Source organism: Polypterus senegalus, chromosome 10, assembly GCF_016835505.1.
Source record: "Polypterus senegalus isolate Bchr_013 chromosome 10, ASM1683550v1, whole genome shotgun sequence".
Taxonomy (NCBI): domain Eukaryota; kingdom Metazoa; phylum Chordata; class Cladistia; order Polypteriformes; family Polypteridae; genus Polypterus; species Polypterus senegalus.
The window spans coordinates 160,875,747-161,126,529 of record NC_053163.1 but is presented as its reverse complement, the minus strand read 5'-3'; the positions used below and the strand labels follow the sequence as shown (position 1 = coordinate 161,126,529).

General features: G+C 45.1%; 3 protein-coding genes across 3 annotated transcripts; 2 read left to right on the top strand and 1 right to left on the bottom strand.

Moving 5' to 3' along the window:
* Nucleotides 1-7,703: 7,703 nt before the first annotated feature.
* tmem259 (transmembrane protein 259) lies at nt 7,704-81,520 on the bottom strand. The gene is made up of 11 exons (XM_039767155.1): nt 80,736-81,520; nt 61,944-62,213; nt 59,725-59,860; nt 59,472-59,582; nt 48,774-48,896; nt 41,301-41,401; nt 33,925-33,982; nt 31,317-31,400; nt 28,234-28,366; nt 17,099-17,198; nt 7,704-10,931 (listed from the first exon to the last, which is right to left on the bottom strand). The coding sequence occupies exons 1-11, from the start codon at nt 80,973-80,975 to the stop codon at nt 10,161-10,163; spliced, it is 2,127 nt and encodes a 708-aa protein (XP_039623089.1). The 5' UTR covers nt 80,976-81,520; the 3' UTR covers nt 7,704-10,160.
* A 3,170-nt stretch (nt 81,521-84,690) lies between these two features.
* Nucleotides 84,691-183,596, top strand: med16 (mediator complex subunit 16). Its single transcript, XM_039767154.1, has 15 exons — nt 84,691-84,916; nt 88,297-88,520; nt 89,666-89,773; nt 97,163-97,332; nt 114,937-115,368; nt 119,486-119,591; nt 122,881-123,036; nt 138,340-138,545; nt 138,711-138,917; nt 144,628-144,838; nt 149,959-150,092; nt 157,415-157,607; nt 176,548-176,764; nt 182,926-183,009; nt 183,257-183,596. The coding sequence occupies exons 2-15, from the start codon at nt 88,385-88,387 to the stop codon at nt 183,381-183,383; spliced, it is 2,487 nt and encodes an 828-aa protein (XP_039623088.1). The 5' UTR covers nt 84,691-84,916; nt 88,297-88,384; the 3' UTR covers nt 183,384-183,596.
* Nucleotides 183,597-198,408: 14,812 nt separating this feature from the next.
* On the top strand, nt 198,409-235,521 carry plppr3b (phospholipid phosphatase related 3b). Its single transcript, XM_039767153.1, has 8 exons — nt 198,409-198,758; nt 219,993-220,099; nt 222,638-222,823; nt 225,447-225,576; nt 229,780-229,975; nt 230,621-230,678; nt 231,083-231,256; nt 233,798-235,521. The coding sequence occupies exons 2-8, from the start codon at nt 220,019-220,021 to the stop codon at nt 235,100-235,102; spliced, it is 2,130 nt and encodes a 709-aa protein (XP_039623087.1). The 5' UTR covers nt 198,409-198,758; nt 219,993-220,018; the 3' UTR covers nt 235,103-235,521.
* The last annotated feature ends 15,262 nt before the right edge of the window (nt 235,522-250,783 follow it).

The following is a 250,783-nucleotide window of genomic DNA, read 5'->3' as shown; positions in this document are numbered from 1 at the left end:
GGAATCGTGAAAAGGAAGAAGTTTGGAAGAACTGGCTGAATGGGCCAAAAAAAGGACCTCAGTCGAGTGACCCCTGATGGTCACTTGGTGCTTTGATGGGGGGGCCTAAGAGCCTCAGGGGACCCGAGGAAAGCAATGTGCGGATCGGGGACAAGAGGCCTAATCAGAACTCGAGTCGAGTTGCTAAGCAGAGAGTCAGCCTGGGGGTCTTCCATCAAAAATCAGCTGAAAAAATGAAACGGCACTTCAGAAAACCGAAGGACGAAGATGAAGGCCCAGCACAATGACTGGTGGGGACCTTCAATACCATCATGCGGTCATTGCTACATATACTGGGGCAGCTGAACAGACAGACGGACCACAAGCCACAAGTCTTCATTAACGTCTGTGTTTCAAGGTGGCAGCCAGCAGACTGGGCACAGAAACAAGTAGTTTTAGGGTGGCGGAGATGAACTTCATTAAACCCACGAGGCGGAAATTCACAAATGTGGTACAGTTAAGGCAGGAGAGACTTCAAAGGGAACAAATCGTAACGTAGCAGAATTACGGCACAAAGCAGCTCTGAACGTCCTCCTCACGAGGGTCTCCCGTGACTGTCACGTCCGGAGACACAGAAACAGTCGATCATCGAGTCACCAATCAAAAAGCGGCCCTCACTAGATCCTGCCCCCTTGACTTTGACGAGTGACAGGCATATTTCACTTGGTGGCACTGCTGCCAGTGTTCTTGTCCCCAGATGTCCCCGTTTCCTTCCCCTGGTTTGGTGAATGGGTGCTGCTAAATTGGCCATGGTGTGTATTTGCCATGGCACCCTGGTTCCTGCCTTGTGCCCTACGCTAGGTGAGGTAGGCTTTAGCAGCACCCCCCAATGAGACCCCCCTGCCCTGCCCTGCTCCATGAGACCCTGTTTTGAATTGGACAGGTTAGAAAACGACACGACACACGGTGTCATTGAAGTTAACAAATGAAGAAGTAAAGCAGTAAATAAAAACAGCAGAAGCTCGAATATCCAAGGGCCCGTGGAAAGGCCTGTAGCCAGCAGGGGGCGCTCTTGGTCTCTGGGACGTGTTTCATGATGCAGAACAGACTCGAGCCGGTGCCATCCCTCCTGTAGCCATGGCGGAAAATAATGACAGGAGAGAAATACGGTGCTAAACTCGCTTGAAAAGATAACATTCATTGGATATCGAGTATACGTACGGAGAGAAGCCAAGGGGCATCCCGGACCACCAGATATCCCACCTGGCGGGAATGTCGATAGCATAGTGAAGACGCTTCTGACGTCGTGCTGGATGCTCGTCATTATAAAGGCTCACATATTTACAGAATTCATGTCTGAAATGGGCGACGGCAGGTGGGCTGTCTGGCCGTTAACACCTTCACCATCCTCATCATCGATGGCTTTGGCAGACATCAGCCCGCTTGTGTGTCCTTCACGTGTTTCCTGCCCTCCTCTTGTCATCTCTCTCTCTCTCTGCCAGTCTCTGTCTATCTTTCTTTCACAGATTCTATTGGCACAAGATAACCTTCTTGCCACAGCCATTTAGGATTAAAAAGAACAGAGATGGAAGACTTGGCCAGCGTTTAAGGTCCACGCATTATCACTTTTCAGCTTCTTTTCATGTCTTAGTGCATTTGCTGCTCCTCACTTTTTCGTTGCGCAGTCACCTCAGAATGAAAATGTCGGCAGGCGCCACGTTGTTCAATTTATAAAAGTGCTGTTCTGATGCCATGGCAGCTGAAACCTGCTGTGGATTTTCTGTGGAGCTCTCATCATCATCATCATCGTCGTGAAAACACAAACATCGTAACTGAACAAAGCATCAGAACACGTGTTGGCGACACACGGAAGCCACGCCCATATTCTCATACACGGAAGCCACGCCCATATTCTCATAGTCACCGCCTCCTCACTCGACAGCCCGCCCACCACAGTCAACATTAACAGCTTTTGTGAATTAAACAAAAAGCAGCGCATTACACGTAAGTGTGGGGTCACCTCGGGAAAAGTGGGGTCCTACGGCACAAAAGCAGCAAACGTCTCAGGACACATTGAGCTTCACTTCCATATCAACGCACGTTTTACTTGTCGTCACATTTCACAAGCATTTATTTGTGTATTTATTTTGTGCACAGGTGAGTACTAACAAGTCATAACTTAGCTTCTAAATATGGCAGGAATGAAAAAGGTGGTCCTACAGTATGAGACCCCTCAAGTCACCTGGTCATCTGTTGGCTCACTTGAATACTGTTTGGCTCTGAATATTAAAAACTGAAGGCAAAGGACGTGCGAGTCGTCAGCAGTAGGACTTGGTGACAAAGTAAGAAAATGGACAAATTAAAACCACCTCGGCGCTTCAGAAAATGAGCCCCCCAAACTGGGATGGTGTTGTGGGGTCCAGAGCTACTGGTCAAATAGATGGACATGACAATATAAAAAAAAAAAGAAGCTCTCAAGTGACGATGAAGGTGTCACGGGTCAAGAGGAGGTCTTCCATACCTGAGGTGACCATCAACCAAATCCATCAGCCCAAAACAAGCCGAGCCGCTGCTGTCCCCCCACCGCCCATGTGCTCCTTATGTTAAAAAGGTGCCGCCCTCTGAAGCGCGAAGTGCTGGGCAGCAGCTGGCCAGGTTTCGATCTACCGCCGGAGATGTCCATGGATATGCGGGCCACATGCTGGAAAGTGCAGTAGCTGCTCAGCACTTCCTCCGCTTGTTTGAAAGGGACATGTCATGTCGTTTGCCAACACTCTTGATCCAGACCAGGGTGGTTTGGGGGTCCTGTCCCACCTGACCTAGGGCACAAGGCAAGGTGAACACACAGAAGACAGAGAGACACGGGCCAAGTTCACCTCGCCAGTTCACCTCACCAGCATGTCTTTGGACAGGGCGAGAACATGCAAACTCCACCAAAGACGGTCACAGGCCACGAATACTGGTCTCCTTACCTCGGGGCACAGGATTGTCATCCTAATCAGATGCCCAGTGGTGATTAAGTTCATTTTATTACGACAAACAAACAGTAAGACGCCTTCTCCTCCTCATGATGCGCTCTATCATGGTAACCCCTCGCCCGCTTATCTTGGTCACAATCGCCCAAGTCTCTGAGCCTCATTTCTGTCAAACGCTCCCCACACTCCACATCTGTGCGTTGCCACCCTGAAGAACGAGTCACCGCCCAAAGGTTCAGCTCAGGGTCCTTCATATTTGCCGTCTTTCCCTTTGCTCTACGTTGAGTCCTCTAGTGCACAGACAGGCGACTAAACACCGCTGGGGGTTTCCATGCTCTGCCTCTCATTCTTCTGACCTTCTCCTCTCGGGGACACTGCTGGGTATAGACTTGCGTGAGTGTGTGGGCACAAACGCCACATTCGGTTAGATAAACTTTAGTAATCCTGGTTGGGTGCTAATTCAGGAGCACCCAGCAGCAGAAACACATAAAAATAAAAAACAAGGACAAATAACACTGCCAATCAATCAATCAATCAATCAATCAATCAATCAATCAACCAACCAGCTTAACGAGAATTGCCTGATAACAGTGGGCAGAAAAGACCCCCAGAGGTGTGTCCTAGCACACTGTGGGAGAATGAGCCTGTGGCTAAGAGAGCTCCAACAAGACAGCACCACCTGGAGGGGACGGTGGCGATTTTTCACAATGGCATCCATTTTTGCCGCCATCCTGTTTGCTACAAGAGCTCCCAGTGTGTCCGGGGTTCGTCCTGTGACGGCGCAGGCTTTGCTGATCAGGTGTGTTCAGACTGAGCTCAGGTTACCTGCCCTGGAGACCCCAGCATTGACCACCACACTGGCTACTATGGACTGGCTGTAGTACAAAGTCCAGTCTGCAAGCTCCGCCCCTTCTTGTGTGGTCAGATCTCTCCAGTTTGTTGTGTATTTTTTTTTTAAACACGACCCCCCTCCCCCCCCAGTACGTGTAGTTCTGCACTACTTACTTGTCGCCCCCTTGAATGGTGGGTGGTCTCAACGACTCTTCGGCATGGCAGAAGTCCACCACCGGCTCATTTGTCCTGCTGACGTTCAGTTGCAGGTTGTTCTTCATCCACCGCCTTCCTGTATTCCGACTCGTCTCCTTTATTATTATTAATGCAGCCTACGATAGAGGGGTCACCTGTTAATGGTACGCTGGCATTGGGCTGGCAGCCTGTCGCGTCACTGGTGAACAGGAAAGGAGACAGGACGGCTCCCCGAGGTGCTCCAGGGTGCCCCCAATACACTGTGCTGTACTATCATAGTGAGAGTTGTGAGACGTACCAGGAACTTCCACTGAAGATCAACACCCACACATCTCGACATCTTCACTTTCTGTCCACCCCATCATGTCCCCCAGGGCCTGACGCTGCCTCCTCCACCACTGTGACAATGGCCCTGGTCTCATCCCCTGTGTCGGTGGGAGGTTGATGGTTCCACAGACACAACAAACTGGAGTAGAGTGACAACACAAGAAGGGGCGGAGCCTGCAGACTGGACTTGCTAGGGTAACTCGGGTCCAGTGATGTGTGCAGCGAGCTGCTTGGAAATGTTCTGGAAGTCCATAGTGGCCAGTGTGGTGGCCTACGCGGAGGTCTTCAGAGGAGGCAACTTGAGCTCTAAAGCACAACAACGTCTGAACACATCTGATCAGCAAAGTCTGCATCGTCACAGGGTGGACCCCGGATACACTGCTGGAAATTTTCTACCAGTCCATAGCAGCCAGTGTGGCGATCTATGCTGGGGTCTGCTGAGGAAGCAATCTGAGCTCTAAGGAAGCACCAGGTCTGAACACACTTAAGAGTCGAGGTCATGCAGGTCAGTCTTGGCTTCAGATGACCGGAGTCTATTAAGGGTCTTTCTGCAGACGCCCAAGCAGACTATCATATGTGTGAGCACACGTACGTGCGCGTGTGTGTGTGTGTGTGTGGGGGGGTTCTTTCCTCGTTCATCGCAAGTATTTTCGTGAAAACGCACGTTTTGATCAAAGTGAGTAAACGACTGGGAGACGCTGCACGTGGATCACATGACACGAGTAACGGGAGATTTTCTTTTCATTATTGGCCCTCTACCAAGACTATTGAATTATAAACTTTAAGTACTTTCTTCATGAAAACAGGACATTCACTTTTTTTCCTCAGCCATCTCTATAAGGCACATGGGGTCAGGGTTAGGGTTAAGCAAAACATCGCTTTGGGGGTCGAGTACAACATTAAGGTCCCAGTCTCCTTATGGCGCTTTTCCACTGCATAGTACGGGACAGCACGGTTCAGTACAGCTCACCTTGGTTCGGCTCAGTTTGCGTTTCGACTGCAGTTTATTACCGCTTTAGAAAGGGCGAGATTATTCACGTGTCGTTATAGTTGCGCCGCCTCTACTGCTCGCTCTTCATTTTTTTTTAACTTGTCCCTACACTGTTTGTAAGTCCGATGTTAGCCGTGTGCGCCCAAGAGGTTAGCGACCTCCTGAAAAACTTTTTCATTCCGCGTCGTCCCATCCAGCTCTCGCTGGATCTGCTCCTCGGCTACCAACGAGAGGAACGTCTGTACTTCCTCAATAGACCACGAAACGGCCATTTTTGGTTAAAACAAAATGGTGCGTCCGAACCTTCGCTGGCTGTGCTAAAAATCTAGCGGGTCTGTTGTGTCTCGTGTCGCAAGTTCAGTGACGCAGTAATGACGATTATCTCCAGCCAATCAGTGACCAGCAGAGTTTACACGTCACGTTTTGGTAACGGTTCGGCGCGCTTGGAACCTCGGCTGAGGTGTTACTAAAAAAAGGACCAGGTACCAGGTACTGTTCCCAGTTGAAAACCCCCCAAAAGTGAGCTGAACTGAACCGTGTCGTGCCGTACTATGCAGTGGAAAAGCGCCATTAGACACGGAAACAAAAGGAGATTGAACTGGAAAGTACAAATGGTGGAGAAAGAAGAAGCGAGGAAGACATCGAGAGACGTCCAGGACCTCAAGACACACCGCCTGTCACTCTTGGAATGAAACCGGGAAAGACAAGAGAGCCCACATGGAGTTTGCTAAAATGCGTGCTGTCAGTCCTCCATTCTCTAGTCAGGTGAAGCAACAGTGGAGACGGCCTTCACTTCACTACTGGCACACAGACTTGTCTCAACTGGAAGGATCCCAGCCCACCTCTGTTAAGTCAGCGGGTACCTGATGTTGTATAGGACTTAAAATTGGAAAAAAATCTAATTCTCACGTTGACAATCTGCTCAAAACGTTTTAAATGCCATTTATTTTTCTATAGTCCAAAATCACACAAGCAGTGCCGCAATGGGCTTTAACAGGCCCTGACTCTTGACAGCCCCCCCGCCTTGACTCTCTAAGACGGCAAGAAAAAACTCCCAAAAACAACCCTTGTAGCGAAAAAATGGAAGAAACCTCAGGAAAGGCAGTTCAAAAAGAGTCCCCTTTGCAGTTGGTATCTACCTGGCAGGACCTCATTGATGAATACGAATGAAATTGGGGGAAAAGACTCTCTCTCTCTCTCTCTCATTAGTTTTACTCGGGTTGTTGGCCTTCTTCTCCGTCTCACTGTGGTGTGGCGGGTCTGCGGCTCTGAATGAACGGCCTGTTGTTAAATAATCCATTTTGGCCGCGTTAGTCTCCGCGGGCGCGATTGTGCAGCCCCCAAGGAGATGATGAGGTAATTGGGGCGAGTAGCACCCTCATTCTCAATTGCTTCATCGGCTTCCAGCGGTGCGTGATTGAACCACTGTGCCCACAGAGCCAAAGTAGTATGGGCCGGCACAGGAGAGAGAGAGAGAAAGAAAGAAAGGCTGGGAGGGCAGTGAAAAAGAGGGGTCAGCACGGTCAGGGGTCTCGTGTGCTGCGAGGGACCGGCGCTCACTAACTACATGGAGGAGTGGGTCTGATCGAGGTAGAGTCCTCCCTAGGCATCCGAGGGACAACTGTGTGTGCGAGAAGGAAGACGGGAGGACAACCGACCCCGAGTGGTTTGGCAGACGCTGGCGGTGATTAATAGCGTGAGGACGACGGCGGCTGAAGTCTTGGGTGAGCTGGACAGACCTGGAAGGAGCTCTGCTTGGCTGGTTTGCCCCAATGACTGTTGCAGAAGTCTGTATCCCAACAGAGCAGGCATAAAGAAGTATGGAATTTTTAAGCTATTATATAATCTTTACAAATTATTACATAAGAAGTTGTGGTAATGAATTAAATAAAACATACGGAAAAGGGCTGAAGGTAACTAAAGGGTCAACTAAACTGCCTCATCTTAGAGGAGCCACCAAAGTAGTTACCAAGATTAGCATGAAGTAAAGGAGTAATGGACACCCCCTTAAGAAGCGAGGCTCAGCTCGTGAGGAGGCCTAAAGGCCCCGACTGTGAAGCAGAAAAACCTGTAGGATACTCTCGTTAACAAAGAGATGTTTAGAAGAATCGACATGAATACGGAGCTGCTGGCGCCTGTAGTCGACTGGCTAAGATGACAGCACTCTGCATATTAACAGTCAGATGACGTGATGTATGAGAAGGTAATGGCAATAGTCAAGTATAAAAGAGAATGAACTGTATTACTGACTGCTCACTCCACAGACCGAGACATTTTAAACCAACTATGGAAAAACCTCGTATTTCACATCTTTCAAGTTTTTGGCAAACTGAGAAAATGAGGCCGCCCCTATAATTAACAATTTCCAGATTACATTTTCCCTGAGCTTCACGTACACCATATTGTTTTTTTTTTTTTCCATGAATCAACACCACCTGTCATTTGACTTCTTTGAAAATCGAGGAAAGTTTTCTCCACAAGCGGAGTTTCTTGTGTTTTGCATTTTGAGTGCAAACGGCAAATAATTTACAGATCGTTACAATTCTGAGATGAATCCGGTGGCCGGCAGCATAACCATCACTTCAAGGCGGACATTTTCTCTTCTCATTTCTGCCGACGTGTGAACGTCCAGGGTAAGTGAACGGCTACGTCATACGCTTTTCCAGTCGTGTGGGCAGACATACGATATGAAGAGGCCGGTGCAGACGGTGTCAGTTTAAAAACGCCATTTGTAAATGAAAAAGTGGTAGAGTCGACACAGCCTTAGACAAACAGGTTTAACAAAATGAAAACTTGAAAGGCAACCGCCATTTTGGGGTGTAAACTCGTACCTCACTGACAGATCCAAAGGGAGAGACAGAGAAGAAAGCACAGCGACACGTCAATCCGGACTCCGTTTAGGTCTTCATTTCAAGCCTTTAATTGAAGCAGACATTGTTTTAGACAGAAGCACCGAAGTGAAACGGTGGGCAAAGCAAAAAAAAACAAAAACGAAAAAACAAAAAGAGACACAAGAACAACTCGTAGAAGTACAAAACTTTGCTTATTATGTTACAGAGAAGATCAAGATGCATGTCTCCCTGCATCAGGGCTTAAAAACACTTCACAACACCTGCTGCTAAGTTCTAGAACTGTCTCCCTGATGAACTAAGACCCCACATAGTGACATGTCCTAATATTGCACTCATCTCAGTAGAGGTGAAGGTACCTGCTGCATAGCAAACTCCCCTCAGAGGGTAAAAACAACAACAGGAAGGAAACTGGCGATCTGAAGGACGACATCAACACGAAGGGGAAACGGTGAGACTGGCTGTCCTCCTGCAAACACACGGTTTTTGGCTGGTGGGACACTGAGCCCTGGGTCGTTGCTCCCACCACCTTCCTTCACATCTACCACAGGCAGGACGTGATCCTTCCTACCCTCGCACGCCCAACATGAACCCCCCAATAATAATATTCTGGTAGCGACTACAGCTTAGTTTGCACAGTTGACTTAAAAATGAACTTCTTGTTAATGCAACACAGTTAGGGCGCCAAGGAAGGTGCCACTTCTCTAAGGTCTACACAGACAGGTTAAGCTCAAAGACCCCCAGTTAAGAAACTGGTTTCATAGTGAAAATGCTGATGGTGTGCATAATGGAACAAGCTGGGGGGGCGTATGAGGCTCCTCCAAAAGTGCAGAATCAAACCGAAACATTGAAAGGCCGAGGGGAAGACGTCGTGTGCTGCCTCTCCCCTCAGACCTGCCATTTTCCAAGGCCGCATTGAGACTCGGGGCCACAAAAAGACGTCAAAGTCACCCTTTAACTACGGTGACGACACCCTGTGAGCGAGTGGCATCTCTCAAGCAAGCGCCGCCCATCTACCGAGACTCTCATCTTCACCAAGAGGCTCAACTCGGCCAAATGCAAAACGATGGGACAAATACGTGCGCCAAGTGTTGAAGCGGAGTCCGAGTCGGTCGTCAGCCTCCCAGCAGAGCACAACAACTGCAATTAAACACAAAGGTGTGCGAAATAAACATCAAGCACCTGCATACGGGGTGGAGGCGACATGAGGAATCGGCTGCTGGATTACCGGTCGCACGAGGCCTTAATTAGAGACGAACGAGCGGAACAGAAAAACACGCAGGGTGTGTCAGGCTCATGAGATCAACCAACATGGCAGGCGAATTCACAAGAAGTTGCTTAACAACCAACCATTAGTAATAAAACAAAACAGCTTGGATTTCAGAGGATGTCTGCCCGTGTGAAAAACGAGATTGACCCGCCACGTCCTCACTCTGCTCACAATGCCCGATGGCCAAACCCTATACCACATTTCTTTTTTTTTTTACTGCAGTTAATCATTTTATTTATTTACTGAAGTGCAGGAAAGGGAAATGGCCTGACTTGTCTTTTTGGTGCAAGAAAAGGAAACACCTGCATCCATTTTAGTTTTCCTGTCTGGGGTGGCCGTTTGATGCAAGATTGATTGGTTAAGTCTGATTTTATTTAATTGTGAAAAAAATGGACCTGTGAGTGAAGGAAAAATAATAATAAATCACATAGATTTAAATCACGATGTGGTATTCCACAGTCGGAGACATCTTCCGCTATTTTTTTCTACATTAGTGCACTCTTCTTACCTTTCACACAGCCCAAATATCCAACTGTCACCCACTTGAGGAACAGACATAATTTGCTTTAAAAGAATTAAAAGTTCTCTTTCACTCTGGCTCTCTCGTCTCCCTAATAAATGGACAGGAAGAGAAGGCGTAGGTCGGTCCTCCTACCACCCTCTTCCTCGCGCGCTCCGCGTTCTCCCTCTCTCAAGAAAAGCTAGTGTCTCAGGCGTCCATCCGTTCAGAGCTCTGCGAAGGCTCATGATGGACTGTGTTGCTGCTGGTCAGGCAGGGCGCCGGTGGCTGCGTCTCTAAGGATCCAGTCTGGGGCCCGTTGTTCGAGTGCCGCGGGGTGCGGGCTTCTATCGGTGCAACCGGGCGGTACTGGCAGAGTCTGAGAGATGGCTTTTCCACAGTCCCCATCGCCCTCCGTTAGCTCCCGAGAGGATTCTGTTGGAGACGACGCAGCCTCGGAATGAGGGTGCGTGAGTTGTGAGGTGCTGAGGGACGGCAAGTCCACCGCCTCGGCTTCCTGTGCAGTAAGCAATGGACTGGACTGTCCAGCCCGGCTGTCATCTCCTGCCGAGTCCTCGCTGTGCACCAGCTGGTGCATCACCACACTCATGCTAGACATAGTATTAGAAGGGCCCCCCATGCTGGTCACAGCCGCCACTGGCTCAGGCTCAAGAACAGCTCCCTCTAGCTGTGGCGCAAACAGGGCCTCAGTGATGATGGCTGCAGTCTCAGCCCTCCAATCCAAGTCACTGTCTTGGACAGAGTTGCCAGCCGCTCCTCCGGCGCCTGGACTGACTAAACCATTAAGGTGTGGTGGGGTCTCTCTCAGAGGACGTGGCTGGCCATTCGAAGGCCCCCCCGTGCTGCCGTTCGTAGTGTTGTTATTCAGGTTATCCTGAAGGCTTGTCTGGTTGCCCTGTCCGGCCTGTTGGCTCTGAAGCAACATCTCCTGAATTCGAATCTGCTGCAGTATGGCAGGAAGTTCATAGTGGTGGAAGAAGTAAATCATCGAATGCTGCAGAAGAAAAGGAAGACAAAGAGAGTCGGTAAAAATAGCAAAGACACTTGACAGTGGGACCGCCACATCAATACAACTGACAAGAGTACATTCGTTTATAAAGAACAGCAAAGCAACCCCAGCACTCACGAGCAACTAGGGATTCACTGGCTGGTACTCGCGTCAGCCCGACGTCACTGCCAAGGTACTCACACTCTGCTTTTTACAAGAACTAGACTTTAAGGTTATCATTGTAATTAAAAACAAGAAAGGCTGCTGTACAAAATAGATTTTTTTTAACTGTGTTTTAAAAATGATGTCTTCAAGGTGGTGGCCATCATTAGAGATGCACTCTTCAAGACGATTTCTGAACGCTCGCATGACTCGTTCGGCCATTTCAAGGTCATTTTGTAGTGGTTGCCAAATTCTGCAATGGAGCACCAAACTGTAACATGTGTGTTCACTGTGCGGGGGTCTCTGAAAGTTCACGAGGGTTGGTTTCAGCCCGATAGCAAAAGTCTGGCTTTATTTATGCAACCATTCAAATGGATATGTGCCTGGTAGCTGCACAGGACAATGGCATCTCAATGAACGTTGGCGCACAAATCTCTACAGCTCTCCTAGTCTCTCTCAGCGAGTTCATGCACTACCATCATTTGTATGGATGGGAATGAAGGTCCTCGTGCAAAATCAAAGACGTGTTGGAAATGCCGAAGACAGAAGCGGGCTGAACGTCAAGGAGACTGCAAAATGGATGCCCTTACAGCTTGGATGCTTTCAGGCGTTCGTACAGTCCGAGGACGGCCTGGAGATTTTCTGTTCAATGTTGTACCCGTCTGTCTAAATTTAGCCACCCACTGAAGAATTGTTTTCTGATTTGGGACGTCACAGTGAGGAGGAATGCTGAAGTGCGTTCGGAAGGCGTGTTGCGAAGTGATGATGGGTTTTTTTGATCTTGAAGAACGCTTCAACAGTGAAAGCACAGTGCGCACCGGACCAGGGCATGTGGCCTGCCAGCTGAAACCTACCAGGGATCTCCTATCAAAGGACCACCATCCACTCGGCTGCCTCTACCTCCCGCAATGAACTTGAGAAACGGGGCACTTCATTTTGGCTCACCCTGTATTTTGGGCACAACTGGAAACCTTTGTATGAAAAAAAAAAAAATTAAACTCTCCCTCCTATTAGTTATGACACTCAAACTAATTGTCTCGAATTATTGACACACAAGTAAGGGAGAAGCATTTAACTACGACAGCAGTTAATCGTGACGGTGACCAGACAGGGAAGAATAAACACACAAAGGCTAGAAATGTGATTTGGGGAATTTAGTTCAGGTTGATATAATAATACAGTCGCAATGGGAAAATGTGGTCACCCAAGGACCCTACCCCAACAAAACAAAGGGTCACCAGGCAGTCCTACTCTACAAAACATACCATTTACTGGTGGATTTGGTACTCCTTAGGCCCTTTAGTGTCATCCCTGAGATAACTTGTCCACTGCTAGTTACACACACACACCAGTCGTCCGAGTTCCCCATCTCTGGTTAAATATGATTCAGGCACCGCCGCGAGTAGCAGCCTTTCCAGCAGCTCCGTGTATGACTTTATTTTTCTACCTTTTTCTCTATTTTACTGATCACTCCTATCACTTTCTTTTATGTGGACTCGTTCCCTGGACACTTTTTACTACTTGGACATGGATTTTTACATGCCGAGACTTGTCCATTCAAGTAGTCACTTTTCTTTTGTGAATTTCCCCTTGGGATTAATAAAGTATCCATTTATCTAACAGCAGTGAGTGATGGCGGAGGCAGACCTGTAAAAATGAAGTCTGTACACACAAGGATGTCGACAAATGAGAGGAGATTGTTCCGTCAGTCACATAATTTGGTTATCTGTAATTAAGACGCCTCAATCTCTCATCCAGATACTTTCAAAAAGTGTTCAAGACTCCCACTTCAGCTCAATGATTCAATAGTGTGCTCGAGGCTCTCAAAAGCCTTTTGTGAAGAAGGGTTTGCCGGCTCCCGCCTTCACAGCTGAACCGAATGGACTCCTCAGAATCAGGAGTCCATTACACCTTTGGGTATTTTTGAAGACCAAGATGAGGTTTCCCTGCAGCCTTTGCTACATGCAATTAAAAACTTCAATTCCCGTAGCCTGTCCTTCAGTCCCAGGATACACTTGGCTGCTCATCTTTTCACAGCTTCTAGTGCTGCCATGTCGTCTTAGCAGTGTGGTGAATAAAACTGCACATGGTGCTCCAGATGTGGCCTCACTAATGCCACCAACACTCTGAACATTCTTCCCCGTGTGTAGCACTTTGAACTTGTCTGCACCACCATCACCAGGCTGACTGACTGGTGTAACACTACATTTTACTATTATTATTTTTAACCTGATGATTTAATTAAATGTGACTTTCAGACCAAGCAGTGCTTTCCATATACTGACAACATGAACACTGGAGATACTGTAAGTGACTTAATGATTTATGTTCCAAATCTTTAGACATTGAGCCACAATGTCTGCACCCGGTCAGAGTATCATATGATATGATAAAATGTATACAGTTGAACCTCGGTTTGTGAGCATAATTCATTCTGGAAACGTGCTTGTAATCCAAAGCACTCATATATCAAAGCGAATTTGCCCATAAGAGATAATGGAAACTCAAGATAATTCATTTCACAACCCACAAATATTTATATAAAAATGATTGATACAATATCTTCACTCTACTTAATGGAATCCCTGCTACTTGTTGACTCACTGGAATCTTTGTCTTTTTTTGCAACTTTAACAAGGAACCTATCCAATGACAGTTTCTTTTGCCTAAACAGTCACTAGACTTGGACATAAAATTAAAAAAATGCTTTACGCACTGTCAGGTTTCTAAACTCTTTTGGAATTCCCCCCCAACGGGACAACACGCAGAAGAGCACCCCGAAGCAACCGCAGGCTCCCAGCGCTGTAGCAGTTGACACTGACACTTGATGAATATGTAAGGTCAGTCAGCCGCTCATGTTTCTTTCATTTAAGAAATCTTTCAAAACTAAGAAATGCTGAATTGGAGATGCTTGTTCATTCTGTTATTTCCTCACGGCTTGATTACTGTAATGCTCTCTTTACAGGTCTGAGCAAGTCCTCTCTGTCACGCCTTCAGTTAGTTCAAAATGCACCTGCCAGGCTCCTCACTCGTGCTGGCCGGGATGATCACATCACTCCCATTCTGCACACACTGCACTGGCTCCCAGTGTTTTATAGAATTCATTTTAAAGTTTTGGTACTTACTTTCAGAGCTTTGCATGGACAAGCTCCCGAGTACCTAAGCAGCCTGCTCCAATGCAATACAGCTTGCCGGACTCTAAGATCTGGTCAACAGGGTCTTCTCATTGTCTCACGCACTCGGCTAAAAACCCGTGGGGATCGTGCCTTTCAGTCTGTGGCACCAAAACTGTGGAGTAGCCTGCCTTGTGGTCTGCATGGAGTCGAGTCTGTCGATTCTTTTAAAAAACATTTCTTTTGAAGCAAGCTTTTAATCAGTGCTGAATAGTTCCAGTTTGTTTGTTTATTGTTTATGTTTTTGTTTCAGCTGTTTGTATTTGTTCTGTATTTGCTGTTCAGCACTCTGTGACCTTTTTTCTGTGAAGGGCGCTATATAAATAAACTACTACTAGCAGTTCACCACAAACGTGAATCAGAAAAGGTCACAATCACGCTGCCTGCCGATGGGTGATGCAGGGAACATTAGAAATGCAGGGCACAGCATTACTTAGCCACTAACCTGGTCACGACCCTGCCTGATTGCTGTGTCTCCGTATAGGAGAGCGGGAGATCCCACTACAATAAATAACCGTGCTGTTCCTGTTCCACGCTGAACAAAGCTGGTTTTGCTAAAGTACTGAGAGTCAGCCTCGTGTTTTGGGGTGAACGTCACAGCACACACACACACACATACATACATACACGTGGGTCACCATGTGGATGTTGACTCTACGAGTGAGGCACGCCGACTGAGACCGAGCATGGGAGACGATTACCCACAATCCCAATGTGACGCTCGGCAGACAAAGCGCAGATGTACTGCTCGTATTTCAAGACCTCACTCATTTATCAAGTTAAAATTTATTTAAAATGTTAGCTTGTCTTGCAAAACACTCGCAGACCAAGTTACTCGCAATCCATGGCTTCACTGTATTTAAAACCAACAATACTACTTCTGAAACCAGTTATTGTTCAGACACATTTATAACCCTGCCAGATCAGACAAGAACTTCTGCATGCATTTGTTTGGCCCTAACGCAGGAAGTGACTGGCCAGCTGGACGTGGGGGGCTGAAGTCTTTGTGTCAATCTACTTGTCACTGATTTCACAAGGCTGCTTTGTTATAATCCTGCGCAGACTTCTCAGAGGCATTGTTTTAGTTTCTATGAGCTCCAGTGTCAAAGACAGACACATTTTAAGGGCGGAGTGGTGGCTCTGAGGCTAAGGATCTGTGTTGGTATCCCGAAGGTTGCCGGTTCGAATCCCTGTCACTGCCAAAAGAGATCCTACTCTGCTGGGCCCTTGAGCAAGACCCTTAACCTTCAATTGCTCCAGGGGAGCTGTACAATGGCTGACCCTGCACTCTGACCCCAAGGGGTATACGAAAACTAACAAATTCCTAATACAAGAAATTGTATAAGGCGAAATAAAGAGCAAAAAAAAAAAATTTTTTTTTTTAGGAGTAATGGAATTCTTTTCCCCTGCAGGAGGGGAGCATGGGTTAGGATTCAAGTTATGCCCAACTAGGGGGGTTAGCTCTGCACTTACAACATCCCTTTGGACCGGGAGGCACATCAAGGATGCTGGACTAGTAGGCTAACAAAGAAGCTTACTCGCTCACTCGGCCTTCTCTCTTTTCCCTTTCAAGGAGTGGCCAACTCTTTCCGTGTCTCAGCTGCTCCATCCATGGGCCACGTCAGACCACATTGGACAGGAAACCAACTAACATTTTAAGACAGAGAGCCACCTAGTAGCCTATTTTCCAGGTTGTATTAATATTATTTTGCCAACACTCATTTGTACGCTGCTTACACTTGGGGCATATTATTGACAATGGATGAATAAATGTGTTACTTTCTCTCTTGCCTGCTCCAGTGCTCTTGTCTAATTGTTTGAGGAGACACATGTAAAAGAAAGCAGGAAGTACTTAACCTGTGTTAATTTGCATTATACTTGTGCCTTTATGCTGTAGGAAGATAAGTAAATAAAGTAAAACTAAAAAAAAGACGCTAACTTTGACAAGTACTATACATTTACAGCGGCTGTTACAGACGCAAATCAAATGTATGCTTTTATTCTATAATATTAACAATAAGAACAGCTCACTACTCAAAACGTTTATTTTGGGAGACGTTAAGACTCGAACCCAGAACCTTCTGAATTGGAGTCAGCAGCTCTAACCAGTATACTACCCGAGAAGTCAGGACAACCATCAACACTAACCAGATTTCTTTTTCTTCGGTTATAGTCTTAGAAAAAAGCGCATTTGTTCTGTTATACTTGTATCTTTTGTGAAAGTGTTTCTTTGCTATTTGGACTTCAGGATTTACACATTATACACTTCATGCCTACATTTTGTCAAATATTACTAAAACATGAAAAACGTTTCTGTTTTAACGATGTGTTTACTGTGCACAGATCGTTGTAGACACAGAACACACATGAAGTGCAAGTGTTCCAAATAAGGATATAGTATTTATAAAAAGTATCATTTTGCTTGACTTCTCACTCTATACAACTCTAAGCAACTGACATGCAGGTAAACAGACCTGAGCTGAGAAAACTATGTGCCGGAGGGGGATGTGATAGCAGGCTGCTTGCTGTTTGCTGCTTATCAACACATTTAAAGGACAAAAGATGCTGATGGAGAGGTGAGAAGCGTTTTAAGGTAGGACAGAGCTACACGTTTTTTCGTAGGCTCTGGTAATTCTAGTGTTAAGAATCACAAGTCTACATTACAAAGAGTCTAAAAGCGAAAGTCTATCACCTTAGGACCCTATAAAGACAAAACACTGGGTCACCAGGAAGGCCTACTCTATTTAGGGCTGAAAAACAAAAGTAACTCTACAAAAAATATGAATCAAAAGTTTAAAGACAGGCTGATGACCGGAGAAAACAACAAAATGTGCTCACCTGTATGAATAACCAGGAAGTGACGAGCGCCAAACTGCTGTATTGTCCATTGAATCGATAATGGTACGCGTAAAAAGCAAAATGATACAAATAGAAGAACCTGAAAGACAAAATAAACGAGTGAGACTGCTATTATGCTATAACTTATTAAGTTTATTACACAGAGAATTCACAACTGAATGGAGGATAAATGGGACATTACATGGAAAATCAGTGAATTAATTCAATGTAAGCCTATTTTAGTTTATTACAAGATATTTCAAAAATTCTTTCGTCTTGCATTGTTTTCCTGCATTGCATTAAAAGTTGCACAATTAGATCTGGACCACCCTCTATCTATATATCTATATCTATATCTATATCTATATCTATATCTATATCTATATATATATATATATTTATATATATATATACACATATATATATATACACATATATATATACACACACACACACATATATATACATGTACATATATACATACATACACACACACAGTGGAACCTATGTGGAGACATGCTCGCAGTCCAAAGCACTCGTATATCAAAGCAAATATCACCAAAAGAAATAATGGAAACTCGGATGATTCATTCCACACCCAAAACTATTCATATAGAAATGATTAATACAAAATATGAAGTAAAAATGCATAAAACAAATTAACCTGCACTTTACCTTTGAAATGAATCATGGCAGGAGTGAGAGAGTTTCTAAACTCTTTTGGAATTCCACCCAACGGGACGACAGGTGGAAAAGCGTCCTAAAGCAACCGCAGTCTCCAAACACTGTAGCAGTTCACCGTAAAAGGGAATCCGAAAAGATTGCGGACATGCTGTAAGCGCCTGCCGTTGATGGGTAGTACAGGAACATTACCAATGTGCAGGGCACAGTATTACTTGGCCCCGACCCTGCCTGACTGCTGTGTCTGTATATAGGAGAGTGGCAGATCCTGCTACAATAAATAACCGCGCTGTTCCTGTTTCAAGCTGAATAAAGCTGGTGTCGCTAAAGTACTGAGAGTCAGCTTTGTGTTTTGGGGTTCATAACAGGGACTCGCACGTTACAACACACACACGTGGTCACCATGCTATAGTAAACAGTATACGCTCGTATGGATATTGACTATATGAGCGAGGCACGCAAACTCAGATGGAGAACGGGAGATGATTACCCACAATCCTGCAGTGAGAGAGAGAAGAACCAATCAGCTCAGCTGTGATTACGTGGCACTTGAAAGACAAAGTGTAGACGTACTACTCGCATTGTAAGACATCGCTCATTTATCAAGTCAAAATATATTAAACATTTTAGCTCGTCTTGCCAAACACTTGCAAACCAAGTTACTCGCAATCCAAGGATCCACTGTATATATAATATATACATATAATATATACATTTACATGTATATACATATACCAAGTCACACGAACATGGGGGTGGGGGTTTGCAAAGGGTAGGGACGTAATCAGTGCGAGCGTATGACCCGCACGTACTGGGAATTTCTCGTTTGTGAGGAACAATTGCAAGCCACGGTCTCCATCACGAATGGGGTTCAATGGCTTACCTACGCCTCCCCACGCCGGGTAGACACACGTTGATCCATTCAGTGTAGCGCGCATGCAGTACTGGACATACAAGTGCATCACAGACCTGTTAATGCTCAATCTCACATGGCTGAAAGCCACTTGTCCCTCTAAGAATTTGGACGCCGACCGCTGTTGGGTCGTGTAACTATTTGGCAGGCGGGAGTCTCGTTTGTTTTCGGAAATAACCAGCCAAATCGCTCCACCAGCCATGCACCACCACCCACAGAATTGAGAAAGAACTATTAATCTGTCAATCCTCTCCGTGTCCGGGCTGGGTGAGGTTTCCTGTGTTGAGTCAAATGAAGCAAAAGGATTCACACCTGGTGGTGCCCTTCCGTCAATTCCTTTAAGTTTCAGCTTTGTAACCATACTCCCCCCTGAACCCAAAGACTTTGGTTACCCGGTTGGCTGCCCTGTTGCGGGGCCTGCATTGGTGAAGCAGGTGAGACGGTAATGAAACAGAGGCACAGGGCTTATTGGTTTTTAAAGACTGCTTCCTTCATTAGGTTTTAACCAATGCACGGAACGAACCAACACACAATCGTCCCGTCTTTGTACAGTTCAGATGCACCTGTGACTCACGTAGATTTTCATTGCTCTGTGCGGTTTTGGCTGCCTTTCTATATATAATCCACCAAGACACCCGACCACGGTGGGAGGGCGGTGTGTATAAAGTTCAGGAGCATCTAAGAAGACGCATGTTTGTCGCGGATGCAAATTGCTGTATGTAGCGTGTAAAACAGTTTGCTATGGTCACGCGGTCTTGCGTCGTAACCGAAAACTCGGTTTTTAAAGACTGCTCACTTCATTGTGTTCTAACCTCAGTTGTAAAGGAATGCTTTAAGGATCCCATTGGATACCCCTCGCAAACCGTTTCACATGCTGCATATGGCGATTCACCTCCGCGAGAAATATGCCTCTATGAACAGTCAACGTAGCTTGGCGGTGCATGACATGCACATGACATTAACCTGACCTGCACTGCATGTGGCCTCTACGACAGACGAATATAAATGACGCCATTTTTTCTGTGTTGTCGCGTCTGAGTTGGTGGGCGTGGTTCTGTGAGTCGTTGTCGTATCCAATGGTCTTGGAGTTGGTGGGCGTGGCTCCTTCCTGCGTGCGCCATAGGTGTCTCACTTGTCGGCGGCTTAGTGAATCCACGCCCCTTCCGGCGTGCTTTCCATGGTCGTCTTGCCTTAGTGAATTATATATATATATATAGATACATATACATATACATACACACACAGTATATAAAAAAATATAATAAAAGTCAATGTGTGTGTGTGTATGTATGTACAGTACAGGCCAAAAGTTTGGACACACCTTCTCATTCAATGTGTTTTCTTTATTTTCATGACCATTTACATTGGTAGATTCTCACTGAAGGCATCAAAACTATGAATGAGCGAACACATGTGGAGTTATGTACTTAACGAAAAAGGTGAAATAACTGAAAACATGTTTCATATTCTAGTTTCTTCAAAATAGCCTCTTTTTGCTGATTACTTTTTTACTCTGTCTTGGCATTCTCTCGAACACCTGTGAAGTGAAAACCATTTCAGGTGACTACCTGTGACTACCTGTTGAAGCTCATCGAGAGAATGCCAAGACAGAGTAAAAAAGTAATCAGCAAAAAGAGGCTATTTTGAAGAAACTAGAATATGAAACATGTTTTCAGTTATTTCACCTTTTTTCGTTAAGTACATAACTCCACATGTGTTCGTTCATTCATAGTTTTGATGCCTTCAGTGAGAATCTACCAATGTAAATGGTCATGAAAATAAAGAAAACACATTGAATGAGAAGGTGTGTCCAAACTTTTGGCCTGTACTGTATGTTCAAGCATCACCTCGAACGGCTGAAGAGATTTTCATGAAACTTGGTACATGTTTCTCATTGGTTTACTAAAAATATGGTAGGGTGAAATCAACCCTAACCCACCCCCTTCTGGGTAGGGTGGGGAGTGATCTTACAGTCTTGTATGCCACGTTATCATCCTGTTGACGCCGACACTCGGAACGACCACCGCTAAGTAAAATGTAGGTGACTGCCAGCATTCTTTATGTTTGAGCAGCACCACTCGCCTGACCGCCTGTTGCTTTTGAAATTACATCGAGTTGGCCAGTTCTGAGCATCAGCTGGATAATAACAAACATACAAGACTGCAAGACAAGCACATTAGTGAGTCTTCATTGTTTGTTATTTATATTTTTTAATTGTATTTTTCTCAAACAATTAAAAAAAACTTTTTTTTTTCTACTGGGTAATGCTGGGTATTTCTCCTAACCATTCATTCTAACTAGCTGAGAGAGTTATTTTGTTAAAGTGAGACCTTTTAATGGTGACACACATATATCCATGGAAGCCTGCTTTACAGAACTCGATTTATAATTTTAGTTTTTGCGCTTTTCAGCTGAGACTCAACAATCCATTACATTTTTTAAAATCAAAGCTTAAACCCTTACTGTCAGCATTCTCAATAATGTTGACATGAGATTTATCTGTTTGATTAGAGAGTGGGCCTAATCCATCAGTAATAAATAATAAATGAACCGTTCTGTCAGAGATAAAGAAAAAAAAGTGTTCAATTTCCACGCATTGTCTGCAAAGCTCAGGAACTTAACAACTTAGCACGGAATGCGTCGTCTTTTATAATAGCAGGTAATTTGGATCAGGGATAGCAGTGTCGAAACATCATTAAAAAAATCCCAGAAGAGGCCGATTTCCTTCAGAGTCGAATCACTCTGTGACAGCTAATTTTTGACAGTACTCAGGAGTAGCTCAGCACTAGAGAAGGGCCGGGATCTTACAGGCAGCATGGAATTCCACACCAGCTTGTTCATATTATAGTCACACAATGGCAGTGGCAAGAAGCCAGCAGGATACGATATTATCTGCAAGGCTTTGTGTTAGAAATATGCAAAGCTGCCTGACGTGGACATCTGCAAACATGGAGTCGCCATTTCAAGTTGAAGTTACGGCTGAAAGCAATTCACAACGTCAGCTACTTAAGTCCACATCTTGGTAATGCAGCTTTCAAAACAACATACACTATGATTGATCATTCAGCCTGCTTCAGATTAATGAATACAAATGACTTTTAGTCACATTATTAGACTTATACTGCAGACCAGGGGTCATGGAGTTTCACAGCAGCGGCAGGTTTTTGCTTTACACACATTTTGAATTAGAGCCCATTTATTTACTTCCACAGCAATATATTTATTAGAATACCGGCTTATTAGAACACTAGACGAAAACAGGCCATTCAGCCCAACAAAGCTCGCCAATCCTATACACTTATTTTTTCCAAGAAAACATTAAGTCGAGTTGTGAAAGTCCCTAACGTCTTACTGTCTACCACACTACTTTGTCAAATATTCCAAGTGCCTATTGTTCATTGTGTAAAGAAAAACTTCCTAATGTTTGTGCGAAATTTACCCTTCACGAGTTTCCAACTGTGCCCCCGTGTTCTTGAAGAACTCATTTTAAATAACAGTCTCGATCCACTGTACTAATGTCCTTCATAATCTTAAACACTTCAATCAGGTCACCTCTTAATCTTCTTTTGCTTAAACTGTAAAGGCTCAGCTCTTTTAAATCTTTCCTCATAAGTCACCCCCTGTAGCCCTGAACCAGCCTAGTCGCTCTTCTCTGGACCTTCTCTAGCACTGCCATATCCTTTTGTAGCCTGGAGATCAAAACTGCACACAGGACTCCAGAAGAAGCCTCAACAGTGTGTTATAGAGGTTGAGCAGACCCTCCTGTTACTTGTACTCCACACATCAAGGCGCTATATAACCTGACATTCTGTTAGTCTTCTTAATGGCTTCTGAATACTGTCCGGAAGTTGATAGCTTAGGAGTCCACTATGACTCCTAAATCCTTCTCATAAGGTGTACTCTCGATTTTCCTACCTACCATTGTGTATTCAAACCTAACATGTTTACTTCCTATGTGTAATTCTTTACATTTACTGACATTAAATTCATCTGCCACAAATCTGCCCAAGCCAGTCTGCTATCCAAGTCCTTCTGTGATGATATAACGGATTCCAAATTATCTGCTAATCCACTGATCTTGGTATCATCTGCAAATTTAATCAGCTTGTTCCTTATATTCCTATCTAAATCATTTCTAGATATTAACAATAGCAGCGGCCCCTGCACTGCCCCTGCTGGTCACCACTCTTAACATCGGCCAGTTCTGATGAGGTTCCTCACACCATCACCCTCTGCTTCCTGTGTCTGAGCCAATTCTGCACCCATCTAATAACATCACCCTTAACTGCCACTTCTTTTAGTTTGATGCCCACCCTCTCATGTGGCACCTTATCAAATGCTTTCTGAAAGTCCAGATTAATATCATAAGCTCCACTCTGCTCGTATCCTTTTGTTGCCTCTTCCTAGAATTCCAGCCTGTTAGTCAAACACGACCTCCCTCTTCTGAGCCCACGCTGACTGTCCTGTCCTGTCCTTGCCAGGTGTTGCTCAATCTTATCCTTAATAATTCCTTCCATTAATTTTCCTGTGATGCACGTTAAGCTTACTGGCCTACAGTTACTTGGATCTGCCCTGTGACCCTTTTTATATAATGGGATGATATTTGCCTTTTTCCAGTCCTTCAGAATCTCTCCAGTGCGCAGTGACTTCCTAAAAATATGTGTCAAGGGTTCATATCTGAACTCGCTAGCCTCCTTAAGAACTCGAGGGTAAATATCTGGGCCTGGTGATTTGTTTGATTTCATCTTATTTAATCTGAGCAGCACTTCTCCCTCTACAATTTCCAAATCCCTCAGTACCTCCTTAGTAGTCCCTGTTACCACTCTGAGGTTATCCACTGGCTCACTTGTAAACACCTCAGAAAACTGTAAGTTTAGGGCATCCGCTATTTCACTGTCTGTATCTTTTAATTCCCTTTTACTATTTTTAATACACTTGACCTCCTCCTTGTCTGTTCTTTTACTACTAAAATACTGACAGAATCTCTTGGGGTCTTCTTTCGCCTTATCTGCTCTATTCCTCTCCAACTGTCTTTCAGCCTCCCTGATATCCTTCTTAATGGTTGCTCTCATGTTCTCATATGCTCTACAATTCACTTTGCAGTCATTAGTCTTATTTTTTGGCTTAGTTTGAGTTAATTTGCTTGTTACAACTAGCAAGGAGGAAATAAGGACAGCTGTGAAGAGAATGAAGAATGGGGAGGCCGCTGGTCCAGATGACATACCTGTGGAAGGATGGAGGTGTTTAGGAGAGACGGCAGTGGAGTTTTTAATGGAATCTTGGAAAGTGAGGATGACTGAGGAGTGGAGAAGAAGTGTACTGGTGCCCGATTATTAACAATACAGGGGATATGCAGAGGTGTAGTAACTACAAGGGGATAAAATTAATGAGCCACAGCATGAAGTTATGAGAAAGAGTAGTGGAAGCTCGGTTAAGAAGTGAGGTGATGATTAGTGAACAGCAGGATGGTTTCTTGTCAGGAAAGAGCACCACAGATGAGATGTTTGCTCTGAGAATGTTGATGGAGAAGTAGGAGGCCAGAAGGAGTTGCACTGCGTCTTTGTGGACCTGGAGAAAGCAAATGACAGGGTGCCTCTAGAGGAGCTGTGGTATTGTATGAGGAAATCGGGAGTGACAGAGAAGTAAGAGTTGTACAGGATACGTATGAGGGAAGTGTGACAATGGTGAGGTCTGCGGTGGGAATGACAGAGGTGGGATTACATCAGGGATCGGCTCGGAGTTCCAACTGACTGCAGACACCCCAGTCAGCAGCATCCCTTCTGAAGACGATGTTCTCCTATCCATCACTGTCACCTGGTCACAGCTCAATGACGATGTTAACGGACAGATATTGTTAGGATCCATTTATGTTAATCAGTTTGGAACTGCTTTATTCTGCTGCAGGGTGTATTCCTTTTTTCCACACCTCATTTGAATAATATTTATTATTTTCTTATCCTAATGATGTTGGTGACCAAACTTTTATATTGCTAATGAAAAAAATGTTTAATAAAAATTGGTGATGTCAGAATTCTGCTAATTGCGAAATGAATACAAATTTCAATTTTCAAATTGTTTTGTCATGACATAAGATAAACCACTGCCTGTAAAACAAAGCTAACAATCCATTTAAATACACTGCTTTGTCGACATATCACAATCATATGACAGACGCCTTATTTTAATTGTATTCATGACAGACACATCTAAAATGTCTCAGATAATTGCACAGTGTCACACAAGCACAAAGATGTATCTACAGCTGTAAAACAATTACAGTGACATCACAGTAATGTCACTCAGAGGAATGGTAATATTCTTCTCTTATGCCTCCCTGCTTCAAATATTTTAGGACATACAAGTCCAGAGTGGACTGGGTGGTCTCATGGTCTGGAATCCCTACAGATTTTATTTTTTTCTCCCGCCGTCTGGAGTTTTTTTTTGTTTTTTCTGTCCCCCCTGGCCATCGGACCTTACTCTTATTCTATGTTAATTAATGTTTTCTTATTGTGTCTTTTATTTTTCTATTCTTTATTATGTAAAGCACTTTGAGCTACTGTTTGTATGAAATTGTGCTATAGAAATAAATGCTGTTGAAGTGTGCCTGTCCTCACAGAATTCCTTCGTAGAAGAAAAAGCAGCCACACTCCGTCCGCTGGAGGCCAGTGATTACAGATAGCAAAATTTGAAATTACGTGCAGGCTAATCGTTTGTCAATAATATTAACTTACAAGATGTACAGGACAAATAACTCCAGATTACCATACGGCAGCAAGAGTTTAAAAGAAAAAATATCAAAACGTTTCTGCAAACAGCAGCTCAGAGTTTCAGTGTGGATGGGTAAAAATGTACAGCTTGGAGAATGCAGTCTTACTGCACACTGATTGGTTCATTATGTGGCATGCAAAAGTTTAGGCCCCCGTGCTTAAAATGTCTGTTACTGTGAATAGTTAAGTGAGCAGAAGATCACCAAATGACAAAGGTAACGATGACACATTTCTTTGCAGCATTTTATACAAGATTAGTGTACTGTGTTTGTTTGGTACAATTGTACAGTGAAGAAAATCAAAGGAGCACCATGCAAACGTCTGGGCACCCCAGGATATTTGAAGTCTCAAATAAGTTTTCCCAAGGTGGTCCAAGACCATCATTGGCTTGTTAAGAGCTATGGCTTGTTGATAGTCATTGTTAGGAAACCCCTCGTGATGCAAATGTCAAAGCTGTAGAAATTCTCAAAAAACGTGGCCCAAAAATCAGCAGCCATGGGCTCCTCTAAGGAGCTGCTTAGCACTCGGAATTGATGGTTACAAAGCAGGAGAAGGCTACGAGAAGATAGCAAAGCGTTTTCAGGTTGCTGGATCCTCAGTTTATAGTGTTATTAAGAAATGGCAGTTAACAGAAATGGTTGAGGTCAACTCGAGGTCTAGAAGAACATTTTCGGAAAGAACTACTCGGTGGACTGCTAGAAAGGGAAACAATACCCCCGTTTGACTGCAGAAGACCTTCAGGAAGCTTTAGCAGACTCTGAAGTGGTGGTGCACCTTCATGGTAGGGTCTACAGAAGAAAACCTTCCCTGTGTCCTCGCCACAAAACTCAGCACTTGAAGTTTGAAAATGACTATCTAAACAAGCCTGATGCATTGTGGAATCAAGCCCTCTGGACTAATGAAGTCAAAATAGAACTTTGTGGCTATAATGTGTTTGGTGAAAAAAGGCAGCAGAATTCCAGGAAGAGAACATGTCTCCCAACTGTGAAGCATGGTGGTGGGGCGATCAGGCTTTGGGCTTGTAATGCAGCCAGTGGTAAAGGGAACATGTCATTAGTAGATGGAAGAATGGATTCAAGTAAATATCAGCAAATTCTGGAAGGAAACATCACACCATCTGTAAAATAAGTTGGATGGGTCGTACAACAAGATAATGACTCGAAAACAAACCTCCAAATCTACAATGGAGTACCTCAAGAGGCGCAAGTGGACGTTGTCACCATGGCCCCCTCAGTGCCCTGACCTAAAACATCATTGACAATCTATGGCGAAATCTCAAAACAGCAGCACATGCAAGACGGCCCAAGAATCCTGCAGAATTAGAAGCCTTATGGAAGGACGAATGGGTGGAAATAAACCCAGGTAACAACTGAAAGACTCCGAGCTGGCTACAAAAAGTGTTTACAAGCTGTGATACTCGCCAAAGGGGGCCTTAATAAGTGCTGACCATGTTGAGGGCCCAAACCTTTGCTTCAGGCCCTTTTCATTTTTTTTTTTTTGGCATTTTATATCTGTGAATGACAGAAATAAAAATGTACTCTTGCTTAAAACATTAAAGGACGTGTCATCTTTAACTTGTTTCCTTTTGGTGATCAGTTCATCTTTTTCTATGCATATTTTTAACCAAGAGTGCCCACAATTTTGCATGCCGCTGTAGTTATTACGTGGCCTGTCCCTGACTGAATTCTGCTTATTACTAAGTCACATTCCCTGACTGGTCATCTTTAACATAAGAAAGCCACATTTCAATATCTTTTAATGGCACTTATTGTGCTGCTCACCTGCATGCATCTACACTGAGTTTTGTGCAGTTTAAATGGCGCACACACGTGTGTGAAAGGCAAACAATTTACTGCTTGCTACAGTCCTGCAATAACATTTGTAGCTGGCATGTAGAGAATTCACTCAAGCGTCATATGCGCAAAGCATACAATTCTTCAACTCAAAATTACATATCGAGCACATCTGTCTCGCCTAGAACTCTCCAAAATGTTTCCAGGGCAAGATCCAACCTGTGAACGCTGCAATCAAGTCCCAGCCTCACTGGGTCACATGTTTTGGGCCTGCGCCAAATTAACATCATTCTGAACAAAAATGTTTAAATGCCTTTCAGACAGCCTTGGTGTCCAAATCCCTCCTAACTCATTAACAGCTGGGTTTGGGGTACTTCCAGAGGGGCTTAAAGTGGAGGAGGACAACAAACTGTGATTGCCTTCACTACACTATTGGCACGCAGGCTTATTTTGCTAAACTGGAAGAATCCTAACTCTCCTCTTTTAAGTCAGCAGGTAACTGATGTTCTCTATTATCTGAAATTGGAAAAAATCTAATTCTCAGTTAGAGGATCTATACAGAACTTTTTCAAAACCTGGCAGGATCTAATCAATAATATTTTTAGAATAAGCTCTTAAAGCACAGAGGAACACACTCCTACACAACAGAAGAGTTAAAGCTGTAAAGGGTGGGCACACTCCATATTAAAGCTTATGTATTAAGAATGGGGTGTCAGTAGAGGTCATGTGTGTAAAGGCAGGCGCCCCAATACGTTTGGTAAAATAGTGTATTTGTTAAAAAAAATCTTTAAATTAAAATGTAGTATTGTGAAGGTAGCCTAAGAGGTCTGCACCTTACCAGTGCTGAAAATATCACAAACTGGACATACTGTAACACAGTCACACTAGACAGATTCACTCCATCTTCCCTTCTGTACCACCTGACAACAATAAGGAGCTAAAATGAAATGCTGATGCCAATGTCCGATTCCAGAGAGTTACCTGAGCCAGTGGCGCTTGCTGGTGTTTGTGTGGCAACAGATGGCATCGTACTGGTCAGCCAGCCACACAATAAGGATGATGTAGAAGGCAGTAGTGGTGTCGTTGAAAAACTCCGACATGATGGCCTCCATTCCTGCCAAATTAAAACAAAGAAACCAAGTTACTAAGTGATAACCTGAGACGTGGCCTACTGCAGGCTTTACTTTAGCAACTTTGTCTTCAGCCGCTGCTTTACGAACACTGCAATTTGGGCAAGTTTGTTAAAATTTAGAAAAAAAAAGTTTTACTGGCTCACAAAACGGCAATTATGCCAAGTGTTTTTTCAGTTTGTCTGTGGGCATACATGGCATGCACCTTCAGGACTAACATGTCCTAAAATAAAAAGTAGTACAAACTGTGCTGTGAATTCAAGGTTATTACTGGCAGCAAAACTGCAATGACTAAAATACATTCTGGCTCAAAAAAAGGCTTTAAAAATTGGTATTTTCACTCCATTATAATAAAAAAAGTTAAGTTCAGCCCCTTGGGATTAATAAAGTATCTATCTATCTATCTAGGGTAGTCATTTTCAATGGAATGGACCCATGCAACAGTTAACTGCTGTGTTATCTATTAAAATTTTATACGACAAAATAAGCCGTCAACATAGGAGTATCACGTGGGGTTGGTTTTTGTGGAGGGTTTAGCGTGAGGGTCTTAGGGATACAACAACCCAACTGATTAGTCACAGACATAATTAAAATGTATATACTTACCAACCACAACACATTTCTGAATACACCCCTGGCTGTTAATGGAAGGTCTGAAAGCCGAGAGTCCACCTTATTTAGGAGTCGTAGTGGACTCTACGCTATCAACTGTCAGAAGCCATTAAGGAGGCTAACAGAGTGTCAGGTATAGCGCCTTGATGTGTGGAGTACAAGTCAAAGGAGGTTCTGCTCAGGCTTTATAACACACTGGTGACATAACAGCATTAGAGAAGGTCCAGAGAAGAGCAGCTCAGCTGATTCAGGGCTACAGGGGATGAGTTATGAAGAAAGATTAAATGAGCCGAGTCTCTACAGAGATGAAGAGAAGTCCTGACTGAAGTGTTAAAAATTATGAAGGGCATTAGTCCAGTGAATCGAGACGGTGACTTTAAAATGAGTTCATCGGAGTTGCATTGTGTCTTTGTGGACCTGGAGAAAGCATATAACAGGGTGCCTCGAGAGGAGCTGTGGTATTGTATGAGGAAGTCGGGAGTGGCTGAGAAGTACGTAAGAGTTGTACAGGGTATGTACGAGGGAAGTGTGACAGCGGTGAGGTCTGCGGTAGGAGTGATGGAGGTGGGATTACGTCAGGGATCGGCTCTAAGCCCTTTCTTATTTGCAATGGTGATGGACAGGATGACAGACGAGATTAGACAGGAGTCCCCGTGGAATGGGATGTTTGCTAATGACATTGTGATCTGTAGAGATAGTAGGGGAATGAAAGTCAGTAGGACCACCACAACAGAATACATGTGTGTAAATGAGAGGGAGGTCAGTGAAATGGTGAGGATGCAAGGAGTAGAGCTGGCGAAGGCGGACGAGTTTAAATACTTGGGATCAACAGTACAGAGTAACGGGGAGTGTGGGAGAGAAGTGAAGAAGAGAGTGAAGGCAGGGTGGAGGAGAGTGTCAGGGGTGATTTGTGACAGACGGGTATCAGCAAGAGTGAAAGAGAAGGTCTACAGGATGGTAGTGAGACCAGCTATGTTATATGCTAAGATTTGTGTTGGGTGTGACAACGATTAGAAATGAGGACGATAGATAGATAGACAGACAGATAGATATGAAAGGCACTATATGATAGACAGACACTTTATTAATCCCCAAGGGGAAATTCACAAACTCTAGCAGCAGCATACTGATAAAAACTAAATTCATTAAATAGTGATAAAAATGCAGTGCAAGTTAAAAGAGAGTGCCAGGCAGGTATAACAGTCGATAACTTTGTATAAGGTTAACATTTAACCCCCCCAAAACCCCCGGGTGGAACTGAAGAGTCGCATAGAGTGAGGGAGGAACGATCTCCCCAGTCTGTCCATTAGAGGGTCAGCTCAAGTTGGACGGTTGGAAGACAAAGTCAGGGATGCGAGATTGCACTGGTTTGGACATGTGCAGAGGAGAGATGCTGCGTATAGTGGGAGAAGGGTGCTAAGGATAGAGCTGCCAGGTTAGAGGAGAAGAGGAAGGCCTAAGAGGAGGTTAGTGGATATGGTCAGAGAGGACATGAAGGTGACGAGTGTGACAGAACAAGATGATGAGGACAGGAGGATATGGAAAAAGATGATCCGCTGTGGCAACCCCTAATGGAAGCAACCGAAAGAAGAAAAAGAGGAGCATGGGGACACAGCTGGAAACTTGCTAAAGGTAAATTCTGCACAAATATTAGGAGGTTTGTTTTCACACAGAGAACCACAGACACCTGGAATAAGCGACCAAGTCGTGTGGTAGACAGTAGGACTTCAGGGACTTTCAAAACTCTACGATGTTAATTTAAGTGGATAGGACTGGCAAGCTTTGTTGGACTGAATGGCCTGCTCACGTCCACATTGTTTGAATGATAATTAAAAGAGCAAAGTAAGCTGAAATTTACAATAAACAAAAATGACAGGTGATTAAAATATATAACCAAAAAAAATAAATGGATGGATTGTGTCGGCATAATTGACCATGCGATAACTGCAAAATGTTTGGCTGAAAGTATGCAGCATCTCACTGACATTTAGAGGCAAATGTTCACTTCCAGCTGAAATCATTACTTCTCCTTCCACAAAAGAAGAAAGCTTGCCACTGCAAGGCACCCACATATTAATCTTTGCATTATCTGTGAAAGGCTGACTTTGAGCGAGTTTAATTTGCATAAATTGGACTTTAATTCTATTTAAGTAGGCGACTCACTTCTTGGAACAGTCAAAAGAAAAGGCACATTGCGCATCAAATTACGTGTTCTCAGACGTGGCAATGTAGGCATTTTCTAAAGGTGGACAAAGTGTGGTAGTTGGGGCAGACAAACAGCCCACCTTGCCAGCAACACACGGTGACATCCGGACTACTTACCGACAAGAGCCAAAATGACAGTGAGTAAAGGAGCAGCAGGGAATGCAATTGTCATGTTCATCTCCAGCATCTGCAGCAAGTCCACTAAAGAGATAACACAGATTATTTCAGCTTGTTTTATCAAGGTTGGCAGTTAATGGCCTACACTGTTCTGTGCCCACACGTATTACACACTGACAAAGAGAGAAATATGGCAGCCCCTTAGATGAAAATGGGACAAATCCTCAAGTGGCCTTCAGAAAATATCCAGCTCCTACACTTCTCAATTCCTGTCGCACTGCTTTGTTACGTGGGCATCCTCTGATGGGGTGCCTGCTTGGCTTGTCAGTGTAACGGGATGGAGTTGTGCCCAAGAGTAGGAGGAGGTACAAAACAAGCACATTAGTCACACGGACTTATTCTCCTTTGTAATTTAAAACAAGTGTGGCTGAAGGCAACTCTAACATTTCAGTTTTAATAAAAAACAATTTTATACATCAGGAGTTTTCAGACGGGAGTTCCTGCTGGATTAGGTGGTGCATACACTGTAGTGTTGCATTATGAAAACATGTAAAACCTAACGACGCATAAATGTAAAATAAGTTATTTAAATATGTCAAATTTAAAATCTAAAACTTAATGACTAATAAACTGTTTTTTTTAATCTATACTAATAAAAGGCAAAGCCCTCACTGACTGACTGACTGACTCACTTATCACTAATTCTCCAACTTCCCGTGTAGGTAGAAGGCTGAAATTTGGCAGTTCATTCCTTACAGCTTACTTACAAAAGGTAGGCAGGTTTCATTTTGAAATTCTACACGTAACGGTCATAACGGTCGACAATGTCCGTCATGTTGAACTTTCTTATTTATAGCCCCATCTTCACGAAATTTGCTAGGCGGCTTCCCTGCACTAACCGAAACCGATGTACGTACTTATTTCGATGGTATGACACCACTGTCAGCCACCATATTGAACTTTCCAACGTCACCAATTTTCAAACTTCCCGTGAAGGGAGAAGGCTCACCCCATCTTCACGAAATTTGGTAGGTGGCTTCCCTGCGCTAACCGAAACCGATGTATGTACTTCTTTCAGTGGTATGATGCCACTGTCGGCTGCCATATTGAAGTTTCCAATGTCACTAATTCTCCAACTTCCCATGTAGGTAGAAGGCTGAAATTTGGCAGGCTCATTCCTTACAGCTTACTTACAAAAGTTAAGCAGGTTTCATTTCGAAATTCTACATGTAACGGTCGATAACGATGCGACAGCGTCCATATGTTGAACTTTCTTATTTATGGCCCCATCTTCACGAAATTTGGTAGGTGGCTTCCCTCCGCTAACCAAAACTGATGTACGTACTTATTTTGATGGTATGACGCCACTGTCGGCCGCCATATTGAATTTTCCAAACGTTACTAATTCTCCAACTGCCCGTGTAGGTAGAAGGCTGAAATTTGGCAGGCTCATTCCTTACAGCTTACTTACAACAATTAAGCAGGTTTCATTTTGAAATTGTCCGCGTAACGGTCATAATGGTCAACATCGTCCGCCATGTTGAACTTTCTTATTTACGGCCCCATCTTCACGAAATTTGGTAGGTGGCTTCCCTCCACTAACTGAAACCAATGTACGTACTTATTTTGGTAGTATAATGCCACTGTTGGCCGCCATATTGAACTTTTCAACAGTCTTTGTTACTTATGGGCCCATCTTCAAGAAATTCTATCGATCAAAGAACTGTCCCTTACCGAGTGGTTTCCATGCCCGGAGATGGCACCTATCTTTTCCATTCTCTTTGTTACATATTGCACGGCCATATCAGACTCACTCTTGATATCCATTGTGTCTTATGTATTGAATGACTGGCACAGGTTCAAGGTGTGGACTGATGACGGTACAGGAGATAATTAGACTACACAGGAGCACTAGAAGAGTGAAATGCTTAAGCCCTTCACCTATGGATCTGCATGTGAGTTGATGGCTGCCACTGAACTGTTCGGTTGTCGCTTTCAAGTGTACCGAAATGGCCAAATATTTTACACCTTTCGACAACCGCCAATGCCTCTTAAACATCTTAGATTCACAGGTGACGATTTCAGTAGTGGACACTGATGTTTCTGAATGTTTCAACTCTCAAAAGCTGGATGTGATTTTATCGATGAAACCGGTTGTGTGCTTACAACGCTTGACAGATGCCAAATGTCACTTCAACACAACAAATCCTGCAAATACTGTTGTAATTGAAACAAACCATGAAACTCAAACCGATTAGGACAGCAGCAATCCAAGCTGTGAGATTTGAGACAAGATTACTGTTCACATGGCCAACTGTACGTTACATGCTCAAGAGTAGGCTCAGTGCACAGCTTGGTCATATTACAACCGGAGGGCCGAACTGACAATGTGGTACACAAAGAGATCCTTAACAAATAATTATTGGCATATTGTGCCACAGTTTAAAAAGGTTTAATTTTCTTCTTAATAAAAATTTGAATGCAGTACTTCACCGCTGCGAAGCGCAGGTATTTTGCTAGTAAAATTCAATAAACACAAAGGCAGAAAAGAAGAAAAGGCACAGAGCAGCATGTTGTCCATCCATTGTACCATCCGAGTCTTACTTACCTATGAAGACAAAGATCTGATGATGTGAATAGCGAAGCAACATGGATACGGAGAGTGTCTGAAAGAAAAGGAAGGAAATTACACATTAAAGACGTACTCAGAGTCATCCATTTTCTAAGTCAGCTTTTATGAGTCAAAGTTTGAGAACAAGCAGCACATCAGGACGGGCCACTCAGCCCAGCAAGCTCACTAATCCTACTAAATAACACCAAATTGAGTTTTAAGGAGTCTAAAATCTGCCTGTCCACCACACTACTTGGTCGTTTATTCAGCGAGTGTGTGAATCTCGGTGTGTGAGGAAAACCTCGGAAATGTTGATGCACAGTTTGCCCTCAGGTTCCTGAGGTCATGTTGAGGAATTTATTTTAGCTGCGATCCATCCACTGTACTAATTCACTTCATACAGTAGTTTTAAAAAACTTCTGTCATGTCACCTCTTAATCTCGTCTCCTCTGGACTTTCCCAATGCTGTTGTGTCTTTTTTAGCATTACAGAGACCACACCTGCACACAGTAAGGCCTCACTCGTGACTTATATAGCGAAAGCATTTCCTTCAAGATCTCCTCCACGCCTTCGCCACAGTCAATTCTCTGATCTTCCCTGCCACCCTCTCTGACCTTGACATCCCTGGGACTGCCCTCAGATGTTTAGATCTTATCATGTGTCCTGGTGAGGAGAGATGTCAAGGGTGCACCAGACAAGAATGGGGGTGCCCCACGGATCAGCGTTGGATCCCCTACTCTTCTCTCTACACACCTCCTCACTATCCAATACTAGGGGTTCTCATATCACTGCTATGGTGGCTTTTGCATCTCACTGATATTCCATCATGGATGAACCTGAACCTGGCAAGGATGGATTTTCACGTTATCACAACTCATCCATCTATCCAGAACCTCACCTCTGTTCTGCTTGGCTTAATTTCACCAACAACAATTTATTTCTTTTATAGCACAAAATCACACAAGAATTGCCTCAATGGGCTTTAACCGGCCCCATTTTCTGTTAGCATCCCCAGCCTTGACTCTACAAGACACTGGCCATGTTAGTACATAACCGTGAAGTGATGATCAGCTGTCCTGCACTGAGCAAGTTGCTAGTCTTTCAGATTCACTCTTTACTATACCGGTAAGATCAGACCTGAAGGACAACTCCTGGTCCAGGCTTTGGTCTCATAACATCTGGACTACTTCATCTCTCTGCTGGCAGGACTACAGGTGTGTGCTACCAAGCTGATGCAAATGATTCAAACTACAGTGGCACATCTGGTGCTCAATCAACTGAGGCCAGCAACGTCACCCCTCTCTTCAGATCACTACACCTCAAGTGTAAATCCTACCTACCTACCAACCTACACATATATATACATGGAGACACCTGAGGTCCCACGCACTCTCTCACTCACTCAGGTTTGCTGATGAATGGTATCTGGTGATGCCACCACTGCATGCCATTCAGTATTAATCCAAACTCTTTTTGTGTGTAACGAGTGGCCAACCTCCACTTAAGGTGCTGACTCCCTCAATGTGTTTAAGAAGCACTTGAAGACCCTCTTGTTTGTTTCTTTTCTGATGATGGCTTTGTTAGGTTTTTGTAACCCACCAAGTGTACCAAGATGGCATTTTGCTTGGTGCTCTTCACTTGTGATGATCAACTTTAATAATAATAATTCTTTTGCATTTAAATAGCACTTTTCTCACTACTCAAAGCACTCAGCAATTGCAGGTTAAGGGCCTTGCTTAAGGGCCCAACAGAGCAGAGTCCCTATTGGCATTTACGGGATTCGAACCGACAACCTTCCGATTGCCAGTGCAGACCCGTAGCCTCAGAGCCACCACTCCGTCTTTGTAAGTACTAGGCTGACCCGACTTTTAAGTTGACCACTTCTTAAGGCAATTCAATATGTAGATCAATTTGATATTTTATACAAACTCATTAATTTGGTTATATTGCATTTGAGCGCTATTACTTTAATAGTTTCTGTTATTTTTGTGATGCAATTTAAACTTTTTTTTCTATATTGAGGTCGCCCTTTTGAACCCCCCTGGTATTTACTATGCGGTGAGGCATTTGTACTCCATCAACATTAATTATTTCCAGAGACATCATTTTGTCTATTTTTCCAGCGCATCGCGCACAAAAGCAAGGGAACTCTGCTCACATCATGTCGCTTCATACCGCAAGCTGCAAGTAGTAAGTCTGTGATAAGCGGAATACCGCTACGCTTTCCACTCACGGGACGGAAGGACAATCCCGACCGTTTTTATATAGTAAGAAAGAAGAAGAAGATATCGCACAGTCTGGAGTAGAAAATCATCTGTTACCTGGAAAAACAAAACTACAAATCCCATCGTGCATTGCAAAATGGACGGGGCGTGTGTGAAACTCCACGCATGTGTAGCACTCATGGGACAGAAGGACTATCCCGACCGCTTTTATATAGAAGGATTTGGCGTCTGGTGGTGCATTAACCCCCAAGTATGTGGCATTTTAAGGGTTAAAGCAGGGCACACTCTCTTGCACACCCACATTTGTCCAATTTAATGTCACCAATTAACTTTAAATATGTCTTTGGCCAGTAAAATAAAGGATGGATTTGTGAACTCCATGCAGCAGACTCTTCAGACAGAAACTGGATCTTCAAGTTGCATTTGAATTACATCTCTCCATTATAATAATAAAAAAACAAAAACACCTTGGAAGGAGACGATCCGTGATTTTCTTAACGCCCCATGAGACAAAAGGACAGCTGGTGTACAGGCATTTAAATGGTTGAAAATGCAGCGCGACAAACAGATCACGCAGCTCGGCAGCAACAGCAAGCCAGCAGCTGAACCAACCACATCTCCTTAGCGTGCGTTCAGCCCCTCCATTTAAAACACGAGCGGCACAGACATGAAGTGGCAAAGCCCCCTAGTCCTATAATATAAATGAAATCTTCAGGGTGGAGTGCTGGCTCTGAGGCTAAGGATCTGTGCTGGTATCCCGAAGGTTGCCGGCTCCAATCCATGTCACTGCCAAAAGAGATCCTACTCTGCTGGGCCCTTGAGGAAGGCCCTTAACCTTCAATTGCTCCAGGGGCCCTGCGCTGTACAATGGCTGACCCTGCACTCTGACCCCAAGGGGTATATGAAAACTAACAAATTCCAAATACGAGAAATTGTATAAGGCGAAATAAAGAACAAAAAAACAAAAAAAAAAAAAAATCTGCTTGTCACTTTTCATTGTGTGAAGCTCAACGGGCGCGTGCTGTGCATGCCGTATCCTTCTGAAAGCTACTTGTATCTGTAAGTGAGACTGACGAGGGTGGTGAACCCTGCCAATGGAATGTGTTGGAAAGTCTTGATTGCCAAAAATGTCAGCTATAAAAATTTTAACTTGGTAAAAGTTCACACAAACAAAACCGCAATACAAAGAAACAGCAGACGCACAAAAATAAATCTCATTTTAGAAAAGGCCCCAAAACAAACAATGCTTTGATGGTAGACCATCTAGGAAAAGCTTGGATTGTAGTTTTGGGCTGATCCCTCACCTTCCTCATGATCATCCTCAAACTGTGAGGCAAGATCTTGCATGGAGCTCCAGAATGAGGACAATTGATGGTCATTTTATATTTCTTCCATTTACGAATAATCACACCAACAGTTGTCACCTTCTCACCAAGCTTCTTGCAGATGGTCTCGTAGCCCATTTCAGCCTTGTGCAGGTCTTGTCCCTGACGTCCTTTGACAGCCCGTGTTGGTGGAGTGGTTGGAATGGAAGAAATGTATTCTATGGACAGATAGGTGTGATTTATACACATCATGAGTTGAGATTAGGAGTATCTGGGATAGATTGATCGATTGATTGTAATCTGTGTGTGCCGCGTGGGAACACAGCCAATCTGTGAGAGCCAGAATTCTGGCTGGGTTGTAGGGGATCAAATCCTTATTTCTCTTAATGACATGCAAATCAATTTAGAACTTTTATGTTTTAGCGGGGCGACATAATAGCAATAATTTTTTTTATGTCTGTGCCGAGTTGCGTTTTGTTTTCGTTGTCCCGTTTACTATAATGTATGTGTGTATAAATAAATGTCCCAGTAAGTCAAACGGGGAAAGGACGATAAAGGGAAACTGCATCCCCGAGATGGGAATTTCTTGCTTAATCATCCAATGACATCCAAGACATTCAGTTTTAAATGAGAGGAGCGGAAAAGTAGGGAGAGGTGAGGAGGGGAGAGAAAGGAGATTGAAAGAAGAAAGGAGTCGTTTTACGCTTTGCTTTTCCAACTCTTTACTTTCGTTCATTGTGCAATTCTACTGCTTGGTTTTTCAGTATCCGGATCATCATCACGACAACCAGTGCAGAGAAACCCTGGAGTTTGGATTCTTCCTAGCCATTGCCAAAGACTTACACGGTGAGAACGTTTTCTATTTCGGGAAGAAGCAAAATATCACATCATCCAATATTCAGTTACCGTCGGACTTAATTAGCTTTGGACTCATTTACTACATACCTTTCAACTGCCATTTATCTGTGTTTATGTTTATTCATTTATTGTTCAGGGGCAAGGGAGGGGTTTAAATAATATAATATATATATATATATATATATATATATATATATATATATATACACATACATATATATATACATACACATATACATACATACATATAGATATATATTTAGATATTATATACATACATACATATATATACACATACATACACACTATAATCATTCACTGGTGTCTTTTGGATAGGGGTGAATTGTGTGCACATATACAGTATTGAGTATTTGTCGGCCCTGTGTGTGTGTGTGTATATATATATATATATATATATATATATATATATATATATATATATATATATACACACATATACACATATACATATAGTGGTGTGAAAAACTATTTGCCCCCTTCCTGATTTCTTATTCTTTTGCATGTTTGTCACACAAAATGTTTCTGATCATCAAACACATTTAACCATTAGTCAAATATAACACAAGTAAACACAAAATACAGTTTTTAAATGATGGTTTTTATTATTTAGGGAGAAAAAAAAAATCCAAACCTACATGTCTCTGTGTGAAAAAGTAATTGCCCCCTGAACCTAATAACTGGTTGGGCCACCCTTAGCAGCAATAACTGCAATCAAGCGTTTGCGATAACTTGCAATGAGTCTTTTCAGCTCTGGAGGAATTTTGGCCCACTCATCTTTGCAGAATTGTTGTAATTCAGCTTTATTTGAGGGTTTTCTAGCATGAAGCGCCTTTTTAAGGTCATGCCATAGCATCTCAATTGGATTCAGGTCAGGACTTTGACTAGGCCACTCCAAAGTCTTCATTTTGTTTTTCTTCAGCCATTCAGAGGTGGATTTGCTGGTGTGTTTTGGGTCATTGTCCTGTTGCAGCACCCAAGATCGCATCAGCTTGAGTTGACCAGACATTCTCCTTCAGGATTTTTTGGTAGACAGTAGAATTCATGGTTCCATCTATCACAGCAAGCCCTCCAGGTCCTGAAGCAGCAAAACAACCCCAGACCATCACACTACCACCACCATATTTTACTGTTGGTATGATGTTCTTTTTCTCAAATGCTGTGTTCCTTTTATGCCAGATGTAACGGGACATTTGCCTTCCAAAAAGTCCAACTTTTGTCTCATCAGTCCACAAGGTATTTTCTCAAAAGTCTTGGCAATCATTGAGATGTTTCTTAGCAAAATTGAGACGAGCCCTAATGTTCTTTTTGCTTAACAGTGGTTTGCGTCTTGGAAATCTGCCATGCAGGCCGTTTTTGCCCAGTCTCTTTCTTATGATGGAGTCGTGAACACTGACCTTAATTGAGGCAAGTGAGGCCTGCAGTTCTTTAGACGTTGTCCTGGGGTCTTTTGTGACTTCTCGGATGAGTCGTCTCTGCGCTCTTGGGGTAATTTTGGTCGGCCGGCCACTCCTGGGAAGGTTCACCACTGTTCCATGTTTTTGCCATTTGTAGATAATGGCTCTCACTGTGGTTCGCTGGAGTCCCAAAGCTTTAGAAATGGCTTTATAACCTTTACCAGACTGATAGATCCCAATTACTTCTGTTCTCATTTGTTCCTGAATTTCTTTGGATCTTGGCATGATGTCTAGCTTTTGAGGTGCTTTTGGTCTACTTCTCTGTGTCAGGCAGCTCCTATTGAAGTGATTTCGTGATTGAAAAGGTGTGGCAGTAATCAGGAAATTGAACTCGGGTGTGATACACCACAGTTAGGTGATTTTTGAACAAGGGGGCAATTACTTTTCACACAGGGCCATGTAGGTTTGGATTTGTTTTCTCCTAAATAATAAAACCATCATTTAAAAACTGCATTTTGTGTTTACTTGTGTTATATTTGACTAATGGTTAAATGTGTTTGATGATCAGAAACATTTTGTGTGACAAACACGCAAAAGAATAAGAAATCAGGCAAGGGGCAAATAGTTTTATATACACCACTGTGTGTGTGTGTGTATATATATATATATATATATATATATATATATAATATATATATATATATATATATGTATATAACAATCAAGTTATGTTATTTTTTACATTTTTCCTTTTCTTTTTCATAAAAGCGCGGGTATTCTGCTAGTACATATATAAATATGGAGGAGGATTTGTTAAGAGTCTTCAGTTCAAAAGCTCAAGCTCCACTGAGTGGGCTTCATTGTCATGCACTAGGGGATTCTGTAAAAATTGCTTTTCTAACAATATCAACTGTGTGTGGGAGACGAGTGAAGACATGTGACACAAGCAATTTCAGATTTGTTTCACAGACATTTTGATGTTGTCTCCTGTTGTCAGGCTTTCCGTTTCATAACTCAAATTGAACAAGTTTTAAAAGGCTACTGGGAAAACGTAGCTATTATCTTTTCAAATAAATTTGATGATATGAGCGGCCTCTTCTTGTTGGTCATACTCCTTATGTGCTTATGTGAAACTGGCCAGATGCCATTGACGAAATAAGGAGGTCCAAACCTGTCATGATTAGCATTACCGGCATGAAGCTTAAACATATTTTTTGAGTTAATGCAATACGTACCACTCTTAATTTGTGTCTTAGCTTCAGACACTTAGAATTGCTTCTGGAGACCTTCATTAACCTACAGCACTGCATTTCTTATTTGCAGGATTGAAGGCTCAGCACAGCACATGCGGCCCTCCAGGACTGACATTGCCCAGCCCTGCCATAGACCATTCAAGGGCCGGTCGTGTAACTTTTATACAGAGAAGGTGGAAGGTGTGGGGTAACCAATCATCTGCTCCATACATGGACATCTTTAGATTAACCCAAGCTGTACACCCACACAAGCGTAAAACAATTTCACAGGTACATCCAGAAGAGCGTCCTACTTACAAATATCACCATGATGACAAAGGCCGCCAGGTAAGAAGTACGGGCCATCCACATGCTGACAAAACGGTAGTGTTCCCCTGAAACCACATTCCGAAGAAACCCTGTACCAAAGAGGAAAAATGACAAGGATTAAGCTGGTTAGTTTTTGCAAGGATAGAGAGATATACAGTGATGCCCGCTATATCGCGGTTCAGCTATCGCGCCCCCACTACATCACGGATTTATTATTATTACTAGGAGGCTCCGTCCCCTGCTTGCTTTGCTTGCCCACACCCGGGTTTGGTTTACCATATAAACAATTTAAAGAGATTGTTATTTTCATGGGATTAGTTACATATGCATTATTTTCATTTTTACTTTAAAACTTTTGTAAAAACAATATTTGTCCTTTATTTCCTGCCCCGGGTGTGGTTAAATCTCTTTCTCGCAGGACTTATAATGCTGCTCGCTTGAAGTGGGGTCTGAATGCACGCTAAAGAGATGCGACTGGTTCAGCTGCTGGCCAGCTTCATGTTCTGCTTTGTGTCTATCATTTAAAGGCCTGTACAGCAGCTGTCCTTTAGCCACTGCCACTAGCGTTCTGTGGATGGGGTTAGGGCTGAATACACGCTAAGGAGATGCGCTTGGATCATCTGCTGGTGAGCTGCGTGTTCTGCTTGTCGTTGTTGGAAGAGCTGGGAGCAAATGAAGTGTGTCTGCCAAAATCATCCCAACAACTGCGAGGTTAGATGTCCGAGCACTTGTTTTAAATTGTTTGTAAGTAGGGCGTGACGTGCAAAAGTCACCGCCTCACGAGTTTTGCTTCCTAAGGTTTTAATGTCTAGTCACGCATGTCGTCAAAGTGTTTCTCCGAGATGATCTGGTCTCGATCGCGTCTCTCAACCACCGCGGAGGTGCGCTACGCTCCTGCCACTTGGCGTCTCTCCTGCTCGCATTGTGGTGGGGAGGGGGAGCTGAACGCACGCTAAAGAGAAGCGGACAGATCAGCTACTGGCTTTGGGCTGCTTCTGCCAAGGTGCGTGTGCTGCTTGTTGATCATTTAAAAGCCTGTACAGCAGCTGTCCTGTCTCATGGGGCGTCAAAATGTCTTCCGAGATCAAGCCTCGTCTCCCTGCCAAGATTTTTTATTTTTTTATAATAGAGAGATGTTACTCATATCCTTAGCCCGACGTCCACATATGCATTTACAAAGTGTGTTTTAATAAGTTTACATGTGTTTAAAGTGTGTGGGAGGGGTATTTTAAGGCTTAAACTATATAAAAAAAATGCTTATTTACATGGTCTTTCTATATCGTGGATTTTCACCTATCGCTGATGGGTCTGGAATGTAACTTCCGTGATAGGCAGGGGATTACTGTAAATCGAAAGAGAATACTTTACTTCTCCTCAAATAAAACTTTATAAAATCTCAATACACATACAAATACAGTCACAAAACTGAGTAGACCCCTCACATTTTTGTAAATATTTTATTCTGTCTTTTCATGGGACAACACTGAGGATCTGACACTTTGACCCAATGTCAAGTAGTCCGTTTACAGATTGTATAATAACAGTGTCAATCTGCTGTCCCCTCAAAATAACTCGACACTCAGCCATTAATGTCTAAACCGCTGGCAACAAAAGTGAGTCCACCCCTAAGTGAGAAATGTCCAAATTGTGCCCAATTAGCCATTTTTCCTCCCCGGTGTCATGTGACTCGTTCGTGTTACAAGGTCTCAGGTGTGTTAAATTTGGTGTTATCGCTCTCACACTCTCTCATACTGGTCACTGGAAGTTCAACATGGCACCTCATGGCAAAGAACTCTCTGAGGATCTGAAGAAAAAAAAAAAAAGAGACTTGTTGCTCTCCATAAAGATGGCCGAGGCTTTAAGAAGATTGCCAACACCCTGAAACTGAGCTGCAGCACGGTGGCCAAGACCATACAGTGACAGGTTCCACTCAGAACAGGCCTCACCATGGTTGACCAAAGTGCTCAGTATCATATCCAGAGGTTGTCTTTAGAAAATAGACATATGAGTGCTGCCAGCATTGCTACAGAGGTCAGCCTGGTAGTGCTCAGACAATACGCCCGCCGCACACGGCATCAAATTGGTGTGCGTGGCTGTCGTCCCAGAAGGAAGCCTCTTCTAAAGATGATGTACAAGAAAGACAAGCAGACTAAGGACATGGATTACTGGAACTGATGAGACCAAGATAAACTTATTTGGTTGTGATGGTGTCATGGCAACCAGGTGAGGAGCACAAAGACAAGTGTGTCTTACTTACAGTCAAGCATGGTGGTGGGAGTGTCATGGTTTGGGGCTGCATGAGTGCTGCCGGCAATGGGGAGCTACAGTTCATTGAGGGAACCATGAATGCCAACATGTACTGTGACACATTGAAGCAGAGCGTGATCCCCCCCTTCGGAAACTGAACATAATGACCCCAAACACACCTCAAGATGACCACTGAAGGTAAAGGTCCTGGACTGGCCAAGCAGGTCTCCAGACCTAAACCCAATTGAGCATCTGTGGGGAAGGTGGAGGAGCACAAGGTCTCTAACATCCACCAGCTCTGTGATGTCGTCATGGAGGAGTGGAAGAGGATTCCAGTGGCAGCCTGTGAAGTTCTAGTGAACTCCATGGCGCAGTGGTAGCGCTGCTGCCTCGCAGTTAGGAGACCCGGGTTCGCTTCCCGGGTCCTCCCTGCGTGGAGTTTGCATGTTCTCCCCGTGTCTGTGTGGGTTTCCTCCGGGCGCTCCGGTTTCCTCCCACAATCCAAGGATATGCAGGTTAGGTGGATTGGTGATTCTAAATTGGCCCTAGTGTGTGCTTGGTGTGTGGGTGTGTTTGTGTGTGTCCTGCGGTGGGTTGGCACCCTGCCCAGGATTGGTTCCTGCCTTGTGCCCTGTGTTGGCTGGGATTGGCTCCAGCAGACCCCCTGTGACCCTGTATTCGGATTCAGCAGGTTAGAAAATGGATGGATGGATGGATGAGTTATTTTGAGGGGACAGCAGATTGACACTGTGATACAAGCTGTACACGGACTACTTGACATTGGATCAACGTGTCATATCTTCAGTGTTGTCCCATGAAAAAATAGAATAAAATATTTACAAAAATGCGAGGGCTGTACTCACTTTTGTGAGATTCTGTACATTATAACAAACAACACCCCCTAAACATACATAAGAACTTCTGGCTTGGATAACAAGGAGAACTGCTGCCGCCATTTGTAACAGGCCTGTAGGTGAGAATACGATGGATCAGATTATGGTCAGATCTGCTCACTTGTGCCACAGGTTAACATTTAAAGGCATCTTTAACATTTGAATAAAGAAGGGCCAGCTGGTCGTGTCCATGAGTAGAACATGACACATGCTGATGGAAGCTTGTCATTCGTGCATCTAGAGTTCCCCTGGCTGAAGTCACCATCATTTCAGGGTCCTAATGATTCGTCATTAGAGTTGTTTTGACCGAGCTGATCATTTCTGATGCAGAGTCCCTTAACTTAACCATAAATCAGGATGATGTAACTCGTTCCTCTGGGTGGTAATGTGGACAAATTCTGAAGACCAGCATTAATAATAATAATAAAAAAAAAGAATAATAATAATAATAACAGGGCGAGTCAAAATTATGTCAACATTTGAATGGCGGAAACAATTTATTCACCAAAACATACAAATGTGCAAGATGATTTACGGGAATGTCTCAACCTGTTCGCCATCATGTTCAACACACAAAAACCAAAGAGCAACAGCACCATTTAAAGCCCAGACACACATTTCATGGGGAATAGAGGACACCATTGTCTGGCGCCCTGCCCGGGATTGGTTCCTGCCTTGTGCCCTGTGTTGGCTGGGATTGGCTCCAGCAGACCCCCGTGACCCTGAATTAGGATATAACAGGTTGGATAATGGATGGAATAGATGGATGGATAGATGACACCACAGTCTGTATTCTGTCCTTCAGGTCATTGATATCATGAACTTTACTGCTATCCATGCACTCCTTCACCACACCCCATAACCAGAAATCACAGGGTGTCAAATCAGGGGAGTGTGGAGGCCATGGAAACGGTCCACCATGAGCTATCCATTGACCTGGAAAGGTGTGGTTGAGATAATACAGTGATCCCTCTCTATATCACACTTCGACTTTTGCGGCTTCACTCTATCGCGATTTTTTTCTCATACACGCTTACGTCACTACGCATGCAATTCTGAGAATTTTAATCTAAGCCCCACGATGGCTCCTAAACGGGCTGCTTTTTCTAAGCCTTCTGACAATAAAACTAAGCGCCGGAGGAAGATGCTTACTATCCAGAAGAAGGTGAAACTCTTGGATATGATTAAAGATGGCAATACCCTACAAAAGCCTCCTCGCACATATGAAAAGACAGCGCCAGCAACTGCCTATCAAGATGTTCTTCAGCCGCGCACCCAGACACCCACTGCCTACTCCTGGTACTCCTTCAGCGGAAGAAGACAACGACGCACCTGCTGAAGATACTGCACCACCTCTGAAGACTCTCCTACTGAGGTCGCGCTTTCATAGGTTAGTGGTTGTGTGTACTTAAATGTACAGAACAATAATCTACTATAGAAAAGTGGTCCTTCCGTCCCGTGAGTGCAAAGCGTAGCGGTATTCCGCTTATCACAGACTTACTACTTGTGGCTTGTGGTACGAAGCGACGCGATGTGAGCAGAGTTCTGGTGCTCCCATCGTTCCCTTGCTTTTGTGTGCGATGCGCTGGAAAAATAGACAAAATTATGTCTCTGGAAATAATTAATGTTGATGGAGTACAAACGTCTCACTGCGTAGTAAATATCAGGGGAGATGGTGCTTGCTTATTCTCATCTATAGCTTATTTAGTGCATGTCTTTAGCGGTACAGATTCGGGCTGACATTGTACGACTTTGGACAGGCACTCGAGGGGATGTTATGAATGGGCACTTTGATGTTCTCATTCCCTACACTTACATACCTGATGTACACATGGAGCGCACACAAATTGAGGATAAAAGTCGGTCGCCTTAAAAGCCGGGTGAGCCTAGTAATATGATATTTGTAACGTTTAATATGTCTTATTTTCTCTTATTTTGTCTAATATATTGGGTTATACGAGTGTAATGGTGACTAAAGGGTGTTATTTCATGTCTAGACGGCTCTAATGTAAAAAAACGTATTTAGAAGGTTGTAAACAGGTTTTCTATACTCTAACTGCGAAAATATTCAAATTATAAATAAAGAATCCTACTTCGCGAAAATTCATTTATCACGTTAGTGTCTGGAAGTGATTAACCGTGATAAACGAGGGTTCACTGTAATCCATTAGTGTTAACACAATTTTGACTCACCCTGTATTAAATATGGTGGCACGGTGGCGCAGTGGGTAGTGCTGCTGCCTCGCATTTAGGAGACCCGGGTTCGCTTCCCAGGTCCTCCTTGCGTGGGGTTTTCTTGTTCTCCCTGTGTCTGCGTGGAGTTTCCTCCCACAGTCTAAATACATGCAGGTTAAGTGCACTGATGATCCTAAATTGTCCCTAGTGTGTGCTTGTTGTGTGCCCTGTGGTGGGCTGGCACCCTGCCCAGGGTTTGTTCATGCCTTGCACCCTGTGTTGGCTGTGACTGGCTCCAGCAGACGCCCATGACCCTGTAGTTAGTATATAGCAGGTTGGAAAAAGGATGGATGGATGTATTAAACATTATTAATAAAACATTTTATTCATATAGTCCCTTTCCCATGTTCACGGCGCTTAACCAGCTTTTCAATGTCAGGATTACACATTTTGTGGGTGGAGTGGTGGCTCTGGGGCTAGGGATCTGTGCTGGCAATCGAAAGGTTGCCGGTTCAAACCCCAAAAATGCCAGAACAGACTCCACCCTGTTGGGCCCCTGAGCAAGGCCCATAACCTGCAATCGCTCCATCCAGGGTATGACGTTAATCTGCATGCAGGTCCTCCAACTGGCAGGGAAAACTTGGGGGGGTTGGTGGCAGGACTGGCACTCCAGCCACTGTTAAAAAGCCCTCACACTGCTTTGCAGCTAATACAGCAGTGAGGCGAGCACATCCGCAAAACAAATCCTCCTAGGAGAGAGACGCCCAGAGTAGCTCCTTTCAATTACCTGACATCTCTACATTTCAGCTTTTTTTTTTCTGCCGATTTCAATAGTTTCTAGGACCCTGTGTTTTTTACAGCTTGGGCTTACACAGCTAGTACTGTATAAATACATACATATATCTATAAAGTAAAACACTAAGGTCTGTGTGCCCTGTCCCTCTGACCATTCTGATTGGTCAGCTTGGCTTTGGTGACTGTTTCAAAGAGAAAGTACCAGCACGAGATGCACGAGGAGGCGTGAAGGCATATAAGACACACTGAGACAGCGAGGACAAAGCCAGACAAGAGGTGAGAAAGGCATCTCAAAAATAATGAGTCTAAAAAGCACGAGTTATGGGAACACGCTCGAGAGGAGGAGCGCCATAAAAGAGATATTGGTAAAGGTGTAAGACGCACACTGAAAGAGTTGCCTTCAAAGACTGAAGGTATAAAAACGAATAGGAGGTGCCTCGAAAATAATGAGTCCAAAACGCAATCTTTACAGGATGTACTTGAGAGAGGGAGCGCCCATAAAAAGACATTCATACAAACACAAATAAAGAGGAAAGGCACTGAAAGTACACGAAGAGATCAAATAACTACAAATATCTGCCATTACCCTCAAACCAGATAAGAACGTCTGGCTAAGATAACAAAGAGCTGCTGCTGCTGCTGCTGCTGCTGTTATTAACGGGGATGTAGGTGACAGCAGATCTGCTCAGATTGAAGGCTTGAAGTCCTTAACATCTGAATAGAGCAGGACCGGCCTGTAGTGGCCATGAATAGGACATGCCGATAGATGTTGGTTTCCTTGTTTGAAGAGGCCAGCATCAGGAATGATTCACTATTATCAGATTAGTAAAGAGTGAAACATTTCTGTTGTTGAGTCAGCCAGGATGTAGCTGTATGTTAAGACTGTGTGAATTAACATTTTTCTGTTAATGCATTGCAGGTTTGATTTGTGCACGGCCTCGGACCCTGTATATAAATACACTGAATTAAAATAAAAAGTGAATCTGAATGTGTACATTTTAATTAGGCGCAAATATTTTAACAAGGCTGTGTTACTGAAATGAGCAAATGACTTATCAGAAGATTTAGGGGTGGGGGTTGATTTGTTTTCAGTCCTATTTTTTTGTGTAAAAATTGATCTATTTGTATGGAATAATAAAATAAAATCAATACAATTTTAGAAAAGAAGATCTAAAGATGTGGGCAACGTCTCTTTTTCTACTTACCTCAACTCTAAATTCCATAGGCCCTCAAACCCAACAACAAATCGTGTGCTTTCAGAAGAAAGTCTAAGTGCACCAATTTTTTCAAAGTAAAGAGGCAGATTATTAAATAACAGTAAAGCAGCAGTAATAAAACAAAATGGAAAAACCTTTGTTTTCTTCATTTTCAGCCAAGGCCTTCACACTTGACATCAATATGTCATCGTAACCCAGAAACTCATCAAGTAGGAAGCGACTAAAGCCATCACCAAAGCACTGGTCCTTCATTGGATCTGGAGGGGGATTGAAAAAAGAAAAAGTCAGAACTCAAGTCTAAGAACTAAAAATAAAATCATTAAAACAGGACACCATGCAAGTTGAAGCAAACGTTTATGAGCATCTATACCGTCTACAGCGCATCTGGAAAGTATTCACAGCGCATCACTTCTTCCACATTTTGTTATGTTACAGCCTTATTTATTCCAAAATGGATTAAATTCATTTTTTTCCTCAGTATTCTACACACAACACCCCATAATGACAACGTGAAAAAAATTTACTTGAGGTTTTTGCAAATTTATTAAAAATCAAAAAAACTGAGAAAGCACATGTACATAAGTATTCACAGCCTTTGACATTCAGATCCTGTCACTGCTTCCGCTTTTCTGAATTAACTCTCAAGAGGGGCAAACATCAAGGAGACCATTAGGCCACCAGCTAGCTGTGCACTGGCTACAACTAAAAATGTTTCCATTAAATATCAAGCAAGAGAAAAAAAAAATATATGAGAAAGCACCAAGAAATGATGACTTCCAGTCCACAAAATATATGGACAAACGTCTCAGAAAGGGAAAATTGAATTTTTGCATTGCATTTTTATATCGCTATTAGACTCTTTTGATTTTATACAGCATATTAATACGCCAACTCACTCTCTCGGTCACACCCTTGATCTCATTCTTACTCGTGATATTTCAGTGAATAATATTGATTTATGTGATGTTTCTTTCCCTGATCACTTTTCTATAAGGATGGATCTGAATATTACTGTTGATGTCCCAACTAATAGCTGTCCCCCACACTGCTCACGCTTTTTAAATTCTCCTATTATGTCAGATTTTAAAGCCATTTTCTCTAGCCTTTATATGCATGACCACAATACTGATATCGATGATTCTGCCGTAAAATTGAATTCCTCCTGTAAAACAGTTTTAGACGCAATTGCTCCACCCAAGATACGCAGTAATAAGGTAAGACCTGCTCCCTGGCTAAATGAAACTACGCGATCGCTGCGCCGCGCCTGTCGAACTGCTGAACAGCGTTGGAAAAAAGATGGATTGACTATCTCTAAACAGATTTTCAGGACTTCTCTTTTCAATTTCCTGGCTGAATTAAGAAATCAAAACAAGACTTCTCTGCCGATTTAGTATCCCGTCATTCAAATAATCCTAGGGTTTTATTTAATTCAATTAATGCAGCCATTCACCCTCATTCTGTGATGGGATTAAATAGCACTGTTCATTCATGTGAGCAGTTTCTATCATTGTTTGTCACCAAAATTGATACTATCTGCCGTGGCATTGTTCAAACTGAGTATGAACTTCCTACTGTTAATCATGACATTGTTCTAGATTCCTTTGATCAAGTCTCACTTTCAATGCTAAAAAGAACTATTGACACCCTAAACCAGCTTCCAGCCCCCTCGATGTTGTACCACCACATCTCTTAGTGGAAGCCTTTGATGTGTTGGGCCCATCCTTACTAGCCATTATAAATGATTCTATTAGTGAGGCGGTTGTGCCCTCATGTTTTAAACATGCTGCAGTCCGCCCCCATCTAAAAAAGGCAGGATTAGATCCTGGAGTTTTAACCAACTTTCGTCCAATTTCCCAGCTGCCATTTCTGGCTAAAATTCTAGAAAAATTACTTATAATCAATTGGTCAATCACCTTAACTCCAATAATTTATTTGAGATCTACCAATCTGGCTTTAGGCGTTATCATGGTGTTGAGACGACACTCCTCAAAGTGTTCAACGACATCTCTCTTATTACTGACTCAGGTGATGCGGCAGTCTTTGTCCTCCTTGACCTGTCTGCTGCCTTTGACACCATTGACCATGAGATATTGCTGATGCGGCTCAAACAATACTAATGGATTCCTCTTTGTGATTATATAACATTATTTCTATTTATTATGTATCTTATTTTATTTTTATGTTCAAATGTTATTACTATTTATGTTTTATTGTCTATTTTTTTTTTTATTCCTTTTATTGTAAAACACTTTGGCCACAGCATTACTATGTTGTTTTAAATGTGCTATATAAATAGACATTGCCCCATGTGGTTGAATAACTGTGCTAGCAAGACATAGAATTGTACCGACAGCAAGGATTGGCTTCAAATTAAGAAACTGGTTGGTGCAAAAGGCAAAAAAAGCTGGGACCTTCGAGCAATCGAGTTTGACACCCCAGCTTAGTTTATCTCCCGAACCTGAGAGCAAACTGGTTCACGCTCTTCATACAAGCAGACTCCACTGTTGTAGACTTACTTCAGTTCTCCGTTATCTTCATGCTGGATTACACCGACCTCACTCACTCAACTACTGAAACTTGGATTTCATTTTCCTTTCCACACATCTTGCCTGAACCAGGGGCCTGAATTGCTTGCATATTGTAATCTTTCTAGTTATCCAAATCCTAGTGGTGAGGTGTGTTAAGCTAATAGTGAAATTCAACAAAAATCTGGAATAGCCTGCCAATAGGAATTCGCCAGGCTGATACGGTGGAGCACTTTAAAAAACTGCTAAAAACACATTAAGTTAACATGGCCTTCTCATAACTTCATTTTAATTTAATCCTGATGTTCTGCATATTCAATTAATTATCATTATTATTCATGGTGGCTCTAAAATCTGTACTAACCTGTACTCTCTCTTCTGTTCTTTTTCCGGTTTTCTGTGGTGGCGAATTGCTCTACCACCACCTGATCAAAGCACCGTGATGCTCCTACATTGATGCATTAAAGGCCAGAAGTCCACGAGACCATCAACATCAAGTCCTTCCACGAGAACCCCGAATACCATGAGGACTGATCATTTATGTTGGGTAGAATGCCTAGAGTGGGGCTGGGCGGTCTCATGGCCTGGAACCCCTGCAGATTTCATTTTATGTTTACTGTCCTCCCTGGCCATCGGACTTTACTTTTATTCTATGTTAATTAGTGTTCCCTTATTTTAATTCTCATATATTTTGTCTTTTTTCTTCATCATGTAAAGCACTTTGAGCTCCATTATTTGTATGAAAATGTGCTATAGAAACAAATGTTGTTGTACAAAGTATTGACTATAGGGGGTGAATACTATTGCACACTCAGGATTTCTTTTTTTTGTCTTAATTGTCTGCGTGTCACAATAAAAATATTTTGCACCTTCAAAGTGGTAGGCATGTTGTGTAAATCAATTGATGATAACCCCCCAAACATCCATTTGAATTCCAAGCTGTAATCCAACAAAACAGGACAAACATTTTACTTCTGTTTCAGGAATACTTTTGCAAGACACAGTATTTGCTGGCTCAATAAGACCCATTCTATAAAGGATCCCCCCTTCCTTCATAATACTGGAATCAGCACAATTTTCTCAAAATTCCATGATATCCACAAGCAGCAAGAAGTCTGCATTATATGTGGAGGTATTTTTTTTTGTTCAAAAAGTTCATTGTGTATTTTCTTTAACTGTTTGAGGGCTAAATATTTTTTTCCACAAAACTCAGTTTTCTGAAAAGAACACAAAGCAATGGATTCACACATAAGTCAACATAAAACGTCTGTTGTTATGTGCTGTGGCTGCTGTTGGCGCATGTTCAGCATCACTGGTGGCATCTCGATGGCCAGCAGGAATGCACGGTGAGAGAGCTGCCTGGCTGTCTTCACACAGCAGGGTGGTGGCACAATATGGTTTGTACCTCTTCACATCATAAGTGGTGGTCCTACCGGGCAAACGCTTCTGTAGGCGCATCAGCTATGCAAAAGTCTAGCTGGGGACCTATCAGATGATGCTGGCACCTCACTTTCGCTTTCGATCTCCATCTCCAGATCACTTGAATCAAACTCGGTGTCCGACAAGTCAGAGTCCTATTTAACGAAATTACGTAAAACGCCCATGGGGTATTTTGCTCTGCACATTCGCTTTGGTCTCTCGCCAGATGTTGATGCCATTTTTGAGGTTGTTTGCTTTTCGTCACTCATGAATGTGTAGGGAATCGAGGTCAAATCAACAAGGCTATGTAACTTACCTTCTAGCAAAGAGAGTCAAACTGGAACACAAGGGTGAGTTTTGTTGCAGTTTATAGCTGATTACCGTCCTCTACACCTGAATTTTAACAAAAGTCAACATCAGCCCTGAAAGAGCCTTCTTTGATCAGACATTCTTATTCTAATATACTGCTCACAAAAATTAAAGGAACACTTTAAAGAAACACATTAGAAACATCAGATCTCAATATGAAGTTGGATATCTATACAAATAACGACAGGGCAATGTCTTAGGAACAAAAGGATGCCAAGTCTTTTAATGGAAATAAACGTTTTCTGCCTCAATTGTGTAGACACCCTAAAATCAGAGTGAAATGAAGATGTGGCAGGCTAGTCCATTTTTTCAAAAACTTCATTTCTGCTACTCAAAATGCTTTTCAGTATCTTGTGTGGCCCCACGAGCTTGTATGCATGCTTGACAGCGTCGGGCATGCTCCTAATGAGACGACGGATGGTGTCTTGTGGCATTTCCTCCCAGATCTGTATGAGGGCATCCCTGAGCTGTTGTACAGTCTGAGGAGCAACCTGGCGGTGCCTAATGGACCGAAACATAATGTCCCACAGATGTTCTATTGGGTTTAAGTCAGGGGATCGTGAAGGCCATTCAATTGTTTCAATTCCTTCATCCTCCAGGTACTGCCTGCATACTCTTGCCACATGAGGCCGGGCATTGTCGTGCATTAGGAGGAAACCAGGACCTACTGCACCAGCGTAGGGTCGGACAATGGGTTCAAGGATTTCATCTTGACACCTTATGGCAGTCAGAGCACCATTTCCTACGCAGTAGATGTCTGTGCGTCCCTCCATGGATATGCCTCCCCAGACCATCACTGACCCACCACCAAACCTGTCATGTTGAGCGACGTTGCAGGCAGCATATCGTTCTCCTTGTCTTCTCCAGACTCTTTCACGTCTATCACAGCTGCTCAGGGTGAACCTGCTCTCGTCTGTAAAAGTACAAGGCGCCAGTGGCGGACTTGCCAATTCTGGTGTTCTTGAGCAAATGCCAGTCGAGCTCCACGGTGCTGGGCAGTGAGCACAGGGCCCACTACAGGACGTCGGGCCCTCAGGCCATCTTCATGAAGTCTGTTCCTGATTGTTTGGGTAGAGACATTCACACCAGTGGCCCTCTGGAGGTCATTCTGTAGGGCACGAGCAGTGCTCAGCCTGTTCCGCCTTGCACAAAGGAGCAGGTATCGGTCCTGCTGATGGGTTGAGGACCTTCTATGGCCCTGTCCAGCTCTCCGAGAATAACAGCCAGTCTCCTGAAATCTCCTCCATGTTCTGGAGATTGTGCTGGGAGACACATTAAACCTTCTTGCTGCAGCACGTGTGGATGTGCCATCCTGGAGAAGTTGGACAACCTGTGCAACTTCTGTAGGGTTAAGGAATCGCCTCATACTGCCAGTAGAGATAATTACTCAAGCCAAAACTAGCACGAGTGGAAAACCAGCCAAAAAAGATCAAGAGGGAGAAACTTGAAATGACCTCCACATGTAAAACCAGTCCTGTTTTGAGGGTTTTCTAATTGTTGCCACTTTAGTGCACCTGTTGTTAAGTCCATGAACACCAATACAGCTGAAAGTGATTAACAATGACCTCAGCTGCTTAACCAACCAGAAAATTATCAGACAGGTTTAATTGATTTCATGCCAGGCCCAATAAAAAAAGTGTTCCTTTAATTTTTGTGAGCAGTATATTATAGAAGGTCAGCCCTAGGAGCCCACCATATCTGCAGGTTTTTGTCTCAACCAGTTTTACAATCAAGAGTCTCTGACTGATCTCATGGTTTCCTTTATTTCTTCTCTTCTGAAGTGCACAGCACAGTTGTGTAAGATGTATAGTTAGAAATTATAAATATTTGTATCCCTGGCAGATCTTTGAACGTCTCCTTTTTCTTCTATGTCTGTTTAGTTTGCTCTTTTAGTTGTGCTAACAATAAACCACAACAGGAGCAGACATTCACCTGGCTCAACGACACTGAATGCTGAAAGGCTGCAACCACTGCTGGATGAGATCATCACAGAAGTTATTACAAAATAATAATCAGAACATCTGCAATTAAAAGCGTGCAGATACAAATCCTAAAATTTAAGATAAAAGCTACGTAACATACATAAAAACAGTTGTGCTTCAAAGTTTGTGAACCCTTTAGAATTTTCTATATTTCTGCATAAATATGACCTAAAACATCATCAGATTTTTCACTCAAGTCCTAAAAGTCAATAAAGAGAAACCAGTTAAACAAATGAGACAAAAATATTATACTTGGGCATTTATTTAGTAAGGAAAATGATCGAATATTACATATTTGTGAGTGGCAAAAGTATGTGAACCTCACGGATGATCAGTTAGTTTGAAGGTGAAATTTGAGTCAATGGGATGCCAATCAGGTGTGAGTGGGCACCCTGTGTTATTTAAAGAACAGGATCTATTAAAGTCTGCTCTTCACGACAAAGGTTTGTGGAAGTGTATCATGGCACGAACAAAGGTGATTTCTGAGGACCTCACAAAAAGAGTTGTTGATGCTCATCAGGCTGGAAAAGGTTACCAAACCATCTCTAAAGAGTTTGGACTCCACCAATCCACAGTCAGACAGATTGTGTACAAATGGAGGAAATTCAAGACCATTGTTACCCTCCTCAGGAGTGGTCGACCAACAAAGATCACTCCAAGAGCAAGGCACATGTGTAATAGTCGGTGAGGTCACAAAGGACCCCAACTGAAGGCCTCTCTCACATTGGCTAATGTTCATGTTCATGAGTCCACCATCAGAAGAACACTGAACAACAATGGTGTGCATGGCAGGGTGGCAAGGAGAAAGCCACTGGTCTCCAAAAAAACCATCACTGCTAATCTGCAGTTTGCTAAAGATCACATGGGCAAACCAGAAGACTATTGGAAGAATATTTTGTGGATGGATGAGACCAAAATAGAACTTTTTGGTTTAAATGAAAAGCGTTATGTTTGGAGAAAGGAAAACACTGCATTCCAGCGTCAGAACCTCATCCCATCTGTGAAACATGGTGATGCTGGTAGTATCAGGGTTTGGGCCTGTTGTGCTGCTTCTGGGCCAGGACAGCTTGCCTTCATTGATGGAACAATGAATTGTGAATGATATCAGAGAATTCTAAAGGAAAATGTCAGGCCATCTGTCCATGAACTGAATCTCAAGAGAAGGTGGGTCATGCAGCAAGACAACGACCCTCAGCACACAAGTCGTTCTACCAAAGAAGAATAGTTAAAGAAGAATAAAGTGAATGTTTAGGAATGGCCAAGTCAAAGTCCTGACCTTAATCCAATCGAAATGGTGTGGAAGGACCTGAAGAGAGCAGTTCATGTGAGGAAACCCACCAACATCCCAGAGTTGCAGCTGTTCTGTACGGAGGAATGGGCGAAAACTCCTCTAAGCCAGTGTGCAGGAATGAGCAAAAGATACCGGAAACGTTTAGTTGCAGTTATTGGGGGGGTCACACCAGATGCTAAAAGCAAAGGTTCACATACTTTTGCCAATCACTAATATGTAATATTCGATCATTTTCCTCAATAAATAAATGACCAAGTATAATACTTTTGTTTAACTGGTTTCTCTTTATCGACTTTTAGGACTTGAGTGAAAATCTGATGATGTTTTAGGTACATATTTATGCAGAAATATAGAAAATTCTAAAAGGTTCACAAACTTTCAAGCACAACTGTACTTACTTCATTTAGCAAGCTTCAACTTCATAAACACACAACGGGGAAATAACAGCTTGCTTAATGCAGATAAGAATCCGGTAAAAAGCAGAAGCTGCTGGGGACGACAAACTGAGGGCAGAGGGAGGCCTCAGGCCTGAACTCGAAAACCACAAGGCTGTGCGCTGGCTTACTGGACTTAGAGGGTTCAAATAATTGTGATGGGAGGAGGCCATCGAGTCCAACAAGCTCACCCATCCCATTCACCTTAACAAGTCCAGATACAAAGTCCTGCTCTCTCCCCCCCCTACCCCACCACCACTACTTGGTCACTTACTCCATGCGTCTGTGGTTCTCTGCATGAGGAAGAACTTTCCAACATTTGTACAAATTCGGCTCTTAAGAATCCAATCATGTCCCATTGTTCATGTTGAAGAATTTATTTTTAAAGTAACAGCTGGGATCCACTGGTTTAATTGCCTTTGTAACTTTAAACACTTCAAATCACATCATTTCTTAATTTCTATTGGTTTAAATTGAAAAGGTTCAGCTCTTTCAATCTTTCCTCACAGATCAGACCTAGGCGGTCCTGCAATCTGCTGGGCTGCTCTTCTCTGAACTTTCTGCAGTGTTTACTGTAATATGAACACTAAAACAGTACACAGTAGTGCAGAAGAGACAACAGTAGTGTGTTATACAACTTGAGTAGGACATCCCTGGACATGCACTTTGCCTATCAGGGTACTACATAACCCAACGTCCTATTAGCCTTCACGACCTACGCTGTACACCATCTTGAAGTAGATAGTGACTGGTTCACTTTCCATTTGATGTTATCTGGACTGATAAGGTGCCACATGAAAGGGTGGGCATAGAGTTCAGGGGGTGGTGTGTAGATGGGTGAAGCATTGGCTCAGATACAGCAAGGAGAGGGTGATGGTGTGAGGAACCTCATCAGAACTGGCTGATGTTAAGAGAGGTGTCCAGCAGGGGTCAGTGCTGGGCCTATGTTATCTCTCTAGAAACTGCTCAAAAAAATTAAAGGAACCCTTTATAATGAGAGCATTGCATCTAGTCAGTGACACTTGTGGGCTATTGATCTGCTCAGTTGAGTAGCAGAGGGGCTTGTTCATCAGTTTCAGCTGCTTTGGTGCACTAGAGGGGCAACAATGAGACGACCCCCAAAACAGGAATGAATGGTTTAATAGGTGGAGGCCACTGACATTTTACCCTCCTTATCTGTTTAGTCACTCGTTTTGCATTTGACTACAGTCGGTGTCACTACTGGTAGCATGAGGCCATACCTGGACCCTCCAAAGGTTGCAAAGGTAGTCCAAATTCTCCTGGATGGCACATCAATACATGGCATTCACCTCATTTCGCTCTGAGCTGAGCTCTGCAGCTAATGCAGTGTTACAGAAGTGAGACTTTGTGACGCTGCCACCAAATACTCACAGACAAATCCACAAGTTCATACACACGCTGTCTCTAGAGTTTCTCCACACTGAATCCTCCAGGCACTACTTACAAAAGGTCACATTGACAATCGTGTTACGTTATTTTTAAAATCTTTCCTTTTCTTAGCACAAGCACAGCTGAGAAGCTTCAATGCATGTGCTCCATAACGCGTTAAAAAATAATGCATTTAATCACACTTTGCATTCCAAGCAAAGGGGAACTTCTGTCAATGCATCATTTCCTGGTACACCGATTACATTGATCAGCGCTTCCCGATTCATTTTACCCTCGCACCCCCTTGGTTTGAGAAGAAGTATGAAAAAATATGAGGTTAACACAGAAAAACAGATCATAAATTGAAGCTTTATGAATAATCGATTCGCCATCAATAATTGTTTTGGTAAAGCCATACTCCGTGTAATCCTCCTTCCATTTTATAATTTTTCCGCCACTAGCCACGATTAAATGAACGGTAAAAAAGTAGGAGTGAAGCGAGGGTCACTTATTCAGGCAGGCAGGCGATGGCTCAATAGCTCGAATTTGGATATCAGTAGGTTCTGTTTAGTCGCCAGAAATATCTTTGGTAGGAATGGAAGTTGAATTTAGTCTTTAAATTTCTATGGTAAAGAAAAAGTTATGCAACGATCACTAAATTTAACTATATAAAGTCAAAACTTGAATATATAAAGTCATTCCCAAATATATAAAGTCAAAACCTGAGTATATAAAGACGGCGTTGGAATATTTCGGAATATATAAAGTAAGCGCTGGAATATCCATCCATTTCCCAACACGTTGAATCTGACCACAGGGTCACGGGGTCTGCTGGAGCCAATCCCAGCCAACACTGGGCGCAAGGCAGGAACCAATCCTGGGCAGGGCACAGGCGTCATTTTCAAAACATTAACCAAACAGTGTTTTTTAATTTATTTTTCTGAATACGTTTTTGTTCACTTAGTTCAGTTCAGAGTCGTTTCAATCAATAGATTTTGAGTTTGACTATATATTCAGGAATGAGTTTATATACTCCGATGTTGACTTTATATATTGAAGTTTTGACTTTAGATATTCAAGTTTTGACTTTAGATATTCAGAAAATCAATGTATTTGCCTGTTTGGCACGCCATAGTATATGTGTGTGTGTATATATGTACACGTGTGTGTGTGTATATATACCCGAAGCGCGGGTATTGTGCTAGTATATATATTTATATTATTATTTTATATATATACACACACACACACACATATAAGATAGGAGGATTGGCAGATCATCTAGAATCCTTTGAATCATCGCACAGGTATTTGGAGAGTATACAGGCTTGAGCCGAAATTGTCTTCACTTTAAAGATGTATAACTGTTATAAAGTGAAGTACATCCTCAAATTTTAGAAAAGGGTTCACTAGCATCTCTTACCCAAGGTAACCACCATGACAGGAATATTGAGCCTTTGCCGGGTGGTCTGCGACAGTCGCAGGAATCCATACTCGAGAGAGTACTCCACAATGTACTCTTCCTGAGGCCACACTGTAAGGGAAACAAGACGACACATTTAAGATTTGTGACACAATCAACACCAGTACAAACCTGTCACAACAGCCCTGTGAACAGGGTAACATTACCCCAGAAGGACACCGCGAATGTTATGAACCCCAAAGGTGTGGCATACCTTTACTTGGTGCCTGAGTGAATGAGATGTCTTGACTGTCATTGTGGGCCCCAGCATCAACTGCCACCGCATCTATGCTGTTCCTCCTGCTGTTGCTCACGTATGGATTCAACCGGGGCTCAATATCCAGCTCAAACTGCAGTGACACATCATTTTGTCAGAAATAATGACATAAGTGTAGAGGAAGCAGACTGCTAAAATGTGACATCATAACTTCGTTTTTCAAAATATGGATATAGACATATATGAAGATATTTGAACATTTGAACACTCTAGACGAGAACAGGCCATTCAGCCCAACATGTTCTTGATGAACTCATTTTAAAATAACAGTCTCGAGCCACTGGACTAATGCCCTTCATGATTTTAAACACTTCAACCAGGTCTCCTCTTCACCACTGTAAGGCTCAGCTCTTTTCATTTTTCCTCATAACTCATCCCCTGTAGCCCTGGAGTCAGCCAAGTCGCTCTTCTCTGGACCTTCTCTTGTGCTGCTATGTCCTTTTTGTAGCCTGGAGAACCAAACTGCTCACAGGGCTCCAGATGAGGCCTCACCAGTGTGTTATAAAGCTTGAGCAGAACCTCCTGCGACTTGAACTGCACACATCAAGGCGCTATATAACCTGACATTCTGTTAATGGCTTCTGAACACCGTCTGGAAGTCGATAGCTTAGAGTCCACTACGACTCCTAATTCCTTCTCCTAAGGTGGACTCTCGATCTTCAGATCTCCCACTGTGTATTCAAATCTCACATTTTCACTTCCTATGTGTAATTCTTTACATTTACTGACATTAAATTTCATCTGCCACAAATCTGCCCAAGCCTGTCTGCTATCCAAGTCCTTCTGTAATGATATAACGTATTCCAAATCATCTGCTAGTCCACCTATCTTGGTATCATCTGCAAACTTAACCAGCTTGTTCCTTATATTCCTAACTAAATCATTTATATTTATTAAAAATAGCAGCAGTCCTAGCACTGCCCCCTGTTGGTCACCACTCTTAACATTGGCCATTTCTGAAGTGGTTCCTTGCACCATCATCCTCTGCTTCCTGTGTCTGAGCCAGGAATGACAACAAGAGGGCCATGAAAGGCAGAAATCTTGACAACTGAAATGTGAAGTGAATGGGGCAGGTGTGAGCAAACCCAGTTCTGGGGGGCAGCAAGGCCTTCTTCACAAACTCAGCTGAGCTCAAGTGAAGAAGCCTCCATTTCTACTCACTGTATGGTACTTGAAATTACAAAATAGAATTTACTCTCCCGAGTGTCAGACGTACCTTTTTTATCCATCAATTGACACATGGGTATTACCAATGTACTCTCCTAAGGACTGGGTTGGCACGGGCAAATATTTTTCTGTTTTGCTGGTATGATATGAAATTCATTTGAGTAGCACAGCATTAACAAGCATTTCCATGCATTAGAGGCACCTGTGTGTGCAAGTAATCATTAATAATTCTGTTATATAAATAAATAAACTTAAGTATACTAGCTGTGCTACTCAGTTCTCCAGTCCAGGGTAGACCACTCTAGATTTTTTTTAGAAGTCATTCCATGGCCTAGGGCATCACTTTTTGGGGGGTATGGAGGCAAAGGAATATGCTGGATGCATCTGTGTGTTATTTAGACAAGCTCTTAACTACTTTAACAGTGTCCTGCCACAGTGCCAGGTTCCTTTTGATATGAGCCCCTCCATTTTCTGTGAGGTGCTAGGTAAGATCAGCTGGAAGTGTTACATCACCAGGTCAAAGGTCCTGTGTGAAAGGTCAACAATGAACACTTCCTGGTTTGTCCAAGTTTACAGATAATCACTAAAATACTTAGAGCTGGTTTGTTAAATGTTCTTCTCGGGATTCCTTTTGTTTTCAACTATGAGTGACATCTTTTGTTACAGCTTGGATCACATGAAACTCTTCTGGCTTCTGACCTTCTTACTCTGTGATCTTCACTAGGATTTTGGTTTATTTCGTTTTTTATTTTAACTTCCCAGTTATGACCTTGGCTAGTTTTCAAACTCTGTTTTACCTGCAGATTCTAAAATTCTACAATCGGCGTTATCCAGTGCTGTCAGCACAGAACGATGAACAGATTTGTCTCTTTATTTCTAAAATCTTTCATGTTCCTAATTTTTTTTTTGGAATCACTGGAAGATTAACAACCACATTTCTGTATCAAGTGGTATGAGCGCACATAAACACAAACCTCTCGTGTACTTACATGAATGGAGCTGTTGTCAAACATGTCCATGGTCATCTCTTCCTCCTCCTCTTCAGCCCGCAGGTTGCCTTCTGGTTCTTGAAGGAGACCCTGAAAGCTGTCCGTGTCATAAAACTGCAGAAAAATGGGTGTGCGGCTTGAATTGCGCTGTATTTCAACCCGGAGGATTCCGTCACGGGGCCACTTCTCGCGGACGTGCTCCAGGCAGTTGATGGGAGAACGGGAAAAGGCGATGTGGATGTAAGCCAGGATGAAAAGCACAAACAGGGCCTGAAAGAGGAAGAATAAAAAAAGAACAATGGCATCAAAAAAGTTCATAGGAAAACAATCACACGAGCACATCAAAAAAAAAAAAAAAAGACGGAAACCAATCAAGCCGTCGAAGAGCGCAAAGTAGACATGTGGCCTATGGGTGGCGCTACTGATCTAGTGAAGATCTCACACACTCATGTTAGACCAACCTTGACAAGAACAGGCCAGTTTGGCTCTACAAGTCTGCCAATCCCATATGACCTCACTTCTCCATGATAACATCAAGGCGGGTTACATAAGAAACATAAGAAATCTGACAAACGAGAGGAGACCAATAGCTAAGCTGTCCCAACGTCTCATCCAGATTCTTCTTAAAGGTCGTTGAGGTTTCTGCTTCAATGCCGTATCTCGGTAGTGCGCTGCAGAGTCCCACAACTCTCTGCATAGAGAAGTGCTTCCTGGCTTGTCTTAAATGCACTTCCCAGGAATTTCCACCGATGTACCCAAGTATGTGATTCACCCTTAAAGTATTAAGGTCCCCAAAGTCCTATTTGGCACTGCACTACTTGGTCACTTGTGTCTGTGAACTTGTGTGTGAAAAAAATCTTTTGACAGTTGTGCAAAATTTACCCTTCACAAGTTTCCTGTTGTTAGTGGATTATTTAATACACTGCACTATTTATCTGAACGCTGCTTTTTGGTTTTGTTTTATTGTAATAAAAGCACTTGTGCCATCCCCTTGCTTCTTTGTGGTCCTCATTGTCCAGCTCATCCTTTAACATTACCGGACAGTGTCGGGTTCAATTGGCTCCATGAAGGGAGATGGGACCGTGGAGCTGAACCTGCATCGTCAGAGGTAGTAGCAAACACACAAAGATGACAGGCGGTAAGAGAGTTAAATTCATAATTCAAAAGTGGTCTTGGTGTCCTGATGGACTCGGAGCTAAGCCACACATTTATTAACACTAGAATTACCAGAGCCTATGAATAAACTCGTAGATCTGTCCCACCTTAAATTGCTTCGCACCTCTCTGTCAGCGTCTTTTGTCCTTTAAATATGTCGACAAGCAGCCTGCTATCACATCCCCACCCCGCAGAGTTTTCTCAGCTCAAGTCTACTTACCTGCATGTCAGTTGCTTAGAGTGAGAAGTCAAACAAAATGACACCTTTTATAAATACTAGATCGTTATTTGGTACACTTGCATTTCATGTGTGTTCCGTGTCTACAACAATCTATGTAAACACATCATTAAAACAGAAACATGTTTCATGTTTTGGTAATAATTGACAAAATTTAGACATGAAATGTATAATGTGTGAAGCTTGAATTCCAAATATCAAAGAAACACTTTGACAAAAAGGTACAAATAGAACAGAACAAAGTGCAAGAATATAACTGCAGAAAAAGAACTTGCGTTAGGGTCCGACATCGACACGCATTTGCTACGACAGCTTTGGTGGCGCAACGGTATCAGCTATTGACTGGTAATCTAAACTTCACGGGTTCGAGACTGGACGAGTCCGTTTTGAGAAGTCAGCTGCTCGTATTCTTACTATTTTAGAATAAAAACATACAATTGATTCCAGTCTGTAACGGCCGCTGTAATTTATGATACTTGTAAAGATTAGCTTTGGTTTTTTTTTATTCGGTTTTATTCTCTCAGCCACGTTCACGATCAAAACGCATTCGACACTGCTGTTTTCACATAGAGGCGCTATAACAGAGGTGAACTCAGATCATGACGACGGTTCTACCTCGGAGCAAGAATGCACTTTTGTTATCGCTGTATTTTGTATATGTATATGATGGGAAGCTCTGCAGTCTACTTGTGACTTTACACTGTAGGAAGAAAGTAAATAAATAAAGGTAAATAACATTCGATCTGGCTCTTACATACAAAGGAGGGTGCATGTGCCATATGTTACTTACATAAAAGCTCACGGTGGCGCAGTGGGTAGCGCTGCCGCCTTGCAGTTAGAAGACCCGTCTGGGTTCGCTTCCCAGGTCCTCCCTGTGTGGAGTTTGCATGTTCTCTCCATGTTTGCGTGGGTTTCATCCCACAGTCCAAAGACATGCAGGTTACGTACGTTGGCGATCCTAAATTGTCCCTAGTGTGTGCGCCCTGTGGTGGGCTGGCGTCCTGCCCGGGGTTTGTTTCCTGCCTTGTGCCCTGTGTTGGCTGGGATTGGCTCCATCAGACCCCTGTGACCCTGTAGTTAGGATGTAGCGGGTTGGATAACGGATGGATGTTATTATACAATGACAGCAGCAACAAGCCACGAAATTAAAGAAGGAGTTTCATTAACGACAAGAATCGGGGCCTCATTAAGCAGGTGGTTGGAGTTTGAGGCCCTCATTTAGGTGGTCTTCTGTTTCTTTGTGGGTGCAATTTAAAGAAAGAAAATGAAGCAACTTGGAGGAACGATGAAGAAATTTAGGGGAACAAATCTTAAAAAAGCAATTCAATTAAAATGAATTCACAAGAAGTTAATTAGCAGCACAAACAGGGCACTCATTAAACAAATTAGGGTTAGAATGAAAACCTGCAGCCACAGTGGTCCTCCAGGACTGAACTTGGTGACCCCTGAGCTACAAGACAATTCCATGATCCGATGAGAACAAAGTCGACCTTTCCGGCCATCAGACTAAATGGCAAGTTTGAAGGCCGCACATTATCAAAAACACAACACCACCGCCGTGAAGCTCAGCAGTGACAAAGTCCTCTTTCCAGGAACGAGTAATGAATTAACAGCGGGGAGCTTATTCTGCCGCAATGGAAGTTAATGAAAACCTTGAAAGTTCAATTCCTCCACATATCCCTACTTTTGCAAATTGCTTACAAACTCTGTTTATATACAAACTGGGCTGTTACACCTTCTGAAGCACTGAGGGCATTCACACTGCAAGTGCCATCACGGATGGACTGGCAGCCCGAATGGAGTGGAGGGGGAGCCTGCCCCAGCCGGGAGGCCATAATGGAAGGAGGCATACGCCGGCCTGGGAGGAGACTTGGTTATAATCCCAGTCGGGGTGAATAGAAGGATTTGGGGATGTCTCTCAAGAGCAGCTCCTACTGGTGGTGCTCTGCTGGCGTGGAAGCCCGCAAGGATCCATGGGAATCACAGTCCAGAAGGACAGCCCTTTTGGGGTCCTTGGGTGCGGCAGAGAGGGGACCATCCACTTCAAAGGGCTAACCGCATTACCCAGAAGTACTCCTGCCTTTCAGTACTGTGACGCCAGAAGTCCTCATGGGTGCAACATTAGAAGGAAGCCCTCCAGTTAAATCAGAATGACACTCAACTGAAGACGGAAGGGAGGAAGAAATGTACTTGTTTGGAGTATTTTGGCTGGCGTTTGAGCGGAACAGAGTTGGTGAAAAATAAAGAAATATTTTATTTGAACCCGGAATTGTGTGAGGTAGCCTTGTGTCTGAGGTTTGGGACTCAGGTGGAACAAACGCTCTCTCTTTAATGTACCCCCACAGATAAAAATTGCAGTGTCTGGAGGTGTGGGAGGCCAAAGACGATGAGCAACATCTTGTTATCCACCTCGTCCAATCCATCGACCTGGAATAGAGTCATTCAGGTAACGCCGGACCTCCAAGTGGAAATGAGGCGGGCCTGGTGCCATTCACTGGTACTTGTAGGTCGGCTTTTAAACTTTCAACTTTCCTCTATCCAGTGACGTGTGGAATGTGTTTCTGTCTTACACGGTTTGTTTTGAAATCGGCTCTTTCATTTTTGAATAGCCTTGTATATCTCCGGCCTAATCCAGTTAAGGCAGAAACCCAGTTTCTTAACCCTTGAACCGCCGGAACCGGCTGTAGTGAGTTCCCAACGCAATTTGCCAGCACGGTGGAGCCGAGAATATTCAGCGACGTACATTCATTGAACACCACAAGCGGCTACAGCCACTTCCCAGAGCAATTTGCCAGCACGACAGACCTGATCAGTCCATGCCGTACATTCGTTAAGTAGCCAGCTTGTGACCACTGGCGCCCCCTATGGAATCAGCCTCACTGCCCCAGGACTGAGCCGCTGCACTAGACTGGCCTGCCAGCATCAGCTTTGGCCTCGGTGTGCAGCCAGGTCAAGATCAGTTGGCTCGGTGATTTACTGAATTTCATCAATGGCATCAGTTGCCCCTTTTACATATTCCAGTAGTTTTTTTTTTAAATAGTGTTTCATTGGCAGTGTGCGAAATGATCGTTGTTTGCAGTAATTGTGATGCTCTTTGCATGAAAACAATGTGTGTTCCATCCAAATTTCACTTTTCCTTTGGGCATTGTGACGTTTACACTACAATTACCAGAGCCTACGAAAAAAAAACCTTGTAGATCCGTCCCACCTTAAATTTCTTCGCACCTCTCCATCAGCGTCTTTTGTCCTTTAAATATGTCGACAAGCAGCCTACTATCACATCCCCCACCCCGCACAGTTTTCTCAGCTCAAGTCTATTTACCTGCATGTCAGTTGCTTAGAGTGAGAAGTCAAGCAAAATGACACCTTTTATAAATACTAGATCGTTATTTGGTACACTTGCATTTCATGTGTGTTCTGTGTCTACAACAATCTATATAAACACATCGTTAAAACAGAAACGTTTTCATGTTTTAGTGATAATTGACAAAATGTAGACATGAAGTGTATAATGTGTGAAGCCTGAATTCCAAATATCAAAGAAACATTTCCACAAAAAGGTACAAATATAACAGAACAAGTGCGCTTGTATTCAATAACTCTCTTAAATAACTGCAGAAAAAGAACCCGCGTTAGGGTGTGACATCGACACGCATTTACTACGACAGCTTCGGTGGCACAACGGTATCAACTGTTGACTGGTAATTAAAGCTTCACGGGTTCAACCACAGATGAGTCCGTTTTGAGAAGTGATGTTCATATTCTTACTATTGTAGAATAAAAACATACAGTGGTGTGAAAAACTATTTGCCCCCTTCCTGATTTCTTATTCTTTTGCGTGTTTGTCACACAAAATGTTTCTGATCATCAAACACATTTAACCATTAGTCAAATATAACACAAGTAAACACAAAATGCAGTTTTTAAATGATGGTTTTTATTATTTAGGGAGAAAAAATCCAAACCTACATGGCCCTGTGTGAAAAGTAATTGCCCCCTTGTTCAAAAATCACCTAACTGTGGTGTATCACACCTGAGTTCAATTTCCTGATTACTGCCACACCTGTTTCAATCAAGAAATCACTTCAATAGGAGCTGCCTGACACAGAGAAGTAGACCAAAAGCACCTCAAAAGCTAGACATCATGCCAAGATCCAAAGAAATTCAGGAACAAATGAGAACAGAAGTCATTGAGATCTATCAGTCTGGTAAAGGTTATAAAGCCATTTCTAAAGCTTTGGGACTCCAGTGAACCACAGTGAGAGCCATTATCCACAAATGGCAAAAACATGGAACAGTGGTGAACCTTCCCAGGAGTGGCCAGCCGACCAAAATTACCCCAAGAGCGCAGAGACGACTCATCCGAGAGGTCACAAAGACCCCAGGACAACGTCTAAAGAACTGCAGGCCTCACTTGCCTCAATTAAGGTCAGTGTTCACGACTCCACCATAAGAAAGAGACTGGGCAAAAACGGCCTGCATGGCAGATTTCCAAGACGCAAACCACTGTTAAGCAAAAAGAACATTAGGGCTCGTCTCAATTTTGCTAAGAAACATCTCAATGATTGCCAAGACTTTTGGGAAAATACCTTGTGGACTGATGAGACAAAAGTTGAACTTTTGGAAGGCAAATGTCCCGTTACATCTGGCGTAAAAGGAACACAGCATTTCAGAAAAAGAACATCATACCAACAGTAAAATATGGTGGTGGTCGTGTGATGGTCTGGGGTTGTTTTGCTGCTTAATGACCTGGAAGGCTTGCTGTGATAGATGGAACCATGAATTCTACTGTCTACCAAAAATCCTGAAGGAGAATGTCCGGCCATCTGTTCGTCAACTCAAGCTGAAGCGATCTTGGGTGCTGCAACAGGACAATGACCCAAAACACACCAGCAAATCCACCTCTGAATGGCTGAAGAAAAACAAAATGAAGACTTTGGAGTGGCCTAGTCAAAGTCCTGACCTGAATCCAATTGAGATGCTATGGCATGACCTTAAAAAGGCGCTTCATGCTAGAAAACCCTCAAATAAAGCTGAATTACAACAATTCTGCAAAGATGAGTGGGCCAAAATCCCTCCAGAGCGCTGAAAAGACTCATTGCAAGTTATCGCAAACGCTTGATTGCAGTTATTGCTGCTAAGGGTGGCCCAACCAGTTATTAGGTTCAGGGGCAATTACTTTTTCACACAGGGCCATGTAGGTTTGGATTTTTTTTCTCCCTAAATAATAAAAACCATCATTTAAAAACTGCATTTTGTGTTTACTTGTGTTATATTTGACTAATGGTTAAATGTGTTTGATGACCAGAAACATTTTGTGTGACAAACATGCAAAAGAATAAGAAATCAGGAAGGGGGCAAATAGTTTTTCACACCACTGTACATTTGATTCCAGTCTGTAACCGCCGGTGTAATTTATGATACTTGTAAAGATTAGCTTTGTTTTTTTTTTTTTATTCAGTTTTATTCTCTCAGCCGCGTTCACGATCAAAACGCATTCGACACTGCTGTTTTCACATAGACGCGCTATAACAGAGGTGAACTCAGATCATGACGACGGTTCTACATCGGAGCAAGAATGCACTTTTGCCATCGCTGTACTTTGTATATGTACACGGGAAGCTCTGCAGTCTACTTGTGACTTTAGGAAGTAAGTAAATAAATAAAGGTAAATAACATTCGATCTGACTTTTATGTTAGTAACATATAAATGTTCATGTTTTGGGCACATGCACCGTCCTTTGTATGCAAGAGTCAGATTGAATGTTATTTACCTTTATTTATTTACTTACTTCCTAAAGTCACAAGTAGACTGCAGAGCTTCCCGTGTACATATACAAAGTACAGCGATGGCAAAAGTGCATTCTGTCGATGTAGAACCGTCGTCATGATCTGAGTTCACCTCTGTTATAGCGCGTCTATGTGAAAACAGCAGTGTCGAATGCACTGGGGGAGTTTGGATCGTGAACACGACTGTGAGAATAAAACTGAATAAAAAGAAAAAAGAAAAAGCTAACCTTTACAAGTATCATAAATTACAGTTGTGCTTGAAAGTTTGTGAACCCTTTAGAATTTTCTATATTTCCGCATAGATATAACCTAAAACATCATCAGATTTTCACTCAAGTCCTAAAAGTAGATAAAGAGAAACCAGTTAAACAAAAATATTATACTTGGTCATTTATTTATTAAGGAAAATGATCGAATATTACATATTAGTGATTGGCAAAATTATGTGAACCTTTGCTTTCAGTATCTGATGTGACCCCCCCTTACTAAACGTTTCCGGTAACTTCTGTTAATTCCTGCACACCAGCTTAGAGGAGTTTTCGCCCATTCCTCCGTACAGAACAGTTGCAACTCTGGGATGTTGGTGGGTTTCCTCACATGAACTGCTCTCTTCAGGTCCTTCCACACCATTTCGATTGGATTAAGGTCAGGACTTTGATTTGGCCATTCCAGAACATTCACTTTATTCTTCTGTAACCATTCTTTGGTAGAACGACTTGTGTGCTTAGGGTCGTTGTCTTGCTGCATGACCCACCTTCTCTTGAGATTCAGTTCATGGACAGATGTCCCGACATTTTCCTTTAGAATTCTCTGATATAATTCAGACTTCATTGTTCCATCAATGAAGGCAAGCCGTCCTGGCCCAGATGCAGCACAACAGGCCCAAACTCTGATACCTACCACCTCCATGTTTCACAGATGGGATGAGGTTCTTATGCTGGAATGCAGTGTTTTCCTTTCTCCAAACATAACGCTTGTCATTTAAACCAAAAAGTTCTATTTTGGTCTCATCTGTCCACAAAACATTCTTCCAGTAGCCTTCTGGTTCGTCCACGTGATCTTTAGCTGCAGACGAGCAGCAATGTATTTTTTGGAGAGCAGTGGCTTTCTCCTTGCAACCCTGCCATGCACACCGTTGTTGTTCAGCGTTCTCCTGATGGTGGACTCATGAACATGAACATTAGCCAATGTGAGAGAGGCCTTCAGTTGCTTACATTACCCTGGGGTCCGACTATTACACATGTGCCTTACTCTTGGATTGATCTTTGGTGGTCGACCACTCCTGGGGAGGGTAACAATGGTCTTGAATTTCCTCCATTTGTACACAATCTGTCTGACTGTGGATTGGTGGAGTCCAAACTCTTTAGAGATGGTTTTGTCACCTTTTTCAGCCTGATGAGCACCAACAACTGTTTTTGTGAGGTCCTCAGAAATCTCCTTTGTTCGTGCCATGACACAATTCCACAGACATGTGTTGTGAAGAGCAGACTTTGATAGATCCTGTTCTTTAAATAACACAGGGTGCCCACTCACACCTGGTCTGGCATCCCATTGACTCGAATTTCACCTTCAAACTAACTGCTAATCCATGAGGTTCACATACCTTTGCCACTCAAAAATATGTAATATTCCATAATTTTCCTCAATAAATAAATGATAAGTATAATATTTTTGTTTCATTTGTTTAACTGGTTTCTCTTTATCTACTTTTAGGACTTGAGTGAAAATCTGATTATGTTTTAGGTCATATTTATGCAGAAATATAAAAAATTCTAAAGGGTTCACAAACTTTCAAGCACCACTGTACACTGGTTTTATTCTATAATAGTAAGAATACGAGCAGCTCACTTCTCAAAACTGACTCTTCAGGGATCGAAACCGTGAAGTTTAGATTACCAGTCAACAGCTGATACCGTTGTGCCACCGAAGCTGTCGTAGTAAATGTGTGTCGCACCCTAACGTGGGTTCCTTTTCTGCAGTTATATTCTTGAATAGAAGCGCACTTGTTCTGTTAGATTTGCAGCTTTTGTCAAAGTGTTTCTTTGATATTTGGACCTTAGGCTTCACACATTATACACTTCATGTCTATACATTTTGTCAAATATTACTAAAATATACTGTGCATAGATCGTTGTAGATACAAATGAAATGCAAGTGTTCCAAATAACGATATAGTATTTATAAAAGGTGTCATTTTGCTTGACTTCTCACTCTATACAACTAATCAACTGACACGCAGGTAAAGAGACTTGAGCTGAGAAAACTGTGCGGGATGTGATAGCTGGCTGCTTGCTGCTTATCGACACATTTACAGGACAAAAGACGCCGACAGAGAGGTGCGAAGCGTTTTAAGGTGGGATGGATCTACGAGTTTTTTCGTAGGCTCTGGTAATTCTAGTGTAAAAGTACAGCAAAAAAAATATTTGGCGTCCAGGGGTGCATTAACCCCTAAGTATGTGGCAGTTTAAGGGTTAAACACCCCCATTTACATGTGCACATCCCACTTAAGAGTTCTCCTTCGACAAAACCCTCCAATAACATCAAAATGCGCTAATAAAATGATTAAACATCACCAAAGGCTGCTGGGAATTCAAAAACAAGCACAGAGCCTCTCACTGTCCCCTGCCATTGTGCACTGAGCTTATTTCTGCATGAAGATTCGCTCGAAAGAAGCCCCCAAATATTCTACAATAACTCTAAGTAGGACGAAGCAATCTGAACGATACAACGTGCAGTGTGCTCATCAGTATGTGGAGCTTCAAATGAGCCGGGATGCCCCTGCATCAGAGCGATGAGGTGGGTACCAGACAGCTGTTTGCAACTTCTGGATGCCCCTTCACTCAGTCAGGATGGTGGTGCACCGTATCGAGCAGCGCATCTTTCATGGTGTGAGCCTATTGGGTCACCAATTCGTTTAAGCGACATCAGAATCAACTGGATGATCGCGAGTTAATGGAAGATGACTTCCAGCAAGATGGAGCAACGTGTCGCACATCGGCAAGGAGTGCAAGGCAGAAATGGAGCAACAGGGTCATTTCATGTGGAGGATTTGAAGGAAAACATCCAACGAGTAATTGCTACTATTCCCCACTGAGACGCTTGCCGATACGTTCAGGAACATGGAGCGCCATGTCGAAATCGGAAACCACTTCCAGCATGTCACGTAATGCAATCGATTACATACGTCAAGGGACAGAGTGGACTGTTTGGGCTCAGATTGCTTCATTCTAACGGGAGTTATGACAGAACATTCAGGGTCTCCTTCGAGTGAATCTCCCTGTATTTCAACAAGCAGAAGGAAGAGTGCGATTACCTCACAAAGTTTATCTTTGTGGACACTTCCACCGTCTTCTACCAATGGCTGTTGGACGTATGTGTGTGTGATAACAGGGAGCAACGGAGACCGTGAACTTCATAACTGCCGACTGGCTCAGAGGTTACATGGCCATATGACTGGGATCTTTCACCGAGATCTCTACATGTGTTAACTTGGGGTACTCAGAGACCAACATCCCAGTCTCCCTAACTGGAGTTTAAATGACATTTTTGAAGCTGTGTTATTAAAATGGCATGTCAAGCCACAGATTATTTGGACAATCTTGGCAAAGACACTCACAAAGGAAGGCCACTATAATTCTAAGACGGGTCGGTCTTTTCAGTACAGAAATCATAAAGAAAGCCAAGGTGCCATCAAAAGGAATTTGGAAACTGGAGAAAACCGCCATGAGCAGGTCTGGCTGAGCAAAAGCCACAAAAGAATCTTGACGCCATCTTACTAAAAGTTCAACAGCTGGCGTGACAGGCACCTCATAGCTTAACAACAGGCAAAGCGGGCATCAGGTCGAGCTGTGAAGAGAACACGCTGAGCTGCAGGTCTGGCAGGTTATGTGGAAGGAAGACTCAAACGTTTTAGAACCAGCGGTTCCCTTTTTGTTTTTTTGTTTTTTTAACTGTGGGAAGGACGGACGGCCGGCAGCTCAACCGGGGCAGGACCCCCACAGAGTGGAAAGGATGGGGGAAGGCAACCTCCTTGGGACAGCTTTCCTGGACTGCAGTGGTGCCCCGGATTCCCACAAGGCACTATGGGACATGGAGTTTAACACCACTGCCCTGCTGGGTGCTGTGGGTGGCACTGCCCATAGCCCAGGCTGAAGAAAACTGGAGTTGTTCTTGTGACTCGGAAGTGCTAGCAAGTCACGTGAACAGAAGGACAATAAAAAGCACTGCTGCTGAAGACCCAACAAGCGAGCCGGAGTCGGGAGGTGTAGGGCAGAGCATGCTGGGAGGTGTGGAGGAGAAAACAGAGAGTGAGATTTGTGTATCCACTGAACCGTGTCATCTCCAGGCAGAGGAGCAGCTTCAGTGACAGACTTTTGTCACCGTCCTGCTCTAATGACAGACTGAGGAGATCGTTCCTCCCCCACACTATGCAACTCTTCAATTCTAACCGGGGGAGTAAATGCTAACATTAATTTTATTTTTATTTATTTTTTTCATTTTCATTTTTATTACTATTTAATTGAATATTGTTTCTTTGTATCAGTATACTGCTGCTGGATTATGTGAATTTCCCCTTGGGATTAATAAACTATCTATCTATCGATCTATCTCTCTATCATATAGTGCCTTTCAATCATCTATCTATCTATCTATCCTACTTATTTGCTTGCCTGTTTACTGTGGCTGTGGTGTGCACTATTGGAGAAGAAAAGAATGAAAAATACTTCTTTGTGCTTTTAACTGGTGTCCTGTGCGTCTGTCTGTTGGGTTTAACGGGGCAACAGAGACCCCTAGCGTCTTACAACCGACACTTGCAGAGTTTAATATCTCAATGTACTTGAAATGAAAGCACAGAGAGTGAGACGAGACATCCAGAATTCCATCACAGGGCTGGCCAGGTAGCTCTTGTCAACAAGTCACAAGTCCACCATTAGAAAGTGGCTGCCCAACTGGGATGGACATGGGAGGTGTGCCAGTACACAACAGACGTCTGGCCATGAACACCTAAGGACGATTGGGACTTCTGAAACGTGTTCTGGAGAGACGGGGCAAAGGCAGAGAGCTTATCTGAGCAGACAAACCTGACAGAAATAGCAAAGCACAGTGGTGAGAAACTTCTGGTTTGGGGGCACGTTACCGTTTCAGGGCCAGGACAGCTCACCAGAGAATCCACAATGAATTCTTCATTATACCAGAGGGGTCTTGAGGATAAGGTGAGAGCATCTCTCAGAGGATTGAAGCCAAAACAAAAGTGGGCCTTTCAAGATGACCACAACCACTAACACACCAGTAAACCCACCAAAGGACAGCTGAAAATAAAGAAATGGGTGAGTCAATGCCCGGATCTGTTCACGAGGCGAGTATATAATTGCACTGGGCTGCACGCTACGTATGTTTCTGCCCCTCTCTGTTGGCATTGACTGTTTTATTGTCAACTCTTCTGAGGAGACACACAAAACTACATCCTACATGTGCAGTACATGTGAGTTCAACATCTACTATGCCGGTCAAAGCAAGTATGGCTGCCCACCTAACTGCCCCGATTGCAGGGGATCTTTGAATCTCTTCAGCAAAATGGGAACACTTTTGAGGCCAATGAACTTCTGATTGGGAAGGCAGACCCAGTGAAGAATGGAGACAAATGGGGGGCCGACAGGCTGACAATGGAAGAAGTGCACCTGTAAATGGACAGAAGTGAACGCACAAAGGTGGTCTGAGGAATTGAAAGAGATGCCAGCAGACCGACTGACTCTATGACCAGACCAGCAATAAAAGGCGGACACTGAAAGTCGCTCAGGTGAAGTGTGTATAGAAGCAGTAATGGGGGTCCTTCACACCTACAGCAATACGCCTGTATGATGCACCACTGTGGCTCTTCTTACACTAAGCCAAGTCAGAAGTTTCCTATCATTCTGGTATATGGGGGCGGGGCGGGGGGATTGCTATTGTTGTTTGTCATAATCTATTTTTTTTTTTAATTTACTGAGGTTTTGTTAAAAGTCAAATTTTCATCTGCAAGTAAAAGAAGGGAAGTTTACAGAGCTAAAATAGAAGAAAAACATGAAAGATGTCTGGGATGGACCGGGCATCATTAGTGGCCTCAGATGCCAGACAAGGCTACTGCCCTGAAGTAATTTTGTTTAGTAGACTGTCCCTCCCACTGCCCAATTCTTCTAATGACCCCCACGCCACCCCTACTTCACCTCTGAGCGTCATAACAGAATGGGGGGGAAAACTGAGGGGGCTACACACAGAAAAACCTGTGGGACCAGAGGGACACTGTCCTCGAGTTCTTAAGACCTGTGCCAACCGGCTTTGGAGGCTCCTCAATCCGTACTCACCCCTACTTTCTCTGCTGCTCTTTTTCCAGTCTGCGCCCCCAACACTACCCGATCAAAGCACCATGATGTCCCTCCATTGATGGGTTAAAGGCCAGAAGTCCACATGACCGCCCTCATCAAGTTCTTCCATGTGAACCCTGAATACCATGAGGACTGATTAAGGTCATTGATGTTAGGTAGAATGCCTAGAGGGGCCTCGGACCCCCTGCAGATTCTGGAGTTTTTGTTTTTTTTTTCCCCGTCCTCCCTGGCCATCGGACCTTACTTTTACTTTATATTAATTAATATTGCCTAATTATCTTTTTTCTCTTTCTTCATCCTGTAAAGCACTTTGAGCTCACATCATTTGTATGGAACTGTGCTACAGAAATCAATGTTGTTGTCCTCTGTCACCTGCTCAGTCGGTCACTTAGGCTCCAGAAAGTGTGGAACACATCCTGCATTGTTCCCGTTCAAAGGAAGGCAGACGTCTCTTCATCTAATGACTAGAGACCAGTGGCACTTACTGCCCCCACCTTGAAGACACTTGAGAGGCTGCTCCTGGACTAGGAGTCCTCTTGTGGCAGACCACCTGGACCCACTGCAGTTTGCTTATTTGACAAAGACTTGATGCAATTATCGATCACAAGACTGGACAAAGATGGCAGCACTGTGAGGATTCTGTGTTTGGATCTCTCCAGCGCCTTCAGTACCATCCAGCCATCTCGGTTAGATATGCAGGTGGGTGAGCCTGGGGTGTCCTGGATGATGGACTCTCTGTCAGTCAGGCTGACCACAGTCTGATGGTGTGGGCACCACAAGGGACAGGCCTGGCTGCTTTACTCTTCACTCTCTACACCTCTGACTATGAACATAGCAGCTGGTCAAGTCACTTGTGGAAATTCTCTGCACGTATTGGGGGGGTGAAGTTGAGGAGAGGAGTCGGGGGAGAACTCTGACAATTGTCTGCAACTCAATATCAGGAAACAAAAAAACTGCTTCTTGATCTTTGCTGCACCAGACAGCCTTTATATTGTAATGGATGGCCGGCCATTTATCCCGGCCAATACCCCCAAGCCGCCAGGTGGAGCCCTCCTTGCAGCATGGAGGTCCCCAGAAGACCAGCAGGGCATCGTGGACATTGGAGTTTTTATGCAAAGCCCTGCTGGATGCCGTGGGGGCCACAGGAGGGAGCTGCAGGGAGGACCGAGGGCTTCTTCATGCCCTGTGACCCGGAGGTTCGTCACAGGAAGAGCGACGGACTTCCGGGTTGAAGAAAGAGACTATTTACCCTGACCCGGAAGGAAAAGGACTTGTGGACTATTGGGCAGAAACACTTCCGGGTCAGGGATTATAAAAGGACTATGGAAACTCACAGACAATGAGCTGAGCTGGGTGGAAGGGTGGCAACGCGTCTGGGAGCTGGAGGATTGGTTTATTGTTTATTATTGTATTATTGTGAGTTTAATGACAATTGTGGTGGAGTGTGTGCTTTGTGCACTGTGGCAACAAAATAAAGTCAACTTGAGGACTTTTACCTGGTGTCTGGAGTCGTGGACAGGGGTTCAAGGGAGCGAGGACGCCCCCTATCGTTCACAATATGCAAGGAGTGGATGTGGTCGCCTACTACAAGAACTTGGGGGTCCACATCAATGCCAGGCTGGACTGATCTCATAACAGAAAGAAATCAGACAAGAAAGGGCAGAGTGAACCCTTGGGTTTTTTTTTTCCCTTAGGAGATGTTGTCCTGTAAGTGTGGACAGGGACATCCTTCACATCTTCAGGTTGTGTTTTACTAACAGGCTGGAATTCTATGAGGAGGTGACAAAAGGATACGATCAGAGTGGAGCAGATGAGATTATTGATCTGGACTTTCAGAAAGGATTTGATAAGGTGCCACATGAGAGGGTGGGCATCAAACAAAAAAAAGTGGGAATTCAGGGTGTGCAGAATTGGCTCAGACACAGGAAGCAGAGGGTGATGGTGTGAGGAACCTCATCGGAACTGGGTGACGTTAAGAGTGGTGACCAGCAGGGGGCAGTGCTGGGCCCGCTGCTATTTTTAGCTCTGAGGCTAGGGATCTGCACTGGCAATCTGGAAGGTGTCTGGTTCAAATCCCGTAAATGCCAAAAGGGACTCTGCTCTGCTGGGCCATTGAGCAAGGCCCTTAACCTGCAATGAGTAGTGAGAAAAGCGCTATATAAATGCAAAGAATTATTATTATTTTAATAAATATAAATGATTTAGAAAGGAATAAAAGGAACAAGCCGGTTAAGTTTGCAGATGATACCAAGATAGGTGGATTAGCAGATAATTTGGAATCCGTTATATCATCACAGAAGGACTTGGACAGCAGACAGGTTTGGGTAGATTTGTGGACGATGAAATTTAATGTCAGTAAATGTAAAGAATTACACATAGGAAGTGAAAATGTGAGGTTTGAATACACAATGGGGGTCTGAACATCGAGAGTCCACCTTATGAGAAGGATTTAGGAGTCTAAGCTATTGACTTCCAGACAAGCCATTAAGAAGGCTAACAGAATGTTAGGTTATATAGCGCCTTGATGTGTGGAGTTCAAGTCAAAGGAGGTTCTGCTCAGCTTTATAACACACTGGTGAGGCCTCATCTGGAGTACTGTGTGCAGTTTAGGTCTCCATAAAGACACAGCAGCACTAGAGAAGGTCCAGAGAAGAGCGACTAGGCTGATTCCAGGGGGGGCTGCAGGGCGTGAGTGATGAAGATTAAAAGAGCTGAGCCTATACAGTGATGAAGAGGAGACCTGACTGAAGTGTTTAAAATGATGAAGGGCATCAGTCCAGTGGATCGAGACGGTGACTTTAAAATGAGTTCATCAAGAACACGGGGACACAGTTGGAAACTCGTGAAGGGTGAACTTCACACAAACATTAGGAAGTTTTAATTTACACAGAGCATCGGAGACACCAAGTGGAATAAGTGACCAAGTAGTGTGGTGCACAGGAAGACTTTAAGGCAGGGGTTCTCAATGTCGGTCCTGGGGACCCCCTGTCGCTGCAGGATTTTGTTCCAACCAGCTTCTGTTTTTAATTGAACTCCTGGGCTAATTAAGTGAACTGATATTTCTCAAGTTCTGTGTTTTAAGGAGCAATATATTAATTAGAAAACAAATAAATATATATATATTTTAAAATGTACCAAGCAGTTATACAGGAATAATGTACTTTTTTCTGTTTAATAGTATTTTCATTCTACTTTTCAAGGTGTTGTTTAATTAATCCATTATTTACTAACTGGTGGGTTTGACTCTAAAGTTGCTGCAGCCTTTGATTATCCAGTGTGTTGTCTGCCAGGCTGTCTGCTCGGCTCGTTTTAAGTTGTCATTATTAAGATACAATGAAGGGGGAAAAACTGCACAGAGAAAGGGCGAAGTATAATGAAATCAACAAAAGAGAGTTAAGCATTTAAATCTAGTACAAAAGCAGAAATATGTATAAATGTCTTATAAATGTAAAAATCATGCTGCTGTGCTTTTCTGAATGTCAAATAAAAGAAACAAAAAATACCAGCTAATTAAATAGATCAGTGCTATAAGGTGTTGTCACCGATTAGGAATCTGGTTGGAACAAAACCCTGCAGCCACAGGGGGTCCCCAGGACCGACGTCGAGAACCCCTGCTTTAAGGACTTTCAAAAGTCGACTTTTTTGGAAGTAGTAAGTGGATAGGACTGGTGAGCTTTGTTGGGCTGAATGGCCCGTTCTGGTCTCGATTGTTCTAATGTTCTACAGCTCAGTGATGGCCACTGTGGTGTGTGCTGGGCTGTTGACATCACTTCAGGAGTGACCCACTGAATCAACTTCTTCTTCTTCTTCTTTCGGCTGCTCCAGCGGATCATCCAAAATTGTTGTCCGCATATTGATTTGGCAAAATATTACACCGGATGCCCTTCCTGACATAACCCTCCCCATTTATCCGAAGCTCATTAAAAAGGGCAGGCAGCCTGAACCCCCTGTTGCATGTAGTGGAGGAGACAATAAAGCTAAACATTTAAGTACTGCATATGAGGCCTTAGGTTCATTTGTAAGTAATGATATTAATTTATTACATTTATACAGCGCCATTCTCACTACTCAAAGCACTACCACACAGAAGGTAATTGAAAGTGCAGGCTCAGTATTTGGGCACATTCATGACCCCCTGGAAGTCATAGCAAAGGAGAGAATGAAGACAAAACGGAGAGCCATTATGAACAATTCTGCACACCACCACTGAGGACTTTCAGGCAAAAAAATCATTCAGACGACGAAACACGACGGGGGCTCCTTTACACCAATGGCAATGCGCCAGTATAGCGCCTCACTAGGCATAGGGCTGCCGACTCTTATACCTGGGAGAGGTTTGTTTTTTTGGTACTTGCGTACTAAACGGACGGCAGTTCCTACCCATTCTAGTGTTGGGCTCCACGGGGGAGGCACCCCAGTTGCTTAATTTTTGATGTTTAAATTATTAGGCTGACTTACCCCAAACCACAAATACTAACCTTAAAGTTAGTGGGGGGGTGGTCCCTAATGTTAAGGTCATCTTTGGGTGGGTGCCCAATGTTAAAAACGAAACTCCAATTTGCGTTACGATTATAGAAAAGGGTATTAGCCATCCATTTAGTACACAAGTACCGGTTTTGTTATATTTGCAGGGTACTGTGGTGTAGTGGTTAAGGCATTGGACTCCAAACTTTCAGGAGGTGGGGTCCGATATCCCACTACTCACACTGTGTGACCCTGAGCAAGTTCACTTCACCTGCCTGTGAGCCAAATGGAAAACCTAAAAAGAATTGCAACCAATTGTATCCCTTGAATGTTGCTTTGGGTAAAGGCGTCAGCCAGGTAAGTACATGTAAATTTATTGAGTGTCTACATATGTAAAAAAAAATAAAGCAAAAAAAAAAAATGTCCCCAGGGGACAAATAAAGTTCTATCGGTCTATAATGTCTTATCAACGGAACTGTGGCAGCTGTTAGCGCTGCAAGAAACTCAAACACGCCGAATCAACCCAACAGAAGGCGCGCAGACTCGACAAAGCCAGAAATCTAAACCGCCTGGGCATGACGGCCAGGGGGCTGACTGGCATCAACACCATCGGATTTGCCCCCCGTAGCACCACATCCAGCCTGTCTGCCATTTAAACCAACAGGTGACAAGCCATTGGCGGTGTGTGTCCTCTCCCCCTTAGGCGGCACAGCCCCGATTCCCCTAACGTTTGGCGCAGCGAGCTGTGGTAATGGAGTTAATGGACGCGCTCGGGGGTCTTACCTTCAACAGAACGAAGAACTCAAAAATCCGCCGGAATGAAGGCGGGAAGAGCCGGGCGTAGGTGACTGCCATCTTAAAGAAGAGAGCGTGAAACAGGCGGTCGCGGACGTTGATGAGAGGATTTTGGTTCATGTTGGGGTTCCTCATGCGGTTCCCTGCTCCCGCACCCCCTCCTCCTGCACCTCCTCCGTTGTTGTGGTTGTTTGGGACGTTGTTCGCGTTGCCCTGATTTTCGGACATTTTCCCCTGTACGGTGGAGTCAGCAGCCACACCTTGAAACAAGCTTCTCCCGGTAAGACGGGCAACTTAAAGCCGCTCTCTGGAAAGCCTGGCCGGCCGTCTTCCCTCTGGACACATGTGCCTCGTAAACGCGAGCTTTTCACGGAGACGAGACGAGAAGGAAGCGGGCCTTGGGGGGGCGTCTGTTTGAATGGAGACCTCGCGGTATGGCTGCCTCACCCCAAAAAACAATGCCTGGCGCTGGTAAGTAACTCCGTCACATGCCGGGTCACCGCAGTCGAGGGACTCTGCTAGTTGACGCGAAGACTCAGACGGGGGCTTTACTTCCTCCGTGATCTCTGAACGACATACGGCTCACAGTACAGTCCGCCCCAGGAAACAATCCGGTAATTTTTCGACGGTGCCGTTGACTGCAGCTCGGTACGCGTTTAGTGTTTCACGCCTCTCCTTCCAACCCACTGTTTACTTGGCTCTGCTGCTGCCATTTCCTCAGCCTCCTCTTCTCTAGGCGTCGATGACAGTCACGGCCGCCAAGAAGCAGGTAAAGCAGGACTATTAACAACCTGCACAGCGCCACCTAGAGGCAGGGAGGACCGAGTTATTTGCATATTCTATTATGAAGTGAAATACAAAAATGCAAGAAATGAATACATCCATATCTAGAAAGCTTTACTTTTATTTTTTAATGAATATGAGACGAAAAAGAAAGATAAGGGGTTTTATCATTTTAAAGCAACAATAATGTTTGCCGTTTCTGTTGGAAGTACAACGTGAATTCTTACCTAAAACCACCGGTGAGAGTTTAATTTTGATGTTTTACATTTATAAAAGAAAGGCGCTTAACAAAAGCAGAATGTTTTATCTCCCATTAACATTTAACACATTGAGTCATTTCTGGTAAAATTAGAAAAGAATTTAAAAAATTATGCGACGTTTCATGGGTAGTGAAGGCGCGTGGATGAGCACGTGCAGCGCGAGTTGTCTGGACGGTGACGCGGGCACGTGCAACGGGTGTCGGAGGCGAGCGCGAGCGTGTGTGTGTCGTGGGGAAGAAACGTGTCTTGACCTGGCAGGGAAGCGAGCACGAGCACTAGCACGAGCACGAGCGGCGTTCCGTGTTTCAGCAGGGAAGCGGGCGCGAGGATGTACGGCATGTCTTGTCTCGGCAGAGAACGCGCATCAAAGTAGTGCACGCACTGGGGACCCTGTTTGGACAGCAAAACAGAAACATAAATAGGCTACAGAAACATTGTGGTCTCCTATGCGCCTGGGGCTGGCCAGTACCCATTTCACCCATACGTGTTAAGCTGAGCACATGTGACATGCCCGGTCTCTACAGAAAAGTGGGTTTCAGCATATGTGGCATGTCTTGTCTTGGCAGAGAAACAGGCACAAGCATGTGTGGCATTCCATGTACCAGCAGAGAAGTGGGCATGTGGATGTATGACATGCTTCGTCTCTGCAGATAATAAACACATCTGGCGTGTCTTGACCCCGCAGAGAAACGGGCACCCCCACATGTGGCATGTCTTGTCTTGGCAAAGAAGCGGGCACATTCCCTTGGTAGGGAAGTGGACACAAAGCAGGTTATAAATAGATTAGTGATGAGTCCTAAAGATGCTGGGGGTCTTCAAGTCCAACTCACTGTGTGTGCCCAGTGTGCTAACTGGAGACAAAGTCATGTGACCTGAGCCTGGTGACTGCCGTGACATCAGGGCAGACCAGAGTGTGCTGCCATCAGGACTTCCAGTCTCAGCAAAGGAGAGTCCGGCAAAGACATACAGTGACATCTCCCCATGTTCGTTCATCATCCCAGGATTCTGGGGAGGCCTCCGGAATGGTGAGAAGACCACCAGGCAATCTCAGGTGAGCTGATGACACCGCTTTACTGGCCTCGTCACCAGAAGAAGCTGGGGTGCCAAGTTCAGAGGGCTGCCAAGGAGTAGAATTAGCACATCAGCAGTGAAAGGGCTTGACAAACACTGATGAGTGGGATCCTGGTGGAGCAGGTGGACTCTTAGGCGCATTCGGGGAGTTGTGGGACACACTGGCATTACCCATTTTGCCAGGACTGGACCACAATCCACTGCCAGCTTCTTTTTCATTGGCCCATCCGATGAGATGATGGATACCAGGCTCTGTCACATCTGGAGACGTCTCTCAAAGGCACGAGCGGGACACCCAAGTTCTGAACAAAGGACCACAAATGACAGAGGAGGAACACTGACGGACAGACCTTTGCACTGGTGCCCAACCCTAAATGGATGAGTGGGCTTAGGTGCACCCAAAAAGCCAATAGCCAGACCTCAACTCCTTCCATTAATACCCTTGTAAGACCCCAACTCATCGCTTCCCTCCATCAGCTCACAGCTTAACCCGCCTGTGATCTCCATTGTCCAAAGCAGAAACCTCAGTGCTTACTGGCAGTGGCCATAAGGAGGCGGGGTATGGTTTGGGTGGGTACTTTCTCAAATTTTTTTTATTTTTAATAAATTTGCAAAAACCTCAAGTAAACTTTTTTCACATTGTCATTATGGGGTGTTGTGTGTAGAATTCTGAGGAAAAAATGAATTGAATCCATTTTGGAATTAAGGCTGTAACATAACAAAATGTGGAAAAAGTGATGAACGCTGGGAATACTTTCCGGATACACCGTATACTGAAGACCAAAGTCCCAATATTATTTCTGGCCCTTCAGTAACTTTCTGACCTCTGGATAGAAACTGTCAATGGAAACTGCTGGCACGACTGGCACTGATAGATAGACAGACAGACAGATAGATATGCAAGGCACTATATAACAGATAAGTAGAAATGAGACTATATAATAGATAGATAGATAGACAGATAGACTGAACTTTATTTGTCCCCAGGGGTAAATCTGGTAAGATAAGGTGGGCGCAACACATTTGCCAAGAAGGCTCCCGAGCGCCTCTACTTCTACCCAGTCCTCCTGCATTTCTCCTTCGTCCTCACCGACTTCTACAGGTGCTCAGTAGGCTTTGTTCTCGCCGGCTGAATCCCACCATTTGTTTGACCCAAGTAACACAGTGTGTGCTGCAGAAGGTGGTGAAGGTGGCACAGAATATGCCCAGCACCCCACTGCCTTCTAGCAAACCAAATCATGAAAGACTTAAGCCGACCTGCATGGCCACTTTTCTCAATAATTCCATCTGGTTCGTTGTTCCATGTTGCAAATACAAATGTACAAACATGTTTGTTTATAAATCACATTTAGAGAAAAACAAGAATTATAATAAAGATAATAAATAAGGCGCCAAAAAACAATAAGAGATCACAAAAAACGATTTGAGTGTGCTGATAAAAACATAATATTTTCGAAGGCTAGAAAAAAAAAAGACGCGTTTGGAGTGTAGATTTAAAAAAGGAGCTGATGAGATATTAGGAGGTGAGCTACTCCACAGTCTTCGTGCACTGACTAGAAGGCCTAAGCTTTCATTATTAAAACTTGCGAGAATACGCGTACGCTAAAAAAAAAAAAAGTGTGTCATCATCTATAGCTACCGCGAACGGCGGTGTCACTTGCCCGGTTCGCGCACGCACGCGCACAATCAATCATCAGTCACTACTAGAGCGCAAAGGTTCATGGGAGAAACGCAGTGCTTTGTGGGAATCACAAAAGACAAACTTCCGGCGAGCTGGCGGGTAGGTTTTTAGGAACGCTTACTTCAAAGTGCGCCTCGTTGCGGATTGGACCATCTCTTCAGTTAGCCACCTCCTGCTTCCGCCTCTCGGAGCGTGGATTTTAGTGGAGCGGGACGGCGAGTGTTTAGAATTTAAAAGCGAATGGTGGGATCGGTAAAGGAGTCTATTTAAAGTAAGCAGAGGTGTCTGATTTAACGCTAGGAAGGAATGTCGAGTTCTTAAGGCTTACGCTGTGGCGGTTTTGTATTTTGAGCGCCGCAGTTAGGTTTTAAATGGTAAGTAAAACACATTTACGTTTCTTTCTTGTGAAGTCGGCATTTTTCTCTCTTTGCTGTCGCTGTATTGTCCATCTAAGTTGCGTCTGTAAGCGTAAATGAAAATTTGAATTAGCAGATCTATTTCCATTTGTCTAGCGAATTGCTACGAAGAAAAGCCGCTCCGAAGCCGTTTCAATGAAAGACGTGCTGTTAAAAGTGTTTTTTTGTTTGTTTACGAGCGTATATTTGGGGTGTCGTGAAAGTTTCAGGTTTAAGATGCTTTTTTTCCAGCAGGTGGATAATGCATTCTAAGCTGAAAGATGTATAGAGCACGTATTAAGCGAAACAAAAATCAGGACATTGCTAATTTTATAAGCCGCTGTCAGTTCAGTTCTTTATTACCGGGCTGTTCATTAAATTATCTCCCCGATTGTGATAAATTCGTGTTACAAATCTAAACTTCTCGCTGGAGTCCAGGACTTGTCTTGACGAGCCACACATGCAGTTTTGCGGTCATTTCATATCGGACCCTCGGAGGGAGAGGATGGCAAACACGTCTATTTGCGAGCAGATTGGGAGTCTCGACCCCTTCATTGACTTCCATACAAAATAAGGGAAGAAGCCACAATAAGTTCATGACCGGTTGAATGCTGTGTATGGTGGTGTTGACCCAACTTCATAGTTTAAAGTTCAGTTTTGGGTCAGGCATTTTAAATGGGGCCGGGAACCAATTGAACATGAGAGACCCCAACTCACTGAACCCACTAGGCTGTCCTGTGCAGGCATCTTCAAAAATGTGGAGACCACAATTATGGAAGGTCGTCGTTCCAAGGTTCATGTTCTAGCTAATGAACGAGCAGACATTTCAGCTGGCACAGTTCCCACAATCGTCCATCCATCCATACTTACTTGATGATGTTAAACGTCAGTTCATGGTGGCCTTACTGAATGCTGACACAGAACCAAGAGGCATGTCATTGGGAATTTAGTCACGAGAACTTGGAACCTTGTTAGATCAAATCCCACCAATGTATCGTCAAGGATTTTTTTACTCGGATGAAACTTGGGTTCACCACCATGACTGTGAAATCAAACAAGACCACCCGCAAGAAATATGTGCAGAAGTTGGCTGGAAAACTCAAGGCAACAGTTTTCAGGGCACGCAAAGGGTGTTCTGCTGTTGAAATGAAGGCTGCACAAGTCAACCATCACTGGAGAGACCTCTCCTTCCACAATGAAAGCGTTTCATGGGGCCGTCAAGCAGAAACGTCCTGGGAAGCTGTCGGCAGCTGAGTTGCACCTTCACAACAACACACCGTTCCACAATTCCAGAAATTGAAGGCTAATATGGAATGTGGCTTCATAGGGCTTAGCCGTCCACCGTCCAGACTGGACCCCCAGTTATTGTTTTCTCTTTCAAAAATTGAAAACATTCCCAGGTGGATGGTGATACCCCTGATGATTATGACCTTCAGGAGGGGGTCACAAGTTGTCTGGGGGACCACGATGAAGGTTTTTATTCTGAAAGGGATTAAATCACTGGAGAAAAAGTGGACCGAGTGTGTTGAAGTCGAGGTGGGGGGGGTTACATCGAAAAGTAAAGAGGTGAGTTTGATCGTCTGACACCCCTCATATATACATAGACCCCCCATTTCTAGTTTACTAGGGTCCGACTTTCTAACTGCTGGATACCCAGGTACTCGTACCCTCCTCTGCCCAGCGTCAACACTGGGCTTATTTAATTAGTGCTGTTTAGGGGTCTGATTATGAAAATGATACAGATTAAAGGGGGGGGGTCTGTCTATCTATTATATAGTGCCTTTCGTGTCGATCTACAGTGGGTATAGAAAAGAACCCCCCCCCTTTTTGAAATATTCCTTTTTTTTTTTTTCTTTGCAGCCTTAAATGTAAACACACAAACTCATATTTCTTCCCAGCTTTACTTACTCAATGGCTCCTCTAACATCCAAGTGACAGAAATCACAGCTACAGTTCAGAGGAATTATAACAAGACCTCCTGGGATTAATAAAGGATCAGACCCCCATGTCATTTTGTTGACCCCTGTTTTCCTTTAATGACAGTCTGTTGATTCTTCTCTCTCAGCTTTGCCCACCTAGACTGAGCCCACTCAATATTTGCCCTCCACTCTTCTTTACAGTTTGACTGTTCAAATTCGGTCACATTGGCTGATGAGTGTTGCTGGTCTGCTATCTTCAGATCTTTCCACAGATTTTCACTGTGATTTCAGTCTGGGCTCTGATTGGCCACAGCAGGACATTCACTTTTTTCTCCTTCAGCCACTGGGTGGTCGGTTTTGCTGTGTGCTTCTGGTCGTTGGCGTATTGAAAGGTGAACATTCTGCCCATCTTCAACTTTCTGACAGAGGGTAGCAGGTTCTCCTCTAGAATTTGATGGTGTTTTGCTCCATCCATTTTTCCTTCTACCCTCACGAGAGCTCCAGGCCCCCCACAGCAGGATGCTGCCCCCTCCATGCTTGACTGTAGGTATGGTGTGTTGTGGATGGTGAGCTGAATTGATGGACCGTTTGGTGTTGAGACCTAATAGTTTGATTTTGGTCTCATTTGACCAGAAGACCTTTTCCACTTGGCATCAGAATCTCCAAGGTGCATTCTGGGAAAGCTCAAATGAGTGTTAATGTGGCCTTTCTTGAGAAGAGCGACCCTCCCGAACAAGCCACAATGGTGGAGCGCTTGTGAAATTGTTGTCTCCTGCACACCATTAATGACCAGTCTGTGCCATCAAATCCTGTAATTCTTTCAAAGTGGCCATTGGCCTCTCAGTAGCCCCTCTTACCAGTGTCCTCCTTGCTCTTCCATCCAGTTTGGAGGGTCCTAGTAGTACCAAACACTTCTTTATGAAGGACTTTACTGAGCTCCTTGGGACTGATGAAGCCTTTGAGATCTCCTGCCTTCTGTCCGTCCACAACTGTGTCCCTGAGATCTTCTGAAAGTGGCTGGTCACCCATAGTCAGTTGTGTGCTGTCAGTTGCAAGGGAATGAATGCTCCAGGAACGGCTTCACTAATCCTACTCATTACAATTGATCGCAGGTGGAAGGAAGCCAGGAACCGCAATGGAAATGGGGGGCACTGACACCTGATTGAGTTCAGAAGGGGGGGTCCCTTTATTAATCTCAGGATTTCTTGTTTTTGATGTTTTATAATTCTTCTGATCTGTAGCTGGGATGTCCATCACTTGGATGTTAGAGGAGCCATTGAGTAAGTAAAGCTGGGAAGAAATATTAGTTTGTGTGTTTACATGGAAGGCTGTAAAGCAAAACAAACTGGAATATTTCAAAGGGGGGGGGGGTCTCTTCTGTAGCCACTGTATATAGTGCCTTTCAGATCTATCTAATCCTTGTAACTCGTCATTTTTTAGGTTTATTTTATTGTGTTGTCGAACACACAATGCAGTGAGCGGCAGATTGTGACGAGCAGGCGAGGTTCTTGTCACTGAGGATTCCCAGATGGATGTCGCCTATGTTTGCGAGTGGGAGAGGAGGCCCAAAAGTAACCACTGCCCCTCCATCCCTTTGATCTGCTCGTGGTCCTGCCGAAACCTCATTGCTTTTACCACCGACCTCAAGAATGAAGACGAGAAAGGTAAGGCGGTGTTTGGTTGGGTGCATCGTAAACATTTTTGTTCAATTCTAAGGCAGTGGTGTCTTTGTCTGGCTGTCCTTTAATAGGAAGGTCTGAACGTCTTGATCTAGGGTCCTACGGGCTCGGTTTTATTTTTTCACAAATTCTGTTTTTGATATTTTGGTTTTCACATTTTATTTTTCCTTGATTTGGATTTTTTTTTTTTTTAACTGTAAGAAAGTAGTACCAGCAACGTCAACAACACAAGCACTAATGAGATGGCACTTTACATTCCTTTTAACGAAACGGCACACTAGCACCAGTGAACTTTTATTGTGCAGTTCCATTTATCGGGTAGGAGCCCAGATCCTCCAAGACGCTGAGACTGCAGTAGGACAGCGAGTGCCCTCCAGAGCTCTTACTCATTTGCTGAGTCCTTCTCCGATGAAGGTGAACTTCAGTTTTAGAAAAAAAGAAAGAGACGCCCGCTTTTAAAGGCTTGTGGCATCTGAGGAGAGGCCTGCTCTTCTGTCCAGGTTTGTTGGAGGCGAGTTTATAACGGAAGAGTCAAATGTGGACGATTTCTCGTCCCCGCCGGGCAAAACGTTTATTAAATTCTGAAACATCACTGTTAATTTTTAAAAGGGAACCCGTTAACAACCAGTGCCGTTTACTAGTATAAGACCTGTTAAACACCGGTGTAATGTAATCCGTTTAATGATTTACATCGCGTACAATTAGAACTTCCTACATAAAAAAATTTACAATACGGCCAAACATCAGCCATTACTCCTTGATGGTCTCCACACTTAAACGCTTATTCCAGTTTATCATCCTTTGACTTGTCAGAGTTAAAGTTCACAGTTTCAAGCTTTGCATTCGCACTCTTCCATAGACTGAGAATCGTATTGTATTTTGGTCTGCTGACCCAAGTGGTGCAATCACCTTGGCTCTCTCATTATTGTGTTTTTATAGCCAACTGTCTTCTGCTGCAAATGCGTTTTGCTTGAGTTCTGTTGGTTCCTCGCCTGTGTTTCTTACTGTTGAGAGTTCCTTAGTGTCTAAAAGCGGAGTCGTCCTGCCTTTATTTCTTTTTAATAAACCCTTGCTGTTCACCGTGTGTCTGGTGCCCACTGAAGTTAATGTTGACCGTCGTTCTCTTTCAGATCTCACCTACATGATCCACATCATCGACACCGAACACCCCTGGGATGTGTACTCCATCAACTCCGGACACACTGAAGTTATTTCATGCCTGGAGTGGGATCAGTCCGGTGAGTTCAGACTCTGTGTGTGTGTGTGTGTGTGTCAGTCAGGTCCTGTCATTACTTCATCCGAGTTCCTAGTTCAGTGGTGCAGCCTCTTATCCAGCAGGAGGCGCTAGATCCCTGGTTGGAATAAGACGCTGCAATAATAAAAAGTTATTATGGTTTTGACGTCTCCTATTAGTTATTTCTATATTTGTTCTGACGTTACTTGGAAATTCAGTTTAGTTTTAGTTTTCCTTTGTTGTATATTGAAAATTTTTGTTTAGTTTTTATTTCACAAAGATATTTCTATTTTATTTCTAGATCTATTAATTTCCGTTTTAGATTTAGTAATTATGGTCTGGTTAAAGAGCTACTATGGAGTTTAGTTTTGTGTCACAATCAGACAGAACTGTACACTTAGCAGGTTAGGATACAAGTTTCAAAGCTAACTACATCACATCGTTTACTACAGTGGCTTGCAAAAGTATTCGGCCCCCTTGAACTTTTCCACATTTTGTCACATTACCGCCACAAACATGAATCAATTTCATTGGAATTCCACGTGAAAGACCAATACAAAGTGGTGTACACTTGAGAAGTGGAACGAAAATCATACACGATTCCAAACATTTTTTACAAATAAATAACTGCAAAGTGGGGTGTGCGTAATTCTTCAGCCCCCTTTGGTCTGAGTGCAGTCAGTTGCCCATAGACATTGCCTGATGAGTGCAAGTCCAAAGAACACACCAGACAGGTCAGAGATAAAGTTATTGAGAAATTTAAAGCAGGCTTAGGCTACAAAAAGATTTCCAAAGCCTTGAACATCCCACAGAGCACTGTTCAAGCGATCATTCAGAAATGGAAGGAGTATGGCACAACTGTAAACCTACCAAGACAAGGCCGCCCACCTAAACTCAGCAGGCCGAACAAGGAGAACGCTGATCAGAAATGCAGCCAAGAGGCCCATGGTGACTCTGGACGAGCTGCAGAGATCTACAGCTCAGGTGGGGGAATCTGTCCATAGGACAACTATTAGTCGTGCACTGCACAAAGTTGGCTTTTATGGAAGAGTGGCAAGAAGAAAGCCATTGTTAACAGAAAACCATAAGAAGTCCCGTTTGCAGTTTGCCACAAGCCATGTGGGGGACACAGCAAACATGTGGAAGAAGGTGCTCTGGTCAGATGAGACCAAAATGGAACTTTTTGGCCAAAATGCAAAACGCTATGTGTGGCGGAAAACTAACACTGCACATCACTCTGAACACACCGTCCCCACTGTCAAATATGATGGTGACAGCATCATGCTCTGGGGGTGCTTCTCTTCAGCAGGGACAGGGAAGCTGGTCATAGTTGATGGGAAGATGGATGGAGCCAAATACAGGGCAATCTTGGAAGAAAACCTCTTGGAGTCTGCAAAAGACTTCAGACTGGGGCGGAGGTTCACCTTCCAGCAGGACAATGACCCTAAACATAAAGCCAGGGCAACAATGGAATGGTTTAAAACAAAAGAATGGCCCAGTCAAAGTCCAGATCTAAATCCAACCGAGAATCTGTGGCAAGATCTGAAAACTGCTGTTCACAAACGCTGTCCATCTGATCTGACTGAGCTGGAGCTGTTTTGCAAAGAAGAATGGGCAAGGATTTCAGTCCCTAGATGTGCAAAGCTGGTAGAGACATACCCTAAAAGACTGGCAGCTGTAATTGCAGCAAAAGGTGGTTCTACAAAGTATTGACTCAGGGGGCTGAATAATTACGCACACCCCACTTTTCAGTTATTTACTTGTAAAAATTGTTTGGAATCATGTATGATTTTCATTCCACTTCTCACGTGTACACCACTTTGTATTGGTCTTTCACGTGGAATTCCAATGAAATTGATTCATGTTTGTGGCTGTAATGTGACAAAATGTGGAAAAGTTCAAGGGGGCCGAATACTTTTGCAAGCCACTGTATATGAACAAATTTATATAATTTAAAAAATATATATTTATTTCCTTCATCATTTGGCACTTTTTAATCTTTTTTTTGCCCAGAATAGGGTAATTTGTAATGAAATTTAGGTGAATTTTAAGGTATAGCGGGATCACACTCCTCCGCCTCCCCGGTAAGATCTATTCAGGGGTGCTGGAGAAGAGAGTTTGGTCGATGGTCGAATCTCGGATTCAAGAGGAACAATGAGGATTCCATCCCGGCCGTGAAACACTGGACCAGCCCTACAACCTGGCCAGGATCCTGGAGGGGGCATGGAAGTTTGCCCAACCAGTCCACATGTGTTTTGTGGATTTGGAGAAGGCATTTGAGCGTGTCCCCCGAAGCATCCTGTGGGGTGTGCTCCAAGAGTACGGGGTACAAGGTTCATTGTTACGAGCCATTCAGTCCCTGTACAGGAGGAGCAGGAGCTTGGTCCGCATTGCCGGTAATAAGTCAAACTCGTTTCCTGTTGAGGTTGGACTCTGCCAGGGCTGCCCTTTGTCACTGATTCTGTTCATAAGTTTTAAGGACAGAATTTCTAGGTGCCGCCAAGGAGTGGAGGGGGTCTGGTTCAGTGACCTCAATCTCAAGTTCAAGTATCACGGGGTCTTGTTCACGAGTGAGGGAAGAATGGAGCGGGAAGTTGACAGATGGATCGGTACGGCATACGCAGTAAGGTGGGCTCTGCAACGGTCCATCGTGGTGAAGAGATAGCTGAGCCAAAAGGTGAGGCTGTCGGTTTACCAGTTGATCTTTGTTCCTACCCTCGCCAATGGCCACAAGCTTTGGGTAGTGACTGAAAGAGCAAGATCGTGGATACAAGCAGCCAAAATGAGTTTTCTCTGCAGGGTGGCTGGACTTTCCCTTAGAGAGAGGATGAAGAGTTCAGTTATCCGGGAGAGACTCGGAGTAGAGTCGCTGCTCCTCCGTATTGAGAGGAGTTAGTTGAGGTGTTTCGGGCATCTGATCAGAATGCCCCCTGGACGCCTCCCTGGGCGGGTGTTCCGGGTATGTGCCTCTGGGAGAAGGCCATGGGGCAGACCCAGGACTTTCTGGAGGGATTATATCTCCTGGCTGGCCTGGGAACGCCTCCGGGTCCTCCCCTAGAGGAGCTTAAGGAGGTGGCTGGGGAGAGGGAGGTCTGGGCTTCCCTGCTTAGGCTGCTGTCTAAATGTCTACAGCGCACAATATATCTCGCTCCAAGACAATGTGCTTAAAATTAATGCCTTCAACATTCCATTCAAAAATTTTCCATACTAGGCTTTGTTATTCTCCTGTGCAAAGTAGCAGGTGAATTACTATTCACAAAACGCAGGCACCTGAGAAATAAACTGAAACGTTACTCACTCAGGATTCTTCGGTCCATACGATTTTGTTGACCAGCACATTCCGACTTCAGGAGTTTGAATTACATCTTGATATACAAGAAGCACAAAGAAAGGCGGCACAGTAAATTACTTTCTATTTCACGCTCTTTACGTGCCCGTAGTCCGATCTCTGTGTCGCTGCAAATGCTGTGTGAACCGCCACCCTCCGTCGCCAGCCGCCATTCACTGGATTAATAGATGCAGGCTGCTTGTGGTGGATGAGTTTCGATTTTAGAGTTAAGTTTCAAGGGTTAATGACTAACCGCAAGATAGATAGATAGATACTTTATTAATCCCAAGGGGGAATTCACATAATCCAGCAGCAGTATACTGATACAAAAAACAATATTAAATTAAATAGTAATAAAAATTGCATGTAAAAGCAGACAATAACTTTGAATAATGTTAGCATTTACTCCTCCGGGTGGAATTGAAGAGTCGCATAGTATGGGGTCTCCTCAGTCTGTCAGTGGAGCAGGATGGTGACAGCAGTCTGTCACTGAAGCTACTCCTCTGTCTGGAGATGAACACTGTTCAGTGGATGCAGTGGACTCTTCATGATTGACAGGAGTTTGCTTAGTGCCCGTCGCTCTGCCACAGATGTTAAACTGTCCAATGTTACTCCTACAATAGAGCCTGCCTTCTTAACAAGTTTTTCCAGGCGTGAGGCGTCTTTCATTTTTATGCTGCCTCCCCAGCACACCACCGCATAGAAGAGGGCGCTCGCCACAACCATCTGGTACAACATCTGCAGCATCTTACTGCAGATGTTGAAGGATGCCAACCTTCTCAGAAAGTATAGTCTGCTCTGACCTTTCTTACATAGAGCATCAGTATTGGCAGTCCAGTCCAGTTTGATATTTATAGGTCTGCACCCTCTGCACAGTCACCTCTGATGATCACAGGGTCCATGAGGGGCCTGGGCCTCCTAAAATCCACCACCAGCTCCTTGGTCTTGTTGGTGTTAAGGTGTAAGTGGTTTGAGTCGCACCATTTAACAAAGTCTTTGATTAACTTTCTGTACTCCTCCTCCTGCCCACTCCTGATGCAGCCCACAATAGCAGTGTCATCAGTGAACTTTTGCACGTGGCAGGACTCCGAGTCATATTGGAAGTCTGATGTATATAGATTGAACAGGGCCATCAGATCGAATGTTATTTACTTATTTACCTTTTTTTATTTACTTACTTCCTACAGTGTAAAGTCACAAGTAGACAGCAGAGCTTCCCGTGTACATATGCAAAGTACAGCGATGGTTAAAGTGTGACGTGCATTCTATCTCTGATGTAGAACCGTCGTCATCAGCCGAGTTCACGTTTGTTATAGCGCGTCTTTATGTGAAAACCGCAGTGTAAAAAGCAAGGGGGGTGGGGTTTGACGTGAACGTGACTGAGAGAATAAAACTGAATAAAATAAAAAAAAAAAAAAAACTAAAGCTAACCTTTACAAGTATCATAAATTACAGTTGCTGTTACAGACTACAAAAATGTGTGTTTTTATTCTAAAATTAGTAAGAATAAGAGCAGTTCACTTCTCAAAACTGACTCGTCCGGGATCGAACCCATTACGTTTTGATTACCAGCCAACAGTTGATACCATTGCGCCACAGAAGGGGTCGTAGTAAATGCGTGTCAATGTTGCACCCTAACGCGGGTTCTTTTTCTGCAGTTATATTCTTGAATAAAAGTGCACTTTGTTCTGTTATTTGTACCTTTTGTGAAAGTGTTTTTGATATTTGGAATTCAGGCTTCACACATTATACTCTTCGTGTCTACATTTTGTCAATTATTACTAAAACATGAAAAAACGTTTCTATTTAAACGATGTTTACTGTACATAGATTGTTGTAGACACGGAACACACATGAAATGCATGTGTTCCAAATAACGATATAGTATTTATAAAAGGTGTCATTTTGCTTGACTTCTCACTCTATACAACTCCGTGACATGCAGGTCAACCGACTTGAGCTGAGAACTCTGTGGGGTGGGGGGAGGTGATAGCAGACTGCTGGCTGCTTAGTGCTTATTGACACATTTAAAGGACAAAAGACAACAAGATGGAGAGGTGCGAATGGATTTAAGGGGGAACAGATTTACGAGTTTTTTGTAGGCTCTGGTAATTCTAGTGTTAAAGGCCATGGGCTCCTACCATTCAGATAGAGGGGGAGGATCACCGCCTTATTCATACTTTATTCATATATACAGTGATCCCTCCTCGATCGTGGGGGTTGCGTTCCAGAACCCCCCGCGATAGGTGAAAATCTGCGAAGTAGAAACCATATGTTTGTATGATTATTTTTATATATTTTAAGCCCTTAGAAACTCTCCCACACTGTTTATAAATATTCTCCGCACAGTTATACAGTAAACCCTCGTTTATAGCGGTTGATCTGCTCCAGACAGATAAATGAATTTTCAAGAAGTAGGATTCTTTACTTATAAATCTAATATTTTCGCAGTTAGAGCATTGAAAACCTGTTTACGACCTTCTAAATATGTTTGTTAACATTATTAGAGCCCTCTAGACATGAAATAACACCCTTTAGTCAAAAGTTTAAACTGTGCTCCATGACAAGACAGAGATGACAGTTCTTTCTCACAATTAAACGAATGCAAACATATCTTCCTCCTCAAGGTGCGCGTCAGGAGTGGAGAATGTCAGACGGAGAGAGAAAAGCAAACAATCAAAAATCAATACGGGCTGTTTGGGCTTTTAAGTATTGCAAGCACTGCGATAAAGCGGCAGCAATGAAGGGATCAATGTGAAGGTAGCCTTTCAGTATTTTTTTTACAGGCACGTCCGTATCTTCTAAGCAAACAGCCCCTCTGCTCACACCCCCTCCGTCATGAGCAGATAATGGGGCTAATCATACGCCTCCCTGATGGTATTGCTTGATGGATAAGTACAGTATCTGCCTGTATTTCTCAGAGAGAGTGAGAGAGACAGACAGAGAAAAGCAAACAATGAAGAATCAATACGGGCTGTTAGAGCTTTTAAGTGTGCGAAGCAGTGCGCGGGAAGCATATCGTATATCATTGAGGAGTTTTATTTAATATGTAATACGTGCTCTGATTGGGTAGCTTCTCAGCCATCTGCCAATAGCGTCCCTTGTATGAAATCAACTGGGCAAACAAACTGAGGAAGCATGTACCATAAATTGAAAAACCCATTGTTGCGAACCAGCGAAAAATCTGTGATATATATTTAGATATGCTTACATTTAAAATCTGCGATGGAGTGAAGCCGCGAAAGTCGAAGCGCGATATAGCGAGGGATCACTGTATATTAAAAATACACAATACACCATCTTACCTCCATCTTGCACATCCCCGGGGATTACGTCTAAACTCTCAAACAACAAGACGTAGTAAATGACATGTACGAGTGGAATTAAACTGCTACCATCCCGTACTACGATGGCTCTCCCCCTTTCCTGTTTCGTTCTTCCTGACTGTTACGAAATCCGCCGCTTGCCAGCTTTTAGCAGCCTAAAGGCAGTGTGCAGCCGCAGAATGAAAACTGCCCCTTCAGCTGACCACTAACGATGAGGACTCCGCCAAGCCAGTAAGTGAAGGCATTACCTAAAACCCTAAAATGTGAGATTTACCGGGATGATGTGCTAACATTAAGAAGTGTCTTATGGGGAATCTTCACTTTACAAATCTTTCAGCATTGCACCAGTGAACTCTCAACTGTACTTTATTTGGTTAAATAGTCACTGCTGCTGGTTCTTCCAGCTCCCTGTACCAACAATAGACCCCGTGACGGTTCTTCTGCTGTCACATTGGCACTTTGCAAAAAAAAGGCCAGCGTTCCTGAATTGAGGGGGTGACCCATGCCAGGTGTTTAAACTCCAGGGACTGTGAGGCTGCAGCGTTCACCTCTGTGGCACCTTCCTGCTTCATAAGCGATTGGAGCGGACGTTCATGGTTGTGTTTAAACGAGGATGCTTTAATGCCAAATGGCGACTTACTGCATGTCCAGTACTAATGAAATGGGACCCCCTTTGTGAAATGAACACTGCCAGCCTAAAGCCTGTGACTGACCTGGGGGACGCTGTGTTTCATTGCAGGTTCACGGCTGCTCTCTGCGGACGCCGATGGACAAATCAAGTGCTGGGCCATGATGGAGCACCTGGTCAACAGCTGGGAAAGCACCTTGGGGAGTGCAGTGGAGGGGGACCCCATAGTAGCGCTCTCTTGGCTTCACAATGGGGTCAAACTGGCTCTGCATGTGGAGAAGGTAGGTGCTGGTTCGGTTTTCTCCTATGAAGATTAAAACATGCAGGATTCAGAAAAATATTCAATAATAAAGCCTAAAGTGTTACGTCAGTCTGTCCGTCATCATCCAACCTGCTATATCCTAACTACAGGGTCACAGGGGCCTGCTGGAGCCAATCCCAGCCAACACAGGGTGCAAGGCAGGAAACAAACCCCCGGCAGGGCACCAGCCCACCTTAGGGGGCACACACATACTGGGGACAATTTAGGATCGCCAATCCACTTCACCTGCATCTCTTTGGAATGTGGGAGGAAATCCACGCAGACACGGTGTTGTGATGTAGGATTTTGCATATAACTTGATAAATGTTTTGTATGTCTTTATTTATAATTTAGGCAAACCAATGTAATTTAGTGGTACCTTGGTGAGAGGCATTCTTGTTTATCCCCCCATGTTTACGACTTTTCTTTGTAATTTTACGACAGGATTTGGGGATGTGTCTTAAACCAGTTTGATGAGCATTTCTTTGCTAAAGTCTTTTCTCCCATCCCCCACACAAAGCCAGGTTAGTGTAATATATGGTCTTGGGGGGGCAGAAGATAAGATGTTCTATTTCACCCATTGGTCTGAGGTATGGCTGTTTGGAATTGGCTAGTCTCAGAGGCCTTTAAGTACCATGATGTCCTATTGGTTCTAGGAATTGGAGAGAACATCTATAAATGTACTTGCTCAACCACATTCTCTCTCTCTGACTGACTGACATATGATGAAGAAGCATCTCTCTGACTGACTGACATATGATGAAGAAGCATCTCTCTGACTGACCCACATATGAAGAAGCATCTCTCTTGCTAACCTGTGATGATGAAGACAACACAATGAAGAGCACAGCTCAGCAGCCATATTGAACAGACATGTGGCTGAAAGCTGAGCACCAACGATGCCTTAACTAGAGACATTTTAAGTAACTGCAAGTCTGTGTGCCACCTGAATTACACATCACCATTTTATCAGGTTGTATGGTTGCCAATATTCAAATGTACTTTGCATTTTGTTATTATTTATGAATATTATCAGTAATACATTATTTTATGTGTAACTTAACTCCTGCTTGTCTTTTTACTACATCTAATTGCCTGAGGTTATAGATATAGAAGGGAAGGTGGGGATAAGTTATATACAGTGGTAAGTCTGTGAGATTAGGTATTCTAAGGCTACATATTAATAATACAATAGGGGACAGTAGAGCAATATATATTACTCTACCAAGATAAAACAATTGGCGTAGTCGGCAGGATTTTGGGGTAACCAAGTTTTGCACCCTGTTTGCAATACTGTTTTGATGTATGTGTTTGTTTATGTATGTGAATTTTAGGGCACCCAGTGTACAAATGCGGTGGAAGTAAAACATTGTTTGGTTGCTGAATGGAATATAACCAACAAAGTGTAGAGACTTCATGTGTGTCACAAGGACACCCGCATGTTTGTTAGTGCTGGTGGTAGTGAGTCCCTAATTAAAGTGCTAGGGAGTGGTGAAAGATGCATGCGTCATTCATACGGCATTTAAGTGGTTAAAGTGCTAGGGAGTGATGGGACATGCATTCGTCATTCATACGGTACTTATTCGTTTAGAATCTTTGTGTATGTATGTGTATGTTTGCTTACAGGGGCAAAAGTAGGCCAACCCATAACGAATTTGGCAAATTGTATTAGAGTGAATTGTAGACTTAGAAATGCCTAAGTTCATTTTAAAGTCAGCCATCTTCCAGTGGAGTGGCAGAGGCAAGCAGGCTAAAGCTAGGAAACCTGTAGTTCAGGTAGAGAAAGCAGAAGCTGAGCTGAGTGTGCCACAAAATGGAAGGGGGCTGGAAGGATTAAAAGCAAGAAAACAGAGATCAGGTTTAAAGAAGACAGCTGCTGTTATAAGAGGTTTACTAGCTTGTATTATTGGTAATAAGGAAGATCATGATAAAGAAGAAAATAGCAAAGTGAATGAAAGTTATGGAATGTTGAGTGAGAGTTTTGAAAGATGTAACAGTTGGTGTGATAATTGTGAAGTGTTAGCATGTAGAACATCCGCTGCTAAAGTAGAAAGCAGTGAAAGAAGTGGAAAAAAGAAATGTAAACCACCCATGGTGAAAGTTAGGGCAACAGTAACCAGATCGGACTGGAACCCTAAAACATGGGTGGGTGACTTACATGAGACAGATGAGTGCTCAGATAAAGAGTGGGAATGTGAGTGTGAGGAAAAGGAGAGAGATGAAAGGAAGGGAAAACAGCAAGGGTGTTTTCTTCCTTTATTCTCCACTGCACCACAATCTCCAAGTAATTCTGAGGTCTGTCCAGTATTTAAAGAGCATGCTACACTGATAGATATTTCACCACTGTTAGGAAAGGTAACCAGTGCTGCATTGAAATTTGATTTAGGACAAAGAGATCAGATAGAAGGCAGAGGAGCTGGTGAGTGTGAATGGCAATTGTTGACTAGAGGGCATGAACTGGATATTGGCTTAAGGATACTGAGTAAAGAAAGTGTGGAATTAAACAAAGAACAATGGAAATGAAAGGAATTCAAGTGCTTGTGTGTGAAAGGTCTGAATGTGCTAGTGCAAGAATGGCTGAGTTGGAAAGAAAGTGCACCAGTTTAGGAGTTGGTTTGAATGAAACAGGACAAGCCAAAGAACAAAGGATGGGGGATGGTGCAGCAGGAAGCTCAGCTAGCAAGCCAGGAATGCACAGGGGTGTGAAGGTCCTAACAGCTGTGCTAGGGCCAGCAGTAATTAAAAACCACACACACTTAGGTTCAGTAATTCGAAACCTGACTGACCAGTTGTTCAAAAGACAGCCTATGACTCTCCATGCAATAAAATGGAGAAAAGTGAGCTGGTCTTTAGTAAAGAACACAGGTCAGTTTTAGCAGAAATGCTGGATTTAGAACTTGGGTTTTGGAGAGGCTTCAGTCCACACTTTCAGGTAGTAGTTACCATACAATAAAAAAAAGGACACACAGGCAATGAAAAAAATAGAAGGGTAGCACAGGAAGACAGGAAATGGAAAACAGTTATTTCTGTTTCAATTTTCTGGCCTTTTGCAATAGTGCTACTTCTATTGTAAGGTTTTTATGGACTTTGGTTTGGTGCAGGTAATAAATAGTGAAGGCAATTAGCAGAGTAAAATCCATGCAGGAGATCGGGTTACCATTGGCACATTGGAGTGGCGTGGCACTAGTGCCAAGCTGTTCCAATGAATGCCTGGAAGCAAAGTTTGAGTTTTGGCACCAGGTCGACAGCCAAGAAAATGAGATGGACAGAAACTGCTTTGTCACCTTCCATTTTGCAGACCTGCCTACATAGCAGAATGAAGAAAAGACAACACGTAAAGACTAAAGACAAAGACATGAAGAAGAGCTGAAGAGACAGCAAGAAAAAGACACTTACTGGGGTTTAAGTGAGTAACAAGTCCACAAGTCATGCAATAATAGGACTAGTCACAATAGCTATAGTTTAAAAGGAAAGGTTTGTTCATTACTGCAGCAAATTTATATTCCAAGGGGTGGAAACTGAACAAACCAGTTAGGAATGCCAAAATAAGGGGATTCATTTTGGGCTCATAAAGTATACATTCTGGGTATTAATTAATTAAGTGGGATAATTAATATATTAGGAAAATGTATACTAAGAAAATTGGTGAACTTTTCAGGAAAGCAGGTGCAGCTGGTACATTTGCAAGACATATGGGCTCCGATGTTCAGGTATAGTCTAATTGGGAAAATATGGAAGCCCTGCTGAGATTGTCGGCTATGGTGCAGGCACAGGACCAGTGGGCCAATTCTGAACCGAGGTGTTTAGCACAATGAGTATGCATATGGTGAGCAAACAACTCTAGGGGTGGCCTACGGGGGGAATGATGAGAGTTGCAAAGCTTTGATGTCTCATGGTGGTGATGCCAGCCTATACTGGTAAAGGCTGATGGCAGTCAAGAGTTGCACCATGGGTAGGAAAGCACAAGAGGCAACTAAGTCAACCCCAAATGTGTGCAGAGGGGCCACAGATGTTGGTTTGTGAACAGTTTATGCAGTGGCACATGGCCTGTCACTTGGGCAGAAGTGGTTGTACTGGCACCTGTGGCATGTTACCTTTCAAATTTTGATGTTAATTGTACAGTTGCATATGCTTAGATAGTTTGGGACAGGGGTCTAATTAGCAGTTAGACAGAGAACAAGTACAGATTAAAAATTCACACAATAGACTCAATTGTAGTGGGCTAGTTTAGTGGAAGGTGTGGACTTGTCTCATTTTGAACCACCAGATCTGATGACATATGGAGACTGCAGAAAGAGTTGACGCAAGCTGGAGCAGATACAAGTCATCGGGAGCGCTTCCAAGTTCTTCAGATTGTCTTTGAAATAAAGAAGATATGTAATGGACAAATGGTCACGGACAACTTTTAACACTGGGAGAGCAAATACTGCAAATCAATGCACAAGTTATGCATCAGACTCTTGAAACAATTTAAAGACATTGTGTATAAAGACACTGTACAAAACATTCATCGGGTGGAGTGTTGTGATGTAGGATTTTGCATATAACTTGATAAATGTTTTGTATGTCTTTATTTATAATTTAGGCAAACCAATGTAATTTAGTGGTACCTTGGTGAGAGGCATTCTTGTTTATCCCCCCATGTTTACGACTTTTCTTTGTAATTTTACGACAGGATTTGGGGATGTGTCTTAAACCAGTTTGATGAGCATTTCTTTGCTAAAGTCTTTTCCCCCATCCCCCACACAAAGCCAGGTTAGTGTAATATATGGTCTTGGGGGCAGAGATAAGATGTTCTATTTCACCCATTGGTCTGAGGTATGGCTGTTTGGAATTGGCTAGTCTCAGAGGCCTTTAAGTACCATGATGTCCTATTGGTTCTAGGAATTGGAGAGAACATCTATAAATGTACTTGCTCAACCACATTCTCTCTCTGACTGACTGACATATGATGAAGAAGCATCTCTCTGACTGACTGACATATGATGAAGAAGCATCTCTGACTGACCCACATATGAAGAAGCATCTCTTGCTAACCTGTGATGATGAAGACAACACAATGAAGAGCACAGCTCAGCAGCCATATTGAACAGACATGTGGCTGAAAGCTGAGCACCAACGATGCCTTAACTAGAGACATTTTAAGTAACTGCAAGTCTGTGTGCCACCTGAATTACACATCACCATTTTATCAGGTTGTATGGTTGCCAATATTCAAATGTACTTTGCATTTTGTTATTATTTATGAATATTATCAGTAATACATTATTTTATGTGTAACTTAACTCCTGCTTGTCTTTTTACTACATCTAATTGCCTGAGGTTATAGATATAGAAGGGAAGGTGGGGATAAGTTATATACAGTGGTAAGTCTGTGAGATTAGGTATTCTAAGGCTACATATTAATAATACAATAGGGGACAGTAGAGCAATATATATTACTCTACCAAGATAAAACAATAAATGTATTATCGTGGTATTTCCCTCCACTTGCCCTTTTACCTGTTTCCTCAAGGGTAAGGGTTCTCGTCAAGTTCGTTATCGGGTTGGTCTACTGTTGCACTTTAAGATGAACACACACACACACAGATAAACACACACACAGACCCTAACCACAACAGTGCTCCATGAATGACACACACACGCTGATTAACCCTTAGCACTTTAAACCACACAAGTGCTATAGGAATAACAGCCTGTCATTCAGCACTTCAAGAGACTTACTTATTTTCGCACGAACAACAATACGATGTTTTAGTGATATCTCAGACCTAAATATTACTTTTGGTCTACAAGAATACATTTAAACATACAAAGACTCAGCACTCTTGACTATAGGCCATTCATCAGCCAAGAATACCTTCTTTATCGTATCTGTCCCTTCTGTTGAGTATAGCTCTTCACTCTCAGCCATATAAACCTCGCAGCACGGAAATAATGGCAAAAATCCGGCTGTCACCAGGTGCTCAAAGAAATCTAACTTATTACTTCAATCACTCTAGACATTAAGACAAAGCATTGAAAGTTAAAAGCAGCATGGTATTTATTACAAGAATAATAATAATACCACAAGAACAAAGAATACTAGAAAATAGGTAGTGATAGGAAAGTCTGAATATATATAGTCTTTAGAAAAAGCTTACGAAAAAGTTACAGATGACAAGGATGAATGTCCCAGGGAGGCGTTTGATTTAGCAATCGATGTTCATGATGCCTTTCTGACGACCAGGGCCGTCTTCGTCCGTTCCTCTTCTTCTTTCTTCTTCTTTTTTTGCTTCTCTTTCTTCTCCCTTTGCTTCTCTCTCTTCTTTCCAAACCAAGGCATATTTATTATGAAATGTCAAGCCTTGGTTTCACAACACATGCACCTGATTGGCTGGCTGTCCAAATGATTGATGAATTAATTCACTGTCTGTTTTCCCACACAACAAAACCTTTGATGTACTTTGAGGTAGCACTCCCAGGCTATAAACTAAACTTTGTTGTTCCAGATGTCCATCCATAAAATGATCAATAGCCTGAGGTACCACCTCAGCATCCTTTCCCGGGCTATAAAACCAAATTAGCACGAAGCTATGAACAAGTGTTATAAAAGTAAGGTGTAAGGGAAGAAAACCTGCTTTAATTTGTTAATTTCATCTGTTGTCTTGTCTTGAACAAAATATAATGGAAACCAAAATGTACAGATTTTATACACCATAACACTCCACCCCTATTTTGGTCAGACAAACTAAAGATGAACTGTGAGTCCTTCAAACCCTTGGCCGTCCGGGTTGGTAGTGTGTTCCCATGCCCTTCCAGTCGCCTCCTACTGCCCAAGTACTCAGTCCCTCAAGCAGATTTGGCTCACCAAGGACATTTGAAGTACTTCACAGCTCCTACAATTAGCAGAAAAAGAAAAATTTCATCAGCAGATGCAGTTCTTACACTAGGATCCCATCAGATATACCCCAAAATTTGCCATTGTCATTTCATAATGATTCCATAAGCTGATTCTGAATCTTTGGCTAGTTGACTCTAGTAATTCCTGTGTTCTGTTACTTCTGCAGCTCTTGTCTTTATTTCTTCAAATGCCAAAGATGCTGTATGCAAGATGGAAGCTGGATTGCCTAAATCTTAAACACCTATTCTAAGTTCAAGTGGTTTGCCAATTCCAAATTAGTGTCTGCCACATTACTGTGTTTCACCTAAACAATGGTAACTATTTACTCCACCCCTGGACCCCTAAACACAAGTCCATCTATCTAAGCTACAATTCTATACAAACAACAGAAATGTTTTTTATAATGTCTTTGCATCTGATAACTAAATACTTGGTCTTAGGAAGGAACACGTTTCCTCAGATGAGGCCTTCATCTCAACTATCAAATAAACCAAAGTAATTTCCCCTGCTCAATTTATTCAATCAGTAGAGAGATCCGACTGCCACCAATTCTGGCCAGAATAAATTGGGACATCCTGTATGGGGCATCAAGTGTCTTTCCATCCAACAGATCACCACTGGAAGATGCACCCAACAGGTGGACACCCTCTCCTGTTCCCTCCTTGAGCACTAAAAATATTTTTGGCTTATTCCACTACTTGGTGTTCATATGAAATGCCTCCTTCAACTCTTAGTGTCCTTCTCTAATGTGATCACTTTCCCATTCAAAACTAAAAATTAACTATGACCTCCTGCATTGTACATTATATTACATTTCCATAGTGTCATATGAATTTCTATGATAAACTTTACAGTTCTGAACTTTAATATCTTATACAATGTAGGATACCAGTTTGTCAAAAGGCCCAAAACTTCTCTAAATTTAGTTGTTCTATTTTGTTCTAAATTTTGTTCACTTTGTTGTTTTTGTAGCACACATCATTGGACCAATTTACTCACTAAATAATTACATTAACAAAACTGCAAATCTAACATTCTAGTTTAGAATTCAAAGCTGAAATGTATCTAATTAATTTAGCTTTAATGTCCAGTTCCTTATGTTATATTCCTGGTTTTATGGTTCCCTCTGAGACATGCACTTCCCCAGTTCCTAACTATGGTAGCCATAAAAGGCACACCAGGTGTGAGGTGGTTTGTGGTGGTTAGCTCAGCTGTAGTTAGAGTGGGACCAGCCTGGTGGAATCACAGAACTCAAATGCCATTGCCACCCCTTCAAATGTAGCAAATGTTAAAGTGCACCCTGAGCACAACTCTTTGGAGGACCACCAGAGGAATGTTAGCTGCCTCTCTGCTGGAGCATCACTTCCACAGTCACAGATACTGTTGTGCAGCTCCCTGCAGTGCAGCTTCTTGCCTCTAAGTGACTAAGATTATAGTCTTTAGGGCATCCAGCACTCCATTTATCCTCCTCTTTGTACTCACTTAGCACATTGCAAGCTTCTTTACTGCTTTTCCACCACTGGTCTTACACTCATGCCCCTTTACACCTTTCCATCACCCACAAAGCACAGAATATCTATGACACCCAACTAATGGGCCTCAAAAGGTGGAGGAAAATAGCCTGTTTCAAAGTGACCATTAAAACACAAGACACTATATTGACATTTAACCCACCCCAGAATGGACATCACTTTAAATCACCTAGTTTAGCCTAGTGGGCTATACACATCAATATACAGGCTACAAAAAATTAAAACAAATGCAAAATAAGGCATAACCTATCTGTCTAGGCCTTTTGGACAAAGTGATTCCCTCATAGTCTTCTTGATTGTCTTGATCATTGTTCTCCCTTTGGGTCCTATGAAATCCCTACAAATGTGTCCTAAACTATCCTGTCTTGCCCTTAGAAACCAGCTTCCCTCTGCATGCAGTACATCCCATGTTATGTGCTTATGGAAGAGAACACTTAGCTTTTATCTCTCAGTGTCCAGGTGTCTTTTCCTCAGTCCAGTGCTCGACAATGGTGGTGATGATGATGCAGTCCTTTGGCCTCTTTCAGCAGAATTCTGATGCTTGCTTCAGGTCCTAGTATAAAAACTTTGTCGCACACAAATTCAGTCCAAACATAAACAGTTCATTCTGGTTCTAAAAAAGTCTGTAGAAATGGATGCAAAACAGTTTTTCTGGCTTTCAGTCAAATCAAGTCTTTTGTCCTTTTTTCTAGCAGCCACTGTTTCTCATTTTCTGGATGATGTTCTTCCTAGACTATTAATCCAGACCTTGTTATCAGGTGTAATTATTAATAGTGCTGCAACTTGCCATACTTTGTCCACAACCAGAGTGAATGAAATAATATTAATTTCTAATTGAGAGAGAGAGAGTGCTCACATATTTTATTAAAATGTCTGCCTTCTGTCCCTGCTCCACAATAACTCCTAGAGCTCTTTACCTACCAGACAGACTTAACAAATATGTGACACCTGTCTTTCTTCCTGCTTTGGTGATCATGTAACAAAGACCCTAAAAACTACCCAGCTGTTAGTGTGAATCACAACAGGCCTTTCAGTATGTCCTTCTTACTATCAAAGCAACAGCTTTCAACTCAGCTCACTAGCTACATTTTCCCTACATGCTGAGTGCCAGAAACTGGATGGTAAGCCACTGCCTTCCATTTTCTTATTCCCCAATATGAACGTGCTGCTTGTAACACCAAATTTTGTTTTCTAAGCAGCACTAATCAACATGGGCTTTGAAAGGTGTGCTACTAATAACCAGCTTCATTTCTACTGCTGTTGCTGGATGTTTCACTGCCCTATAGCCTGTAACAGCTGTTCACCTTTAAAGTTATAAGGATCGATGCTACTTCAGTGTTAAATGTAAATCAAAGTTAAAAACGTGCTTTTTCCTTAAAACAAGGGTCAGTTTGTGAGATCTACACTCTCCGCTTATCTCATTTGCAGGGGACCACCTTTAAAACACTGGCCTCAGGGGGTTTTCTTTCCACCCCTCGCTGAGACCTGACAACTGCTCCTCCCCCGCTGATCTCTGTTGCTGCAAGGCGCTCGCCTCGCTATCATAAAACACCTCTGCCTGTTTCAGCCTGCACAACAACCAGCATACTTGAATGACTGCCTCCTGTCCCATCAGCAATCTGCTCTGCTATAAACTGTCTCCGGTGTGCAGCGTAACAGCTGCGTGTCTTGCCTTTCAACAAAAGCGGCTTTCTTATCAGCAAGCAAATATGAGAGTGCAGCGATCTGTGACAAACTAAGTTATCCTGCATTTATCTCCTGTTTCTCAGGGTCAAAAGACCCCGAAATCAAAGCACACACTTTAACACTGAGTGATCGTTGCTTAATCTGTGTGGCATTCTCTTTATACATTTCTAAGTGTACTGCTAGCTGCTTGCGACTTTTTGGCCATCTATTTCTCATCTGTCTTGCCTCCACAACTAACTGCTTTATAATAATTAACAATACATAACCTGTCTGACCAGCAGACAAGTGTATGTTTTCTATTTTAGCCGCCTTTGCCTCCACTTTATGCAGAGACGGCTTCTCTGCGTCTTTGACTAGCGCAACGGCCTGCGATTCTTCACTCTCTACACCCGTTGCAGTTAAAGTTGTGGCTGCTGCCTCCGTTTTTAGCGGAGAAAACACAGCTGTAACAGCTGATTCTACCGTATACCTAAAAAACTTTACAAATGCTGTTGATGCACGCTGACATGTGCCGGCTGTATGCCAGCATGCGATTACAGCATATTTGCCGCCTGTGGACGATCCATCCCTGTCTTTGAAAAATGAAACCAAACACACAAAAATGCAACACATGATTACTCCGTTAACCCTGCTCGCAGCGCCAAAATGTATTATCGTGGTATTTCCCTCCACTTGCCCTTTTACCTGTTTCCTCAAGGGTAAGGGTTCTCGTCAAGTTCGTTATCGGGTTGGTCTACTGTTGCACTTTAAGATGAACACACACACACACAGATAAACACACACACAGACCCTAACCACAACAGTGCTCCATGAATGACACACACACGCTGATTAACCCTTAGCACTTTAAACCACACAAGTGCTATAGGAATAACAGCCTGTCATTCAGCACTTCAAGAGACTTACTTATTTTCGCACGAACAACAATACGATGTTTTAGTGATATCTCAGACCTAAATATTACTTTTGGTCTACAAGAATACATTTAAACATACAAAGACTCAGCACTCTTGACTATAGGCCATTCATCAGCCAAGAATACCTTCTTTATCGTATCTGTCCCTTCTGTTGAGTATAGCTCTTCACTCTCAGCCATATAAACCTCGCAGCACGGAAATAATGGCAAAAATCCGGCTGTCACCAGGTGCTCAAAGAAATCTAACTTATTACTTCAATCACTCTAGACATTAAGACAAAGCATTGAAAGTTAAAAGCAGCATGGTATTTATTACAATAATAATAATAATACCACAAGAACAAAGAATACTAGAAAATAGGTAGTGATAGGAAAGTCTGAATATATATAGTCTTTAGAAAAAGCTTACGAAAAAGTTACAGATGACAAGGATGAATGTCCCAGGGAGGCGTTTGATTTAGCAATCGATGTTCATGATGCCTTTCTGACGACCAGGGCCGTCTTCGTCCGTTCCTCTTCTTCTTTCTTCTTCTTTTTGCTTCTCTTTCTTCTCCCTTTTCTTCTCTTCTCTTCTTTCCAAACCAAGGCATATTTATTATGAAATGTCAAGCCTTGGTTTCACAACACATGCACCTGATTGGCTGGCTGTCCAAATGATTGATGAATTAATTCACTGTCTGTTTTCCCACACAACAAAACCTTTGATGTACTTTGAGGTAGCACTCCCAGGCTATAAACTAAACTTTGTTGTTCCAGATGTCCATCCATAAAATGATCAATAGCCTGAGGTACCACCTCAGCATCCTTTCCCGGGCTATAAAACCAAATTAGCACGAAGCTATGAACAAGTGTTATAAAAGTAAGGTGTAAGGGAAGAAAACCTGCTTTAATTTGTTAATTTCATCTGTTGTCTTGTCTTGAACAAAATATAATGGAAACCAAAATGTACAGATTTTATACACCATAACACACGGGGAGAGCACGCAAACTCCACACAGGGAGGACCCGCGAAGTGAACCCAGGTCTCTTCACTGTGAGGCATCTGTGCTATCCACTGCGCCACCGTGCCGTCACAAAGCTAATGTTTAATGTAAAATGCATGTAGTGTTTGCTTTTATACTTTTTAGAAAACTGAGTTTTTGAGAAAATATTCAGACCTGGGGAAAAAAAATGAGCCCTGAAAGAGTTAAAGCCCCTCTCGGTGTCCATGGCTGTTGAAGTGGGCTGCTGCTACAGGAACATCTGTGTGTCACCATGCTTGACGTGGCATCTGTGTAAATTCATTCTGTGGTGGAGTGTTTGTCCAGTTTCTCCCACATACTGTAGATTGCAATGTCCGGACATTTAATACACACAATTAGGGAGACCACCGTAGATGATCTGAAGGAAGTTGATCACTTTATGTGATGTTCTAGTCGGCAGTGTGGTATAACTACACGGTCTGTATTATAAAGGTGAGCACACGCTTCACATCTTTTCTGTAGGCAGGGAGTTGTGCCTTTAACTGTTGGTTCAATTTAGTGGCTGCAGGTTTGGCGCAGGGGTCACCAGCTCTGGTCCTGGAGGACCACCGTGGCTGTGGGTTTTCATTCCAACCTTTTTCTTACTGAGTGACCTGTGTTTGCTGCTAATCAACTTCTTTTGAGTTCATTTTAATTGACTTGCTCTTGAAGACTCGGACTCCATGTTTCTTTTTCCTTAATTAGCAGCCAAACAATCAGTCAGTCATTATCCAACCCGCTATATCCTAACACAGGGTCACGGGGGTCTGCTAGAGCCAATCCCAGCCAACACGGGGCACAAGGCAGGAAACAAACCCTAGGCAGGGCGCACGCACACATTAGGGACAATTTAGGATCGCCAATACACCTAACCTGCATGTCTTTGGGCTGTGGGAGAAAATCCACGCAGACACAGGGAGAACATGCAAACTCCACGCAGGGAAGACCTGGGAAGCAAACCCTTAAGGGTCTCCTAACTGTGAGGCAGCACTGCTACCACTGCGCCACCACAAAGCTAATGTATAAAGAAATAATATAAATCGGAACAAGATACAGTGTCGTTTATATAAAAAAAAAAAGAAAATGTCATCCCCATGGACTTGTTCATATTTTATGGTGGTGGCAGCAGCAGGCTGTGAGGATGCCTCTGCAGCAGGCCCTGAAATGCTTGGGAGGGTAAAATGTGCGGAGGGGAACCTGATGCAGTCTTTAAGAAATTGGATGTTTTTTAGGGCAACTTCTGACTTTCATACAGGATTGGGTTGCAGTTGTCAGCAGAAATGGGACACTGGTTTCAATCTGAGGACCGGATGCACAATTTAAAGCAGGGGGTCTCCAGCCTTAATCCCCGAGAGCTCTTTTTGCAAAATGTAAATGGCCAAGAGCTCCTCATGTGTTGTAACGTTTCTTCTCATAGCTTATTTCAACCCAAACATGCTGCGGTACATCCCTGTCTAAAAAAGACAGAATTAAATCCTGGAGTTTTAGCCACTTTTCGCCCGATTTCCCAAATGCCATTTCTGGCTAAAATATTGGAATTATTTATAATCAATTGGTCGACCACCTTAACTCCAATAATTTATTTCAGATCTACCAATCTGGCTTTAGGTGTTATCATGGTGTTGAGACGGCCCTCCTTAAAGTATTCAGTAACATCTCTCTTATTACTGACTCAGGTGGCGATGCAGTCCTTGTCCTCCTTGACCTGTCCGCTGCCTTTGACACTATTGACCATGAGACACTGCTGTTGTGGCCTGAAGATCTTGTTGGCCTTAAAGGGGCTGCTCTTAACTGGTTCAGGTCATATCTAACTGGTAGACACTTTTCAGTGACTTCACGTTCCTCTTTTTCATGTACTGCTCCTCTTAAATGTGGTGTTCTTCTGGGATCTATTTTGGGTCCTATCTTATTCTCTATATACCTTCACCTTATTGGGGCAATTTTTAGGAAATTTCACATTTCTTTTCACTGCTATGCTGATGATACTCAGGTTTATATTCCCTTCTGCAACACTGCAATGAATCAACTGCACAACTGTCTGTCTGAACTAAGATCCTGGATGGCTAATAATTTTCTTGATCTGAATCAAAATAAAATGGAGGTGCTTATCGCTGGTCCATCAGCTAAAGCCCAAATCGGTCTTGGACTTCTCGGCTCTTTCTCTGTCTTTTGCAAACCTCAAGTCCGCAATCTTGGTGTTATCTTCGACAGTAACCTCTCTTTTGAGAAACAAGTTCTGTAGTCAAGAGTTGCTTTTTCCAGCTTCATCTATCAGGTAAGATTGAGCCTTTTTTATCTGCTAGGGATCTTGAGAAAGCTACTCCTGCTTTTATCTTCTCTCGCCTCGATTACTGCAACTCGCTTGTACTCTGGGATTAGCAAATCTCTGATCAGCAGGTTACAGTTGGTTCAGAATGCTGCCGTTTGCTTTCTGGTTGGGGCAAGAAAGTCTGATTCTGTTTCTCCAATATTAGCTTCTTTACGCTGGCTGCCTGTCAGTTTTCAAATTGATTTTAAAATCTTGTTGCTAGTTTTTAAATCTTTACATGGGCTCCCTGCTGCTGCCTGTTTATCTGAATTGTGTGCTTTACACCAGCCATCCAGAGTGCTCAGTTGTCTCTTGTTGTCCCTCGTACCGAGTGACAAACTAAGGGGGACAGACAGGACTTTGACAGCCTCGTCACATGAAGGAGTCGTCGACGATTCAGAACGAGATTAAAGACTCATTTCTGTGTCCTTCAGTAATACTGCTGGTTTCCTCATTGTGATTATGTAACATTACTTCTATTTATTTTATTTACGTTCATTTATTTTATTTCTATTGATGTTATTTGTATGTTTTCTTTTATTCTATTATTGTAAAGCCACAGCATTCCTATGTTGTTTTAAATGTGCTATATAAATAAATTTGACATTTTGCCTGAACGTTTACAAAATTTTGGTGTCCAGAACTCGCATTTTGCATTAAAACATCAAAAAAATATTGAGTTCACCTGCAAGTGCATTTTATATGTCTAGTGTCTCTCACACTATTGAATTAAAACGTGAAGGCTGTCAAAACAAGACAATGCAATTCCAAATCCACAGATCTGTCGTCTTCTTCATTTGTCATTTTGTCACTTTATTCACAGGTCCAGTGTCACACACATGCACATGGGAGGCAGCTAAAGGGCTTGAGTAATAGCAATTCCGAATCGGACCGGGATGTGGCCAAAGTGCACTGACTCCTTTTCTCCCTTTCCTGCAGACCATCCACAGGAGATTTCCACCTGGCCCTCTCGACATCACTTCCGGGTCAGAGCCAATGGAAGAAGACCTTGCCGGCTCCAGCCCCTGTGATGTCACGTCCGGGCTCGAGCCTATGGCTGAAGACCCTTATGAGCCCAGCCCCTTTGACCTCACTTCCTGTCTTTCCCCTTTAAAAGCCTCCACCTTTTCACTATTCCCTCAGTTTGGTGTTCTGCACATCAGTGCTGTGTAACTTTATTTTTTTTTTTCAATTTTGCAGCCAGGACACCAATCATACGGGTGGCTGCCTGCCCCAAACCTTGGTGTGACTTGTGGTCCGGTTTGTGACACCAGCCACATGTGTGATGTTTTTTAGTTAGTCAGATGAGTGGCACTGAGGTGTCTGGTGGAGTGGAGCCCCTCCGGTTCACTCTCATGGAGTCCTTTAAATGTTCGTCTGTCAGTCGTGTTCTGAACTTCATAATAATAATAATACATTTTATTTATACAAGGCGCCTTTTTTAAAAACTCAAGGACACCAAACAAACAATAAATAAGACACAATTATAAACAACTAAAAACATCAGAAAATATAAAAATTAAAACCAAACATAACCACTGTAATCATAAAGAAAAAGCCATTTTAAGTTTACTTTTGAAGGATGAATATGATTTTGATATTTCTAAGCTCCGCAGGTAATGAATTCCAGAGCTTGGGAGCAGAACGGCTGAATGCTGCGCTCCCCATGGTGGTTAGATGGGCAAGAGGGACGGTCGGTTGGAAGGAGGAAGAGGATCTAAGGTTATGAGAGGGAATGGCAACATGAAGGAGGTCCGACAGATATGGAGGGGCGAGGTTATGAATGGCCTTAAATGTTAGTAGCAGAATCTTAAAATCGGTTCGAAACTTAATCTGGAGCCAATGGAGCTGCTGCAAGACCGGAGTGATATGGTGAATGGATGAGTTTTGAGTAATGATGCAAGCTGCAGAATTCTGGACTAACTGAAGCTTATGAAGAGATTTATTAGGGAGACCATGAAGGAGTGAATTGCAGTAGTCCAGCCGAGAAGTAACAAGACTGTGAACAAGAATGGCAGTAGTATGAGGAGTGAGGGAGGGACGAATGCGATTAATATTACGTAAGTGGACGTAAGCAGACCGGGTGATGTTATTAATGTGACATTGGAAATATAGAGTACTGTCGAGGATGACACCCAGACTCTTGACCTGAGGTGATGGGGAAACAACAGAGTTATCAATAATAAAAGAAAGGTTATTGGTTTTGGGTAATGATGATTTTGAACCAATGAGGAGGTCCTCAGTTTTGTCACTGTTTAATTTAAGAAAATACGAAGAGAACCAGGATTTAATTTCAGCAATGCAGTCAATAAGCGGAGGTGGGTTTACTAGCAAGGTAGAGCTGGGTGTCATCAGCATAACCGTGAAAATGAATGTTATATTTACGGAAAATATTGCCAAGGGGAAGAAGGTAAATAATAAAAATAGGCCCCAGGACAGAGCCCACCTGAAGTAACAGCGGTGGGTTGGGATGTGAAGGTTTTAAGCTGAATGAACCGAGTGCGACTTTGTGACATTCATGTCAGACTCGCGGAGGTATTGAGACCCAAACGGACATTTTCAGAGCTGCTTGCTGAAGACTCTTGTAGTTATGACTGCACATTATTTTGAAGGTTTACTAATATATAATATATAAAATCCAACGTCTGCCCACTTTTCACGAGAGAACTGCTTCACAGATTTAAATTGGGTTTTTTTTCTACAATTTGCTTGAACGTTCCGGTGGATTTTGCGACTTCTCTCATTTTGCTGTGTTATCAGATTTCGGTTTATTTGCGTGAATCTGAGATCCACACCGCAGGCCGAGGCCTTCCTTCCTCACTCACTCGCGGTTTCGGGGTGTGTGCCTTAACTCCGCTTAGCTAGCGAACGAGTGAACAATTGAATTCAATGCTGTTTGATACTTAAAATAAAATGTTACTTCGGTCTTGATGACTTGGAGTCCAGTTATTCTCTAAAGTGTACACCTCATTGAACAGAGAGACTGCAATTCAGATTGTGGATCGTGATTTTGTGTTAAATACGATTTTTTTTGGAACGATCGCCCACCCCTGATGTGACTAATCAAGTTTTCAGATTTATGTAGGATTCATTAACCCTTTGGGGAGCTACTTGGAAAGGGGTGGCGAGTGACGTGTTGGAGACCCCTGATCTAAAGAGTTGAAAGTAAAATTGATGGGACTGTGGGGCGCCGTTTAATTCTTTTTTTTTTTTTAATTTGTTTCAGTTAATAATCAATGTGTGGTTTTTCTATTTCAGTCCGGCTCCAGCAATTTTGGAGAGAAGTTTTCTCGAGTGAAGTTTTCCCCATCCCTGACGCTGTTTGGCGGGAAGCCCATGGAAGGCTGGATGGCGGTGACTGTAAGCGGCCTGGTGACAGTGTCTCTCCTGAAGCCGAACGGAACGCTGCTGACAGCCTGCGAGAGCTTGTGTCGTTTGAGAGGCCGCGTAGCTCTGGCCGACATCGCCTTCACCGGGGGTGGAAACATCGTGGTGGCCGCCACAGACGGCAGCAGCTCCTCGCCAGTGCAGTTCTATAAGGTGTGTGTGAGCGTGGTGAATGAGAAGTGCCGCATTGACACCGAGCTGCTGCCGTCGCTCTTCATGAGATGCACCACCGACCCTGCGAGGAAGGACAAGTACCCTGCCGTCACCCACCTCAAGTTCCTCACCCGGGAGAACTCCGAGCAGGTAAAAAAAAAAAACACCTTTCGTGACTTCCATAGTAAGCCATTCAGCTCTGGTCTCGCTCGCACCCTAAATGAAAGGCCTACACTTACCTAAGGGTGGTAATGCTCTGTCACATGTCATTTATTAATTATCATTTTTTTGGCATTATCACTGGACTGTTGTCCAAGCAGTTCTTCAGAGAGCGTAGTAAGTAACACGGTCCGTCTAGATCAGCTTGAACACCGACGGGGTTCTGAAGTAATCGACAGAAGTTGGGACACCTGCGCAAATTGTTTACTTCAACTTGCAAAGCTTCATTTACTTCCATTGCTGGAGAACATCAGAGAGAGAGAGATGTTGGGGTCCTAGCACACCCATCACACAATGAGCCACCTCAGGATCCCAAATTAGGACCCGAGTGCAGCCATGCAGCAGGTGACACCTCGGCACCACACTCGTTTGAATGGAGTGGAATAGTGTGAGGTTTTTGTTTTCTGTGGCTGGTGTGCCAATCCTGCCACCAAACACCAAGTTTTCCCTGCAAGGTGGAGGACCTTCTGAAGAAGGCCAATTTGTGATATTCTGACATTTCAGTTTTTGCTAACCTGACCTTTTTAAATGTAAACCTCTGCCAGTTTGCTGCTTGCCTTCTCACCATTTTTAGGTCATTCATTGCATTTGAACTGATTACGTTTGAAGAAAAAGTGATGGCGGTGGGATTACATCAGGGATCGGCTCTGAGGCCAGCCTTATTGGCAATGGTGATGGACAGGCTGACAGACAAGATTAGACAGGAGTCCCCGTGGACTGTGATGTCTGCTGATGACATTGTGATCTGTAGGGTGAGGAGACCCTGGAGAGTTGGAGATATGAGAGGAGAGGAATGAAGGTCAGTAGGACCACCAAGACAGAATACATGTGTGTGAATGAGAGGGAGATCAGAGGAATGGTGAGGATGAGTGGAGGAGAGTTGATGAAGGTGGATGAGTTTAAATACTTGGGATCAACAGTACAGAGTGACGGGGATTGTGGAAGAGAAGTGAAGAAGAGAGTGCAGGCAGGGTGGAGTGGGTGGAGAAGAGTGTCAGGAGTGATTTATGACAGACGGGTATCATCAAGAGTGACAGGGAAGATCTACAGGACAGTAGTGAGACCAGCTATGTTATATGGGCTGGTGACGGTGGCACAGGAGACAGAGCTGGAGGTGGCAGAGTTAAAGATGCTAAGATTTACATTGGGTGTGACGAGGATGGACAGGATTAGAAATGAGGACATTAGAGGGTCAGCTCAAGATGGACGGTTTGGAGACAAAGTCAGAGAGGCGAGATTGCATTAGTTTGGAGAGATGCTGGGTATAATAAGAGAAGGGTGCTAAGGATAGAGGTGCCAGGTAAGAGGAAGGCCTAAGAGGAGGTTTATGGATGTGGTGAGAGACAACATGCAAGTGGTGGGTGTGACAGAGCAAGATGTAGAGGACAGGAAGATATGGAAGAAGATGATCTGCTGCGGTAACCCCTTACGGGAGCAGCCAAAAGAAGAAGACATTTGAAGAAAAACTAGAAGTACTGAGGTGTTGCATGGGGTTACTTCTCAGCCATGGCAGTGCAGGGCTCACTCACAATTGTACCTAAGAATACAGCCCTGAATAAAGAATGGGACCAAAACATCCTCTGAGAACAACTTCTTCCCACCATCCAAGAACAGTTTGGTCACCAACATTATGGAGCACCGGGCCATAAGGCAAAAAGTGAGAACTAAGTGGCTCAGGGAACAAACCATCGAAATTTGGGGTCCATGGTCAATCCTCGAGAGGCGGGTGGACAAACAAAAACCCACCAATTCTGATTATACGAGAATGGACTGCTGCCATCAGTCAGGATTGGGCCCAGAAGTTGATTGGCAGACAGCGGCCAACCCTGCAAATATTGAGTCTGTGCATAAACGTCATGTCATTGTCACTAAAAGCCTTTGAAACCTCTGACCTGCTTGTCATTCTACTTCGGCCTACCAGAGAAACATCTGAGAAAAAGATCTAAAAACACTGAAGTGGCAGACTTTGTGAAAACCAACACTTGGGTCCGTCTCAAAACGTGTGGCCACGATTGTAAATCGAGGTTTGTTTTTCAAACCAAAATGTGAAGACCCCAAGACGAAGAGGAGCCTCGCTGTGATCTCGTCATTGGCTCGACTCTGGAGATCAGAGAAGTGTCACCCATGGATTAATTCATTCAAATAAGACAAATTGTAGCAACAGAGGAGTACCATGGGGGGTCAGTTCAAAGCTAAATGTCATCAACTCCAAGAAGCGGCAGCGTTTCAAAAGAAATTATCAATAGATGACTAAGAACTTGGAAAAGGAAATGAAATGACTTGAAGCACAGAAGTCGGACAAGTCAAGTGCGAGGCACACGGCAAGAAAGCAAACGAGAGCAACGATAGAAAAAGGAATTCAGGATGAAGAAAACGCGGTAATCAATCCATCCGAAGAGGTCCTTTCAGGTTTAAAGCTCCACGGGCGCCGCAATCAAAGAGAAAATGAAGTGCATTAAGAATAGGAAGGGGGCGGTAATGAAACAGGCAGGAAGGAAATGGGAAGAAGTGCTCTCGGTTCTTATCTTCAGCTGTGTAAAAGCCAAAAATCATAACTGCAGGAAATATTAATGAAGCACAAGGTGATTGTGAGATTAGAGTCGCGGGAGTCGCTGGAGCAGATAACGTTTAATTGGGCACCCTAGGAAGGCGGCGGTGATTACATCACTAAACCCTCCGCACAAATCCTGCAGATATTCTTTTGATCCTTGGGTCACGTCTAACACCCCGTAGGTAGCAACGGTTTAAAAAATGAAATCTGACGAGACTGGAAATGAATGAAAGTGAATGTGAAAGACAAAGTTAAAGAGCACCCGTGACGTGTGGATGTGTTGCTGCATACGACTTTAAACGCCAACTCGGTGTTACACTTAATGTGCCGCAGAGCTGTGACGGGCAAACCGAGAAGCCTTCTGTCAGACGGAGTGTTTATCTTCATTTCTCCTTGGAGGGGCTGAATTGAAATGATTTTAGCACAGGGCTGCAACGCCGCAAAAAGTGATGGGGTCTTTGAGAATTCCCTGTGTATACGTAGGGGACCCCACAAGAAGGCATCCTCCTCACTAGAGAGTGGGCAGCAGTGATTAGGGAGGCTCATGGGATGTCAGGATACTTGAGACGCTGTGTAGCGTACAAGTCAATTTGGGGCGCTATGCTTAAGCTATACAACACTAATGCAAGACCCCCAGGTCCAGTAATGATGGATTGACTCGGACATGGCAGGAGAGATTGAAGGAGCTGCCACATTACACGATTTTTAATGGCCGCTGATATTAAACTTGACCACCAGAGTTGCCCATGGTGGTGATTTGCACGATTTTGTGGGACATTACAGCACACTCTCATGTTTTCCAGAGTTGCCACTGCTGCCTGGCAGTGCCAGTGAATTTAAAAAGGCTTTATGGGTACAGTGAGTTCACTCTGCCCTTTTGCAGTCCTGTCATGGTGTGACCAACACGTCACATCGCACAGATGAAGTTCTGTTCTCCTTGAGTGGTCCAGAACACCTTCATTCCTCCTCTACCTCGTGGCCGCATTCTGTGCATTGCACTTTGGGCTGTGTGCTCATTGGTTGTCCGCTCTCACAGGTCCCTTCAGCCTGCTTGATGTTTGTCAGGATGGGCTGATTGTGCCATCTGGGGACGTCAAGCTATGTGACTGATAATTGCTGGATTGAGCCACAACCTCCCGTAACGCGCCAAGATCACAAAAACGTCAGCAACTTAAAATCGGTGGGAAAGCTGTGTAAAGTGATGGCAGCGTAAGATGAAGGGGAGAATTAGTTGGGCGGGTGATCCAGTAGAAAGTTTGTAAAACCACAGACACCTGGCATATGTGACCCCGTATTGTGGTAGGCAGCAGCACCACCTTAGTGGGGCTCACGGCTCAGCTTGATGATATTTAGCAGACGTTTGGTGAACAGACGTTGACAAGCTATTTGTGGGTACAGTGGGCTGTTCTCTCCTGAACCATCCGTATGCTGTTAAGGGTGCCATCTTGACGAAGGGCTGTTTCTTACAACAAGTTGTCACATGTTGTTCTTTTGCAGGTGCTGCTCTGTGCATCCAGTCAAGTTGGAAGCATTGTGGAGTGCTGGTCACTGCGGAAAGAGGGTCTGCCCGTGAACAACATCTTCCAGCATCGCTCTCCTGTGGGTGAGTCTTAAAATATAAAGAAGGGTGCTCTACGTGGCACCAACGTTCATCCAAAGTGCTCTCTGCACTTGGCACAGGGCGAGTGTCTTCAGTTAGAGACTTTCCTGATGTAAGCACAACCTACCGTCTGTCGCTCAAGTATGCGATTTCATATCTTAGAATCCTCTTCATTCCTGTTCTCCTTTGCGTGTGCAGTTTTATATTTTAAATCCTGACCCGGACTCCCTGGAGTGGAATGTGATTGCATTTCTTAACCAGCCGTTTGATTTACTTGGTTAACCTCCTTAATCTCAATCGACACTTCTGTGTAAAAACGGTTAACCCCAAGTACTTGTCACTGCAATCTGTTTGGAGAGTGTATACAGTGTTCGGCTGAAGCGATGCCCAGGACAGTATGCTGCTGCCATCTTCTACACCAGTGCTTCCCAAACTCGGCTGAGGGGACCCCCTGTGGCTGCAGATTTTTATTCCAACCTGCTTGTGTTTTTAACTGGACTCCTGGGCTAATTAAGTGAACTGTTATTTCCCAGATTCTGTGTTTTGGGACAAATATAGAAATTAGTTTGGTTTTTAAAAAAAAAATGTGTGTATATGTCAAATCATGCAAATGATTTTTAAACCCACTTTTGGGAAAGTGAATTTCTTCAAATTTTGCATACGCGTCCAGTATCAACGAAAATGCAATAATCCGTCAAAACTGATGCAATTATGAAAATTCGACAGCCAGTCAGATAAAGTTAGCATATTGTGATCTCTTGGACCAATAGTGGCAGTTTTCCACATTCGATTTCTACAATCGACATTATAAAATACCAGAAATGCTACGGTAACATCAAGTCCCGACTTATACGCAGGAGAACTTAAATGCGAGTAGATAACGGGTTTTAATTTTTTTTATTGCCCTTCTGGGCTGCCAATTTTGTTCCAGCTCTGATAGAACAATATGAAACTATAAAGCTGCGTTTTATCCAAAGTTAGGTTTGCTTCATGGGACGTTTCGAGCACCAGTGTGATGTGTGATCAATTCATTCCACAGACCAAATATCTTCGTTTTAAACGTTTTAGTAAAAATTCAAGGCAAAACGGTTCACGCAGAAATTGAGAGAAAACTGATATAGCAAAGAAAAGAAAAGTTGCTCTTCTAGAAAGTTCTGTTCAAGGCTTATAAATCTTGTTTCATTTCTGTAAATTCGGTCATACGGTCGTACCTGAGGCACGTTAGACACCGTCAGAAAAACCGTGTGCCATCTCCTGTGTGCAAACGTATCTAATAGTCCATGCCAGCAGTAAGACTGCTTCCTAACTGGTGTGATGCCCAAGGGCGCGCGTACAGACAGACAGGACGCTGGTTTAGCACACAACACACTCTTTATTTACGGTCCAGTCCAGCACTCAATGCTCACAGAGCCCAACACAGTCGGTCCCTTTTGCCACCTGCCCTTCACCTCCACTTCTCCTCGGGCTTTGTCTTCTTCCTGCCGACTCTGGCCATTGAGTGGTGGTGACTGGCCCCTTTTTTGAGGGCACCCGGAACGACTCCAGGTGCCCAATGAGCTTCTTCCCGGCCGCATCTCCTGGTGCCCTGAAAATGTCCATATGGCCCCCAGTAGGGTTGAGCTCCCATCCTCGCGACCCATCACCCCACTAGAAACTGATGGGGCTGCCGTCTGTCGGTCCAGAGGGAGAAACTGTCCTGGGAATACTCTCTCCCCCTGACCTTCCATAATCTGGGCGTCCACCATACTGGCTTAATTAACTCTGTTCTACAGATGCAGCCAAGAAGGTTCCATTTCACATTAACTACAGGGAGTAAAGGCCATCCTGTATTCTATAGCAATGAAAGAAAATTGTATTCTGTTCAAATGAAACAAACACTTATAGGAGTTTGAGTGAAAGCATTGCCTTCCTAAGACTGGCCGTAGTGCCGTAACTGACGCTTCCTCACAATGCAGGTAATGTGCTTTATTTGGGACACCATGAGCAACACAAAGTCAAACCGGCGGGACCCAAGGATTCTCTGAAGAGACACCGTACTGTTTCAGGTCACTGCATAGAGTCCAGGAAGCACCAGGACTTTAAAGACGTGGACCTTCGTCCTTTTGTGCCACTCGCCCCTTTCCAGTGACCTCATAACCCCACCAGGGCTTCCCAGTCTGTCTTCTGACTTCATAGAAAGAGTCAGCAGAGACATGAATGCCACTGCCAAGGTAAGTAAACCCCTCAATGACGAGGTCGACACTCTCTCCGCAGGCGGACGCACTGCTAATGGCCGTTCCCCAAGAGGTCATTAAAGGCCTGGCTCTTTGGTTTTTATCAGGACCCCTGGAAGCCCAGACACTCAGACTCCTCACTTAGTCTCTTGAGACCTTCAATCAGAGTCTCCATTGACTCCACTAAGATCACCACATCGTCACAAAGTCAAGATCAGCGAGTCTCTCTTCACCAACAGATGCCCCCAGCCGCTGGAACACTAATCTGAGTTTGACTTACAGCTTTGAAGTCTGAATATTTTTTCCAAAACGTGCAGTTTTCTGTAAAGCACCCAAAGTCAGGGTCTCGCACATAAATCACAGCACCCAGCAACTGATATTTTAGGTTGGTCGCCAGTTCGCAGTATTTTGTGGCTCGAGACGCTTACGGGTGGCACGACGGCTGGAGGGAATGCGTGGCAAGCTGGCTGCCAGGCCGTCTTCGCGTGATGGGGGTGGCGGCAGCAGCAGCAGTCGCGGTCACAGTGCAACGCAATCTGGTTTGTACTCTGTGTCATTACGAGTGGCGGTCTTCGTCTACACAAATGTGTTCGGCACCGCGATTAGCTGATGCCAGTACCGCACTTTAGTTTTCGATCTCTATCTCCAGATCACTTACATCAGAATCTGAGTCCGACAGGTCAGAGTCCAATTCAGCGATGATATACAAAACGTTGTCCATGGAGTAGTTTGCTTTGTGCATTTGCATCGATCTTTCACCAGTCGATGCCGTTTTTGTCGTTTACTCTTCGCTACTCCCGCAAGCGCATGGGAATCTCCGTCAAACCAACCAAGCTAACTTTCCTTCTAGCAAAGGGAGTCGAACTAAAATGTAATGGTGGGTTTTGTCACCGTTTACGGTTGCTTATTACTCTCAACCCCTCCTGCTGACAAAAGTCGACCTCCGCCCTGAACGACTTAAAGCTTTTGACTTTCTGAGCTCGGCTCTCACGCTTGCTCTTTAGGCCTGATGGCTCCATCGGTAGGCTGTCCACATCAGCGTCTTAATGCTGTTATTTTCTTTCTCCTCTGTTATTTAGTGGGCGAGAAGCAGCCTATGATCCTCAAGTGGCGAATCCTGTCGGCTACCAATGACTTGGAGCGGGTGTCTGCCGTGGCATTGCCCAAGCTGCCCATCTCCATCTCCAACACTGACTTGAAGGTGGCCAGTGATACCAAATTCTGCCCCGGTCTTGGTAGGTAGCTGCTCTTTTTGAATTTTATTTCTTCTTATTTATCAGCCTTTTTGTAAAGATCTAGATGTTGAATGTTGTTTTACTGCCAGTGAAATATCGGAATGAAATCCATCCTTGCATTTGCCTAATCCACTTAACCAGGGCTGCAGAGAACTTGGAGTCTGTTGGGGCACAGCAGTCACCAGGCAGGGTGGTCACAATTGCAGTGAGTTCTTCAAACAGCCAGCGGACGTTGCTGTGCTCGTGGTATTTATACGTCAAGATCTGCCACCTTCAGCATTCACACGTGGTTCCTTTTTTTTTTTTTTTTCCATTATTAATAATTTTATTGTAATCATTCCATACATAGAGATCAATTTTTATAAAAAAAAAAATGGGATCAAAAACAAATCAACCCTCACCCTTGAGAAAGGGCGCATGGCCAGCAGAGTAAAACTTAAAGCTAGTAAAAATAAGTAAATAGATGAATTAATAAGTGAATAAAGATCAAGAAATGGGGAGAGAATCTGCTTCCTCGGTGCTTTAAAAGCTTATTCTAAAATGTTACTGATCAGATCCTGACAGGTTTTGAAAAGTTCCGCACAGATCCTCGAAATGAGAATTTGATTTTTTTTTCCAGTTTCAAGTAGTAAATAACATCAGATACCCGCTGACTTTGAACAGCAGCGTTAGGATTCTTCCAGTTGAGTTAATATTTTCCCTCTTCCCCAATCGACGTTTTAAAGGCTAGTAAATATACATACAGGTAGTCCCCAAGTTACGGACATCCGACTTACGAACGGGGATGCGACGCAGGCTCCTCGGTAACTGCCGCTCCGTCATCTTCGGCCTGGGGACGCTGCAAGCAGTGGTTAGTGGTGGTGTCGATTTCGCTGCTCACGCAGTGTAGTGTTCCTCGAGTGGCTCCGGTTGATGAATGGGGCGGTGGGAGCTGCACCCCATTCATTCTCGGTGCGCGGGCAAGCGGTGACCTGGGGGCCATAGTCGCCGGGGCCACAGCTACCGCTTGTGTGCAGGACGAAGGCTTGCTGCGCGCCCACCATGCTGCTGCAGCTACTGGTCCTGACTGCCCCGTTCGTTCTCGGTGGGCAGCTGGTGATGCTGCAAGAGTGACCCAGTTGCGGCTGAACAGAGGCCATTGAGGGTGAATGGGGCAGCGGTGGGCAGCATTGTATAGTGTGCCTGTTGAATGGGGGTGATGGTGGATGATTCACTACCCACTTTTTGGCTGCACCCTGTTCGTTCTCGTTGGGCGGATGCTGCAGGCAGCATACTGTATGCAAGTGGAGGTGACTGTGAGGTGGGCTGGTGATGAATCGCCCCTCACTGTCCCCATTCATTCTCAGTAGCAAGCCTGCTTGTAGTATTACGCACATAGCAGGAAGTTGTCTCTTGTTCAGTACGTCAGACGTGTTGACGACGGGTGCCATCCTGCTGTGATCACGTGTACAGTGCTGTCAACAATAGCATTTATTAAAATAATGGACCTGTTCCGACTTACTTACAAACTCGACTTAAGAACAAACCTACAGTCCCTGTCTCGTACGTAACCCGGGGACTGCCTATCTCTATCTCTGTCTCTGTCTCGCAAAGTGAAACATTACATATATAATAACAAAATACCTCCCTTGACCCTGCAAACATATAACAAACACAAAGCACAGATAATACTGAATGACAATGGCGTGAAATTGAGCCTGGTTAAATCACTGTCCAGAATGCGGATGACTGATCAAAAATAAATGTGCTTGAATCTCGTGGAAAAAAATAGAACAACCTCACCGTGCTTCCTGGGCGAATGGCGGATAATAATGTCCAACCCCGGGGTTTCTGGCGATGATTGGGCTGTTGTGATTCCAGCAAAATGAGAAGCAAAACTGCATCAAGGCGCGTTGTAAATAATGGCAGAAAATGATGAGCAGTTGTTGGTAAATGAAATCTCCGTCTTTCTCCTTCCTTCCTTTTCCTCCGGATGTAACTGGTAAAATCCCAGTCCTGACGTGTCCAGGGGTCGCTGCCTCCCCGTTACTTAGTACGGGGATGACTTTTAAACAGACACACATTAGTTTAAACGGGGTGCTGAGATGAGACGCGACTGGGTGCAACACAATAAACACGATGTGGCCCGCTACAGGTTCTGTTTAATGGTTTCAGATTTGAAGGTTGTGAAAGGAATGTGTTTGCTGAGAAGTTCAGTTTGGAGTGTAATTGTTCGTAGGATGCAAAGACATTGTCTATGGACAGATCTCTAAGTGATGTTTTCCAGACATATACAGTATATCTTAAGCCATATTTATTTTTTTTTTCCCATTGTGACCCGATTTTACCTTTTTCGGGACCCAGAATCTCCACCGATTATCATCATCCTGGAGAGAGGAGTGGGTGGGCTAGGTTGTGTGTGTCGTCATCCCCCCAAGGGAGAATCGCAGGCGCAGATCAGAAATGGTGTTTGCTTAAACTGAGCATGGCTGGCTACCCCACTGTAAGACGCTCTGCACACCGTGTCTGCGTGATGCCCCAATTCAGAAGACGCCCGACTCCGAGCGAGTCCCGGCCTACAGTTTAAGAGCCTGTGTCTTAAGAGTATTTTAAACTTTTTTTTTTTTTTTCCCAATGAAATTTTTATTAGAGAGATGAAAAGTAGAACATGTACAGCAAGCAATGGCATATAAGCAAGATTTTGGTTACGTATAAAAATGAAAAATTCAAGAAGCACTAAGCTAGAGGCTATAAACAGAAAGTTAATGGGACCAAAAAAAAGGCCCTTGCCTCTCATCCCCACCTTTGAGTGCTGCGAGAGACTGCAGACTTGGCTGACTCCATAAATGACATCCAGTTCCTGTTATGGCCATTCAGCAGGTAATCCACGCTCTTAATATTTACTTCAGTAGATCCACTGATTCTTGTGTTGTCGAGGGGTAGGTGGGACTCGCAGAGTTTGCGGTGCATTGGCCTGCTTTTGCACCCCGAGTGTTTTGTCTGATTCATCACTACACACTAAAATAAAATTTTGGACAGAGACCTATCGTCTCCGCCATGTTGCCCATCTCCATCCACTTCTGTCCTATAATGACGCTCGAACTCTGGTTCATGGTTTCATAAGGTCTCGTATTGATTACTGCAATTCCCTCTTCATCGACCTCCCTGCAGAATCTACACAGAGTCCGCAGCACATTCAGAACTCCACAGCCGCACAGCGTTCTGCTCACATCTCTAATGTTCTCTCCCAACTTCACCGCTTCCATCAACTGTTAAATTCTGCTTCTTCTCTTCAAAGCCGCACATAACTTTGCCCTCCTCTACCTCACTCAGCTCCACACACTCCTTGTTCATCTCCCTACTGTCCCACCACACACCAGACTCTCAGCTCCTTCAGTGTTGTGGTTCCTCTTCCTCAGTCTCTCCTAGTTTGCTAGTCTTTCTCCACCTTTAAATCTCGACTCAAAACTTTCCTCTGTCTTGTCTTATGTAATTTCCCCCAGTAAGTAAGGCGACTTTGGGTTTGTGAAAGGCGCTCTATAAACACAATAATAACACACACAGAGAGCCCCCCTATCCACTTAAGCACTGAGTACCAGTGATACCCGCATAGCCAAGTACCCCACCTAGAGACTTGTTGGCATCACAGATATAATCCTCCACTAAAGGCTGATGGTCGTTGGTCCCTGACAATACCATAGACACTTTTTAAATGTTTGGCTAATACCACTGTTTTCTTAGGTTCCTCTGGAGACCCCATTTTTTCCCCGCTTTACAATCTTTACTGCTGTAGAAAATATGGGGGCCATGCCGCACCCCGAACCCAGACACAGAAACACACAAGAATACAACCAGCACACGGTACACAAATCGCTCCGTCCCTTCTCTTTCTTTTTCTCTCTCTCTCTGCCACCTCCACTCCTGCACACAATTGTTGTCCTCGACCTCCCGATTGGCTCCCTGAATGGAGTGAGGTGACCTCTTTTATACGGCGCTCAGAAGTATCCCATCTGGCAGTGCTCCCTAGTGTGGTAGAAGTGCTCCAGGTGCGCCCGGATCCTTTTCTGGCAGCACATCCGGGGGTGGCGGAAGTACTGCAGTCCAGGGCTCCAGGACTGTCCAGGCGCCCCCTAGTGGTGACCACGGGCCCCAGTAGGGTTCAGCTTCCATGCTCCAAGCCCATGGTCCTGATATAGTCCAGGGCGGTTGCCCTCTCGAGTTCCAGGGGAGGTACTGCTATGAAGATGTGTTCTCCCCTGGTCTTTTCATCCGCTGGGCATCCCGACTGGGCAAAGCCCCCGTAGACCTGAGGAAGAGAATGTCCCAAATCCCAACTACAGGCCTTGTCTGTTTGCTCTTACCGGCCTGGTCACTGTCAGGATTAGCGGCTATTGTTGTTCTTCAATACTTCTGCTTTTGTTTTGCATCTCTTAACGCCAGGCAATCGATATCATAACATGGAGGAGAGAAAGGTACACTTTTTCCTTATATATACCCTGACGTGAGATATTCAGTTGTGTCCAAAATATAAGCAAAGTAAAATGAGCGTGACAGTAATACTAATACATCTCGTATTATAATCGGATCAGTTTGCTTACAGTTGTGCTTGGAAGTTTGTGAACCCTTTAGATCTTTCTATATTTCTGCATAAATATGACCTAAAACATCATCAGATTCTCACAAAAGTCGATAAAGAGAAACCAGTTAAACAAATGAGACAAAAATATTACACTTGGTCATTTTATTTATTGAGGAAAATGATCGAATATTACAGATTTGTGAGTGATAAAAGTATGTGAACCTTTACTCTCAGTATCTGGTGTGACCCCCCAATAACTGCAACTAAACGTTTCCGGTAACTTTTGCTCATTCCTGCACACCGCCATTCCTCCATACAGAACAGCTTCAACTCTGGGATGTTGGTAGGTTTCCTCACATGAACGTCTCAGGTCCTTCCACAACATGTCAATTGGATTAAGGTCAGGACTTTGACTTTAGCAGAGAAGGGCTGCACACCAACGAGGAATTCAGGGCACGTTGTGTTCACTCCGGTGTGTCAGTCCCAACCCTGGTACAGGACTAAAGGAAATTAAGGCTCATTTCTAAAGAAGTTTGCGTGTGTTTGAGTTTGTGTGGGTGGTCCGCCAGAAAGAAAGTCTCGAACCAGCAGCAGCAGCGAGCACATCACACCCATCCTGCTCGGTCTTCACTGGCTCCCTGTGTCTTACAGAATCGAATGTAAAATCCTACTAATAACCTCGTGCCAGACTACATCAGTTACCTTCTCCATCAATATGTGCCTGCCCGCCCACTGAAGTCCTCTGATTCTGGGAGTCTTGTTGTGCCCCTCACTAATCTTCACTCCATGGGTGACAGCAGGGCCTTCAGCTGTATAGCGAGTGCCCAGACTCTGGAATGACCTACCGAAATGAATCAGATGAGCTGACTCCATGAATTGTTTTAAAACTCATCTGTTCAGGAAGGCTTTTAGCTCTACTTGACTTTATTCCCCTTCTCTCAGTTTACCTCCATGTCGAGATGCTCATGTAACCTGTGTGTGTGTGTGCGAGCGAGACCATCTGTTATGATGTTTGTTAGGCTTTTCTCTGAATTTACTGTCTTAATCTTCTTTATTTGGTTTGTACAATGCTATATACTGTATACCCTGCCGTTCTTTCTTATATTCTGTCAGTTCCTTGAGCATGGGAATGGCGCTATATAAATAAAAATGTATTATTATTATTATTATTATTAAAGGATCCAGAAAAGCCCATCAGTAACTTACACAAAAGGACCACTAGATGTCAGTATTATTCTCAAATGAATCTACAGTGGTTACTAATGTGTCTGCAATATGAAAGGTAAAGCAATAAAATTGATCAATTAACAGTATCAACCGGCTTAAAGCATTATATTAATGTAGTAACATGAAATTATTACTGAAATAAATATTGCTGAATGTAAATAACACTAAGGCAAACATTCTTAATACATTTTAACTGTGTAACAAACAGGTAATGCAGAATAAATACAATCGGGTCACTAAACACACATTTTGATGTCCGTTAATTTCAGTATAATACGGACTCAGAGTTATTACAAACTAGCCGTCCCCCGCGGTGCCGCCCGCATATTAGTGAAGCAGGACAGCAAGGAGGGCTCTGTCTGGCTCCCCACTCCTGACGTTACACTTCCCTTGGCCCAACGCCTCTCTCTCGGATTCGCACGAATAAATTGCCGTCACAAGCGAACTAGGATTCTTAGTGTGATGAGAGAAGTCGCAAAATCAACCGGTATGTTCACGGATTTAGATCGGGTTTTTTTCTATAGTTTTCTTGAACATACCAGTTGATTTTGCGACTTCTCTCATCGCGCTAAGAATCAGAGTTCACATGCAGGAGCGATTTAGTCACGCTAATCTGAGAGAGAGGCTGTGGGCCAAGGGGAGTGCAACGTCAGGAGTGGGGAGCCGGGCAGGGCTGTCCTCAGTGTCCCGTTTCATTTCTACGTGGGCAAAGTCGCGGGGGACAGCTACTATACACCACTATATAATACACTGCTCACAAAAATTAAAGGAACACTTTTTTTATTGGGCCTGGCATGAAATCAATTAAACCTGTCTGATAATTTTCTGGTTGGTTAAGCAGCTGAGGTCATTGTTAATCACTTTCAGCTGTATTGGTGTTCATGGACTTAACGACAGGTGCACTAAAGTGGCAACAATTAGAAAACCCTCAAAACAGGACTGGTTTTACATGTGGAGGTCATTTCAAGTTTCTCCCTCTTGATCTTTTTGGCTGGTTTTCCACTCGTGCTAGTTTTGGCTTGAGTAATTATCTCTACTGGCAGTATGAGGCGATTCCTTAACCCTACAGAAGTTGCACAGGTTGTCCAACTTCTCCAGGATGGCACATCCACACGTGCTGCAGCAAGAAGGTTTAATGTGTCTCCCAGCACAATCTCCAGAACATGGAGGAGATTTCAGGAGACTGGCTGTTATTCTCGGAGAGCTGGACAGGGCCGTAGAAGGTCCTCAACCCATCAGCAGGACCGATACCTGCTCCTTTGTGCAAGGCGGAACAGGCTGAGCACTGCTCGTGCCCTACAGAATGACCTCCAGAGGGCCACTGGTGTGAATGTCTCTACCCAAACAATCAGGAACAGACTTCATGAAGATGGCCTGAGGGCCCGACGTCCTGTAGTGGGCCCTGTGCTCACTGCCCAGCACCGTGGAGCTCGACTGGCATTTGCTCAAGAACACCAGAATTGGCAAGTCCGCCACTGGCCCTGTACTTTTTACAGACGAGAGCAGGTTCACCCTGAGCAGCTGTGATAGACGTGAAAGAGTCTGGAGAAGACAAGGAGAACGATATGCTGCCTGCAACGTCGTTCAACATGACAGGTTTGGTGGTGGGTCAGTGATGGTCTGGGGAGGCATATCCATGGAGGGACGCACAGACATCTACTGCGTAGGAAATGGTGCTCTGACTGCCATAAGGTGTCAAGATGAAATCCTTGAACCCATTGTCGGACCCTACGCTGGTGCAGTAGGTCCTGGTTTCCTCCTAATGCACGACAATGCCCGGCCTCATGTGGCAAGAGTATGCAGGCAGTACCTGGAGGATGAAGGAATTGAAACAATTGAATGGCCTTCACGATCCCCTGACTTAAACCCAATAGAACATCTGTGGACATTATGTTTCGGTCCATTAGGTGCCGCCAGGTTGCTCCTCAGACTGTACAACAGCTCAGGGATGCCCTCATACAGATCTGGGAGGAAATGCCACAAGACACCATCCATCGTCTCATTAGGAGCATGCCCCGACGTTGTCAAGCATGCATACAAGCTCGTGGGGGCCACACAAGATACTGAAAAGCATTTTGAGTAGCAGAAATTAAGTTTTTGAAAAATGGACCTCGCCTGCCACATCTTCATTTCACTCTGATTTTAGGGTGTCTACACAATTGAGCCCTCTGTAGGCAGAAAACTTTTATTTCCATTAAAAGACTTGGCATCCTTTTGTTCCTAAGACATTGCCCTGTCGTTATTTGTATAGATATCCAACTTCATATTGAGATCTGATGTATCTAATGTGTTTCTTTAAAGTGTTCCTTTAATTTTTGTGAGCAGTATATATATATATATATATATATATACAAAATCCAACTTCTGTCTGTCTGTCTTTCCGCTTTTCATTAGAAAAATACCCGATCTAAATCCGTGAAGTATTTCTCTCGAGTTTTCTTGAGGTAGTTCTCTCATGAAAAGCAGACAGACCGACAGACATACGCATTTTATATACATAGCGATAACACTGACTCTCCACAATAATGAACACAACACATGTATATATATCTCTCTCTCTCTCTCTCTCTCTCTGTCTGTCTGTCTGTCTGTCTGTTAAAAGCAATTGAAATCAAGTGGGTTTTAAGTCTACATTTAAACATTTGAACTGAAGAAGCTAACCTAATTTCAATTGGCAGAGCATTCCATAACTTAGGTGTTAGAACCGCAAAGGCACGATCACCCCTTGTCTTCATCTTAGACTTTGGCCCAACCAACAATTGCTGTTGAGAGGAACGTAAAGAGCAGACTGGTGTGTATGGAACCAGCAACTCGGCCAGATAGGATGGGGCAACACCATTTACCGACTTATAAACCTCAAGTAAAATTTTAAAATGAAATCCTAAGTTCAATTGGGAGCCAATAAAGCAAGGCCAGAATTGGTGTAATGGACACAACTTTCTGAGACCTGGTAAGAAAACGAGCAGCAGCATTTTGAACCATCTGCAGCTGAGAAAGATGAGATTTACTGATTCCACAATAAAGTGAATTGCAATAATCGAGGCGCGATATAATAAAAGCATGGCATACCTTCTTCAAATCATAGTGCCCCAGAAACGGTTTGACTCTAGTAAGCAGTGGAGTGGGGCGGAGTGGTGGCTCTGAGGCGGAGGATCTGCTCTGGTATCCCGAAGGTTGCTGGTTCGAATCCCCGTCACTGCCAAAAGAGATCCTACCCTGCTGGGCCCTTGAGCAAGGCCCTTAACCTTCAATTGCTCCAGGGGCGCTCGCTGTACAATGGCTGACCCTGCGCTCTGACACCAAGGAGTATGCAGAAACTAACAAATTCCTAATACGAGAAATTGTATAAGGTGAAATAAAGAACAAAAAAAAAAAGCTGAAAAAATCGTCTCTAAGACGCTCACGCCTTGAGCCCAGCCTTGCTGCTTTGACTTTTAAGTCCTTGTGGGGTCTCATCCATGCAGCTTTTCTGCGTACAGTGGGTTTCCAGTCTCCCGTACTTGCCTTGTTTTTTAAACCTACTCGCCACATTTCTTCTTACATACTGGCCAGAATGGTGAGGCTGTCGATGGCGATCTGCGCCCCCACCACCCAATCAAAGCACCGTGATGTCCCTGCATTGTTGGATTGAAGGCCAGAAGTCCACATGGCCGTCATCAAGTCCTTCCATGAGAACCCTGAATACCGTGAGGACTGATTGAGGTCATTGATGTCGGGTAGAATGTCTAGAGGGGGCTGGGTGGTCGGTCTCATGGCCTCGGACCCCCTGCGGATTTTATTTTTTTCCACAATGACCCCCAAAGCAGGAATGAATGGTTTAACAGCTGGAGGGAGGCCAGTGTTTTGTCACTCATTTTGCATTTGGCTCCGGCCAGTGTCCCTACTGGTAGCATTAGGCCATACCTGGACCGTACAGATGTGGCACAGGTAGTCCTACTTCTCCAGGATGGCAATATGTACCATTGCCAGAAGATTTGCCATTTCTCCCAGTACAGTCTCAAGGGTATGGAGGAGATTCCAGGAGACAGACAGGCAGTTAGTCTAGGAGAGCTGAACAGGGCCCTCGTAGAAGGTCCTCAACCCACCAACAGGACCCACAGGTATCTGCTCCATTGGGCAATGAGGAACAGGATGAGCACTGGCAGAGCCTACAAAATGACCTCCAGCAGGCATGCCACTGGTGTGACTGTCTCTGAGCAAATATTCAGAAACGGACTTCATGAGGGTGGCCTATGGCCTGACGTCCTCTAGTGGGCACAGTGGAGCTCAATTGGCATTTGCCATAGAATACCAGAACTGGTGCCCTGTGCTTTTCACAGACGAGAGCACATGTGACACGCATGAAAGGGTCTGGAGAAGCCTGGAGAACGTTATGCTGCCTGTAACATCGTTCAGCATGACCAGTTTGGTGGTGGGTCAGTGATGGTATGGGGAGGCATATCCATGGAGGGATGCACAGACCTCTACAGGCTAGACAGAGGCACCTTGATTGCCATTAGGGATCAGGATGAAATCCTTGGACCCATTGTCAGACCCCATGCTGATGCATGACAATGCCTGGCCTCATGTTATGAGAGGATGAAGGAATTGATACCATTGACTAACCACCCAACTAACCCACCACACTCACTCGCCTGGCCTCAATCCAATAGACCACCTCTGGGTGGGACATTATGTTTGTCTATCCGACGCCTCAGTCTGTCCAGGAACTCGGTGATGCCCTGGCCCAGATCTGGGAGGAGATCCCCCAAACAGGACCCCATCCGTCATTTCATTAGGAGGTTGTCAGGCATGGGGGGGGGGGATACAATCTACTAAGTACGATTGTGAGTTGCTGCAATGACATTTCGGTCAAATGGACTCGCCTGCCTATCAGCCGCTGCATCATTTGTTCCCTTTGATTTTCGGCATGTCTTTGAGTTCAGCCCCCTGTCGGTTGATCGTTTTCATTCCTCACACATCACCATATCAGTCCAGATCAGTAGACACAGCCAGCTGGATTTTTTCCCCCATTGTGATCTGATGGGTTTTTCGTTTTTTTAAGCAGTTTATTTGAACAAACTGATCATTTTTAAAACCAAAGAGGACTGGTCCTACTTTATGATGCGTAGCGTATAGCAGGCTTTATCACTGCTTCAGATTTGCATCCCAGGTGCTCATTGCGTGGAGTTTGTATGTTCTCCCCGTGTCTGCGTGGGTTTCAACCCACAGTCCAGAGATGCGCAGTTTTAGACATATTGCCAACACTAAAGTGGCCCGTGTGTGTGTTCACCCTGCGGTGGACTGGCGCCCTGTCCGGGGATTGGTCCTGCCACGTGCCCTGTGCTTTCTGGGGTAGGCCGCCCACCCTGCTCAGGATTATGCGGACTTAGATAATAATAATGGCATGTTTATCAGTACTGGAAACCAAAACAATCGGGAGTGCGCTGCCCTCAACTTTCTCGTATATTGAGATGGAGGAAAAGCTGACCAGAACCCCTGCCAGTTACACAATATTTCTCAAATCTCAGATCTCGTTGTTTCTCATCATAACTAATTGATAATATCGATACACAATCATTTATCTCCATTTATAATCAAACTTTATATTAAAATGATATTTTCACACTTAGGGAGGTCGAAAACTGGTCGAATTTTTTTTCATGATTACATCTGCGTTACTTCGATTACATACAGGTTGGCGCAAGAAAAAGCGAACCATCTCTGACCGGCTGGCTCGAGTTATTAAACTGGCGGGTGCCGACGCGATCACGGAGCCTCGTCGTCACGATGGGGTACTCAGCCCCAACTGTGCATTAGTAAGGAAGCTGTGAGCCAGTGGGTACAGACGGGCGTGAAAAAGAACCAGAGGATTGGAATAGTGGAGGCGTCTACCGGTTCTTTTAAGGGAACGCGGGACATTTTCAAACCTACCAGAAACGAGCGTTATTCATGAGTTGGTAAAGAAGTGGCGTAAGACTGGGTCGGACCCCGTCCGTTCGTACACCTGCAGTCATAGCAGATATTCAGGAATGGATGGCCAGAAGCCCAAGGAAATCGACACGTAAATTGACACAATAAGCGAATGTTTCGCGCAGGTCTTGTCAACGTGCTTGGCAGTCGCTACATATGAAGCCGTACAGAATGGCTTGTGTCCAAGAACTGAAGGACGACGATAAGGAAAAACGTGTATCTTATTGCACATGGCTCCTTCAGACAGTTGCAATTGGAATTTTGTATTGCATATCTTTTGTTTCATGTACAGGCTAAGGCGTTGGAGTCGGAGATGGTTCAGTTTTTCATGTGCCACCCAATGTAATTCTAGTACAGTACACCCCCAAAATTCACGGGGGTTACATTCCTAGAGCACCCGCGAATTGCAAAAAAACGTGACTTTTGGATGTGGTTAAAAATGCCTTTTAAATGCCTATTTTTATAGTTTCAACCCTAAATATACCCCCAGAGCACTTTAATTTTGTTGCAAACTCCGCTTAATACATTACCTAAAAACAGAATGTAAAGGTAAACCCGTATACTGTACAGTACTGAACTGCTATGTCTCCCACGGTGCTAGAATGTAAAGTACCGATGTTGCCGCTATACGTACTGTAATTCATGCAAGCGCGTTTTCTTTGGTAAGCGCTGTAGTTTTCTTTGTTATAAGTAGAGTAAATACGTAATAATTTCATTTAATTAAAATACAGTCAAATGTACGGGTACTCGCAATGATGAATGATATTGATGATGATGATGATGATGTGCAATACGATGCACAGGATTTAAAACTCCTCGGGTGGCGCCTCTTCTTCAGGAGTCATCGTATCTTTGGACGGGTCATCGTCTTCAGGTGGGGTTTCCTGCTGGCTTTTCTTTATAGGTTTCAGGATCATTTTGGTAGGAAGTTGCTACATTGTCTCCTGTAGCAAACTGCTGGTACAATTTCCATGCTTTCTCATGGATGATGTTACCGTCTAAGGGGTGTGGAGCCGACCCAGACACAGACAGGCAGACATGTTGTTTGTCACCACCACACGTATTTTATTTACAAAGGATTACGTCACTCAGACTTAGTCCAAACAGTGCACAAACCCCAACACACACAGTCCTGGCCACAAATGCCTTCTTCTCGGGCCGCCTCCACACCTCTCTTGTGCCTTGTCCTTCTTCCACCCGACTCCAGCCTCGAATGAAGGGAGACGGCCCCTTTTATTCTCTCCCGGATGAGCTCCAGGTGGCTCCCGGCATTCCCTCGTTGGCCACACCCCAGCGTGGCGGAAGTGCCGGCTGTCTTTCCTAATCTTAAACCCCCACCCCAGCACTTCCTGGTGTGGCGGAAGTGCTGAGGGAACAGGTCCCCAAGGCTTTGGGGCACCTCCTTCCGGTGACCACGGGCCCCTGCAGGGTGGGGCTTCCATGCCCTTAACCCGTGGCCCCCAAAGCAATCAGGAAGGTGGCCCCCACGTGATCCAGGGTGGGCGCAGACCCACATCCGGTCCCTCGCGGCGTTCCAGCCGGGTCGTTGCCCCTGGCATCCCTGACAGGGGATGTTCGTCTTCCTGCAGTCGGTGATCCACAGTGCCAAGGCAGATTCCATCCTGATGATATTTTTATTCCTTACGGTCGTTACCTTTTTGGCACTATCACAGAAACTTACAGATACGGTACTCCAGATCACTGCTTCGTTCTTCTTTATGTTTCGTGCGGTGCTTTCATTAATGCCATAGTGGTGCACTACTGCAGCATAACTTTAGTTCCCGGAGCAACTCCAGTAGTTCAGCCTTCTCCTGGAGTGTTTTAAACTTCTCCTGGCGCTTAGGCTTAGTGCCAGAAGCCTTAGAAGGTGCAGGGCGATTTGGCGACATCTTGTGCGTTTTAAGAATAATAAAATGGAAAACACGAGGACACTCAACTGGAGACGCGTCGCAGGGCAGCAATCAATCAGCAACCAGGAGGAATAAATAACGTTCTCGGATTGGCCACTTTCTCAAACCGCGTTTCCCTCAGTGGCTGCTTCCTGTTCTCTCTACAGCACAGTATTGCCACGAAAAAAGCCATAAATTGCGGAGGATCTTTGCACTTTCCGCTAACAATTAATAGTTCGGTTCTAAGAGAAAATCTGCGAACGTTTGAGTCTGCGAACCCAGAACCGTGACTTTGCGGGGGTCTACTGTATTATATAATATTTGTTGCAATAAATTGCTTTGGGTAAATCTTCATTTAGCTACATTTAATTAGGATAATGATGGCAGAAATAAAAGAAAAAAAATAAAATCATAAAATGAAATGTATTACCAGGAACACGACGGGTTCCCATTACATCTTTCTTCCTGTGTTGAAGTGGCTGATGGCCTCGGGCTGAAAAGATCCCCAGAGGTGGTTCTTAACACACCAAAAGAGCTCCAAGAAAGTGCCCTCTGGAGGGGATGGGCAGAGTTGTTCATGATGGCTTCCAGCTTTGCCACCTTTGCCCTTTTCATTAGCAGCTTTCTGAGTGTCCAGGGTGAGTCCTTTGATGCTGCTCACTTTCCTGAGAAGTTTATGCAGACATTTTGCTTTGCCTGAATGCAGGTGGCTTCCTTCAGGAGACCACTGGGTAGAAGAATAACCTGACTTCTGCTCTGGGCTGGTAACGCATTTCCAGCATCTTGCTGCTCACATCACATCACCTGAGCCCCCTCGGGGAGTCAAGTCTTCAGTGCCACTGTGGTATCAGACCTGTCTAGTTTGCTGTTCATACCGATCCCCAGATACCTTTAGCTGTGCACCACTTCAGCATCCTCGTTGTTTCAGGGGCTTCTTGACATGATGCCCACCACTGATTCTTCCATCTTGATGTTGAGCTACAGTTGGTCTTCCTTGCACCACAAGACAAAGTCCTCCACGAGCCTCCTATACTCCGACGCATCATAATAGATGCCCTTGTGTAGAAGATAAACAGGTAGAGAGACCAGATGGGTCCTTGAGGTGCCACAGCATTACACATCACCATCTGTGACTCCAAACTGACGTCTGTTGGTCAGGTAGTCCATAATCTAGGTGACTGAGGAGGCATCAGGATGCACAATGCTAAGATGGTCATCAAGTCTGTCTGGCAGAATGATTATAAAGGTGCTTGAGAAATCGAAGGTCATGCTCCTGACCATGGTGCCAGCTTTGTCCTGGTGGGAGTAGACTCAGAGCTCAGAGATCAGAGAACTCCTCCTAACCGGTGTGTGCCTGGTGGGCAAACTCCAAAGCATCAAGATGGTGTGGAACTAGGGTGCAGAGCAGTTTCAGGATCGGCCCCTCCAAGGCCTTCACGAATGTATGAAGTTAAAACAGCTGCTCTGAGGTCCTTGGGGGTGCCAGAATTGTTTAGATTATATAAAAGTTGGAAGTGGGTTTGTTTCGATATCGGTTTGAATTCCTCTTTTTTTTTAATGTGCAGTCACTGCTGGTCTTATTATCTCTTCACTCTGACCACCCCAGGGTTCAACTACAGTAACTGCAGCACACTCACTCAAAGGGGCTTCCTAATGGTTTTCATGTTGATCTTTCAGGCTTGGCTCTGGCCTTTCATGATGGCAGCATTCAGATTGTTCACCGCCTCTCGCTCCAGGTGATGGGCATGTTGACCTCGCCTGCCTCTCAGCGTGACGAACCGGCAATCAAAAGGTCGCGGGCCACTGGGGTGTTGGTCCATTTTAAGGCCCTTCAGCTCTCATGGACGTCACTGGCTCTCGTTGGCATAGACAACCACGGCAAGGTAAGGAGATTCCATAGAAACGTCAAAAGTCCCAAACTGTTTTTGTTTAAGTTGTAGGTGGGCAAGTCCACTTGTCCTTAGAAATGACAGCAGTAAGGATGACAAATGGCATCTTTTGGCCGAGAGGCTGGCCTGATGGTTTGGTTTGGTTTCTGTCTGTTTCAGTTGCACATGCTGAGGGTGTCCCCATCGATGGGCCACACGCTGGATATGAACACATCGCTACGCCACCTTCTTTTTCTGCTGGAGTACTGCATGGTAACTGGGTATGACTGGTGGGACATCTTGCTGCACGTCCAGCCAAACATGGTCCACAATCTCGTGGATAAACTGCATGAGGAGTACATGCGGCAAAACCAGGCCCTTCAGCAGGTGAGCACAGCTTGGCTGAATGTGTACAGCCGTTCAATCATCTTGAGGTGTTTGTGTTCGTCTCACTAGCATGGCCTTTTAGGGGTCATCTTGGGGCTGAAGGTGGTCCAGGGTCACGAAGATGCAGGAGGTCATTAAAATCATTTAACGGGCTTCACTTCCAGGAAGGTCTGACGGGCAAAACTCTGACTTCATCCATTATCCAGCCCGCTATATCCTAACTACAGGGTCACGGCGGTCTGCTGGAGCCAATCCCAGCCAACACAGGGTACGCACACACGCACGGGACAATTTAGGATCGCCAATGCACGTAACCTTCATGTCTTTGGACTGTGGGAGGAAACCCTCACAGACACGGGGAGAACATGCAAACTCCACGTAGGGAGTACCCGGGCAACAAACCCTTAAGGGTCTCCTTACTGCGAGGCAGCAGCGCTACCCCCTGCGCCACCGTGCCACCTAATATAATATATATATATGTTGGGACGTTGTGTAAAATGTAAATAAAAACAGAATGCAATGATTTGCAAATCCTTTTCAACCTATATTCAATAAACACGAGATAAGTAACGTTCAAGCTGATTAAATTTATTGTTGTTTTGCAAATCTTCGCTCATTTTTAATTTGATGCCTGCAACACTTTCCAAAAAAGCTGGGACGGGGCAGCAAAAGACTGGGAAAGTTGAGGAATGTACAAAAAACACCTGTTGTGAACATTCCACAGGTGAGCAGGTTCATTGGAAACAGGTGTTTGTCATGATTGGGTAGAAAAGCAGCATCCGCCAAAAGGCTCAGTCGTTCACAAGCAAGGATGGGGCGAGGTTCACCACTTTGTGAACAACTGTGTGGGCAAATAGTCCAGCAGTTTAAGAACAACGTTTCTCAGCGCACAACTGCAAGGAATCTAGGGATTTCATCATCTGCTGTCCATAATATCATCAAAAGATTCAGAGAATTTGGAGAAATATCTGCACGTAAGCGGCAAGGCCGAATACCAACACTGGATGCCCGTGACCTTCGATTCCTCAGGCGGCACTGCATTTAAAACCAACATCGTTCTGTGAAGGAATTTACCACGAGGGCTCAGGAATACTTCATAAAACCATCATCAGTTAACACAGTTTGTCGCTACATCTACAAGTGCAAGTTAAAACTCTACCATGCAAAGCGAAAGCCATATATCAACACCACCCAGATACGCCGCCGGCTTGTCTGGGCCCGAGCTCATCTGAGATGGACTGACGTAAAATGGAAAAGTGTGCTGTGGTCTGACGAGTCCACATTTCAAATTGTTTCTGGAAATCATGGACGTCGTGTCCTCCGGGCCAAAAAGGAAAAGGCCCATCCGGATTGTTATCGGCGCAAAGTTCAAAAGCCAGCATCTGTGATGGTATGGGGGTGTGTTGGTGCCCATGGCATGGGTAACTTGCACATCTGTGAAGGCACCATTAATGCTGAAAGGTACGTACAGGTTTTGGAGCAACATATGCTGCCATCCAAGCGATGTCTTTTTCAGGGACGTCCCTGCTTATTTCAGCAGGACAATGCGAAGCCACATTCTGCATGTGTAACAGCAGCATGGCTTTGTAGTAAAAGCGTGCGGGTACTAGACTGGCCTGCCTGCAGTCCACTCCTGTCTCCCATTGATAATGTGTGGCACATTATGAAGCGCAAAATACGACAACAGAGACCCCGGACTGTTGAGCAACTGAAGTTGTACATCAAGCAAGAATGGGAAAGAATTCCACCTCCACAGCTTCAACAATTAGTGTCCTCGGCTCCCAAACGCTAATTGAGTGTTGTTAAAAGGAAAGGCGATATAACACCGTGGTCAACGTGCCCCTGTGCCAGCTTTTTTGGAACGTGTTGCAGGCATCAAATTCAAAATGAGTGAAGATTTTCAAAACTGCAATAAAGTTTATCAGTTTGAACGTTCGATATCTTGTCTTTGTAGTGTATTCAGTTACATGGAGGTTGAAAAGGATTTGCAAATCATTGTATCCTGTTTTTATTCACGTTTTACATCCATGTATGTATGTGTATTTTAGATCGTTTTTTTTTTTTCCTATAATTTGCTTGAACATTCCGTTGATTTTTGCGATTTTTCTCGTTGTGCTAAGTATCAGAGTTTGCTTGCAGTACCGATTTTATTAGCGTGAATCCGAGAAAGACTCATCGGGCTGCGGGGCCTTCCTCACTCATGCATCTGCCTTGGGGCGTTCCGGTTGATTTTTGCGACTTCTCTAAATGCGCTAAGAATCACAGTTCACTTGCAGGTGCGACGCATTCACGCTAATCCGAGACTGAGGCTGTGGGCCGAGGGGAGGGGAGGAGGAGGAAGAGTGACGTCAGGAGTAGAGATCCGGCTAATACGCGGGCAAAGCCGCAGGGGATGGCTAGTGTCATCTATCCATCGAAATGAAAGGCGCTACATGATTGATAGATTTAAAATCCAACGTCTGTATGTCTGTCAGCTTTTCACGAGAGAGCTACTTCACTGATTGAGATCTGTTTTTTTTTTTTTCTTTTCTTAGAATTTTCTTGAACATTCCGGTTGATTTTTGCGACGTCTCTCATCGTGTGAAGAATCCTAGTTCCCTTGCGGCAGCGATTTTATTTGCACAAATCCAAAAGACATCGGCTGCAGGCCATGGGGTGGGGGAAGCGTGACCTCAGGAGTGGAGAGCCGGGTGGGACCCTCCTCATTCACATGCCAGCCTCCGTTCGAGTCGCTCTACCTGTCGCCACATGTTGGAGTGCAACTTGCCTCTGCTTAGCTAGCAATGCCTTTCTGTTTGTCCTGTTTCACTACTACGTGGCGTAGCCGCGGGGACAGCCAGTATATTTATAAAATCCAATGTCTGTCTGTCCGTCTGTCCGCTTTTCACGAGAGAACTACTTCACGAGTTTAGATCGGCTTTTTTTCTATAATTTGCTTGAACATTCTGGTTTATTTTGCGACTTCTCTCATTGCACTAAGATTCCTAGTTCAGTTGTGGCACCGATTTTATTCGGGGAGGGGGAGGCGGGACCTCCTTACTTACGTGCCAGCCTCCGTTGGCGTCCCTCTGCCTCTTGCCACATGTTGGAGCGCACCTCACACCCGCTTAGCTAGCGATAGGTGTTTGTTCAGCAGACGTCATCATCTAGAGATTGTTAAGGAGTAACGTTTGATGTTTTTCAGAGAGAGATCAGAGCTCTGTGTGTTTTAGAGGGTACAGTAGCTGCTGATTGGCAGAGACCTCATGATCTCGTGCTTTTCTCCCCACGCGGGGTACGTGCTCCACGATCAGATACAGTGCCAACGTTTAACATTGGATTGTACCTACTGTACTTTCCACTTGGCCAGAGATACCTTGCCAACTTTTTACATTTTTGGCAAAGAGATCAGAGCTACATTCTCGCCCCTGATAGCAAAAGCACAAATTTTGGATATCAAGAGGCCCTCGGATTCGAAAGCTAATCAATAGAAACTCTTCTCAATACAAATTATTACTTTTCTTTCCATTGACTTTTAAAGTTTGTCCTGTTTCACTACTACGTGGGCAGCGCTGTGGGGGACAGTTAGTCTTGTCCTTTATAAATGCTGCATAAAAAATCATTTGAAAAGGCCCAATTACAGTGGTGGGTTTTTAGATGTTTTTCAGTGTTCTTCAGCTCCGTCTGTAAAGTATGTTAGCCTTTTAGAGCGAAAGGCCGCCTGTTATTTTTACACTCTGCTCTGTGAATGATAAGCAAACCGATGTTTGTAGTCTGCGGTGGGCTGGCGCCCTGCCTGGGCTTTGTTCCTGCCTTGTGCCCTGTGCTGGCTGTTATTGGCTCCAGCAGACGACCCCCGTGACCCTGTGCTAGGTTATAGCGGGTTGTATGATGGATGGATGTTTGTAGTAGAGGAGTGTAGGGAGACGGAGACCCCAGAAGGTACGACAGACTGAGATTATTCAGAGTATTTTAAATTCATTTCTAAAGGGCACTGGCCACCAGTGCTGTGGCGCTAAGACTGGTGATACAGTCATATGAAAAAGTTTGGGAAGCCCTCTTAATTCTTTGGAGTTTTGTGTCTCATTGGCTGAGCTTTCAAAGTAGCAACTTCCTTTTAATATCCGACATGCCTTATGGACACAGTAGGATTTCAGCAGTGACATGAAGTTTATTGGATTAACAGAAAATATGCAACATAACAAAATTAGACAGGTGTATAAATGTGGGCACCCAACAGAGATATGACATCAATACTTGGCTGAGCCTCCTTTTGCTCCTTTGACCCTCCAGACGCTGTCCTCCTATAGCCTCTGATGAGTGTCTGGATTCTGGATGTTGGTATTTCTGACCATTCTTCATACAAAATCTCTCCAGTTCAGTTCAATTTGATGGACAGCCTGCTTCAAATCATCCCATAGATTGTCGATGATATTCAAGTCAGGGGACTGTGACGGCCATTCCAGAACATTGGACTTTTGGGATTAATAAAGTATCTATCTAGCTAGCTACTTCTCCCTCTACATGAATGTTTTTGTGTTTTGGGTCATTGTCTTATTGGAATATCCAACCCCTGCTTAAGTAACTTCATCTTTGTGACTGAGTCTTGAACATTATCCTGAAGAATTTGTTGATATTGGGTTGAATTCATCCGACCCTCGACTTTAACAAGGGCCTCAGTCCCTGAACTGGCCACACAGCCCCACAAATGATGGAACCTCCACCAAATTTGACAGCAGGTAGCAGGTGTTTTTCTTGTTGTTCTTCTTCTGCCATGCAAAGCGCTTTTTGTTCTGACCAGATAACTCCATTTGTGTCTCATCAGTCCAAAGCACTTTGTTCCAAAATGAATCTAAATGAGCATTTGATACAACAAGCGACTCTGTTTGTGGCGTGAGTGCAGAAAGGCCTTCTTTCTCATCACGCTGCCATACAGATGTTCTGAATTGTAACGATGTACAGATACACCATCGGCAGCGAGATGTTCTTGCAGGTCTTTGGAGGTGATCTGTGGTTGTCTGTCACCATTCTCACAATCCTGCCTCTCCATATGCCGCTCCTGTATTTTTCTTGGCCTGCCAGACCTGAGTTGGTTTAACAGTAACTGTGCCTGTGGCCTTCCATCTCCTGATCCCATTCCTTACAGTTGAAACTGACAGTTTAAACCTCTGAGATGACTTTTTGTAGCCTTCCCCTAAACCAGGAGACTCAACAATCTTTAGTTTCAGATCTTTGGAGAGTTGCTTTGAGGATCCCATGCTGTTTGTTACTCTTCAGAGGAGAGTCAAAGGGAAGGAAGCACAACTTGTAATTGTCCACCTTAAATACCTTTGACCACTCATGACTGGACACTCCTGTCTATGAAGTTCAAGGCTTGACAAGCTCATCCAAACAAGTAATCAGCATTGAGCGGTGACAGGCATTCAAATCGGCACAATGACAAAGGGACCCACATTTGTGCACAGCCAGTTTTTCACATTTGATTTCATTTCATACAACTAAATACTGCGTCTCTAAAAATCTTTGCTCAGAAAACACCGCAGTACTCCTATGTTCCTAGGAAATGAGAGACACACCACTGGTATCTGTTTTGTTGAAAGGAGAGTCGATTATTAAGCAGGCTGAGAGGGGCTCCTAAACTTCTTCCTATGACTGTATGTGCTCTTTATTTGTTGAAGACTTGTAGCTGCTGCCTACATCCTGTGATTCTCAACGCTTCTCCACCCCTCAGGTCTTATCAACTAGGATCGTAGCCATGAAGGCATCGCTGTGCAAACTGTCCAATGCCACCATGGCCAGAGCCTGCGATTACCACGCCAAGCTGCTGCTCATTGCCATCAGTTCGACGCTCAAGTCCCTGCTGAGGCCGCACCTGCTCAACACGCCCGACAAGAGTCCCGGGGAGAGGCTGTCGGAGATCTGCGCCAAAAACACGGACACAGGTAGGCAGACGGGCTTTCTCTTCTTCACTTGCAGAGCTCGGGTTCCTGCTGTTTTGCACCACCAGGCCGTATGCCAGTTATTGGTCTTAATCGGTTTATTAATCGGTCACATGTTCTTCATAGCACTGTTTTGTGAGATCGGGCTGCACGAGGGTCTGTCGGATCAGCTCAAACTTATACATTGAATGTCGGTATTTAAATTTGTATTTATAGGAGTGTAAGTAATTGGATTTTAAAAAGTCTACACACCTCTGTTATAACAGCAGAACGTCAAGAAAATAGAACAGTACTCCCTTAAAAATCGATAAGAGTTAGAACAATGTGCAGATGTAAAAAAAAAAAAAAATACAAATGGAATTTGCAAAATAGTTATGTGAAAATATTTTAATTAAGAAAACACTGATCAGTATCTGCATGTGCAGTAGTTAAAGGCGTGTCCTGTTTGTGCTGCCATTGTACGACTTCTTTAGCGTGTTCACCGTAAGCCAGATTCATTTCCCCACGTAACTCATTTTAATTCTTCACATTTCCGTAGCACTTTCTTCAGACGCCACTAAGCATCCACCTTGAATGATGCCCTGCCAGCCATTTTTGCCAGTACGCTCGCCACACATGAGCTTTGAGGGGGTGAAGTGGTGAGAGATATTTAGCCAATCGGAGACCGGGATGATCAGGGGGCCAGAATGGCCAGGCCATGGTGGACAGTCAGTTTAGCCAGGACATCAAGATTTTTCTGCCGGACCCCCAGGGATCTTTTGTGACCACGGAGAGTTAGGACCTCGGTTTTATGTCTCAACAAAAGGACGGCGGCCGTTTTTGCATTACTCGGGGTGTATCTGTCGCTGCACTAGGATATTGGGATCCACACACACACACACACACACACACACACACACACCACAGGGTGAGCGCCCCCTGTTGGCTTTTCCACAAACAACCCAAGTTTTTCCTGGTTGCTCCCCCCATCAAAGTACTGGCTGGGTCCCCACTACTGGATGACCTCTTGAGTCGCTTGTTGTATCAAATGCTCATTTAGATTCATTTTGGAACAAAGTGCTTTGGACTGATGAGACACAAATGGAGTTATTTGGTCAGAACAAAAAGCGCTTTGCATGGCAGAAGAAGAACAACAAGAAAAACACCTGCTACCTGCTATCAAATTTGGTGGAGGTTCCATTGTGCTGTGGGGCTGTGTGGCCAGTTCAGGGACTGGGGCCCTTGGTAAAGTCGAGGGTCGGATGAATTCAACCCAATATCAACAAATTCTTCAGGATAATGTTCAAGACTCAGTCACAAAGGTGAAGTTACTTACGCAGGGGTTGGATATTCCAACAAGACTATGACCCAAAACACAAATCTACAAAGGCATTCATGCAGAGGGAGAAGTCCAATGTTCTGGAATGGCCGTCACAGTCCCCTGAATAAAGTGGTGTGAAAAACTATTTGCCCCCTTCCTGATTTCTTCTTCTTTTGCATGTTTGTCACACACAATGTTTCTGCTCATCAAACACATTTAACCATTAGTCAAATATAAAACAAGTAAACACAAAATGCAGTTTTTAAATGATGCTTTTTATTATTTAGGGAGAAAAAAAAATCCAAACCTACATGGCCCTGTGTGAAAAAGTAATTGCCCCCTGAACCTAATAACTGGTTGGGCCACCCTTAGCAGCAATAACTGCAATCAAGCGTTTGCGATAACTTGCAATGAGTCTTTTACAGCGCTCTGGAGGAATTTTGGCCCACTCATCTTTGCAGAATTGTTGTAATTCAGCTTTATTTGAGGGTTTTCTAGCATGAACCACCTTTTTAAGGTCATGCCATAGCATCTCAATTGGATTCAGGTCAGGACTTTGACTAGGCCACTCCAAAGTCTTCATTTTGTGTTTCTTCAGCCATTCAGAGGTGGATTTGCTGGTGTGTTTTGGGTCATTGTCCTGTTGCAGCACCCAAGATCGCTTCAGCTTGAGTTGACGAACAGATGGCCGGACATTCTCCTTCAGGATTTTTTGGTAGACAGTAGAATTCATGGTTCCATCTATCACAGCAAGCCTTCCAGGTCATTAAGCAGCAAAACAACCCCAGACCATCACACTACCACCACCATATTTTACTGTTGGTATGATGTTCTTTTTCTGAAATGCTGTGTTCCTTTTACGCCAGATGTAACGGGACATTTGCCTTCCAAAAAGTTCAACTTTTGTCTCATCAGTCCACAAGGTATTTTCCCAAAAGTCTTGGCAATCATTGAGATGTTTCTTAGCAAAATTGAGACGAGCCCTAATGTTCTTTTTGCTTAACAGTGGTTTGTGTCTTGGAAATCTGCCATGCAGGCCGTTTTTGCCCAGTCTCTTTCTTATGGTGGAGTCGTGAACACTGACCTTAATTGAGGCAAGTGAGGCCTGCAGTTCTTTAGACGTTGTCCTGGGGTCTTTTGTGACCTCTCAGATGAGTCGTCTCTGCGCTCTTGGGGTCATTTTGGTCGGCCGGCCACTCCTGGGAAGGTTCACCACTGTTCCATGTTTTTGCCATTTGTGGATAATGGCTCTCACTGTGGTTCGCTGGAGTCCCAAAGCTTTAGAAATGGCTTTATAACCTTTACCAGACTGATAGATCTCAATTACTTCTGTTCTCATTTGTTCCTGAATTTCTTTGGATCTTGGCATGATGTCTAGCTTTTGAGGTGCTTTTGGTCTACTTCTCTGTGTCAGGCAGCTCCTATTGAAGTGATTTCTTGATTGAAACAGATGTGGCAGTAATCAGGAAATTGAACTCAGGTGTGATACACCACAGTTAGGTGATTTTTGAACAAGGGGGCAATTACTTTTTCACACAGGGCCATGTAGGTTTGGATTTTTTTCTCCCTAAATAATAAAACCATCATTTAAAAACTGCATTTTGTGTTTACTTGTGTTATATTTGACTAATGGTTAAATGTGTTTGATGATCAGAAACATTTTGTGTGACAAACATGCAAAAGAATAATAAATCAGGAAGGGGGCAAATAGTTTTTCACACCACTGTATCATCGACAATCTATGGGATGATTTGAAGCAGGCTGTCCATCAAATTGAACTGAACTGGAGAGATTTTGTATGAAGAATGGTCAGAAATACCAACATCCAGAATCCAGACACTCATCACAGGCTATAGGAGGACAGCATCGAGAGGCTCAAAGGAGCAAAAGGAGGCCCAACTAAGTATTGATGTCATGTGTCTGTTGGGGGGCCCCCTTTTATACACCTGTCTAATTTTGTTATGATGCATATTACATATTTTTTGTTGATCCAGTAAACTTCATGTCACTGCTGAAATCCTACTGTGTCCATAAGGCATGTCAGATATTAAAAGGAAGTTGCTACTTTGAAAGTTCAGCCAGTGAGAAACAAAAATCCAAAGAATTAAGAGGGCTTCCCAAACTTTTTCATATGACTGTCTATCAGGATGCAATTCGCTCTAAACGCTCGCCTAGCGTCGCACATCCTCTGCTGCTCTTGCGCTTCCTTCAGGGGTGCCCCAGCCGTCCTCTCCAGCCACTCGATTCTCTGCCTCAGCAGAGCCAGTCCCTGTAGGAAAGACCGTTTGAAGTGGAGCATATCTGCCAGCTCGTGTACAGCCCACAACAGGTTAATACTTTCGCGAGCCATTGGTGCCGTGCGCTTCCAGCCAGTCCCCGCCAGGTGTCCTCGGAGATTAGGGAGGAGTTTCACCGTCCCCACTTCTACTCCTTTAGCGGTGGGACTCCAGCACACACCCTCCCCCCTCTTACCTGCTTCGTGGAGGGCTTCCCTTGCAGATGGCCAGGTATCCTGCCGATTATGCCACTTGTGGTCCACCAGGCTGGCACTGCCAGCTGAACCCAAAAGACATGCGTGAGATACAAGTTCAATGCACACTCTGTTTATTTGTGCATTTCCCCTTGTGGGAAATGCCTTCCCCGTTCCCCACAAGCATGACACAGTCCAAGCACAGCGCAATACCACAGGTCTCTTTCTTCACTCTTACCTTCTCCTCCTTCCCAACTCTGGCTTCCCACATAATGGCTCCTTTCATAAGATCCCCAGAAGTGCTCCAGGTGCTTGATTACTCGTTTCCGGCAGCACTTCTGTGTGTGGCGGAAGAACTGCCTTAAAGATCTCGGCAGCTTCTGCTGCAGCACCCGCTGGCAGTGCCTGCAGATTCCAACCGATCTGCACCAAACTCCTACTCCCATGAAGCCCTGCAGGAGTCTGAGGCAGTGCTGCAACTCAGAGGGGTTGCCATCTAGTGTCCCTGGGGAGGTAATGCTCTGGCCACACTTGCTCCCCCAGTCCTCCCAGCGTGGAGGCGTCCCAGCCGGGCAAGAGCTCCAGCCGCACACTAGAAGCTGCCTCCCATGTGCGGGTGTGTGACAGGATGTTGAAGTGACAAACTTGTTGCACTTCAGAAACGATGACTGCGATGCACTGACTGCATTTTAGTTCCCTTTTGAACGGACCCAGTGCTTCGTAGTTATGAGCGTTTTTTGGTTTTTCGTCAATTTACGTTGACTTCCTGCTGTCAATTCTCAGTGATCTGGTTGTCGGGTCAGGAGTATCTGAGCCAAGCTTCCCTCTGTCATGCCTGCTGTGCTAATAGCCATTAACTGTCCAGTAAGGCACTACGTCCCATTTTCATATGGTATGGTATGGTGTGGTGGGTGCACATAAATAAAACAAGTTCTTGCCAATATGAAAAGTTAGGGAGTCAGGACTTCGGTTTTACGTCTCTTCTAAAGGACGGTGGTGGTGCCATTTTGACAGCACAGTGTCCCTATCACTCCACTAGGGGGGCATTAGGAGTAGTGACCACAGGGTAAGCGCCCCCTACTGGTCTCGCCAACACTTCTTTCTACAGCAAACCCAAGCTTTTCCTAGATGGTCTCCCACCCAAGTTCTGGCCGGGCCTGACCGTGCTTGGCTTCAGGTGGACGACCTCTTCTAAAGTGCAGGAGGCTGCTGGTCAAGACAAGCAGAGACAGTAGCTGTCAGAATAAAGCTGTGCAGTTTGGTTTAAAATAACCACACGTGTCCATTAAAGTCAGAGGGGGTCGTGTCTTGGAGTTGCTCTGACCAGTTTAACTTTCTGTTTCCATTTCCCAGATATCGACAAGGTCATGATCAGCCTGAAGACGGATGAATTTGTCTTGGACGCTTCCACGCTGCAGTCCCTTCAGCAGCTCATCCAGTGGGTTGGAGACTTTGTGCTTTACCTTCTGGCCAGCCTGCCTAACCAGGTCAGTTGTGTCCCGTGTCCCATTCGCGCTGTGTCTAAATGTGACCACTGAGGTGAACTGTAAATGAAGGTGGTCCTCTGACAGTTTTGTGTAATGCAGAACAGCAGGTCCGGACATCGTGGTGTTTCCCTTAATGTCTCAAAGGTGAATGGAGTGGAACGGCAGGCCTCCCGCTTACACAGGCCCAAGATGGTAGTAAAGGCCCTCATAAATCAAAGCGCCATTCAGAACATGGCTACGATGGTGTTGAGCCTCAGGTCTGAAATAAATGATCAGTTCCTTCAAAATTTGAAAGTTGATTTTAAGGAATTCAAAGTAGGAATCGCAAAAACCAAGGCAAGGCAAGGAAAGGAGCAAAAAGGTAGCGGTGTAAAGCAAGAACTCGCAAAGTAGAAAGTGGCGTCAAGAACTAAGGTGCCAATGTAAAATCGGGGGGGTCATTTTAATATGCTAATTAAACGCATTTTGGTATTGAGCAAAACTCACCAAACATGTTTTTTTTCCTCTTAAAAAATAAAAATCATCTTTGGGTTTCCTCGTAGTTTGTGCACACAACCACAAATTTCCTTCTGCTCGGGTAGGTTCTGACAAGTTAGATCTCCCACAGTTCATGGCTGTCGCATGTCGCAGTTTCCATTTGAACGTCACAGTGGGGAGAAGCTAATTGTTAAGAGCCATTCAGGTGCCTGTGGTCCTACAGATGTCAGTTATTTTTCTGAGAAGTAAGATATCCAAAGCACTTTGAGCTACATTTTTTTTTTTTTGTATGAAAATGTACTACATAAATAAATGTTGTTGTTCCATTTCCTTGTGTTCCTCACAGCTATAGTACAGTCCCCAAGAGGACTTTTAAAAGAGCCTGTAGGTGGCGCCCGTCCTATAGATCACCTACTAACAGTTTCCTCGTACAGTAGAACCTCTGGTCACGAACGTTTTCAAACACGTACAAATCGGGTTATGATCAAAAAGTTCACCAAAATTTTGCATCTCTTCATGACCACACGCTGTGGTGGCGAATAAAAACACTGGTGGCCAGTTTCCCTTCCAGTTTGTATGCGCCAGTGATTTCCCATTTTCTTTTGTTTGTATATACAGGGCCTAATAAAAATGATGCACGTGTTCAGTCTCTCCCTGTACATCGTTCTCAGTCAGACGTACGTTCACAGCCAGTAAACACGAAACAAGAATCAAATTAAAAAACGCAGGGCCAAAGCTTCAGGGCAACCTTTTAGACAACTGGGGTCTCCTCTGGTGGCCCTGCCTCCCTTGGCTCCACATATAGGAGGCTGAATGAGAAACATAACACAACATTGAAAATAATAAAGGAATACTACACAGAACGTAACCAAAGCCAGAATTTATGACTGAAGATAACAAAATTATACGAGGGACGTTCAAAAAGTTTCTGCACTGTTATATTTCTGTTGGAAATAGTAAAGGCGGGAGGAGGAGTAATTGGGCATTAAAAGGATGGTACAACGCTGGGGAAAATTGCATGATAAGCGAAAGTGACTGTCATTTGTTGTAGGCACAAAACATAGAAAAAAGAAAGGCCGTGTGCCCCGTGGTGACTCTCTCAGGTGGGCGTTAGCATATCGTGATCTCTTGGACCAATAGTGTGGGTTTTCCACATTCAACTTATACGACCGACATTCTAAAATACCAGAAATTATTTGGTAAAATCCAGTCCCGACTTATCCGAGAGTGTATACGGTAACTATAAAGAAATAATTAGAATATTTATTTATAATTAGCTCACTTTATATATTATCTGATTAAAAAATATGGATTCTGTTGGTCGAGTTATTACACCGGTTTGTGTGTCAGAGTCGTTGTCCTGATCATCATTTTTAAAGACCTTTCAAAATGCACAGTAATGCAAATGGTGTTGTAGTGTGCTGAACTCAAAGGACGCTCCATCTTTAATTGACATGAAAGCCATACTGCCTTTAATTAGAATTGTGTAGTAGAGCCCGTTACAGTCGGAGTAATTAATTAACATTAATATGACGCCTTTTACACAGATAAAGGGCAGCCACTCAAACCACCACCAGTGTGCAGCTCCCACCCACATGATGCAATGGCAGCCATTTTTACACCACACATGAGCTGTTAGGTGGTGAAGGGGTGCAATAGACAGCCAATTAGAGACAGGGGATGATTAGGGGGCCAGAACGAGGCCATGGTGGGCCAGGACATCGGGATAAGCCCAACTCTTTTTAAAAGGTGCCCAAGTGATCTTTTATGATGACAGAGTTGGCACCTTGCTTTTACATCTCATCTGAAGGATGACGCCATTTTAACAGCACAGTGTCCCCGTCACTGCACAGGGGGATTGGGATCCACATACAGACCACAGGGCGAGCGCCCCCTGCTGTCGACTTCGGTTTTTTCTTCGGCCTTCCTCAGTCTGCTGCACTGAACTGGGATCGGCTTTGAAGGACTTTACTGTGTTCGGTTAGAAATGTCATCCAGTTTTTCTCTGCGAGGTGACAGATGGTCGTCCACTTGTGTCTGCGCATAGCCGGCTCTACCGTTTATTTTTCCACCCTGTCACAGCTCGGTGTCTGCATCTCCATTTTTAAACTCGGCTGACGCTTGACTCTTGTCATCCTGATGAGCAAAGCCAACACAGCCCAGTGGTCCGCAGTTCGCTGTCACAATGACAAGTGGCCGTGACCTGTGCACGGCTGTCATCGCGGTGATGTAGAGCGTTTGAGGCTGCCAGTGTACTTAAAACTTTTTAGTGGTGATGGCATGTCATCTTCGTCTTTTTCTTTCCTCAGTTTCTGCAGATGTCCTTAAAAATGTAAGCAGGTCTCACCGGTCATTTGATTCAGAAATAGAGGAGACTGATCGAGCGTCACGTGACCAGAGCTGACATGTTAGTGAGCAGTGAGCTGGGGTCTAAATGGGGGGGGATGGGGAGGAGTTGTGTCACAGTAACACGGCAGGTCAGGAGATTGATGACCTGTTTGAAAAAGTGTCCAATAAGGTCCCACATGAGGGGGTTAGAGGTCAAAGTTCAAGGCACAGGATGCTGATGGGTGACAAATTCAATTCATAACAGCCAGCCGTCACAGGTATGCGAAACGAGCTGCAACCCCAAAGAACGGCAACGTCAGTTTGCAGCCATCTTTGAACAGTCGCATCTTAGAAGTTATCAATTCAGAATTATTCTCCGGTTAAAAAAAATGTTATGGAACCAGTATATTAAGTAAAAAAAAATAAAAAATAAAATAAGAGTGGTGCTTGGGGGAGGAGCGAAAGCTTTAGATTTACCAAAAATTTCGATCTCTGGTTTTTGACACATCTCCACGTTTTAGGGTCCTGAAAACCTCGATTTCTTTATGATGTGTGTGTGTGTGTCAGTTTCTCAACGAGTGTCAGACTCTGGGCCTGGAGGGCCGCAGTGGCTACCATCTTCTTCATTAGTGTTGCTAATTAAATTTTTTTGCCCCTTAGTTGTCGTCTCTCTTTCCTTAATTAGCAGCCAAACAATAACAAGACACAAAATGAGCCGCCACATGACCAGCTCACCTGTGCCCATCACACAATATCTACAAATAAAGAAAGCTGAAGGTCTCAGTAAGGCTGATCTCTCTGGTCCAGTGCAGGATTTACGTATAAGCTACACAAGCTATAGCTTAGGGCCCCCAAAACAAATCATATTTGGCACTTACATAGAATATCTGGACTTATAAAGGGCCCCATGTCTCAAATAGCTTAGGGCCTTATCAAGTCTAAATCTGGCCCTGCTCAGGTCATCAAAACTTTTTGATGGTGGTGTTAGAAGAAAAGAGATTTGGAAATGTCTGCTATGTCAGAATGAGCGCAGCAATCAGCCATGGAAGTTTAGCAGCAAGAATCGGCTTCTCGTTAAGATATTGGCTGGAGTTTTATGTTCCAGTTTAGCTGCTCATCTGTCGGCTCTTCTCACGTCTCATTTCTGTTTGGCTGCCATTTAATGAAGAAGACGATTCAGAGGACTGAATCCTTAAAAACAGGGCTATTCAAGTGAAGGGAAAAGGAGTTCAATAGCAGTGAAAACTGAATAGGATAAGGGTGACAATGAAAACCTGCAGCCACTGCGGCCTGCCAGGACCGGAGTTGGGGATCCCTGGTTTAGAGCATGGGTGTCAAAATCCAGTCCTGGTGGGCCGCATTGGCTGCAGGTTTTCATTCTAACCATTGTGGTGATCGGCCCAGCTACAGACAGACAGACTCACAATCTCCCAAGAGAAACACGTTTATGTTGTTCCTTTCTCTTCTACAGCACACCCACAGTGCACAAATCCTCACAGTCCTTTCTTCTTCTGACTTCCTGCTCTTTTCCTTTCCGCCTCCACTCCTCTCCTCGCAAGCTCTGTCCTCTGCCTCCCGACTCCGGCTCCCCGAATGGAGTGAGGCGGCCCCTTTTATGTTGTACCCGGATCTGCTCCAGGTGCTCGTTGATGGTCTTCCTGTAGCACCTCCTGGTGTGGCGAACGTGCTGCTGTCCAGGTGACCACAGGCCCCAACAGGGCTGAGCTTCCAAGCTCCAAGCCCATGGTCCCAACATGCTCCGGGGAGGTTGCCCTCCATTGTTCCGTTAGAGGTATTGTCCTCAATATTCCTCCCCCCCCCAAGTCCTTCTATCACAGGGGCGTCCTGGTAGGGCAAGTTCCCCTGGTCGTCTACCACACTGTCTTCTTTATTAGTGAGCTTTTTTTGGTGTTAATTAACTTCTTTTGCTTTAGTTTTAATTAACTTGACTCGGGCCCCTTTGAGACACAAAACATGAACAGCTCTCCTGAAAATAAAGTAAGGTGAAGGTCTTGGTTATGTCGGTCTGCTCAGGTCACCAAAACAAAGTGAGGGCATTCTTACCAAAAAAAACAGAACATCAAAGATTTGGAAATGTCTGCAGTGGCACAATGAGAGAAGCAACGAGATGTGGAATTAAATAAAGAGTTTAATTAACAGAAAGAATAATTGGCTTCTCATTAAGAATCTGGTTGGAGTGAATTGGCTGAAGTTTGATGTTCCAGTTTAGCTGCTCATCTGTCGGCTCGTTTCACTTCTCATTTCTGTTTGGCTGCCATTTAATGAAGAAACGAGAATAAATTCAGAGGACTGAATCCTTTAAAAACAGGGCTATAATGAAGGGAAAAGGAATTAATTAGCAGCAAAAAATGGCTAGGAAAAGTGTTAGAATGAAAACCTGCGGCCCACCAGGCCTGTAGTTCAACACCCCTGGTCTTGAGCTAAAACGGCTGGATGGAAAAATACCAAACTCGAAACTTCACCCTGTTCTGAGATGACGATGTGCTGATTAGCTTTTGAGCCAAATCCTGCACTCTAGAGGGCCCCTCAAATACAGTACTGGAATTCTGCCATTAATTAGGAATTCTTCTCGTCTGTTGCCATCATGATGACCTGTTTTATGATCAGACAGACCAGCATCAGAGCAGTAAATGATGACTGAAATGTTCTTGAACAGTTTGGGTAACTGGGTTCCTTGGCCACAAAACCTACTGACACTCGCAACCGAATTTTTTCAATACTTATAAACGATCTCACAGGGAATATAAATAAAAAGGTGGTTACGTTTGCAGGTGATACCAACCCAAGAGGAACAGCAGATAACGGAGAATCGGCTAAATGGTTACAAAAGACTCTAAATAGAGTAGAGGAGCTGGCAGGTTTGTGAACAGTGAAATTTATTAGATGTGAATGTAAAACGTTACGTGTAGGAGGTAAAAATGTGAGGTTTGAATACACAATGGGCAGTCGGAAAATCGAGAATCCACCTTATAAGAAGGACTTAGGAGTCATAGTGAACTCTAAGCTATCGACTTCCTGACAAGCCATTAAGAAGGCTAACAGACTGTCAGGTTATATAGCGCCTTGCTGTGTGGAGATCAAGTCACAGGAGGTTCTGCTCAACCTTTATAACTCACTGGTGAGGCCTCATCTGGAGTCCTGTGTGCAGTTTTGGTCTCCAGGCTACAAAGAGGACATAACAGCACAAGAAAATGTCCAGAGAAGAGCGACTAGGCTGATTATGGGGGGCTACGGGGGATGAGTTATGAGGATTAAAAGAGCTGAGCCTTTACAGTGATGAAGAGGAGACCTGGCTGAAGTGTTTAAAATGATGAAGGGCATCAGTCCAGTGGATCGAGACGGTAACTTTAAAATGAGTTCGTCAAGAACACAGGGACACAGTTGGAAACTTGTGAAGGGTGAATTTCACACAAACATTAGGAAGTTTTTCTTTACACAAAGAACGACAGACACTTGGAATAAGCGACCCAGTAGTGTGGTGGACAGTAAGACGTTAGGGACTTTCACAACTCGACTTGATGTGTTTTTGGAAGAAATAAGTGGACAGGACTGGCGAGCTTTGTTGGGCTGAATGGCCAGTTCTCATCCAGAGTGTTCAAATGTTCTAAAATCCTGCCAAGTTTTGCACAGATCCGCTAAGTGAGAATCTGATTTTGTTTTTTCCCCCTAATATCAGATCATATATAACATCAGTGACCCCCTGACTTAAAAGCGGTGGGTTAGGATTCTTCCAGGTATTATTTATTGGCCTTTTTAATTTGCTTCTGTGCTTTGCTTAATTGATGAAAACGTTGTGTCAACTTAAAGCCCTACACCCTTTTCAGAGGTTACCTCCTGGAGCTCATCGTCTGCCATCTTGTATTTCTAATTGGCCCACGTGTAGCACTTTGCACTTTTCTCCTGAGTGTTCGCCCGGTTCTGAAGCTTGTCCGGGTCATTCTGAATTCTTCTTTGCTGCCTCTTCAGTGTCTGCCATTCCTCCCATTTTAGTGTCCTCTGTGAATCTGACAGGTTTACCGACAATCCCGAAATCAACGTCACTAATATAAATCAAAATAAAGTAACGAGGGCCCAAGGACAGAACCCTGAGGGACTCCACTGCTGACCCCACTGCCTTCTCCTCTTATCTGTCCTCTTTGTCTCCTTTCCGGTTCACCAACTCGAGATCCGTTTTGTTTTTTTTTTTGGTCACCTCTGCTGCCTTCATCTTCACATTTTCAGAATTCATCTTTGGTGCGAGGCGATCGTCTCAAATGCTTTGTGAAAGTCAACTTAAATCTTAAAAAAATTTCACACAAACGTTAGGAGGAGAACCCCAGACACACACAGAATGTGACCAAGTAGTGTTGTAGGAGACACAACCTTTGGAGACCTTCGGACAAACCAAATCAATCGAATTGGCGAGATCAACTGGCTGACTCGTCTAAACTCTTCTAGTGTCCTGCTATGCCAGTTTTTTAAATTGGGGGCTTCAAGTTTTGTTCTCCTCCCGGCAGGGTTCTCCAGTGCGCGCAGGGTTTGGGTTCCTGCGAGACGGCCCCTCTCTTGGAATGCTGCGTGAGATGATGGTGGTGATTCGTATCTGGGGTTTGCTCAAGCCTGGCTGCCTGCCCGTCTACACGGCCACGTCTGACAACCAGGACAGCATGTCTCTGCTCTTCCGCCTGCTCACCAAGCTCTGGCTCTGCTGTAAGTATTGAGGATGACTTTTGTTCCCTTCTGTGTGTTGTGTTGTATTGACCCCCCCCCCCTTTATTGTGACACCCCCTGCACGCCCAACCTACCCTGTCTTTTTGAACCACCATTCCTGAGGTTTCTTCCATTTTTTCTCCTGCAAGGGGTTTCTTGTCGTCTTCGAGAGTCGAGGCTTTTGTCAAGGGACAGGGCCTGTTAAAGCCCATTGCGGCGCTCCTTGTGTAATTTTTGGGCTACACAAAAATAAATTGTATCCACTTGTATTAGAAATCAAGTCTGGGGATACATTTCTGGGGGCAGTAGGTTGGCCATTTGTCCTTGTAACACTACAGGGGGTCTTGCCGTCCATTGCCTGTCACATTCGTTTACTGGTGAATGAGTGAGTCCAGAAGATGCATCGCCTGTCGAAATGAATCTTCTTGAATGAAGAGCACCTAAATCAGACGGCAGAGGAATCAGCTTCTCAGGTGGGCGGCCATATTGAAATAGGAACATTTCTTCCTGATGCCAAAGTGAAATATGGGGGCTCGATTTTATTATACTAACTAGCAAAATACCTGCGCTTCGCGGCAGAAAAGTACTGCCAAACTGAGGGAAAATATGCCAATAATTATTTGTTAAGGATCTTTGTGTACCACATTGTGAGTTCGGCCCTCCGGTTGTTATATGACGAAGCTGTGCGCTGATCTTACTCTTGAGCATTCAACGTACAGTTGGCCATGTGAACAGTAATCTTGTTTCAAATCTCACAGCTTGGATTGCTGCTGTCATAATCGGTTTGAGTTTCATGGTTTGTTTCAATTACGACAGTATGCGCAGGACTTGTGTTGAAGAGACATTCAGCATCTGTCAAGCGTTGTAAGCACACAACCGGTTACATCAATAATTTCACATCCAGCTTTTGAGAGTTGAAACATTCAGAAACATCAAAGTGTCCACTACTGAAATCGTCACCTGTGAATCTAAGATGTTTAAGAGGCATTGGCGGTTGTCCAAAGGTGTAAAATATTTGGCCATTTCGGTACACTTGAAAGTGACAACCAAACAATTCAGCGGCAGCCATCAACTCACATGCAGATCCACAGGTGAAGGGCTTAAGCATTTCACTCTTCTAGTGCTCCTGTGTAGTCTAATTATCTCCTGTACGTCATCAGTCCACACCTTGAACCTGTGCCAGTCATTCAATACGTAAGACACAATGGATATCAAGAGTGAGCCTGATATGGCCATGCAATATGTAACACAGAGAATGGAAAAGGCAGGTGCCATCTCTGGGCATGGAAACCACTCAATAAGTGACAGTTCTTTGATCGATGGTAATCACCTCGATAGACATGGTAATGGGGTACAGTTGGAATGATAAAAGAAATGGGTACCTGAACAATGTAAAGTAAGTCTAAAATACCTACACAATAACTATAATTGTAATAAATGAACAATAAAACAGCGGAGAAGCCATGGATTAAATAAAAAGGCTGTAGATATCAGCAGGGAGACGTGAATCCCGTGGCGAAGCAAGGAAGAGAATGAAGAGACCGGAGCGACGGACAGCCTTATATAGGCAGACAGCCAACAACGTGGGAGGCATTGGGATGGGGGACCCAACGCCACCTCACACAGTGACCGAGCTGCAGGCTATGGACGTATATATGTACGTAAGTAGGATTCAGTTAGCGTTGGGAACCCGCGTACCAAATTTCTTGAAGATGGGCCCATAAGTAACAAAGACCGTTGGAAAGTTCAATATGGCGGCCGACAGTGGCGTCATACCACCGAAATAAGTACGTACATCGGTTTCAGTTAGTGCAGGGAAGCCGCCTACCAAATTTCGTGAAGATGGGGCCATAAATAAGAAAGTTCAACATGGCGGACGTTGTCGACCGTTATCGACTGTTATGTGTAGAATTTCAAAATGAAACCTGCTTAACTTTTGTAAGTAAGCTGAAAGAAATGAGCCTGACAAATTTCAGCCTTCTACCTACACGGGAAGTTGGAGAATTAGTGATGAGTGAGTCAGTGAGTGAGGGCTTTGCCTTTTATTAGTGTAGATTAAATGCATTTTGTTATTGAACGATACGATACAATCGCAAAGGATTTTGGTTTTAAGCGAAAATATAACTTGGGTGACCTTCTAGTTAGTCCACAGAACAGAAGTTCCTTGTGCACGCGATAATCTGGCTGGGCCTAACCTGTTGGATCTCCCACAATTCATTGCGATTGAATGTCTCAGGTTCCATTTGAATGTTATGGTTATGGAGAAGCTCGTTGTTGACAGATATTCCCTCTGAAAGACTTTTTACAATTTTTGACTTTTCAGAGTCAGTTAAATCTCTTTTTAGGCCCATTTTGCTTGAGGAAAAGAAGCTGCCTAATAATTCTGCACACCTTGATATTGCGTGTTGGTCTCCTTAGGCCACACCCTCCCTCGCTACACAACTGCATATCACCTGATACGCTTAAATCAAATGAGCATTCAAGTTAATACAGCTTGAAGATGGAATATATGCATGAAAATTATGAAATGGTCAAAATACTCACTTGCCTAATTGTGCACACAGTGTAGAGTGGGGTACAAAAAAAGTGGATTTCAGTTTTGACCATAATTCTGTTTTTGATTCTGATGCTTTAATCCGTTTTAATTGACAGTTCAACAAAAGGATAACAAGGAAAACAAAATATTTTATTTAAGGTCACAGTTTAGTTTTTAAATATAGTCTGATCCCATCTTTATATATAAACGTCTACGTGTGGAAGTGAGTGTGTGTGTGTCTGTTGGTCTGTTCAGCCCGGAAGTGAGAGGTGGAGTCGGGATGAGGGGGTCCACCTCCTAGGAAACAGAAAACTCGCTTAGCCGCTCATAACACAAGTGAGGCGAGCACATCGGCAAAATGAATCCTCCTAGGAGAGTCGCCCAGAGTGGTTCCTTTTCAGTTAACTCGCATCTCTGCATTTCTGGTTTTCTTTCCTGACGATTTCAGTAGTTTCTAGAACCCTGGGCGTTTTACAGCATGGGCTCACACAGCTAGTTTTTTTTTTTTTTTATAACATTGAAAGCCGTTTATGCTCTTTACCTTTATTTGTAAATGAAGTCCATGCGCCTATCCTTCTTCACGAAAATCTCTGTCACTTTCTTGTAAAAGCCCTCGTTATTTTCCTTTCGTTTTAAAATGGAGTATCGCCAAGAAGAACAGCAGCGACGAGCACCTGTTGGACTCGCATGCGCCCCCTTCAGGGTGGCACGGTACTGCCCGTCTCACCTTGTGCCTTCTCACTGTGGTTTTGTGTGCGATCAGCAAGACTAAATATGTCACCCACATTCATTAAAGATATTAGCCAGACTGTGGAAAGTCAGGGTGTATAATGAACGTGTCTGAACACCTTATATTGACGACATACAGAGAGACAGCGACAGGCACCCGCATCACCCCTGAGTGTGAGGTGAGAGAGAACGCAGTCCGAGGGGAGGTGAGGCTCATCGCTGCCGCACCTCCCGTTTCTCAGCTGTATTTGAACTGGAAGTGCGCCAATTCATTGATTTATTAAAATGATCACAATTATTGGAATCGTACAGAAAACACATTTATAGCATAGACCAGTGGACACATTTATGTTTTTTATGTTATCATTATTAGTTTCTTTACTTTTCATGATGACCGGTGAGGCCTCCCCTGACCGCATGTCCCTGGTGTAGCTTGACTCTAACTCAACACATCAAGGAGGTGACCCCCCATCCACACTGTGGGAGCAAATGTGGTGGGCTGCCTGGCAATGTGATTAGGGTGGGTGGGAAGATGAATGCTGCACCTCTTCACCTGAAAGCTTCATCTGCTGGGTGTTTGTCTGTCCAGAGTAACAATGGAGTGGCTTGCAGTAAAGAATACGGATGTCCTTGAGTGGGCCAGTCAGAGTGCACATCTTTGGCCAGGCCTGACGATTTGGCTTCACTGCCGCTCCTCCGCTGACATGGCACAGCCTGAGCAGTTAGTTTTTGTTCCATCGTGATGTGCAGAATGACCTGGAGGTTCACAAGAAGACAACGTGCTGTAAGAGTCCAGAGAGGTCGGCCAATGAAGTACCAAAAGTGGGAAAAGAAGCCTAGAAATGGCTGACATTTCCCTTTTTGGAATTGAGATTTTTCTTGGGCATCACGGTGAAAACGTGTTTGATTTACAAATAAAATGCCAGGCTTTTACAGTCATGTATGTGAATGTAGGCTGGTTGGGGTGCTGAACACTTTTCCCAGGCACTGTGTGGCAGCAGTTTAGAGGAAGATGTATTCTAGAGGGTCTCGTTCTTTCAGATGCCCAGACATGCCAAACTGAAATGATAAAGGAACAATGTGAAGAAAGATGAGTTATAAACGACTTGTCAATTCAAGGGCTGACATTTCGATGACTTGTGCCACTGGTTTAGTCTGAATAACTTGGGCATGTCGTGTCTTCACCACGCAGGAGGCACATGTTTGTCTTGAGCCAACCCCAGAATCCTCTGAAGAAGCTGGCAGAATGGGCAGAGCCGCCTCAGGGTGTCAGGCAGAGGGCTCTGCAGCTCAGCTGAATCGACGCTGGATCTTCTACATAAACAACAAGTAATTAGCTTGTCTGTCTCTTACTCCTGGGTGAAAGGTTTCCAGAAGAGGTCCCAAAGGGCACAGAGTCGTTAAATAAAGGCACTTGGCCTCTTGCTTGAACCGAAGCAAATCCTTGGGGCAGCTATTAAGAATGGAGAGGCCATCTTGGAAGAAAATCTTTGCAGCAGCTGCCGAAGAAGACAGAGAGCCGGTTGACTGTGTGCGGCTCGGCAACAGAGAGCCTTTTAGTTTTATAATTGGGGGTCTGTGGGGCGGAGGGGGCCCAGTTTGGACCATTTCTGTGAGCTGCAGCACTAAAGCCCCTTCTGTGAATGATTCCATCTACTGTTGCTTTGCTCTCGTAAGTCACACGTGTTTATCTGACCGAATCGCTAATGTGACCGTTTTAAGCTCCCCTTGTCCACAGATCCCCTCAAGCTGAGGGTACAGCACAGCCCACTTGTGTCCCTTTTTAGGACCACATGCCCCCCACCCCATTCTAGATGCCGCCCAGGTGTCACTTCTAGTTGCTCGGTGGTCTGCTTTGTGGTGAGGCCTAATGAGCATCTCTTTCGGGTCTCCACTGCACCACCATTTTAATCCATTCTTGTCTCTTGTGGCGCCGTGTTGTGTTGACAAGACACACAAGTAATGTCAAATGCCGACATATCGAGGAGTATCGACTTTTACATGTTAAGGTTACTTCAGCACTAGTTTTTCATGGCAAGGATTCTTTTTTTTTATTTATTATTATTTTATTAATTTAAAATTTAAGTAAGATTTTCACAGCACTCTGTACAATGCAACTTCGACTACTTTCCAGTGCTGCAGTTCTTACATTTACCAGTAGGTTGTGCTGTGTGCCCATTATGTGCTTCAGGTGTTTGCTTCCCCTTAGCTCTCTGCCAGTTGCGCCCAACTTGTAGTCCTTCCCTTTTACCACTAGGCCAGTAAGTCCAAAGCCAGGCCTTTTCTCAAAGATTACGCATCAGTGCAGCAGACCTCACAGAATTCTTTCAACTTAACCCTGAATTCCTTTATTTGCCATATATACAATTTCTTGTCTTAGGAGTTTTTTCGGCACACCCCAACTTGCGCACCAGAGACACACACAGAGTTTTTTCTTTACTTTGTATATAAAAGCCAGATTGAATGTTATTTACTTATCTTCCTACAGCGTAAAGTCACAAGTAGACTGCAGAGCTTCCTGTGTACATATACAAAGTACAGCAATGGCAAAAGTGCGACATGCATTCTGTCTCCGATGTAGAACCCTCGTCATCATCTGAGTTCACCTCTGCTACAGGACATCTTTAAGTGAAAACAGCAGTGTCGGATCGGGGCAAGCGTGAACACAACCGAGAGAATAAAACTGAATAAAAAAAAAAAATTAAATAAATAAACAACGCTAACCTTTACAAGTACGATACATTTACAGCGGCTGTTACAGACTCAAATCAAATGTATGTTTCTATTCTAAAATAGAATAAGAGCAGCTCACTTCTTAAAACGGAGTCGTGTGGGATCGAACTCGTCAGCAGCTCTTACCATTACGCCACCAAAGCGGTCTTATTAAAGACGTGTTAATGTCGTACCCTATTGCGGGTTCTTTTTCTGCTGTTCTATTCTTGAATAAAAGCGCACATGTTCTGTTATATTTGTGCCTTTTGTGAAAGTGTTTCTTTGATATTTGGACTTCAGGCTTCACACGTTATACACGTCATGTCTACATTTTGTCAATTATTACTAAAACATGAAAAACGTTTCTGTTTTAACGATGTGTTTACATTGGTTGTTGTAGACACGGAGCACACATGAAGTGCATGCGTTCATAATAACGATCTAGTATTCAATGTCTACATCTATAAGTAACTGACACGCAGGTAAACAGACTTGAGCTGAGAAAACTTAGTGCGGCGGTGGGGAGATGTGAGAGCAGGCTGCTTGCTGCTTGTGTTGTTTGACAAAATTTATAAGACAAAAGACGCTGATGGAGAGGTGCGAAGGGATTGTAGGTAGAACGGATTTAAAAGTTTCTTCGTAGGCTTTGGTAATTCTAGTGTTAAGTCCGTGCTCCATACCCTCCATTGTAAAGCACCAAGACACTTTTATTGGTAATTTATAGAAAGCACTTAACTTTAGAGTACAATTTCACAAGGATAATGAAAGTACAGCAATTTTGTGAAGAAAAAAACTTTGACTTGAACAATACCTTTAAAGACGGCCATGATCTGGCATATCCTTATATTATTTCGCTTGTGTCCGTCCGTGCTCAATATAAATGGTTGCCATGACTACAATATCCCTCCACAACGATAGCGAGGAGTCCGAGTTCCTGGAAGAGTTTTGCTCTCAGGCTTATCTTCAATTCTTCAATGTGACTGATTAGCGACTGTGGTATTTGACTGTTTGTTCGTTGCACACTTTGTGGCTGAGCGAAACTGCATTATGACACCACCATTGTACACCTGTTTATTCTTCAATTCAACGTAAGCCTCCCGATAAAATGAAAAGGCACATACAGCGTAGCGGCGACCAACAGAAAACGAACTCGCCGGCCTACAGACTCGGACCAACGCACAGAAGTACAAACATCGACAGCTGTGGCCCAAAGTTATGAGAATGACCCAAGTGTTGGTTTTCACCAAGTTTGCTCCTTCAGTGTTTTTAAATCTTTTGTGTCAGATGTTTCTCTTGTATACTGAAGTAGAATTGCAAGCAGTTCAGAAGTTTCAAAGGCTTTTAGTGACAATGACATGAAGTTTATGCCATGCAGACTCCATATTTGCAGTGTTGGCCCTTTTTTTCTTTTTCAAGACCCCTGCAATTTACCCTGGCAGGCTGGCAATCAACTTCTGGCCCAATCCTGTCTTCTAGCAGCTGTCCATTCTTGCAGAATCAGAATTTGGGGGTTTTTATTTGTCCACCCGCCTCTGGACCACAAGTTCTCAATAGGATTATGAAGGTCTGGGGAGTTTCCTGGCCATGGACCCCACATTTTGATGTTTTGTTCACCGAGCCACTCAGTTCTCACTTTTCCATTATGGCCTGGTTCTCCATCATAATGGTCCCCAACCTGTTGTTGGGTGGTTGGGAGATGTTGCTCTCGGTTGATGTCTTGGTCCCATTCTTTGTTTAGGGCTGTGTTCTTAAGCCAAATTGTGAGTGAGCCCTGCACTGCCTTGGCTAACATGAGTGGTCTCAAGATGCTTTACTGTTGGCACAGTGACACAGGACTGATGGTAGCACCTCTCACCTTTTTTTTTTTACTAGATAAGCCCAAACAATCAGAAAGGGGATTCATCAGAGACAATGACTTTACCCAGCAGTCCAAACCCAGAATATCAGTCTGTCCTTGATGGCTTCTTTGCTGTCCTTCTTGACACCCTCAAAGTCATCGCCTCACTCCCACTTGCCTGCTCCATTCCTAATCCAGCTCTGACCTGGTGGTGCCCCAAATCAGCTTTAGGAGATGCTCTTGCCGTACTTTCTTGGGCGTCCTGACGCCTTTTTCACAACAGTTGAACGTCTCTCCTTGAAGTTCTTGATGATCCAATAAGGTGCCGTCTTACTAGCAGTGATGTTCTCGCCTGTGAAGCCCCCTTTTGTGCACTTCACCTGTCTCCTTGCAGGTTACCATGGTGATTTTCAGCACCACCACCAGTCTGCAGTTGTAACTCCATCAGTGTGACAGAGTGACCTCCAACCACGTCACCACTGTCACCCGAGTTAGAGAGGATCACTGAGATGAGGTCAGCAGGTCCTTTGGTGGCAGGGCTGACATGCAGTGGTGTTTTGAGATGAAGTTCATTTTCATGGAAGTGAGGGGCTTTACAATTCATTGCCATTCATCGTCTCACTCATCAGAACATTCTGGAGTTTATATAAATGGCCATCATAAAAACTGAGGCAGCAAACTTTGTGAGAATTCAGATTTGTGTCATTCTCCAAACCTTTGGCCACAGCTCTACATATAGAGAGATTAAGTTTGGCAGACTAAATGAACCTAATTTATGGTCAGATATAAAGAAATTGGATGCATCCCAATCACTTGGTGCAATGCCAGAGCGGGGCACAACATCAAGAGTGTGTCCTCTGGAGTGAGTTTAACAAATTGTTTCATAGCAAAACTATCAAGACCAGACATAAGGTGATTTGTAAATGGGCAGTTGATCTTATCCACATGAACGTTAAAGTCACCCAGCTGCTTCTACATTGAGTGCCCCCCAGAGCAGCGGCAGCAGGTTAAGGGTCACGCTCAATGGCCCAACAGAGCATTCCTTCTGATTTGAACCCGCAGCCCTCAAGTTGCCAGCCCAGACCCTTTAGCCAGAGGAAATGAAGAAGGACGTCTTTACAGAAAGAGTTGTGGAAATCTGAAACAAACTACCGAGTCGTGTAGGTGAACTTTAAGAAGGGTCCGGCTGAGATGCTGGAGCAGCTTAGTGATTAGCGTCACAAATGCCCCCAATGGTCTCCTCTCCTTTACCACATTTCTTATGTTCTTACGATTATTTCCGATGCCTGGTGCCGTAAACTAGGAATCCCAAAGCACAAAAGTTCCAAACACGCTTCCAGTAATGCCCACTAGGTGGTAGTAAGGAGGGTGGCAGCGCCTCAAAATCCCACAGCTTCTAGTTTTAGACTTTATCTTCAGTGTGGGACAACGTAGTCAAAGGCTTCGGTCACAGTTGATTGTTCAGAAGGATCGCCAAGATGGGTTTGGTGAGATCCTCGAGTCGTAAGCCCATGCGAGCTGTGATTTAGCACGTCATTTTCAGTATACAGTAGGTATTCTGATTTATTTCTGATTACATTTTCCATAATCTTGCATTGTATGTGACATTCCTTTAATGACCCCCCACAACTGTGCAGGTTTTGCCCATCGAGGACACTGGAGTGCAGACTTCTCAGAGGCAGTGACCAGGCCGGCATCCAAAACCTGGAGCTGGGAGGCAGCTGCACTGATGCTCGCCATGCTGTCCCGTTCATTTAAATATCCATCCATCCATTTTCTAACCCGCTGAATCCGAATACAGGGTCACGGGGGTCTGCCGGAGCCAATCCCAGCCAACACAGGGCACAAGGCAGGAACCAATCCTGGGCAGGGTGCCAAACCACCGCAGGACACACACAAACACACCCACACACTAGGGCCAATTTAGAATCGCCAATCCACCTAACCTGCATGTCTTTGGATTGTGGGAGGAAACCGGAGCGCCCGGAGGAAACCCACGCAGACACGGGGAGAACATGCAAACTCCACGCAGGGAGGACCCTGGAAGCGAACCCGGATCTCCTAACTGCGAGGCAGCGTGCCGCCCTCATTTAAATATTTACATATTAATTAGTAGTTAACTAAACGTGGTTGATGCCACCTGGATCATTGCTTAGCAACCACAGAATGAGACATAGGGGACCCGATTTGCAGACGTCTTCAGTTCACACGCTTGGCTGACGGATCTGTGCTGCTGCCTTGTGCCCTTTTAGCGTTTGAGGTTTTGCCGAAGTGGCTTACGCATTCCTAAAGGAGTTCATGTGTGCCACCACCCCCCATGGAATCCACATTGTTACGTGCAATCTGTTAAGACTAACATCGTGTATATAAGGTGCCCACAATAAGCTGTATGGCCAAAAGATTGTGGACGTCTGACCCTCACACCTTTTATGGACTGCCCTTTCTTATAACGCATGGGCATTCCTAGGCACTGACCACGTCCACCACCCACCTTTTGACTGTACCAGCCTTCACTCTTCGACTCTGCAGTTTGTCTGTGGGATTCTGTGCCCTTTCTGCCAAAGGACCATTTGTGAGGTCAGGTGCTGATGCTGGATGAGAAGACCGGGCTTGAATTCAGCCTTCCAGTTCATCCCAACGACGATCAGCGGGGTTGAGTTGGGGGCTCATGTCTTTTTGGAGACCTGGGGCCTCATGCATAATGCCATGCTTAGAACTCGCACTATAACATGACAGTTTACAATACGGTTTATTTTTGTATAGCCCAAAATCACACAGGAAGTGCCGTAATGGGCTTTAACAGGCCCTACCTTTTGACAGCCCCCCAGCCTTGACTCTCTGAGAAGACAAGGAAAAACTCCCAATAAAACCTTGTAGGGAAAAATGGAAGAAACCTCGGGAAAGGCAGTTCAAAGAGAGACCCCTTTCCAGGTAGGTTGGGCGTGCAGTGGGTGTCAAAAGTAGGGGGTCAATACAATACAATATACACAACAGAACAATTCCTTAAGACAGCATAATAATAAAAATTTTAGAAGTACGGTTTAACAGTAGATGATATGACATAATTAGGTTTGGATATTTGTAGAGTCCTGGAGACCTCATCCATCTAGCTGCCTCCCCATTTGGCCATGCCACGGCTGAAACGTTGCTCCGATGAAAGGACCCCTCTTTCCCATGATTCCTGTGATCCTCCATCAGGGATGACTTTACCATAGGCAGGCAAACAACTTGGCAGGTGGGCCGTGGCACCAATTGCCACATTTGGGTACCGAGAAAAGAAACAGAATAGGTGAGGGTTAGTACTCAAATATATATAATATGACGTAAGCACAAAAGCAGAAATGTGTTTATGCACAAAAAAATCCAGATGCATAAATCTGCGTTTGCCAACTTCCATGTTCTTCCGCTACATAAATCCCGATCAGCATGAAAAGTACCGCCCGTGCATGCGCCTGCTGTCCCGCCCCAACTCCTCCCAGAATTACGCCTCTTTGAATATGCAAATCCATATAAATAGCCCTTAAGCTCAGCCTTTTGTGAAAAGACAATTGGGGAAAATATAAGAATTTCAGTGAATACCAAGTGGAGGCAAAGAAAGACGTACTATTTGCTGGTTTAAACAGTGGGATAAACAACAAAAGGAAGTTGATCGAGTGACATAGCGTGTTGGGAGAAACTTGAAAGCTCAAATTTGCAAAGTCGCACAATGCCCAAAATTAAAAAGGAAGTTGTCACGTATTAAAGTCGCCGTGAAAAGGTGAGTCGTAGCTCACCGTCTGAGTGTCATATGAAAGCTTATTAGGGTACAGAGGGAAAAAAAAGGCACACAGTGGGGGGAAAAAGCATGAAGTGTTATCTTTAATCTCAAAATTTCCACTTTAATCATGCAGTTTATTTTGTCATTAAAGTATAATATCATAAACTTCATCTTAAAATTGTTTAATTTACTAGTTTCTCAAATCCCATCGTAACTAAAGTAGCATGTTAAATGGTTTGTTTCGTATTTGATCTTCTATGTGTGTGAATCACTACGTGTTTCTGGGCTTTCTCTTCCTCCGACAGGACACAGAATCCATGACATTCGTGATATTACAGCTCTCTGAATAACTAAAATACTGAGATGTACACATGATATCATTTTCATGATGATAGGAGTTAAATCATGTTATTAAACAAGGGAACACGGTGGCTCAGTGATTGTTCCTGCCTTACGCAGGATGCTTGCTGTGCCGTACGCGACCTTCGATGAAATACTTTATTGCAGCAGTACTGTCTCTTTCAAACGTACTAACCTCCAATTCCTGTCCTTCCTTTTCTTTCTCCAAATACCCAATCGCCTTACAATCAGCTCTCTAATAAACGTTAAGCCATCGGTAAGCTTGGAACGCCAATTCCTCAAAACTTTTAAGGAACATCGAAATATCTTCGTAGTGTTTAATTAGTCTATCCTTCCAGTGTCGCGCCAACTTCAGCAAGAATACAGCGGGAGGAAGGAACAATCCGCGAACGAAGCACAAGCTCCTAGATAGCGCTGCGGCACCGTGCAGTTAAAGTTTTATCTGTATAATAAACATATTTTGCTGCATTTCATCTTAAAAATTATATAATCATCGTATGTAAATACGCGCTCAGTGGCTCAGGTTGTGTAGTAATATAACTGTATCGCCAGTTTACAGTGAGGTGATTGTACTAATAAGTCCAAACAGTTCTACGAGGAGCACTTGATTGGCTGATTGAATGTGTTTAGAGTTGTTGGGATGAAACTGTTTGTGAACTGCGAGGTCCGTACAGGAACGGCTCTGAACTGTTTGTCGTACGGAAGTAGTTCAAATAGACCGTGCGCATGGCTGAGGCAGCGTGTGCTTGATGCTGTATCCCAATAATCTGATCAGCTGCTGCTGTGATTCCCACTCAGATACAGTGACATAAATACTCAGAGTAGTGCAGTGAGAGGAATATGGAAAAAGATGATCCACTGTGGCAACCCCTAACTGGAGCAGCTGAAAGAAGGAGGTGCAGTTGAGTAACAACGCTAAAGCAGTTATGGTATTTAGAATAGTTTGGCCATTCTGTGCACCATAATATTGTTACTGGTTAATTACAATCGGATGCATTAAACTAATAAACAATATGCGGTTAATTTCAGTGTATTTATAATGCCACGTCAGGGGTGTGGGCCTGAAAAAGAAAGGATAATCACACAGGAACAGTAGCACTGCTTTGATGCTGGGTGCCGCCAGTCTGCAAAACCAAGCCGCGAACTTGCGTACACCGGGGTATGAAGTACTGTGGAAAAGTGCGTGGCTTTACGCCAAGTTTAGGTTTTATACATCACGATTTGAATGTGGAAATATTCTTACATAGCATTTCTGTGCGTACGCACCATTTATACATGAGGAACCCTGGTGTTGAGTCATCCTGGCACACATACAGTTGTCTGCTGTGGCGTTAGCCGTACCCTTTACTGGCACCAAGGGGCCGAGCCCAAACCCCATCATTATCAATCCTTCACCCCCATAGACACAATGCACTGTAGAAGCTTAAGGTTCTCCTGGCATCTGCCAAGTCTAAATGGGTCCATCAGGTGGCCAGATAGTAACATGTTAGTCGTCATCCCAGACAACGCGTTTCCATGGCTCCAGTGCCATAGCGGGCTTTACAGCACTCTTGTCAATGCACATAGTGATCTGGCCGTGGGAACCCATTTCATGAAGCCCCCCAATGTGCACTTCTTGTGCTGATGTCATTTCCAGAGCCAGTTTTGGGACTTTGTTGTGAGTGATGCCACAGAGCAAGAGGCCATTTTGATGCACTTCAGCAGTCGGTGGCCTCCACTCTGAGTGTTGCCGCACTTTGTAGCCGATCTGTCAGCACAAATGTGTGACACTTCCACTTCACAATAGTAGCACTTATGGTGGACAGCGAAGATCTAGAAGAGTAGAAATGAAACTTGTTGACTTGTGGCAAAGGTGGCATCTTATGACAGTGCCACACGTAGCCTCCTTATCGTTTATATTTACCGCCCAGAAAAACGAACCAAAGACGTTGAACTTTTGTCAACAAGATAAAATGTTATCAGGTGTAAAGGCGACTTGTAAATACCAACTTGTTCACATAAATCAAGAAGGAAAGGCGCGTTGAGTGTCGTCTGCCGTATGGGAGTAGATTTAGTACACACATGTTAAGATTGGGACAAGCCCGGGTCTTTCCCCACTTTTTTTTTTTATTTTTATTATATTTTTTTCTGTTCTTGCATGTCAGAGTGTAAAATGTCCATGCCTGACCCATGATCAATGTGCCCTTTTGTGTTATTGTAGGCTGCCGCTGTGCCAGGCTTAGTCCACATTTTCCCTGGCGTGGACATTGACATTTGCTGCATTGTGATCACTGCCTAGGGGGTTAACGTCTCTCTTGTACTTTTATTTGTTTGCAATCCTTTTGCCTTTTCGTCATAGCTTTACGTGATTTGAAGTGAGCGGGCATGTCATGGCGGAGTGCCACATTCATCGGTTTCACAATGTCTGATGGCCAATTCATGTTGTCCTCACTATCGTTGGATCCGACCAGTGGCTCGCTGTCAGAAGTTACAGCTTCTCATTTGCATGCCGTTGTGTGTTTTGGTTGAAGACTCAGCTCATTCGCTGCTTATTTTGACTCCCTTCTGCCTTTTCAAGTTTTTATGGAACCCACCGATATTCTCCGTGGTTTGAGATTCACCTCCACCTCTTACTTCTCTTATTTTCTGGCCAGCTTTCAACTTGCAGGTGCCCCCCTTGCTCCGATCTTGGGCTGCCTCTATCTATCTGTCCTTCTTCCCCTTCTCTGTTCTTTGGGTTGATAAGATATTGGTAGTTTTAGCCTAGCTTTAATTAAAAAAAGAAATATGGTGTGGGCCTTATTTAACTATTTGCTTGGCATACCTATTTATGCTAATACACAAATATTTATTTTCCATACGTTGCATCAAAATCAAGTCTGACAAGTCGGCGTCTGATTCAGTGATACGCAAAATGTCGTCCACAAACTTTGTGCTTTGTGCATTCTCCTTGGTTGATGCCATTTTAGAGGTTGTTTGCTACCCATTCACACGGGGAATCGCAGTCAAATCAACAAAGCTAACTCTCCTTCTGGCAAAGAGTCGGAACTAAAACATAACGGCGAGATTTGTCACCTGTTACAGTTGATTACCGTCCTCTGACCCTGTAATTTTGACAAAAGTCGACATCCACCCTGAAAGATTTAATGATTTACCACAAGACTGGCAAAACGCATTGAAATCTTCTTGATTTGTTTTTGCAGCACGATATTTTATCAACTAGATGGCGTCAATTACCGTCCCAAAGAGATTTTCAGGCTTAATCCAAGAGTCACTCGGGCTTAACCATCTTTACATAGAATCCTAAGCTTGGGAGACGCTTAGGGTCAGCGCCAAGAAGGTCGAAGTCACTAAGCCCCTCGGTGCCACCCATTCTGCTTCCAGTGTTTGTCATTAGAGATTTCATGGCTGTGCTCTTGATTTTATACATGTGTTCACAATGAAACACCCCAACTCAATCATTTGGGGGGTCACTTTAGGCCATATAATGAGCATTAGGAGGAGCAGAGCTGAGTCTTTTGAGAATACATTGAGCACTTGAAGGACGAGTAGCTGAGAATGCATGGCACAGCATGACAGTCGGTCATTTTTCTCTCTGCAGGATGAGAATGTGTGTAATCATGAAGTGTGACCAACACCCACGGCCTCTCCACGTAACCCTAAATGTTACATGTTTGCACAGCTTATCACTACTTGGGCTTCAGCATGAACAATGAACGGGTGCCAATCAGCAGTATACCCATGACACCCGCTTCCTCAGGGCTCGGCTCAGCTCCTTGGTGTTGTGGACATTAAGGGTCAGATTGTTGTCATGGCACCACTGAACCATACGCACTCGTCTTCTGTGGGCTTCGTCTGAGGAGTCTTTTAGTTACACCAATCATTTTATGAAAGATTCTGAATGAAGTTACAAGAAAGCATCACATGCACTGCAGCGTTTGTACTCATTGGATTGGATTGCTAAGCCCTGCTGCAGAACAGAGTGACGCCACCATCTGCCCTCCCGACGCTGGCGACACTCGTCTTCAGTGCTATGATGGCCAGGATTCAGGCACAAAAGTCACAAAAGACCTTCAGCAAACACGTCACAGCCCACGGAATGATGACGGGCATTGATGCCAGTCATGTTTTCCTGCAAAACGTTTCAGTAGAGACACGCCTGAAAAATGTCAAATGCTGCAAATTGCGTGAACGGGCCCTTGAAAGTGAAGCCTTTTTACCTTCACTGTGTAAGATGCTAAGGCCGAGCTGACAGAATCTGTTTTGGTGGTCTGCTAAGAAAAGAGGAGTGAAAGCTTTCAAGTGTGGAGACAGTCGAGGGGCAGTGGAACAGGTTTAGAAATGCAGGACAGGTACATACGTACATTTGGAATTATTAGGACATTTAAAATAACTCCATGGTGGGTTAATAAAGCTGCAAAGGAAAAAATGGAAGAATAAAGCGTATAATACTAACTGCAAAGTGAATTGTATGGCGTATGAGAACATGAGGGCAACCATTAAGAAGGATATCGGGGAGGCTAAAAGACAGTTGGAGAGGAATATAGCAGATAAGGAGAGAGACGACCCCAAGAGATTCTTTAAAATAGTAAGAGAAGAGTCAAGGAGGAGATGGAGGGCATCAGGAATAGTAAAGGGGAATTAAAAGACACAGACAATAAAATAGCAGATGAGCTCAACTTACATTTCTCTGAGATGTTCACAAGTGAGCAGGTGGATAAACTCCAGCAGTAACAGGGACTACTAAGGAGGTACTAGATTTCTATATTTGGAAATTGTAGAGAGAGAGAAGAGCTGCTGAGATTAAATAGTTGGACATCCAACAAATCACCAGGACCAGATAATATTTACCCTCGAGTTCTTAAGGAGACCAGCGAGTGTAGATATAAAGCCTTGACACACATTTTTAGGAAGTCACTGAGCACTCGGGAGATTCTGAAGGACTGGAAATTGTCAAATATCATCCCGTTCTATAAAAAGGGTGACGGGGCAGATGCAAGAAACTACAGGCCAGTAAGGTTAACATGAATCACAGGAAAATGAATGGAAGGAATTATTAAAGACTAGACATTAAGCCCGTTACAATAACGGCCACTAGAACATTAGTGCATGAACGTTAAACGGTCTATATTAAATTGCAAGGGACCTTGTATGTGACTGTAATATGCGTCACTGTATTGTGTGCCTTTAATTTTCTCTCCCAGTAATACTGGTTTGTATTTCTGTAAAATACCTGTAATTTTCTGACAGTAATACAGTGGAACCTCGGTTCACGACCATAATTCATTCCAAAAGTCTGGTTGTAACCTGATTTGGTCGTGAACCGAAGTAATTTCCCCCATCGGATTGTATGTAAATATAATTAATCTGTTCCAGACCGTATGAACTGTATGTAAATATATATTTAAGTTTTTAAGCACAAATATAGTTAATTATACCATTGTGGGCGCCTCTGTGTCTGTCTGTGTGTGTCTCTCTCTCTCTTGCCTGTGTGTGTGTGTCTGTCTCTCTTGCACGCGCTCATGTGTGTCTGTCTCGTGTGTGTGTGTGTTTTGCACTTCACCAGAAGACACACACACACACGGACACCTGGATGCACACAGGGGTTTTATTAAAGAGGATAAGATTGAGCAACACCTGGCTAGGACAGGACAGTCCGCATGGGCTCAGAAGAAGGAGGTTGTGTTTTACTAACAGGCTGGAATTCTATGAGGAAGAAACAAAAGGATACGAGCAGAGTGGAGCAGATGATGTTATAGGTGTGGGCTTTCAGAAAGCATTTGATAAGGTGCCACATGAGAGGCTGGGCATCAAAGTAAAAGAAGTTGGAGCTCAGGGTGTGGTGTGTCGATGGGTGCAGAATTGGCTCAGACACAGGAAGCAGAGGGTGATGGGGTGAGGAACCTCATCAGAGTTGACAGCTGTTGAGTGGTGAACAGTAGGGGTCAGTGCTGGGGCTGCTGCTATTTGTAATAAATATAAATGATTTAGGTAGGAATATAAGGAACAAGGTGATGTCTGCTGATGATACCACATTGGGAGGATTGGCAGATAATCAAGATTGTGTTATATCACAGAGGGACTTGGACAGCAGACAGGCTTGGGCAGATTTGTAGGCGATGAAAGTTAATGTCAGTAAATGTAAATAATTACACACAGGAAGTGAAAATGTGAGGTTTGAATTCACAATGGGGGTCTGAAAAGCGAGAGTCCACCTTTATGACGAGGATTTAGGAGTCATAGTGGACTTGAAACTATCAACTTCCCTACAGTGCTCAGAAGGCTCACAGAATGTCAGGTTATATAGCGCCTTGACGTGTGCAGTACAAGTGACAGGAGGTTCTGCTCAGCTTTATAACACACTGGTGAGACCTCATCTGGAGTCCTGTGTGCAGTTTATGACTCCATAAAGACATAATGGCACTAGAGAAAGTCAAGAGAAGAGCAACTTGGCTTATTCAGGGCTGCGGGGTGAGTTATGAGGAAAGATGAAAAGAGGTGATCCTTTACAGAGATGAAGAGGAGACCTGAGTGAAGTGTTTAAAATGATGAAGGACATCAGCCCAGTGGATCAAGATGGTGACTTTAAAATGAGTTCATCAAGAACACGAGGTGACGGTAGGAACCTCAAAGTGTAAATTTCACTCAAGCATTTAAAGTTTTCTTCACACGGAGAAGCACGGACACCAAGTGGACTAAGTGACCCCGTAATCTGAACTCTAGGACTTTAGGGACCCTCGGGTCTCGACTGGTATGCGACTGGTGAACTTTGTGGCATTGAGTGGCCTGTTCTCAAAATCTTTCCAATGTTGTAATCTTGAAAAGTAAAGAGCAGCTTTGTTATGCGCCCCGTGTTTGTGGAGTTTGGTGCTTTACAGCCCAAGTAACTTTCTCTTTTCTTTGTCTTTATGATTTATGGTTGATAAGTCCTTCTGCAGTGCTCCGGCGTCCATTCTTTCAGATTTTCCTCTGCCAGTTTGTGTTCCCTCTTTGTAACTCGCCTCTCCCTTTTGTCCCCCGGTGCTGCCAGCGCGTGACGAGACCCATCCCACGGAGCCCGACGACACCCTCATTGACGAGTGCTGCCTCCTTCCCAGCCAGCTGCTGATCCCCAACATGGACTGGCTGCCCATTAATGACGGAGTCATCAGCAAACTTCAGAACAAACAGCCGCTTCGCCTGCAGTTTGGCAAACCTTACAGCCTCCCGGGGCTGAACTCGAGCTCACAAGTTGAGGTCTTCTCGAGGTGAGTACATTTCGTCACCCGCCAGGCTGAGGGCATCACGGGCATTCAGGGATGTGATGTGCCCTCCGCCTGTACTTTGATGTAAATGGCGAGATCTTTAGATTTTCTTTAGTTCTGTTTTGTATTACAATATGAATGCAGTCCTTAAGTATGTGGACAGTGGCTCCATTGTTATTAGCGTGGCTCTCTAGCCAGGCGTACGAGTACTAAAATAAAATCGAGGATATGAGCTTATGGTGTCTTACAGCGTTTGAGTGTATTTATATAAAACCAAACGAGTGATTACTGCACATCTTACAGGCCTAGAAAAAGTCTTTGCCCCTCGGACCGCTTCACGTTTTCTTGTTAAACAACATTGAATCCCGGTGGGTTTAATTTGGCTTTGCAGTGAATTTGCTGGCCCATTCACTCCTGGGGAGGCCTTCACTCGGGTTGGTTGGGCGTGCAGTGGGTGTCAAAAAACAAAAAAAGAGTCAATACGATGCACAGAAAAGGACACAAGTCGTCCTCAACACATAATAATAATACAATAGAAACATTACAAGGACAGAGCAGAATTCCAACAATCGATGATATCCCATAATAGGATTTGGATTTGTTTAGAGTCCTGGAGACCTCGGCCATCAAGCTGCCTCCCCCTATTGGCCATTCCACAGCTGAGTCAGCCAATCCAATGAAAGGACCCCTCTACCCGACGATTCCTGCCATCCTCCATCAGAGATGACTTTACCTTTGGCAGGTAGAACAACTTGGCAGGTGGGCAGGGGCATCAAGTGGCACATTTGAGTACTGAGACGAGAAACAGAATAGGCAAGGGTTAGTAACAAATTCTAACTATCTTATTATTTATGTTTTACTGCTAATGACTAACAGAGGTGCAGTCTGCACAGTTAATCAGCAGCTCTAGTCAGGGTGTGCTAAACTGAAGTGGTGAGTCTTCAGCCTGAGAGTGAAGGGGCATCTCTTATAGTAGCAGGCAGACCACTCCACAGTTTTTGGTGGTCCTGTATCTAAAAGCTCGACCTCCCACTGTTATTTTATTAATCGTTGGAATCCTAAATCCTTGTTAATAATCTTTCTCACTGTAGAATCATGGGCATCCAATTGTTTGGAAATGGCCTTATAAGTCTTCCTGAATCAACAGGCAGCAACTGCATCTCTGAGATCATCACTGACCTCTTTCCTCCTTGGTCTTGTGTTCTCTCACACACACACACACACACCTGAATACTCCAAAACCTCTGCTTTTATTGAGGTGGTCCCACTTGCTGATGGTCAGTTAATCGAGTTCATTGGATTGGCTGCACCTGCCTGCTACTTACCTTCTTAATTCCTATGGAGGCAACTTATTTTTTTACACACTGCTTCTGCATTTTGGCTTAGTTTTTGTTATTTAAATAATGACAGGGTGCAGTATGTCATGTGTTGTTCATCTGAGGTTAGATGGATGATGGAGTGTTTCGCCACCCATCTTGTTCTCTAGACCAGTGCTTCTCAATGCTGTGTTACGACCCCAAGCTGGTGGGTCGCGAGTTGCTATTGTTTTTAATGGTTGTGGGTCTCGGTGGGTTGCCACTCTGACTGTCCTGCACAGTTCCAACACTCTGGTGATCACAGTTGATTCACCAAGTGGACCAAACCCTCAGGCCCTGAAAATCACACTGGTACCACCAAGAGAAATCCGCTCTGAAGATCCCCCGGTGGGTCACAAAGACACTTACATAAAGAATAAGTGGATTGCTAAGCTCTGCCGCAGAACAGAGTGAAGCCACCGTATGCCCTCTGTGATGGCCAGGATTCAGGCACTAAAGTCACAGAAAACCTTTAGCAAACACGTCACAGCCCACCAAATGGTGACGGGAATTGATGCCAGTCATGTTTTCCTGCAAAACGTTTCAGTAGAGACACGCCTGAAAAATGTCAAATGCTGCAAATTGCGTTGCGTGAACGGGCCCTTGAAAGTGAAGCCTTTTTACCTTCAATGTGTAAGACGCCAAGGCCGAGCTGACAGAATCTGTTAAGGTGGTCTGCCATGAAAAGTGGAGTGAAAGCTTTCAAGTGTGGAGACAGTCGAGGGGCAGTGGAACAGGTTTAGAAATGTGTTTTACTGGTAATGATGGACAGAGAGAGTACATACGTATCTACTCACATTTAAGTTCTCCTGCGGATAAGTCGGGGCTTGATTTTACTGTATAAATTCTGATATTTTATAATGTCTGTCGTAGAAGTCGAATGCGGAAAACTCCCGCTATTGGTCCAAGAGATCCCGATATGCTAACGCCCACCTGAGAGAGTCACCACGGGGCACACGCCCTTTAATTTCTATGTATTGTGCCAAGTGACCACACGGAAACACCCAAACTATTCTGAAGCGACGTTTGCAGTGATTTGTGTTTTTTTTCTGTATCTCACACCCTCATACACCTTTATCGTCTCTTATCTACGATCAGAAGAGAATATGAAGCTTTTTTTAAATTAAATGATCATTCAAGTGCCAAAATAAATTGATAACCTCGCTGCTGCAACACAATTCAATGCATCTGAGAAACTGATGAGAGATTGGAGGAGGCAAGAAGATGTAAAAAAAACAAAAAAAAAATTGTATTTTTGAACGGGTGTATAAGTTGGTGTCTGATTTTTATGATCGATTTTTTTGGTTTTTCAGGACTGACTTATACGCGAGTACAGTGATCCCTCGCTATATCCCGCTTCGACTTTCGCGGCTTCACTCTATCGCGATTTCTTTCTCATACACTCTTACGTCACTACGCATGCGCTTTCTGAGAACTTTAATCTAAGCCCTACGATGGCTCCTAAACGTGCTGCTTTTTCTAAGCCTTCTGACAATAAAACTAAGCGCCGGAGGAAGATGCTTACTATCCAGGAGAAGGTGAAACTCTTGTATATGATTAAAGATGGCAATACCCTACAAAGCCTCCTCACGCATATGAAAAGACCGCGCCAGCAACTGCCTATCAAGATGTTCTTCAGGCGCGCACCCAGACACCCACTGCCTACTCCTGGTACTCCTTCAGCGGAAGAAGACAACGACGCACCTGCTGAAGATACTGCACCACCTCTGAAGACTCTCCTACTGAGGTCGCGCTTTCATAGGTTAGTGGTTGTGTGCAATTAAATGTACAGTACAATAATCTACTATAGAAAAGCGGTCAGGATTGTCCTTCCGTCCCATGAGTGCAAAGCGTAGCGGTATTCCGCTTATCACAGACTTACTACTTGCAGCTTGAGGTACGGCGACGCGATGTGAGCAGAGTTCTGGTGCTCTCATCGTTCCCTTGCTTTTGTGCCCGATGCGTTGGAAAAATAGAAAAAATGATGTCTCTGGAAATAATTAATGTTGATGGAGTACAAACGCCTTACCGCGTAGTAAATATCAGGGGAGATGGTGCTTGCTTATTCTCATCTATAACTTATTTAGTGCATAGTCCGTCTTTAGCGGTACAGATTCGGGCTGACATTGTACGACTTTCGACAGGCACTTGAGGGGATGTTATGAATGGGCACTTTGATGTTCTCATTCTCTACACTTACATGCCTGATGTACACATGGAGCGCACAAAAATTGAAGATAAAAGGCGAGTGCGCCTAGTAATATGATATTTGTAACGTCTAATATGTCTTATTTTCTCTTATTTTGTCTAATATATTGGGTATCTGAGTGTAATGGTGACTAAAGGGTGTTGTTTCATGTCTAGAGGGCTCTAATAATGTTAAAAAAACGTATTTAGAAGGTCGTAAACAGGTTTTCTATACTCTAACTGCGAAAATATTTGATTTATAAATAAAGAATCCTACTTCGCGAAAATTCATTTATCACGGTAGAGTCTGGAACAGATTAACCGTGATAAACGAGGGTTCACTGTATATACGGTACCTACATTTGGAATTAATAGGACATTTTAAATAACTCCACAGTGGGTTAATAAAGAGTTAAAAAAAAAAAAAAAAGCCGTAAAGGAAAAAACAGACAAATAAAACGTAGAAGATGAATAATTGCAAAGTAAATTGTATGGCGTATAAGAATAGGAGGGCAGCCATTAAGAAGTCTATCAGGGAGGCTAAAAGACAGTTGGAGAGGATTAGAGCAGAGAAGGAGAAGGACGACCATAAGAGATTCTTTAAGTAGTAGAAGAAGAGACAAGGAGGAGGTGAAGTGCATCAGGAATAGTAAAGGGGGACTAGAAGTCACAGACAGTGAAATAGTGGACACTATCCACTTGCTCAGTTGTGAAGACCTCAGAAAATACGAGTTTAAACTCCAGCAGTAACAGGGACTACTAAGGAGGTACTGAGGTGAGGGATTTCGAAATTGTAGAGAGAGAAGAGCTGTTATGATTAAAAAGGCTGAAATCCAACAAATCAACAGGAGCAGATCATGTTGACCCTCGAGTGCTTAAGGAGGCCAGCGAGTTCAGATATGAACCCTTGACACATACACTGGTCAAAAAAAATTAAAGGACCTCTTTGAAAACTCATCAGATCTCAATGGGGGAAAAAAAAATCCTGCTGGCCACCTCTACTGCTCTGAACTGATATGGTGATGTGTGAGGAACAAAAGGATGAAAATGATCAACCAACAGAGGGACACCTGAAAATCAAAGGGAAAAATGATGATGATGCGGGAGGCAGGCGAGTCCATTTGGCCCAAATTTCATTGCAGCAACTCTCAATCGTACTCAGTAGTTTGTATGCAATGCCTGTCAATGTCCTAATGAGACGACAGATGGTGTCCTGGGGGATCTCCTCCCAGATCTGGATCAGGGCATCACAGAGATCCTGGACAGGCTGAGGTGTCGGATGGACCCAAACATAATGTCCCACCAGAGGTGTTCTATTGGATTGAGGTCAGGTGAGTGAGCGTGGTGGGGGTCAGTCAATGGTATCAATTCCTTCTTCCTCTCACCACTTGAGGCCGGGCATTGTCGTGCACCAGAAGGAACCAGCATAGGGTCTGACAATGGGTCCAAGGATTTCATCCCGATCCCAAATGGCAGTCCTGCGGTGCCATTATCTAGCCTGTAGAGTTCTGTAGCCCCCCCACCACACCGGTCATGCTGAACGATGTGACAGGCAGCATAACGTTCTCCACGGCTTCTCCAGACCCTTTCACGTCTGTCACATATGCTCTCATCTGTGAAAAGCACAGGGCGCCTGCCAGTGGTGAACCTGCCAATTCTCGGATTCTATGGCAAATGCCAATCGAGCTCTACGGTACCCACTAGAGGACATAGTCGGGCCCTCAGGCCACCCTCATGTAGTCTGTTTCTGATTGTTTGGACAGACACATTCACACCAGTGGTGTGCCTGCCTGCTGGAGGTCATTTTGTAGGCTCTGCCAGTGCTCATCCTGTTCCTCATTGCCCAAAGAAGCACATACTGGTGGGTCCTGCTGATGGGTTAATTACTTTCTACGAGGGGTCCTGTCCAGCTCTCCTAGAGGAACTGCCTGCCTGTCTCCTGGAATCTCATGCCATGAGACTGTGCTGGGAGACACAGCAAACCTTCTGTCAATGCCACATATTGATGTGCCATCCTAGAGAAGTTGGACAGCCTGTGCCACCAAACTCTGTAGGGTCCGGGTATCGCTTCATGCTACCAGTAGTGACACTGACTGCAGCCAAATGCAAAATCAGTGACAAAACAGATGAGGAGGGAAAAATGTCAGTGGCCTCCCTCCACCTGTTAACCCATTCATTCCTGTTTTGGGGGTCGTCTCGTCGTTGCCCCCTCTAGTGCACCAAAGCCCCTCTGCTACTTAGCTGAACAGATCAATAGCCCAGGAGTGTCACTGACTTGATGCGAAACTCTCATTTAAAAGGGGTCCTTTAATTTTTTTGAGCAGTGTATTTTAGGAAGTCACCGGGGAGATTCCAAAGGACTGGTAAATGTGATCCCATTATAAAAAGGGTGACTGGGCAGACCAGTAAGCTTAATGGGCATTACAGGAAAATTAATGGAAGAAATTATTGAGGAGAAGATTGAGTAACACCTGGCAGGTACAAGAGTGTGACTGAGCAGTCAGTGTGGGTTCAAACGAGAAGGTCAAGCTCTTGGTAGCTCTGCCTATGCGGTCCTGTTAGTGGTCATCAGTCCACAGACCCCCACCTTTAACTGTCCTTCCTCCTTTCTGTCTTTGGCAGGAGTCCTGGATCTCAAAAGATGGACAACCTTCGCTGCCTGCACATGGGCATCTGTCCTACCGAGGATAGCAAGGCCTGTACCAGGTAGGCTGGCTACTCCATCACACTTCACTGGTGTGGCGGAGCTCCACTCTGGGGTCTCTGGTTCTTCATGTGTCGCTTTGCAGTCGGGGTAAGGGGACGGTGTGGCCCTGGCGCCGTGTGAGAGAGAAGGAGAATGAAAGGAGGGCCGTTTTGTTTGACATCCAGAGGTTGACCTGACCTGGTCATCTTAATTATTGTGGCACTCCATCCAAGCGTGTGACTTCCCTCTTGTGTGTCCCTTGTACAGGTGTGGCTGTGTCACCATGCTGCGATCCCCCAACAAGACCAATGCTGTGAAGCAATGGGAGCAACGCTGGATCAAAAACTGCCTGTGCGGGGGGCTGTGGCGGAGAATTCCAACTCCACTGTCCTGAGATGCACGCGCTCTCCTCACGTCGTCTTGTCACTCGGGGCCATCAGAGACGAGAGGTGGCAGCTTTCTAGTTTCCTGCTACTTCAGACTTTGAGATCTCGTCGTGTTTAATTTCTGAACATTTTTTATTGATTCTAATAATTTAATCGGAAGCACACAGATGCCCTGCTGTTTTTTGTATCTCGAGGACCCCATTAAAGTCCAATATTTCTAACGCATTGGGGTCATTTGTGACTAGTGGGCCTTCTGCACCCTTTTTTTTTTTTGCCCAAAATGAGCTCCGATATCCGTCAGTGCTTGTAGTCCAGAGGGTTTGCCTTATCAAAAATACAAAATTGGTTTGAGCCGAGCACTTGGTGGGAGAAAAGAAATAAAAAAAAAAAACAGAAATCCCCTCGCTGCCCCCCAGTTGTCAGGATGTCCCAAAGGCTCGTCTTTTACTTTTTATTTTTTTAACCTCCCAGTTCCTCTCCCTTCCAGTGCCTGCTAGTGGTGCTGCTCCCAAATTCTAACCATAAGACCGTCTTTGGAGTTCTGTCATGAAAATGTGGAAATATCCGCGTTTATGTATAAATGTAACCTGACGTGTGGCCTGATCTTCACGTACGTCACAATAATGAACAGACACAATCGGCCAATGTCGCGTTACGTGACATTTATGTCATGGGGTTTGTCGCATTCGCTGACTGCAGACGCTGATGTCACTGCTGCGCCGCATCACCTTACACGACTGCAAATCGCAGCCCATGTCACTCGTACCAACTGAGTGAGGGCTGATCTCCCAGTGCCATCATGTCTGCCACTTTTTCCGACAGCCAGTAACGCCGATGACAATTTATTTCTTGTACAGCCCTAAAATCACACAACGGAGGGCCTTTAACAGCCTCTGATTTTTTTGACAGCCCCTGAGCTTTGACTTCCAGAATCCCAAAAAAAACCCTTTTGGGGGAAGCAATAAATCTTGGGAAAGGTAATTCAGAGACAGACCCCCCGGCCAGGTAAGTTGGGCATGCAGTGGGTGTCAAAAAACAGGGTGAATACGACACACAAAACAGAACACGTGTCATCCTCGTCGCGGAGCTCGATGGCTGATCGGTCACGGCCACCTCAGAAATACAACCGTGCAGATGACTTTGTTCTTGCACAGCTCGCCTCACAGAGTGTGAAATAGAAGAGTAGACGGCAGTACTCATGGAATCGGGAACTGTCACATATTGAAGAGGCAGATTTCATCAAGGGTGGCACGGTGGCGCAGAGGGTGGCGCTGCTGCCTCACAGTAAGGAGACCCTTAAGGGTTCGCTTCCAGGGTCCTCCCTGTGCAGGTTAGCTGCATTGGCGGTCCTAAATTGTCCCTAGTGTGTGTGCCCGGCGGTGGGCTGGCGCCCTGCCCGGGGTTTGTTCCTGCCTTGTGCCCTGTGTTGGCTGGGATTGACTCCAGCAGACCCCTGTGACCCTGTAGTTAGGATATAGCGGGTTGGATAATGGAGGGATTTGATCAAACACATTGAAAATAAAGTAGAAATAAATGCTAAACAACATCATCTGTCCTTCCGCTCGTTGTAGGACTGCAGCCAAACTGTAGAAATGGAGTCCGGGAGACCTCGGCCACCAAGCCGCCTCCCTCCTATTGGTCATTCTACTGCTGAGTCAGTGCTGGGCCGGCCAATCAGATGTAAGGACTCTTCTACCCTCTCATTTCAATGCTTCTGTATCTGACGTGACTAATCCAGGGCAGGCATAGAATCTGGCAGTAGAGCAGTGGCACCAAATGCCACATGAGGATACCGAGAAGAGAAACAGAGTTGGCAAGCGTTAGTGCCAGGTTGGAAATGTCATTTTACTGGTGTGTTAGTACTAATGGCTAAGAGCAGAGCAGCTCTAGTCGGGGTGTGCTGGACTGACGTCCTGAGTCTTCAGCTGGGATTTTAAAGCTGAGAGTGAAGGGGCATCTCTTACAGTAGCGGGCCGACCTGCCTATTGACCTCCTATTGTGATTTTATTAATCCATGGAATCGTAAGTAGACGGGCATCTTGAGATCTTCATGTGCACTCAGGTGTGTAAGTAAAGTATTGATAAGTAAGCAGGGCTTCACCTCGGCCACTTAATGCTTTATATGTTAAAAGGAGGATTTTAAAATCTGCCCTAAACTTAACCGGGTGCCAGTGTCAGGACGCGAGGACTGGGGTTATGTGTTCGGATTTTCTTGTTCTTGTAGTGATTCTTGCAGCAGCATTTTGAATAAAGTGTAAGCTGCATAAAGAACAATTTAAACTGCCAGTGAACTCTGCATTGCACTCGTCAGTCCTACTAGAAATAAATGCAGGATTTCATATCTCAGTACCCTGCATATTTAGAAACCCGTCTTCATTTTCCAACATATTTAAGATGAAACATCTTTAAATGACATGTTGTGATCCATAGCGAGCTGCCTGACGAAGCTGGCGATGTACCGGTGGTGCCTGAAGGGTTAATCAGCGCGGTGCTTTCAGCCGCAGTCTCCGCCCCCTCCTCCCCCGATACATGCTGTCCTGGTACATAAAACTCAAGACCTCAGCCAGTGTGGAAGAAATGAAATTGTAAATTATATTAAAGAAAGAAATCGTATCCGCGACTGGCACCTCTTTCCGTCAGAAACCGGGCAGGAGGAAGCTTGTCCATGTGTCTTTAAATTCTCATCATGACGAGGGAGCCCCCCGTTAGAGCATTCTGTGAAGGGACTGTACCCCGAGCAGAGGTGTCCTGGATTGGTCACACAGCAAAGACAGAGTCGCACTTCCATGGACAGTGCTGGGCAACTGAGGGTGCCCAGGAGCACAGAAATGGATGAAGTTTGGGACCACCAGGACTGCTCAGAGAGTGGGCTGTCCAGGCCTCGGTCAGGGTGGTGACCAAGGAATCGATGGGCGCTCTAGCAGAGCTTCAGCAGTGGGTGAACCAGGCTGAAGGACGAGCACCTCGGTGGCACAGCATCACTGTGGCCGTTATGGTGGGTTAGCCGGATGGCAGACCCTCTTGAGGTGAAGGCCTTGGGCACTTTGAAGGACTCTGAGAGCACAGAAAAGATTCTCTGGCCGCCTGATGAGATGAATTCTTTGGAGAGGACCCCCCTCCCTCCCCCCACAGCTCTTTGTGTGCACCACCACCTGCCTAGTGCCGTCCTTAATGTCAAGCATGTTATGGGGGGTCAGGGACAGGCAGACCAGTCAGATGCAACCAAATGTGAAGATGTCCTCAAAGACGAACCTGCTAAGCGTGGGGTGACGGTTTGGTGACCTGACCCCTAACGCTGAGTGGCATTTGGCACTCGTCCCTGGTGAGGGTCCAGACCTGAACCCCATAAAACTGAAGATGGCAGCTTATGGGCACTTCCTGTCCGAACTAACAGAGACCAGGACCGTTTTAGGCCTCGGACAGATCCATGCACCTCAGATGTGATGAGGCCCATAAGTGGTCACCCCCTACTGGAGCCACGCCACTGATATACTGACACCCCCACAGGACCCCCATGTTGTATTGAAGCCCATTTAAACTAAAGGACTTGTAGGGGGTTGACACCTGCATGGGACACTTCAGAAACTTGTGACCACCTGAGGACTTCAGATGGGGACTCAAAGCAGGGGACAAGCACAGAAGGGTCGCGTCTCGCGTTATCGTCCAATCACAGCTTCAGGTTTTGTGTGTCTTGTATCGTGGAGTGAATAGGGTGGTCACACCGTCCGTACGCCACACCAGGGCCTTCTTAACATATGGGCACAGCCTGGGGCCCACTGTGTTTCCGATGCCAATGTATGTTTCTCTTTTGCTGTCAGAGGGGCCTCGGTGCCCCATTTTACATGTGGGGTGGGGGGTACTTAATATGCTGCATTGCAGCATACAGTGGCACGAAATAACCGGACCACCGCAGTGTCACAGGACAAGCGTAAGGCTGGTAAAGAGCAGTGCCACACTACCAATAGCTGAACACTAGGGGGCAGTGACCAGGTTATGATCTTTGGCAATCAATCAATAAAATGGCTGATCTTGAAAAGAAGTGAGAGTGACAGGTGTAACAAATGGACGGCATATCAATTCACTACTCAGCACAGAGTTCAGGGTACGGACCACCAAGGGACAGAAGCTGTTGTAGTAACTGGGAGACCTGCCACATCGAAGTGGGCCAAAGAGACTATGGGTGGGATGGCAGTGGTCCTTCACAAAGATGTCATCAGTAGAGGACACAGAGGACCCAATGTCACTTTTGCTGTAGGACCTGACCGTCAGGGACACTGCAGTCCCCAAAGCAGACGGTGATACAGCTGGTCAATGGCGCCCCCTGTCGAATGTGGTGAGCATGACGGGAGGCTGAAATGGAGACGCTGCTGCACCTTCTCAGCTATGGAGGTCTTGATAATTGAGCAGATAAGGTGAGCTGATGGGGGCACACCAAGGGATTTGGTGCTCTTGATCAGCTCCTTGATGTGCCCTGGGGTGTGGATGGCATGGGCCCTTCCTGAAGTCGCCAGTCATCCACATTAACAGCCTGATTGTTGCTTTTGCTCCAGTCTGCTAAACAGCGTTCTCTCCGTAAGCTAAGTCATCTCCTTTGCTGATGAGACCCCCACTGTACCGTCGTGTTGTACATAAACTTAAAGAGGGTCTTAGGGCTGTGTGGAATCGTAAACAGCAGAGCGAACAGAAGTGGGCCGAGCACACAGCCCTGGGGGGCACCACGGCTCAGTGAGATGGCATTTCTGACGGCGACTGTCTGGGGTCTTTCTGTCACGACAGCCAGGACCCGCATTGCAGCAGGAAGGGTGGCATTCGAGTAGCCCCCACTCCACAATGAGCTTCTGAGGGGCAACAGGATGGAACGTTGGAACACTCTGGATGAGAACGGGCCGCTCAGCCCAGCAAAGCTCGCCAGTCCTGTCCACGTAACTCCTCCAAAATAACAATCGAGTTGTGAAAGTCCCTGAAGTCCTCCTGTGCACCACACGACTTGGTTGCTTATTCCAAGTGTTGTGTGAAAAAAAAACTTTGTAATGTTTGTGTGAAGTTTCCCCTTCACAAGTTTCTAACTGTGCCCCCGTGTTCTTGATGAGCTCATTTTAAAGTCACCGTCTCGATCCACTGGGCTGAGGCCCTTCATCATTTTAAACACTTCAGTCAGGTCTCCTCTTCATCACTGTGAAGGCTCAGCTCTGTTAATCTTTCCTCATAACTCACCCCCTGTAGCCCCCCGTAATCAGCCTAGTCGCTCTTCTCTGGACCTTCTCTTGTGCTGTTCTGTCTGATGTGCCCCAAACTGCCCACAGGACTCCAGATGAGGCCTCACCAGTGTGTTATAAAGCTGAGCAGAACCTCCTGTGACTTGAACTGCACACATCAAGGCGCTATATAACCTGACAGTCTGTTTGTCTTCTTAATGGCTTCTGAACACCGTCTGGAAGTTGATAGCTTAGAGTCCACTACGACTCCTAATCCTTCTCATAAGGTGGACTCTCGATGTTCAGACCCCCATTGTGTCTTCAAACCTCACATTTTTACTTCCTGTGTGTAATTCTTTACATTTACTGACATCCACTGAACAGGATCATCTCCAGACAGAGGAGACCCCACACTATGTGACTCGGGGGGGTAAATGTTAACATTACACAAGATTATAGTCTGTTATACCTGCATTGTTATCACTCTTTAATTTAATATTGTTCTTTATCAGTACTGTATACTGCTGCTGGAGTATGGGAATTTCACCTTGGGATTATTAAACTATCTATCTATCTATTATATAGTGCCTGTCATCTATCTATCTATCTATCTATTATATAGTGCCTGTCATCCATCTATTATATAGTGCCTTTCAAATCTATCTATCTATCTATTATATAGTGTCTGTCATCTATCTATCTATCTATCTATCTTGTAGCTCATTTCACTCTATCTATTAAATTTCATCGTCCACTAATCTGCCCAAGCCTGTCTGCTGTCCAAGTCCCTCTGTGGTGATGTCACATTATAATGACCTGAAGTCGCCTCAGAGCACGAGCGGGACAGGCGGGGGTGTATTGGGGGCCTGGCCTCGTCCATTAAAGTAGAGTGACACACAAGTGGTAGACGATGACAGTCCTGCCCCCCCATGATAAGAAAAAGTTTGTATTGTCGTGTCGTTTAGTCCAACTGCCCCTCTCTTAGTGCGTCTGACCGACGGTGCGCCCCGCTGTGCGACCTTCACTTACGGAGGAGGAGTTCGGTCAGCTTGACGGCTCTGTGGCTTCATTGTGATTTGATGTAAATAAAGAAATAAATACAACTGGATAAATAAACGTAATTAAGTCGCGAACGCCGTTAGTTTGAGGGGTTTTAAAACGAGACGCACTCTAGAAGTTGACGCGTTCATTTTGTGATTGTACTTGAGCTCATTTCCATGGATGTCATTGTGTGGAACTGCAGTGCCGGAGTGCCGGTTATTAAACTTTCTGCTTAGTCGTCGTCTTCTGAATGAAACTGAAGTGCGCAGAGCGGAGGGTCGGTCGAGCGCGCCTGGTGGTCTTCTTAAGTCGCTTCTGCCTGCCGCTACAACTACCCCAACACCCCCCATCTCACGTCATCTTAACGTTACGTCCAGAGTGGCATCGAAGACAAAGAGGAAGACACTTTTTTGAGGGAGGGAGGGGGGGGCATGCGACGTCAACAAAAAACTCTCCCAAGTTGGTTACCACGACCCCACTAAACTCAACGCCATGAAAAAAAATGGATTTGCGCAAAGTCATCGACATTCTTTATGAGTTTATAACGGTGTGGGGGTCCCTCGGAATGGGGGAGGAGGGTATGCAGGATATCATAAACGTTGTGCAAATACGGGAGAGTCGAGTCAAACTTGACGGGGGTTCAGAATTAACTCATCACTCCGCACAGAGTGGACCCCTTTAAAATGAATTTAAGATCCATGGAATGCAATGGGAAATCGAACAAAGAAGCAACAGTGCAAGAAACAAAAGGCTCCACTAAGATCCAAAAATAAGCAAAATAGAAAAATAAAATAAAATATAATGTGAAAAATAGAATGTGCCAAACAAATAACCGAAGACGGGGCCACAAGAGAAACTTTAAAACTGAGACCAACAAGAGCGTAAAATCAAAAAGCAGCCGACGAACTAAGAAAACGAAGCGAAGAACAGCCGCTTGTGAAGATGTCTCCCCAACAGCAGACCCCGTTTTGCCAATAGTAGACCCCCCATGTCACCAACAACAGACCCCCACCCCCCGTCTCCCCTCCGCTCGCCGCTGCTCTTGACTGCCCCTTAGTAGGGGGGCAGTGAAGCCCCAGCTGTACCACAAATCAAACTCCATTATTTTCGGCTAAGCTCACGTGATTTAACGGGGCTGTGAGCCAATGACGCTGTGAGGACTGAAGTGTTCATTGTGATTATTATGGTCTGTCGTGATGTGCGCTCATACGAATACTCAGCAGTGTCTCGGATTTTGATCGAATAAGAATCGCTGCTCACATTCCTGTCCATTGATGAGGTTTCGTTTGCTGGCCGATCGAAACCTCTGACAGTTTGTGACAACTGAGCTGCCAGTCGTTTAACGTCAAATGACAGCCATTTCTTTTTCTTTTTTTTTTTTGATTGTGATGCGTGTGCACGTTTTCTATAACGAGGTGATTTTTTTATTTCGCCACAAGCACAATAAGCAGATAAACGACACAAACCGCGTGGTGTCATTTCAGTATCGCTAACGGCACTTGCGCACTTCTTAATTTTCAGTTTTCTTTAAACGTGTTATTTATTGTCACTGCGGCTTAGGTGACAATCTAATGGTGTAAAACGAGCAATTGACGACATGATGTGACTTCGTTGTTTTATTTTTTTAATAGTTCGTCCACCCATCCCCCAAGTGTAAATGTGAAATTGCGTTTCGCTTTAATGAGAATTGTAAGGGGTTGTCACTAGGGGGCGCACTGAGAGACCTGGCCGCGAGTGCAAAGAGAATCACGGCCGTCCATACTGACGGAGCGGAAAACTTCTGCTAATTTCCATCGAATCAGTCCACCTTTCCTATTCCATCATTACTTTACAATAGCACTCCTGGCACAAACAGGCGCCGTAATCAATTTAAAACTGATCCGTTTCTTATTGCAGGTGATAAACACAACAGCGAATCCTCCATTACGTTTACAGTTGACATTTTAACGTACTTTGCATTTATTGAGCTGACGCCTTCATCCAAAGTGACGTACAGCATCTGAGGTACAACTGCCTACACTTGTAGCACCGGCAGGTGAAGTGACTTACTCAGGGTCACCGAGCACTGGAGAGAATCCGCAGGACTGGAAAATGACAAATATCATCCCGTTATATAAATTAATCTATACATTTATATCATCCCATTATATAATAAGGCTAGGCCAGTAAGCTTAACGGGCATCACAGGAAAATTAATGGAAGGAATTATTAAGGATAAGATTGAGCAACACATGGCAAGGACAGGACAGTCAGCGTGGGCTCAGAAGAGGGAGGTCGTGTTTGACTAACAGGCTGGAATTCTAGGAAGAGGCAACAAAAGGATACGAGCAGAGTGGAGCTTATGATATTATTAATCTGGACTTTCAGAAAGCATTTGATAAAGTGCCACATGAGAGGGTGGGCATCAAACTAAAAGAAGTGGCAGTTAAGGGTGATGTGTGCAGATGGGTGCAGAATTGGCTCAGACACAGGAAGCAGAGGGTGATGGTGCCAGGAACCTCATCGGAATTGGCCGATGTTAAAGAGTGGTGACCAGCAGGGGGCAGTGCTGGGGCCGTTGCTATTTTTAATATATATTCATAATTTTGAATAAAATATAAATGATTTAGATATGAATATAAGGAACAAGCTGGTTAAGTTGGCAGATGATACCAAGAGATAATTTGGAATCCGTTATATCATCACAGAGGGACTTGAGCAGATTTGTGGCAAATGAAATTTAATGTCAGGAAATGTAAAGAATTACACATAGGAAGTGAAAATGTGAGGTTTGAATACACAATGGAGGTCTGAACATCGAGAGTCCACCTTATGAGAAGGATTAGGAGTCATAGTGGACTCTAAGCTATCGACTTCCAGACAAGCCATTAACGAGGCTCACAGAATGTCAGGTTATATAGCGCCTTGACGCGTGGAGTTCAAGTCACAGGGGGTGACGCTCAGCTTTATAACTCACTGGTGAGGCCTCATCTGGAGTCCTGTGTGCAGTTTGGGTCTCCATAAAGACATAACAGCACAAGAAAAAGAGCTGATTTAGGGACACAGTTGGAAACTCGTGAAGGAACATTAGGAAGTTTTTCTTTACACAAAGAGCGACAGACACTTAGAATAAGCAACCAAGTAGTGTGGTGGCCAGTAAGACTTTAGGGGCCTTCACATCTCGACTTGATGTTTTTTTAGGAGAAGTAAGTGGACAGGACTGGCGAGCTTTGTTGGGCTGAACGGCTGTTCTCGTCCAGAGTGTTCTGATGTGTCACTAGTGGGATTTGAACCCGCAGCCCTCAGGGTGTCCGGCACCTTTTTATTGAGTCTTAGACTCTCAAGTGTTTCAATCGCCGTTCAATTCGCACCACACCTGTGCGTCTGAGGCTCGTTGGCGTCTTAGCGCCAGGGGTGGACTCTATAGAAGAGGGCGTGGCGTTACTGTGAAGTGGGCGTGGCCCAAAGAGACCGCTGCCTCCAGGCGCTTCACTCACATCGCCGACCCCGAAGCGCGTTTCATGCGCAGCCTCCCACCCCACGCGCGCCGTCCAGCACCACGGACAGCGCCCGCTTGTCTCGGAGGGCAGCGCGGCCGTCTCTGTGCCAGCTGAGAAGTGGGCGTTGCGCTTTTATCGCGTGCTGCCCTCACTGCTGACGCATTGGTCTCATCTTTAGATCGTAATTTCATTGAAATGTCGGTGCCCAACTGTCACTGCGATTACTGCATGGCACCCGCGTAAACATTCTAGCGTGGCGTTTCCAAATGTCCACACGTCCAGCGGGGGTCTCTCATATTTTTGGTTTGGACGTCCGCCATCAGCTGCCTGTTCTCCTCTCCCGGTGCCCCAGGCCGCCAGTTTGTTGTCACGTGACCTGCATGGCCCCCTTCAGGCCGGTGGGTTCATCTCTGCAGTCGTCGCTCATCACTGAATGCCATCTAGGGGGCGCTGCTGCTATTCTGAAGTGGGGGGCTTTCCTGACTGAACTCTCATTGGGGCCAATCAAGAATGATCAGCTCGGAAACCCCCCAGGGCTATCAGGGCACATCGCATGGCAGTAACAAATGGCACGTCTCAGCCAGATGTTGGTCTCCACACATGTGTGATGACCACAGCTAAAGGAAGACACCATCCATCCAGGCTGCCCCCCATACTCCCGCTCTTTAAGGGGGTCCTCCTCTCACTTGCTAGTCACATCCCATTTCATGTCTTCCTTCTCCGGAGCTGTGCCACGTTTGTCTCACCACTCGTGAGATGAAAAGCCCCATAGCTCATCAGCTGGCAGTGGGCAGGGGAGCAGGCAGTGTGAGACCATCCTGGCAGCATCAGGTGGAATATGGCACAAACCAGCCCTAGACGTGATGCCAGTCCATTGCAGGCCTCAGTCATTCTCACACTTGTTCATGTTATCCATAACCTTGCTTAGCTCCAATATGTAGGACCACCAGGCTGGAATTTAAACTCAGATCTCTGAAACTGTAATTCAGTGTCTGCTACCCACTGTGCCACCGAAAAACAAAAATCCAAATGAACAGAAAAATGTGCGGGCAGAACAGCAGGGGGCGCCCAGAGGAGCTAGATGGGCTCCCCCTAGTGGTCAGGACCGTCTCGTCTCGTCGTCGGCTGTGCCACTCACACAGGAGCCCACCTGGTAAGTTCACTTACTTGTATGCCAGGCGCTATCTGATCAGCCTTTGTCACAGAAACCAACAATCAGCGGATACTTTAAAAGGGGAAACACATCGAGATAATCCAAGGGTGAAAGGCGCTATACTGACCAGTCTCTGTTCGATATAGCGCCTTTCACAGTACCCAGCAGCCAAGAGACATTTCACAAGTGAACGAATAATTCAATAAATTTCAAATAAAATATCAGGGAAATGCACTTAGTAGGATGAAGGGCTCAGCCTGTGATTTATATAGCGCCTTTCACCGTGGCCAACATCCAAAGACACTTCACAAGTCAGGCAGCAATACGATACGAAGCAGCAGAAGACACTAACGGAGGTGATATAGCGCCTTTCACACTGAGCGCCCTCAGGCCTGTGTCGGGTCTTAAGCCAGTCATTACAAAATGAACAAGTGGGGCAGCGGGCAAGGTGGCATCATCTCAGTCGGAGTGTAATCACAGTGAGTTGTTCAGAATGGGTGCCATGGAGCCCACTGTTTCTACATGAAGTTGTTAGCTGAGGTCTTAGATCAGCGTTTCCCTCTTATGTAGCGCCTTTCACACACACCATCACATGCTAAGCCATCGGCCAATGGAGAGAGTCCAGCAGACACAAAGGGAGCCAATCAAGGAAGTGCGTTTGTGTCTCGGTGGCTCCACCTTTTCCGGGACCGACGAGTGAACTCCGCACAGAGGCCAATCTCCCCGCTCATCTCTGATTTCATGGACAGCTTGGAGAAGAACATTCTGGACCTCTGAAAATGGCGACCCCTAGTGGGACATTGGCACAAATTCACAGACAAATTGTAATCTCCACATAATGGCAGCAATGGCTGAGGCACAGAGATGTAGGGTGGTGGCACTGGACCCCAGTGGCCTGCAGTAACCCAGGGGGCAACAGCCTGGGCAAATCTCAAGGCACAACAGCAGAGGCCTGACGCTGGCAGTGAGTGACAGGAGATGGGCAAGAGTGGGCAAGAAAGGCACCAGGCTGGCAAAGAATGCAAATGGAGGCCCACTGGAAAAATCCAGTGTGCTGATAAACAGACGAGGCAGGAGGAACGGGCATTTCACTGGGCTTTGAGATATTTGGGTTAGAAATGTGGTGGTAAATTGGTGTGCCAAGCTAATGGCCAAATGGGTTTTCTGCAAACACACCATTTTACCAGTTTAAACACTGGCATGGCGCTGTCCCCAAGCAGGGAGCCTGCCAAGATTTGATGTGCCATCCTTCAGCTCTGTGTGGGAAATGCGGGGTCAGGATCTGATGAAAGGGTCATCTAGTGGTGGGCTTTGTGTGCTCACACAGGTCTATGGGTGGTCTTCTCCAAACAGTCCACAGGCTCCACCCACATGGACATCTGGACGAGAAGAGGCCATTCAGCCCAACAAAGCTCGCCAGTCCTGTCCACTTGTTTCCTCCAAGACTCGACACATCTGTGTGTGTGTGCCCTGGGGCAAACTGGCACCATGCCCAGCGATGACTGCAAGTGCCATCCAACACAGACGTGAGCCCCTCTGCATGGGCACTTGAATGAATGAATGAATGAATACATACATGAAAGAATGATTGAACAAATGAAGGAATGAATGAGTGGAAGAATGAATGAACGAGCACTCAAAGGAATAATTAATGATGGATTAACATGTAAATAAATGAACGAGTAAATATATAAATGGAGGGATGAATATATAAACAGTATGAGTTAGAGAATGAAAATATATTAGTTCATCAATTAATGAATGAATATGCATATGAATCAACAAATGGAAGGATTAAAAAATGAGTGAGCGGATGAGCAAACGCGCAAATAAATTATGACTTTATAAATGAAATGAATGAAAGAGTGAGAGAAAGAATGAATACATGAACAAGGAAATGAATGAGTGAATGAATGAATGAATGGATTAATTAGCATGTCAAGAAATAAATGCACAAATGAACCTAAAAGCAAAATGGAGAGGTGAATGAACAATAAACATGTAAGTAAATGAAATGAGTGCATGAATGGATGAATTAACAACGAATTAAGAAACAGACGACTTCAAGAGCGAATGGCAAAGTGGATTCACGTATTTGTGAGTGAATGAAGAAACGGTGAACATATAAATGAAAGTGGGATTCAACACACTGTGAGGGACAGCTGTGTAAAGATGCCAACCGTCCCAAACACAACTCAATGAATGAATGAATTAATATCTGAAATGATGATGAATGAACATGTAAATAAATGAATGAGCACATAAATGGACAAATGAATGACTGAATGGATGGATGGATGAATTGGACGGATTAAAATATAGATGAGAGAATGATTGTGCAAACAAATGAACAAATGAACAAATACAAAATGAATTCATCGATAATTGAATGAACACATCACATTAGCGGGTAAATAAACACATCACGGAAAAGTGAATGAATGAAGAATTCAAAAATGACTACTCTCATGAATGAACGAACAAATCAATGTATAAATTATGAAAAGAATATGTTAATAAATAAATGAATGAATGCCAACGTCCTGCGAATGCACACTCGTTATGTGCCACTCCAGCTGCTCTCACTCACACGGGCACCAAGACCAGCACAAGATGCCACAGAAGGTGCTTCACCTGCCACCTGCCAGGGAGCTGCAAGAGCAAACATCCATCCATCCATCACCCAACCCGCTGTATCCTAACTACAGGGTCACGGGGGTCTGCTGGAGCCAATCCCAGCCAACAGAGGGTGCAAGGCAGGAAACAAACCAAGGGCAGGGTGCCAGCCCACCACAGAGCACACACACACCAAGCACACACAATAGGGACAATTTAAAATCACCAACGCACCTGACCTGCATGTCTTTGGACTGTCGGAGGAAACCCACGCAGACACGGGGAGAACATGCAAACTCCACGCAGGGAGGACCCGGGAAGTGAACCCTTAAGGGTCTCCTAACTGCGAGGCAGCAGCGCTGCCCACTGCGACACCATGCCACCTGCAAGAGCAAACACTTCCTGTAAATTGGAAGCTGCCCCCTAATCAGCCATGCCAGTGGTGTGCCCACCACATTATTGCCCTCACACTCTCTGGTGCCTTCCTTACCATTGGCTGGTCACCTTGTGCCCCTCATTTTTCCACCTCAAACCGCAGGGGCCACTGGCTGCAGTGATGATGGAGACCACCACGTGTTTGCACCATGGACATTACAGGTGACCCCTTGCACTGCTCAGGACTCGGAGGTCCCTGGTGACTAAAGTTTTCTGCTCTAGGAATTCCCAGAACAAGGCAGACTCACACACCTGCTGGCATCTTAATGCCCCCTAAAAATGCACCTGAGTTGAGACGCAGGCGACGTTAAGACTTTAAGGGCCCTCACCCTGGCACAGTCTATATGGCAGACCACCAGCGTGAATTTCAGACCGAGGACGCCGCGGGGTTGGGGCACAAACATAATGTCACACAAGAAGCATGTCACAAGTCCCCAGGCCAGCATCTTAGAGACGAGAACAAATCCAATAGGTGGCGCTGTTAGGTCACGTGAAACAAGCTGGCCACTGGATTATGAATCTGGGGACAGTGCTCGGGGTTCAAGATGAATACGAGAGCCCAGAGCTCTGAATGAAAGATCGACGGTTTGAAGAAGAAATGAAATGAGAGTCGCGTCGCTTTTGGGGGTCGAACCAGAGTCCGGCCAATCAGCGTGCTGCTCCAATGAACGATCGATAATAATTGATAGCGCAGGAGGCGACGGCACTGACTGATGAACCAATTAAAGACTTCCAGTTAACGCGCAGGTAGCCGTCGGGTACTAAAGGGCTGATGTAGACCCCCCGGGGGGGTTTGTAAAGGGTGAGGGGCGCCATTGTTTAATATCTCGTCCAGTCTTCGCTGAGCTGCGGGACTCCAGACAATGCCTCTGCATATACATAACACACACACACACACGTACACACAGTTGCCCCCCCATCTCATCCCCCTTAATTCAAACAAAGCTCGTCTGCGGTCTTTCTCATGCCCTTTAAACGCTCCCATCGCCGTCTCGCCGCTCTCTTTGTCTTTATGGTCCACGGCCGCTTGGACGATTCTCTATGGAAACCGCAAGGCAAATGGTGTGAAGAAGAAGGGGCGGAGGGACGGGGAACGGTGGGGGGTGGAGTTGGCCAAGAAGACCACGCCCCCTTCTCCATCCCAACCCTTCTTCTCGCTGGCTTTGTGCGCGGCAGCCTGCTGCACAATTAAACAATGCACCGCACCGTGGACCGTCCGAGGTGACACGCACACTGTCGCACGCGCACACGCAGGATCACGCGAGTCCCCCCGCAGCCCCACATTCTGAAATCCCGGGACCCGGGCGGCGTGCCTGCGCACCGATCGCCGCCTTCTTCTTCTCCTCCTCCTCCTCCTCTCGCGCCTCTCTCAGCGCATGGATGCGTCGTCTACCGCAGCTGTGAAACGGAATCGGAACTCCTCGTGCTTGTAGCGCCCAGGGGCACCGGAGACACAAAGACAAGGTGAGCCTTCCGCCGATCTTGGTCTGCATGAGGGCATCGGGGTGCCTCCGCTATTTGTGTGTGTGTGTTGCATCAGGGTACAAGGGGGTCCGTGGGCGCGATCCTCGCCGATTTCCTCCTGATCTCGCTGACGGGTTTCCCTCCTCATTTCATTCATTACTTGTCAAACGATATGGGGGTCGAAAAGCGACCCTTCAAGTCCTATAAGTTGAGACCCAGTGACGAGAAAGGATTAATGGTGCCGTATAATGGCACCGGGGGGTTACGGCTGCATGTGAAAATGATTATTAAAGACGGCCAATGAAACGACACCAACGTGCGGATAGTGAAGTGGCTACGCCGCCCATGGCGATTCATCTTAACGGTGCAATTAACTGTCACACTGCACGGTGGCTCTCGTGTCCGGCGCCGACCTCTTCATGCCGCGCTTGGACAGCACGATGGCATCTCGGCTTCCGAAAATGACAAACTTGGCACTTCAGAGTCGCCTGTCCTGCGTTATCTTGACAGGCGGCAGGACGGACGTCTTCACTCTGCGGGGCTTCTTGCCGCTTCTTTCTTTGCGCCCCTCCGCATGCTGGCCATTGAGTAGAAGTGGGCAGCAAAGTGGCGCGCGTGGCAGGTGCTGGACGTCTCTGTGACACCGAGTCGAGTCCAGACGATATGGGGACAGACAGGACAATCCGGAGTACCGTCGGCGAATCGGAGTCGGGCCGCGAATGGGGGGATTCTTGGTTGGAAATAATGTCCTCATTTAAAAAGCGTCTGTCTATTATATAGCGCCTTGGTGCCTTTCACATCTATCTATCTATCTATCTATCTATCTATCTATCTATCTATCTATCTATCTATCTATCTATATTATATAGCGCGTTTTCTATCTATCTACATACAAGTAGACAGATATAAAGAAATAAAAGACACTTTATAGAAAGAAAAATTAATACATGATAGACAGAAAGGCACTATATAATAGGCAGATAAATAGAAAAGGCACTATATACTAGATAAATAAGTGGAAAGAAAGGGTAACATACAAAAGAAGAAAGAAAGAAAGGCACTGTCAGATAGCTAGACGGGTATGAAAGGCAATTTGTAAATATGCTAATGTGAGAAGATGGTTGTCACCAGTGAGTGGTTTGCCATGTGTTTGTGTTGGGTACCCTGGAGGGGCATTAGATATAGTGCTGGCGTACGTGAAAGAAAATTCCACGATGCCCTATTCCCCCAGGATACCAAAGGGCATGAAACACCACAGACAACGGGCACCTGCTCCTCTTCCAAGAAAGTGGGTGAGGCCTTGGACAGAATGTCTGGATGGCACTTATTCCCAGACAGGGTGGCACAGACTGGACTGTCGCTCTGACCAGGTGGGCAGCTGCACAGCTCCACTTTAATGGCTGGCAAAGATTTGCAATTGTAGCCGCACCTGGAGTTACTGGGATGTAAGAGCACATGAATTTTTTAAGATCAGAGGAGCCCATTCAGTCCTTTTGTTACTCGTTTGTTTAGCTAATCACTAAGCTGTCCCACCAGATCCTTCTTTCAGGTTGTCGAGCTTTCTGCTTCAACCCCACGTCTCAGTAGTTTCTTTCTTTCAGACTCCCACCACTCTTTGTGTGAAGAAGTGCTTCCTGGCTTCAGTCCTAAGTGCACTTCTCCTTACGTTCCACTAGAGGGAGTGCTAACCTGTCATCCTTAGTTCCCCCTCTGGCCCTGGCAGTCATTTCCCGATTTGGTTTTATGTGATGTGAGGACAGGAATTCATGTCACCTCCTGGCCAGAAGCCCACGGCTTGAGGAGAGAGGTGGTGAAGAAGCTCAGTGTTGACTTGGCATGAGGTGGTGACCGAAAGGGTCCAAAGAGCAGGAGAGAAAGAGAAGGGGAAGGTGAAGGAGGGGCTTGGCAACTCCTACCAGGTAGGCATGGCTCAAACCCTGTAGATATGTACCCTGAGTGGCAGCGGGTATCGTTCTTTTCTGTATGCTTTGCACTTTGGTATTTGCTCTTTCACTGACTGTGTGCCTCATTTAATGAAGACGTCCTCCCCTTGTTATTTTGTATATTTAGCTTCATTGATATAATTCTGAGTGGAGAGGCTTGACAAGACCACCTCAATATGACAGAACAATGTCAAAATAAATAAATAAATGACAACAGAATTTGAGGTGGCCACAGGTACTGGTGCCCATGAGCCAGCGGTGCCCACTTGAGCCCTGTTTAAAGAGACAGCAGCAGACTTAAGGGTTTGAGTTATTCAGTGGAAGATGTTTGTGTCGAAGGGCAGCCTTGGACCACCCATTATGTCTGCTCTGCCAGTCTGTCCCTGTGCCCGCTCCGCTCTGTTGTGTGTCCTCATCCGATGTGCTCAAAAGAGTGTCAAGAATGGGACTGGTGGGGCATTGAGGTGCTGGCAGTTTGGCCTGTTGGTCTTATGGATGTGTTGGTGGGCACTGAGACTCCTGAAAGTCCACAAGCTCATGTTGAGGCTGAGTGACCAGCGACTCGTCCTTCATGTTGAATTATTTGGCAAGTTTGTTCAACCAGCAATACTTTGGGCTGGCTTTTATTCTGTGACCTATTATGCTGAGGATTGCTTGACTGATTGTCACTGTCACTGTCACCCACCCAGTGGGCTACCTGTCCATACTTTAGATTCTTCAAATATGCTGTGCGGATGACTCTGAATTAGTTTGTTGGTTTCCTTGATGGTTTAATAAAAGAGAAAGTTCAGAACATTTAAGTTTAATTTTGACATTGTCACACAGCTTCTGAGCCACCGTCACCACCCAACCTCCCAGTGGACTTTGGCCCACCTTATCCTGTTACAATAATGAGCAAGTGCATATAGATATAAAGTAATGTATATATAAAGACAGATTTATAATTACATAGTTTATATATGTATGTATGTATTTAGACAGATATAGATAGACGTCTTTGAGGGTGGCACACTGGTCTCTGCGCCAGGACCACAGGTTCAATTCCTGGCGTGGCCACTGGCTAAATGGAGCTTCTTTTTTCTCCTTATTTCCACATGACGTTTAGTTTCATTTTTCCGAAAAAAACTAACTTTCATTCAATCCACTTTCGAAATCAGAAAGAGGCATTCTGCATGTGGCAGACGCTCGTGTGGCACTGGATTGGCATTGCGCATGCGCAGACTCCGAACATGAATGTCGTGTGTTCCTAAACGGCGACCAAAAAAGACTTCAAAAAGAAAATAAAACGTACCTGTCCACATGATGCGACTTTAACTCCGAGCGAGTCGTTTTAGCCAACAGGGGGCGCTGATCGCCCTGAGACCCAGTAGTTAGGATATAGCGGCTTGGATAATGGATGGATGGGGTGCTGATCGTCACGTTCGTGTTGCTTTCTTGCTCGTTCAATCCCGGCTTCGCAGAGCGCCCACAGTGGTACGCCTTTCATTAGATTACGGGATAGAAAGAAAGTTAAGCGGAGTTTTAGTATAAAAGTGAAGCCTTCGGGGGCGTTTCTGACGGGGATGAGGCGAGACTTCAGCGCGCGTGGGCGTTAAATAAGCTACAGTCCAGTCACGGTTTCGTAACGCTTCGGGGCTCAGGTGTGATCAGGTATCTTTCGATTTATCGATTGGCAGAAAGACAGGCGCCTTTTGTTTTATTCGAATTGAAGCTTTCCCGGATTCGCGATGCAGTTTTGCGATCATAAAGGGCTGTAATCCAGTCAGAGTTTCGTACGGCGCCTAACGTCACGCACCTTCAAGGTAATCAGGTGTCTTTAAATTAAGGGAATGAAAGAAAGGTAAAAGGGGATAATTCGGTCTCATAGATTTGGGGGTCTTATGTATGGCACAAGGCAGAAACAAACCCTGGACAGGGCGCCAGTCCATCGCAGAGCGAGCACACACACACACACACACACACACAGCACTAGGGCCAACTTAGCGTTGCCAGTCCACCTAACCTGCATGACTTTGGACTGTGCAGGAAACCTGAGCGCCTGGAGAAACCGACACAGACACGGGGAGGACAGCCTGGGATACAAACCCTGGTCTCCTTACTGGGAGGTAAAGCGCCGCCGTGCCGCCCTCCCTAACGACGTGTATTCAGCAAATTAGTCCAAGACGCTAACGCAGGTATTTGTAAGTATCTGCTGTCTCCTCGCTCTCCGCGTGTCTGAAATCCTTCTTCCCAGCACATTTCCTGAATGCCACTTCTCAAACGCTGTTGTTATTTTCGAGGCCGTTTTTCTTGATTTCCTCTTCATTGAAGTTGACTCTCAGTGTGCCTCCTACACCTTTTCTCCTCTTAATGTGTCTGACACTCGCACTTCTTCTTTCACTGCCGTGACCAAAGTCAAACTGACCAACACACACATACCTTGGTGTTTTATGACTCAGCAGATGACACTTTATTGGGGCGTCTATCTGAGTCGATGTCACATCACAGGATTACCAGTCAAAGGGGATGTCAAACCTGATGATCTCATTGACTGAGTATGTCAGGTTACACGACTAGAGTCTTAAAAACTCGGTGACGACTTTCCAGCACAGTTTTACACTTCCAAAGTAATGAGAGCCAATAAGGTGCTGCCTAACAGAGCAGGGGTCTGTGCGACGGGTTCACAGGTGCGGTAAATTCTGCCGTCTCCCCCGTGAGACATAAACTACGTGACGACAGCCCGACGAGCATCTCTTCTTCTTGTTAGGTCCACGATATCTGAGTTTCTTATGCCTCATCGCTGCATTATATGCTTTGGGTGGGCGCTTATTTATAGTATGTGAATTTCCCCTTGGGATTAAGAAAGTATCTATCTATCTATCTATCTATCTATCTATCTATCTATCTATCTATTATATAGTGCCTTTCACATCTATCTATCTATCTATCTATCTATCTATCTATCTATCTATCTATATAGTGCCTTTCATCTATCTATCTATCTATCTATCTATCTATCTATCTATCTATCTATCTATCTATTATATAGTGCCTTTCACTCTATCTATCTATCTATCTATCTATCTATCTATCTATCTATCTATCTATTATATAGTGCCTTTCATCTATCTATCTATCTATCTATCTATCTATCTATCTATTATATAGTGCCTTTCACTCTATCTATCTATCTATCTATCTATCTATCTATCTATCTATCTATCTATCTATCTATCTATTATATAGTGCCTTTCATCTATCTATCTATCTATCTATCTATTATATAGTGCCTTTCATCTATCTATCTATCTATCTATCTATCTATCTATCTATCTATCTATCTATCTATCTATCTATTATATAGTGCCTTTCATCTATCTATCTATCTATTATATAGTGCCTTTCACTCTATCTATCTATCTATCTATCTATCTATCTATCTATCTATCTATCTATCTATCTATCTATCTATCTATTATATAGTGCCTTTCACTCTATCTATCTATCTATCTATCTATCTATCTATCTATCTATCTATCTATCTTATTTGTTGCCAGCTCTCACATGCACACGAAGCCCACCTCTGTAACTTTAAGACCACTTGATTTTGTCAGGGTGAGGACTGAGTGGCTGGGTATGTCAGACAACACGACGAGCGAGCGATCATTGGATTGCACCACGATGCCCCCTGACTCACTAAGACTGTGGAAATGAAGTCGCTGGGAAAGTCGTGCAAAGAGCCTTAGAGCTCCTCTGGGCTGGCATGACATGCTGGGTATCCTGGCAATCAGAATAAGCTGTGCTGGCACACAATAAGTGCTCAGTGAAAAAGAAGTGTGGCATGTCAATGAACAGCCTGCCAGTGTGTGGCTCATAGCAACATCACTGAGGATGTCAGACTACACGACTGTTTATGATGGGATGGCTCTGACTCGCCAATATTAAGTAAATGAAGTCTACGGCTAAAAATCACCGGAATCGTCGTGTAACATGACGCGGCCTTTCGGGAATTCCAGAGCTACAAAACACCTCGATATGAACTTGTCTTCTACTCTGAAGATGGTGATATCCTAGCTGGTGTTCAAATGTGTGGAGGTGGGCAGCCATCTAAGGCTCTTCCATTATTAATATTATTATTAATTGACCCCTATTTCCAAGGTGACCTATGACATCTGACAGACACAACAGGTGATATTTCTTTAATTTTTTCCTATTACATCACAGGCAGGTGAAGTGACTTGCTTAGGGTCGCACAGTGGTGTCAGTAGTGGGATTTGAACCCACAACCTCGGGGTCTCAAGTCCAGTTTCCAGTTGTTGCCTTCATTTCTGTAATCTTAGCAAGTCGGTGGCAGTTGGTGGTGCCTTCTCTTGACTTTCAGTCACACGATGTGACGTCCCCAGTGACCGCCCCCATTAGTCCACGATTCCCCCCTCAGACAGGTTTGATTTTGTCTTCAGTCGTCATGGGGGCTCTGCGTGCAGGAGGACTGACCCCCAATGAGCGCTTGTCATTAATGAGGACTAAGGAGTGCGGGGGCTTTGGACCTGACAATAAGAACCGAGGCTCGTCTGTCTGATGTCTCATGTTTTACATTTTGTGACAAAAAGGAGCAAAGAAAATCGAGAAGGGCTGAACTTCTTCCTTCATCAGGCAGTATGACGATGACTGTCACCAAACATGACCCTCAGCCCACCGTCGCCCTAATTTGACAGACCAGTCATTTAGTCCAGCAATGAGATCAGTCAGTAGTCTACAAGTCATGGCATGTGACAATGGCGGTGCCCGCCTCTGCTGCCCCACATGCCCGGTGGCTGCCTGTGCAGAGCTGGCATGTTCTCCATGGGTGGGTGTCTCCTTTCACCCAGGAATGTGCAGGCGAGGTCAAGTGGTGACATTAATTGTCAGTGGACGGACGCGGGTGTGCTCTGTGGCAGATGGTCACATATTCCAGGGCCGCTCCCTGCCTTCCACCCAGCGTTATTGGGACAGGCGTCTGACAGGCCAAAATGGAGTAAGCGGGTTGAACAATGGGTAGGAGTTGCTGCGTGGGTTAAGAGCCCCCAGCCAATGTTAATGACACGTTTATTGCTCAGAGCCCATTCTGTCAGCCTTTTTCCCGTTTCTTCATCTTTAGGAGGACCCCCTGCGCTGTGACTCACGTGCTGAATGTGACAGTAGAAGCCTTTGTGTGATCATCATGGGCGGCGATTCGTGCGCTGCGACAATCCGGTGTAGGCTCAGCTGCTGTGCATGACTCACTTCATCTGCATTTTTAGTTCATTATTTCTTTGAATCTGTGTTGATTTTTTACATATTTTGCATTTTTTGTAGCATCCTGTCCACTGGAAGAAATGAAAGTGACACCCTTGAGGTTAAGCACCTATCAGATCAGCACGATGTTTTTAATGGTGGCTGCCTACTTTAGTCCGGGGTGTTCTCAACCTTTACCCGGCATGCAACAGCAGGGGGATGAGGAGCCGCCCACAGGTCGCCATCCGCCCTCCCGCAATGGCGGCACTTCATCGGGGTTCAGTGCGAGGCAACCTTCGGGATGTCGCTGCGGTCGGTTAAAGAAAGGGTTAATACGGGAACGGGCTCTGGCAGTGCGCGTGCGCGTCTGTGAGTGCGTTTGCTTGTGAGTGTGCGCGCGTCTATGTGTTTGTGTGTGTATGTATGATCGCACGGGTGTGCGCGCGCGTGAGTCTGCCTGTCAGCGCTCCGATTACTTCCCTTTCCCTTTTCGCCTGCGGGCATCCTTAGGGCAGCTGCCTGTCTTTCTCCGCGGCCCGGTGTGGCATGCCCGGCTCTGTGCGGGAGTTAATGAGGACAAGTCAAAACAGCCTGATGTTTCATTTTGAAAGAATTCCGCTCGAGCCGCTGAAGAAAGAATCCGTTTACTAAATAACCGCTCCTGTTTTCTGGAGCTGAAATTGCATAAAGTAAGGCCGTTGATTGGCACCCGTTCACTCCTTTTTTTTTTTTTTTATACCCATATGGGTTTCCAATGTGAAAGCACCAGAAAGCCGCGCTCTGCTGATGTCGGTACTTTCGGTGACACTTAAATTTGAGCCTTGAGGCTACCTGGGCGAGAGAGTGACACAGTAATTACAGAGAAGCGGCGCGGCTCTTATGGCCGATAATTTGACGACTCGGCAGGAAAGGCGGACCGCATTAATGAGCCCCCAAGAGTTCACTCGCTGGCAGAGCGGGCTGTTCGTGCGGGTTCAAGGCGGCATTTGATCGGATTGCTGTGCCCAGCTGCAGATTGCAGGCTTAACGTCTTCACAAAGCAGCAGTGAGCTCTGATCGTGTGGCTACGTGTGGCGGTCGCCTAGTCGCCTGTCCGTCCATTAGCAAGTGAAGGCAGCCACTCGTGCATGGACATCATGTGCGGAGCTCGATGCGTTGTTGACTGCGATGTGTTGCTATTCTCGCTGGAGGGCGCTATATCCACCTCATTTGCACTTTTTACAGCTAATGCTGTTACTAGGTGGCACGGTGGCACAGTGGGTAACGCTGCTGCCTCGCAGTTAGGAGACTCATCTGGGTTCACTTCCCAGGTCCTCCCTGCGTGGAGTTTGCATGTTCTCCCCGTGTCTGCGTGGGTTTCCTCCCACAGTCCGAAGACATGCAGGTGAGGTGGCATTGGTGATCCTAAATTGTCCTTAGTGTGTGGGTTTGTGTGTGTGCTCTGCCCGGGGTTTGTTTCCTGCCTTGTGCCCTGCGTTGGCTGGGATTGGCTCCAGCAGACCCCGTGACTCTGTAGTTAGGATATAACGGATTGGTGGATGAATGGATGGATGCTGTTACTATTTAAGGAGCAGTGACATTCACGACAGACAGTCATATGTGTTACACAGTTCCACACCTTTGGTGCAGTCACAATAAAATTTCGGCACACTGTGTCAGGTAGAGGCCATAGACAACTTTGGGACCCAACATTGTAACCTTGGGGGTACCGTTGACTTGTTTTTTCTCCAGTCAGATTTAAAGACAGTGCCACCTGGTGGCTCAGAGCAAGTGAAACACCAGCAGAGGCTTCAGCCAGACCAGAGCTTAAAATGACTTACCTGGGCAATGTCAGGTGCTGCTCTAAGTCCATCTTAATACAAAGATAAGCCCCAGTGTATCTGCGTGTCCATCCGGTTCCTATGTCTCTCTCATTCCAACAGGTGGCGCACCACAAGCATTTGTAGTAATACAATGCATTGCACTTGCCATTCCAACAGATGGCGCATGACAAACATGACCTCAGCTTTTATGAGTGCCATGCCACATGAATCAGTCCATAGGGCCCTGTGAACCACCCACGTCTCTTTATGAGAGGGTCATCATATCTCTGCGTTGCAAAGATGAGCGAGGTGGAGGACTTCCCACTTGGAGCGACTCCTGCCAGTCTAATACCGCTGTGTGTTTTGTGGTGGCGATGGCCGTGTGTCTGTACTATTGTGACAGGCTCGTGGACGGACGTTGTCATAAGAAGCTGAACGTTTCCTCCACGTTCTGAGATTGTCTCATTGCTGTTGTGCATCCAACTCCTCTTCTCGCCCCCACCGGTCCTGGCTAACCTGTCGTCTCCACTGCTTTCCTTCTTCTGATATCTTTTGCTCTCAGAACAGCCATTACAATCTTTCATTATCTGCTTTGCTTCTCTTCTATAAGTTGGTGAATTTGCAGATGTCTTTCACAAAAAATCAGTAAGCAGCACACATGCTGTTGGAGGTCACGCTGGTCTCAGACGACATCTGCCTGCCAAATTAGGAACGAAGGAGCAAAACAAGCCTGACAAACGAGAGGGGACCACTCAGCCCGCTTGTCACTCGTTTGTCTCATCCAGATGCTTCTTAAAGGTTGTCGAGGTTTCTGCTTCAACTCCTTGTCTTGGTAGCTTATTTCAGAAAAGAGGTCCTTCAGTCCTAAACGCACTTCCCTTTAATTTCCACTGATGTCCTCAATTTCATGATCCCCTCTTACGCTGAGCGAATTCTTCGGGTCAACTTTATTATCAACGCCTGGCGGAGGTCCTCCTGCTGTCTCCTCTGCTTGAGACCAAATGGATTTAATTCTTTGAGGCTGTCACCGTACGACGTGTCCTGCAATCCTACAATCGTTCAGTCCTTCACAGCTTCAAGTGCTGCTATGTCTTTTTTTTAATTTGATATGCTTTATTAATCCCGGAGGGGAAACTGTCTTTTCACATGATGTAAGCATAAGTTTGAAATATGTCTCTATGATCTGTGAGCAACATCTCAAAGTAACAAGCGTGTGGCACCACTCCAAATCCAAATGAAGGACAGAAATGGGCAGGGAGAGTAACTTGAGACTGCCCTGCAAGCCATCTGACAAAAGAGATGGACTAAGACCAGCGGAGACCACTCAGGATGTGGTCACCATGGGCTACTTTCTATGTATGTTGAGGCAGCTCAGAAGCATGGTGTCCTTGTTTGGAGTGAATCGTATCCCTGTGTGGAGACACTGAAAAAAAAGACTTGGAAATTGGTTGGCACGTCGAAGCCAATGGACAGATAGATAACTTCCACACTTAAATTGAGGACACCGACAGACTCCAATCCTCAGGCTCCCACTCCAGGACAGGTTTTGTTACTGTGGCTTCATTCATCTTTGTAGTTTCTCAAGTCACCTCAAGTCACCTCAAGTCACCTCAAGTCACCTCGACTCAGCCCGAGAGCCCTTAAGTGAAAGGCGCGATGCCGCAGGGTGTGCTGAGTCAGCTCTCCTCTCCAGCAGTTGCCTGCCAGCTTCATCCACAAACCAGCAGCACCCAAAGCCAGCGAGGATCTCTTTTACTTCCACTCATGCCAGCACCAACGACAAAGGGGGACCTCCACCTTGAGTGCCCAGAGAAGCACTTATGTTGAGTTTGAATTGAAGCAACTCTGTGCCAGCTGCCCGCCGAAATGCTGTGGTCAAAATGGGGGACCCCAATACAGTGGTGTGAAAAACTATTTGCCCCCTTCCTGATTTCTTCTTCTTTTGCATGTTTGTCACACAAAATGTTTCTGATCATCAAACACATTTAACCATTAGTCAAATATAACACAAGTAAACACAAAATGCAGTTTTTAAATGATGGTTTTTATTATTTAGGGAGAAAAAATCCAAACCTACATGGCCCTGTGTGAAAAAGTAATTGCCCCCTGAACCTAATAACTGGTTGGGCCACCCTTAGCAGCAATAACTGCAATCAAGCGTTTGATAACTTGCAATGAGTCTTTTACGGCGCTCTGGAGGAATTTTGGCCCACTCATCTTTGCAGAATTGTTGTAATTCAGCTTTATTTGAGGGTTTTCTAGCATGAACCGCCTTTTAAGGTCATGCCATAGCATCTCAATTGGATTCAGGTCAGGACTTTGACTAGGCCACTCCAAAGTCTTCATTTTGTTTTTCTTCAGCCATTCAGAGGTGGATTTGCTGGTGTGTTTTGGGTCATTGTCCTGTTGCAGCACCCAAGATCGCTTCAGCTTGAGTTGATGAACAGATGGCCGGACATTCTCCTTCAGGATTTTTTGGTAGACAGTAGAATTCATGGTTCCATCTATCACAGCAAGCCTTCCAGGTCCTGAAGCAGCAAAACAACCCCAGACCATCACACTACCACCACCATATTTTACTGTTGGTATGATGTTCTTTTCTGAAATGCTGTGTTCCTTTTACGCCAGATGTAACGGACATTTGCCTTCCAAAAGTTCAACTTTTGTCTCATCAGTCCACAAGGTATTTTCCCAAAAGTCTTGGCAATCATTGAGATGTTTCTAGCAAAATTGAGACGAGCCCTAATGTTCTTTTGCTTAACAGTGGTTTGCGTCTTGGAAATCTGCCATGCAGGCCGTTTTGCCCAGTCTCTTTCTTATGGTGGAGTCGTGAACACTGACCTTAATTGAGGCAAGTGAGGCCTGCAGTTCTTTAGACGTTGTCCTGGGGTCTTTGTGACCTCTCGGATGAGTCGCCTCTGTGCTCTTGGGGTAATTTTGGTCGGCCGGCCACTCCTGGGAAGGTTCACCACTGTTCCATGTTTTTGCCATTTGTGGATAATGGCTCTCACTGTGGTTCACTGGAGTCCCAAAGCTTTAGAAATGGCTTTATAACCTTTACCAGACTGATAGATCTCAATTACTTCTGTTCTCATTTGTTCCTGAATTTCTTTGGATCTTGGCATGATGTCTAGCTTTGGAGGTGCTTTTGGTCTACTTCTCTGTGTCAGGCAGCTCCTATTTAAGGGATTTCTTGATTGAAACAAGTGTGGCAGTAATCAGGAAATTGAACTCAGGTGTGATACACCACAGGTAGGTGATTTTTGAACAAGGGGGCAATTACTTTTTCACACAGGGCCATGTAGGTTTGGGATTTTTTTTTCTCCCTAAATAATAAAAACCATCATTTAAAAACTGCATTTTGTGTTTACTTGTGTTATATTTGACTAATGGTTAAATGTGTTTGATGATCAGAAACATTTTGTGTGACAAACACGCAAAAGAATAAGAAATCAGGAAGGGGGCAAATAGTTTTTCACACCACTGTATATGAAGCCTGGACTTTGCACCTTCTGCCTGAAGACTTCTGTGTCCTGCTTTCCTGGGTGGCATATTCAGGACATTGTCAAAAAAAAAAAAAAAAGTTCTCACAAGGCACAACAAACATGGGAACAAATGACATTTGCAGTGTCCAGTCATAGGACTTCAGATCACTGCTCCACATCGCTTGCCACCCCTCTGGACCAACCCCTGATGTTCTGAAGGTCCCACAAGGTCTTCAGTCGACTTTTTGCCCCACGGCACCTGGTTGAAGACTTTTTTGAGCTGAGCACAACCTTTGGTTTGTTCTGTGAGAGACAGAGAGTTTTTTTTTGAGAAAACATGGCTGACATCTGAGCAGGCGCGGTGGTCCCTAACCCTGACCCTAAGCCTTTCTTTAATTCAGATGACTGTGGCTACCTTTAAGGGAGAAAAGGGCATTTTTGCACCTCTTTGCTGGTGTGTGCTACATGGTGTGGACAGGCAAAATTAACACTCGGGGCTCGCACAAAATTTTGGGGTGCCGTCCAAGTGGTCCCTTTTAATCTTTGGGAAAATAAAGTAAACGGGCACGCGAGGACAGAATAATAAACAGGAATCACTTTTATGGCTGAAGGGGAAAAGAAAAGAGTCTCTTAGATGTTGAAAATTAGGGAGCTCCGTTCTCTGTAAAGTTTGGGTCCAAATGAGACGGCGGCACAGGCGGGGTGTCTACCTTTTATAGGGGGCCCACCAGAAGGGGTTTGGTCAGTTGTCTCCTCAATGCTAAAGAAGAGACAAGCCTGTTAGCGGCAGTGCCCCCTCTTGCCCTGGTAGGGCATTACAAACCTTGGATGAGTTCTTGAGATGCCTCTCGGATATGCATGTGTGACACTTTGAAAAGCTCAAACCAGAAATGCAAATGAGACAACAACGACGGCTGTAGGTGGTCTTCATTGCAAGGTGGGCGATAACCTTCACGCCCTATCGCTAAACTGGGCAGTTCAGGTTGCAGGTGGGCACAGAAGATACAGTCAAAGTAGCAGAGGACACTGCAGGGCCAATTGGTGTGCCCCCAGCTGGAAGCAGGCTGGCAGTGCCCAGCACTAAGACAATTTCACAGACCACAAGAAGCCAAGATTATATTATAAGAAACTGCCGAGGCAGACAAATCTGATGGTTGATCCAACATAATTAGTATGAAGTGAACTTCCTGAGTGGAGCTTATGACTTACAGTATTCTGCCCAACATCTGCTGGGCCCTTAATGCAGAAGAGGTGGGACTCCAACGATCTCGGCCGGGTGGGCCGGACTGCTTCACCCCAGCGGACTACTTGGACTCTTTCTTGCGCTTCTTCACAGCGGCCATGGGGTCTTTGAGCTCTGCTACAGCACCAAGATGAGGACTCGATGTGCCGACGACAGGAATATTTACTAGGAAAGGACTGGGAGAAAACTGTAATCAGGAAAAAAAAAAAAAAACAAAGCAAGGTCGCTGCCAGAAGACGAGCCGCAAGAAGCGGAGCTCAGGGGTACAACGGGGCCAACGACAACGTCAGGAATGAAAGTCGCACGCCGTCGCTACGATGTCATCTAAAGGCTCGTGGTGACCTTTTACACCGTCACACAAAATGATGTCACCAATCGCATGCTTCCAAGGGGTTGCCATGGCAACGGAGCGCACCAACCTCTCCAGCCACTAAACCAAACACCATCGAGAAATGATAGTAAAAGTGATTCACTTTCAAATAAAGTGGCACATCTCAAAACCAATCGAAGATCTCGGTTCCTTGGGTTGAGAAACCGGCAACATGAAATTCCGTGAGCGAAAAAACCCAGGAAAAAAAAATGAAAGAAGACTGCAGATCATGACACGTAAATCAGATCACAACGATGGTGTCAGCAGTGGGATTTGTGAAGTGTTGTGCTTCAGTAGGTGGCCATTCCATCACTCATTCCACCTTCCACAGTTGCCCCCCCGTAGCAAATGTGGGGATACAGAAAGTGGGTGACCGAAGAAAACCGAAGCGGGTAGAACACAAGGCTTGGGGCTCCCCAGGGTTTCATTTTGGTGCTCCTGCTTCAGAGTCCTGGGTTCAGCTCTAGACCTGGCCAGTGTCTCTATGTGGAGTTTACTTGGTCATCTCGTGTCTTTGTGGACCTTCTCCAGATACTCTGTGGGCACGTGTGAGAGTCATCATGTGTCCTGCGATAAACTGGCATGTCGACACGGTGCCCCCGAGATGGGCATCACCAGATGACTGATGACCGGGTTTTATTTGTCTCCTTTGGGAGGTCCTGACCAATACCTAATACCATTAATACCCGGCAGCAGCACCCTCAACCATCACACGTCCTGAGACGGAGACCACGCAGAAGACAATCACGGTGCTCATGTAATGGAGGCCTGGTGAGATGTTTCATTCTTGAAGATGGAGCAGCAGCCTCAGGCTGCTCTGCACTGGTTCTCAAATGGCACTTTACTGGACTGTGTCATCCAATGTGGGTCACAAAGATCCATTACAGTTTGTCAGCAAGTTCTTTGGACTTTGAAAAGGCTCCTAATATGGGGAGAAGACCAGAAATCTTTAATGTCTAGTAGGCTGCCTAGGAGGACACAACAGCTCAAGAAAGGCTGATTTGGCAGCGAGAGTCCTGTCAGAGTCAAGAAGCCATTGATAGTTTAGAAATCTGTTATCAGCTTTCCACGGTTAGAACATGAGAACAATCTGGAGGAGAACAAGCCATTCAGGCCAGCAAAGCTCGCCAGTCCTGTCCACTTATTTCTTCCAGCGATTTGCAGTCGTTGCCTTCAGTCACATAAGCAGAGGCAGTTTGGAGATCCACCAACATGAAGCCCATCATCTACTGGGACACACCCAGTGATGGAGAGCAGCTAGTCTGCCACAGGCTCTCTTTGGCTCTTCACACGTGAGTCTGGAGAACCAATGAGGACTCAGATGGACGTACAATGTAGGGAAAGCAGCGATGAGGAAAAAGAACCTCACAGAGAGAAGAACATTCAAAGAATCTGGAGGAGAACGGGCCATTCAGGCCAACAGAGCTTGCCAGTCCTGTCCACTTATTTCTTCCAAGAAGACATCAAGTTCAGTGTTGAAAGTCCCTAACGTCTTGCTGTCCACCACACGACTTGGTCTCTTATTCCAGGTGTCTGTCGTTCTTTGTGTAAAGTAAAACTTCCTGATGTTTGTGTGAAGTTCACCCTTCACAAGTTTCCAACTGTGTTCTCGATGAGCTCATTTTAAAGTCACCGTCTCGACACACTAATGTCCTTCATCATTTTAATACGTCACTCAGGTCTCCTCTTCATCACTGTGAAGGCTCAGCTCTTTTAATCTTCCTCATCACTCACCCCCTGTAGCCCCCCATAATCAGCCGAGTCGCTCTTCTCTGGACCTTCTCTTGTGCTGCTGTGTCTTTATGGAGACCCAAACTGCCCCCAGGACTCCAGATGAGGCCTCACCAGTGAGTTATAAAGCTGAGCGTCACCTCCTGTGACTTGAACTCCACACTTCAAGGCGCTATATAACCTGATAGTCTTGTTCGCCTTCTTAATGGCTTCTGAACACCGCGTCAGAGGGGCTGCCATCCTGAAAACCGCAAAGCCGGCGCTTTTAAAAGGCTCACTTGAAAGCGCTTCCCGTATCTGACTGGAGACATCGATTGCACCCGCTGGGCCTCGGCGAGGATTAGCAGATTACGCCACGCACTTTCAATTAGTCAGGCCTTCTGTCTGCCGTGCCGCACCCCGAGGCCCGCTGGGCACCATCACTTCAAACGCCTCCTCGTTAGTCGGCCATTGCACCTTATTAATTAAACCTTTTTTTTGTAAACGTTTAGCAGAAAAAAAACAACTCAGCTTACTGCCCAGTCGATAGACGGCTGTGATATCAAATTCAAGAACCTGAAGTCCAAGTGGCCCACTGGATAAGGCATTGGGCCGCATGCCACCAGGCCGCCAGCTCATGGGGGGACACGGAGCGACTCGCTCGGCCCACCTCTGCACCGTTCCTTATCTGTTCAGGGTCACATAGTGTCAGTGGTGGGATTTGAACCCGGAGCCTTTAGGCACTTCTGCCAGCACAGAGTTGCAGTAGTCCAGGTGTGACCAGACCAGAGCCGGATCTGCGCAGTCTGGGGGGCTTTAATGATGTGGAAGTGGCACAGAGTGAATCTGCAAGACCAAGTCACCACAAGCTGGCACACAGACTTGCCGGGTGTCAGTGACAGCAAGCTGAGCTGAGGCGTGACAGGTTCTGAATAGACGGGTGAGTTGGAAAAACAAGGAAGTCCGTCTTTGCCAGGATGAACTGGAGATGGAGGTCCTTCATCCAGGTTACAATATCAGCAAGACACGCAGAGATTCTGACTCATACCCTGTGGTCCTCTGGGGGGCACGACAGGCAGAGAGGCACATCATTGGCATAGCACTAATATGAGGGCAGGATGATGGGGCCTAGCAAGTGAAAGAAGAGGAGTGGGCTCAGCACCCATTCCTGAGGACCACCCTCATGCTTGCCTGGTACACTTTTGACATCCCTCCACACTGGACACATGGTGGGGTTTGCCCGAGAAGTAGGACAGACCACCTGTGAGCAGTGCAAGTGATGCCACAAGGTCAGAGAGGGTGCCACGTTCTCCAACCCTGAGTAAACCATGCTGTCCCACCAGGGGGGTAAAGCCTGATTTACAATGAGGGGTCCCAGTGTGCCAATCTTCGAATCTGTGGCTTTGAAAGCAAAGCTGTGTGTAAAGAAATAGCAAACTGAGATTACTCTTTGCAGGTATTTAAATATAATATAATATAATATAATATAATATAATATAATATAATATAATATAATATAATATAATATAATATAATATAATATAATATGGGCGGCACAGTGGTAGTGCTGCCGCCTCGCAGTAATGAGACCCTTAAGGTTTCGCTTCCCAGGTCCTCCCTGAGTGGAGTTTGCATGTCCTCCCCGTGTCTGCGTTGGTTTCCTCCCACAGTCCTTAGACATGCAGGTTAGTTAAATTGGTGATCCTAAATCGTCCCCAGTGTGTGCCTGGTGTGTGGGTGTGCTTATGCCCTGCGGTGGGCTGGCACCATGCCCGGGGTTTGTTTCCTGCCTTGCGCCCTGTGTTGGCTGGGATTGGCTGCAGCAGACCCTGTAGTTAGGATATAGCGGGTTGGATAATGGATGGATTTATAATATAATCCTTCAATATGATTTGATACTCTCCGTATGTATGGTGTTCGTGTCAATACCTCGACGCAACACAAGTTAGAACCGTCCAATGGGACTCTGCCTCTGTAGTCAGAACATCACGTGACAAATGCTAACGCAGTATTGCATGATTGGCTAACAATGTTCGGGTGCTTCAGTGACGCCGCTGGACGGCCGAGTACAGTAAGTCGGTGTTGGTTCGAGCAGATAACAGGAAGTTCGGTTGGTTTTCGGAACGTTGCTTTGGTGGGCGTACTTTTCAGGACTAACGTCGTCGACTGACTTAAACCCTTCGACAGCTCCAGAACCCTAAGTAATGTAGAACGTATCGCCATTTGCTTGGTATCTTTGGGCAGTTCGGTTTTGGCATCCGTCCTTCTGACATCTATTGGCAAACCGAGTAATGACGGCTGAGTATTAACAACGGGCACTGTTTAAATTTTAGCCGATCTCAGATCTAAAATGACCACGCCAACGTAATTATTACTCCGACTCTGTTTAGAGTCGTCAAATGCGGTTTGTTTCGAAAATGTGTTTGCTGGAAAAAATCAAATGAGGTGCCGAAGAGCTGAGTTCACGTCTCGCAGCCCCGTTTAAACAGGAAGCTCTTCATTACATCGGCCATAAAGGTCTGTTTAGAGCACAAATCAGGGCCATGATCACAAAATCATTTCAAGGACTTAAAAAAATAAATCATTCTTTGCAAAGAAAGTATTTACTTTACAAACGTAGAATTTGTAGCCCGATTCGATTGGGCTCCCAGTCACTAGTATAATAATAATTCCAACACAGACTGGTGCCCCCTTGGCACCTTTTGCTTGCAGGACAGATTCTGGCTTCATGGGACCCCAAGCGAGTTAAAGTGAATATTCCACATAAACACAGCAGCGCACACACTGTTCATGTCCATTGATTCTCTTTGGGGTCTTCACACTGCCACAGTCAGCCCCCCCACAGAGCCTTGTAAGCCAATCAGCGTGAAGATCTCCTCCCCGCTGGCCTGCCACTGTGTCTCTTTCCCTGTTTTTGAAAACGCAAGTCTGTCACCACTGGGTAGTGTGATGTCATATAGCGTCTTGCACAAGCTCTTTACGGCATTTCAGTGATGGAGCCTTCTCTCTGTGTGGGTGACAGTGATGGAATTTGGAGAGATTGCCTCTTCAGAAGGGCGTGGGAGAAGCAGCTGTGTGTGCCAGTGCGCCAGCACTGTGAGCGTTTCAAGTGGCAAGGAGGGGGAAGGCAGTGTGCCAAGGAGCCAAGCAGCCGTAGAGATGCAGCAAGAAGAGGCCTCCCTTTGTCAGAGTGAGAGGAGCTCTCAAGCACCATTCGAGGGTACGTCAGTTTGAAGTAAAGACCTCCTTAAGACAAGTGAGTGCCATCGATACTGTTGATTGTGCAGGGCTCATTTGTTTAATAGTACGCTACGTCGCTGCCTTCTCAAGGCATCATTAGCACTCAGAGTGCCTGGTGAGATGAGCAGCAGAGTCCACTGATCAGAGGCTCACATCCAGTTATGGGGTCCATCTGAGGCACTGAAGTGGTTGGACTGCTGATGAGAATATACATAGACAGATGGAAAGGCACTATATAAGGCACTATAAAATATATAGAAAGGAAATGGGCAATAAAATTGGTAGATAGATCAGTACTGTAGAACAAATGAAAAGAGAGGTAAAGACCCTGTAGAATAGATAGATAGATAGATAGATAGATATGACAGGCACTACATAACAAATAGATAGAAAGATAGATAGATATGAAAGGCACTATATAATGATAGATGTGAAAGGTGCTATATAATAGAGTGAAAGGCGCTATATAATAGAATGATAGATAGAGTGAAAGGCACTATATAATAGATAGATAGATAGATAGAAAGATAGATAGATAGATATGAAAGACACTATATAATGATAGATAGATGTGAAAGGCACTATATAATAGATAGATAGATGTGAAAGGCACTATATAATGATAGATAGATGTGAAAGGCACTATATAATAGATACATAGACAGGCGCTATATAAGGCACTATATAACCCCATGGGTGTGCTCGGCAGGTCCAGGACTTGTTCTTCAGCTCTATTGTGTTTCTTCTGCTCATGGTGGGCCGCATCACTTGAGCCAGCATTCTTCCATTTCAGTCGTCCCACCCTTTTCAATAACTACGTTTTGCCCACCAGGTGACGTGCTCAGCCACAGTCACATCCATTATGGAGACCCGACCCATTGAACAGACACACGTCTTCATTCTTGTCTCGTCCAGATGAGGGTCTTGTAAATGTCTGAGCACTTTTTAAATTTGATGTTTTGTGCACATAAAGCAGGTTGTTGTGGTGCTTTCTGTGAAAGGCGCTATATAAAATAAAGATTGATGAACTTGTTTGTTTGGGATGGCAATTGGAGGCTTTTAAATATGAAATACAGAGAGCTGAATGGGCCACTGAGCTGACCCTAAAAATGACTTTCAGATGGCTTTGGCATTTAAGGGGCATCAATGCCTTCTCCCTGGCCAGGTCTAGAGGGTCTTTAGTCAGTGGTGTGCTGGAGCAAAATCCATACAAGTGGAGTGTGGGTGAAGATGTGGGTGACCTGGGGAACTTCATCCTTCCTTTTTTTAATGGAATACGCTGCACATGTGCTGCCAAGGAAGGTCTTACAGTTAGGCAGTGGTGACATTGTGCCCAGGTGGTGCTTAGCCTGATATTTAGGAGGGGATCACAGAATCCTATTGGTGTGTTTTGTCCAGTGGAGTATCACTTATTTTCTGGAGTAAACCCCTAAGCCCACCCTGAATCTCCGCTCATCCTGGTGAAGAAATCGTGTGTCCTGTGCTAAGTGGCGCCCCCTAATGCCCTCATGTAAGATTTCATTTTACACTCCACACTTCTTTCCTTCATTTCTTTCTTGTGATTGATCTGGTCTACCACACGGGGGCACCTGCGAGCATTGGTACTATGGGGCATGAGATGGCACTTGCTTGTAAGAGTTTATGTTATCTGAGTTAAAGAGGAGCTAGCAGTAGAGTGGCAGACAGGTGAGGCTGAGCCCCCCCGCCATGGAAACTGAGACCCTGGACCAAGGGTGGGGGCACACAGACCTCGGGACTCCAGGCAGGCACACCAGCTCTTATCTCACTGGCAATTTCCATGGGCACTGGTAGGGGCATCACTAGCTTTACCACTTATTAGTGGCTCAGCCCCCTCTCTGATAATGCTGTTAGTCTTAAAGGTATGTTAGATGGAAAAGTGTGTGGGGGGTGTGGGGGTCCCGTGGTATTTCAGCCAGCCAAAGAGTGGGGGTGGGTCTCCATGGCTCTTTGTGCAGACATCCATGCATGTCAGAACATTGAATGTGTGTGTGGCTCTCAAAGATCAGGGGATGGACAACTGAGATGATGGGATCAGCTGGGTGGGTGTGGCTCTCGGACATCAGGGGCTGGATGGGGGCTGGGGGGGCTGGGGTCTGTTTATCAGGGGCTAAAGGCCTGGTAGCCCCCTAAAAAAGATGCCACAGGCCCTCGCACACCTTCAGCTAAACCACCACTCTTGTTCTTGCAGGTTAAAGACGCCCAAGAAGCCGCAAGATGATCTCCCCTAAAGACAAACCCAAGAAGAAGCCCCCAAAGGACAGCCTCACACTGCTGCCATGCTTCTACTTTGTGGAGGTGAGTGTTGACTGAGGGAAGATGAGCTTCCAAAAGAGGTAGGGAGACCTTCTGTGGGGTCCAAAACTGGTCTGTTGGACTTAATCAGGCTTTATATAGCGCCCTGCAGAGCAGTGAAGATGACAGAGCCCTCAATCCCCTGACTGACTGACTGAACTGTGTTTTATATAGCGCCTTACTCTCTTATGAGCCATGAAGATTTAGGCTCCTTTGGAATGGGATGCTCCAGAACATGCAAGAAAACTTTATGGGTCCCGGATGAAGACATTTGATGCAGAGCTACATTGAACCTCTTATTAAATGTTTAAAACGAGAATTGTCATCTGCTCATCTGTCCTCTTGTATGTAGCGCCCTGCAGGTGGCCCCCATGCCGTCACTTTACATGCCCACTTTGGTGCAGGCCCCCTGACTCATTTACTTGTCCCAGCCTAGTTCCTTGTTTTTTATCATTAAAAGAAGGCAGACATGAGAGTTCTCCAGCTAGATGAAGAGCGCCCCCTGCTGGCTTTGGGCACCGCTTATTTTCTTCCTCCACCAGTGACCTGGCAGGATCCTGACAAGTAAGCAATGGCATCTGTGCCAAGTAGGGAGTGTGGCATAGTGCTTAAGGCTTTGGGACTTCAAACTCTGAGGTTGAGGGTTCAAATCTCAATACTGACGCTGGGTGACCCCAAGTGAGTCGCTTCAACTGGAAAAAGGAAAAGAAATGGAACCAATTGTATGTTAAATGCTGTAAACTGGTCGGGGCCCTTGTCTGGCTGGGACGCCTCCACGCCGGAGTGCTACATGGCAGCCCCCTGGGTTGCAGCTGTGCCTTGGACTCCCACAGGGCTTCACGGGAGTTAGAGTTTGGCGCAGCCCTGTTGGTATCCATGGGCACCACCAGGGGGTGCTGCAGCAACCACTGAGCCCTTATGGGCGGTTCTTCTGCCACACCCGGAAGTGCTGCCGGAAATACATCATCAAGTACCTGGAGCACTTCTGGGGGTCTTATAAAAGGGGTCAGTAAATACAACTCGGGGAGCCAGAGTCGAGAGGAGGAAGACAAAGCTTGACTAGACTTTTGACTAAAAGAAAAGAAAAGAAAACCAGGTGTGTTTTTACAAGTGTGCCTCCCACGTCTGTCTGTGTTGGGTCGGGTGGCTGGCAAACAACGGGTGTCACGCTGGTCATTAGGGAGGACACTCAGGCTACCACATATGAAATGTAGAGAGCTGCTGACCCCGTAAATGACGTCTGGATGGTGTTATTCATAATAGTCCTACTCCCTGCATTAAGGGCAAGTGGGGCACTGTCCCTAACCCCCAGCAGAGGGCGCTGGTGTGCCAAAATTAAATAAGCAGTGAACTTGCACACACTTGGGACAATTTAGGGTCACCAGTGCACCTGACCTGCATGTCTTCGGACTGTGAGAGGAAATCCACGCAGACACGGGGAGAACAAACTCCACGCAGGGAGGACCCGGGAAGCAAATCCAGACGGGTCTCCTAACTGCAAGGCAGCAGCGCTACCCACTGTGCCACCATCATAATCCTATTTTTGCTTTTAATTTTTTCCATGATAGACTTGATGGAATTTCTTAGGAATACTTCAGCTTGTGAGATTTTCTTTACACCGAGTGCCACTCACTTGCCTGTTTCTGGATTGCTTGTCCAGGCCCTTGGACCCCCAGTGTCCTCTCCATACTTTTATTCAGGGGTGCGCGGGTGCAGCCTCAGCTTTTCCGTTTCACCGGAGGGGCTTGAAGGCTGAGCCCTTTTAAGGAACCCACTGGTTGATATTTTTTTTTTGTCTTCTAGTTTAGCTTTGTAAACTTCCTCCCATTCCCTTCACTCAGCTCTGTCTTCTGCGTTCGCTCCGAGCTTCTTTGTGAAGCCGGGGATTGGAGTGGAAATCTGCGCTTTGACTGAATTGGGTTTTTTTTTTTTTGTTTGTTTGTTTGTGTGTTTTATTCTTGTTTTTGTTTTTTTGACTAATTTGTTGTTTTTCTACACAATGGGTGACCTCTGCCTTTTTCTCCTGGATTTTGTATTTCCATCATTTTTTATTTTATTTTATTTTCAATGACATTGACTGACTTATTCATGGCTCTTGTTTTCCGTCTTTCTGCTTCAGCAGGCTGTGTGTGCCCCCCAAAACACACACACACTCTCTGTTGTACCCGCTGTGGTCCTGAACTTCAAGTGGGCTCTGGTCTGAGATCTGGTGCCCTGGAGGGGCTTTGGCCGAGGGCCTGCCTTAAGATGGCACTATTCTTTTTTAATGAGTGGGCATTGCTCTAATCGGGTAGCATTTGTGTCTTCCATCCACTTTTTTGATCTCCAGCACGCAATGGCAGACCTCACCCTGACCGCACAGACTTGGGGTGGCAGAAATAATCGCCCGATTAATGAATAAGTCAGATAGCCAGCCAGTCGTTATTTTTTATAGCGCCTTAAATCAGCTCATCGGTCACTCGGCCAATAAATCCATCGCTCGTCTTCTTTTCACCTCGGCTCCATCACAGCCTTCTCTTCTTGCTTTTCTTCTCTTCACAGCTGCCGATTGTGGCGTCCTCCATGGTGTCGCTCTACTTCTTGGAACTGACCGACCTCTTGCGTCCGGCGCAGGTGGGCTTCAGATGCCACGACCGGGCGCTCAGCATGCCATATGTGGAAAGTGGAGACGAGCTCATCCCCTTGTTGATGCTCCTGAGCCTGGCCTTCGCTGGACCCGCAGCCTCTGTAAGACACAGTCAGCCTGTCTACGTCTCTGTCTGTCTGTCTGTCTGTCTGTCTGTCCGTTTCCTTCCGCAGCGGAGCCGTTGCTATGGCAGCAGACGAGCATTCCCCGTCTGGCTCGCAGTTTTAGCCCAGATAATAGCTGACAGGCATCTGAACAAAAGGAAGACTTCAAGGTAAAGCGCCTGCAAATATCTAAAGCCGCAAAGACGGGAGGTGGCGATCCCCATAGAAATGTCTTTGTTGAGCTCCCGCGCTTCGTTTTCCTGCTCGTTTATTACTTAGCGGGCTCGGGAGTCTGCCAGGGTAGAAGAAGAAGAAGACGGAAAAAAAAAATCCATATCCATTGATTTATGTGCTTTCACCTTCACACACCAAACCCACAAGGACTTCTCTGCCGAAGTCACCGGAGACGCACATTCCGAGGCTGACATTCTGGGGAATAAATGAAAAACACAGCCTGAAGGACGCAATATGCCCGACATCGGAGTCGCGGTGTGTGCGAGACATTCGAGGCGAAGAGAGTCTAACGGCACGATGTTTGTCTCCCAGATCAGACGCTACACGAGAATTTCAGTTCGGTTCTTCAATGGTTTCAGTCGTCTAATTAGAATAATTACAACGTGGGTCCCCAGCTGGCACTGCCTGTGCCAAGTGGCTTTTCCTCCTACACCCCCAAAAACTTGGCAGCTTAGGCTGTGTGAGTGTGAGTGATGTTGCAATGCGCTTCCGGTCCTCCTTGACCCTGACTTTGACGTTCTTACATTTCGTCTGCCCAGACTTCCAGTTTTCTTCCCAGACAGTTCCGATTTTATGCAATCTGTACTGGAATTTAACAAAATGTCCCATTTGTCACCTTTTTAGCAGGGCAAAACTTAAAGAGGGAGCCCCCCACCCCCTTCGATTTAATTGTACATAAAGGCACATAAAATACAAAGAGGGGACACCTCTACACCTCGCTGGGTTATGACCATGAAAATCTGGTCAGCCTATTGGTGTGGCGCATGTCAGTGATCCAGAGGTGTGGTGTGGGACAAAAATCAAACCCCCCCACCCAATCCATCCGTGCTGTGCACCCTCTGTATCCATTTTTGGCATCAGGTACGCCACTAGGGTGCTAATTAACCAATGTTTTCTTCAAGCCTTCAATACAATCAATAATATCCAACAAGCTGCAGCAAGAAAATCAACAGCAGACAGGGGATTCAGATGGGGACCCCCTGCACTTTCGGGACACTTTATTGTGTTTTAAATAAACAGAAATACTCACCAACTGCTCTGTAAATGAAGGCTGACCTGCTCCTGAGCCTTCTCAGCACTCTGGCATAGCCAGGGGGAGGGCTCAGGAGCAGTGATGTCACAGTGGCTCCACCCATCAGGGGGCGTCACACTCAAAGCACAAGGAACAACAGAACATTTAGAGAGACACAACACAATTATACATCATGACTCATAAAAACACACACATTGTAATAAAATACACAAACACATTTAACTCCTTAACAACAATGTTACATCTGACTGGAATTTGGTTTAGCATCTCTGTAATTTTTGCTGATTCCTTTTCCATCAATTCTCTCTGAAAGTTTATACAGGGCTGAGAATGAATTGTGCCCCCTCAGGTTCAACAGATAAAAGACAAGGACATTTCCTAACACAATCAACATCTACCTTAAAGAAAGGATAAGTGTCATTGTGCCCGATCAGTTGCTCTGTCTTTGTCATTCCAACATATGGTGGGTGGTCTGTAACACACTCCTAAAATAAGACCTCTTTCCTTAATATTTTCCAGGCGAAGCCAGATGTGCTCACTAAGATGGGGCTCATCATCCAACTGAAAATGTCTTACATTTAAATCCTGTTTGGCATAAACAGCAACCGCACCTCCTTTTCTGTTCTGTCTCTCCTTCCTACTAAATGTGTATCCCTCTATGTTACACTCATCCCCATCTTTGTTATTTAGCCAGGTTTCTGTTATTGCTATAATATCATAATTATGCTGTGCTACATACGACTCCAACTCCCTTACCTTATTTTTGATACTTCTAGCATTAAGTCAAACTATTTTTAATGTGTTACTCCTTCTACATTTACGTGTTTGCTTAGAATTTACATTACTATGCATTTTTATTTCTACACCATTGTTTGTTCTTCCATGTATAGATCTAAACCTGGCCTGTCCTAAACTCCCTGCTCCTCCAATCCTCGACTGGCCTACACATACGCCTCCCCAATACATTGGTGCCCCTCCAGTTCAGATGTAACCCGTCACGGTGGAACAGGTTGGTCCCATCTGCTCAAAAAGGAGTCCCGATGCCCCATAAACCCGTACCCTTCTACCCTGCACCAAGATTGGAGCCACGCGTTAAGCCTTTTAATTTCCTCAATCTTACCTGAGCTGGCGCGTGGCACAGGCAGAACTTCGGAGAAGACTACCTTGTCAGCTCTGCTCCTCAGCTTGGCACCTAACTCTTTGAATTTGGATCACAGAACTGACAGACTACCCTTATGTACCTGGACAGAGTCGTGTAATTTGTCATTCCCCAGTCGTATTATCTGCCCACTGCATCTCTTCTTGCTCTTTGCCACATTTCCTCTCGTTGACCCCTTTGTTTTTCTCTTTCAGATAATGCTGGGCGAGGGTCTGGTTTACTGCTTACAGTCCCGACTGAAACTGCGTCCCGGGGCCGAAGGCAGCATCAACGCTGGGGGCTGCAACTTCAACTCCTTCCTGCGCAGGACAGTGAGATTTGTGGGTAAGGAAACCTCTCCAGTCTCCATTTTCAATGCCTCCTTCCTCCAATAGGTGGCGCTGCTCTGTTGGTTCCTTGCCTTATCCTTACGAGGGTGACACTGCTGGGGAAGCCCAGCCTGAAGGGTCTGTTTTTTGATTGCAGCTCTTAATTTCTTTGTTATAAGGAAGGCCTTGTTAGTAGCAGGGTGGCATCTGGGTTGGCATCTGTCGTGGTTCTGCTTGTTTATGTTTGGACTGATTAGGTTCCCTTTTATGTTTTCTTTCTTTACTTTCAAGCATTTTCAATGTGGCTACTTCTTTATGTAGTCTGTATTATTCTTGTGCTTATGTTCTGTCCCTCTTGTCCTTTGTGGGTGGTCCCCCAAGGGGCAGGCCCACCAGTCAGTCTGCGTCCATGTTGAACTGCCCTGTCTCTGTAAAGGCGGAGGTGACCCACAGGTGTGTTGTGTTTCATGCGACTGCTCTCGGTGTGGTGAGTTCTCTCAGTTTTGTTTTTCAAATTCGTTTTATTGGATGCCCCATTAGGATTTTGAACATTTTGGAAATTCAGAGTATTTTGTAAAATAAAATTTTGATTTATTTTATCAAAGATCCTCTGTCTGCCCTTATTTTACAGCCAGAGGTTTACAGTGACCCTCTCCCTCTATGGGAGGTTGTTAAAGTAGTTTTGGGATTTCTACCTTTGTGGCTGGTCTCCCATGTAGAGGGCCTGCTCCACCCCTCAAGCCAGCCGCTTTCCCCTGGGAGCTGACTGAGTCAAGTTTGCCTTTGCTGGGGTGTGCCAGTGAGGATTCTGTCTTGCTCCATAGATAGTGTGGAAGCCCCTGTGAAGATCGTGGTGATGGCCTCCTTAGTCGTAATTGCATCAGGCTGGCTACTCTGGGCACTTGCCCCCTGGAAGGTGGGTCACATCTAGTGTATCCAGCATCTTGGGAGTGGGCTTCCAGAGCTTTAGCTCCAGATCGTTGAGAGACCATCAACCCTACTCTTTAAAAAGCTTAGCCCCTAATAAGTGCTAAAGCTACCGGTGCCCCCCACTCACAGAGGTTCCCGTCAGCTGGCTTTATTCTGCTTGTTGACTGGACACAGCGAATTGGCAGATCCAATCAGAATTCAGGGGGATCCAGCTGGGCGGAGCTTGCTGACAGTAGTACTGAAGGAGGGCCTCATGTGGCAAATCTGGAAAGAGCTGCTGGGTGTCAGTGGACCAGGCGGAGGCGTCCTCTTCTTAGCTGTTCTGATTATTATGGAGGACTGATGGGTGACAAGATAGAGCCTAACAGTGGGATCTGAAGCTGTTCTTTATTATTGTTTTACTCATTCATTCATTTCATTGATTTCAATTGATTGGAACACTGAGACAGAAGACCAGCTTGGCATCAAAATGCCAGGCTGTTACCCAATTATGACTTCCCCCACCCACCACCTGTCTATATGGAAGCGCTCTACTCTCAGCTTAATAAAAACTATCTGGAAAGTGATCATTCAGAACGATGGTCTCCAGCTTAAATGAGTCTGGACCTCTTTCATGCCAGGTCTGGATGGGCACAACCACATGGCCATAGCTACTGGAACAAGAAGTCAGACTTATGAAGGATGTGAATGGAATGCGTAGGAGTCAGCGCCATCTTCTGCTCAACCAGGCTAATGAGAGGCGTAGCAAAATGAAGACACTAATAAGAGCAATTTGAAGGTCACGTGGGTCACCCTTACCTACCCACAATGCCCCCTGAGTCTTTAAAATCGATAAACATGATCCTCGAGGTGATTCGGGCAAAAGGCAGACATCTGGACATTACAGGCCACCTTCCATTGTCCTGTGCCATTTATGGCCTCCTTGACTAACTCCAGAAATAACGTTCAGATCATATCGGCCATTTGTCTTTATTTAACATCTGTGATTGTCCGTCTGCCGTCGTTTTTCAGTGTGTGGCCCAGGAGTCTTTACCCAGTTCTGTATGACTTCATGCTTCTCCTTTGTGTTTTTTGATTGTCTCTCTCTGTCATTCTGTCCTTCACTTTACTGCTTTCATTTATCTCTCCTTGTTTATCTGTGCTCACCTAGCTGGCCTTCCATTTCTGGCCTTCTGCTCTCACATTGCTGTCCTCATCTCTCTGACATTCTTCGACTCCTTTCTATCTGTCCTCAACTCTTTGTCCTTGTCTTTGTTACCGTCATGTTGTCCCGTGTCTGCCCTTGAATGTCTCTACTTCAGGTCTCGCATTCTCTGTCTGTCCTCACCAGTCTGCCTTTACCTTTTTCAACAACCCTCTACCGATTATCTGCCTTTATATTAATGTCCATGCCCATTCATCCTTTCTCTATCTGTGATCATCTATCTGCACTTATTTGCATGTCCTCTGTCCTAGGGTTTTGGGTTTCTCTGCCTCCTTGTATTTCTCCTTTCTCTTTGTACTTTTCTCATTGCTCTGTCATTCTGCACACTCATGTTTGTCTCACTCCATCCTCTCATATCGGTGCTCACCTATCTGGCCTGATGTGCCTGGTCTTGGCTCTCCACCCTCATATCTTTGTCCTTTCCTACTCACTATTGTCTAATTCTTGTGTATCTGTCCTCACCTTTTCGTTCTTGACACCATTGTCTCCTCTATTTATCTGTGATCATCTATTTGCCCCAGCAGATCCGCTCTCACATATGGTTTCTTCCCTCACCAGCCTATTCTTAAAATGATGTTCATAATTGTCTGCCATTATCCATCTACCTGAGCGCCATCCCATCATCTGTCTATCTCTGATCATCTATCTGCCCTTTATTCTTTGAATTTCCCTTCTCATATTCCCTATCTGCCCTTCACCCACCCAGTTTTAACATTATGTTCTCATCTGTCTGCTTTTGTCCATCTGCCTGACCTCCTCCTTATCATATGTCTATCTGGGATCATCTACCTGCCCTTTATTCTCTGAGCTTCAGCTCTCACCTGCTCTTTCAGTTCACACCAGCCTATTCTTAACACTGCGTCTTCATGATCTGTCTTCTTCTGGCTGCCATTGTCCATCTACCTGACCTCCTTCTTATCATCTGTCTTTCTGTAGTCATCTATCTGTCCTTTAGTCTCTGGGCTTCACCTCTCACTTTTTATCTGTTCTCACCAGACTTTCTTTACCTTTTGCAATCCTCCTCTATCTGCACTCGGCTATCTGCCTTTATGTCAATGTCCTCGCCCATCTGTCCTTTCTCTAGCTGTGGTTAACTGTCTGCACTCTGTACTTGTATCTTCTCTCTGTCATTCTGCACACTCATGTTTGTCTCACTTCATCCTCTCATATCGGTGCTCACCTATCTGGCCTGGTGGGCATGGTCTTGGCTCTCCACCCTCATATCTTTGTCCTTTCCTACTCACCATTGTCTAATTCTTGTGTATCTGTCCTCACCTTTTCGTTCTTGACTCCATTGTCTCCTCTGTCTATCTGTGATCACCTATTTGCCCTTGCAGATCTGATCTCTCACATGGTATCTTCCCTCACTAGTCTATTCTTAAAATTATGTTCATAATTGTCTGCCTTTGTCCATCTGCCTGACCTCCTCCTTATCATATGTCTATCTGTGATCATCTAGCTGCCCTTTACTCTCTGAGCTTCAGCTCTCACCTGTTCTATCAATTCACACCAACCTGTTCTTAACACTTTGTCCTCATGATCTGTCTTCTTCTGGCTGCCATTATCCATCCGCCGGACCATTTTCTTATCCTTCGCCTTTGTAAGATGATGACACCATGCAGTGTGCACTTGGATCCTGAATGCACTTCAACGTTAAGGTCCTTCTTCAGAGCTAGTTGGGGGTCATTAAGACAAGGAGGCAGCAGGACTTTTATTTGAAAGTGAATTTGGTGTCGCATCTCTCTGGTTTCGTTGGTTCCCCTTCTGCACTTTGGTCTCCAAATGGCACTTCTTTGACTTTGCTCTCAGTGATCTTTCAGAGATTTTAACACGTGATGTATCTGTGATCGTCTACCTGCCCTTTTCTCTTTCTCTGTCTTCATGCATTTGTCCTCGCTGCCCCAGCCTGCCTCTCTGCCAGCTATTTGTGATCATCTGTCCTTGCCAGTCTACCCATTTGCCCATCCATCTTTACTTGTTGATGTGACTCTCTGCCCTCACTCACCTGTCTACCCGTCCATCTGTTCTGCCTGTTAGTCAGCAGGCCTGGTCCTCGATTTGATGCTAATCTCTTTGCTTGTTCAGGTGTCCACATGTTTGGCCTCTGTGCCACAGCCCTGGTGACAGACGTGATCCAGCTGGCCACGGGTTACCACGCTCCGTTCTTCCTCACTGTCTGTAAACCGAACTACACCTTGCCTGGTGTCTCCTGTGACACGAATCCCTACATCACCCAGGATATCTGCTCTGGACCTGACCAGCATGCCATTTTGTCAGCCAGGTAAAACCATTAATGTGGGCAAATGGAAAACTGGGGGAAGTAGCCCATCCTTATTTGATATAGTGCCTTGCACAGAGTACATCATTACAGGGCTGCGGACACGCACTGCAGCAGTGGCTGGTTGGCCTATCGAGTTATTACAGTACAAAGAGGCATCTGAATGCCAAGCAATGCTTTGTGGGAAATTGAGCCCACCTATGCGGGCACTATATTACCACCAGTGTGGTGTCTTCAAACAAAAAATTAAATCTTAATTGAACTCTTCATGACCCTTGTCACCTTCCTTTGACCTTATTTAAAACATGAATGCCAATGCCAGCCATTCTGTTATGAAACAGGAAGTAACAAAAGTGCCAACAGGGGTTGGCATGATAAAGAAACAAAAGGCTGCCTGCACACCAGTGTGCTTTACAGAGGTGACCATCATGATATGCAGCTGTTAAAATGGGCCACTCTCATGATGTTGGTTGGTTAGGTTAGGGTTAGGGCTGAACCAGCGGTGAAGAAGCCAGACGGTCCTCAATGCATCAAGTGGCCTGCCTGCACTGTGCTCTGTGGTGCCATCTTGTGTTCCTAAATTGTTACTACAATGGGCTTCGCTGACAATTGTTCCCAACTGATCTTCCCTCTTTTTCCCTTTGGCAGGAAGACCTTCCCATCCCAGCATGCAACACTGTCTGCCTTTGCAGCTGTTTACATATCGGTAAGTCGAATGGGAATGCGGGATTGGGTGCCACCTTCACCAGAAACTTCTACAGTTTCAGTATGGGCTCTACAGAATGATGCCAAGCTCACTGCATTGTGGGCAAATGGGCACAACTGGCCAAACCCCATAGTGGCACATGAGGGTCTCCTTACTGGATTTGATTTTGAGTGGTAATGTATTAAAATCTCCTGAATTAGATATGTATTCTGATACATGTTGTGACATTCTCTCATACCTCTTTATTTACAAGCACAAAATGTCATCAAAATGTCACTTCTCTGTCCCCAATGAAGTAAATGAGCAAAAATGAAAACTGCCCCCACTTTCAAAACCGTCCGCCAAGTCCCGACTTGTTATGCCAGGCGGCCATTTTCTGACGTGTTTCTATTTTTGTTGTGCAGATGTATTTTAACTCGACCATTTCGGACAGCACCAAGCTGCTCAAGCCTTTGCTGGTCTTCGCTTTTGCCATTGCGGCAGGCCTCTGTGGTCTCACCCAGATCACCCAGTACCGCAGTCACCCGATCGATGTCTATGTGGGATTCCTCATTGGAGCGGGCATCGCCGCCTACCTGGTAGGTCTTCTTTATTATGGGCAACACTGATGTGCCCGTCAGGCATCAGGCTGCTGTGGTACCCTGCCAGTCACTTTGCTCAGGTCTCCTGGCCACCATGTTGCCATCTGCTTTAATATGTGCCATTTGGTATGGGATTTGTAAAAGCAGTGCTAATGTGTGTTATGCACCATCTGTCTGTTGGACTGAAAAATAAGGGCATTTTATTATTATATGCATTGCAATGTTCATTCCAACAGATGGAGCCCTGCAAACCCGTCTTGGGTGGAGAGAACAGTTAACACTTGACTAATTACACAAGGAACATTTGTTAAGCAAAAACATGTGGTGACAAAAGATGTGATGGTCTGCTGGGGAAAAGTAAGTGCACCCTTGGCCTCAGAAGCTATCATTGCTCCCCCTTCTTGCAGGTGTTTTACAGTCTGTGACATCGACTTGGTGACATATTGGATCGCTCCTCCTCTACTCCAGTTGCGAGATGTTTGTGGCTTTTCTTGCATGTCCAATGGAGCTCAGATTAGGGTTTTGACCAGGCCAGGCCATGACCCTCCATTTAGTCTTGCTGATCCATCCCTTGGTGGATTTGCCTGCATGCTTCACATCACCATCGGAATAGAAGGTCCATTTCTGGTTCAACTTTAGCTTTCAGAGAAATAACTGCCTCACATTCTTCTCAAGCACACCTTGATATGACACATAGTGGTCTTCGACTTGCCCAGACCCTGAGGCAGCCAAGCAACCCCAAACCAGAACATGTCCACCACCAGGCTTTTCAGCGGGTTAGAGGTTCACCTCCTGAAATGCAGCCAAACGTGTTCATCCCATCTTTGAGCCATCTGTCCAGAGCACTTTGTTCCAGATGTCCTGGTCATCGTTCAATGGCAGACTGTCATCTTGCTCTGGTGTTCTTTTTGGATGGCAAAGGCTTCTTTTCTCCTGGCACACCTCACACACAGGTCTAATCTGTGCCAGCCTCTTCCTGATTGTAGATGCAGACACTTCAGCACCAACTTTTGTAAGAGTCTCCTGAAGGTCCCACCATGTAATTTTGTGCTGACGTCTTCTAGAGTCAGACAGTTGCTGGGCTGTCCAGTGCAGGACAAATTAGCACTCATTTGAAGTCAACGTCCCTTGTAGATGACCTTCCTTACACATTTTAAATAATTGGGGGATCTTTTTGGAATCCTGTTTCCAGGCTCCTTGGCATCCTCAACCTTCATTCTGAGGGTCTCATGTTCTTTTTGCTCTTGGCATGATGACTCTTCAATAGCAAAGAGAACATGAGACCCTCAATATCTGCAGCAGGTCTCACCTGCAGGCTCCCTCTGGGGGTCCTAATCTTTGGCACCTCATCTGGAACACCTGATCCTACTTTGATGGACTTGTAGGGGTGATGAACATATGGTGACACTTCCTTTTTTCCACGTCACAAATCTGCATTTTTGCTCATTTAGATTGTGAGAATGAAGATACTGTGTCAACACATTGTGTCCTTTGTTCAAGTGAGTCACCTTTATCTGTAGGCCCCGTCTGTATGATGATCTGCTGCTTACCTGGTCAGATATATTGAGAATGTCCTCAGTTCACATGGGGTGCACTTACTTTTTCACACGACTGCACATAGTACCAAAGTAAACTTCCTAATGAGGACATCGCGGCCGTTCACCACAGTTATGGCTTGGGGCTGAAAATGTCTTTTGATTGTGATGCTGTGGGGCCATCTGCCTGAGTTGGTGCCCAGGGTAGCTGGCACATAGTGTAGTAAGTGGATACTGCAGGGTGTTCTAGCTGGCTGGCCCACTTTCTCCATCTCCTCCAACAGTGAGGTGTCTTGTGGTCATCAACTTCTTTTATGTTTTGCCTTTTTTCCATCTTTTTATTTTTCATTCTTCCTCCACAGAAGTTTAACGTCTTCAGTCGTCGTGTTTTCTTTGTAATTGACTGATGCCCTGTCCAGGATTGACTCCTATCTTGTGCCCATTGTAGTTGATATAAGCCTTGGTCCCCTTCAGGTCAGGTCAAGTTGGGGAGCATGCACTGGTACAGTACGTTGCTGCACACCCTACATGACGAAACAGCTTAGGAACCCTGATTGGCAACCCCGCCTTGGCAGACACGAGGTGCAGTCCCACCCATCTATCAGCCACAATCAGGATTTAAGTGGGCATTCCCTTGGCCTGGTCCAGTCACTCAGGTCCTCAACAATGAGAGTCACCCTCAGGTAATTGTGCCACATGGCCGTGGTGCCATAATTGACACTCCCTCATAATGCAGGCCATGTGCCTCAGGAGCAACACAAAGTCAAACCAGTGGTGCCAACGGATTCTCCAAAGAGCCACACGAAGGAATCCAGTCTTCATCTCAGGTCACCAGATAGCATCCATGTCTCCCAACCATATAGCCACTCTACATAAACTGAATCTAGTAGGTGTAGAAAATGGGTAGCAGGTGCCAAGTTGGCACCCTAAGTGTATGAAGTAGGCTAAGCTGCTTGTGAGATCAGTCAGTGCCATCGCTCATTGTGCTCTTTTTCTCTTGTAGGCATTCCATGCTGTGGGAAATTTCAAATCTTCAGAAGATTCTTCCCTTCCAGCCCCTCGGCCTCAAGCTAAGGATGCCCTGCGTGCCCTGACACAGCGCGGGCATGACTCTGTATACCAGAAGAACCACCCGTCGGAGAGCACAGATGAGCTGGCTGCTCCCCAGCGTATGGAAGGAATTAACCGACAGGTCCAACGAGAAAAGGCATCGCTGGGCAGCTTGAAGCGGGCAAGTGTCGACGTGGAGCTGCTGGCACCCCGAAGTCCCATGGGCAAGGAGAACATGGTCACATTCAGCAACACCCTCCCCCGGGTCAACACGCCCAATGTCGACGACCCAGCCAGAAGACACATGACCATCCACGTGCCCCTCGACCCACTGCGCTCCAAGCAGCTGGTTTCCGAATGGAAGCAGAAGTCCATGGAGCTGCGCAGTGTGGGGCTGAATCTCGGGGCTGAGGAGGAAGAGGAGGACAAAGACGACAGCGAGGAGGAGTCTGAATCGGGAGATGAAGTGGACGAAGAGGATCTAGTTGTGCCATCCTCGTTATATCCCACTGTTCAAGCCAGGGCAAACAATATGGGTGCAAGGGTGGTCATCCCACCCAGGCCGGGGCCACCCCCGCTGGTCCACATCCCCGAAGAGCCACCTCCGACGTCCCCTAAAGGCTGTTCGGGGGCTCGGGCCAAGTGGCTTTCCATCGCGGAGAAGTCATCGGGTGGCATCATCCCAGTGCCAACGCCATCGGCATTGAGGGCCACCAACCAGCCTCGCATCATGCAAGTAATTGCCCTGTCCAAGCAGCAGGGGATGATTTGCGTCACCCCAAAACATTCTGAAGCATCGTCCTCTACTTCTTCCAGCTCCGACTCGCCCCTCTACAAAACGCCCTCAGAAAGGGATAGCGGCAGCATCGTCACCGTAGACGCCCACGCCGCTCATCACCCGATCGTCCACATGTCCTCGGGCAATGGAGGAGTGGGACCGTGGGAGTGGAAGCAAACCGCAAACACTTCCAGTAACGGCAGCGCCCCGGAAATTCGAGAATCCCACGAACTCAATGACCTAAACCGTGAATGTAGTCGGAATTACCGGCCAGTAAAAAGTGCTTCCCCGGGATCTTCGGCCAGCGATCCCGACCAGGATCTGACAGTTAGCCTCTCGGAAAGCCGCAGCCGGGAAGCCACTCTCCGCAGGAAACCGGGGGTGGGGGTCATGGCACCGGAGAGGGAGGGCACCCCTCCACAGACTGAGCAAGACCCCTTCTACAGGAAACTGCAGGCGGGCCGACGGTTCAAGGACTGAAAGAGAAAGTCGACTCGGGCGTCAAGTCAAGTTCAGCATTCCAGTTTTTCTGTTTGTTTTTATTTTCCCCAACTAGTTCATTGCATTCTTCGAAGGAAATTTTGATCTCCAAGTGAGAGGACTTCCGTAGAGGGGAATCCATGTTTGTTTTGTAGTGGCCGATTCTCCCGAATGTCGAGTAGCTGGTAGACTTTTTTTATGGGCGGATGTGACGTATTTGTACCTTTTTGTTATGCTATTGTTATGAAGTGGAAAACAAACAAAACAAAAATGAGAGAGAGAGCGAGAGAGCGAGAGAGTGAGAGAGAGAGAGAGAGAGAGAGAGACGGTCGTCGGGATCACACGGATGCTTCAATCCTGACACAAAGCCAGGCTGGGCTCGGAGAATGTTTGCGTGTCAATTAAATGGCCGCGGCCTGAGCTTTGTGCCAGCGTCCCTGTTTATTTTGGGAGTGGGGGGAGGAGGGGGGGTTTGTGGGCACCAATGTATGGTGTGGGCAGATGACCCCTTCAGATGGGCCCTGCCCATTTCATGCCCACCTGTAAGCCACGCCTCTTATCTCCAAAGGCTTCACTCCACAAGTCACACTGGGGTGTCTCGTCAGCAGTCCCAGAAACGGCCGCCAGCGGATGAAAGTGAGAGATGTTACTGTTTGCCAGTGATGGAGGACCCTGGGGCATTGGAGGAATGAAGGAACGAGCCTCATGGGGTCTGGGCGTGACGTCGCAGGCGGGACGTAGGAGGAGGTCAATCAGAAAGTGACATTAGCAAAGGGTACAGGCAGACAGTTAACACACGGGTGAAAAAGACAAGATGGGCCACTGAGACGGGCATGGAAGAGGACCTGGTGATGAGATGATGAGCGAGAGGTGAAAGCCGGGCCAACGTGCCCACTAAGAGCCAAAGTGCTTAGCAAAACGCAGGGTCAGAAATCTTCAGTGAAAGTCAAACCCAAAGTCTGAAGAAAGATTGTGTGGCAAACAAAAGCTCAACCTGGTCCCCCAAAACTCAAAATGGCAGACTAGCAGACATCACAAAACCCCAATTGGTGAACAAAACGCACAGTCAAAGCTTCTGTATCCGCAGTCAGAAGCTTATTAGTCTGAACAGAAAATGAAGAGCAGTCGCAAATAAAATGTAATCCGCAATCTTGGACATGCAGGGAGTGCACGACGCTCACCTCGACGCCTGTTATGAACTGCGGGGCTCATGAAACTCCACAACAGGCTAAAATATGGCTGCTCGGCGAACACACGTATGGGCCTAGAAACAAAACCTCAGCCTGGCCCCAAACTCAAGAGGCAGGCTTCACAGGCCAAAATGTCCAAAAAGATTTCACAAAACCCAAATAGTTCAGCAAAACGAGCAGTGAAACGTTCTGCAGCCACAGCCAGAAGCTTATTAGTCTGAACAGAAAATGAAGAGCAGTCGCAAATAAAATGTAATCCGCAATCTTGGACATGCAGGGAGTGCACAACGCTCACCTTGATGCCTGTTATGAACTGCAGGGCTGACAAAACTCCACAACAGGCTGGGGTGCAAAAGTTAAAGTATGGCATAAAAACAAAAGCTCAGCCTTACCCCAAACTCAAGGAGCTGACTTCATGGGCCAAAAAGACTGAATAGAAAAAAATATTACAAAGGCCAAATCATTGAACACACAGGCCCAGAAAAAAGAAAGCAAAAAGAAATAGCGATTCGCGTTTTATCCAAAATCTTGGACAACCAAGAAGCACACGCCACCCAGCTTGACACTTGTTTTGAAATGTGGGGCACACAAAACTCCACAACGGGCTTCATCTCTAAACTTTGGCATCAAGGCTCCACTTATGGCCTAGAAACAAAACGTGAGCCTGGCCCCAAACTCAAGAGGCAGGCTTCACAGGCCAGAATGACTGATAAAAAATATTCTTCTTCTTCTTCTTTTGGCTGCTCCCATTAGAGGTTGCCACAGCGGATCATCTTCTTCCATCTCTTTCTGTCCTCTGTATCTTGTTCTGTGACATCCATCCCCTGCATGTCATCTCTCACCGAATCCATAAACCTTCTTATAGGCCTTCCTCTTCTCCTCTTCCCTGACAGCTCTATCCTTAACACCCTTCTCCCAGTATACCCCTCATCTCTCCTCTGCGCATCCAAACCAACGTAATCTTGCGTCTCTGAATTTGTCTCTCAACTGTCCAACCTGAGCTGACCCTCTAATGTCCTCATTTCTCATCCTGTCCACCCTCATCACACCCAATGTAAATCTGAACATCTTTAACTCTGCCACCTCCAGCTCTGTCTCCTGTGCCACTGTCACCAGCCCATATAACATAGCTGGTCTCACTACCGTCCTGTAGACCTTCCCTGTCACTCTTGCTGATACCCGTCTGTCACAGATCACTCCTGTCACTCTTCTCCACCCACTCCACCCTGCCTGCACTCTCTTCTTCACTTCTCTTCCACACTCCCTGTTACTCTGCACTGTTGATCCCAAGTATTTAAACTCATCCACCTTCACCAACTCTCCTCCCCTCATCGTCACCATTCCACTGACCCTCCTCTCATTCACACACATGTATTCTGTCTTGGTGGTCCTACTGACCTTCACTCCTCTCCTCTCATATCTCCATCTCTCCAGGGTCTCCTCAACCTACAGATCACAATGTCATCAACAAACATCACAGTCCACAGGGACTCCTGTCTAATCTCGTCTGTCAGCCTGTCCATCACCATTACCAATAAGAAAGGCCTCAGAGCTGATCCCTGATGTCATCCCACCACCGTCACTCCCACCGCAGACCTCACCACAGTCACACTCCCCTCGTTCATATCCTGTGCCACTCTCATGTATTTCTCTGCCACTCCTGACTTCCTCATCCAATACCACAGCTCCTCTCAGTCACCCTGTCATTTGCTTTCTCAGGTCCACAAAGATGTAATGCAACTCCTTCTGTTCTTCTCTCTACTTCTCCATCAACATCCTCAGAGCAAACATCTCATCTGTGCTGCTCTTTCCTGACATGAAACCATCCTGCTGCTCACTAATCATCACCTCACTTCTTAACTGACCTTCCACTACTCTTTCCCATAACTTCATGCTGTGGCTCATCCATTTTATCCCCCTGTAGTTACTGCAGTCCTGCACATCCCCCTTATTCTTAAATATCAGCCCACCAGTACACTTCTTCTCCACTTCTCATCATCCTCTCACTTTCCAAGATTCCATTAAACAATCTGGTTACAAACTCCACTGCCATCTCTCCTAAACACCTCCATGCTTCCACAGGTATGTCATCTGGACCAACGGCCTTTCCATTCTTCATCCTCTTCATCGCTGTCCTTACTTCCTCCTTGCTAATCCGTTGCACTTCCTGATTCACTATCTCCACATCATCCAACCTCTTCTCTCTCTCATTCTCTTCATTCATAAGACTCTCACAGTCCTCTTTCCATTTGCTCATCACACTCTTCCTCACTTGTGAGTATGTTTCCATCTTTATCATTTATCCCCCTAACCTGCTGCACATCTTTCCCAGCTCAGCCCCTCTCTGTAGCCCACCGGTCCTTTTCTCCCTCCTTAGTGTCCAACCTCTCATACAACTCATCATACGCCTTTTTTTAGCCTTCGCCATCTCTCTCTTCACCTTGCGACTTATCTCCTTGTACTCTTCTCTACTTTCTACATCTCTCTGACTATCCCACTTCTTCTTTGTCATCCTCTTCCTCTGTAAACTCTCCTGTATTTCCTCATTCCACCACCAGGTTTCCTTTTCCTCCTTCCTCTGTCCAGATGTCACACCAGGTGCCCTTCTTGCTGTCACCCTTACTACATCTGCTGTAGTTGCCCAGCTGTCTGGTGACTCTTCACTGCCACCCAGTGCCCGTCTCACCTTCTCCCTAAACTCAACCTTGCAGTTTTCCTTTTTCAACTTCCACCATTTGATCCTTGGCTCTGCCCTCACTCTCTTCCTCTTCTTCATCTCCAATGTCATCCTACAGACCACCATCTTATGCTGCTTAACTACACTTTCCCCTGCCACCACTTTTCAGGCTTCAATCTCCTTCAGATCAACTCTTCTGCGTAGGATGCCATCTACTTGTGTGCATCTTCCTCCACTCTTGTATGTCACCCTGTGCTCCTCCCTCTTCTTATTCACCACAGCCATGTCCTTCCTTTTGATAAAATCTACTATCCTGTGACCTTCTTCATTCCTCTCCTTGACACCATACCTACCCATCACCTCCTCGTCTCCTCCGTTCCCTTCACCAACATGCCCATTGAAATCCGCTCCAATCACCACTTTCTGTCCATCACCTCGTCCAACTCACTCCAGAAATCTTCTTTGTCCTTCCTCGCACTAACAACATTCATCATCACACCTCCTATGTCCAGCTTCATCATCCTCACTCTGTCTGACACTCTTTTCACCCCCAAAACACTCCTGACGTGCTGTTCCTTCAGAATAACTCCTACTCCATTTCTCCTCCCATCCACACCATGACAGACCAGTTTGAAGCCCCCTCCAATCCCCCAGGCCTTACTCCTCTTTCATTTAGTCTCATAATATATCAGCCTTCCTTCCCTCCATCATGTCTGCTAACTCTCTCCCCTTACCAGTCATACTGCCCACATTCACAGTTCCTACCCTCAGCTCCGCTCTCTTTACCTTCCTCCTCTCCTCCTCCTCCTCCTCCAGACGCGTCTCCCCCTCTTCTTCTTCTTCTTCTTTTTCGGCCAACAGTAGTCCAATTTCTGCCAGCACCCTGTTGGCTAACAGTACTGGTGGCGGTCGTTGTTAACCCGGGGCTCGACCGATTTGATATGGAAATTTGTATTGTTGTCCGCATGTTGATTTGGCAAAATTTTACACCGGATGTCCTTCCTGACATAACCCTCCCCATTTATCCGGGCTTGGGACCGACACGTAAACACACACTGGTTCAAAACCAAAATCGTCAAACAAAACACACAGTCAAAAATTCTGTAACTGCAGTGAAATACACATAAAGCATTAGTTTGACGAGAATGCGAAGATCAGTAGCAAACCAAATATAATCCTCAATCTTGGACAAGCAGGGAGCACACGCCACTCACCTCGACGCCTGCTATGATCTGCAGAGCTCACTAAACTCCACAACTGAATGAAGACGTTCTGATTCTGGTTCTGTCCTGGGGTGAGTGACCTCCTGGTCTTTTATTTTATATTGTGGCTGCTCACCTTCCCACCATGTGACATTAAAGAAAGAAGAAAAGACACGCAGGATGAGTGACCAAGCATTGTGGTGGACAGCAGCATTCTGGGGACCTTCAAAAGGATATTTTTGGAGAGAGTAGGATCAGCGAGCCTGGTGGCTCCTTGGCTTGTTCTCAGATGTTCAGATGCCAGACGGCACTTCTAGAAGTTCTCGAGGACCTGTGTGCTTTAATCGAGGACGTTTGTCATTAGTGTGGTGGCCTTTGCTGATGTGCTTTGATCGAGGCCTCTCTTGGACTCCTTTTTACTTTCTTTCTCTGGTCATCTTTCCAAGCTTTTGCCATTTTGGCCTGCAGGCAGCACAGGTGTCTGATCACTTATGGGGTTTGGGGGGGATCAGGGGGTCCTCCCTCACAGTCCTATCCTTTATGTTTTAAGTGAATTAATGATTGCTGTTCTTTCCTCCTGTAGTCGGCCAACCCCAATTCCCTCTTCTCCAATTTCTCCCTCCTTCTCCATTTAACACAGAAGCTCCATATTGGGAGACATTTTGTGGTTTGAGTACCACGTGGCTGTGCGGCTCCAGCTAGATGGTCAGGGACTGAGGGGCCGACGCCTGTGATTTATGGGATTACAGGAGCACAAGCCGACATTCTAGCCATGGGAAATCTTTTTTCAATTTCTTCACTGTTTCGAAAGCAAATTGAATTTCTGCACTGACTGCCGAGGCCTGCGGGAGCTTCGCCGTGGTGGGAGTGCAGGGTGGGCTCCTGGGCAATCAACCTCTGCTGTGAAATTCTGGAACACCTGCCTCTGCACCCCAATTGCTGAAGGTCCACCATGGCAGGCCCCGCCCTCTACACCCCATGTGACAACATGCAAATATCCTCGAGGGCGGAGCCTGCCATGGTGTGGCGGGAGACTGACTTTGGGAGCATTTGCATAATGTTTTTCAATTTGCATATTAAATTGGCTTTTTGTTTTAATTAGGAGGGTTTCGGAATCCCCTTGTTCAAAGATGGCGCTGCCTTTTCTGATTGTTATAAATTACTTTGAAGTGTGGGACTCGGGGGTGTTTCATTGGCAAATCTGGTTTTTAAAAACAGGCGAGTAAAACTCCACTCCGTTGCCCCTTTGTTCAAAAAAAAAAATGAAAAAGAAGCATCAGGAGTGGAATGTGTGGAACAGAGGAAGGAAATCTGAAATATATGATAGGGGGGAAGACGTGCTGGGCCAGCCTTGGGGGGACGGAGGGACTTTGAAATTCATGTAGCGCTTGCTGTTATTGGCGCTTTGTTCATTGGGCTCTTTCACTGCATCTCAGGACAATGAAGACTGCAATGGTGTTTGTTCGACTGCTTTATTCATTCTGTGTGTCACAACCAAGATCAGAGATTGATAAGCATTACTGTTTGGTACTTTGTGATTATTACAATCACCACCTCTGGCAGAGCTTCCTCAATGTGCCCCCTGACCCTTCATGCGTGCCAACTTCTCTAACGTCAGCTTTAACTGACCCCACTAATCAGGTGTGCCCCCCTTCTGATGAGGACTAGCAAGACCTTTCATGTCACAAAAGCCAGTCAAGCAATGGGTCTCAGATGGCATCATCAAGTCATCGTGACCTACCCTGAAGAAACACAGCCAAGAGAGTTCAAAGCTAAACAAAGTGAGAGCTTCAGAAACACAAACTGCTGAAACGGAACCATCTCAAGTTTAGAACGAAATGGCTTTAAAGTAAAAAAAAGAAGGAGCAAAAATAACATGGAGAGAACACGCAGGTGACACGCATGGCACCATTTGAAGAGCAAACTGCAGGTCTGATAGCAGCAATGACATTTGTTATTCCAACAGATGGTGCATCACAAACATTAACACTGCTTTTATGAATGCCATACCAAATGGCATCTAATGGAGACAAACACATTGCATTCCAACAGATGGTGTGTCACAAACATGAACATTGCTTTGACAAATACCATACCAAAAGCATTGCATTCCAACACATGGTGCCTCACAAACAGGAGCACTGCGTTTACAAATGCCATACCAAATGGCATCTAATGGAGACAAACACATTGCATTCCAACAGATGGTTCATTTCAAACATTAACACTGCGTTTACGAATACCATACCAAATACATTGCATTCCAACAGATGGTGCATCACAAACATTAACATTAATTTTACGAATACCATACCAAATACATTGCATTCCAACAGATGGTGTGTCACAAACATTTGCAGTACTGCATTTCATTACTACAAATGTTTATGATGCACCATCTGTTGGAATGATGAAAGCAATGCATTTTATTATGACATACATCACAAAATACATCACAATAGATGGAGCATTGCAAATGTTAATGTTGAGGTCTATGTGATTACTTGGATTTCAGCTTGTCTTAGGCAGGTAGCACAGGCTAATCCAACCTTAATGCGAAGGATAAGCACCTGTGTGTCTGTTGTGCCTGGTGTTTGTGGCTCAGTGATGCCACCTACAGGCCACAATGTATACTCTCAGTTAGAAACAATGGTGCTTCTGCATTAAGGACTTGTGGGGCATTAGTAGTAGCAGAAGAATTTGTGCTCAAAAAACTCTTCCCTGAGGAGTTGAACTTAATCTTAAAACTTCAGAACACTCTGGAAGAGAACGGATCATTGAGCCCCACAAACTTTGCCAGTCCTGTCCACTTAATTCTTCCAAAATAACATCAAGTTGAATTTTGAAGGTCCCTGAAGTCCTCCTGTCCACCACACTACTACACTCACTCATTCCACGCGTCTGCTGTTCTCAGTGTGAAGAAAATCTTCCTGATGTTTGTGTGAAGTTTACACTTCACAAGATCCCAACTGTGTCCCCGTGTTCTTGATGAGCTCATTTTAAAGTCACCGTCTCGATCCACTGGACTGATGTCCTTCATCATTTTGAACACTTCACTCAGTTCTCCTCTTCATCTCCTGTGAAGGCTCAGCTCTTTTAATCTTTCCTCATCACTCATCCCCTGTAGCCCTGAATCAGCCGAATTGCTCTTCTCTGGACCTTCTCTTGTGCTGTTATGTCTTTATGGAGACCCAAGCTGCACTCTGTACTCCAGATGAGGCCTCACCAGTGAGTTATAAAGTTGAGCAGAACCTCCTTTGACTTGTACTCCACACATCAAGGCGCTATATAACCTGACATTCTGTGAGCCTTCTTAATGGCTTGTCAGGCAGTCGATAGCTTAGAGTCCACTATGACTCCTAAATCCTTCTCATAAGTGGACTCTCGATTTTCAGACCCCCATTCTGTATTCAAACCTCACATTTTTACTTCCTATGTGTAATTCTTTACATTTGCTGACATTAAATTTCATCTGCCACAAATCTGCCCAAGCCTGTCTGCTGTCCAAGTCCTTCTGTGATGATATAACGGATTCCAAATGATCTGCTAATCCACTGATCTTGGTATCATCTGCCAACTTGACCAGCTTGTTCTTTATATTCCTATCCAAATTATTTATGAATATTAAAAATAGCAGCAGCCTCAGCACTGACTCCTGCTGGGTGTCACTCTTAATGTCACCCAACTCTGATAAGGTCCCTCACACCATCACCCTCTGCTTCCTGTCTTATAAGAAACTCCATTTTATAAAATGTTGTAAAAAGAGGGACAAGAGGCAGAAAGCAGGTTTGGGGTTGCCACCCTGTGTACCTGGTACACAATACGCTAGAAATGAAGCAGAGAGCAGGCACCAGGGACTGAGACCAAACAGAACTGACAAGACTTTGAACAGGTAGAGGGTAGGCAGGAATTATTATTATTATTATTATTATTATTATTATTATTATTAGTGCTTGAAGTAGAACCAAGTGACTGGCAGTGCTCTGTGTATGGCAATACATGCCCATGTGAGCAGAGGGTACATCAAGCAATGTAATACAATTAAAGGGGGGGGGGGGGAATTGGACAATCAGGGACCCCAGAAATTTTAAAGCGTTGCTGGTGTAGCGTGGTGGTCCTCACCAGTATGCTAAGAAATGTCTGCCCGGTGCTCTAAGGTCCTGGTACTCCATACTATTGAGAGCTCCAAGCGCTGGTCATTGTCCCTGCCAGTTCATGTCACCCTCCCACTTTGCTGTAGTTTGGCAAATGCACCTTTTTTATTTTTCATTGTCCTTTTACTTCTTGAATGTATAATGCAGATGTCTTGGCCTTCAATTTATGATGTTGTTAATTTTCTTTACTGAATTCCAAACAGAATGGCCTTTAGGTTTCCATGAGGGAGCATCAATGGCCTTTCTTTGGTTTATGGTGACCTCTGTCAAGTCCTGATGATTTACTGTTACGTATCCAGCTCTTCCTTGGCTGCCATCTTCCTTTACTTTTTCCAGATGTTCATCTCCGGTGTTCATGTACAGCTCTCTGTTTTGGTGTGACTACTGAATTAAGTGGTGGCCACATCTAAAACTCCACTAGATAAGACTTTGGGGTAGCTTCGGTCGTGGCAAAGCAAATGGGCAACTCATGGCATGAATGGGGGTCCAATTGCTTGTAAAACTATGACCTTCTACTCTTACTAGCTGTGCTACCCATCTACGTCTGGTTAAAATGTAGACTTGTCCTCATTCGGCATTAATGTTTGCACTGCACCATCTATTGGAATGTGTTTTATAATTCATGTAGTAATAAACTGCATTGCATTTGTCATTCCAACCGATGGTGCATCACAAACATTCATTGTAATAAAATGCATTACTACAACTGTATGTGGTGCACCACCTGCTGGAATGGCAGAGACATAGCAACGGGGCAGATAGACAGACAGACAGACACAGCGGCACATTCTTTTATTAAAGCGGATGTTCACAAATACTGCCGATGGGTGGACAATGTCAATTACAAAATGAAAGCAGAGGTCGAGTGTGTCGGACGAGGATTAAATAATGAGCAGGAGTCGGGCTGTGGAGAGGAGCTCATTAAAAAATAATAAAATGTGTGTGCTTATCGCGTGACCTGCGCGTAAATCAGCGGGAAGCCGCGGGACAGGACACACGTGACCCCCCCGTCACACCCACCGCTATCTTCAATCCATCAGGGGGTCCCAGCTGCTGAAGCTCCTCCAGTAAATCTGGTGGTAATGAGTTCCCGTATTACTTCTAATATGAAGCCAGCCAAACATAATACACGTGAATGGCTTGTCCGTCTGTGGGCTTCATCGGGTTTACCGTCACACTAAGGTCTTGTAGGAAATCACGGAATGGGAAAAAGGAAAGCTAAAGAAACACACGGAGAATGATGGACAACGTGGGGAATTCAAATACAACAACCCCTCCTCCGCCAGTCAGATGTGGAAAATGAAGTCCCAGAAGAGGCAGCAGGAGAGCGCGGCTCGGCGCTAATTAGAGACGCTTCTGGGTAATTAACTAACTAACTAACTAACTAACCCGAGCGCTCCGCTCCTGGGACCCGGCGCTGGCCAGCTGGGTCAGAATCACAGGGTGGGGGTGGGGTTAGGACCACCATCGGCCGTGCCCACCTCAGCCCACTCTCACAGACACAGGACACCCAGCAAACCGCCGAGTTCAGCCGATGTCCCCTCAGACAAAGCGGCCTGACGGCGCTGCGCACAATAACAAGAACACAATGGCCGTTGAGCGTTTTATTTCATCTGCAGGGATCGGGGGGGTTGGGGGCAACTGAGCACATCCTCGCCTTCAACCTCGGAGAAACAACGGAGCCTGAAGTGCGCAGCGTAAAGAATTAAAAGAGACGCCCGCTGCTCAAACAGGGCAAGCCACACCAGCGCCGCACCGATTCGAGCGAACCGCCTGCTAAAGCGGGACTTGAATATGCCGTCTGTCTTATGGGAGAGCGCTCATCACGTGACCTGTCTGTTATATAGCGCCTTTCAAATCTGTCTGTCCGTCTATCAGCTACAGAATGACTTTTACATCCATCTGTTAAACACTGCAGTGCATGTCATGTCTTAAATTGTCTTGGCTTTCTATCCTGTAAGATTACAGAGGAGCCTCCCCTACCCACTGTGACAGGTGGCCATGGTCATTATGTGGCCGGGATGCCAGCTGGATGGAATTATTATTAATATTATTTTATTATTAATTATTATTTTCATTAATTTTCTATATTTGACCGTGTTTTATGGTGCCCGGCATCAGAGCAGGTCAGGTAATGTCGGGTCAGGGGGCATGCACTGGTACAGCGTGTTGCCACACTCACCATACAAAGAAACAGCTCAGCATCCCCGTTTTCAACTTCCCAGATAGACACACAGTCCAGTCCCACCCTCCTTAAATGGCCGTCTGTCTGCCCCAGCCAGGTGTTACCTGGGCGTCCCCCTTGGCCTGGTCCAGCTACTCGGGTCCTCAATAATGATCTGGATCATCCTCGGGTAATCACAACACATGGCTGTAGTGTCGTAACTGATGCTCCCTCACAGTGCAGGTCATGTGCCTCATAGGGGACTCTGTGACCAACACAAAGTCACACCAGCGGGACCCAAGGACCCTCTGAAGAGACATACATGAAGGAGTCCAGTCTTCATCTCAGGTCACTGGGTCAGTACACCTGACGTCACAGCCAGTGGGAAGAGTCTGATTGGCTGTAGAAGGTCCTCTTCCTCCAATAAACTTGGGGGGGCTAATCATCTATCAGTTATACTCCCTAGTGCCCCCTAGAGGAGGGATGTCCTTCTCCAGTCCAGGAGGTCTACCACAAATGCTGGCTTTCATTCTAACACTTTTCTTAATCAGTGCCCACCCTTTGCTGCTGACTGACGCCTTTTGCCTTCATTGATTTGCTATTTAAGACTCGGACCCCTCCATTGTTTCCTTTTTCCTTAATCAATACGGAGCTACAAACACCTGAGCAGCTCACTGCTGTCCATCAAATAAAGAAAGGTGACGTTCTCAGCAATGTTGATCTGCTCAGATCCACAAAACATTTTGACAAAACCCTTAAAGAAAATCAACACCTGTGGTAAGGTCTGCTGTGGCAAAACGAGAGCAGCGACGGGCCACGGAATTAGAGGACAGCTGGAATTACCGCCAATGATCGGCTTCTAATGAAGAAACTGTGACAAATATCAAAGAGCCAATGTGTGTGATGACAGCAGTAGTGTGCATTATAATAATATTAATGAAACGTATAATGAAGTCTGAATTAGCGAAAGCCGCCCTAAGTTGGGGGTCTTCATAAGAAATTGATGGAGGTAGAAGTACAGAATAAAACAAGGATAGCAGGCTCAGATATCTGAAATGTTTCAATGTGTGCTTCAATTTCAACATCTATATTTCCTCGACTGCGGTGGGCTGGTGCCCTGCCCAGGGTTTGTTCCAGCCTTGTGCCCTGTGCTGTCTGGGATTGGCTCCAGCAGACCCCCGTGACCCTGTGTTAGGATATTGCGGGTTGGAAAATGACTGACTGACTGACATTTCCCCCGAGTGTAGTAACAGGTGATATTTTTTCATCCTCTGTTGGAGATCCATAGGGGGCTAGAAAAGGATCAAAAATCAAAAATGACCTCCAATTCATCATTGCTGACCCTGAAGTGGTCTGAAACGACACCCCACATGCTTATGTTTGAAATTGGCCATTTTGAACCTTCTGGAGGTGACTCTTCGAGGGCAGGGACCACCAGTAAGAAATCAAGTATCATGTCTGTGATCGGCAACGTCTAAGTAGCATCAAATGACACCCCTCATGGCCACGTTACGGATTCGTCTTTTCTTTTAAGTTTTGTGGCCCCCTCGTATCCCATTAGGGGATGAATAACTGTGGCTGGTCGATGTGGCCCTTGACACTTGTTGGTTTGCTCTTTATCATAAGGGTGTCATTTAATGCACACAATATGGACCAAAACTGAGGGTGTTCAGGTTTAAAGGACCAAAAACAGGGGGGAACCCCAAAAAGTCTGACATCTTACATAACTAGACAGACATCAAGACGAGTCCAACGGTTCATCACATGCACAGGTGAGTCAGGACACAAAAAACTGCAGTGACTTTCAAAAGTTCAAGAACAGCTTGGAGTAAAAGTGTTTAGAGTTTGAGATCCCGACACCCACTAACTTCACCTCTCATTCTTATGTGGGTGCCAGAAAGGAACGGGAAGTAAGTCAGAGGACTGGGTCTCAAAATTAGAATATAAAGAAAAGAAGTCAATTAACAGGAGAAGAAAGCATGACAGGATGGAAAACCTGCAGCCACGGTAGCCCACCCGAGATCGGAGCTGGACACCCACTGAGGTTGCACTGACACGGTCGTCTTAAAGGGAGAACGCGAGGTGTATTCCCGTTTAAACGTTTGTGAACGTGAAGAGGTGGGAAGGAGCCGCGCTAACCTCTACGCCACAGTGCTGCCCGACCACACACCGTGCGTGCGTCAGTGGAGACGTTTAACCAATCGAATCCAGAAGGCAGCAGAATCCGGCAGTAGTAAGTGTGCGCGCGTAATTCCTCAGGCTGACGAAATGCAGACACGTGAAGGACGCGCAAGTAAAGTGCGAAACGAGAAGGGAGTCGGGAGAAGAAGCCGTGGAGGAGCGGCAGGCTGTGAGAGCGCGCGCGAGCGGGAACGCGGACGAGGGCCGGGAGCGTCTGCGGAGCCTGTTGTCATAGTAACGGCGGCCGGGCCTCGGTAGCGGAGAGCGGGAAGCCATTTGTCATTTTAATACGGCTGTGCTAAAGCGGGGGTGAGCGATTGAGCCGTCGGGCCCTGCGGCGAATTCCAGTAACACATTCCTCCCCCAGAAATCTGCTGCTGGTCTATAAAAAGCCTGACAGCACATAACATCGCAGGTGGCAGCAAAACCTCTCCACGCATCAGGCAGACTCGGGGAGCGACTTCGGTGCCCTTTATAGCGTCATGCAATAAGCAGACAGTTAGGTGGATTGTGGGTTCAGCGCCGAATCCCTGCGGGGTAGCTGCTGATGGAGACAGCGGGGGTCGCGTACTGCCTGCCCTGTCAGCAGCTTAAACCTGCTGCAGCATTGTGTGTGTGTGTGTGTGTGAGTGTGTGTGTGTGTGTGTGTGAGTGAGTGTGTGAGTGTGTGTGTGTGTGAGTGTGTGTGTGTGTGTGTGTGAGTGAGTGTGTGAGTGTGTGTGTGTGTGTGTGAGTGTGTGTGTACGAGCGCTAACGTGATTCCCGGAGGCTTTCACTCGCTGAGCGACAATCCGTTTGGCCTCGGACCCCTATAGGTTCATTTGTGGTAAAGGCGGGTAGACCTCATCCGCACCTCGCCGACCACAGACCACAGGCTTCAGTTTTTTTTTCGTGACACGGAATTGTGGCGGACAAGGGGACGACTGTTATCTTGAATTGCTCTGCATTCCGTTAGGTTTTCCTTGATCTACACCAATATCTCTTTATAGAGGAAGGTCCCAGTTTAATTCTTCAAGACCAGCTGCTTTAAATGTGTAAGACAGGTTGAAATCTACAGTGACATTTACAGTGCGCCACCTATCGGAATGAATTTTGTAATGCAAATAGTAGCAAAAAAATGCTTTTCATTTATCATAACAGATGGTGCATCACGAACATATGGAGTAATGAAATGCATTGCTATAAATGTTTGTGATGTGCCATCTGTTGGAATGATAAATGCAATACATATGTCTCTGTTACAGTATATGCCCTTTTGTATGAGATTTGTAAAAGTCGAGTTAATGCTTGTAATGCACCATATCTTGGAATGAAAAATGCAACGCATCTTATGTGCATGTTACATGCCATCTGTTGGGGTGACAAATGCAATGCATTTTGTTTCCAAATGCTTGGGATGCACCATCTGCTGGAGTGACAAATATAAAGCATAAGTCTCTGTTACAGTTTGTATGGGATTCATAAAAGCAGAATTATTTTGTTTGAGATGCACCACTTGTGCAATGCATTTTTTTCTAATGTTTGGGATGCGTCACCTGTTGGAATGATAGAGGTATAGCAATCGGATGGACACATGGAAACTCAGACACACGAGAAGGTCCTCGCTGCAGCATGCGGAATGGGGCGCGCCTAAACCTGGGTGGGGTTGAACGTTGCCCTTGGTTATCCAAGCCCAATCCCAGAGAGAGGTGTAGCTGAGACACACAGGCTTTAATCTTTTTACTAAGTTGGATGTGTTTACATTGTCTTCTATGGGCATCGGACCCCTGGCTCTGAAATGGAGTAAGCGAGTCTGAGAAGGTTATGTAGGTGAATCGTAATATTCATTTATTTGTTTTATCAAAACACTGTGTAACTTAGTGTGTATTATGGTCACTAAACCCTTACAGTTTGACATCCTCTGTGGTTTCTGTTTCATCACATGCAGTCAGGGACAGCCTTGTCCTTTTATTATTATTTATTTGGCAGAAGCTTTTACTGAAGGTGACACGACACTCAGCGTATCTTACCTTTAACTCCATTTGGCGATTGTCCTGATGCAGGTGTATTTGTGAGTGGCCTTAAGGGTGAACTGGCGCCCCATCCAGGGCTGGCTTCTGATCCCGGGCAGACC

What these genes read in the sequence shown, in the direction of transcription:
- tmem259 (XM_039767155.1), bottom strand. Translation starts at nt 80,975, where the DNA reads ATGTCCGAAAATCAGGGCAACGCGAACAACGTCCCAAACAACCACAAC. An exon ending in AGTTCTTCGTTCTGTTGAAG is followed by an intron (nt 62,214 to 80,735) that starts GTAAGACCCCCG and finishes TTCCTCTTTCAG; the next exon opens with GCCCTGTTTGTGCTTTTCAT. An exon ending in TTGTCATCATGGTGATATTT is followed by an intron (nt 33,983 to 41,300) that starts GTAAGTAGGACG and finishes CTTTTCTTTCAG; the next exon opens with ACACTCTCCGTATCCATGTT.
- med16 (XM_039767154.1), top strand. Translation starts at nt 88,385, where the DNA reads ATGGATGTCGCCTATGTTTGCGAGTGGGAGAGGAGGCCCAAAAGTAAC. An exon ending in CAAATTCTGCCCCGGTCTTG is followed by an intron (nt 123,037 to 138,339) that starts GTAGGTAGCTGC and finishes TTGATCTTTCAG; the next exon opens with GCTTGGCTCTGGCCTTTCAT. An exon ending in CACCAAGCTCTGGCTCTGCT is followed by an intron (nt 157,608 to 176,547) that starts GTAAGTATTGAG and finishes CGGTGCTGCCAG; the next exon opens with CGCGTGACGAGACCCATCCC.
- plppr3b (XM_039767153.1), top strand. Translation starts at nt 220,019, where the DNA reads ATGATCTCCCCTAAAGACAAACCCAAGAAGAAGCCCCCAAAGGACAGC. An exon ending in TCGCTGGACCCGCAGCCTCT is followed by an intron (nt 222,824 to 225,446) that starts GTAAGACACAGT and finishes TTTCTCTTTCAG; the next exon opens with ATAATGCTGGGCGAGGGTCT. An exon ending in TTGCAGCTGTTTACATATCG is followed by an intron (nt 230,679 to 231,082) that starts GTAAGTCGAATG and finishes TTTGTTGTGCAG; the next exon opens with ATGTATTTTAACTCGACCAT.